The sequence below is a fragment of the Salmo trutta genome, chromosome 4 (genome assembly GCF_901001165.1).
Source record: "Salmo trutta chromosome 4, fSalTru1.1, whole genome shotgun sequence".
Taxonomy (NCBI): domain Eukaryota; kingdom Metazoa; phylum Chordata; class Actinopteri; order Salmoniformes; family Salmonidae; genus Salmo; species Salmo trutta.
In genome coordinates this window covers 38,636,838-38,925,195 of record NC_042960.1, presented here as the reverse complement: position 1 = coordinate 38,925,195, position 288,358 = coordinate 38,636,838, and the positions used below count along the sequence as shown (strand labels likewise).

Below are 288,358 nucleotides of genomic sequence, written 5' to 3'. Positions count from 1 at the left end.
CCCCCCACCGTCATTTTTCCTTCAGTATTTTAAAGCAGTTTACTGATTTGACAGCCATCCCCCTCATATTGCCTGGCGCTGTAAAAATGTAATGTAATCCTGAAATCCATCCTCCCACGTTTGGTCGCCAGGTGGAACCGTGCCAAGCTCTCTCTGGCCCAGAGGAAAGACCGCGTTGCCCAGAAGAAGGCCAGCTTCCTCCGGGCTCAGGAACAGGAGGCTGCCGACAGCTAAACTCTCTGGTCCTAATGATGGAGCAACAATGCTTTATAATAAATATTGGAAAAGAATACAGCCTCTGTTATTTGTGCATGTTTATTTATAGATGCTTTGATGAAAGTATAAAAATGACTTTCAAGTTACCTGTACTGTTTAAGTGGTTGAGATTGTGTGTGTGTGTGTGTGTGTGTGTGTACACAATCAGGGGTTGAAGCTTTTTTCAGGCTAGAGACCCCTTTTGTGATAGCATTCATTAAGGATCCCTTTAATCAGAATATGGATGGCCGGACGAACCAAGTCTAGGGCCCTGAGAAGGAACATCCCTTGGCATCAGAAAATGTTGTTGTTCTAAAGCAAATAAGTTGGAAGTAGTTCTACACATTATGCCATGAAATTTGCCGCTAAAATTTGTTTGTGGTATTCAAATCTGGACCTCGTCACCAGTTCCACTGCGGATTTTCGTTCGTCCCCTCGAATTGGACTGTTTTTGACCTGGGACTGCAGGTGGATGCAATTTAATTGCTGTTTTCCAAGCTTATCTATATTGACAAGCTATTCAAGTGAACGCTCTTAACGATGGCAATGCAAGTCCTCAACGATCGAAGGCAGGCGGGTTCATTCTAGCCAATGAGAGGGCAGATGCGTGTGTGAACAGGCGCTACTTATGGAACACCGTTTGGGTCATAAAGCATGTTAATTTAGCGCCTGCACCTTAGTTTACACACGTAGCATTAAGTGTTTTGACCACGTGCTTTGACCCAAACAGCGTTCCATACACCTCTTCCACTGGTTCTCCAGACCTTCCGTCTCGGATTTCAATACTCCTGCCGTAGACTATGAATGTGTTAAAAACCCTGGGCCTGCTGGTTTAGGAATTAAATCATATTGGTTGATATTAACGTAATCAGTAGATCTAAAGGGTCTCGGGGCTTGCAATGAAAGGGATATTTGATTTGTATTTAAAAGGCCAATGTAGCCATTTCTATTGCACTATCAAATCATTTCTGTGTAACAATTACCTACCTTACTGTGATTGTTTTCAGTCAAAAAGAAACACATCTTAGCAGCAAATTCTCAAGCAAGAAATGTTGCTAGGATGGTCTGGGAGTCATCTCAGTCTGGAGGGGAAAACTAGCTGTTGGCCTATTTTCTTTTTTTTTTTTTTTATATTTAAAAAATAAATAAAAATTATGAATTCATTTCAGTCCAAGTTCTGTACTTGGACTGAAACGGTTCCGGTACTCATTTTAAGTGGCATTCTCTCAACCAGCTTCATGAGGTAGTCACCTGGAATACATTTAAATTAACAGGCGTGGCTTGTTCATTTGTGGAATTTCTTTCCTTAATGTGTTTGAGCCAATCATTTGTGTTGTGACAAGATATGGGTGGTATACAGAAGATGGCCCTATTTGGTAAAAGACCAAGTCCATATGGCAAGAATAGCTCAAATAAGCAAAGACCAATGACAGTCCATTACTTTAAGACATCAAGGTCAGTCAATCAGGAAAATTCTTCAAGTGCAGTCGCAAAAACCATCAAGAGCTATGATGAAACTGACTCTCATGAGGACCACCACAGGAAAGGAAGACCCAGAGTTACCTCTGCTGCAGAGGATAAGTTCAGTAGAGTTAACTGCACCTCAGATTGCAGCCCAAATAAATGCTTCACAGAGTTCCAAGTAACAGACATCTCAACAACTGTTCAGAGGAGACTGCGTGAATCAGGCCTTCATAGTCAAATAGCTGCAAAGAAACCACTACTAAAGGACACCAATAATAAGAGACTTGCTTGGGCCAAGAAACACGAGCAGTGGACATTAGACCGGTGGAAATCTGTTCTTTGGTCTGATGAGCCCAAATTTGAGACTTTTGGTTCCAACCGCCATGTCTTTGTGAGATGCGTAGTAGGTGAACGGATGATCTCGGCATGTGTGGTTCCCACCGTGAAGCATGGAGGAGGAGGTGTGATGGTGCTTTGCTGGTGATACTGATTTATTTTGAATTCATGGCACACTTAACCAGGATGGCTACCACAGCATTATTCTGCAACGATATGTCATCCCATCTGGTTTGCGCTTAGTGGGGCAAAACATTTTTTTTCAACGGGACAATGACCCAAAACACACCTTCAGGCTGTGTAATGGCTATTTGACCAAGAAGGAGAGTTATGGAGTGCTGCATCAGATGACCTGACCTCCACAATCACCCAACCTCAACCCAATTGAAATGGTTTGGGATGAGTTGGACCACAGAGTGAAGGAAAATCAGCCAACAAGTACTCAGCATATGTGGGAACTCCTTCAAGGCTGTTGGAAAAGCATTCCTCATGAAACTGGTTTAGAGAATGCCAAGAGTGTGCAAAGCTGTCATCAAGGCAAAGGGTAGCTACTTTGAAGAATCTAAAATATATTTTGATTTGTTTGACACTTTTTTGGTTACTACAAGATTCCATGTGTGTTATTTAATAATACAGTGTAGAAAATAATGAAATAAAGAAAAACCCTTGAATGAGTAGGTGTGTCAACTTTTGACTGGTAATGTATAAAACACAGGATAATCACATTTTTGACTGCACTGGGCCTTTATTAATGTGCACATTTATAATGCCTTTGGATTCTAGAAAATATGAATCTCAAAATTCAATTTCAAAAACCTCAATGCTGATGTAAATAAAGATGCTGAGGGAGAAGTTGACAATGACATTGTTTTCTGGAAATGTACAGTCAATCTAATAAAATCTAAACATTACACAAATCAAGACAAAACGCAAAAATTACCCCCTCACCCTCGATTGTAAAGCATTGTTTTTACCTGACAGTCACAGTTTGATTAACCAACTGTATTGAGATCAAATGTTTCATAGATGAGAAAATTAGCAGAATGTCGGTCAAAATCTATCTTGCTCCATCTTCTCGCCCTGCCGGCCACTGGGCTTCCTCTCTTCACCATATTTGGTGGAGATTGGAAAGGTCAACCGGATGCTTCAGATTTTTACATCCGGTGAAACATCTGGCTCATTGTTTTATCTGTTCTGGTAACACTGTGCAACAAATTGGGACTTGAAAAGGGTTGTGGTTAAAATTGAGGTGGGACAGGGAGCGAGCCTGCTACAACTGCATAGACTACCACAGTCATAATACTCATAAAACCTAGCGGTCAAACAGGGAAATGGTTCTAATTATTTTTCCACCTTTCATTTTTCAATTTTTTTTTTTTTTTTAAACGATTAAAATAAGGGCTGTGTTCTGAATAGGCTTATCCTGGCGTGACATTTAGATAACCATGTACATCTCTTTAGGACAAGGTGACTTATCAATATATTAGTCTGTATTTCCCCCGCCCCCTCCCAAAATGAAATGCTAATTAGCTGCTAATGTGGCCATCATAAAGAACTTAAAATGCCATGATGATCTGGACGAGACTGCCGAATCGAGGCCAAGGTAACAATCTCTGGATTAACCATTTAATGTTACCTAAATGTAGTCATTCATAAATTAGCTACATTTCTTTAAATTGACAACACTGTGAACTGTCTTGTGCAAGTTTTAAATTGAGACTACCTGTTTGCAAAGGTGTCAGCTAGAGAGGTTCAGGAGCTTGAAGGGATTTGTAGTTTTGCATGAATAACTAGTAATGGCGCCAACAGAGAGGGCTGCCTCGCTTCTAGTCCTTAGGAAACTTTGCAGTATTTTGTTTTTTTTATGTATTATTTCTTACCTTGTTAGCCCAGAAAAACTCAAGGGTTTTTACATACAGCCGGGAAGAACTATTGGATATCAGCGCAACGTCAATTTACCAGCACTACGACCAGGAATACCCCTTTCCCAAAGCGGATCCTTTGTCCGAACCACCCAGGGTATTTGAACTGATTCCAGAGGCTGACCTAAAACAACGCCGCCGGAGAAGAGGCAGATGGAGTGGTCTTCTGGTCAGACTTCGGAAGGCACGCACACCACCTACCGCTTCCGAGTACTCGCTAATGTCCGGTCTCTAGATAAGAAGGTAGACGAAATTAGGGCAATATTTGCTTTCCAGAGAGACATCAGGGATGGTAACATACTCTGTTTAACTGAAAATGTGTCTCTCTTGGGATATGCTGTTGGAGTCGGTACAGCCACCTAGAAGAAAAAGGGCAGGGGTGTATGTTTCATGATTAACTGCCTTGCTCAGGGGCAGAATGACCGATTTTTACCTTGCCAGCTCGGGGATTTGATTCAGCAACCTTTCGGTTACTGGCCCAATGCTCTAACCACTAGGCTACCTGCCGCCTCAGGTAGCCTAGTGTAAATAGAGCCGAATATATTGATAAAAGTCACCTTGTTGGAGAGAGATTTATATGGTTATCACGAAACACAGCCCTTATTTTGAAGTGTTTCTAAAATCCCCTATGGGAAAATGAGTGGTGTCAAAACAATTGGAACCATTTCTCTGTTTGACCATAAGGATTTATGGGTATTATGACACCTCCACTGTGGATCTCTATTAGATGGTACTTGAAAATAAATGTTCTATCACATTGACCATATTCTTTTTGGGATGCTCAACTGATTCTGAGTTCAGGAATATAAAGTTAATATGTGAAAACTATTTCTAGATGAGTACTTTCACATTTTCCAAACTTTCTCACTTGTTTAAATAATTTGCACTACTTGCGCTTTGAACTCCACAAGTCCACAAAGTAGGGGGAGGTTCTAAGGGTTATACTAGATGGTGATAGACAGATCAGCCAATTAAAACCAGCGGTTGTTTCATCCGCTCCTGCCATAGACTCCCAGTCAAGTCCAGTTCTGAGGCGTTGTGAAACCAGATGGTTTGACAGAGAGGCAGCGGTAGTGCTCATATGTGTACTGATTCTCCACCCTTTTCCAAATTGTGTATTTATTAACCACTATCCGTACTGGATTTACAACAATGAAAACCCGTTTCCAACCAATGCTTTCAAATACATGACCGGGAGTGTTCTAGTGCACACTTTGGGAGAAGGGTGGAGAGTTGGGATGTACAGTACCTATGTTTTCGCCTCATTAGGAGTCCTTGGTGTGCGATATTTTCTTCCACAACAAGGTCTTCAGGTTGTTCAGTATAAGCGAGTGTTCCATCTCCATTTGTTCCGCCGAGCCCTTTAATGCTATACAAGCATACAGCTGTTTCTCCAGCTCATCCTGTATGTCAGACGGCGCCCCACGCAGGAGATATTCCTTCAGCGAGCTGCATGCCTTGGCCAGGTTGGGCCGTGTCACCTCTGGTGTACACCGGTGCTTGGTGAGGTCACAGGAAGTGCGACAGTCAGTCCCGTAAAGACAGTCCTCGTCCACGTTGCACCGCTGCTCCCTCATGGCTTCCTGGAAAGTGGCCTCGGGGACGATGTGACGAGCGTCCATCACTTTCAGGTCATGACGGTCGTTGTAGCCAAAGTCGGCTACACTCACGTCACACATGAGGAAGGAGCCAAAGGTGCCGTGGAAGACATCCTCTACAAGCTCCAGCAGGCCAATGGAGATCTTGGCCTTGCGGGGCCAGGAGGGCGTGAACCACTGGTCCATGCTGCGTCGTAACCCTGCGGGTATCCACAGCTCCACTACCCAGGGCAGGCTGATACCGTACAGGGGAGCGTAGGGCACCTTCTCCATCAAATACAGGAACAGAGAAATAGGGGTAGAGAGGGAGCGAGAGAGATGGGGTTAAGAAGGAGGGTGAGGAGAAAAAGGAGGGAGAGAGCTGTGATGACTTTCTTCACATAAATAAGCTCATGATTGGAATCCATTTGTTAGTGTTAATGTTTGTGTTGTGTGAGAACATTTTTTAACACAAAAAAAGTTATTAGAATCCTGATAAAGGAATTTATATGTTTAAAGTAATGACTAAAGAATTCCACCCTGAAACGTATTTAACGGTGTGAAATGTATTAGAATTATAAGATTATAATCCAATAATGTGTGTGTGAGACAAGTTAAGAGTGAGAAAGGTATAGTTGAGAAAACAAAGGACAATTGATCGTCACATGACCTGGTTGTAACCCTGAAAACTGACAACAGGAAAGAGGGCCCTTCCAAGGCCCTTCGAATCTAGGGAGGAGAGGAACGGATAGAAACTGCCAGGCTGGTAGGAAAGTGAAAACTAGGAATGTGAACTGTGGAAAAAGATACAGCCCCCCTAAAATAAAAGTGGAGTTTCTATTCATAAGAATTCAGTTGTGTGTGTGGTTGTTATAAAGACTGTGTTCTCAGTTTTGACTTCAGAGCCCTCTGAATAAAGAACAACGAACCTTTTGCAGTATCTGAGACTGTCTAATTCTTATTTTGAACCCATGACTTACAACCTCGGGGAATTGGTCAAAGCTTAAATGATTGTTTAGTTATCATCATTGGGATTGAAAATTCTCGTGACAAATCCATAAATGGGTGTTCCTATTGGATTACCTTCTCCATCACGTACAGGTCCCCACAGAAGCCCAGGAGCCTGGGGGCATGCTCCCTGTCCTGCAGGACCACCGCTAGCAGGAACTCATTGAGCTGGAGCAGGGCCCACATGGAACGGGCCTCTGGTAGGGAAATGAGGCCGTCTTTGTTGTAGTCGGCCACGAAAAGAACCAGGCTCACCAGGTCTTGAAGGTTGGCCTGTTCACCCACCTTGGTCTGGAGAGGAAGAGGAATAAGGGTAAGAGATACCTTCGTAACAGTAACTGCATTAATGAACACACTAGCCACTTAATCATAACACACTTACAAAGGTTGCAATAAGTTACATGGATGTGAATACTGTGACATAACGAAAGTATCAACTTGCGGCTATGAAGCCCAGATTATGAAGGCAGTATGTATGAATGTGTTATGAAGTCCTTATGTTGCTAGCCTTCAAATAAGTGTTGCAGACATGAAACAATTTATAAAGTGGAAAAGCAGGTAGGCTAATGAATCACACTGGGATGAGATGACAGTACTCTAACCTTGAGGTGGCTGAGGACTATCGCTTTGAACTTCTCCACAGAGGTTCCCTTGGTGGGCTTGTTGAAGGGCGAAGCCTCCTTCCTGTGCTCCATCTCAGCACCCGGGTCATAACGAGGAACCTCCTCCATCTGGCACTTAATCACCCCCTCCAGGTCCCCCCAGGCACCAGAGTACACCTGAGAGACGCACATAGAGCCACAACACGCTTGTGTTTGTTATCAGACACAGAGTCACTCTGGGTGGATAGCAACGAAGACGCAGAACTTCTCATGGAGCACTGTGTTAGCGCTGGTTTTCTTAAAATTATAGTAATGGGAGATTACACGCACCTGCGTGCTAAAATAAACTTGATTGCAATGAAAATCCCACAAGCATAAATCCGTGATTTAGCTGATCTTACTTTGATGGCAGACAGCTGCAACTCTCATTGTCTAGATTCTTTATTCCCACCCCCCAATGAAATAACAACCTATCAGGAGCATCTGAAACTGTAACTGATGAATGTAAAAATACTTATTATAAGAATATAGGAGTTGTAGGCCTATACTTCAAACCTATCAACTTAAATTGCAAAATAGGATATGTGTGCCATTTTAAATAACTTTATCAGCCTATATTTTCATTTGATAAAAGTTATAGATTTTATAACCCATCACGACTGACTTGATTAAGTTACACAAATATGGACAGTGCAGGGATATTTCCGACCCCTGGTCTTGATAAGAAATGACTATATTTTTTAAAGACAAATCGTAATGAATATATTACATATATTGGAAACATAAAATGTGTAGGATTGTCACAGTAAGGGCCTCCCGAGTGGCGCAGCGGTCTAAGGCACTGCTGTGGCAAGATAAACAAGGAAATACTTTATTTCAATTGTAATTAATGATTGTCAAATTGTTTTTAAAAAATCATACAATTCAATCATGATTTACTTCCATATGTCCAATTTGTAGCCTACAGTTAAGGAATATTTGCTTTTCCCCTCGAACAGAAATGGCCATATTTTATTAATAGAAGTAAAATCATTAATAGATTTAATACAATTGGAAATGAAAAATGTATCCTACACCATGATTTTTCCATCCATAAAATGTGTAGGGGAGGCTATATTGCCATAGTAGATTTGCCATGGTAAACAAGGAAATTAAATACTTAAATACTTATCAAATAGATAAATCAACTTTAGGATTAAATTGTTACGATGATAATACCCACCAGAGGGCGAAATCATCTTGATTTTTTGGTTGCATTCAGGACTAAACACATAGCTAAATAGAGGACTGATTTTGTATCTGTGCCATTTGTCACACCCTGATCTGTTTCACCTGTCTTTGTGCTTGTCTCCACCCCCCTCCAGGTGTCGCCCATCTTCCCCAGGGTATTTTTTGCTGTGTTCTCTGTTTGTCTGTTGCCAGTTCGTCTTGTCAAGCGTACCAGCAGTTTTCCCCATTCTCCTGTTTTTCTCTAGTTCCGGTTTTGACCATTCTGCCTGCCCTGACCCTGCCTGCTGTTCTGTACCTTGTGACATCGCCTTGGATTACTGAACTCTGCCTACCCTGAGCCTGCCTGCCGTTCTGTACCTTTTGGACTCTGTTCTGGATTACTGACCCCTGCCTGCCCTTGACCTGTCATTTGCCTGCCCCCCTGTTTTTGTAATAAACTTTTGTTACTTCGAAACTGTCTGCCTCTGGGTCTTCTCCTGAGCCGTGACACCATTGTAGCATCTGTGACAGCATGGGCACTGCCAGAGGCAATCTCCATTTTGAAGTAGTCCATTTTTTTCCTAAACAATTGGCTGATCCCTCTTATTGTACCGGTTGGACACGGTCACCACGAGGGATCAGCCAATGAAGTTGGAAGTCCCACCCAGTTGACTACATTAAAATGGTGGATGCCCTCAATGGCGCTGCCCATGCTAATACGGCCTTTTGGCCACTAGAGGCCTCTATCATTCTCTATGAGACTAAAAGATAACACCGACATCCGCGTTATGGAGTGGTAAATCGGTGGCCAATGATGGTTGCAATTGAGATCAGCTGTGTGGGTGATTTTAACCTCTACGGGATCGGTGTCCCTATACCGGGATGGTTGTTGCTAACGTGCACTAATGTGAATAGAATGACGTTGTTCCAGCCAACTTTCCTGGACACAGACATGTCTTATATGGGCAGAAAGCTTAAATTCGTGTTAATCTAACTGAAGGGTCCAAGTAGCTATTACAGTGAAAAATACAATGCTATTGTTTGAGTTTGAGAGTGCACAACAACAAACTTATCACGGCAACTGGTTTGATACATTCACCTCTGAAGGTAAATAATGTACTTACATTCAGTAATATTGCTCTGATTTGTCATCCTGAGGGTCCCAGAGATAAAAATGTAACATAGTTTCGTTTGATTTTTATTATCAAATGTAGGAACCTGGTTCTACATTTTGAACCCCTGCTGTGTCTGGCCCCACACCCACACCGCCCGGCCATCTAGATGTATGAAGGATAGTGTCTTTTCTGTAGGGAAGCTAATTATACATAATTTATGATATTGCCGGGAGTGTGTAAACTTACATTTTTTATTACCATATAATTTTTGTATGTTCTCTATAGTTATGTACTTGAAAATGTATCAATTGACCAATTTGGCACATTTGGGCAGACTTCATACAAAATGTTGTGCAGTAATGCAATGCGTCATTGGATCAGTGTGAAACTTTGCACATACACTGCTGCAATCTTGTGGCCAAACTCTAAATTGCGCCCAAACTCCAATGTGATGTAATGGCTTTTCTCATGCATTTCAAAGAGGATTAAAAAAAATGAAAATACATGTTGTTTTGTTTGTATTATATTTTACCAGATCTAATGTGTTATTCTCCTACATTAATTTCACATTTCCACAAACTTCAAAGTGTTTCCTTTCAAATGGTATCAATAATATGCATATCCTTGCTTCAGGTCCTGAGCTACAGGCAGTTAGATTTGGGTATGTCATTTTAGGTGAAAATTGATGAGAGATCAGCTGGCGATAATCTGCTGACCATAGTTGCTTGCAATTGGCCCTGTAGTGCTAAACACTAGGGGTGAATCTTAAAAGTCATTTATTGATTCCTCGTGTCCTCTCTCCTCACCACCTCCCCAATGTCAGAAAGAAATGAGGAGATGCATGTGGATTGGAGGAGAAGATCCTTGGATTCTCTCCTTCCTTCTCATTTGGGAAAGGAGGCGAGGAGAGAGGACGTGATGAATCACAGAAAGACGTTTGAGATTTACCATAGAACTAGTATCAGCTAGTGCCGGAACAGACAAAGGATCAGAGGCAGATCTGACCTGGTTGTTAGGCTTGGAAGAGAGACACTTCCCCAGGTACAGTGTGTCTTTCTCACACAGGCTGCTGCAGGCCGAGCCGTCGATCAATCCTTTCCTGTACTTGTCACACTGAAACAGATAGACAAATAGATATGGTGTGGGTTTGTATACTGTAACTAACTAATAGACACACAGAAAGTGTTTGTTTGGTATAGTAACTCGCAGGATGGTTTCAACACAATATAGAAGCTGACATTGGAATACTGTATTTGAAGGATGAGTCTTTTTTTTAACCAGTAGGTGGCTCTATAAATGTACTCATTTCATATAAGGAAATAGAAAACTTACAATGGCATTCTTGCATGCTTGTCCACGACACAGCTCTGAGTAGGATGAGTACTCCACATACACCACCCAGCTACCCACAAACACTGCCAGCCACGAGAAGAACATATACTTCATGTGCAGGTAAGAGAATCGGGCCTGAAAGAAAGAGAGAGAGAGAGAAAGAGAAAGAGAAAGAGAAAGAGAGAGAGAGAGAGAGAGAGAGAGAGAGAGAAGGGGGAGAAAGAGCTGTGATGACCTTCATCACATAATAATAAGATCATGATCTGAATACATTCCTATTTGAAGTTCGGGTGGTTATCTTATGATAATACAACTGAACATGACCCAGATACAGTGAGACTGAAGACACGCGTTAACAGCCTCTAGATCAGGGGTGCTCACACTTTTGGGCTCGGTGGGACAAAATACAGTCTGAGTGATGGGCTGCGTACTGAACAAATAGACACGATTTATTTAGAAATATAAAAGGTAAACAATAGTCGCTGTTGAAACAATAGCTTTTTTTCAAAGTAATCATAAAATTACACTTCAAACATTAATACAATCGTAGCCATATATATAACTTGACACCTAACAACACATTCTGATTACCTGTATTAAAATATGTATTACATTTTACCATTCTAGTATAGAACCTGCAACCAAGTTTCTATGTTCATAAGGCTAATAAGGACTGTTAAGGACTGTTTAATGGTCACCACCAGCCGGCCTCCGCCCAGTACCCTGCCATGAACTATAGTCAGTGTTACTAGACGGCAACCACCCGGTACTCTACCCTGCACCTTAGAGACTGTTGCCCTATGTACAGTTGAAGTCGGAAGTTTACATGCACTTAGGATGGAGTCATTAAAACTCTTTTTTCAACCACTCCACAAATGTCTTGCTAACAAACTATAGCGTTGGCAAGTCGTTTAGGACATCTACTTTCTGCATGACGCAAGTAATTTTTACAACAATTGTTTACAGACAGATTATTTCACTTATAATTCACTGTATCACAATTCCAGTGGGTCAGAAGTTTACATACAATAAGTTGACTGTGCCTTTAAACAGCTTGGAAAATTCCAGAAAATGATGTCATGGCTTTAGAAGCTTCTGATAGGCTAATTGACATAATTTGAGTCAACTGGAGGTGTACCTGTGGATGTATTTCAAGGCCTACCTTCAAACTCAGTGCCTCTTTACTTGACATCATGGGAAAATCAGAAGAAATCAGCCAAGATCTCAGAAAAAAATTTGTAGACCTCCACAAGTCTTCCCTGTAGCACAGTTGGTAGAGCATGGTGTTTGCAATGCCAGGGTTGTGGGTTTGATTCCCACGGGGGGGCCAGTACGAAGAAAAAAAAAATGTATGAAATGTATGCATTCACTACTGTAAGTCGCTCTGGATAAGAGTGTCTGCTAAATTACAAAAAATGTAAAAGTCTGGATCATCCTTGGGAGCAATTTCCAAATGCCTGAAGGTACCATGTTCATCTTTACAAACAATAGTATACAAGTATAAACACAATGGGACCATGCAGTTGTCATACCGCTCAGTAAATGTGTTCTGTCTCCTAGAGATGAACATACTTTGGTGAGAAAAGTGCAAATCAATCCCAGAACAACAGCAAAGGACCTTGTGAAGATGCTGGAGGTAACAGGTACAAAAGTATCTATATCCACATTAAAATGAGTCCTATATCGACATAACCTGAAAGGCCGCTCAGCAAGGAAGAAGCTACTGTTCCAAGACCGCCATAAAAAAGCCAGACTATGGTTTGCAACTGCACATGGGGACAAAGATCTTACACTTTGGAGAAATGTCCTATGGTCTGATGAAACACAAATAGAACTGTTTGGCCATAATGACCATTGTTTTGTTTGGAGGAAAAAGGGGAAGGCTTGCGAGCCGAAGAACACCATGCCAACCGTGAAGCACGGGGGTGGCAGCATCATGTTGTGGGGGTGCTTTTCTGCAGGAGGGACTGGTGCACTTCACAAAATAGATGGCATCATGAGGCAGGAAAATTAAGTGGATATATTGAAGCAACATCTCAAGACATCAGTCAGGAAGTTAAAGCTTTGTCGCAAATGGGTCTTCCAAATGGACAATGACCACAAGCATACTTCCAAAGTTGTGGCAAAATGGCGGAGGGAAGGTGTGTTTTTTGAGAGAGATGGAAGGAGATGGACCAAACTCATTAACATGTATAATTTGGGGTTCTTATCCTTGCTGGTGTTTTCAGATCCAGTGGGGAATCCACAGAATCCCTGTGGGATGCAGAAACTGGAAGATAACTTTTCAGTGCAACAATGTCTCTGGAAAACGTATTATTTCCAGGATTATCCGCTTCGGTAACCGAGACACCAGACCAGCTCGGCGGCAGAAAGACAAGCTAGCTGCAATCAGGTTGGTGGACCGCCTTCCCCTGTTTTACAACCCTGGGCCCAATGTTACTGTTGATGAGCAGCTTATGCCATTTAGGGGTATCTGCCCCTTCAGGCAGCACATACCGCCTAAACCCGCAAAATATAGAATCAAGATCTGGACTGCCTGTGATGCTGCTTCACAATATGTGTGGATCTTGCAAGTGTATACGGGGAAGCCAGATGGAGGAGCCCCTGAGAAGAACCAAGGGATGCGGGTTGTCCTAGACGTGACACAGGGACTCCATGGCCACAACATCACATGCAATAACTTTTTAAATTCGCACAAGCTGGGACAGGAGTTCCTCAAGAGGAAGCTGACGATGGTAGGAACAGTACAAAAAAAAAACAAGCCAGAGCGCCCACCTCAGCTGTTGAATACACGGAACAGGCCTATCAATAAATCTAAGTTTGTATTCACAGCCTACACGTCTCTAGTACCACACAAAAATGTGGTACTCATGAGTACACTGCATAGGGATGGAAGAATCTGTGGCCAGGAACATCAAAACCAGAAATCACAATGGATTACAATGCCACAAAAGGAGAGATGGGCAATTTAGACAAGATAGTGACTGGCTACAGCTGCAAAAGAAGAACCCTACGCTGGCCACTTGGGATATTCTTCAACATCTTGGACATCTCGGCATACAACGCGTTTGTCATCTGGATGGCGTTGAACCTAGATTAAAACAGAAGGAAGCTTCAGAGGAGACAGCTCTTTCTTGAGGAGCTGGGCAAGGCATTGGTAAGACCTCAATTCCAGAGGAGGCAACATATCCCAAGGACCCCTGCTTCTGCAGCCATCGTGAGGAGAATTCAGGAGGAGAATGCTGGTTCCGAATCAGAACCAGCAATTACAATACCGGAAGTAAGTGTGAGTGTTGTTGCATGTGTGTGTGTGTCTGATTCTCCTACCTTGGCCTGCTGTATATATATATATATATATATATATGAATGAGATGTACGGAAATTGTATGTAAACTGTTATGGCTGTATTGTTTTAAAAACCCAATAATGTTGTGGGTCCATCAGACCCGCGAACATAGGGTGAATAACAAAAACATGACCACACAAGGGTTAATGCATTCTAAGACTGCATGATGCGACTCTAATGATGATTTGAAAAAAGTTCCATGAAATGCATGAGCTCTGCTATCTTTTTATGCAGGCTGCACACACTTCATCAGTCTCTCATTCCCAATTTGACAAGAATGCCTCGAATTTCCAGGCGGCATCCCCCTTGTGTGGCCATAATGCCCCCTAAAAAAATCCAGTGGTGGAAAAAGTACTGTCAGACTTAATTGTCATACTTAAGTCAAAGTAAAAAATACCTTAGAAAATGACTCAAGTAAAAGTAAAAGTCACCCAGTAAAATTATACTTGAGTAAAAGTCAAAGTATTTGGCTAAAAATATACTTAAGTATAAATCATTTCAAATTCCTTATATTAAGCAAACCAGATGGCACCATTTTCTTGTTTTTTTTTAATTACGGAAAGCTAGGGACAGACTCATTTACAAATGAAGCATGTGTGTTTAGTGAGTCCGCCAGATCAGAGGCAGTAGGGATGACCGTGATGTTCGGTTGAAAAGTGCGTGAATTGGACTATTTTTCTGTCCTGCTCAGCATAACGAGTACTTAATGAGTACTTTTGGGTGTCAAGTAAAATATATGGAGTAAAATGTAGTAAAGTAAAAGTAGTCAAAAACATAAATAGTAAAGTAAAGTACAGATACCCCAAAAAACGACTTAAGTAGTACTTTAAAGTATTTTTACTTAAGTATTTTACACCACTGAAAAAAAATCCATGCCAGTGGCCGTTGTGCTGTGGTGGAAATTCAACACCAGAGACACCTAAAGCCAATCTTAAAATGATTCCCTATTTATTATCAGCAAGCTGGAGAGGTTACAACAAACTGCACACCATACAGGTCTATCAGAAACTTTACTGGTGTGGTCCCTGCAGTTGTCTTCTATACAGACAAGTTATATTTGCATGATTTAACATAATTAAGTAATCACTACCAGTGGCTTGCACATGTGACTGACCAATACCTCACAAGGCCTTCACTCTCTCCAAGTTGAGACCTTGAAACTGAGGTACCTCGGTTGTTCCCATAGCAATATTCTGGGCTTACTGCCAAGTTGAGGAACAGTGATAGTGAGGATTCCTCCATACACAATCAGTCAGTCACCTGTATGAACCTATCTAATTAGTTATTAGAAAGTAGCATTGATTTGATACATAAACATAAAAACAGCATTGATTTGATACATAAACATACAATTTCCCTCACAGCGCCCTTGGGCTGAATATAATAATGATAATTATCTTCTCCCTGCTGCCAATCGCCTTGATCTAAAGCACCTCTCACTCACATGGCTCTTTCAGATATCTCAATTCTTATTAGCTAATGCCCATCACGTGATTGGGTCCTTCTCACAGGCATCTCAGCTCCAAAGTAGGCTACACATGAAGACAGAAACATCGGCTTCTTATCGAATTCCATGGCTCATATTGAAGATGTTAGAAGAACTGTCCACATTTACTTTTCATCAGCCAACAAGATGAGTACAAGAACAGCAAAAGCACTAGCTTTTGTCAATCTACTGTCCCCCATAGTACAAAAGATTACCTATTCTGTGCGAGAAAGAAATATTCCCCCCAAAAAACACCAAAGAGACTGATGCAACGGATCAGAACGTTCAGCTTAAAATGTTGATAAACTATTAGGCTATTTCTATACATTATGAGCACAGCAATGCGCACACGGCAGTAGGCTGTAAGTGTGAATGTTCCAAAATGCAATCAATTAGCTGGAAAACACCTTTCTCCAAAGTGACCGCAAATGCGATTATGCATGTGATGCTTTATTATAAAAGACTAGTCTACATGAGGTGTGTGACTATGATTTAAAAATAATAATAATAATACACGCGCTGTTTCTTGCCTTACTGCACATGCAGGAAATCATTCACAAGTGATAATGTCATTCATTAATACTAATATTGTCACCCATCAGACTATTCTTAATTTAATCTTATCTTTTACATATACAAAATAATATATGTGTGAAAATTTGTTTTTATTTAGAATGGACCATTATCATTCACCTGTCTCGGAACAGGGGCAGCGGGGGAAAAAGACATGTCATCTATGCACTTAAATAGCGAATGGAGGACGCTTTCCCCGTGGTTCATTTTCATGCCAGTCAGGTAGGCTATACTTCTGTTGTAAAGCAAAGCGGTGTGCTTAATAGTGGGAGAGTTGAGGAATAAATATAGTAGGCCTAGCCGATGGTATCTTCCTCTCTTTAATAGACGCCATCACGCAATTCCATAGCCTATAGAAATGTCGCGCAACATGAGCTCATGAAGTGTTTAATTTGATTTTCGATTACATTTGCATTGATGTCAGCGTGATTAGAGGGGCAATAGAGTGCTGAGGACCAGGCAGTTAGCAAGTTTGGTAGGCTACTAATGACCATCAGCAGCATCAGAACTTGGAGAAGCCAGGGACACCGTGATTAAACGGTCAGAGTGGAATTTGACTGCGGTCATGACTCGTGACCACCGGTGTAGCGGTAATGTGGTCAGGTAACAGCCCTGGCTCTGGCATATGCTCTCTCTCCTGCCATCTTGTCATTCTTATAATCCAAATTTGTGCAGACTGATCAACACAATGTCAAGTTACATTTCTGAAGTCATCATCCACAAGTAAAAAGTAGTCAGGTGGTAAAACAGGGTGCACCAGGGAAAAATCTGAATCATTGCTTGCTTGCACAACTTGCTGTGTGCCAGCTTCTTCTCATAGACTAGGCGTAACATAGTAAATGTAAATCCGAGACACTGAAATTAGTATGCTGTGTTAGGTTTGGTATGGTTACATAAGACAGAAGGTTACTCAAGGGTGGTTGGTCGGGGTGGAAGGATGGGCATTTTAGCTAATTCTCAACTTTGCAACTACTTACTACTTTTACGCTACTTTGCAACTACTTAGCATGCTAGCTAACCCTCCCCCTAAACCTAACCTTAACCCTTTAACATTAACCCAAACCTTAACCCCTAGCCTAGCTAATGTTAGTCATCTAACTAACATTAGCCTTAGCCACCTAGCTAACGTTAGCCACAACAAATTGGAATATGTAACATATCATGCATATTGGAAATTCATAACATATTGTACGAATTGAAATTTGTAACATCATATGAATTGTAATTTGTAACATATGCAAAATGGATTATGGACATCCACAAATTGATACATATCATACGAAATGTAACATATCATAATGGTATGTCTCAGCAGTGTGCAGTCAAAAGAAAATGTAATGCTTGCTTACATGGTTTACTATGTGATTAAATTAGTCTGTTTTCAACCAATCAGAGGTTTTAGACTATTGTATTTTAACCAAGCAAGAGAAATAAACGTGAAATCACAACTGAGTGAATGAACAAAATCCTTTTGGAACACTTCCAGACATGTAAATGGTCTGTCGAAATCAATGTGTTAAGAACAGGGATTCATATTGTAATGCAGCGGTTCACAAACTGTGGGATGCGCCTCCTCTAGCCCCCATATATATACTGCTCAAAAAAATAAAGGGAACATTTAAACAACACAATGTAACTCCAAGTCAATCACACTTCTGTGAAATCAAACTGTCCACTTAGGAAGCAACACTGATTGACAATAAATTTCACATGCTGTTGTGCAAATGGAATAGACAACAGGTGGAAATTATAGGCAATAAGCAAGACACCCCCAATAAAGGAGTGGTTCTGCAGGTGGAGACCACAGACCACTTCTCAGTTCCTATGCTTCCTGGCTGATGTTTTGGTCACTTTTGAATGCTGGCGGTGCTTTCACTCTAGTGGTAGCATGAGACGGAGTCTACAACCCACACAAGTGGCTCAGGTAGTGCAGCTCATCCAGGATGGCACATCAATGCGAGCTGTGGCAAGAAGGTTTGCTGTGTCTGTCAGCGTAGTGTCCAGAGCATGGAGGCGCTACCAGGAGACAGGCCAGTACATCAGGAGATGTGGAGGAGGCCGTAGGAGGGCAACAACCCAGCAGCAGGACCACTACCTCCACCTTTGTGCAAGGAGGAGCAGGAGGAACACTGCCAGAGCCCTGCAAAATGACCTCCAGCAGGCCACAAATGTGCATGTGTCTGCTCAAACGGTCAGAAACAGACTCCATAAGGGTGGTATGAGGGCCCGACGTCCACAGGTGGGGGTTGTGCTTACAGCCCAACACCGTGCAGGACGTTTGGCATTTGCCAGAGAACACCAAGCTTGGCAAATTCGCCACTGGCGCCCTGTGCTCTTCACAGATGAAAGCAGGTTCACACTGAGCACGTGACAGACGTGACAGAGTCTGCAGACGCCGTGGAGAACGTTCTGCTGCCTGCAACATCCTCCAGCATGACCGGTTTGGCGGTGGGTCAGTCATGGTGTGGGGTGGCATTTCTTTGGGGAGCCGCACAGCCCTCCATGTGCTCGCCAGAGGTAGCCTGACTGCCATTAGGTACCGAGATGAGATCCCCAGACCCCTTGTGAGACCATATGCTGGTGCAGTTGGCCCTGGGTTCCTCCTAATGCAAGACAATGCTAGACCTCATGTGGCTGGAGTGTGTCAGCAGTTCCTGCAAGAGGAAGACATTGATGCTATGGACTGGCCCGTCCGTTCCCTAGACCTGAATCCAATTGAGCACATCTGGGACATCATGTCTCGCTCCATCCACCAACGCCACGTTGCACCACAGACTGTCCAGGAGTTGGCGGATGCTTTAGTCCAGGTCTGGGAGGAGATCCCTCAGGAGACCATCCGCCACCTCATCAGGAGCATGCCCAGGCATTGTAGGGTGGTCATACAGGCACGTAGAGGCCACCCACACTACTGAGCCTCATTTTTACTTGTTTTAAGGACATTACATCAAAGTTGGATCAGCCTGTAGTGTGGTTTTCCACTTTAATTTTGAGTGTGACTCCAAATCCAGACCTCCATGGGTTGATAAATTGGATTTCCATTGATTATTTTTGTGTGATTTTGTTGTCAGCACATTCAACTATGTAAAGAAAAAAGTATTTAATAAGATTATTTCTTTCATTCAGATCTAGGATGTGTTGTTTAAGTGTTCCCTTTATTTTTTTGAGCAGTGTATATATATTTTTTATATATATATATTTTTTAAGGAACTCAGTCCGTCTTTCAACTTACTTTTGACAGTTGTAACAGTAGAATGCACAATGTGCAATTTCAAAATTTGGGTAGGGCATCATCAGTTTTCTTTTTGTCATGTCAGTCACTGCATACCTGAGAGAGCTATTTATAACTTGTCTGAAATATCCGTATCAACTTGCCCATGTAAGCTAACGTTTTTTGCTAGGTTTTTTAGACCATAGATTTTGTTGTAATGTTTGAGTCACTCAAATATCACATGAATACCCATTAGACAAAGCAAAATTCAATGAATTGCAAGAAAAGGAGCTTTAAAACCTCAATCTGATATTTCTATATTTCTTAATTCCTGTTTTTTCTATTTTGGATTTGCATGTATTGTTAGGTATTACTGCATTGTTGGAGCTAGGAACATGGGCATTTTGCTGCATTTGCGATAACATCTGCAAAATATGTGTAGGTGGCCAATAAAATTGTATTTTTTATAACTTGATATGTGCCGGGCCGCCTCTATAGTGTTGTGGAGTTTTAATGCTAATAATGCAAATTTCCTAAAGTTCTACACATTTTGCCATGACTTATGTATGCCATGTTCATATGATATCTGAGTGAGGGTGACTAATAAAATAAATAATTTGGCCATGATTACTACAAGGTTTAGATAGCTGGCTAGACTAACTTACCTAGCAATCAATAAAATGTTAGCTTACATGGGCTAATTGATTGACTGTCAGTGACTGACATAACAATAGGAAAACTGCTGATGCATTACCAAATTTCGAAATTGCATGTTCTGTATTCTATTATTATAATTTTTATTTTTTACATTTTATTTCACCTTTATTTAACCAGGTAGGCTAGTTGAGAACAAGTTCTCATTTGCAACTGCGACCTGGCCAAGATAAAGCAAAGCAGTTCGACACATACAACAACACAGAGTTACACAAGGAATAAACAAACATACAATCAATAATACAGTAGAAAAATCTATATACAGCATGTGCAAATGAGGTAGGATAAGAGAGGTAAGACAATAAATAGGCCATGGTGGCAAAGTAATTACAATATAGCAATTAAACACTGGAATGGTAGGATGTGCAGAAGATGAATGTGCAAGTTGAGATACTTGGGTGCAAAGGAGCAAGATAAATAAATAAATACAGTATTTACAGATGAGCTATGTACAGGTGCAGTGATCTGTGAGCTGCTCTGACAGCTGGTGCTTAAAGCTAGTGAGGGAGGTAAGAGTCTCCAGCTTCAGAGATTTTTGCAGTTCGTTCCAGTCATTGGCAGCAGAGAACTTGAAGGAGAGGCGGTCAAAGGAAGAATTGGAGTTTACAGTCTAACCAGACACCTAGGTATTTGTAGTTGTCCACATATTCTAAGTCAGAACCGTCCAGAGTAGTGATGCTGGACGGGCGGGCAGGTGCGGGCCGCGATCGGTTGAAGAGCATGCATTTAGTTTTACTTGCATTTAAGAGCAGTTGGAGGCCACGGAAGGAGAGTTGTATGGCATTGAAGCTCGTCTGGAGGTTATGCCAGGGATCATCAACTAGATTCAGCCGCAGGCCGATTTGTTCTTGAGCGGATGGTCGAGGGGCCGGAACACAATTACAAATAATTTGGAAACTGCAAATTGACCGCAAGAAGCCAAAACAAATACAATATAATGTTTGACTAAAACATAATAATTTAAAACCTTGCTTACATTTGCATACTATCACATCTCTCTTATGTGTGGGAATACTTGGGAACATATTTGTTAAATTAAATCTCTTGGAGCTGATTTCCTGGGGTTTTTACAGTCTTTAATGTCCTATAATGGATTTTTTTTATATATAATACATTTTATTTTAGCTCAGAAAACGTACCAAATAAAACCACCCGCGGGCCAAATTCGGCCCACGGAACGCCAGTTGGGGAACCGTGTACTATGCAGTCTCTCAACAGTAAGTTGAGACCCCACTTCTTAAAACTAAAAATATATATTTTGGGTGGGGGGGCAGGCCAAACGAAACATCGTCGCGGGCCTGGGAAGATTGAGCCCCAGTTTAGTCGGCCCTGATCTAGATCATGTTTGAACATGCACAGAGGAGTAAATATCATAAAATGCTGAAAATGTTGGATATGTAGGCCTCACCTTTATGTTGCAATAAGGATAAATCATATTACCAAGGAATTACAAATGTGAAGTTGATAAATATGGCACAAATCTTTATAGAAGACATGACTAGAAATAGTCTCGTGTAAATACTTAAGATCAGTAGCATTTTGGAATGTTGAAAGCAAGAAAATCACTTAGCACTACAGGGATTTCCAGTCATTTTAATAAGCAGGCTGGTATAGTACCAGTAGTCTAGTTATCCAATGAATGAATGAATGAATGAATGAATGGATATAAATAGCTCCATCACTAGGGTGCATCATGAAATATGCAAGTTTAAGCGAGATCAAGTATGATAACAATTAAGCAAAATAGATGAGGTGAGAGACAGATAACACACACACACACACATCGTTTGGTCAGGCTTTGAAACGTGAGATTCATAGAAAGAGAAAACGATTCAAAACAACACTTCCTAAATTTGAGTCAGTTTGCAAAATGCATTTAGGGAAATAAATATAACATTTTGATGTTCCTAGAAAATCCAACCTTTCGACATGTTCCTCAGGAACTAACAGCAAACAGACATCCTAGACCTGCTTACTGTGTTATTCCTATCCAGAAGAGCTGGGTGTTCTTGTAACAAGTATAAAATGTATGTGAAAGGAGTGATAACTCCTCTTATTGAGGGAGAGCAAGATGGAGAGAGGGGAGAAAGAGAGAGAAACAGTGTGTTTGGGGACAGGGAGTCAATACAGCCCTGTTTACTGACAAAGGCTGTGTCCCATACATTAGCAGTGCGTGGATAAAATCCCTGAGGAAGCCAAGTCAGAAAACAATGCCATATTACAACCTATGTGTTGTGATAATTGCGTTGTATGCTTTATAACCTGTTAGTTCATATGCCTTGCGACATTGTTATATAGGCCTAAGGCCGAGACAATAAGAAGATACAGTGGCAAAATAAATTCAACCACACCTTTGTTTCATCACAAAACCAGAGAGCAACATCTGTCCGGTGAAGTCCACAAAGCATATTACATGTAACAAACAGTTACATGACCTACAGCATGGTCAAGCAAGTTAATATTTCTGACATTTTCGGACTACCAAACAACTAATGATTTAAAACCACAGAGAGTTACCGCAAGTCGCAAAGAAAACAGGAGCTGCCTCCACTATTCCAGCACCATTTCAACTTCAACATTTTAACATCATCAAATCATCAATGCTTAGTCTAATTGTCATATTCGTGAATATGATCAATGATGGCTAGAAGACCGGTGATGTCGACCGCCGAGCACCACCCGTGCAAGGAGGGGCATCGACTTCGGCAGAAGTGACAACTACAGTGACAACTAAAAGATACCAAGAACAATTTAGTCCAATCAAAGTAAGCTAAATATGATATGGCTGTCCATGGTTCTGATTTTAGTGTGTTTGTGAGTGTGTGTTCGTGCAAGTAGAAAAAACATGTTCACTCACCCTAATTGTAGAGAAATGCCAATGCCATCCTCCTCTCTTTCATGTTGACGAAACACTCTACCACTCTGTCTTCCAATACACACTTACATTTTTTGTTGTTCTAGGCTCTGGTCAAAAGATCTGCACTATATAGGGAATAGGTTGTCATTTGGGATGTAGCCAGTGACAGACCAGGGAGGGAGGAGACTCAGAGGACTTCTTCCATGTTCCCAGTCTCTGTTGGTCTTTCATCTCTGTTTGTTTTAGTCAAGCTACCATCTGTGAGAACAGACCAGGTGACTCATTCTTCCCAGATCGACTTTACCATTGTGACAGAGAGAACAATAAATCACTGGACAGAGGTGAAGTGGGCCATAGAATGAGGGGAGAGAGAGATTATCTATGTATTCTGTATGAGCCAGCATTGAATCAATCATATCATTTAATTTGACCCCATATCTACGGAACAATCTTCTGTCTTTTGCACATCCTCAGAGTGTTCTACCCATAAAATTTGGAATTAGAATACTTACTTTAGTAATCAACAACCCAATGGCTTTCCGTGGTAACACATGGTTAGGTACAGAGAGACAGTTACAGTACTGTACAATGTACACTGAGTGTAAAAAACATTAGGAACACCTTCCAAATATTTAGTTGAACCCCCTTTTGCCCTAAAATTGTCGGGGCATGGACTCTACAAGGTGTTGAAAGCGTTCCACAGGGATGCTGGCCCATGTTGACTCCAATGCTTTCCACAGATGTGTCAAGTTGGCTGGATTTCCTTTGGGTGGTGAACCATTCTTGATACAAACAGGAAACTGTTGAGCGTGGAAAAACCCAGTAGCGTTGCATTTCTTGACACACTCAAACCTGGCACCTACTACCATACCCCATTCAAAGTCACTTAAATCTTTGTCTTGCCCATTCACCCTCTGAATGGCACACACACACACAATCAATGTCTAAATTACAAGCATTTTGCTACACTCGCAAAAACATCTGCTAACCATGTGTATGTGAACAATAAAATTTGATTTAAATGGAATTTACTTAAAGCTTAAAAATCCTTCTGTAACCTGTCTCTTCCCCTTAATCTACACCAATTTAAGTGGATTTAACAAATTACATCAATAAGGGAGCATAGCTTTCACCTGGATTCACCTGGTCAGTCTATGTCATGGAAAGAACAGGTGTTCCTAATGTTTGTACACTCAGTGTGTATCTTTCTGACACACTAAATTGTTATTGCCTTTTTTTAATACTTCCTTCCTGATTAATAATGATTATACATGGTCTCTATAAATAGTCTCAGTAGATCGATAATGGCATTACTCCAATGCAACAATTCTGAGTGGAGGAATAACAGATCTTCAGCGACCCTTTCTATTCCATCTAATAATGATGACGATGTCCAAGGCTTGACAGTGATGGACTCCCCCAGCCTCTCCCTCTTTTTAAGTTCCAAATTGCTTTATTGCCATGACTCTGTCTCTCTCGCTCTCTGTATTTCTTCGTCTTGTGCACTTCTTCTCAACTTAATACAGCACTTTGACTTTCTCCTTCCATCTCTGTCGTAATGCTTTGTGTGGATCTGTAACCACATCTCTAACTCAATTCCCTAATTTCATTACAATCATGTAGGCTAAGTGATTAGCCAACATGATTATAAGCAAAGGTGAACTGCTGCATGTTTTTTTCCCCAGGCACCTATAATGTGATGTACATTTGACAACATCACTTTCTTCTTCTATGACCCCTTATGCATATCAGGAAAAGAGAGTCTCTATAAGAACTCTGTTACTGTAAATTCCGGACTATAAGCCACAACCTTTTTACCAGGCTTTGAACCTCGCGGCTTAAACAATGACGCGGCTAATATATGGATTTTTCCCGCTTTCAATTAAATTTTTTTTAATAAAAATACATTCTGTGACATGCTCAGTTTTTGGGCGGCATGAAGCTTTCATTAGACCAATAAAATTGCCGAACGGGTTAAGGTCAAACAACTTTTTTGTTTACTGTTTAGATTAAATCGAGCGCTCTCAAACTTCCCATCATTCTGATTACGGTAGTCATTTTGTCACCCTCATCATGGCAAAGACACGGAGAAATGCATATGATGCAGCTTTCAAGTTGAAGGCGATTGATCTGGCTGTTGGAAAAGGAAATAGAGCTGCTGCACGGGAGCTTGGTCTTAATGAGTCGATGATAAGACGTTGGAAACAGCAGCGTGAGGAATTGACTCAGTGCAAAAAGACAACTAAAGCTTACTGCTAATTTTTTGTTACAAGCCGTGTTTCGTTAAAGCCTATTTATTTTTGTTACAAGCCGTGTTTCATTAAAGCCTATTTATTTTTGTTACAAGCCGTGTTTCGTTAAAGCCTGTGTAAAGTGCATTTGTTTCAATGTACCGGTAGGCACCTGCGGCTTATAGACATGTGCGGCTTATTTATGTTCAAAAAATATATACAAAATGAATTCCGTGGGTGCGGCTTATATTCAGGTGCGCTTAATAGTCCGGAAATTACGGTATTAGTGATGATGCATAAGACTGGGACTGGACAGATATGCATTCACTATCCCTTTATCACCCATCCACCCACCCTCTTTTAGTGACTGTAAAGATGACTCTTCTCAATCTGCCTCCATCTCTCTCTCTCTCTCTAATCTAATCTCTCTCTCTCTCTATTCAATGGCACTGTAACTGTAATGTCAGTCCATCACACTCATCCTCCTCCTCTTTGTCTGGGGGAGCACTTGGTCATCTCACAGTGTTGAGAGCTGTGGAGTCTATATTACTTCTGACTACTGACTAGTCACAAGTCACTGCTCTATTGTGACTGCAGGTCCAGAGCAACATCTTTTTAGCATATACTGGTCTGAGTTTCCTCTATTTTTTTCATTTTAATTTACCCTTATTTTACCAGGTAAGTTGACTGAGAACACATTCTCATTTACAGTAACGACCTGGGGAATAGTTACAGAGGAGAGGACAGCTCAGTCTGTGTGTTCTCATTGCGCCTCTCTCTGCAGTCCTAGACCTGGTCAGTGGATCGAGCAGCGAGAGGTAAATACAGCGGCATCAATGGATGCCCTTTTCCTCTGTGCATGCAGCTTTTCCCATATATACTGCTGTGAAGAGTTGATGCTTTACAGATCACAGTGTTTTCCCAGCCATAGTGCCTTGAAATTACACCGAAAATATTCAGCAGCACCTCAACAGCGCTCCACAGGACCGACAGCTGCTCAGAATTTCAATTACAACAGAATGGTGAGTACAATAATCTACTATTCAACATTCAGGCTGATCTCTTCCTCTGCCTCACAGAGAACCAGATCCACTTGACTTGGGAAGTGTTCCACAAAATAGGTTTAGTACCAGGCTGCCAGCATAATCTTTAGCTTTCCTTGTACTTTTTCTGTAGCATTCCCAGGTCAAGTAATCTGAAGACCTGATACATTACACTTTGGAAATATGCCAACAAATATGTTTAGCGTGAGCATAATCTGTGTCCTAGTAATTTTCCAGTGTTTTTTACAAACCTAAGCTGAGAGAACTGCTACAAAGCAGCAGAAACTACACAATGTACTGTTTTCATATTGATCTTGCGTGGGTAGGTGATGTAAATTGAATCCAACTGCAAAGCCATTATATGGACAACACTCTGAAGGAAAACACATACAGTTGAAGTCGGAAGTTAATATATACTTACGTTGGAGTCATTAAAACTCGTTTTTCAACCACTCCACGAATTTCTTGTTAACAAACTATAGCTTTGGCAAGTCGGTTGGGACATCTACTTTGTGCATGACACAAGTAATTTTTCTAACAATTGTTTACAGACAGATTATTTCACTTATAATTCACTGTATCACAATTCCAGTGGGTCAGAAGTTTACATACACTAAGTTGACTGTGCCTTTAAACAGCTTGAAAAATTCCAGCATATTATGACATGGCTTTAGAAGCTTCTGATAGGCTAATTGACATCATTTGAGTCAACTGGAGGTGTACCTGTGGATGTATTTCAAGGCCTACCTTCAAACTCAGTGCCTCTGCTTGACATCATGGGAAAATCAAAAGAAATCAGCCAAGACCTCAGAATTTTTTTTTATACCTCCACAAGTCTGGATCATCCTTGGGAGCAATTTCCAAACACTTGAAGGTACCTCGTTCATTTGTACAAACAATAGTACGCAAGTATAAACACCATGGGACCACGTAGCCGTCATACCGCTCAGGAAGACGCGTTGCGTCTCCTAGAGATGAACGTACTATGCTGCGAAAAGTGCAAATCAACCCCAGAACAACAGCAAAGGACCTTGTGAAGATGCTGGAGGAAACAGGTACACAAGTATCTATATCCACAGTAAAATGAGTCCTATATCGACATATCCTGAAAGGCCGCACAGCAAGGAAGAAGCCTCTGCTCCTAAACCGCCATAAAAAAAGCCAGACTACGGTTTGCAACTGCACATGGGGACAAAGATCGTACTTTTTGGAGAAATGTCCTCTGGTCTGATGAAACAAAAATAGAACTGTTTAGCCATAATGACCATCGTTATGTTTGGAGGAAAAAGGGGGAGGCTTGCAAGCCAAAGAACACCATCCCAACCGTGAAGCACTGGGGTGGCAGCATCATGTAGTGGGGGTGCTTTGCTGCAGTAGGGACTGGTGCACTTCACAAAATAGATGGCATCATGAGGCAGGAAAAGTACGTGGATATATTGTAGCAACATCTCAAGACATCAGTCAGGAAGTTAAATCTTGGTCGCAAATGGGTCTTCCAAATGGACAATGACCCCAAGCATACTTCCAAAGTTGTGGCAAAATGGCTTAAGGACAACAAAGTCAAATTATTGGAGTGGGCATCACAAAGCCCTGACCTCAATCTTATAGAAAATTGAGGGAGGCTTGTGGAAGGCCACCCAAAACGTTTGACCCAAGTTAAACAATTTAAAGGCAATGCTACCAAATACTAATTGAGTGTATGTAAACTTCTGACCCACTGGGAATGTGATGAAAGAAATAAAAGCTGAAATAAATAATTCTCTCTACTATTATTCTGACATTTCACATTCTTAAAATAAAGTGGTGATCCTCACTGAACTAAGACAGGGAATTTTTACTCGGATTAAATGTCAAGAATTGTGAAAAACAGACTTTAATTGTAAGGTGTATGTAAACTTCCGACTTCAACTGTATGTGGTTGGCCTTTAAAAATCACTGCTTTAAGGGCTTTTATTTCAACTCTGTGATGATGCATTTCTCTCTCCTATACAGGATACCATAGGCTGCTAGTGGGGAAAGAGCGAGAGTGCATCCCAAATGGCTCTCTATTCCCTTGTATCGTGCATTAACTGCCCTATTGTCCCTGGTCAAAATAAGTACACTTTATAGGGAGTAGGGTGCCATTTGGAACGCTAGCTCCAACAGTGCAGTAATATCTAACAAATCACAACAATACACACAAATCTAAAAGTAAAAGAATGGAATTAAGAAATATATAAATATTAGGACGAGCAATGTCGGAGCGGCATTGACTAAAATACAGATTACAGTATATACAGTACCAGTCAAAGGTTTGGACACACCTACTTATTCAAGAGTTTTTCTTTATTTTTGCAATTTTCTACATTGTAGAATAATAGTGAAGACATCAAAACTATGAAATAACACATATGGAATCATGTAGTAACCAATAAAGTGTTAAACAAATCCAAACATATTTTAGATTCTTTAAAGTAGCCACCCTTTGCTTTGATGACAGCTTTGCACACTCTTGGCATTCTCTCAACCAGCTGGAATGCATTTCAATTAACAGGTGTGCCTTGTTAAAAGTTAATTTGTGGAATTTTTTTCCTTCTTAATGCGTTTGAGCCAATCAGTTGTTGTGACAAGGCAGGGGTGGTATACAGAAGATAGCCCTATTTGGTAAAAGCCTTGAACGTCAGTCAATCCGGAAAATGTCAAGAACTTAGACATTTTCTTCAAGTGCAGTCGCAAAAACCATCAAGCGCTATGATGAAACTGGCTCTCATGAGGACCACAACAGGAAAGGAAGGCCCAGAGTTACCTCTGCTGCAGAGGATACGTTCATTAGAGTTACCAGCCTCTGAAATTGCAGCCCAAATAAATGCTTCACTGAGTTCAAGTAACAGACACATCTCAACATCAACTGTTCAGAAGAGACTGTGTGAATCAGACTTTCATGGTCGAATTGAGGCAAAGAAACCACTACTAAAAGGACACCAATAATAAGAGACGTGCTTGGGCCAAGAAACACGAGCAATGGACATTAGACCGGTGGAAATATTCCTTTAGTCTGATGAGTCCAAATTTGAGATTTTTGGTTCCAACCGCCGTGTCTTTGTGAGACGCAGAGTAGGTGAACGAATGATCTCCGCATGTGTGGTTCCCACCATGAAGCATGGAGGAGGAGGTGCGATGGTGTGGGGGTGCTTTGCTGGTGACACTGTCGGTGATTTACTTAGAATTCAAGGCACACTTAACCAGCATGGCAGCATTCTGCAGCGATACACCATCCCATCTGGTTTGGGCTTAGTGGGACTATCATTTGTTTTTCAACAGGACAATGACCCAATACACCTCCTGGATGTGTAAGGGCTATTTGACCAAGAAGGAGAGTGATGGAGTGTGGCATCAGATGACCTGGCCTCCACAATCCCATCTCAACCCAATTGAGATGGTTTGGGATGAGTTGGACCATAGAGTGAAGAAAAAGCACGCAAAAAGTGCTCGGCAGATGTGGGAACTCCTTAAAGATTGTTGGAAAAGCATTTCAGGTGAAGCTGGTTGAGAGAATGCCAAGAGTGTGCTAAGCTGTCATCAAGGCAAAGCGTGGCTACTTTGAAGATTCAAAAATATATTTTGATTTGTTTAACACTTTAAATTATTTTAATTAAATATAAAGAAAAACCCTTGACTTGTACTGGATGGACTCTCTCCCTCTCTCGTCAAAAGCACTGCACTATATAGGGGATACTGTGTGATTTCCAAATGGCACCGTCTCGATGTGCACGGTGCGGGCTCTGGGAGATGTAACACTCTCTCTGTCGGTGCTGTGTGAAGGAGCTATGCGCTGCCTGGGTGATCTGACTCATCCCAGTCCGAGTCAGACAGCAGGCAATAAGAAAGACCCCATCACCCACTCCTGGATACGGACACACCCCTATCCCCAAACTGACTCAACACAGTGACAGCTTTTGGGCCAGTTGTTCACTTTTCACTTACATACTGCGTAGTTGGATCAACAGGCCACAAACATGGAATATGTACATTACAGTCTTCTCACATGCATGCTATAATACACACACTAGCTCTCTCTTCATCTCGCACGCAGGCACACAGGCACGCAAACACGCACAAGCATGCATGCACAGAATAGCAGAATACTTGTCACAACAGCAAAATGTTGCATCTTAAGTAATATTGATTTCTTTAGGCTCCCACCAATTCCACTGGGAAAAGCTTAGACCTCAGACATTGTATTGGTTCGTGAACAAATGCTGATAGAGTCATGCAGAGAATGGAAAGTAGAGCAGATTGAGAGATGGGAGCACGCAGGTGTTCCCCCGAGGAGAGAGAGCAGTGGAAAGATTAGACGTGACAGACAGCTCTTCCTTAAACCTCCCCCACATTTCTTTGAGTTCAACTGCAATTGATGAACTGACTAAAATGTTGGTAACTCAAATTCTTCCAAAAACAGACAATTTAGCATTTTGAACCATTTCTCTGTCTTGTGTACGTGTGTTTTAGTTAGTGCTGTTAAACTGTGCCAACATCAAATGTCATGATCATAACCCTCTCTAATGATTGTTGTCTTGTGCCTTCGTCTATGTCCTATTTATATACCCATCCATATAACCTTTAAAACTTTCATACCGACACAGTTCCTCGATCATATTAATGTAGGCTCGGGCCACACGGGTATATCAGACCTGGTTCTCTTACTCCATAGGAATAAAACTGGTGGGTGAGCATCTGTTGTTTTAATTCCTAATAGCCGTACAAAAATAGAGCAGTGCCTGATCACACGTTCACACTGTGCCAGATAGGTGACAAATCACAGGAGACACGCAGCCAGGGCTACGTGTTCTGTGATATCCACTTCGCCATTTGGAACGCAGCCTATGCGTCATTCCCAGAGTCTAACTCTGAGCGTCAAGGACTCAAGGAGCATTGGATATCAGATCTGGATGACTGAGCACAGTAAACTGGAGCCAGCATGGCAGGATTACCCCTGTCTCCTGGCAGACAGACAGACTCCATGGAGCAGTTTTAGGAATACTTGGCTGGACCACTGAGCTCTCCGCACCCTGACAACCATGGCCTTCCACAGTGTGTAGCCTATGTGGAGGTGAAATGTACAGCAGGATGACGGTGATAACTTCAGCAGCATGCAGTGCAATGTCTGATACTATTATGAGGAGTAAGTCAGACAACAGACCCAACCATAGACAATCCTTTGAATGCTAAGGATTTGTTGAATGATTTGTAATCTCTCGTGGCCGTTTACATTGGTTCCGGGTTGCCGAGATTAAATTATTTGTGACATTCTTGGAGATTCTGTAGGCTACTGGGGAGAGCAGTTGTTAAATGGCGCAGTGCATAGATAAACATAATGACCAGGAATCGATATATCCTAGTACGAATACAAGATGCCTGCTTGGGGTTTTATATACGTTTGTATGAAAATAGCTTTTCCTATGGAGTTACCAACCGGCGAGTGAAGCTGTTCCAGTCAATCTATGCCCTCATTAGGAAGAAGCAAAATGGCCTAGAAAACGGTCCGTGAGACTGAGGTGGCAGACACACACACGCCGCACGCATGCACGCACACACAGAGAGCAAAACAAATGCAGCTCACAGTGGGACTCCTGGCTGAACAGCTCAGCAGACAGATAAGATGATAAAGCCAGGGTTTCAGGCTATGGAATTAAATACCAGGGTGCTATTTAACAGAAATACATTAATCACTGGGGGAAAATAACTACAAACATTAACCATATCTAAATAAACAACATAAGGCTTGGGCTCTGTAATTTGCAGAAAACACCATCTGCCTTGTAAAGGTTGGATCTCCTGCATGGTCTCGAGTAACTTGTGAGGAAAATGTGTCTAACTTGGTGGAAAGGTAAGGGAAATCCAAGAATATGTAAATTAGTCATGATTCTTAGTTTGCTTGTACAGTTAAGAGCGTCTACTGAATTTCTCTAAAATTGTAAAAATGTGCAAACCATTGACCAGTTATTATAGGCCTGTAGTACAGCAAGTTGACCTAATACTCATATTGAGTGTCGTCCCAAATGGCACCCTATTCCCTATAATGCAATACTTTTGACCAGAGCCCTATGGGCCCTGGTCAAAGTATAGGGCTCTGGTCAAAGTAGTGCACTATAAAAGGAATGGGGTTGAGTATAACATAAAGACAATATTTTTGATGGGAGGTAAATAGGAGAGAGAGCAGCACAAGGAGCTCATACTCGGACAATGCAAATAAGAGGGCTTACAACCTAAGATTGCAAAACATATTTTTAGCTAGAAGACCCTGGGATTGAATGCAGTGCTCTCATTCATGAGAGGGAAAAAAACCTTGTGTCCTGTCCTGTGTGAACACTGGATGATCAGCCCTGTTGCTACAGCAACGGCGAGTAGCCTACTGAATTTGACCAATGACTGCTGCTCTTGGGCACTACAAAGCATTAAGTGCCATATTGCAAATGTGATCAATGATGATGATGATGATGATACTTAATTAAAAGGAAACGTTTGTATCAGATGCAACAGCCACACAACCATTAATGATGGCAAGGACAATAATATAAAGCCCCAAAGTATAGTCTACCAAAATGTAAATATGGCAAATGAATGTATATTCAATTGTGTCCAAAAGAGACATATAATGTTGAAAGTGCCATACTGTAGCATGAATAAATCAACCTTCCAATAGTGAATAGGTGATGGTCCAACCTCGAGAAAGTATAGGAAAGATTTTCCATTGGCTTACCTGTATGTAGATAGGCTTCCTCAGCCAGACCCATGAAAACAGACCTCTTGCCATGGCAAATAATGAACATCTCACACCACTAACCTGCCGGAGGAGCAAGAAAACCTCATAAGAAGCGAAAACATGTATACATATTATCGTATATTCTGCACAATTATTCTGCCTTCTGGTGTAGATATAATTAACCACAGTGTTTAACGAATAATAACAGTCCGTTTTACCAAATCATTTATCATCCCCCGTCAAATAAGCTAGGTCTTGGGAAGCGCGCCTTTGATGCTGCAAAACAGCATCCACTTCAACGCTATCAGCGCGCTGCAGTTGTCTTGGTACACGGTTAGACAGTGTGGGAGGGGATTGTATGGGGAAAAGGGCTCATTGATAATGGTGCGCACAAGTGCAGTACTGTCACAAATGTTAGCAAAAAGCTGTTGTTCGGTAGACTACCACATGTACCTGAAATTCAGCATTTAAATAGTGAGTCGTGGAGAACACAGACAAAAGTGTTAAAACCGTTAAAGTTACACGCGGGTTCTGTTACTTTACGTCAACCGATCATTAAACAGAACCCTGCGTTCCTTTCATGTTGTGAACAACACACAACCACTTAGAAGATAGAAGTGTGGAGTGGGTGGCAGGTGAGCTTTGTTATCAGATGATCACACGGATGTTTTTTTAGACTTGATTATGTCAAACTCCACAATGTCCATTGACCAAACAGGTAAGAGCAGCACATACATCTATGAAGTAGCCAAACTAATCAACTGCCCCCTAGCAAATAATCTACATTTTCAGGTAAAAGCGTTTCTCAGCCTGTCAATCATGAATCCGCCGGAATCATTTTTATGGATATATACAAAGAAATGTCAGTTGTAACAAGGCCAAACGAAACAAAGTGCAGCTAGTTTGCAGTCTTTCCAGCTACAGTTTGAAGCGATGGTGTTAGCTGTGTTGTTGGCTAGCTCCTCTCTGAACAACAGTGTCCTGACGAGTGAGTACATTTTCTATGCCAGGCGAAATCGCGCCTCATTATCTAATTGTTATGGACGCATCCAAATACATTTCTCTGTAAAACAGCTTAAACAAATTCAAATGCAGCTACTTTGCTGATATTCTGGCTGCACTTTTTGACGTGACTGTAAGTTAGCCATAGTTGGCTAGCTAGCAAGCATTAAGAATGTTGCCAGCCAGTATGAAAATGGAACATTTAGAACGAACGACTGAGCCGCATCCATAGATGGAGAACAAAAAAAACGGAACAACTGGGTCACTTCTCTAACAACCGAACCAATAGAACGAAGGACCAGCCGGTTTCGGTAGCAACCCCAGATTTGTGTCGGGTCTATATCTTGTGGAAGGACTTTTTCCACATTTTGTTACTTTACAGCCTTATTCTAAAATGGATTAAATTGTTTACCCAGACAAATCTACACACAATACCCCATAATGACAAAGCAAAAACCGTTGATGATGATGTAGGCTAAATCAAGTGTTATCAAATGTAATGCTGCTGTGGCAGTACCGTTTATATACAGTGCATTCTGAAAGTAGTCAGAACATGACTTTTTGTTATGTCACAGCCTTATTCTAAAATAAATTCTGTCATTTTTCCCCCTCATCAATCTACACACTACCCCATAATGACAAAACGAAAACAGGTTTTTAGAAAATGTTGCACCCAATTTTTTTTACTGAAATACCTTATTTACGTAAGTATTCAGACCCTTTGTTATGAGACTGAATTGTGTCGAGGCACAGATCTGGGGAAGGGTACCAAAAAATGTCTGCAGCATTGAAGATCCCCAAGAACACAGTGGCATCCTTTAATCTTAAATGGAAGAAGTTTGGAACCACCAAGACTCTTCCTAGAGCTGGCCGCCCGGCCAAACTAAGCAATCGGGGGAGAAGGGCCTTGGTCAGGGAAGTGACCAAAAACCTGATGGTAACTCTGACAGAGCTCCAGAGTTCCTCTCTGGAGATGGGAGAACCTTCCAGAAGGACAACCATCTCTGCAGCACTCTACCAATCAGGCCTTTATGGTAGAGTGGCCAGACAGAAGCCACTCCTCAGTAAAAAGGCACATGACAGCCCGCTTGGAATTTGCCATAAAGCACCTAAAGGCCTCTCATGCCATGAGAAAGAAGATTCTCTGGTCTGATGAAACCAAGATTGAATTCTTTGGCCTGAATGCCAAGTGTCACATCTGGAGGAAACCTGGCACCATCCCTACAATGAAGCATGGTGGTGACAGTATCATACTGTGGGGATGTTTTTCAGATGCAGGGACTGGGAGGCTAGTCAGGATCGAGGGAAAGATGAATGGAACAAAGTACAGAGAGGTCCTTGATGAAAACCTGCTCCAGAGCGCTCAAGACCTCAGGACTGGGGCGAAGGTTCACCTTCCAACACATAGCGAGGTAAATCACAATCATAAACCACGTTTCCATCCAACCATTTCATGCAGATGAATTACTTGATGCGTGGAAAAAGTCACAACTGGGCTGATGGAAACATGAAATGCCTGTACAATTTTATAAATGCAGACAGACAATTTGTTCGTTCGACACGGTGGGATCTTTTTATGTCTAAAATTATTCATGCGACAAATGGCGGTGGAAATGCCTTTATGTGCAAATATTGATATAATAACCATCATATCAAAGTTAACTTGGAGTCAGGCAGTGATATGTTGTGTGGTCCTCCCACTATGACTTGTGGAAACCATGTAGTTTATAGAGTACCACAATATTAGTCATAATACCAATAAAACCTAGCGATCAAACAAGGAAATGGTTCCAATTGTTTTTCCACCAGTCATTTTTCCCAATGACTGGTGGAAAAATGACTGGTGGAAAAGCGATTGGACACATTTCCCTATTTGACCGCTAGGTTTTAAGGGTATTATGACACCTCCACTGTGGGGCTCTATTTGGCGACAGATTAAATAAACGATGAACTTCACAGCTGATAAATGTGCAAGGTGATGAGCTTGATGCACCTTTCCAATAAATATGGAGGATATTATTCTGGTGACATGATGATCGATGCTTGGCTGCCGTTTGAGAAATACAAATAATATCGCTCTTATCCATAATAATCTCACAATGTAGGTGGTTTACCCACGCTGTATCTGCGAGCTGTAGGCTAGAGCGCATGTGCCAAGACCAGAGTTTACTATACAACGCAACAGTTTTTGTGACAAAACCATCAGTAGAGCTGAAAATGCGATGGAAACCCATCTAACTTGTATTTTTCATTCGGTACATGTCAATTTAACCGCAAAAGTAATTTTTATGTGCACTACGTCATCACGCAAAGCCTTTTATCTGCAGAAAGTCTGTTTGATACAAACGCATCTCTGTTGGGTAAATGTGCATGTTTTATGCATACTTCAGAATATTGGTATGAAGATCTGTCACAAATTGGATGGAAACCTAGTTATGAAAATAAATTGAGCTAGCTAACTAGCAGATTTACATCAATAGCTAGGTTTCCATCCAAATTTAATGCGAATATTCTACAATTCGCATAAAGGAAATATGCGCATTCTCCCCCCATGTGGTGTGTTTCCACCAAACAGACTTGTTGCAGATTGAAATCAGTGTGTGATGACGTAGTGCATACAAAATGTACTTTTTCGCTTGAGTTTTCATGTACCGAATAAAAATATAAGGTTCAGTGTGTTTCCAGCGTATTTTGTTTTTGTTAGAACTGCTGAGTTAAATAGCAAATGTTCCTACTCTGGTCTTGGCACATGCCCTCTAGCCAACAGCTCGCAGATACAGTGCGGGTAGGCTAGTCTACATGATGAGTTTATGGATAAGAGCGAGTGTTCTTATTTGTCAAAACGGCATCGATCACTATGTCACCAGAATAAGACCCTCTATTTATTGGAAAGGAGCGTCAAGCTCATACTATGCACTTTGATCATCATTTATTTAATCTGTAGCCTAATAAACTGCATGGTTTCCCAAGTCGTAGTGGGAGGACCACATACCGTGTCATCGCTTGACTCCAAGTTTACTTCAATATGTTGGTTATAAAATCAAGATTTCCACACAAAGGCATTACCACCGCCATTTCTTGCATAATTAATTTTACAGACATAAAAAAATCCCACCATGTCAAATGAACAAATTATCTGTCGGGATTTATAAAATTGAACCAAAACTACCTGTTACCATCACAGCTGTCATGGTATGACTTTAGTCATATAAAAACAGTGAATGTTAACTTGGTTAATGATCAGCTGATAGCCCACCCTCTTTTCCCAATGGCAGTCATGTCCTTACGAGGCACTGTAACTAGCTTGCTTACAATTTGTGTTGTGTGGAGAAGACGGGCTAGGCACCTCTCTCCATGAAAGCGCACTGACTCCTGCCAATTCTTGCACACTCATTGTTTCATTGTGTAAATCTTTAATAATTCCCCTCAATACAGAGTGTACAAAACATTAAGAACACCTTCCTAATATTGAGTTGCACCCTCTCCCTTTTGCCCTCAGATCAGCCTCAATTCGTCAGGGCATGGACTCAACAAGGTGTCGAAAGCGTTCCACAGGAATGCTGACCCATGTTGATTCTTTTGGTGGTGGACCATTGTTGATGGACACGAAACTGTTGAGCGTGAAAAACCCAGCAACGTTGTACTGGGGACAATAGAAGGCCACTCTAAAATGTACAATGCCACAGATATCAAGTTTTAAGGGAGTGTGCAATTGGCATGCTGACTGCAGGAATGTCTGCCAGAGCTGTTGCCAGATAATTGTTAATTTCTTTACCATAAGCCAATGTCGGTTTAGAGAATTTGGCAGTACGTCCCAACTGCTCACACAGCCCCAGACCACGTGTAACCACGCCAGCCAGGACCTCCACATCCGGCTTCTTCACCTGCGGGATCGTCTGAGACCAGCCACACAGACAGCTGATGAAACTGTGCAAACCCACAATCAAAGAATTTCTGCATAAACTGTCAGAAACCGTCTCATGGAAGGTAACCTGCGTGCTCGTTGTTCTCACCAGGGTCTTGACCTGACTGCAGTTCAGCAAATGCTTACCTTCGATGGCCACTGGCACGCTGAAGAAGTGTGCTCTTCACGGATGAATCCCAGTTTTAACTGTACCGGGTAGATGGCAGACAGCGTGTATTGCATCGTGTGGCGGATTGCTGACGTCAACGTTGTGAACAGAGTGATCCATAGTGGCGGGGGGGGGGGGGGGGGTTAGGGTATGGGCAGGCATAAGCTATGGACAACGAATACAATTGCATTTTATCGATGGCCATTTGAATGCACGCCGTGGCGAGATCCTGAGGCCCATTGTCCGGCGCCATCACCTCATGTTTCAGCTTGATAATGCACAGCCCCATGTCCCATGGATCTGTACACAATTTCTGGAAGCTGAAAATGTCCCAATTCTTCCATGGCCCACATACTCACCAGACATGTATGTCACCCATTGAGCATGTTTGGGATGCTGTGGATCGACATGTACGACTGCGTGTTCCAGTTGGTGGTCTGTCACATGCATGACCCAGTATTGGTCATCACATGAAGGAAGCAAACATGAATTATGAATGATGAATAAGCTAAATCATGCAAATATAACTCAGTATATAAGGAACTAACGGGACTGCCCCATTAGAGCTCCTAATCGACATGTGTACTTGGTGCGTTGAGTTTGTTGGAACCTCTCCAGCACGCTGACGATAAACAATGATTCATTTAAGATTGAGTTCCTGTGTCTCTATAAATTAATTTCCACAACAATTTGGCGTCAACAAACAGGATGATTTGATTCTGCCCGCGGAGCTTTCCAGTGGGGGTCTGTGAGGAAAACCAGTTGCGCATTTTAAGGAGCGTGAGGGAAATTCCCGTCTGACCAAAAGATGACGAGACCCGCCCAGACCAGACCTTTACTGTGAGCTGCTCAGGAGGAGACCCGTCATCCGCGAACAATTGAGGAACGGCAACTGATTTCGGTAAGTCAATTTTAAATGAATTTGTATTAAAAAAATCTAAATGTATAATTAAACAAAGATGTATAGTGGCTACCACTAGTCTTAAGTAATAGCACGAGGTGTTATTCTATATGTATGGAAAGCGACAAGACTATAGAGTCTGTAGAGACCACAGCATTTATGACTAAATAAACGAATTATACTATGGATGCTGTAGGGACTATGGATGCTGTAGGGACTATGGTGACTATAGAGGAACCGTTGAAGATACATATGACGTGAAAGAAAGCTATAGCTAGTTTTAGAGAGAAGACTAGAGCGAGAGCAAGTAACGGTACCATGCCCTGCTGACAGCTGTCTGTAGGCATTTATAAGAGAAGTGTCTACAGTGAGGGGAAAAAAGTATTTGATCCCCTGCTGATTTTGTACGTTTGCCTACTGACAAAGAAATGATCAGTCTATAATTTTAATGGTAGGCTTATTTGAACAGCGAGAGACAGAATAACAACAACAAAAATCCAGAAAAACGCATGTCAAAAATGTTATAAATTGATTTGCATTTTAATGAGGGAAATAAGTATAAGTGTAGAGGAGGAATTTGTGATGTACCATAAATGTATAATGGGTTACTAGAGATAAAGTAACATAATATTGAGTATAATGGGTTACTAGAGATCTGATGAAGTAACAATAAAAAAACATATAATAATATACAACTTTCACACCCACACGTAAATGTACATAAGTGGTGTAAAAAGTATTCTGATAAATGTTCAGAGTGGGTCATGGATCATTTGACGTATGACAAGGTTAAAGCATTGTACAGGACTTGACTTACCCCTAACCAATAAAATTATAAATAGAACCAATGAATGTTGAACATGATTTTCTGTTAACTAAACTTAAGGCTACGATTTATTGTACTCCTGATGGAGTTTTCGTTGATATCCCAAACAATTTAGATATTAAACCAATGAGTAATCAGGCAAATTGAATCACTCCCCCAGGAGTGGGGGTCTGACACTGCCTCTGACTATTTTGTCTCAGATGCCAGAAACCTTATGGATATAACATTCCAATGACAGTGGACTGATAGGTAGTGCTAGCCCAGTTATAATAACTGTGTATCTCTCCCCTTCTGAATTGACCGATGTATTTTATAAATTTGTCACATGACATTATGAACCTCAAAATAATAGACTTTTAATAAGTGTGAAGCAGAAAGTGAATATCCAACAGAAATTTGAAATAAATATTAAGACTAACATTGTTAGGGTAGACGAAAATGATGCCTTCCAATATGGAGAAAGTTATTATATTTGTTTTATTTTAAACCTTGCAATAGGGGGTAAAGCAGAACCTTGTTTGAGTGATCCTTGTGTATTAGTAGTAGTGATTGAGAAGGTCTTCTTATTGGGATGAAGGGACTCCTGGTTGAAATAAACAGATCTGGAGACTAGTGAACGTAACAAAGTGAATGGTAATTGGCTTTCAGATAGCGTTACAATATTTGAGTAATTTGACAGGGGGATTGAGCATTGGGACTGATATTACATTAGTGGCTGCTCACTCTTCAAGGCCTGGTCGCCTGCTCTCATGTTTAAGTCATCTGTTGTTTGTGATTTAAGATAAGCTTCCTGTGGAACAATAGATAGCCACCAGTACACAGTGAACTCAAACAGGCTATAAAAAGACAGTGGGGAAATTTGGGACAGAGGAATGAATAATTAGATAAGACATGTTTTTGACAATTTATTTCTCAATTCTATAGTTTGGGTAGCACCAGTGATTTAAGTAAGAAGGTAATGTCATCTAAAACAATCTGTTACCATTATGTGGAACTGTGTCCAGCAATTTAAGTAAGTAATGTCATCTAAAACACTATTTTTCCATTACGTGGAACTGTGTCCAGAATGAAGTAAATGTTTTAAGTACCGAACATTGAGCTGATAAGCCAGCACCAACTTTTTGAAGGTCCTAGCAGAGATGTAAAACAACAGGTTTCATATTTTGACTTGTTTTATGTCCCAGGGACAGTTTGTACAGAATTGTTTGTCAATGCAACAGGTCAAAATGACAGTGATTACAAGAGAGGTGCTCTGGGATTGTTTACTTTAGAAGGTGCCTATTCAGCTTGACGGGACACTGTATCATCTGATGTCTGAAGTATAATTCTGTATATGACTGATGGAATGTCCGCTATCAAGTTTTTTTTACATGTTTATCAATGATTCTGTATCGCTCCCTTTGAAAAGCTTCCTACGGCAAGTGCCTTGGGAGAGCAGTTACAGGTACCCGGATCCAGCTGTTAACCTCTCTAGGGTAGGGGGCAGTATTTGCACGGCCGGATAAAAAACGTACCCGATTTAACCTGGTTATTACTACTGCCCAGAAACTAGAATATGCATATAATTGTTTGATTTGGATAGAAAACACCCTAAAGTTTCTAAAACTGTTTGAATGGTGTCTGTGAGTATAACAGAACTCATATGGCAGGCAAAAACCTGAGAAGATTCCAAACAGGAAGTGCCCTCTCTGACCATTTCTTGGCCTTCTACACTCTCTTTATTGAAAACTGAGGATCTCTGCTCTAACGTGACACTTCCTACGGCCCCCATAGGCTCTCAGAAGGCGGCAGAACGTTGAATGATGACTTTGCAGGCCATGGCTGAAAAACAGTAGCGCATTTGGTAAGTGGTCGATCTCAGAACAATGAGAGTCCATTTTAGATTTTCAGTCTTTGAACGAAAACAGGGTTTCCCGGGTCGGAATATTATCGCTTTTTTACGAGAGAAAATCGCATAAAAATAGATTTTAAACAGCGGTTGACAGACTTCGAAGTACGGTAATGGAATATTTAGAATTTTTTTGTCACGATACGCGCCGGGCGCGTCACCCTTCGTTACCCTTTGGATAGTGTCTTGAATGCACAAACAAAACAGAGGATATTTGAACATAACTATGGATTATTTTGAACCAAACCAACATTTGTTATTGAAGTAGAAGTCCTGGGAGTGCATTCTGACGAAGAACAGCAAAGGTAATCCAATTTTTCTTATAGTAAATCGGAGTTTGGTGAGTGCCAAACTTGGTGGGTGTCAAAATAGCTAGTCCGTGATGGTGAGCTATCTACTCAGAATATTGCAAAATGTGCTTTTGCCGAAAAGCTATTTTAAAATCGGACATAGCGATTGCATAAAGGAGTTCTGTATCTATAATTCTTAAAATAATTTCTGTTTTTTGTGAACGTTTATCGTGAGTAATTTAGTAAATTCACCGGAAGTTTGTGGTGGGAATGCTAGTTCTGAACGTCACATGCTAATGTAAAAAGCTGGTTTTTGATATAAATATGAACTTGATTGAACAAAACATGCATGTATTGTATAACATAATGTCCTAGGAGTGTCATCTGATGAAGATCATCAAAGGTTAGTGCTGCATTTAGCTGTGGTTTGGGTTTATGTGACATTATATGCTAGCTTGAAAAATGGGTGTCTGATTATTTCTGGCTGCGTACTCTGCTGACATAATCTAATGCTTTGCTTTCGTTGTAAAGCCTTTTTGAAATCGGACAGTGTGGTTAGATTAACGAGAGTCTTGTCTTTTTAAAATGGTGTAAAATAGTCATATGTTTGAGAAATTTAAGTAATAGCATTTCTAAGGTATTTGAATATCGCGCCACGGGATTCCACTGGCTGTTGAGTAGGTGGGACGATTTCGTCCCACATACCCTAGAGAGGTTAAGGGAGCTCCCAAATTAAGTAAGGCCTGGCCATTTTTGTTTTTACCGTACGATTTGTACTATATACACGCCAGCACCCACACACAAACCACCTGTTAATTAATATTTGTTAGTGGTTAATACTCATGCTTTATTGTGTGGGGTCTTATAATTTTGATTTTAGGATGTTGTACACAAATGACATTTTCTGAAGTTTCTATTGTCAGAGTTTTGGGTGCACACATAAATTATCTTGATTCAGAAGAAATGTTCTGAAAATCCCAATGTAAACCTGATGCACAAAATGTTTGAAATGTCTTAAAATAGTGTCTGAGGTACAGGATGAGGGGACTGCCCCTGAATGAGTGGACACCTGCCTCTAGTCTATTTTACCATTACCTTATGGGTTACAATTATTTCCTTATGGAGTTATCAAGAGTTGTAATTCTAATTGAATTTGTTACTCTAATTTGTTTATTTTTGGCAGTGTTGTTTTTTTTTGCATGCATGAATCACGATGTGAGTCATGTCCAAAGGGGGAATTACCAGTCCACTGGGGCCCTTTGGTGGATATGCAAATACATTTTCTTCACATGCCTGCCTGTAAAAGGAAAAAAAAATATGTTGGTAATGGTAAACAGTTACTCCAAATGGATTGAAGTTTTCCCCCACATCAAGTGATATGTTTTTGTCTTGCTTCAATAACAGATCTCACCAGATTGGGTCTGCTGGATGGTCGGGATTTCTCCCTAAGGATTAGCTCTCTAACTCCCTGACCTGAAACTCTGCAGTGAAATCTCCAAGATGATGGGAGAGTATAAGCCAATTTGGGAGAGAAAAAAATGGTTTCAACTGTGTGTTACTCTCTTTGACATTTGTTTTAAAAATCTGTATTAAGAATATTGGTAGTAGTAATAATTTGTCATACAGTAAATAATTTGTCTGAATTTCCTGAATCAGAAATGCCCCAAACTAAACTGTTGTTCTGGTCTGTCCTCTCTCTCGGTTATGTGTGAAGGTGACCACAGATGGTGTCTAGATGCATGGAAGGGATCATTTGACCAAGAACAGTGTGAACCTTAACCCCCTCTTACAGGCTGAAGCAATGGCAAAAATGGTGTTCAGTATGGTGCTTCATCACTTCTACCGTGAGACCTGAGTCCAAGCCAGCAACCTGTACACAACAACAAAGCTATCAACTGTCTTTTCTCTCATGCCTTTTCTCTCAGGAGTGCGACATGAGTCCACGTGAAGTGAGCATGGAGAGACATCCCGTCCAAACTTGCTGGTGTACTGGCAGGAAAATGGACAGTGGCGGCTCAGGTGAGACATTATCAAGGACCATCCACTTTTAACATTGCCATTAAAAGGATGAACTGAAACACTATCTGAAGAAGAACATGAAGAAACGCCAGAAGGATAAGTGCTGGGAGGGAAGGGAGTGGTCAACCATGCCCGTAATTGATTTAGGCTTACCCCAAATAAACAATTTTGGATATCCGGTTGATTGTGGATGTATGCACGCTGTGAAATGTATAGTAATTTAGACTAAGAATGTATTGGTATGTCAATCTGTCATTACCACAAGTGATGAGAAAAGTTCATGCTAGAAATTATGAGATGAATATACTGTATGTAAATGTACATTCTGCCAGTATCGGTGTGTGCTAAGTTGAGGGTCTTAAATTAAAGTGATAGCCCATAGTGCTTCACGTTGGTTCTGTCGTTCTACATTTAGGTTGAATAATTTATCAATTGTTGAATGTTGTACTTTTGTCCCAGATCACTCTTCTAATATGACTGATCTCACCGAATACATTGCCACTGTTGCTAAGAATAATTCCCCACAACCAGAGTGGATGCCTGCAACTTGGTTGGAATCCCTGTTTGGAAGTTGGGGATCCCAAATTGCCAAATTGCCAAATTGTCTAAATTGTGCTATTTAACATGCTGTGTATTATGTTGATAGTATTACCATACTAATTACATTGTATAACCCAGAATGAAGGGCTTGAAAGGAAGTGTCTGTTTTTTTTCTGTGTTGATTTCCCTTACTTTAATAGGAGTATAGAATATGATATAGAAGCTAAAATCTAAATGATTTATCACACAAGTGATAAGAGGATGGAATGTGGACATTTTATGTTTGTGCTTTTCTAATAACCAATTTCTGTGTTCTGTTTGTGCTTTTCTATAAAACAATCTGTGTTCATGCAAGTGACTGATTGAACGAATCCTCACTATCAGTATCTGTAATTTGGCAGTACGCCCAGAGGCTTGTTTAGAGAAAGGGATATCTCTGTTTCAAGGTGTCAGCTTAGATAAGAAACATCGTGAGGTATTGGTCTGTCACATGTTATGAACCAAACGTTAATTCTGAATGATGAATAAGCTGAGTCATGCAAATATAACTTGTCAGTATATAAGGGAACTAACGTAACTACTTCATTGAGTTTGTTGGATTCTCTCCAGTGCGCTGACAATAAACAATGATTAATTTAAGATTGACTTCGAGCGTCCCTATACAATAATTTCCACTATACCAGTAATGTGAAATCCATAGATTAGGGCCTAATTAATTATTTTCAATTGACTGATTTCCTTATATGAACTAACTCTTGAAGTTGTTGCGTTCATATTTTTGTTCAGTGTAAATCTTTTGTCTTACCCATTCACCCTCGGAATGGCACAAATACACAATGTGTCAAGGCTTAAATATCCTTCTTTAACCTGTCTCCTCCCCTTCATCTACACTGATTGAAGTGGATTTAACAAGTGACAATAAGGGATCTGTCGAGTATACTCCCTCTCCAGCACTCAGGTTGTCAGGCAGCTCATTATTACGCACACCTGTCACCATGATGCGCGTAACGACTCACCTGGACTCAATCACCTGCTTGATTACCTTCCCTATACATGTCACTCCCTTTCGTTTTTTCCTTAGGTGTTATTGTTTATGTTCATAGCTGTATGCTACACGTGTTTCTTGTTTTGGGCTAGGTTAATTTATTAAATACACTCCGTAAACTTGCTTACTGACTCCCAGCGTTCATGTTATAGAATAACACCTCAACAAAGGGGGCATCAGGGAGTTGTCAAAAAAAATGTGTGTAGGTGACATCGGGTCCGAGTGCCACAACCAGGGATGCCTCAGCCAGCTTGTCAGGCTCCCGCACGTCAGCCAACGCTATCGGGCCGAGGGTCCCTCTGGTTGGCGTCCTGCAGCTGGAGCCATGCGTCAGGGAGGGGATACTGTCAAGAATACTCCCTCTACGGCACTCAAGGTCGTCAGGCTGCTCATTATTACGCACATCGTTATGCGCCTCATCAGACTCACCTGGACTCCATCACTACCCTGATTACCTTCCCTATATACAGTTGAAGTCTGAGGTTTACATATACTTAGGTTGGAGTCAATAAAACTTTTTTTTTCAACCACTCCACACATTTCCTGTTAACAAACTATAGTTTTAGCAAGTAGGTTAGGACATCTACTTTGTGCATAACAAGTAAGTTTTCCAACAATTGTTAACAGATTATTTCACTTATAATTCACTGTATCACATTTCCAGTGGGTCAGAAATTTAAATCACATATTGTATTGGTCACATACACATGGTTAGCAGATGTTAATGCAAGTGTAGCGAAATGCTTGTGCTTCTATTTCCGACCGTGCAGTAATATCTAACAAGTAATCTATCAATTTCACAACAACTACCTTATATACACACAAGTGTAAAGGAATGAATAAGAATATGTACATATAAATATATGGATGAGCGACAGCCGAACGGCATAGGCAAGATGCAGTAGATGGTATAGAGTACAGTATATACATATGAGATGAGTAATGTAGGGTATGTAAACATTATATAAAGTGGCATTGTTTAAAGTGACTAGTGATACGTTTATTACATCCATACACTAAGTTGACTGTGCCTTTAAACATGTTGGAAAATTCCATAAAATGATGCCATGGCTTTAGAAGCTTCTGATAGGCTAATTGACATCATTTCAGTCAATTGGAGGTGTACCTGTGGATGTATTTCAAGGCCTACCTTCAAACTCAGTGCCTCTTTTAAACCAGCTCTGTCAGGAGGAATGGGCCAAAATTCACCTAACTTATTGTGGGAAGCTGGTGGAAGGCTACCTGAAATGTTTGACCCAAGTTAAACAATTTAAAGGTAATGCTACCAAATACTAATTGAGTGTATGTAAACTTCTGACCCACTGGGAATGTGATGAAAGAAATAAAAGCTGAAATAAATAATTCTCTCTATAGTTATTATGAGCATTTCACATTCTTAAAATAAAGTGGTGATCCTAACTGACCTAAGACAGGGAATTTTTTACTAGGATTACATGTCAGGAATTGTGAAAAACTGAGTTTAAATGTATTTGGCTGAGGTGTATGTAAACTTCTGACTTCAACTGTATGTCACTCCCTTTGGTTCTTTCCCGAGGAGTTCTTATTTCTGTTCATGTCTGTACGCTACCCGTGTTTCTTGTTTTTGTTCTATGTTCATTTATTTATTATATACACTCCCTGAACATGCTTCCCAACTCCCAGCGTTCATGTTATAGGATCATAGCTTTCACCTGGTCAGTCTATGTTCTTTATGTTTTGTATACTCCGTGTATAGTAACAATAGTAGTTAGGAATCAACCTGCTCTCTCCCTTTATCAGCCAGTTGAAGGAAGAGTCTGTTAAAGCCGAGGCGACGAGTGTAGAGAGCACCACCTTGCGTTCTCTTCTGGAAGAGGCCTCTGTCCGGGCTGTGGAACTGGAGAAAAGACTGAGTGACGGGGAGAGTTGGGAAGGACATAGAGGTGTTGAGGAAGGAGAGCTTGGACCTACGCCACCTTACTACCAGCCAGGAGCAGAGACCAGAGCAGTGTGAAAGATCAGCAGAGCCAGGCTGAACTATAATCCCGAGAGGCCATCCTCCGCCTGCTGTATCTTAGAGGTGAGCCTAGCTCCATACTCTCACACGAGAACCTCTTTAAATGTTGTATTCTGTATGTTCCCCATGCAACCAGAGAGCAACCAGCTTATTGCTAACTCAGCATATAGCTGAATATAAGGCTGTTCCATACAAAGTTGGCCGTACAACTTTACTATACTCTTACGGTATGTAAAACGGACCTAACTATTTGATATAAAGCGGAGGGGGATCACTCTGTGCTAAGCCTTGTCTGCCAGCTCCTGTGCCACCGTGTGATGTCCCCCAAACTCAAGCCAGGGGATTTCCCTAGCTTACTGTCCAATACTACACATCCTATTGTAGTCTATATATAGCACATATTTGTTTTCCCATCTCTAGGCCATGCATATAGTAGAGTAGGTGAACTCTTAAAAAATGTCCCTCTTCCTTGTATTCCGTCATGTAACGTTGTGGGTACACATTAAGTACGCAAAGTATCTGTGTCCTGCAACACCACCCAGACAGAACACCAGCTACAGAAACTACACACACAGCTGCAGGAGAGGACTGTACACATCAACCAGCTGGAGAGAGGGGTAAGGATGGACACATGAATAGTAATACTGTACCACCGTTTTCATTATAAGTGGTCTCAAATCAAGGAAAAGGGCAGCATCTCAAAGGAGTTACAGTGTCACATACCAGGAAAAATTAGGGTCACTCACAGAATGAGTTATCAGGCCTTAAACTAGTGCCTGAAACAAAATATGACTTGTTTCAGTACCGTATGTGTGACTGTCTGCCCCCTAGTGGAGAATGAGTTGTATTGCAGTTATGGAGGAATAATGCCTGGCAGCTGCAGAGAAACAGAAGAATGAACGGCGCATTTTCAGACTGTAGAGAAGACCAAACCACAACACACGCACACACATGCTTTCACTAACACACAGGTCTGTCTCAATCCACCATGATGCTGCCTTTTGAGGCAGGTAGCTAGCTGCCTATCGATTTTAGACAGACTGGGTTCCTCATCCATATTCACACACAGGCTATGATAAGTTCAAGTTGACTAGTTGGTTGATTTGTTTTGAAACATAGGAGAAGAGCAGCAGTCTCCAGCACTTTAAAACTACTCTGGACTTGAATAAGAGTGGCTCCCATAGGCGTTGGTGTCTCAGAGAGCTGGATCGGAGCAATCTAAGGAGCTAGAGGATCAAATCAAAATGGTGAGAGGATTCATGGCTTCAGTTCCCTTTACTGTTCATAAAGATTCACCCAAAGTTCCAATAAGCAATGCCATAAACATCACGCACATCTGATCCTATGTTAACATGGATGTTTGGCCGCCTGCAAAGGTGCTTGTGTGTATACTACAGTCCTGTCATAAATGTGTTTCCTGCCCGTTTCTTGTGATTCATTTCTGCCTGTCCTGTACAGTTGAAGATATCTTTGAAGTGATCCTTTGTAGCTCAGTTGGTAGAGCACGGCGCTTGTAATGCCAGGGTAGTGGACTAGATTCCCGGGACCATCCATACGTAAAATGAATGCACACATGATTGTAAGTCGCTTTGGATAAAATGGCATATATTATGAAGCAGAAACGCACTCAGATAGCGGAGTTGGAGAGAAGCTTCTCTTCAAACCCAGCGTGAGAGACAGGAGGTCCAGCACAGGCTCAACATATCCATGGCTAGTGCACTAACCCCAGTCCCAATCATGTCAATCTCTTAGGAGAGCAAGATGAGAGACAAACAAGACCAGGATGCCTTAAGAGCTCTGAGTGCAGGCTACAGAGTCTACCACCAAGGAACACTTACTTAACTCCTTGTGCATTTTCTCAACTCTCTCAGTCAACTCAATTATGCCATAATAACATGTGATCTTTTCATTTCTCATTATAATTGCTAGTTAGAGCAGGCTTTTTTCCTTTTTTTCTGCCCTGTTGAATGTGAGGTTTTTGGAGACGGATGAGTTGAGTAGCTATGTGCAGCAGATGCAGGGAGTGAAGGGACGCTATGAGAGAGTGAGCTGGAGACACGAGCCAAAGAGGTATAACATCATTAAGATCTCGATAGTTTCTTCATTTCCTGTACAACACTCATCACACAATGTATTTTGCATCTGTGGGTGGGACAGAAAATAAGACTAGAAAATATTCGAACTGGTAAAGTATAGGGGTGTAGACTAGCTAGAGACACCCAAACAGGCACTGTCCACCTTTTCAGTTGGTGGTGGTAAGTCACCATTTCGTTTGCTCTTTCCAACCGATAAAACCTCACTGAAGAAGACACTCCCTGAATCCCAAATCAACCCCTAGGAACTTGTATATATCTGAGTATTGGATAGGTGTAAGCAATATGGTTCAGAAGAAGGTCAGCAGGCAGCTCTTATGCTTGTTGGGTTGTTCTCAGGTGGAGGCTCTGCAGTCAGAGGTGAGGAGCAGCTCTCTGGTGTGCCAGAGCTCCAGGTTCTGCCAGAGCTTGTGTTCATCAAATAGCTTTAACTGGTACTGTTCTTTGTAGACAAAGCCTGCTTTTGTGGGCTGGCCTGAACTTGCACTAAGGACAGAGAAGGGTTATTAAAATAATCCTCATATCTGTTAATAACTGACTGCATGCTTGCTGCGCATACTGTTTATGAGTGTTTTGAAAAGCTTCGTTGTTTAGACGGATACAATTTTTTTTTTAGCTAATTACCTCAGGCTTTCAGGGGGTGACTACACTCTTAGAAAAAAAGGTGCTAAGTAGAACCATGTAGGGTTCTTCAGTTTGTCCCTATAGGGAAACCCTTTTTGGTTCTAGATATAACCCTTTGCAGAGGGTTCTTCATAGAACCCCCTGTAAATGGTTTTAACTAGAACTCTCTATAACAGGTTATGCCTAGAACCCTCTATGATGGATTCTACCAAGAACCCGTTTATATTTGAAGGGTTCTTCCTAGAACCTTCAATTAACAGTTCCACCAGCCTTATTAGCCTTTAAAATTAAGCTCTTTATGACAATACATTACAAGGACACCTGCTCTTTCCATGACAGACTGACCAGGTGAGTCCAGGTGAAAGCTATGATCACTTATTGATGTCACTTGTTAATTTACACTGATTGAAGTGGATTTAAGGGTAAAATAAAAATTTTTAACCCTTGTGACAATGAATTGTGTATGTGTGCCATTCAGAGGGTGAATGGGAAAGACAAACATTTTGTTGCCTTTGAACGGGTTATGGTACTTGGTGCCAGGTGCACCGGTTTGTGTCAAGAACAGCAACACTGCTGAGTTTTTCACCCTCAACAGTTTCCTGTATCTGTCAAGAATGGTCCACCAGCCCAAAAGACATCCATCCAACTTGACAACTGTTGAACACAACATGGGCCAGCATCCCTGTGGAATGCTTTCAACACCTTGTAGAGTCCATGCCCCAATGAATTTAGGCTGGTCTGATATTAGTGTATTTTTTACATTTTTTATTTAACTAGGCAAGTCAGTTAAGAACAAATTCTTTTTTTCAATGACAGCCTAGGAACAGTGGGTTAACTGCCTTGTTCATGGGCAGAATGGCAGATTTTTAACTTGTCAGCTCGGGGATTCAATCTTGCAAACTTTCGGTTACAAGTCCAACGCTCTAACCACTAGGCTACCTGCCGCCCGTATATCATCAAGCCTTTCTTTGAGGGCCTAGTTGTACCCCAACACAGCGGTGTTAAGAAACTCTTTGTTTACAGGTCACATCAGGCCTGCAGTTCACATTATGCTGGCTTGAAAAGTGATGTGAAATTCCTATTGCCAGAGTGAGGATATCCAACAATGGGAACTTTTAATCACCCACAACCTGCATTCAGAATGACTGCCAGGGTAGTGAAGATTGATTAATGGGACTACCTAAATTATCTTAACTAGGACAACCATCTCAGTAACGGGTTCAATAAATACAACTACTAACAGATTGGATTAATTTATAAAATGTATGTTATTTATCTTTGTGTAGCATAAGATTAATCAACCAATCAATGCACATGCAAAAACACAGACATTGAAACAAACTATTCTGAAAATCAACCTGCAATAGAACATGATTGGAAATATGATAATGATGGGTGTGGTTTTGAGTGTTTTACTCCACACAGAGTAAAAATGTCACAATCACACAACACTGTTTATTAACATTGGCATTTGATTGTGAGATATTCTAGGTTGGGTGAACAAAAGGTCTTGAGCTACTGTAAATAATCACAGTTACACCATAAGTCGTTTATCATAAAACATATACCTTCACCCTTCTGCTTCCCGGAGAGATGTTTGTTCCTGTCGGCACGATGTACTGAGAACCCAACTGGCTTTACAGAGTCAGACAGTATATCTCGAGAGAGCCATGTTTCCGTGAAGCAGAGTATGTTACAATCCCTGGTGTCTCTCTGAAAAGCAACTCTCGCCTTGAGCTCATCAATTTTATTATCCAGAGATTGGACATTAGCGAATAAAATACTCGGGAGTGGTGGGTGGTGTGCACGCTTCCTAAGTCGGACCAGAAGACCCCTCATGTACCTCTTCTCCGCCAGCATTGTTTTGGGTCAGCCTCTGGAATAAGATCAAATCAAATGTATTTATATAGCCCTTCGTACATCAGCTGAAATCTCAAAGTGCTGTACAGAAACCCAGCCTAAAACCCCAAACAGCAAGCAATGCATGTGAAAGAAGCACGGTGGCTAGGAAAAACTCCCTAGGAAAAACTCCCTAGAAAGGCCAAAAACCTAGGAAGAAACCTAGAGAGGAACCAGGCTATGAGGGGTGGCCAGTCCTCTTCTGGCTGTGCCGGGTGGATATTATAACAGAACATGGTCAAGATGTTAAAATGTTTATAAATGACCAGCATGGTCAAATAATAATAATCAGAGTAGTTGTCGAGGGTGCAACAAGCACGTCCGGTGAACAGGTCAGGGTTCCGTAGCCGCAGGCAGAACAGTTGAAACTGGAGCAGCAGCATGGCCAGATGGACTGGGGACAGCAAGGAGTCATCATGCCAGGTAGTCCTGAGGCATGGTCCGAGGGCTCAGGTCCTCCGAGAGAAAGAAAGAAAGAGAGAATTAGAGAGAGCATATTTAAATTCACACAGGACACCGGATAAGACAAGAGAATACTCCAGATGTAACAGACTGACCCTAGCCCCCCGACACATAAACTACTGCAGCATAAATACTGGAGGCTGAGACAGGAGGGATCAGAAGACACTGTGGCCCCATCCGATGATACCCCCAGACAGGGCCAAACAGGCAGGATATAACCCCACCCACTTTGCCAAAGCACAGCCCCCACACCACTAGAGGGATGTCTACAACCACCAACTTACCGTCCGAAGACAAGGCCGAGTATAGCCCACAAAGATCTCCGCCATGGCACAACCCAAGGGGGGGAGGCAGAGAATCCCAGTGGAAAGAGGGGAACCGGCAAGGCAGAGACAGCAAGGGCGGTTCGTTGCTCCAGTCTTTCCGTTCACCTTCACACTCCTGGGCCAGACTATACTTAATCATAGGACCTACTGAAGAGATAAGTCTTCAGTAAAGACTTAAAGGTTGAGACCGAGTCTGCGTCTCTCACATGGATAGGCAGACCATTCCATAAAAATTGAGCTCTATAGGAGAAAGCCCTACCTCCAGCCGTTTGCTTAGAAATTCTAGGGACAGTTCAATTGTTCTGGGGAGAGCAAACAAAGGATCCGTTCCAGGGAAGTCATAATCCTGGTCGTAATGCTGGTAGTTCTGGTGAGTTACCGGCGCTCTAATATCCAGTAGTTCTTCCCGGCTGTATCTAATGACACAACAATTCCTGATCTAATAACGTAAAAAATAGTACTTAAACAAACAAAATACTGCAGAGTTGCGTAAAAGCTAGTCGTGATCTCCGTCGGCGCCATCATTACAGATACTTCAGGATTTTGGCTATGGGGCCCTTTATCTACTTCCCCAGAGTCAGATGAACTTGTGGATACCATTGTCATGTCTCTGTGTCCAGTGTGAAGGAAGTTATAGGTAGTTTCGCGAGCCAATGCTGACTAGCATTAGCACAATGCCTGGAAGACTATTTGAATCTGCTAGCATGCTAGCTGACACTCAGTTTTCAAGGATGAAAAAAGTTATAGGTAGAACCCTATCCCTCCACAAAGAACCCTTTTGGGACCATTTTTTCTAAGACTATATAGTATAGTGGGTAAAAAGGAACTATTTGTTCAAATGTACAGTTTACCAGACAATGTTATTATCATGCTAGGTTTGGAGATGAGGTTAGGGGGTTCAGTTCACTGTGTGTGTGCATGTGTGTGTTTCTTCAGGTGGGCCACTTGGAGAAGGACCTGGAGAAAGAGAAGGCACTAGCCTCCAAAATGCTGAAGAGGAGACAGCAGAGTGAGACTAGTTTTAACTCTCCGTACTGTATTGTACTCGGCTTTACGCTATGCTACTGCCAAGCACTGCACAACACTGTGTAGCGGTCATGGTCCCATGATGAGGTAGCCTCGCCTGCAAACTTCAAAACCAGTGTCTGCCCCCAGCCCAAGAGGGAATTTCCTATTGGTAACAGTCTAAGACGTTGGTTGCTCCTGTGGGAGACCCAGGATCATATCCCGCATGTTACATTGGTGCCCAACGTGGGGTAGTTTCTCATGGGGGAGGAGGTCAAAAGGGGGGGATGTGATTGTAGTGGACTTGAGTCGGTCGAGTGATGAGAGCGCCCCACCTGCGAACTTCAAAACCAGTGCCTGCCCTCAGCCCAAGAGGATTTTCCTGTTGGTCTAAGACGTTGATTGCTCTCGTGGGATAACCTGGTTTATATCCCGCATGTTATAACTGCATGCAAACGACTGCTATTAAATGTATCACTTACATTCACTACTGAGACGAGGCTGCATGTTGAGGTTCTCGAAAATTATATGATAGAATTTAAAGTATAGGTTTTTTCCAATTTCCAGACCCAACAGTAAACCTCCATTCAGGAGTCGTGGGTGGAAGTTCTATCAACGTCTGACTTCCACCATCGCCAAGTGATAAGTCTGTCTTGTACTAATCAAGCTATCTACTGATTGCAGCAGTCTGGTGATTTTGAAGTGAAATTAGGTGGGCCTCCCGAGTGGCGCAGCAGTCTAAGGCACTGCATCGCAGTGCTTGAGGCATCATTACAGACCTGGTTTCGATCCCAGGCTGTGTCACAACCGGCCATGACCGGGAGTCCCATAGGGCGACGCACAATTGGCCCAGCATCGTCCGGGTTAGGGGAGGGTTTGGCTGGGTGGGCTTTACTTAGCTCATCGCGCTCTAGTGAATCCTTGTGGCGGGCCGGGCGCCTGCAGGCTGACTTCCGGTCGTCAGTTGAACAGTGTTTCCTCCAACACATTGGTGCAGCTGGCTTCTGGGTTAAGCTGGTGGGTGTTAAGGAGCGCGGTTTGGTAGGTCATGTTCTAGAGGACGCATGACTCAACCTTCGCCTCTCCAGAGCCCGTTAGGGAGTTGAGACAATGTCATTGAAATTGGGAGGAAAAAGGGAGGGGGGGGGGGAGTGAAATGAGGCAAAGTCAAACACATGTATGCCTGCAGTAAGAAATAATGGAGGGAGATTTAGACAGTCTTTATAGAATGTAATTCCAGATATAAGAATGGTTAGGTTTAGTCCCATAATGGGTTTGATTAAACTGATGTCTTTGTAAAGATGCTGGTCTTGACAACATACAGTACTTTATTATGAAAGAAAACAGAATACATTATGATGGGCATTCTAACATTGGTTTGGACATTATTATGTAGTTGTGTAATATCAGCTATTTGTTTTTAGAGGATGTTTCTTACTGTCACATACACAGGATAGGTGCAGTGAAATCTATTTTACGGGGTCAGCCACAGTAGTACAGTGCCCCTGGAGCAAATTAGGGTAAAGTGTCTTGTTCAAGGGCACATCGGCAGATGTTTCACCTTGTCGGCTCTGGTATTTGAACCAGCAACATTTCGGTCCTTTAATCGATAGTTGTTAGAGTACTCCATTAGTTGGTGTTGGGTGGATGCATTATTAGGCCTCTTTCAGTTGCTGGGAATGGATTTGATATGGCCAGTTTAACTCCCTGAGTTACTGTGACACTGCTGAGTTACTGTGACCCTGGCATCTTCAAGTGTCATATTTGTCTAAATAGACTTGTACTTAGTTAAATGTTCTCCTTCAACATTGAGCCTAATGTCTCGGCTGGTCGAGTGTATAATGTCAGTTAGCTGCAGGGCTTGGGGAAGCCAGTCTTATGACTTGTCTGTTTATAACGCTCTGTACTCAGTGTTTGTTGTTTTGGAGGCTGTTTTCTGCTCTTTGTTGGGGGTATATAAGAGGCCTAGATAGCCCAGCCCTTAAAGATCAACTGGAGGACTCAGGAGCAGGACAAACACTACATGCTAGAGACCAGTAGAAGGAATAGGTTAGAGATTTTCAATCGAGACCAGGGAACCAGTACAAGCAGAATATTGTGTACAGCATCTTGTATGTGACTGACTTCTCTAGACATCCCAAAAACCTTCTACCTTTTGTGTTGTCAAGTATCGTAATCAGTGCAAACGACTTCAGGGTGACCTTTTACAGACGTAGCGTGTCTAGCAGCCATAAGCCCCTGTTGAGAGCCAGGGTTTGTCTGTTCTCCTGACCTGTAGGCAGTTAACGGAGGACATGAATAAGGTTCAGAGTGAGCTGAGTGAGCGAGAGCAGCAGATGCTGCGCATACGGAGAGATAGCGTCACGAAGGCCTTCCAGCTCTCCAAGATGGAGAAGATGCTAGCCGAGACCAGAGGAAAGCTGGACAAGAAGACTGAGCCTGGTACGGAAAGTAAAGGACGGGACAACCGGGACGACATGGGTCTGTATCAATATCCTTACGCTAATTGACTTCAGTTTCTTCTCTGAACTGCATGAGCACTTCATGGTTTTAGTGCTATGGATAAACTCATTTAAATCATTCAAATGTAGTTAATATAATAGTGCATGTGCCCTTGATTTTTATAGACCGTATCTACTTTTGATAGTGTATATTTTAGCATGAGACCATGTCATCAAAGGATTCTTCTGAGTACTTTCTTTGTTCTGGACTGATGCTATCCCTGTGTATTTTAGCATCTTTTAGATTAGTTTTCTCTCTGAATGTCTGTGTCTTAAGGGGTTGGTTTCCAAGGCACAGATTAAGCCTAGTTCTGAACTAAAATGCATGTCAGATTTTAGTCAATGACTAAGCTTAATCTGGGTCCAGGAAACTGGCTCAAAATGTTAGCTCTCCCTTGGAGTAACTGTTTCTGATCTGGTTCTTCTCTGGGCGTTGTCCGGTGCAGTCCAGGACCTGGAGGATAAGGTGCGTTTCACCAGGAGAGACAGGAGGAACTCCCTGCACCGCACCCAGCTGCTGGAGAGCCAGATGAAGACTGTGAAGGGAGAGCTGGTGGACACACTGGACCACCTGCAGGAGCTGCGAGACCGGCTGAGACGCTCACAGGCCAACGCAGAGCAGCGCAAAGTTGACATGGAGAAACTGCAAGCAGGGATGAGGTGAGCCAACAACCCCAATGGTTCTGGCCCAATGTGCAGGGGCAGAGGCTCCTTCAGTCTTCTCCTATGCTCACAACCACTTGGTTCTTGGTACTTTGGCCTCCCTTGGTACCTGCTTCACTATTTTTCACCAATGGGGCCAGAACACCTCAATCTTGACGACAAAGCTGAATCCAAATACTGTTTTAACTGTAACAAATGTATATTGCCTCTTTACAGTTTGTAATACTCCCAAATCTTTGGAAATACTTATCTACTTTGTTTTTACTCCGTTTTCACTTCCCATGAACTGCTTTTGTGACTTGGTTGTTGTTAGGGATTGATAAACACTTAACTGATGTTAGCTCCTATTCCCAGCACTGTATTCCCTGTCTGTGTTGTGTGGAAACTCAGAGCCAGACCAGAATGTCAATTACCGAAAAACTGTACTACAATCCAATGGAAAGAAGCAAAAGATATAACTGTAGTTAACTGTTTTTAACTTGTCTTAAATTGAGATAAACTTGTGCAACACTGTGTGGTGTTGTGTTGTCAAAGGTTATTATGTACATAAATACATTTTCCAGGGGACAAAGACTGAACTTCTGAGACCAATGATGGCTGATAAACAACACTGATTCCCCCCCCCCCCCCCACCATTGTCATATGTCACTTGGAGGCAGTGGTCAGTGAAACTGGTTTTGGGGTGTCTGTTGGTGCTGTTTCAAACATACATTCTGTGAAACAGCAGCAGCCCATGAATATGGTGTAACAAAGTTCAACTTGTGCTATTTTTTACAAGGTCAAGTATCATTGACCTCATTACATTCTTGCCTGCCCTCCAGTTCCTATTCATACAGTATGAAAAGAAAACAGCAAGTATCATGTCTGTTTTATTGGGGGATTTTCCATACTGAAATAAAGCAGTCCCTGTTTCAATTGAAAATATTTGAGTGCCAAGATGTAAGTAAAGCCAAGATGTAGCACTACTTGTATTATAAGATGAAAGGCACACATTCATTCATTTTTTTTGTCAGACAGATTATAAATGGTGACTTGGCAACCTCTACTGTTCCTGTGTCTTGTCACATGGATGTGACCACTGAACTGGACAAGTTGCTATGGAAACAATTGTATTATCAGCTATCTTACCACAGTTACTTTGAGTACACTGCAGAGAGCTATGGAAGCTCCCCGCAAAAGCAGCAGTCTGCAATGTATTACATGTGAATTAAAATGTAAACATGTTATCACTGACTCATTTGTCTATACCATACAGATACAACACTATCACAACCAGGTTCTGAACGAGGTTATATCCATTTATGGTGTTGTTTGGTACATTCTATGTACTTTCCCTCAAACTGCAGGGTAGCATCGTTGCTACATGAATGGTTCCAGTGTTTCTAACAGCAGCAGGGATTGTCTGTCTGTGTCCAAAATGGCTCCCTATTCCGTGTATATAGTGTACTACTTTGACCAAAGCCCTATGGGCCTTGATCCAAAGTAGTACACTATATAGGGAAAATGGTGCCATTCAGCATGCAGCGTCTGTCTCTTTTCCTGTTCCCTCAGGTGAGTGTCAGCTGAGTGTCTCTGAAGCAGCACTCATGTTCTAACTCTTAGCCCCATGGCAAAGATGTGATCAGACTAGATGTAGCATTGTTTTCCACCACACAGACAGCATCACATGCTAGAAAGCTATTGGCTATGGCTATCATCTGCTGTCCTGTCCATGATCAAAACCCAAATCACTGATGTTCTTGTACAGTTAGGCAATTGCAAATGTTTCACTTGAGGAGAACACTCATATTACCTTACTTCTGGATTCGGAGTTAACCTCTTCTCTGTTGATTGACACTTTTGGCCCCTACTGTGTGTGTGTGTGTGTGTGCGCGCATACAAACACGATTTGTGTGTGTCATTGAGTATCTACGAGCTCTGCATGTGTGTGTATGTTTTCCCAGGGAGCTACAGAGCCAGTTGGAGGAGACATGTAGGGAGTTGGTTTAGAAGAAACAAGGTTATAGACAAAGATACAGAACTTAAGGAAAAACAGGAGGAAATTCAACTGAAATACCTTCAGGTGCAGCGGAGCAACATAAACATTTCATACCTGGTTTATTATTTATTCAAAGATAATAAAAGATTACACACTATAGTTTCCAATGTCAACACATCATTTGAGCATATGTTGATTGTGATTCTTTCTGTAGCTCAGTAAGTTAGAAGCTGCAGTCGAGAGTCACTCTCAGGAAATGCAGCATAAACTCATTCTCCAACGGGGTCCGGGACCAACCAGGTTGACTACATCACATCTCATCTGAGTTAACATCACTTGCTAATGATCAGAGTAGTCCTTTTCTGTCAATCAGCATCACATGCAACATGGTTCTGATAGTTGAAATATGTATATTCTTATTTGCTAAACTTATGTAAACTATAACAGTCAAATGTTCCACAAACTCAAAGCCTCTTAGCAGTGACAAACCAATCCTTGTTCATGACCTGTGCAAGTTGTGTGGTTAGTAGATCTAGTGTAGTCTAGTGTGTTCGAAGAGTTTGTGTCTGTCAGGTGGCGTTTCCAAGTGAGAGGCTGGAGTTGATACAGAAACAACTGCAGGGAAAAGAAGAACCGGAGAAGGTGCAGTCAGTGTTTCTCCATGCTGGAGGACAGTGAATGTATGGCTAATAATAATTGGTTAGGGTTATTTATAAAGTGAGTGGTTCGAGCCCTGAATGCTGATTGGCTGACAAAACATTTTTATTTACTGCTCTAATTATGTTGGTAACCAGTTTATAATAGCAATAAGTCACCTCGGGGGTTTGTGATGATGTATGGCCAATATACCACGGCTAAGGGCTGTGTCCAGGTACTCTGTGTTGCGTTGTGCCTAAGAACAGCCCTAGCCGTAGTATATTGGCCATATACCGCACTCCCTCGGGCCTTATTGCTTAAGTATATCACACAAAGTAGTGTTGTCACGATACCAGAATTTTGAATTTGACACCGATATCAGGTTTAGTATCACGATACTGGATACAATCACGATACTCGATACCAAAAAGAAGGCATATTATCCAGTCACAGAAAGGCACTTGATCCAGACAGATAAACTCAGCTGCTGCTCTGTTCAATCACTTGGCATCTTTTGACTTCAATATCATCACATTTTTTATTATTTTTTACCTCAATTCTAGTACTGAACCGTTTTTGATGTTTTAGTATTGAAAGAGTACCGAAGTTTCGGTCTACCGTGCAACACTACTTTAAAGTTAGGGTTATGTTAGCGTTATGTACAGTATATCATGCTTTTCCAGTCGTTCAATGCGCTTTACATAGTAAGTGGGAAATCACATCATCCACCACTAGTGACTGCATGGCTCTGTTGGAAGGCTTATTTGTCTCAAAGACCCAATGGAATTTCATCATAGGGCACTGGAAACAACTCATTGATTGAGAGCTCGAAGGAGAATGGCAAGAACCGTGCAAGCTAACAGGCGGGCCACAAACAGGCAAATAATGGCACAGAACAACAGGGGTGTGCAGAATGGCATCTCGGAACACAAAACTTGTTGGTCCATGGCCTCATCCTGCCTGGTGTCAACGGTACAGGCTGATGGTGTTGTAATTGTGTGGGGAATGGTTGGGGTTATCTTTGTATGCATTCCTTTGATTGTTTTTTTTTAACCTGTAACCCCCCTTAAAAAAGTGAGTCACAAAAAGCGTGTCGCCTTGTTATTATCTTCCAAAATTGGAAGTCGCGTCAAAGGCTCTCTTTCCATTTAACTTGAAAACCTTAACATCCGGTTAATGGAGACTCTGCAGATGCTATATCTCAATAACCCAGTACCCAGCATAAATAACTGCACAGTTTTTAAAGAAAACAATGGAATGAATCCAAGTTTGCACAAAGTGTAGCTTATTTGGTTGCATTGTAAACATGCATCATTCACTTATGACTGTTGGGGAGCTGCTTGGCATTTCTGGCTATTGAAATGACTTAGCTTAATTGAGGGATTTTGCATGCCCGTTACCTATTATTTGACCTTATGACTTGGAGGCATATGCAAATCCTGAAACTGGAAATAAGCTATTGAATGGTCAGTGATCATCACTATTTGAAGCATGTAATTAACTAAATAGACTTCCATTTAGGCTGCAATATGTTATCGCCAAGTGGGACCGTCATGTTAGCCTTCATAAGGAGAATGTGGTTTTTAGGCCTAGAGGCTACACAAATCCACAAGGAGTCTGATGTAGCTTTAAAAAACAGAGGGAATTAATAAAAATCTGTAAATATGAATAAAAATGTTAAATGACAAGCCTAGTTTAGCCGAGGAGAAAACATTGAACTATTTGTATTTGTATTTATTATGGATCCCCATTATCTGCTGCCGAGGCAGCAGCTACTCTTCCTGGGGTCCGGCAAAATTAAGGCAGTTATACAATTTAAAAGAAAACATTTACAAAACATTCATAACAGATTTCACAACACATTAAGCTATGTAGGGAGAAAGACAGGATCCTTCCTGGCTTGCAATGATTCGCTGAGATAATGGTTGGGCTGGACATGCCGAGAGATGAGTCCTGATAGGTCTGGCATGTCACAGGCTTCTTCTTCTTCATTATGGCGGTCCACAGACAAAGATTAAACATTCACACTTAATACATGAGACAAAGGTCCCTAGCGGACTGACACAAAAAAGGGACACTTATCGTTGATACATTTTAGAACTATTCTCACATTAATCATATACTTTGCACACGAACCGCCACCCGTTTGAAGTAAGAAATCATGCATGTATACGTGTGAGTGCCGTTCGCTGTTTATCTCTGTCGGAACCAGCCCTCCTTAAGAATGTTGTTGGCCTTTCAGCGGCAAGCTTCTATGGCTCTGATTGTCCGAAAATGATCTCCCCTTTCCCGTCTTATACTGTTGTTCACTCTGGAAGATAGCTAGAAAGCCGTGTCAACGGTTCCCATTGGTTATGAGCATAGTAGGATGCAGTGATTTGAGAAGAGTAGTACAGTAGGATAATTTGAAGAGTTTTCTTTTCTAAATATTTGATTTAAGACAGCTAATCAGCCGTACCAGTGAATGTCCTGTAGATGAGCTTCTCGCCTACACCTCGTGTTGATATTCAAGGTTCAGGATTCAAACTTCCAACCATTTCAAATGTGTAGCTACCGTCTCATGTTTCCTGGTCTAATGTTCATTTCTGTTACCAAGCCTTTTATGCACTCTGGCCGAAGGGGACGGTTCCATCAGTCTGACACGCTCTCTGGCCTCACTTGGGCGTGGCTACTTACTATGCACAGTTTATAGGAGATAGATTCTCATATACCTCCTAAAATCGTATTCATATCTTAACAAAAATACTTTCATAATTTTGTCATATTTCATATACAATGTTAAGGATGGAGACTTCCTACCTGTAGTGTAAATACTTTTTAAGTTACAGTATTTCCTCCATAACCTTTTTAATGACATCACAAAAAAACAACAATATGACAATAGTTTTCTATAGCTCATCTCCGACCGGCAGGTAGTCTAGTGGTTAAAGTGTTGGACTAGTAACCGAAAGGTTGCAAGATTGAATCCCCGAGCTGACAAGGTAAACATCTGTTGTTCTGCCCCTGAACAAGGCAGTTAACCCACTGTTCCTAGACTGTCATTGAAAATAAGAATTTGTTCTTAACTGACTTGCCTAGTAAACATTTTTTTTAATTCCCCACATTCTTATGTTAGAAATATTGTTCCAGTATTCGCTTTTTGAAACTGTTAAAGTTTCAGCGGGAAGACTGTCTGTTAACAAAGCCATTCCTTGGGTTAATACTGGAGGGCAAAAGAGAGTCCTCTTCTCCTGTAATTTACAACAGGGTGTGAGCTGTCAAACAGTCCCAATTCCCTCCTCCCCTCTTCTGTGGGTGAGAGAAGGTCTGGTTATTGTCAACCATTGCCAAGCTTATCTGACCCATTGTGATCCTCACAGGCCAGTCATGACACAACTAACCCTACACCCATTAAAACCTCTTCACTATTCCACTACATTGGACTGATCCAACAGGCCAGAAGGCTGGGAGGATGGGACATTATAGTTCAAAACATATTGTAACTCTTCTGCAGTAAAATCTTATACACCCAAGTACCTCTGCAGCTCCCACCACGACATCTATCCTCTGTGATTTACATTCCTGCGGTACATTAGAAAACCTTGGCCATGAATGCCAAAACAAACCTTACTGAATGAAGCACGTTATTCCTATCACTCTCTATTAAAATGTGATTTGATTTGACATCGGCCTACTCACAAGGATCTTCTTAGGATCCTTCACCCTGGACCCATCTTCCTCTACTATTCTCTTCACTGCATCAGCTTACGACACCTTCTGTACTACTCTGATCCTGGCAACCTCAACCTGTCTTTTTCTCACTGGACACCTCTGCACCATGGGTACCCCTACAGTTTACACACACAACTTTTCCCACAATACTACACATTATTTTGTCTCATATCCTCCTGCACACTTCTCACATCTAGAACACCTAAAACAATGTAATGGTTTCGGGACAAAAGCTCTCACGGGATAACTGACACATCTTAAATTTATCTGGTAAAAACTCTGCATCAAAATTCAGTAATACAGACAGTGTCTTCTCCGTTTCAGCACGTTCTCCACTGGGTCTGTGTCGCACCGAACGGCAGGTCCCACAGACACCAGTAATCTTCAACTTCAGTTGACAATCCTCAACACTTAAGCCACTCCAGTTATCACTCCTTTCAATGGCGTCCTGCTCTGGAGAGGAAAGCAAGTCACAGTTTTTGTCCCCAGTCGCGTGGTGCGGAGTGTAAGCTACCTCTGCACAACAGAAACTAAAAAAATCAACACAATTCCGCTTCAAGTTAATTTCACTGACCCAACATTCCACAACCTCTCCACCCAACCTGACACCACATATGGATCAACCAGAAGGCAAGGATCCATTCTCTCCAAACATCTTCATCAACATCGGGACAAGGCTCAAACTCGGGGGTCTTCATTGCACCTACCACCGCACTTAATCCAACTTTACTCTCGTCATGTTCAATTTCCTTCTGCAGAACTCCATATTTACTCTTGTTCCACTTTCTTCCTTTTTTTCCTGCCCACCTTCTCCCCTGGCTCCATCTCCAAGTCCGACAACCATTAAGGCATACCACGCGCTGCCATCTTGCCTTCCTTCAGCAAGTGCCTCTGTTGAGATGTGCCCAGGGTTCTGTCTATACCAGAATGGGGGCTTCCCTGGTCAGATAATCTTATACCATGTCTATTTGGAAAGATATATACCGAACAAAGTCTTGGTCCCATGTTTCATGCTCTGAAATTAAAGATATGTCAACATATGCCACACCTGTCAGGTGGATGGATTATCAAGCAGCTGATTAAACAGCATGATCATTGCAAAGGTGCACCTTGTGCTGGGGACAATGAAAGGCCACTCTAAAATGTGCAGCTTTGTCACACAACAAATGTCTCAAGTTTTGAGGGAGAATGCAATCGGCATGCTGACTGCAGGAATGTCCAACAGAGCTGTTGCCAGATAATTAAATGTTAATTTCTCTACCATAAGCGGCATCTAACTTCTTTTTAAAGAATTTGGCAATACAAGTCGGGGGGCCAGAACATAATTACAAATCATTTGTAGACTGCAAATTGACCGCAAGAAGCCCAAACAGATATAATATTTGACTAAAACATAATAATTTCAAGCCTTGCTTACATTTGTATATGATCACGTGTCGCTCTATTATGTGTGTGCTTGGGGGACCTTAACAGAATGTGACTGGCAGAACAGGTGTTGTATGTGGAGGATGAGGGCTGCAGTAGGTATCTCAGATAGGGGGGAGTGAGGCCTAAGAGGGTTTTTATAAATAAGCATCAACCAGTGGGTCTTGGGACGGGTATACAAAGATCACCAGTTTACAGAGTATGGAGTGCAGTGATGTGTCCTTTTAGGAGCATTGATGGCAAATCTGATGGCAGAATGATAAAGAACATCTAGCCTCTCGAGAGCACTCTTACCTGCCGATCTCTAAATTACGTCTCTGTAATCTGGCATGGGTAGGATGGTCATCTGAATAAGGATTAGTTTGGCAGCTTGGGTGAAAGGAGCGATTACGATAGAGGAAACCAAGTCAGATTTAACCTTTGATATGTGCTGAGAGAAAGACAGTCTACCATCTAGCCATACTCCCAAGTAATTGTATGAGGTGACTACATTCATATTCCATTCACCCAACTCAATGTAACATCGATAGGTTTAGGCTACTACATGATACTCAAATTTTCATTACACCCATCATGTGGTTGCTACAACCTAGCCTATGAATGAAAGTTTATAACGTAGGTGCACAGGTCGAGAGACAAATTGGGAGTAATCAATTTGACAGAAAGTGACACATTCAATACTGCCTTGCACACTCTTGCCTGCATCTAGCTGATTGAGGGTGTTATCATTAGTCCAAACAGTTGCAAACGAGAGTTTCTATTTGACAAATTCACGTAGATTTATCCCGTTTAGTTTCATTTGCTTCCGTTTAAGAAACGTTTTTCAACAGAATTAGCGGAATGAATACACCTGATCACCCGCACACACAGCTGACTTTCATAGCAGCCACATACAAATAACATCATCACTTTGCTTGTTGTACAATTCCTTCTCGCATCTACGCGCTCTGCTCCTCTCACCTTTTCCCTTCACTTATGGACTGTGACCAGGAAAAAAAAGTCCAAGCCAATTGTTCATACCATAACCAATACACGCAGCCAACATCGTTGTCACCATATTAGCCTACATCATAGGCAAGATAGCTACTAGAACTAACGCGCAAGTAAACCCGCAATAATCACGCAGGACAGTGTACAGCAAGAAGTTTAGTAGTTACGCCGGTGGGTCCCGGTGGCAATAAATTAATAAAACCGAAAGCTTACCTTGACATGGAAGAGTTCCATTGTTGGATAGCCTTAGCCAGCTAGCTAACATAAATAGCATTTCATTGTTTGAGACGGGTTTTTGAGTAGGCTAAATTAGCTAGCTGCACTAGGTAGCTAAGTAAGTGAAAGTGAAAAAAATACAACAAAATATAGCTAGCTCTCTCTGCTGCTTATCCTTAATTTTGTAAGAAATGTATTTGTTCAAAACTGTTCAGTTATTGTCTTTCTCTCTCTTCGAGTCAACTACTCACCACATTTTATGCACTGCAGTGCTAGCTTATGCATTCAGTACCAGATTCATTCTCTGATCCTTTTATTGGGTGGAAAACATGTCAGTTCATGGTGACGTGAATATATTTAGTATGGTTTTATCTAAAAAATAAAAAACGAAAGATTGTTTCACCATTTTTATTTTATGAAATTCACTGAGTAGGATGGTCCTCCCCTTCGTCCTCTAAGGAGCCTGCAATGTGTGAGTGTTATATCTGAGTGTTGATTCTAGTGTGATTAACACCAGGGAATTGAAATTAACACCAGGAAATTAAAAGTTCAGGTTGTTGACCATCCTATATCATTCTTCCCTACCTTGACAGTCATTCTAACTACAGATTGTGGGTGATTAAAAATTCCAGTTGTGGGCCTTCTTAACTCTGTCTGGATTCCAATAGGATTTTTATAATACTTTGCATGCCATCATAATATGACTTGCTGTTGTGGCCAGCAAACCAGCATTTTCAGACCACTGTGTTATGGTTAAACTAGGCTGTTGAAGTATAGCATTGTCAAACAAAGTAATGAACTGTCAGAAAGACATTAATTTAATTAAATATTCACTTAAGCATTCACTTTGAGAAGATTACATTGTTGAAAGCCATTGAATGGAACAACTCGGTCACTAGCAAAAACAGGCATGGGTGGTACTGGTACCTTTCAAATTCACTCAAAAGGCACCCTGGGAAATAAATATGCAAATAAGGCTTTACGCCCTACAGTGTTAAAACACACAAAAATGAGTTAGTGTAACACCAAAGGTGTTAATTACCTAACACTGAGAAAGTGTAACAGCATCAGCTCTAATACAGTGCTAATTTAAGTTGGAATTTGCAACACCCATAGTATTAAGGACTCAATACTATTGGTTTGTTAGTTTCTCAACACTTTGATTTCGGTGGGTCACATAATTACTAAGAAAGTGTTCAGTTTAACACTGTGGGTGTTATAATTCTGATCACAAATTTGCTTTGTATAGAGACTACATTCTGGAGGACAGTGCCATGCTGACTCACATGCATTTACATGTAAATATTTTAAGGCTTAAAGGGGTGTGAACTATAGGCGTAAACCCCATTTCAGCAAAATCTGTCAAGGGCTTTTATTCTACTGGTTTTACAAGTTTATCAACGTCCAATACAGCATAACTTTCCAATGTAAACTCCAACTACAATGTATGATATACAATTTTGAAGCTCTGAGTCTGCAATTTTATAAAATGTACAGTAAAAAAATTGACTTTTTTTTAAACTCACATAGAGATGTGCATAGAATCTCTGAGAGGGAAAAACAGTACAATCTCTGTAGTCTCATGGGTGTTCTAACCGGATTCCCTGGGGGGAGTAATTAGTTTCAACACATTTATCGCACCATCAAACTCAGCTTTCCCATGTAACATCTTTGACAACGCCCACATCAGGAGTGTACAGAAGGAGGAGGTTTGTCCTTGTGGTTCTCAGAGAGACGAGAGTGGGAGAATACTTTGCTCAGTTTAACATAATGATAGGCTTATTATCTAACACTGCACATTATAGCAGTATCACAAACACAACCTGACCACATTTACACACACACACTCACAAACACACGCACACACGCACACGCACGCACGCACACACAGACACTCTAGTACTCTGCTTTCACACACAACACACTGGAATGTTCACCACTAATTAATTGGGCTGCTACTCTGGGCCCAGCTATCATCTCGTACATCTTCCTCGTGTCTTACATAATAGTCACCTCAGCTGACTCTTATAACTCTTTTATAAGAGTGGCTAAAAATCCTCAACCTCAACTGTGGCATGGAATGTTCCTTTGTTACAGGCGTAATACAGAGGAGTATTTGTGCTAATGTGTGGTATGGGTGGGTAAAGGAACATAATGCCTTTTCATTAGTATGATAAATGCTGTTGCTAAGTCAGTTGTTAGAGTTATGCTGCAATTATGATTATTGAACAGCCCCCCCCAAAAAAGTTTCAATGAAACAATGGATGATGGGTATTCCATAAATCATGTGTCCAGCTTGTCTTTACAGTACTGTAATCACTCAACAAAAACATGTTTACCAAGGGTTGAAGTTTTGACAGGTTTGTCTAAAGATGTTGCCTCAGCAGTCGACATCCATGTCTAATTCTGAGTGCTGGCATAGCATCCACTTCTCTTTTGTCAAAATGGGCATCTCATTTAATTATCTTTCTGTGTGTACTGTAGCTATTTGTCCGTGTGTGTGTGTGTGTGTGTGTGTGTGTGTGTGTGTGTGTGTTTGGCCATCAGGAATCTAGTCCAGGTCCAGCAGCTGTTTATGTGTAGAGAAAAGCTCCAGGAGATGCGTAGTCGCTGTGAGAGCCTGGCAATACAGCTGGAGGAAAGTGTTCAGTTATGCCGTGAAATGGTTTGACCCAATCTAATGGCCTATTCACAACACACTCTTACGGTCTCTCACCTAAGAAAACATGTCAGTGGCATGATATAATTCAATCAGTGTTTGTGTGCTGTGCTACATTTACAGTGAATGCTATGTGATATAATTCCGCCTTTGCGCACGCTAAAGTCAGTGACGCTTGTATATTGTAGTACTTCCTGTAGTACTTCCTGTAAATGGTCATGAATGCGGTGCATAATGGTACTGTACCTGTTTCTGTTGTATGGTCTGTGATATGAGAGCCATGCCAGGCGTGTGGAGGAGGAGCAGTGGAGGATGGAGGAGCAGGCTTCCCAGAGAGAGGCCAGGCCCCAGGCCACAGTGGTCTCACTTAGTTTGGAGTTGGACACACTCAGACGGCTGCATCAGAATGAGGTACCTAGAGCCCTCATAGTAAATGTCTGTTTGGTGACAGACAGGTTCAAGAGTAGTGTGGTAGAAACATATACATCTCTAAGAATGACCCTCTAAACTATAGATTACGGCTACTAACTATTGTGCCAATAGAACTGTCTCCGGTACAGTATTCTGACCATGCGCATGACTTGTACTAGCAAGACCCTGTCTTTATTGTACAATAAATTGTGCCTTCAAGTATTACACTTATTGTATGCTAAAATGTATATTCTATTCTACTGAGTCATTAACTTTATGTTCTATCCATATCTTTTATTTATTTATTATTGTTGTTGCATTGTTGAGATGGAACCTGCAAGTAAGCAATTCGTTGGGCAGTGTATACCATGCGTATACACTGCCCAACATACATACAAGTTAATACAAGTTAATAAAAACATAACATTTCCTGTTCATCATGTTAAAGGTGCAATTTGCAGAAATCTCTCCTCCATTTCCCAGTTGCTAAAATTCATATAGTTCACCTAATTTCAGTTTGTGACAAAACAAGCAAGAGAATCATTGTACCATCTAAAACGCTGTGAAATATCTTTTCAATAACAAAAAATATTGTATATTCAGCTGTTTGACACTGGTGTACAAAACCCAAAAGGTAGACACAGAAACTTAAGCACAGGAAGCATAGAAATAGCGCACATAGAACATATCTAACACTTCTTACACTCGCCTTCATTTAATGACAGATCTACAGTATAACTCACATTTTCATTTTGTAATTTTTTTTTATTTTACAATCTTCTACAATAATACAATGAATTATTAGATTTTTTTAAAATAAAATATGCCACCTATTGTTTCCCAACAGTGAGCTTTACATAGGCCTTCAAGGAACTCATACAGTTCTCTATTCTTTTAACGTGTAATATATTTATAACAGAACAGATGAAGGGGAATGCCATTTACTCTCATGGGTGGCTAAAAATAACTATCTGAAAGCCACGCCCCTACCAAACTACCCTCCAGTCTTCTGATCTGACCCGCTGTGTCATATCTCAATAAACCAGCACCAATAACCTAGTCGTTTTTAAAGAAAACAACCCAACTAAGTGACCCAACGCCGGTCAACCAAACAACACAGCATTTTTTTAGTATAGTGCACCATAAGGAATAGGGTGACATTTGGGACAGTCTTTGTCTCTGCCATGTTGACGTTACATGTGCAAGAGAGAGGCCCCTGACCTCATATGTGCCCGTTTGCAGGCCAGTTACTATAATCGCATGAGTACATGTCAAAAGCAGAATTCTAAGATCCCATGGCAAACACACAGGCAGGTCAAAGTACAATCAAAGGTTATTTATGATAAATTCAGCTTTTACGACAATGATTATACCCAGTATCACCACGGCCCGATTAGAAATGTATGAAAGGGATAGAATTTCGAGCTATAGGCTAACTATGAGCACCGGGGAAGACACAGCAGTTGATTCACACACAAAGTAGTGGCCAATGTTTGTTTGTTTGCCTCTTTCCGAGCAGGGTTTGTTTATTCTGCTCTAACTGAGCAGGGTTCGTTCATTCTGCTCTACCTGAGCTGGGTTCGGCTTTTCCTCTCGAGCAGGAGTAGTTAGTAGATGGTTGGTTTGGTAGTCAATGGCAGGTCGCCTGCTATCCCTCGCACTTCACCGGCCTGGCTGCGTGGTAACGTTGGGTGTAGCCTCTCGCAGCAACGGCGGATGTGTCCCGCTTGTCTGTAGTCGCGGGAGACAAATCATACAATTAGAGCATGTACTGGCCAACAATTGGAGTCACTTACATGCTGGAAATAAGCACTTTCCATTATTAGTGCTATAGAGAGCCTTGTATGAGTTAAGCTCTTGGTAGCCTGGCTCTGTTGTCAGTGGCTGCTTGCTGGGCTGTCTCTTGCACTGCGCCGGGCCTACTGGGTTGTAGCGTTGGGTGTAGCTAGCAGGGGTTGGAACCGAATTCATTTCCCAATTTGTTCTGAAGAGAACCACTATTTTTTTTGTTCTGAACCTCCCAAAAAGTATTGGTTTATATCGTTCCTTTTTTAACCTGTGAAATCAATTGTTTTTTTACATTTAGCTCTTTAATTACTTCATCAATCAGTGCGGATAGAGCAGGCAAGCTAGTTGTTTACACGCGTGATGGACAGACAAGTGTAGCTTATGGTGCAAAATATGACTGAAATGTTACAAGTGGGGAGAGAGCGAGAGAGGGTTGAGGAGCAGGCTTGAAGCGCTAGGCATCTTGTTATCTGAATTAGGTCCACAGAATTATGCCTAGGAGGAGCGGCTTCTATGAAGATACTTGTGGGACTAGAAAAAAATGTTGGGAATGTAAAATAACGTTATTAACCCGTATCAATGCTTTTAAAATAATGGTTCTGTTCCGGAAGAGTATGGATCACTTCAGTTCCTGATTTCATTTTTTATGGTTTTTGGTTCTGTTCCCTGAACCAGTTCCAACGGTTGTCTGTGTCCAATAATGTTTGTACCATGTTTTGTGCTGCTACAGTACCATGTTGTGCTGCTGCCATGTTGTGTTGCTACCATGCTGTGTTATCATGTGTTGCTGCCATGCTATGTTGTTGTCTTAGGTCTCTATTAAGTAAAGTTATAGTGTCTCTTGTTGTGATGTGTTTTTTGTATATTTTTGTTACATTTTTGTTAAATTTTTTATTTTTAATCCCCCATCCCCACAGGAGGCCTTTTGCCTTTTGGTAGGCCGTCATTGTAAATAAGAATTTGTTATTATCTGACTTGCCTAGTTAAATACAGGCAACATTTTAAAAATGTAAAAAGGTTATGGATGCTGGGGGGGTCCGGGGTGGTCCGTAGACTGGGGAGTCATGTCAGGCCACAGTCAAGCCACTGTTAACTGTCCGGCGATCCCAGTCTTGTCCGCTGGACCAGAAAGACAGTGCCAGGCACTGTCAAGCCATTGTTGCTGTTGCTGCCTCTTGGTCTACCCAAAAAAGAGGATAGTGAGAGAGAGGGTAGAGAGAGGTACACAACCCCAGAAAATCTCCACCACGCAGTGTTGTGCGTAATAAAGATAAACCAGAATTGACTTGCCTCCATTCTGATCCCCTATTTACATTTAATTTTTGGAGAACTACCACTACCTATTACATAAATAGGTACAGGATTTCTTGTAACAGGGACAACAAATATAGCCTCTTACAAGACACACCTCAAAATATCTTCATGAGGAAAAAACATCTTTTGGTGTTCCAAAATTACTGCCAGCAAGTTACAAATAAGTTAATGTAGCACTTCAGGACAGAGTTAACATAATTAATAAAATACAGTCTATTAGTGTATTTGTGAGGGTACAGCATTCTCACTCATGGGTGCAACAAATATAGCCTCTGACCAACCACGCCTTAAAATGTGTTAATGAGCCAAAGGATTTCCCCCGCCCACAATGTTTTCCCACGATGAACCATAATTAATACTGTAAAACACATTTACAGTATTTTACTGTGCATTCTACAGTGTTTTACTGTTGAAATTACAGAAAGGTCTTACAGTGTGCTGTAAAACAAATGTATGGTATTTTACTGTGCATCCTTCGGGTAATCTACAGTATTCAGTTTCTCATGCACTTTGTCTGGGAAACATATTGCTCTCAGTTTCAGCTATTCATAATTGTTGGGTGTGGACTGGACCCACAAGACACAAGGAATGTTGTCTTACCTGTATGTCTTTTACGTGTTGTCTTTGGGCTTGTTTGATTGATTGTTTGAGAAGCTGCAGTTTAATTGTAAAAGAAAGGAATGAGTTCCACCTAGTTACGACTTCAGTGTATGCTTGGTAGGACTATGTTTTTGAAACACTTGGAAATCACATTTGTCTTGGAAATCACATTATGAAATCTTGATTTTGGTGAAATGTATGTTGTATTAAATAATTGTATGATTTTGGTTGGTTCCATTGAAACATGAATAAAGTACAATATTTCTCACATGTTGGTATTTTGAGTTTCTCTCTATAATGATATTGTTTATATTTTTTTAAGTATTGTTTGTGCATTGCTAGTCAGGGGTGCCAGTAATTTTGGAGCCCACTGTAAATGTCATTCCTGTTCAAGTTTGTACGCTGAAAATAAAAATGTTCCTAACAAGGTGGTAACTCTACCAACATTGGGATATGCTTAACCTCTTACAAGGCAGGCCTCAAAATATGTTAATATGCCAGAAACAACAATACAAAGCCCCCACTAGATAAAAAAAAAATGACACTCCAAAAATACAGTAAGGCACTATTATTCTGTGGGATGGAATTACAGTACCACTCAAAATACAGCAATACAACATTTTCCCATAACATTTTCCCACAATGCACCATAATTTACAGTATGCTGCAGTCAAATGTTTCAGGGTATTTTACTGTTCATAATACAAACAATTACTGTATAATTTACAGTTTTCCGTTACAGTGTAGAAAGTTAATTCCTTTGTGTTTTTCCCTTATAGCCCTGTAATCAGGATATATGTACATGTATCTTCCCCTGTGTATGTTCATGTAGCCCTATGTACAAAAATACAATCTTAATTCCACTATCAATTTCTCACAGCAGGGAAGTAACCCTGCAGCAACATGAAATGTGAATTATTGTGTGGATTATAATTAATGAAACATTAAAAAAGTTATTATACTTATACTTTTTAGATAAAACTATACTAAATATATTTACATGTCACCAAATAACTGATTAAAACACACTGTTTTACAATGGTCTACAGTAGCCTCAACAGCACCCTCTAGGCTAGCAACATTTTGTTGCTAGAGCACAGCTATTTTCCGTCGGTTTCTGGGTAGATTGACTTCAATACTAAGAGGCTCATGGTTCTCACCCCCTTCCATAATATTACAGTAATTATGATTTCTTCTGGAGGACGTCCTCCAACCTATCAGAGCTCTTGCAGTATGAACTAAAATCTTGTCCACCCAATCAAAGGATCAGAAAATGAATCTTGTACTAAAAGCAACCGTTACAGCTAGCTAGCACTGCAGTGCATAAAGTGTGGTGAGTAGTTGACTCGAAGAGAGAGAAAGACAATAGTTGAAGAGATTTGATCTGATGCATTTCTTCAAAAATTAAGGAGAAGCAGCAGAGAGAGAGAGAGCTAGCGATATTTCATTGTATTTTTTTATTCTTAGTTGTCTTTTCACTCAGAAAGTATTCATACCCCGTCTTATTCCACATTTTGTTGTGTTACAGCCTGAATTCAAAATTGATTAAATATGAGTTCTCACCCATCCACACACAACACCCCAAAATAACAAAGTGAAAACATATTTTTTGAAATGTTATCAAATCTATTGAAAATGAAATACTGAAATATCTAATTGTCATAAGTATTCATACACCGGAGTCAATACATGTTAGATTCACCTTTGGCAGCGATTACAGCTGTGAGTATTTCTGGGTATGTCTCTAAGAGCTTTGCACACCTGGAGTGTGGAATATTTGAACATTATTGTTTTTTAAATTCTTCAAACTCTGTCACGTTGATAGTTGATCATTGCTAGATAGCCATTTTCAAGCCTTGCCATCGATTTTCAAGCTGATTTAAATCAAAACTGTAACTAGGCCACTCAGGAATATTCAATGTAATCTTGGTAAGCAACTCCAGTGTATATTTTGCCTTGTATTTTAGTTTATTGTCCTGCTGACAGGTGAATTTGTCTTCCAGTGTCTGTTGGAAGGCACACTGAACCAGGTTTTCCTCTAGGATTTTGCCTGTGCTCTATTCTGTTGCTTTTTATTTAAAAAAAACTCCCCAGTCCTTGCTGATGACAAGCAGACACATAGCATGATGCAGCCACCACCATGCCTGGAAATATGAAGAGTGCTACTCAGTGATGTGTTGTGTTGGATTTTCCCCAAACATAATGCTTTGTATACAAGAAACAAAGAGTTATTTGCTACATTCTTTGCAGCTTTACTTTTGTATTATTGGAAACAGGATGCATATTTTAGAATAGTTTTATTCTGCACAGGCTTCCTTCTTTTACTCTGTCTTTTAGGTTAGTATTGTGGAGTAACTACAATGCTTTTGATCCATCCTCAGTGTCACGTCCTGGCCAGTATAAAGGTTAATTGTTTTGTAGTTTGGTCAGGGCGTGACAGAGGGTATTTGTTTTATGTGGTTCAGGGTGGTGTGTTTGTTCAAAGGGGGGTTTGATTTAGTATTTCCGGGGTTTTGGGTTGATGTTCTATGTTTATGTATTTCTATGTGTAGTCTGGTGAGTGTGTTTCTATGTTGTGCTGATTGGGGTTGGGACTCTCAGTTGAAGGCAGGTGTTGTCTATCTGCCTTTGATTGAGAGTCCCATATATTAGGGTGTGTTTGTTTGTTATTCGTGGGTGATTGTTCTGTGTTGAGCTTAGGCTTTGCCAGACTGTTTGTTGTCGTTCGTTTCTCGTGTTTGTTATTTTTGTATTCATTTTTTTGAAGTTAATAAATCCTCAAAATGAGCATACTGCTGCGTTTTGGTCCGCTTTCACCAACGACAATCGTGACACTCAGTTTTCTCTTATCACAGCCATTCAATTCTGTAACTGTTTTAAAGTCACCATTGGTCTCATGGTGAAATCCCTGAGCGGTTTCCTTCCTCTCCGGCAACTGAGTTAGGAAGTATGCCTGTATCTTTTTTAGTGAAGGGATGTATTGATACATCCAAAGTAATTAATAACTTCACCATGCTCAAAGGGATATTCAATGTCTGTTTTTTTTACCCGTCTACTGTACCAATAGGTTCCATTCTTTGTGAGGTATTGGAAAACCTCCCTAGTATTTGTGGTTGAATCTGTGTTTGAAATTCACTGCTGGACTGAGGGACCTTACAGATAATTGTATGTGTGGGGTACAGAGATAAGGTATCCATTCAAAAATTATGTTACACACTATTATTGCAACTTATGTGACTTGTTGAGCAAATTTTTACACTTCAGAACTTATTTAGACTTGCCATAACAAAGGGGTTGAATAATTATTGACTCAATATACACTGCTCAAAAAATAAAGGGAACACTAAAATAACACATCCTACATCTGAATGAATGAAATAATCTTATTAAATAGTTTTTTCTAAACATAGTTGAATGTGCTGACAACAAAATCACACAAAAATAATCAATGGAAATCCAATTTATCAACCCATGGAGGTCTGGATTTGGAGTCACACTCAAAATTAAAGTGGAAAACCACACTACAGGCTGATCCAACTTTGATGTAATGTCCTTAAAACAAGTCAAAATTAGGCTCAGTAGTGTGTGTGTGGCCTCCACGTGTCTGTATGACCTCCCTACAACGCCTGGGCATGCTCCTGATGAGGTGGCGGATGGTCTCCTGAGGGATCTCCTCCCAGACCTGGACTAAAGCATCCACCAACTCCTGGACAGTCTGTGGTGCAACGTGGCGTTGGTGGATGGAGTGAGACATGATGTCCCAGATGTGCTCAATTGGATTCAGGTCTGGGGAACGGGCGGGCCAGTCCATAGCATCAATGCCTTCCTCTTGCAGGAACTGCTGACACACTCCAGCCACATGAGGTCTAGCATTGTCTTGCATTAGGAGGAACCCAGGGCCAACCGCACCAGCATATGGTCTCACAAGGGGTCTGAGGATCTCATCTCGGTACCTAATGGCAGTCAGGCTACCTCTGGCGAGCACATGGAGGGCTGTGCGGCCCCCCAAAGAAATGCCACCCCACACCATGACTGACCCACCGCCAAACCGGTCATGCTGGAGGATGTTGCAGGCAGCAGAACGTTCTCCACGGCGTCTCCAGACTGTCACGTCTGTCACATGTGCTCAGTGTGAACCTGCTTTCATCTGTGAAGAGCACAGGGCGCCAGTGGCGAATTTGCCAATCTTGGTGTTCTCTTGCAAATGCCAAACGTCCTGCACGGTGTTGGGCTGTAAGCACAACCCCCACCTGTGGATGTCGGGCCCTCATACCACCCTTATGGAGTCTGTTTCTGACCGTTTGAGCAGACACATGCACATTTGTGACCTGCTGGAGGTCATTTTGCAGGGCTCTGGCAGTGCTCCTCCTGCTCCTCCTTGCACAAAGGCGGAGGTAGCGGTCCTGCTGCTGGGTTGCTGCCCTCCTACGGCCTCCTCCACGTCTCCACGTCTCCTGATGTACTGGCCTGTCTCCTGGTAGCGCCTCCATGCTCTGGACACTACGCTGACAGACACAGCAAACCTTCTTGCCACAGCTCGCATTGATGTGGCATCCTGGATGAGCTGCACTACCTGAGCCACTTGGGTGGGTTGTAGACCCACCCAAGTGAAAGCACCGCCAGCATTCAAAAGTGACCAAAACATCAGCCAGGAAGCATAGGAACTGAGAAGTGGTCTGTGGTTACCACCTGCAGAACCACTCCTTTATTGGGGGTGTCTTGCTAATTGCCTATAATTTCCACCTGTTGTCTATTCCATTTGCACAACAGCATGTGACATTTATTGTCAATCAGTGTTGCTTCCTAAGTGGACAGTTTGATTTCACAGAAGTGTGATTGACTTGGAGTTACCTTGTGTTGTTTAAGTGTTCCCTTTATTTTTTTGAGCAGTATATTTTAGCCTTTTATTTTGTATTAATTTGTAAACATTTCTACAAACATAATTCCACTTTGACACTGTCAGTGACACAAATTCTCAATTTAATACATTTTATGTTCAGGCTGTAACACAACAAAATGTGGAAAAAGTCACAAGGTGTAAATACTTTCTGAATGCACAGTACTTAGCTAATGCAGCTAATTTAGCCTACTCAACAACTTGACTAAAACAGAGTGACATGCTGCTTATGCTAGCTAACTGGCTAAGGCTAGCCAACACTGCAACTCTTCCATGTCAAGGGAAGCTTTCGGTTTTATTAATTTATTACCACCAGCTGGAGCCAACATGTTTAAATTTGCACCCATGGGTGAGAATGCTGTACCAATTCAACTCATGTGTAGTTATAGTACACCAATCAGTTGAAGATGTCTATAGGACAAATTAAAGTGTCAGCAAGTCTTAAATGTCCTGGATAGTGAAGAATTCCATGTTTTTCATGATATTTTGTTTAAAACAGTTCAAAATATGAAAATTACTGTTTTTTTAAAGATTTCTATTTTGATGAGTTTTATTTTTTGTCATTTTTTGTTGTTTGGGGGAGTTACAGGTGCGATATTGATGTCAATTAACTATTGACGTTAACTTTAATACCGGAGCTCCGAGGCATGCGTCGAAACCACTAAGCAGATTACTTCGAAGCACTGTGCTGATGCCTGTATCACTTTATCAGAAGCACATAATCAATGTCGTCCAAAGCTTAGTTTTGTCGAACAACCACCTGATTGGTTTGGTATTGGTTAAGGTTGTATACAAAAAGGTTTTCTGCGCACGGGCTACTGTGTGTGGGACATCATCTATGATCATTTGGCTGCTCTAAATTCTTTTGACCAGTAGGCGCCACTAGTGTACACTGTGTTGATCAAAGCATCAAATAATGAACCTATTTTCGACACAATGGGATGGAATGCCTCAGTGCTTCAGGAAGCTTAGTTTCCCTGTCACTACAATTTATACAGTTTATACCACATGTACCAGTAGGCGCCACATTTTTTATAGAAAAATACATACAGAGAAATGATCATATTGATCACATAGGATTTAGTAATAATAAAATTGGTATGTAAAGGCTTGGGAAGAGACTTCCACCTAGTTAAAACCTCTTCTTGGTAGGACAATGTTTTTTAAACACTTGGAAATCACATTTCACTCATGAGTGATTCACATGAATGTCCCACAACATGCAGTTTCATTCACAATAGCTTTAACGTCTTTGAGTACAACATGATGCCTGATATCAGTGACAATGAGAAGAGAAAGGCACCAATCTCATGGCAGCAGAGATTTAGTTATTCTCTAGAGAGATATTCTCTCAAGACCCATTTTGTTCAACATCTATGTTATTTATGTAGTTGTTGACATTGTTTGAAATGCCACTTTGTTTGCAAAAACATGCCATCATCTACCATAATAAATTATGTTCGGAGTTATTTTTATTACACATAAATATATGTTTATAACATAACACGGTCATAGTCTTGATGTGTGCTCCATTGGTGTGAGAATGAATTATGGTGACAGTAGTTGTAAAGTTACATAAATAAGGATAAAAATACTTTTTTGAACTTCATGTAACAGAAATAGTCTGTCTACCCATATGACTGGTATGTACCTACAGTGCCTACAGAAAGTTTACACCCCCGTTGGATTTCTTCAAATTGTATTGTCTTAGAAAGTGGTATTAAATGGATTTAATTGTATTTTTTTGTTAACAATTTACACAAAATACTCTGATGTTGTCAGGGATTTCTTCGTCATTTGACGATATAGCGAAATCATCATCGGAAAATGAGGACCCAATATGCAGCAGAGTTGAGATAGTTAATTTTGAACTTTTAATAAATTCCAAAACGAACATACAAAATAACAAAAACGAACTCACGATTTCTAGACAGTCCTGTTAGGCTCACTCACGCTAAACAAGAAACAATCTCCCACAAATACACAGACAAACACACCCAACTAATATAGGACTTCCAATCAAAGGCAACACCAAACAGCTGCCTTCAATTGGAAGTCCACCCCAATTAACTCAACATAGAAATAGATACCTAGACTAAACATAGAATTACATAAACAAGGAACAGTGCCCAAAAACCCTGGAATACATAAATCAAATGCCCTTTTTAGAAAAACCACCACCCCTAACCACATAAAACAAATACCCTCTGCCACGTCCTGACCAAACTACAATACCAATTAACCCTTATACTGGCCAGGACGTGACAGATGTCAAAGTGGAAGACACATTCTAACGTCTTTTAAGATTAATGAGAAGTGTAACACTAATATACAGTACTTTGATTGGATAAGTATTCACCCCCCTGAGTGTTAGGAGTGTGTATCGGAGGCGAAGTCAGGTGCAGGAGAGCAGAGTGTAGTGAACAGACGCACTTTTATTCCGGTCAAAATGGCAGCACAAAAAGAACATAAAATGTGCCCAAAACACGGAACATAGACAAAAAGTAATGCACGTAACAATATCCACAATATCAAAATACACGTAACACAAACAATCCTACACAAAGACATGATGGGGAACAGAGGAATAAATACATATTAATTGATTGGGGAATGAAAACCAGGTGTGCAGGGAACAAGACAAAACAAATGGATACATGAAAAATGGAGCGGCGATGGCTAGAAAGCCGGTGACGTCGACCGCCGAACGCCGCCTGAACAAGGAGAGGAGCCGACTTCAGGGGGAAGTCGTGACACTAAGTCAATACATGTTAGAAACACCTTCGGCAGCGATTACAGCTGTGAGTCTTCTTGGGTAAGTCTCACAAGAGCTTTGCACACCTGTATTGTGCAATATTTGCCCATTATTCTTTCAAAAAATCTTCAGGTTCTGTCAAGGTGTTGGGGAACATGGCTAGACAGCAATTTTCAAGTCTTACCATAGGTTTTCAAGCAGATTTAAGTCAAAACTGTCCACTTAGAAACATTCACTGTCTTCTTGGGGAGCAACTCCAGTGTAGATGTTGCTTTGTGTTGTAGGTTATAGACCTGCTGAAAGGTGAAATCCTCTCCCAGTGTATCGTCTAAAGCAGACTGAAGCAGGTTTTCCTCTGGGATTTTGCCTGTGTTTTGCGCCATCCCGTTTATTTTCATCCTGAAAAACTCAGCAGTCTTTGCTAATGTCAAGCATATACCAATACCATGACTTGTCTTGTTAAATAAAGGTTCAATAAAATAAAAAATTCACAACCGCTATGCTTGAAAATAAGGAAGCAGTTATTCAGTGTTGTGTTGGATTTGCCTCAAACATAAGACTTTGAATTTTATTTTACCTTTATTTAACATGGCAAGTCAGTTAAGAACAAATTCTTATTTTCAATGACGGCCTAGGAACAGTGGGTTAACTGCCTTGTTCAGGGGCAGAACGACAGATTTGTACCTTGTCAGCTCAGGGATTCGAACTTGCAACCTTTCGGTTACTAGTCCAACGCTCTAACCACTATTACTTTAATAATAATAAGGACCCAAAGTCACTTTACAATTATAGAAATGAAAAAGAAAAAACACAAAACAGGAGTCAAAACAAAACATCAGACTAAACAAAACATGAATAAAGAGAGGGTTGGGCTCAAAGAAGGGAAAGAGTGGGGTGTGTCAGTATACAGGAGGGGAGGGTTGGGATTTGGATACAAATCCAGTTCAGGGTAAAATGCGGTATTGGGATTTGGATATGAAACCAGTTTGGGTTAAAGGGAGGGATTGGGGTTAGGATACAAACCCAGTTAATGTTAAGGGGTAAGGTAAGGGTTTGGTTTTGGTGCTGCTCAGTATGATGAAGAGAGGAGTGGGTTTGGGGGGGAGTGGGTTCAGAAGGAAAACTGCATATTTGATGTGTCTGGGTGGTTTAGCATAATCCACAGCATAATTCAGTACTTGACCGTGCTTAAAGATGTATTCAATGTCTGATGTGTTATTGTTACCCATCTACCAATCACTGCCCTTCTTTATGAGGCTTTTGAAAATCTCCCTGGTCGTTGTAGTTGAATCTGTGAAATTCATTACTTGACTCAGGGACCTTACAAATGTTGTATGTATGGGGGACAGAGGAAGTGGTAGTCATTCAAAAATCATACCAACCCCTAGTATTTCACACAGAGTCAGTCCATATAACTTATATGATTTGTTGAGCCAAATTTTACTTCTGAACTCATCTCAGCTTGCCTAAACAAAGGGGGTGAATACTCATGCAACAACTATATTTTAGTTATTACATTTTTATTAATTTGTAAAATATATATATATATATATATTCACTTTGACATTACAGGAGTATTGTGTGTAGATCAATGACAAAAAAAATGACAATTACATATATTTCAATCCCACTTTGTAACGCAACAAAATGTGAAAAAAGGTTCAAGAGTGTGTAGGCTTTCTAAGGGACCTGTAATACCGGCCTACAGTGGTAGGCACTAGTTTACGATGTGTTGTTACTTGCAGGTTCAGTTGGGGCAGGGCGGGAGACGCCTCTTCTTTCTGAGCGCAAAGCTCCAGCTATATAATAGCCTCAATCACGTTCAATCTTTTCAGAATCTGAAATACTACACTACATCCACATACTTTGCAGCTGAGTTCTTCTTCAAAAGTTTTCTTCTATCAGGTAATTTTTTGTTGTTGAAAAATACACAAGTTGTGTAATCAGCAATTATCATACAATTAGGATAGAGATAGATTTGTAAAATAAAAATTTTCTCCACTCATTTACATTAAATTATATCAGAGATAATCCTTGATTTTCTTTATGACGTAAAAGTTATTTGTTTGTTTATAAGCAGCATTTTTAGTATTAAAGAAATGTTGCTGCCGGTCTATTCTTTATCATATCGCAGTTGCCTTGCAAACTCATCTGAGGTAGGCTAGATGTATTGGGTATTCTTTTGAATAAATGTCAATAGGTTAATTCCTACAAAATGTGTACAATGTCTGAGGGAAATATAAAATGACTTTTTGTTCACATAAATTATTTATACCCTCCCAAAAATGGAGGCGTGGCTTAGTAGTAGTGGGGCTGTTTCATTTTTTGACACCTGTGAGAGTAAATTTAATTCCAGTTAATCGGTTCTACTAAGATTGAGCACAGACTTAATGAGTTTTAATGAGGCTTACACAAGAGTATGAGTTCCTCAACTGTCTATGCATGTCTAATGTTGGGATTGTTACCACTTTGTTTTAATATTAAAATAGTAATGTTGCAAATATCCAGCAACACGTTTTTCTAATGTGGAGTCAAGCACATTATGTATATTTTCATTAAATGTATATTCAAATATGTAATGTGCAAAATTATTGAAGAAAATTAAAATCAGCAGTGTACAAACTTAACATGATGAACAGGAATGACATTTAGTCCCACGGATAGACAAAACTAACAATCTGAAAGTCACTCCCCCAATAGGGCACACCTCCTCAGGTGCTGGGTCAACCCAGCATGAAAGTTAATAAGAACCCAACTGATGGTTAAATTAACCCATGTTTGGGTAACCGGGCTATTTTCAGAAGACATGGCCTATTAGGGGCGTGGTTTTCAGATAGTTATTTTTGGTCACCCGGCTCTAGTTTACGACGTGTTGTTACGTGCATTGGGTGGGGCTTGAGATGCCTCTTCTTTCCGAGATGCTCTAGCTTTATAATAGCCTCACTCACAATCTTTGCAGAATCTTGAATAGGCTACAATACAACATCCACATCTGCCTTTGCTGCTGAGTTCATCTTCTAAACTTTTCTACTATCAGGTAAAAAAAAATGAAATACAGAAGTTTTATATCCTTACATCAGCAATTCTCATCCAATTAGGATACAGATAGACACGAGAACTAAACTTAAAAGTATTTTTTTTGTTTATCAGCAGAATCTTTATTGTGAAAGTAACATGTTGCTGCCAGTCCATTCTTTATCATATCGCAGTTGCCTTGCAAACATATTTCTGGGTTGGCTAGATATATTAGCTATTCTTTTGAATAGATGCATACATGTTAATAGGTTAATTCTCACAAAATGTGTAGAATGGCAGAGAGGGGGGGAAAAAAAGAACTGTTTCATTAATGTACTGTGCCTTTAAATTGTGGTTGGTGGCTCAGCTGGTAGGATCCAGGAGGGAAAAAACCTATGCAAAAACCGTCTATATGAGTCATAATCATATTTTACAGAGGAATTAACAGTATGATTGCATATTGGAAAGACTTTTACAGCCATTTTTTTTAAATTGTATTTTAGAATAGATCCATTTTATTGGAAACTACAGCCATTTTCAATTGTATTGCTCAATTGAGTTGCTGTTTTAGCATGTTGCAGTGAATAAATAGTATGGAAAGTTGGTATATGAGGTAAAAAATATATAGGCCTATCTCTGTCATATATCTCTGCATGTTGATATGTTTTAGCACAATGATATTGTGAACTAAATAAACTAATGACAGATAATTAATTCATTATTCTATTTTCCATTTATTATTTCATTTATTATTATGTCGTTTATGTCTCAATCTTACATTACATTTTATGTAAAAGTAGCAGTGTGTAAATGTTTTTGGGAGAGTGTTTCACACAGATATCATAAATTATACACTATATATACAAAAGTATGTGGACACACCTTCAAATGAATGGATTCGGTTATTTCAGCCACACCCGTTGCTGACGAGTGTATAAAATCGAGCAAACAGCCATGCAATCTCCATAGACAAACATTTGAAGTAGAATGGCCTTACTGAAGAGCTCAGTGACTTTTAACATGGCACCGTCATAGGATGCCACCTTTGCAACAAGTCAGTTCATCAAATCTCTGCCCTGCTAGAGCTGCCCCGGTCAACTGTAAGTGCTGTTATTGTGAAGTGGAAACCTCTAGGAGTGACGACGGCTCAGCCATGAAGTGGTAGGCCACACAAGCTAACAGAACGGGATCGCCGAGTGCTGAAGCGCATAGCGCATAAAAATGGTCTGTCCTCGGTTGCAACACTCACTATCGAGTTCCAAACTGCCCCTGGAAGCACGGTCAGCACAAGAACTGTTCGTCGGGAGCTTCATGAAATGGGTTTCTATGGCCGAGCCAGTGCACACAAGCTTAAGATCACTATGCGCAATACCATGCGTCGGCTGGAGTGGTGTAAAGCTTGCCACCATTGGAATCTGGAGCAGTGGAAACGCTTTCTCTGGAGTAATGAATCACGCTTCACCAACTGGCAGTCCAATGGACGAATCTGGGTTTGGCGGATGCCAGGAGAAAGCTACCTGCCCCAATGCATAGTGCCAACTGTAAAATTTGGTGGCTGAGGAATAATGGTCTGGGGCTGTTTTTATGGTTCGGGCTAGGATCCTTAGTTCCAATGAAGTGAAATCTTAACGCTATAGCATACAATGACATTCTAGACAATTCTGTGCTTACAACTTTGTGGCAATAGTTTGGGGAAGGCCCTTTCCTGTTTCAGCATGGCAATGCCCCCGTGCACAAAGCAAAGTCCAAACAGAAATGGTTTGTCGAGATCGGTGTGGAAAAACTTGACTGGCCGGCACAGAGCCCTAACCTCATCCCCATCGAACACCTTTGGGATGAATTGGATCGCTGACTGCGAACCAGGCCTAATCACCCAACATCAGTGCCCGACCTCACTAATGCTCTTGTTGCTGAATGGAAGCAAGTCCCCTCAGCAATGTTCCAACATCTAGTTGAAAGCCTTCCTAGAAGAGTGCAGGCTGTTATAGCAGCTCTATAGTAATGCCCATGATTTTGTAATGGGATGTTCAACGAGCGGGTGTTCACATACTTTTGGTTATGAAGTGTATATGTCATTTTGTGGTCTGTCATCCTATAGTTTTTACTGTTTGGCCTCTGAGGTGGGTAAGTGTTGTGAATTAGCCCAGAACCCATCCAGTAGAACCACAGAGGAATCCAGCTGCTTGGGGAATACTGAGAGAATAATTGGTTAGAGGACCACATGGGCTACAGGGGCATATGTTTACAGATTCCCGTCTTGGGGAAAATGTTTTTTCTTATTCCAATCCAGTCTCATGAGACTCTTCAATCAAAACACTGTATTTGCTCAGATCAATAAAATAAAAAATATATTCTATCACGTCTTTATATACATGAAATTACAAGTTTGGAATGCAATAATGTCAGGTATGCTTGTATGGTGAATATGGACTACAATACATTTTCAGATGCTGAAATGTTGAGAAATGGATAAGTCATCCTAACAGTCAGTTTGAGAGAGAGAAAGAGAGAGAAAGAGAGATAAGTAGAGAGAGAAAGGGAGAGAAACAGTTCTCTCATGAGTCAGTCAGGCTCATGTGACTCACTCTCTCCTTTGCACCACCACCCTAGATCAACATTGAGTTAGAGATAGACACCATTCTCATTAAGGAGTAATGGTAAAGTATCAGGTTTCATGTAAGTCTGATATTGATACGAAAACATGAGGTATGAGAGATATACTGTCTCTCTGTGATACAGAGGGGTTGTTTGACAACACAACATTCTAAAAGGTTTCACACACAATGTTAAAAGCATGACATTTTGCTTTAATTATGTGGATGACATCCATAGTAAAGAAAGACTAAATACTGTTTCCAAATAAATGAGGTAGCCTATGATGAAGTAGCCTATGATGAAGTAGCCTATGATGAAGTAGCCTATGATGAAGTAGCCTATGTCTCTGCCTCATTTTTCCGGACAGCTGAAGTAAAAACTCTGCGACGATTTGAACGAACATTCAAGGCCAATGTGAAGGCTACAAACTTCTCTGTCTGTTGTAAGGGATATTGCAGCTGCACAAGCAGGATGCTGTCCTTACACATTGCATTGGAGTAAAAACAATCTTTGGTTGTGTGATGATGTAGGCGTATATTTGTATTTGCTGCCATAGCATAGTCACTAGCCAGAGTTGCTGAAAAATAACACTACTACTTTGACTGCCTTTCTGCTTCCTGCTTAGCCAAAGTTTGCAGTGATGATGAAAACAAATATTAGACCTTGTGTCTGTGACTTGCTTGTGTTTGATATGTTGGCTAGATAGCTACATGTAACTCCCCACTTGAGTTTTGCATTGCTGCAAAAAACTATCTGCGAGTATATACGTACATGTTGATCATGTCTTTTTTGGACAACATGTAAACAGCTGCATAACTCTGAAAAATGAACAGGAAATCATGCTTGTGCTTAAAAGCCTACTGAGGCATGGAATGCAATAGTTTGAACTTGTCGACCATCTCCTTTGTGTACAAAATGAAGTGTGTAAGCTACATCAGACAAAGGCATTCATCGCCGATCAAAGCGGCAGTGGAGCAATGAGCAGCAATTACGCAGGCTGCAGACTTAGAATAGGGAACAAAATACTAGAATGGACATTAGCCTTCTGATGATGGTCTAAGTGTCAGCCATTTTGGTCAAGGAGTTGATCAACCATGGTTTGCCAGTGCTGTGATAAGATAGTGTGGGGAAAAATTCATTTGAAGACTTTATCTTCACTGTATGTTTGTTAGCTAGCTTCCCAGACAGTTTAAGAGGAATGATTCCATTCATTTGTCAAATTAAGTGCCAATATGCCAACATTCCATTCAAACAAGGCAGTCAATCCACAGCAATACACTGGCTGAAATCAGTTGATGATAAGACTTAGACAAGTTGTAAAATCAACAAGTACTGATAATGTATCATATAATAGCACTCACAGTTTACCAAGAAAACAAATCATTTTGTCATTTATGGTCTTTTTGCATATATTTTAGAGGCTATTTATACAGAACATTTGTACAAAACCTGTATAAACTGTATTTATAATTATATGACAATATTTTAGGTTGACAGTAATTCTATTACTCAATTTCTGATATATCACACGCCTATCTGTTATGTTCCTGCATAAATCAAATCTGGATTATGCCTCTACTGCCATTAACTCATATTACACTAGTTTGGATTTCTCCCTGACCAATGTGGCTGCCATTTTCACTCCATTCTTGAACATTAAGGGTATATGACAAAGCCCCTCAAGTAATTTCATAGGATCTCTATTGCAGCAGCTAAAAAAAAAAAAAATCCTTCACACTGGCAGAAATATCTGTATTTTTAGCCCCAGCAAAACATTTTCCAGAAAATCCGGAACGGCAACCACTCCTTTGTTTTGCAACAGACACAGGGATCTGTTGACATAATATTGGGTCACTCAACAGAACACACACCTGTCTTAAGTAAACAATACTGTTTAAAGTCAATAGTCATGTGATATGACCTTCTCTTCAGTGAGCCAATAATTACCTCTGTTTACCTGGAGGAAATATTACCTGGAGCTTTGACTTGTGTTGTGCAATAAATGCCTCTAAGGATTCAGTCAAACATTAACTAACCTAATTGATGTATGACGTACAGTAATTATCCTATTACACATATGACACAATACTAAAGTAGTGGTGTATTATGAAACCTAGGACTATGGTACATCTACACTTCAAAAAATGCTGGGTTAAAAACAACCCAGCGCTGGGGAAATAGTGGACAGAACACAAATAGGGTTATTTTGACCCAGGGTCACTTAGTTGGGTGGTTTTCTTTGAAGACTGGAGGCATGGCTTATTAGTGACGTGGCTTTCAGATAGTTCGTTTTGGCCACCCGTGAGAGTAAAAGTCATACCTGTTGATCATGATATGTTTGTGCTCCGCAAATTTGAAATGTTCTAACATTGTTTAAATATTGTAACAGTGGTAACTCTCCCAACATTGGGATATGCATAGGCACCTGAGCAACTCACACTCTTGTGTAACAAGCATTTCGCTACACTCGCATTAACATCTGCTAACCATGTGTATGTGACCAATAAGATTTGATTTGAACCCTCATAAAAGCCACAAAGTGTCAGTGCTCAACCTCATTAGTGATGACAATACAACATAACATGAACCAGAATGATATTTACTCTCATGGGAGGCAAAAAAATTATAATTTGAAAGCCATGCACCCACGAAGCCACGCTTCCAGTCTTCTGATCTGACCCGGTGGGTCATAGCGCAATAAGCCAGCATCAATAACCCAACTAAGTGACCCAACTGGCTGTTCCAAAATAACCCAACGAGTGTTCAGTCCAATATTTACCTAACATTGTTTTTTTTAACCCAGCATTTTTTTTAGAGTGTACTACCTACAGATTTCCATTTTTAGCACCATATGTTAGCCTTTACCGCTACAGACACTCTACAAGGTCACGTTAACTGGTGATAAAGAGCCATACGTTTACATCATATCTTTGACTTTACTGTGATTCAGAGTTTTTTTTGTGTGTTTGTCAGTGATAATGACAGTCATCTTATGTATGACCTTGACTCTCCATCAACTCCTCCTCCTCCTCTTCCTCCTAATCACTCCTCCGCTTTCTCCTGCTCCTCCTCCTCCCTTCCAGAACCATGGTGTTCCATAAGGAGTTCCAGATTGCAGGAAAGGGGCCTGGTCTTCAGGTGTGGCGTGTGGAGAAGATGGATCTGAAGCCGGTTCCTAAACAGCTCCACGGGAACTTCTACACTGGAGACTGCTACGTTCTGCTCTACACCACTGCTGCCCCCTCATACTACATCCACATGTGGATGGGTGAGAGATAAAGCTGGTTACCCCACTGCTATATCCTACCACCAGAGTCACTCAAGTTGAGCCTTTAACTGCTATCCTATAAGTGCAGAAAATGATAATGATAAGCATTATCAAAAGACATGCCAGTTCACCTGTCATATTTATTTGATAATTGACTGAATGGTTCCTCCCTTTTATGTTTTGAATGCTCCAGGGTGAAGTTTCCCCTAGGTACACAGCTATATTCAGCAATCCTAACCTTAATCAGTCATAGGAAAAATGCAAAACTGACCCAAGAACACCGCCTAAGGGGGAAGTTCACCCTACATTGTTCTGTATGTTCTATGGCCTTTCCCATTGGTAATCTTCCTCCTCATCTCTGTCTCTATTGGCTGATACCACAGGAAATGAAAGTTCTCAGGATGAGATGGGTGCGGCGGCCATCTTTAGCACCCAACTGGATGATTCCCTGGGCGGAAGCCCGGTCCAATTCAGAGAGGTCCAGAACAATGAGTCTATCACCTTCCTGGGATACTTCAAGTCTGGCATCAAGTACAAGGTGAGGTATTACTGAAAACTGTATCATTAAAAATGACTGAAAGTCTCTGTTTTCCTTTCCAGCACTTAGAAGCTTACTCTGTTATTATACAGCCCACTACTATACTTCTCTGTGTATGTAAATGACATTGAAACCCAATGCAGTGAAGGGAAGGAAAATAATGTGTGTGGGTTTTGCGTTATTAGGTTAAGTATTGATAACCAAGTAGATTCCAATTTGAACTTGGTGACTAATGAGACTGAAGTTTAGATCTATTGAATTACAGGGTCCTACAATGGGTGGTCAAAGGTGTAGTAATCTATTCTCTAGTGAGGACCACCCCAACAGCAACACTCTGTCACAAAAAATGTCGTACTCCTCACAGAAAATGTCGTGTGGGAGAGAATAGGACCAAGGCGCAGCAGGTTTGTGGATATTCATGCTTTTAATGGTAAAACAAAAGGGCATCCACAGGAAAAACAAAATAATAGACGATACTCACGACACGAACAGTTTTGCAGGCTCACAAACGCAGTGCAAAAACAACTACCCACAACCCCAAAGAAAAACACACACACCTATATAGGACTTCCAATCAAAGGCAACTCAACACACCTGCCTTCAATTGGAAGTCCCAATCACCAACAAACATTCACACACACAAAACTGCCACGTCCTGACCCCAAAACTAATACAATAGCTCCATCTGCTGGTCAGGACGTGACACACTCCCATTAAGTTAAGGATCTCTTCAGATCGGTGTCCCACCCACGGGACGGTTGAGCTAATGTGCGCTAATATGATTAGCATGACATTGTAAGTAACAAGAATATTTCCCAGGACATAGACATGTCTTATATCGGCAGAAAGCTTAAATTCTTGTTAATCTAACTGCACTGTCCAATTTACAGTAGCTATTACAGTGAAAACATACCATGCTATTGTTTGAGGAGAGTGCACTGTTATGTACTTGAAAATGTATATATTGACCAATTAGGCACATTTGGGCAGACTTGATACAACATTCTAGACTTTGCACATACACTGCTGCTGTCTAGTGGCCAAAATCTAAATTGTGCCTAGAGTCCTAAGTTAGATACTGGCCTTTCTCTTGCATTTCAAAGATGATGAAAAAAAACGAATTATCTTTTACCAGATCTAATGTGTTATATTCTCCTACATTAATTTCACAATTCCACAAACTTCAAAGTGTTTCCTTTCAAATGGTATCAATAATATGCATATCCTTGCTTCAGGTCCTGAGCTACAGGCAGTTAGATTTGGGTATGTCATTTTAGGCGGAAATTGAAAAAAAGGGTCCAATCCTGTGTTGAAATACTAATGAGTCTCGACACATGTTGCCAAAAAGCTAATTGTACTATTTAAAGGACTGTGTCTTTACGTTTTAGCGTTTACAGTGGTAAAAGTTTTCCATAGAAGGTTGCTATGGAGAGTTTGAAATGGCTGACAGGCTGAGGGAGGACACATCTTGGTCTTTTTCCAGAAGGAAGCCTTGGAAGTAAATATTTACTTTCTATTCTGGACAAAGTTACTCACAAAGTTACTCACAAAGTTACTAACATATGTAATATACACTGAGTATACAAAACATTTATGGAAAATTCCACCCAAAAAATATCTTTTAGTATTTGTTTCATTAGTTAATTGTTGACATAGTCCTAAAATGGTTTGCTTCTCAGCAATCAAGTTTTCAAGACTTAGACCCCTATAACTCAACTCTGGACCTTGAAGCCAGTTCCACTGCTTTTTTTCATTGTTGCCCTCTAATTAGGGACTGATTTAGACCTGGGACACCAGGTGGGTGCAATTCATTATCAGGTAGAACAGAAAACCAGCAGGCTCCAGACCTCATAGGGTAAGAGTTCAATACCCCTGACATAGACTGACCAGGTGAATCCAGGTGAAAGATATGATCTCTTATTGATGTCACTTGTTAAATCCACTTCAATCAGTGTAGATGAAGGGGAGGAGACAGGCTAAGAGGTTAAAGAACGATTTTTAAGCTTTGAGACAATTGAGACATAGATTGTGTTTGTGTGCCATTCAGAGGGTGAATGGGCAAGACAAAATATTTAAGTGCCTTTGAATGGGGTATGGGAGTAGGTGCCAGGTGCACCGGTTTGTGTAAAGAACTGCAATGCTGCTGGGTTTTTCACACTCAACAGTTTTCCGTGTGTATAACGAATGGACCACCACCCAAAGGACATCCAGCCAACTTGACACAATTTTGGGAAGCATTGGAGTCAACATGGGCCAGCATCACTGTGGAACGCTTTCGACACCTTGTAGAGTCCATGTCCGACTAATTGAGGCTGTTCTGAGGGCAAAAGCAGGAGGTTGCAACTCAATATTAGGAAGGTGTTCCTAATGTTTGGAATACTCACTGTGCATATAAACTTCTTATAAACTATGTTTTATTGTTAGCTTTGTTAACTTAGCACATTATCTAAATTCTCTGTCCCTCAGCAAGGTGGGGTGGCCTCTGGCTTCCAGCACGTGGTGACCAACGAGATGAACGTCAAGCGTCTGCTGCACGTCAAGGGCCGCAGGGTCATCAGAGCCACAGAGGTGGACATGTCCTGGTCCAGCTTCAACAGTGGGGACTGCTTCATCATCGACCTGGGAAAGGTGAGCTGGAATAGGGTATCAGTGACTAAGCTCCAACGATGTATTTAGAAGTTAAGGAGTTAGGTCTCTTTAACCAGACCCACGTGCATTGAACTTAGCCGATGCTACATAAGGGATTGTCACATAGGCAGAAGCACAATGATCCCACACGCACAATGTTTGCATATGTGTAATGGGAGGGATGACGGCTCCAAAGAAGGAGAGGGCAGTAAAATACCCCAGTTGTTATGTTGTGGAGCATACATGAGCATGCATAAGTAGTTATATCCAGAGGCAAGACTCCTCCCTTACCCTAAGTCTGAGTCATGGCCATTAAGACAGCTTTTGTTTCTATTCTCAGGACATCTTCCAGTGGTGTGGCAGTGAGTGCAACCGCTTCGAGCGACTGAAGGCGTCCGAGGTGGCCATCGATATCCGTGACAACGAGAGGAATGGCCGTGCCAAGCTGCAAATTGTTGAGGAGGGAGGAGAGCCAGAGGCTATCATCAACGTGAGACATTTGCATTTTTACATTTTAGTCATTTAACACTCTCTTATCCAGACACACACACACACACACACACAGATGATCGAGGAGGAAGGAGAGCCTCTGACTGAATCCCAAATCATCCCCTCACTGCTCCCCCTCCAATTGCACGTTCACGCGCAAAAATTCGCTCTGCCATTTGCACAAGTGTCTCATTGCTGAGGGAGTGAAGATGATCGAGGGTGTAGGGGCTAATTAGACCTTCAGATAGTCACTTTGACCGAGCCAGCAAGGCTGCAGGCTTCAGAGCGAAGTGCTATCCCGACACGCACTGCGATATGTTTGGAGTCTGCACAATTTCATAAAATAATGGAGAGGCATTCCTAATTATATGTTGTTTGCATTTGTTAATGTCTGATTTCGAGACTTGATACATGTAACAGATGACATACCTCCCAAATGAAACGTTTAACTGTTACTGTGGTTTATATCTTGTAAAACAACAGGGGGATTCGTTCATTTGAATTTCATGCTCGTTTTATTGTTTAAAAGTGGAACATGTATTGCATCATTCAAGTCAGGAGTGTGTTCCGAAGTTGATGGGTTTATTGATCCCATCCCTAGTCTCTGGAGGTCACCCTCGGTGTTTCGTCAGCAACACATGACGACGGAGGGCCCTCCCAGCGAGTTGATAGGGGCGAGGGGGCAGTTTGGGATTCACCGACAGGCTGTCATCGACATGAGTCACCTTCACCACCACTTCCTGTCCCTGTAATACAGGAAGGGAATATGGGAGCGAGGGTTACTGGCATCTGGCATTATTATGCTCTTTTAGCACGCTAAGACATTGCAGTATGAACTTGAATAATTTTAGCTATTTTCTATTTTGTCTCACTTAATGCATTTTTAAAAGGTAAGGGGTTGTTCCTGGTCTTGCACGGTGGTCGCAAACTCTATACAAGGGTTTTTATGCAATGGTGGAATTGTAGATGAGTGCAATGGAACTTCTTAAGCAGAGCTGATAAACTTGGCTATGAATTATTTCTCCTTATTCACGGTATTAATAATTACTGTGTTTGTGTTTATGTTAAGGCTCTGGGGCCCAAACCCAACATCCCTGCAGGAGCCCCTGATGACGAGACTGTTGAAAGATCCAACAAGAAGGGAGCTCTCTACATGGTAAAGACTCGCAACCCTGTGCTGCTCCCAGTCTGTCATATGTGTATGTTTTGTGGTGGCGCTGTGTACTGTGAAAGCACAATGGTCCATCTCAGTTGTCTCTGTATAATGTGGATGAATAAAGACGTATTGTATTGGGTCGTAGATCTCTGATGCGGCAAGCTCCATGAAGGTGTCAGTGGTGGCCCAGTCCAGCCCCTTCAAACAAGAGATGCTCTCCCCCAGCGAGTGTTACATTCTGGACAACGGATCTGACTGCAAGATCTTTGTCTGGAAAGGACCTAGTGCCTCCACAGATGAGCGCAAGGCTGCCATGAATGCTGCAGAACAGTTCATCAGGGAGAATAATTACCCCAAGCAAACCCAGGTAACGTTACAGCAAACATGTCCTCATACTGCTGCCGTGCATTCGCATGCCAAAGTTATGCACCATGACAGCAACCTTTCTGCCCTACCGCTGCTGAATTGTGCAAAAGTCATACACTACAACAACCTCTCCACATCCCATCAGCACTCACTCAGTTCTGTGTATTGACCAATTCCTTTGGATCTACTGCTATCACGTCCCTTTACAGATATGTGGGTTGAATGATTTAAGTCCTTTGATGTCTTCTTCTGTCCTGTACAGATCCAGGTGTTGCCGTGCGGAGGAGAGACTACCCTGTTTAAGCAGTTCTTCTGTAACTGGAAGGACAAGGACCAGACCACGGGCCCAGGCCAGGCCTACAGTGTGGGACGTATTGCCAGGGTGGAGCAGGTCCCCTTCGACTCCTCCGCCCTACACACCAACAAGACCATGGTTGCCCAACACGGCATGGTGGATGACGGATCTGGGAAGGTTCAGGTACTGCTGAAAGAATCTAGTGATGAGATTCAGTATGATGATCTAATTCCAGTGGTGGAAAATACCCAATTGTCATACTTGAGTAAAAGTAAAGATTCCTTAATAGAAAATGACTCAAGTAAAAGTCACCCAGTAAAATCCTAGTTGAGTAAAAGTCTAAAAGTATTTGGTTTTAAATATACTTAAGTAACAAAAATAAATGTAATTGCTAAAATATACTTAAGAATCAAAAGTAAAAGTATGAATCATTTCAAATTCCTTATATTAAGCAAACCAGACGGCACCATTATCTTGTTTTTTATAATTTATGGATAGCCAGGGGCACGCTCCAACACTCAGACATCATTTACAAACGAAGCATGTGTTTAGTGAGTCCGCCAGATCAGAGGCAGTAGGGATGACCAGGGATGTTCTCTTGATAAGTGTGTGCATTTGAATATTTTCCTGTCCTGCTAAGCATTCAAAATGTAACGAGTACTTTTGGGTGTCAGGGGAAATGTATGGAGTAAAAGTACATACTTTTCTTTAGGAATGTAGTGAAGTAAAAGTAAATATGTCAAAAATATAAATAGTAAAGTACAGATACCCCAAAACAACTACTCAAGTAGTACTTTCAAATATTTTTACAGCACTGTCTAATACTCCTGGTGGTGTGAGAATTGTTTTTTTGTTTTGTTTAAAGGAGTGAAAAGAGAGAATCTCAGTTTGTCTTTCCACAAATCATTTCGTCTTATCTCCTCTCCTACTTCTGAACTGTATTGGAGAAGAACATCCAAGGTCCATCCCCCTCAGACCTCCTTCTCCAATGTGCCATAGAGCCATAGAGAGAATAACAGGCAGAGGGAGAATGTGTTACAAGGAAGTAGGCAAACTTGTGCATGTGTGCTGGAGGCTTCCGTCCCGACCACTAGACCACCCAGCCCATATGTGAATTGTTTTTAATGTACCACACACTGAGAGTTACTTGGTAACTAAAGGTGATGCTTCTCCTCCTCAGGTGTGGCGTGTGGAGAATGGTGCCCAGGTGCCAGTGGACCCCTCCAGCTACGGCCAGTTCTATGGAGGTGACTGCTACCTGGTCCTGTACAGCTACCGCCTAGGAAGCAGGGAGCAGCATATCATCTACACCTGGTGAGTGTTGTTCACCATGTCGCCACAAGAGAGAGCCATCATCAGACTGGAGCTATAGACTGAGTATACCAAACATTGAGAACACCTTCCAAATATTGAGTGGTGCCCTTTTGGCCTCAGAACAGCATGGACTCTACAAGGTGTCAAAAACGTTCCACAGGGATGCTGGCCCATGTTGACTTCAATGCTTCCCACAGTTGTGTCAAGTTGGCTGGATGTCCTTTTGGGTGGTGGACCATTCTTGATGCACAAGGGAAACTGTTGAGCATGAAAAACCCAGCAGCGTTGCAGTTCTTGACACACATCAGTGCCCCTAGGACCTACTACCATACCCTGTTCAAAGGCACTTAAACCTTTTCTCTTGCCCATTCACCCTCTGAATGGCACATACACACAATCCATGTCTCAATTGTCTCAAGGCCTAAAAATCCTTCTTTAACCTGTCTCCTCCCCTTCATCTACACGGATTGAAGTGGATTTAACAAGTGACATCAATAAGGGATTGTAGCTTTCACCTGGATTCACCTGGTCAGTCTATGTCATGGAAAGAGCAGGTGTTCTTAATTTGTTGTATACTCAGTGTAACTGCAGGAGCACATTAAGTTCTCTCTGTTTGTGTCCATGTTATCCCATAACAGTGATTGATGGATTGATATATTGATTGATTGATGTCTTCAGGCAGGGGCGGAAGTGTACTCAGGATGAGCTGGCTGCTTCTGCCTTCCTGACGGTCAGGCTGGACGACTCCATGGGAGGCTCACCTGTCCAGGTAACACTTACTGTACAAAGACAATCCAAGAACAATTGCTCCCCATTCAGATAGATCTGATTTAAACACACCTCATATGTCTTTCAAACACTCAGAGAAGTGTCCTCTTGTCTTTGTTGTTTGGAAGTGTGATTTATTTATTTAACCTTAGCCAGGTAAGTCATTGAGAACAAAATATATTTTACAATAACAACCTGGCTGTGAAAGCCCATGGTCTAATGGTTGTGTTGAAGTGTCTCCTCTCCTCTCTCCTCCAGGTGCGTGTGACTCAGGGCCAGGAGCCGGCCCACCTGATGAGTCTGTTCAAGGGGAAGCCCATGGTGATCCACCTGGGAGGGACGTCCCGTAAGGGGGGCCAGAGCAAGGTGGACTCCACACGCCTCTTCCACATCCGCCAGAGCTCCACCAAGGCCACACGGGCTGTAGAGGTCAGTCAGTCACACAACATACATGTATATCTGGGACGCTAAACCAGACAAGATAAAGCCTGTCTATATAATGAATATGAATTGTGTGGGTTGAGGTTATTAAATATAAAAGCACTAAACCGCTCTCTAAAAGCTTCAAGTTTTTCTTGAACCCTAAATGTTTTTCAAGTAGATTACTAAGAAATGCTCATCCATTGTTTAAAAATGGCCTTTTTTCCATGTCCCATTTTCGATTAATTTAAAATGTAAAAAAATTCAAGTATCTCTCTTTTTCAAGCAAGCATTGCAGAGCTGGTTACAATTTCAATTTCATCCCCCTGAAAAAATAGAACAAATATTATGGCTGAACTCAAATGTGCTGGTTAATAAAAAATCTGTAGTTATGTAAAAGATGTTTGAAAAGGGTATTTTGTTATTAAATGATATTGTAAATTGGAATGGTAGAGTTATGTATTTTATGGAGTTATCAGAATTGTATGGGAAGGTCTACTCAATCCAAGATTACAACCAATTGAATTACAGCATAACCCCAAAAATGGAGGAGGCAGGTGGCAGCGGGAGGAGGTAGGGAACTGGTCTGTCTGCCTAATATAAAGGATCAAAACTTGCAGAGGAATAAAAATAGCATAAATAGGAAGTATACCAGTGACATTTGAGGACCAGGATGTTGACAGCTGTGCCATACAAATTGAAAATAGTTGGAAAGGGATTTTTGATGTACATCAAAAATGGTACAGGGTGTATGAGTTGATTTATAAAACGACGCAAGATTCAAGACTTCGTGCCTGTCTGTCCGTCCCCCCGTCTCCAATCCTCTCCTCAGGTGGAGCCCTCTGCTGCGTTCCTGAACACCAATGATGTGTTTGTGCTGAAGTCCCCTGACGCTATCTTCCTGTGGAGGGGAGTGGGGGCCACTGAGGAGGAGATGGCTGCGGCACAGCATGTCACCTCTTTCCTGGGAGGAGGGAGTGCCACTGTGGTGTCAGAGGGCAAGGAGTCTGGTGGGTGTTGTAGTCTTACACCTGGTGACTGTCATAACAAAACGTGCCTTAGTGATGATAGGATTTATTTTACATTCGTTTTTTCTATTTTAAATACTTTTATTGTAGTGCTTTTATTAGCAAATATTACATTTCAACAATCATTACAAAATGATCTACTCACTATAATTTATTCTTGTGTTTTTCTGATGTTTCTTCATTTGCATTGAATGAAACTGGTATGATGAGTGTTTTGATGTACCATATTCTGCTCTCTTCCCCAGCTGGGTTCTGGTCTGCTCTGGGAGGGAAGAAGGAGTACCAGACCTCCAGCTGTCTGCAGAAGATGGTGAAGCCACCACGCCTGTTTGGCTGCTCTAACAAGACTGGCAGACTCATAGTGAGTAAAGGAATGCTTTCTCTAAGTGAAGGGATGGACTATTTGGTTGTGAAGGTTGGAGACATCAAAGGATACTCTGTATTATTCTCTTTCTCTTTGTCTTTGTCTTTCTCTCTCTCAGGCTGAGGAGGTGCCTGGAGATTTCAACCAGTCAGACTTGGCAACCGATGATGTCATGCTTCTGGACACTTGGGATCAGGTAAGGTCTTGGCATGATGTGGAAGACCATTATAAAACCATTATACAGTATTATCCGCATGATCCCAGTGGCTCTGTTAGAACTGAAGTCCTGCTATGAGTTTTTAGAGGTAGTGGTCCAATCCTCCAATCCCTCTTCACATCCTGCTTTTATTGTTTCCTGTATAATAATTTGAGTGTGCAGGGTTGATCCCATAGAAATAGAATGACATACTTCCTGATGTATATAAACCCTGGATTGCTGGTACTATGTATTGGCCAATGAGAGGCTTTAAAGCTACCGGTCAACCATATTGGCAGTCATCCATAGGAATGAATGGAATTCTACAGTATTTCAATTAAATGTTTAAAGGACAAAATGACATGTATTTGTTGTAGTGGGAACAGTAACATAACAGTAACATCGTTGTAGTGGGAACAGTAACATAAGATAAAAAATATACAGTATATTATACAAAATATTTACATTAAGGACTTTTTAAAATATATATATTTATTAGCTCACATAATATTATTTAAAAGTATGCATTAAGGTGTCTATAATAGAATAAAGGTGGCAAAAACAAATGTAGACATCAATACATGTATTTCTGTAGCTTATTTTTTATTTATTTACAACGGTTGGGGAATGCCAAGAAGGAGGCGTGGTTGCTTAAAAACTGCACCTCCTGTCTGTCATCTAGTGTAAATCATTGTTCCTGGAATGGGAACACACACAGTACAATTAATATGGCCGCCGGTCCACACATCACAGAGCATTGACTTGACTGGGAATGTCTGTCTAGTTATTCTATTTCTATAGATGATCCACTCTCTTTTTCTATTATTTTAATAGGTCTTCCTCTGGATAGGCAACGAGGCCAACGAAGTGGAGAGGACCGGATCAGCAAAAATTGGTACCATTGATTAATAATCTGGATTTATTGGCCATTGTTCATACATACACTCTATCCCTACCTCATTGTAGTCATTGACAAAAAGTGTCAATCTATGGGACTTAATGTAGAGCTTTCTTCTTGTCTTTCAGCCAAAGACTACTTGGATTCGGACCCCTCTGGACGCCGGGGCATTGCCATCACCACGATCAAGCAGGGAATGGAACCACCAACCTTCACCGGCTGGTTCCAGGCCTGGGACCCCAAGATGTGGGAAACAGACCCTCTGGAGCGTATCCGTGCCCGCTTTTAAAATGTACTGTCACTAGGACAACCACTTCCCCCTGCTCCCTCCCATTCTTTCCCCTCGCATGGCTTCTTCTCCAGCATGATCCTGTACTCCTAAAAACAAGGCCAAGACATCTGCAAGAAATCTGCAAGACATCTGCGAGCAGTTGGACCCATAAGCCAGATGAAACTGGTCCATTATATTGGAGTATTATGTCTTTATTTTACTATTTTCATGTATAACTGTGTGGCTTCTCAAGAAAACAAGTGCCAATGCTCAAACGCAATAATTAAAATGAAATATGTTAGCTACACGTGTAAATGTGGCCTTCAAGGGGCAATCAGAAGTTGCGACATACATTTTTGGACTTAGAAATTAATGATGTGTACCCATTGATTCTTGAAGAATATATCTTATAAATACCTCATTAGCTTAGTTTAACTGATGTACCCCATTAGAACCCCGAATATAAGCTTATTTTACTCCAATGTTTGTAAACAATATACCCTCAAAACATTGGTTAAAACTCTAATTTTGATATAATGGATGGTCAATCCTTGCGTCCATAGCTCTGTCTATGAATTTGAGAGTGATTACATTTTTCCAGCCCCATCTCTCAGCTTTTTGTTACTTTTATTTTCAATTTTTTACGTTTCAATTTTTTACTTAACACTTTTTTTTTTAATTCTTCACTTCTTAAAGCATTGTAGGTTAAGGGTTTGTAAGTAAGCATTTTAGCGCATGTAAAATTTGATTTACCAAACCAGGGCCGAGGAGACCGCTTTGTTATTGTTTCTTCTGCTGATTTCCACTTTAACAATTTACATTTACATTTAAGTCATTTAGCAGACGCTCTTATCCAGAGCGACTTACAAATTGGTGCATTCACCTTATGATATCCATTGGAACAACCACTTTACAATAGTGCGTCTAAATCTTTTAAGGGGGGGGGGGGTTAGAAGGATTACTTTATCCTATCCAAGGTATTCCTTAAAGAGGTGGGGTTTCAGGTGTCTCCGGAAGGTGGTGATTGACTCCGCTGTCCTGGCGTCGTGAGGGAGCTTGTTCCACCATTGGGGTGCCAGAGCAGCGAACAGTTTTGACTGGGCTGAGCGGGAACTGTGCTTCCTCAGAGGTAGGGAGGCGAGCAGGCCAGAGGTGGATGAACGCAGTGCCCTTGTTTGGGTGTAGGGCCTGATCAGAGCCTGAAGGTACGGAGGTGCCGTTCCCCTCACAGCTCCAATGATGGGCATTTAAAAAAATACATTTTTGCTATTGTAAAATTTGCCTAACAAAGTCTATTTCATGCTTGTATACTGTAGTAAATTAGCTTTGTTTGTAATTAAACATCCTGTTTTTTGAAAGAAGGTTGTGCTTTTTTTATTGCGTGTACAGATGTAGGATCTTAATTTGAGCCAGTTTGCTACAGCAGGAAAATAGTCCTGCAGCAACAGGAAATGTGAATTATTATGTGGATTATAATTAATGGACATTTTTGTAGGGTTTGATACATTTCTCATAAGGAAAATCAAGTCAGAAATTACACACTTTAGAAACCTTTTAAAACCTCAAATACACTACGGGGCAGTTTCCTGTACAGAGTTTAATGTAAGTCATGACTAGGATAACTCTACTTAAATTAATGCAGATAAAAAAATTGCTTTCTGAGACGTTGCTTAACTTCAGATTAATTAGTTCTAGACTAGAGAGTCCCAGTGTCACGATCGACGCAAGAACTGGACCAAAGTGCAGCGTGATATCGGTTCGACATATTTTTATTATAAGTCAACCGCACAAAAAAACAATAAAGAATACACGACACGTGAAGCTACGGCATGCTCACAGGCAACTACACATAAACAAGATCCCACAAAAACCAGTGGGGAAATGGCTGCCTAAATATGATCCCCAATCAGAGACAACGCTAAACAGCTGCCTCTGATTGGGAACCATACCAGGCCAACAAAGAAATACACACACTAGATTTCTCACCCTAGTCACACCTCGACCTACCAAAATAGGGAATAAAGGCTCTCTATGGTCAGGGCGTGACACCCAGACTAAGATAAGTACAGACTAACCAGTTAATCTTTGTGAAGCCTAATTATGTTAATGATGTGCACTTGGTGCTGACCTGAGGGGCAAGTCACCTAAACCAAACGGTAACACTTTACTCGACACCCAGCGGTTTAACACGTTATGACACAATCATAACCATGTCAGATTATGTCATAATAGCTGACATAACTTGTCATAACCTGTTCAAATATGATCATAACACTGTCATGACCACACATGCATATTTAGACCTGTTGTGACACCTACATAAGAGTGTAAAAATACACAACCTCCCGTGGTAGTTATTTTATGGCTGGTTATGACACCTACATAAGAGTGTCAAAACCCATAAAACATACCACACAAGGCAAAACATTGCATTACACCATACCCTACATGTCAACAGTATGTTTGTAATATATATATTTTTTAATTGACCATATTAAATTATCATTGTAATTGCGCACACATTGATGTCAGACAATGCTCTGTTGCTGGTGACTGGGAAGAATGCAGTAGCAGACTTCAGGAGCAGGACAAGACACCCTCTTTTTGACTGATCACTGATATAGGGGCATTTACGTCTAGGCCTATCTGGCTTGTATGATGGTCATAATGCTTTTTGACAGTGTCATAAAGTGTATTTTCTTAGTCCAAGTTAAGTGGCACAGGATGTTCATATAGCTTCATGACAGTGTCATAAAGTCTATTTTCTATAAGTTATTTCAAATATGATGAAAAAAACATGACTGTAAAGAAATTATTACAACAACAACAAAGGATTTAAGAAACAAACTTTCAAACGAAAGGAAACTTCTTGGCAGGGAAAAAACTAATTTGAATAAATGTTGGTTTTGACACTATTATGTAGGTACCATAAATAGCCATAAAATAACGCAATCTTTGTCACAATATATGGGTCATGACAGTGTTATGACAGGTTATGACACATTATGTCAGCTGTTATGACATATTATGACATGATTATGACTGTGTCATAACATGTTATGACACTGGGTGTCAAGTCAAGTGTTACCAACCAAACAATGGACGGAGGTCAATAAAACATTCAAAGAATTCCAGTGAACCCTTGAAGCGAATTGTGTTAAACACCCAATTATCGAGAACAATCAGCATGATTCATCAACAGAAAACAAGACAAATAATGCTTGTACTACCATTTGTAATGAATTCAACTCGAATTAAAAAGGAAACAAAATGACGCTACAACAACTTCAGGTAAGATACTGTATTTATTCTTGGTCCACTTTTATAAATCAGAGTCACTTTTAAATGTTAGTTTTCTTGTGTAACACAACACAATTGGGCCTAAATCTATTTGTGTGACAGAAATGTAACACAAACAATATCATACACAATTACTAATATCATTTTTATAGTGTCTTGTCTTTCTAAGGTCCTGTGGAAAAACATAAAAACCTACTTAACTAAGACAAATGTTCATGCTCGTAGAGAGTGTTTCAAGACTGGTGGCGGACCCCCAGTAAGACCAGAGACAAATGAACTGGGGGACTAGTTGACCGGGATTATTGATAGCGAGCAACCCCTGGACAGTATTTGGACAGTTCAGATGGGGATTGGTTCCAATCTTCATTTGGTTGGACACATTCATTCAACATGTTCCATTCCCGCACTGCAGCGAATATGGAATGTTGTCAGTCATCTCTTGCACTCCCATAATAAAAATTATGTAATGAACTCAATTCTTGTAATGAACTCAACTCAATAATGCAGCAATGTAATCATTTTCTAGAGGCATATGATCACCATAGCTTGGAAGGGATAAGATGGGATGAATGTCAGCCTGCTACATCTGCAGTAGCCAGGAGTGAAGACTGTGTCAATAACCTGGGCCAGAGGACAAAGACAAAAAGGCTGAGCATGCATGAGAAACTGGCAATGGAATTTCATGAGCCAATTATTTAAAAGAAGCATGAATGAAGAGGAGGAAGAGCGAAACATGAAGCAGCAGTACCAATGTTCTTAGGGGTCCCGATATTTCCATTTGTGAATTAAAACCATCTTTGTTACCAATCCATGGATATTGTTTGCTTCAATCACTTGAGCTATCTTTGGGTGAGAAGTGCTCCATAGCAAAAGCATTTCTGCAGGCTAGTCCATTTCTGTCATTGTCTGCCTCAACCACGGGAACATCTGTCTATTGCCTGCCACTGCCACTCTATTGCCTGACCTGTCTATTGCCTGCCACTGATGGAATATTAAACTATTGTTTATTCGACGTGGTATGCATCTGGGTCTTACCTTCATACCTGATAGTACGAACTGGCCATGACTGACCCAGCAGACCCGGACCAGCTGCACAACGTCATCTCCTCCCAAGGAGCCTCCATTGGTAGGCATGAGGAATTGGCCGCCCCACCGGCCATTCCACCTTCCCGGGAGCCCTGGTTACCTCCTCCGGAACGCTTTAATGGAGAGCCGAGCACCTGTTGGGCGTTTTTATCTCAGTGCGTTTTTATCTCATTTTCGAGCTTCCGCCCTCCTCCTTCCCCTCGGATCGCTCCAAAAGAGCCTACCTCATCACGCTGATGTCTGGAAGGGCTCTCATCTGGGCTACCGCCGTATGGGAACAGCAGCCGGACATATGCGTGAGCCTGGAGGGGTTCGTGGGAGAGGTGAGGAAGGTCTTTGACGCCCTGTTCTCTGGGAGAGAAGCTGCCCGGAAGCTAATCCAGCTCCGGCAGGACGCCTGCACTGTGGCCGACTATGCAATGGATTTCCGTATGTTGGCAGCGGAGAGTGCGTGGATCCCATAAGCACTCGTCATGTTCCTGCACGATGTCTCGGAGGAGGTTAAGGACGGGCTTGCGGCTCTGGAGTTACCCACAGATTTTGACTCCCTCATCGCTTTGACCAGCCGCATCGATGGGCGATTGCGGGAACAACGGATGGAGAGGAAATTCGATTTCACTCACACGTCCAGGGATTCCACCTCGCTTCTGAGTCATCCCAGAAGTCCCCGACGGTCCCATGGCCGAGAGCACCCGGGATTTCCCCACCTTCATCGAGAGTCACAGAGGAGGACCGAGGCACTGTTTCTCGAGCCCATGCAACTAGGTAGGGCTGGACTGTCGCCAGCGGAACGGCAACACCGGATCAGCACAAGGAGCTGTTTGTATTGCGGGACTTTTGGTCATTTTGTGTCCTCGTGCCCAGTAAAAGACCATACTCACCGGTAGGAGCGAGTACTCTGGTGGGCCACATGGGGAACTTTTCTGCTTCTCTTAATTGCACCCCTTTTCATGTCATTCTGCTGTGGGGAAACCAGTCCAAATCTCTCCAGGTCCTCATTGACTCTGGGGCCGATGAGAGCTTTTTGGACGCCACACTGGCTTCCGAGCTGAACATCTCCACTCAGCCCCTCTCCATTCCCGTGGATGTTAGAGTGTTGGACGGGCGTTCTATAAGTAGGGTCACCCATAACACCACTCCCATCAACCTACGGGTGTCAGGGAATCACAGCAAGACCATTCAGTTCCTGCTCATCAAGTCCCCCCAGATACCTGTGGTTTTGGGATTCTCCTGGCTCCACCCACTCATACACTGGTCTACGGGTGCCATCATGGGCTGGAGTCCGTTCTGCCACGCCCATTGTCTGAAGTCGGCCCAACCTGCCCCGGGACGTCTTCCTGGGGCCTCGGAGGTGGTTCCAGATCTCTCCGCCATTTCCGTGGAGTACCAGGACCTCCTGGAGGTGTTCAGCAAGTCCCGGGCCACTTCTCTTCTGCCGCACCACGCCAACCCGGGGGCATCTGTACTCGCTGTCGGGACCTGAAACCAAGGCTATGGAGGACTACATTGAGGACTACATTGGGGACTCCCTAGCTACTGGATTTATCCGTCCCTCTTCCTCTCCCACTAGCGCAGGGTTCTTCTTTGTGGAGAAGAAGGACAAAACCCTGTGCCCGTGCATTGGCTACCAGGAACTCATTACGGTTAAGAACCGTTACCAGCTACCACTCATTTCCTTGGCCTTCGAGCCGCTCCAGGGGGCCACTGTGTTTTCCAAGCTGGATCTATGGAACGCCTACCACTTGGTGCGGATACGAGAAGGGAACGAGTGGAAGACCGCCTTCAACATGGCCAGTGGCCACAACGAGTATCTGGTCATGCCTTTTGGCCTCACCAACGCCTCTGCTGTGTTCCAAGCTCTGGTAAATGATGTTCTCCGCGACATGTTGAACCGGTTTATCTTCGTCTACATTGATGACATCCTCGTCTTCTCCCGCCCCCCCCACAACAACATGTGCTCCACGTCCAACAGGTTCTTCAACGCCTTCTGGAGAATCAGATGTTTGTGAAGGCGGAGAAGTGCGGGTTCCATCACTCCACCCTCCCCTTTCTGGGTTACATCATCTCTGCTGGGAGTGTCCAGATAGATCGAGGGAAGGTGAGAGCGGTGGTGGATTTGCCTCCGCCTACATCGAGTGCAGCAGCAACGTTTCCAACTTTGCCAACTTTTATCGCCGCTTTATCTGGGGTTACAGCACCCTGGCTTCCCCCGTGTCTGCACTCACCTCTACCAAGGTTCCGATCACGTGGTCTCTGCCGCTGACCGGGCGTTCCGGGACCTCAAAACTGCTTCACCACTGCTCCTATCTTGGCTCATCCTGACCCTTTCCGTCAGTTCGTGGTGGAGGCCGATGCTTCGGATGTCGTAGTGGGGGCTGTCCTGTCCCAACGTTCTGCCCTGGAACGTTGGGACCGGGAGGTGCAGCTGCACCGGGAGGCGCAGCTGCATCCCTGTGCCTTCTTCTCCCACTGCCTCAATGCCTCGGAGAGGAACTACTATGTGGGGAATCTGGAGCTTCTCGCGGTGAAGATGGCGTTGGAGGAATGAAGGCTCTGGCTGGAAGGGGAGGAACATCTGTTCATTATGTGGACCGACCACAAAAACCTGGAGTATCTCCGCACTGCCAAGCACCTCAACTCCAGGCAAGAAAGATGGGACCTGCTGTTTACCCGGGTCCAACTTTTCCCTCTCTTACCAGCCAGGGTCCAAGAACGTCAAGCAAGATGCCCTGTCTTGCCACTATAGCCCCAAGCTTACCACCCCAGAGCCCGAGACCATCCTTCCCACCTCGTGCCTGGTGACAGCACTCAGCTGGCATATAGGGAAACAGGTCCGGGAGGCACAGCGGTCCCAGCTGCTGAACCCTGGGGTGGGCCCAGAAAACCGGATGTTTGGGCCTGACACTGTCCTCTCTGCGGTCCTGGAGTGGGCCCAATACTCCAGGCTTGGCTGCCACCCGGGCTCCCGTTGGACACTGGCTTTTGTGCGACAACGCTTTTGGTGGCCTACTATGGTTCTGGATGTCGGCACGTTTGTCATTGCCTGCACGGTCTGTGCTCAGAACAAGACTCCTCGGCAAGCTCCGGCTGGTCTTCTGCATCCCCTGCCTGTCCCTCACCGTCCCTGGTCCAACATCTCCCTGGATTTTGTCACGGGTCTCCCTCCGTCTGAGGGCAACACTGCCATCCTGACTGTGGTCGACCGGTTTTCCAAAGCCGCCCACTTCATTCCTCTCCCCAAACTACCCTCGGCCAAGGAGACAGCCCAGCTTATGGTGCAGCACGTCTTGCGGATCCATGGACTGCCCATGGACATGGTCTCCGACCTGGGGCCTCAGTTCTCATCCTGGTTCTGGAAGGCGGTCTGCACCGTCAGTAGGTCGTCGGCCAGCCTGTCCTCTGGGTTCCACCCCCAGTCCAATGGCCAGTCGGAGCGAGCCAACCAGGACCTTGAGAGTACTCTGCGCTGCCTGGTCTCCGCCAACCCCACCACCTGGAGCCAGCAGCTTGTGTTGGTGGAATACGCCCGCAACACCCTTCCCTGCTCTGACACGGGCCTATCACCATTTGAGTGTTCCCTGGGCATCTGTCGCCTATGTAGATATTCCATTAACAATCTGCCGTTTCCAACTATAATAGTCATCTACAACATTAACAATGTCTACACTGTATTTCTGATAAATTTGATGTTGTTTTAATGAACAGAATATGTGCTTTTCTTTCAAAATCAAGGACATTTCTAAGTGACCCCAAACTTTTGAACTGTAGTGTATATGTAAATAATAAAAAAATGCAAAAATAAACAAAAATTATTCTTCCATCAGGGGTTGAGTAATCACTGTCCTGATATCTAGAAGCTCTTTTCAGTCATAACGTTTCTGCCACCGTCTCTTATGTACAAAATAAGTTACAATAACGCAAAAAAACACACACGATCGCACAATTGGTTAGGGGACCGTAAAACGGCAGCCATCTCCTCCGGCACAGTTATAAAACCATGTGCCTTTTACTGAGGAGTGGCTTCAGACTGGCCCCTCTACCATGAAGACCTGATTGGTGGAGTGCTGCAGAGATTGTTGTCCTTCTGGAAGGTTCTCCCATCTCCACAGAGAAACTCTGGAGCACTGTCAGAGTGACCATCGGGTTCTTGGTCACCTCCCCGACCAAGGTCCTTCTCCCACGATTGCTCAGTTTGGCCGGGTGGCCAGCTCTAGGAAGAGTCTTAGTGGTTCCAAACCGCTTCCATTTTTTGAATGATGGAGGCCACTGTGTTCTTGGGGGCTTTCAATGCTACAGGAATGTTCTGGTACCCTTTCCCAGATCTGTGCCTCAACACAATCTTGTCTCTGAGCTCTACGGCAATTCCTTCGACCTCATGGCTTGGTTTTTGTCACCTGTGGGACCTTATATAGACAGGTGTGTGCCTTTCCAAATCATGACCAATGAATTAATTTTATCAAAGATGGACTCCAATCAAGTTGTAGAAACATCTAAAGGATGATCAATGGAAACAGGATGCACCTGAGCTCAATTTTGAGACTTATAGCAAATGGTCTGAATACTTATGTTAATCATGTATTTCTGTTTTCTATTTTTTATAAATTTGCAACCACCACCTGTTTTCATTTTGTCATTATGGGGTATTGTGTGTAGATTGATGAGGACAAAAAAAAACATTTAATCAATTTTAGAATAAGGCTGCAACATAACAAAATGTGGAAAAGTCATGGTGTCTACATACTTTCCGCATGCACTGTATGTTACTTTGCAGAGTACAGATAGACCACAAACTTCCACGTCCACATGATATCCCTATCCCTGATACATGATACTCCCTTCAAGACTTTTAAAGCCTTCACTATATGCACCCTTTTATGCTCCATAATCAGAACAAAAAATGACTGTGGCAAAATTATTAAACACAACATTTTGTGATTTACATTTACATTTACATTTTAGCAGACGCTCTTATCCAGAGCGACTTACAGTAGTGAATGCATACATTTCATTTCATACATTTTTTTCTGTGCTGGCCCCCCGTGGGAATCGAACCCACAACTCTGGCGTTGCAAACACCATGCTCTACCAACTGATCAAACTATCAAATGAATTACCTTTTTTATTATCAATTATAAAGCAACATAAAAGTATAACGGTTGTGTCTTGAAGAGTGTTTATGTTGAAAATGTACGGCTTCAAATGCTGATGGAAAAGTTACCTTTGAATTTTAGATTTTATTTTTACTGGGTAATCTCAATGGACTTTTGTATTGACAGAGCCTACAATAAAAGGTTCCACTGATAAATTGTGTGGAGATCCAATTATGTAACAATGTTATCTACTGGGTCAGTAATGATTCAGAGGGTATATTGCACTAGCATTCAAAGCCCCAGTTGTATTGAAGGATAATCCAATATTAACCACTACCTAAGCATTATTATATCCACTTTTTGTTTGTCCTGAACAAACACAAAACAGGAATATGGTGACATGTGATGAAACTAATATGGTAAAGGTCCACAGCAATACTTGTTTCAGTCAAATGTGGAAAGCGAAATGATCTTGCAAATCCAAGTATTATAGCCATATGTCTACTTGTAGTCTTGGCCCACATTTTTATGACAGTATTATTTCGCCTCCAACACAGTAGGCGGCGACTTGTGTCTTTGGTCAGCAGCACAGGCACTGTGAAAAAAAATACATACCGGATATGGATTTTGTTCGCGTGGAGTCGTTTCCGGAGACATTTCAGTGCTGATGAAGCAGACATAAGATAATAAATTAATTAAAGTATTTAATTCGGGCGATAAAAGAACAGCAATTATCTTTCAGTGCATACAACATTTTGTTAGAATTTTTTTGGGGGATCAACACTGCGTTACGAAATGATCCCAACGAAACGCTTGCTAGCGTAGCCATGTCCTCAAAAGCCGCTGCAAAGCAATGTTGTTTCTAGCTAACGACGTTGCGAGAGGGACCATAGCTAACGTAACTCGCTAGCTGGTTTTCTCCTCGCCATCATATTTACGTTGACTTTTCCGTTACATCCAACGTCTCTGCAGTAGCTTTATGGTGTGCTGTGTCAATGGGCATTTGTCTTGTAACTAACTAGTTTGCTATACATAGCAAACGTTGTTTAGTTTAATAACTTTTCAAAACCAACTACTCCGAGTTCGGCTAACTAGCTAACGTTAATGTTAGCTTCTAACTCACGACATTGTTCAACACAAAGACCGCTACGAAACACTACTATCAACGCAAGGCTTTCTTCCAGTTTCGTTTGTACTACGTTAACTTGACAAGCTTGCTAGTTGTCTGGAATACGATGGCTTCTTCGTCGGGAAACGATGACGACCTCACCATTCCCAGGGCAGCTATCAACAAAATGATCAAAGAAACTTTGCCCAACGTACGGGTTGCCAACGATGCGAGGGAACTTGTTGTGAACTGTTGCACAGAGTTCATACATCTAATTTCATCAGAGGCGAATGAAATATGTAACAAGTCTGAAAAGAAGACTATATCTCCTGAACATGTTATTAATGGTTAGTGATTATTGTCTTTATCTATTCAGTGCCAACAGGTTTCAATGCATTATTGTACTGTGTGGGTGTTTCCCTTTCTTGCCATGTGTTTTGAAGTTGATGTCTATGTTAGCTATAAACTAGCCTGGTCCCACATTTTGTTCTCTCTTACCAGCTCAAAACAATCAGATCTCGATCCAGGCTAGCTGTGCACTATTAGGTCCGCAATAATCAAGTGACAAGATAGTTTTCTGTTTTTTCCCCCCTAACCTTGTATTCATAATTTTCCACAGCACTTGAAAGCCTGGGTTTTGCATCGTACATCACAGAGGTGAAGGATGTCTTGCAGGAATGTAAAACTGTAGCACTTAAGAGGAGAAAGGCCAGCTCTCGCCTGGAAAACCTGGGTATCCCAGAGGAAGAGCTCCTCAGACAACAACAGGAACTCTTTGCTAAGGTAATGTTCAAGTTTGTAGTCTGAGTGCTATTTTGTTTGTGCTGTCATGCCACAATAGAGTTAGCAAAAGCACAAACCGATCTGGGACTAAGCTGTCAGCCCAAAACAATCTGGGACCAGGCTATCAAGACACAGTAATAAGATCAAGACTGATAACCTGTGTTAGGAGGTTCAAGTTGCATTACCTAATAGGAGTCAGACCATTTCCTGCTGCATGTCTGACTACACTTTCACACACAGATCACATGGTAAGTGTACATTGCCTGATGATCGCATCTTTGATTAATACCCTTCACACATGAACATGCCAATTCCCAACACCAGTTTCTACAGGAGAGACGGTACAAAAATGAGAGCCTGGACTGGGAAGTGAACCCCGGTCTCTGGTGGGGGACAGTATATGTGTAGAGTTGTGGTGTTACACACAACCTGAATCACTAACCCTGACTAACCTGTTTATTGTGTTCCAGGCACGGCAGCAGCAAGCAGAGCTAGCCCAGCAGGAGTGGCTCCAGATGCAGCAGGCTGCCCAGCAGGCCCAGTTGGCTGCAGCATCTGCCAGTGCTGGACAGCAGGCTGGCTCCTCACAGGACGAGGATGATGAGGATGACATGTGATGATGAAGATGATGACCCCTGGGACTGGAATTTGGGCAACAACAAGAAAGCAGGGTCGTCTTCATAAGGGCACACCGTAGCAAAACATTTTGCAATGGATACTGAAAGCAAGCGTTTCTTATTGGATAACTACAGATAGTAGGCTACCACCCCGTTTCAGGCTGTTTTCTCCCTGTTTCGTGCCTATTGAACACGACCCAAGCCATATCCCTTTTCTTTGGACAGTGTCAGCAAGCAGCCCTCTCTCTCCCAACGCTCTCATTGGTAGAGATCTGAGCTATGTAGAGACATAATGCGCGTAATCTCACCAGTCCAGTATCAGGCGTACACATTGTTATGGACAGTTTCAAGCTATATAGATAGACATTTTGTTTTGTTTTTGACAGTAGTATCTGAAAACGCACATATTTGGATAAAGATGCATTTTCAAGCATTCCTCCACTCAGCTGAAATGTTATTTTTGCCAATCACAAATCAAATGTTAACTCTGTCATGGAATTGTCATGTGCTGTGTGATTTGGAGATTATTGTTGGATGCAAGGTAGAATGGAACATGCTGCTGAAGGTAGAAAGTGTATTGAAAAAAAGTATCATGGTTTTGGCTATGTTTAGAAAAGAACATTAGTACAGTTCAGGTACTGCTCCTTTAGATTGTGTTTCTACTAGATTATTTGGGGGGTTCAGGAGGATAGCTCCTCACTCTTTGCTAAAGGTGGGCTTGACTTATTCCTCCTACCTGTTTGTGGTCCTTTTTGGGTAGTAGTTTTGACATAAATAGTTCCTTTCCCACTTCTTCGTATGTTTGTTTAACAGGACGAATGTGTCCCAAACAGCACCCTATGTCCTATATAGTGCATTACATTTGACCAGAACCCTATAGGCCCTGGTCAAGTATTGCACTATAATGGGAATACGGTGCCATTTGGGATGCACACAATATTTCTGAAACACTTAGAGGGGTTGTGAATATGTATTTGATTTGTAAAATTGAGTTTGAAAATGCTTTTTGTTTTATTTTAGCTCAGTCATTATCTAAGTAGATTGACGCTTTTTTCTTATGTTCACCTACAGTATTGCTAATTGATTAGCTACTCATTTCATAATATTTTTGACTCCTAGAACCAAATATATAGGTTGCATTCCAAATGGCACCGTCTTTCCTATGTAGTGCAATACTTTTTACCAGAACCCAATTGGCCTTGGTCATAGTGCACTATATAGGGAATAGGGTGCAATGTGGGACACAGCTTAACAACCCTGAATATATGAGATGAGGCCAAGGTGTATGTTCCACTGCACCCAAGAGACTTGGGTGCAGTGTGCACTCAGGTTACTGTTCACAATGCTGATGGTAACTTTCACTTTGTAAAAATGCTTTATCATCTTGGCGTAATCTGTTTTTGTTAGCATCCCCAATCGCAGCCTATTTCCTTTAGTGCATATGAATACTTTGGCTCTAGTCAAAAGTAGTGCACCATGTAGGGAATAGGGTGCCATTTGGGGCGCATTCTTTTTTTTCTTCTCCAGTGTGGAATGAAAAAGTTGCATTGTGAATGTGTGGTGAATTGTTTAAAAATGTAAAGATTGGTAACCTCTAGGTGTGATACACATTCACATGCCTTCTATAAAGTTGTATTCTTTAAGCAATAAAGTTAACATGTTTTATAGAGACCAATCCTTCCTCTTCATGTTTTGTGGAGTTATTTACAGTCCTTATTTTTTTGTTAACTGTACTATGTTAGCCCCCTCAGTTTTTCATCCTCATGGACAAAAGCTGTACTTTTTTTTTTTTTTTTTACTATGACCAAAAAGTCAAACAATATGCTGTTATGATACATTTCCACCATATTCCAAGCAATGTAAATCCAATGTTCACACATCTTGCTAAATTATTCTAAATGGGAAAACTGTAATATACTGAAATGTAAAATACTTGCAATGAGTCTAATGTGCACTGACTAAGTTGCTCTGCATAAGAGTCTGCTAAATTAGTAGTTCCCAAACTGGTGTGCGAGGATTCGGCCCCCCCCCCCTAAAAAAAACCATTTTACATAGGATACTGAAAAGAGTGTTTCTTATTGGATAACTACTTATATATATATATATATATACAGTGCATTTGGTAAGTATTCAGACCCCTTGACTTTTTCCACGTTTTGTTACATTACAGCCTTATTCTAAAATGGATTAAAAAAAAATTCCGTCATCAATCTACACACAATACCCCATAATGCCATAATGACAAAGTTTTTAATGACAGGTTTTTAGAAATGTATGCAAATGTATAACAAATTTAACTGAATTATCAACTTTACGTAAGTATTCAGACCCTTTACTCAGTACTTTGTTGAAGCACCTTTAGCAGCGATTACAGCCTTGAGCATTATTAGGTATAACACTACAAGCTTGGCACACCCATTCTTCTCTACAGATCCTCTCAAGCTCTGTCAGGTTGGATGGGGAGTGTCTCTGCACAACTATTTCAGGTCTTTCCAGAGATGTTCGATCGGGTTCAAGTCCGGGCTCTGGCTGGGCCACTCAAGGACATTCAGAGGCTTGTCCCAAAGGCACTCCTGCGTTGTCTGTGCTTAGGGTCGTTGTCCTGTTGGATGGTGAACCTTCACCCCCAATAAGAGGTCCTGATCGCTCAAGTTGTAGAAACATCTTAAGAAGCAGGATCCATTTTAGCTCAATTTTGAGTCTCAAAGCAAAGAGTGAATACTTATGTAAATAAGGTATTTCAGTTTTTTATTTTGAATATATTTGCAAAAATGTCTAAAAAATTGGTTTTTCTTTGTCATTATGGGGTATTGTGTGTAGATTGATGAGGATTTGTTTTTATTTAATCCATTTTACTATAAGGTTGTAACAAAATGTGGAAAAAAGGAAGGGGTCTCAATACTTTCCGAATGTGTTGTATATATATATATATGTATAAATTTAAAGTAACTCAGTCCGGCTTTAAACTTGCTCTTGAAAATGTTTATAATAGAATGCGCAAGTTGCAATTTTGAAATTGGGTAGTGCATCATCAGTTTCTCTTGTCATGTTAGTTATTGCATACATATGAGATCTATTTATAACTTGTCAGAAATGTCCAGATTAACTAGCTCATTTTTATTTAGTTTATTTAGCCCATAGATATTGTTGACATTTTTTTGTCACTCAAATATTACACGAACACACATTAGACATGGTAAAACGCATAGAAATGCAAGAAAATTTGCTTTAAAACAGCATAATTTTCTTTGCACCTCTTGATTTTTGGGGGGGAATTGCAGGAAATAAACTTTAATACTGCAAAATTCTTTCCACCAACAAGAGGGGTGTGAACAGTTTGTGTCATGAACAATGCTTGTGCCATTGAAATAGATGTGGTGCGCGAGCAGGGAGGCCGCGGAATGTTCCCCAATGCTGGAAGGGGGGCCCGAGTGAAAACGTTTGGGAACCCTTGTGCTAAATGATCAAAATGTAAATGTAGACTTAAGTAACCAACCATTGTGGGCCTGTTACAATACATACATCATTACGGATTTTACAAATATCCACTTTGTTAGATCAGATTTGTTGAATGTGCAGTTTGTTTTGGTTGTTTCAGATTATTTTGTGCCAAATAGAAATGAATGGTAAATAATGTATTGTGTCATTTAGGGGTGTCAATAATTTTGGACCCCTACCTTTTTGAGAAAAACTATTATTACTTGTTAAACTAAATCTCTTTCTCTGAGCAATTGTATAAGTATAATATAATTTCCTAGTTTCTTTGAACATACAATAAAGATCAGTATTTACATTATTTATTTTATGTAGACAGTCATTATTGCTCATCTTTATCAAGGGTGTCAATAATTTCGTACCCCATTGTATATAAATATATTATACAAACTCACTCTATCTACGACTTGATGTTGGGAGCATTATCGTCATAAATGTGGTAAAGCGCTATGACATGCATATCAAGGTTTGTCAATTTATTCACTTTGCCAATGATAGACACTATGCTATTTTACCTTATCATTATATAAATGTGCATTGTCAAATGTATGATATGCGATTTGTCATGCCCATGCATTCCAGTTTGGTATTGACTGTTACAGTATGTGGGTGCAAATAAACTTGAACTTGATAAGTATTTTAATAGATTGCCTACATTTCATTCAAGCATCGGTACAGCCTGGCTGACGCGACTCACGTGACTACACAGCAAAGAGCTTTTTATTTATTTATTTTACATTTTTAATTATGAGCACAACAAATACAAAACAAATACACAAAAAAAAGAAGAAATATACAAACAAGAGTACATAAACCTAACAGACAGTGGTATTACATACAGGGTCGGAAATCCCGGGGGGGGCGGGGGGTACACGACCCCCCCCCATCCTGGGAAAAATATAATTTGTCCCCCCCAATATATCACTGTAAACATAACTATGTAATTTAAATAATATTAATAATACGCAATGAAAGCAATTGTGCTGATTATAGACACTTAATAGCGCGTTTTTAAGTTTCAAAAGATTGCGACCCCCACCCTTTGCCTCACAATGGTTTGATCCACTGCCAGTTCCTTAGTTGGCAAGGTAACAGAGGGGTCGTGTCTACTGTCTACTGAAAGGCACTCAATGCACGTAAATGGCGGGAGGTTCATCCAGTCAATCGTGCCATAGCAATGTTTTGTTTTATGTTGGCAGGGTTCACACACACACTAGCGGAATTTGCAGAGCTAGCGCGCAAATATTAACTATTAAGCTAGCTAGTACCTATTCCATTTATGTGGCGAATCTTTGCTATCGTCAATTTATTCCAAGATCAGCATGCAGATGATGTAAGTTAGTGCTTCAAAGTCCCTGTGATAAGGTTAGCGATAAACTGAAGTCCAAACTGAACAGAACTACACTCTCTTCTACCATTATCTTAAATATATTTAATGGTCTCGTTGCAAAAGCTAAATTGTCGCAAGGGAACTTTTATTTATTTATTTTATTTCACCTTTATTTAACCCGGGTAGCAAAGATTATAGCAAACACCACTGAAACGGAATTGGTGCTCGCTAGCTTTGCAAATTCAGCTATTGTTGGAAGCCAGCCAATATGAAACAAACTATTCAAATTACAAAAGGTTGCAGCATATGTTGTGTAAATGGTGAACTCATACAGCTGTCAACTCTTGTCACTGCAATCCGTTTCACATTTGCTAGCTACCTTTTAGATCAAAGCCCAAATAGAATGATAGAAGATAAGATGATAGAAGCCCATCTCCTACTGTAAATAACCTACACCTAATATCTCAAAGACTAGTTGATAAAATGTTCATAAGAAAGAAATGAAATTCTAATGGAAATGTTTCACAATGATGTCATTAGGCAGAGCAGGCAACAGATGGCACACAGACAGCAGAGTTGGGGACAGATATGCAGGGACAGACTGGCAGAGACAGGGAGTCTCAGGTAAGTTTGTTGAGTCTTTGTTTGGCAACATTATGAAAGGTTCTCAATTTTTTTTACTTGTAAAATAGGAACATAATTGGAAAATGCCATGGATGCCCCCACTCTCAACTTAAACTGGTGACTGAACTAAGATTTGTTAAAGGCAATGGTATTGCTGTTGTGATTAGTTGTGTAGTTTTGGGTACCGGTAGTTAGGAGTACGGCAAACACCTTATTTCTTTGGTTCCTCAATATACATTTACCATATTACAATGTAGGCTATGTGTTACAGCACTACTTTTGGTGTCCCCCTCAGGAATTGCTCTTGAGAAAATTTCATGTAATTGTCCCCTCCAAAGTTGATATCAGATTTTCGCCCCTGATTACATATCAAGATTCCTTTTCAATTTGTTAAATACTTTTATGGTGCGTATTGCTTTTTTGTTTTTACATTTACTGATCATTTCAAAATAATATTTAAATTCTATCTTAAATAATGTGAAAAGGGGTTTGTTCTCTGCCCACTTCATTTTATGGATAAAGAATCTTCCATGAAAGATAAACAAATTAACAATGAAAGTTAAATCAGGGTCCATATCATTTGGATCAAAATAAAAAATAATATCAGAGTCTCTCAGATTTACATTAATAGTTGTTTCTTTTAAAATAAAATCTTCTAACTCCCTCCAAAATCTTCTGACATAAGAACAGTCCCAAAATAAATGGTCAAGAGTTTCTGGGTCACAACCACAAAATACACATTTGTTATCAATAGCTATTTTACATCTGTGTATAATAAAGGTCTTTACAGGGTAGATTCTATGAATGAGTTTGTATGATCCTTCTTTCACATTATTAGATATACAATATTTACCAGACAACAACAAGACTTTGTTCCAGTTCACTTGTCCTAGGGCTGCATTCCAGTACATTTTAGCAGAGGGAATAGTAACATATTGACATAGTTTCCTTATATACATGTTATTACATGTATAGTTTAAAATGTAAATTCCTTCTAGTTGTATTGAGGCTACAAAATCCTCAACAGTTGCACTTGGAGTATTGTTATATTCTCCTAAAAGAAGAATTGCACCTTTAGGGACAGCTCTAACAACAATTTGATACTCCTCAGGAGTGAATGTAACATTGTGTGTTCTCATAAATTCTGGATAATCATATAGTTGTCCATCATTATTCAATAATTGTTTAACCCAAATAATGTTGTTGTCAAACCAGTTCTGGAAAAATAAAGACTTGTTTTTGTATTTTATGTCTTTATTATTCCAGATTGTATACCTATATGGGAAAAAATTGTGTTTGTACTTGAGGTTCCAAGTTAGAAGTACTTGTTTATGAAAGTTTGCAAGCTTAATAGGGATTTTACCCATATCAAAGTTACATTTGAGTAAGAATTCTAGACCACCAATCTGTTGGAATATTAAATTAGGGATGATATTCCAAATGCAATCCTTTTTCTTAAATAGTTTTGTATCCATTTAATCTTAAATATTATATTAGAGGTTTTAAAATCCAGAGCATTCAACCCTCCCTCGCTTTGGGTGCTACATATTACCGCTTTTCTTAAATAATGAGGTTTATTCCTCCATATGAAGTTAAATAATTTAGAATCAATCATTTTAGTTACTGACAGAGGAACATCCAAGGCAAGGTAGGTATAAACTAATCTGGACAGACCTTCAGATTTTGTAAAAAGTACACGTCCAGATATAGAAAGATCTCTTAATAACCAGGAGTTAAATCTCTTTCCAATTTTCTGTACAACAGGAATAGAAGGACTTTGAGAGCTGGTGTCAGACTAAACACTGTAGGCCTAGCTATGGGATTGAGCAACAGGCAGGCAGGCAGGCAGGCTCACAGGCAGAGGGCGCCCTGCATATTGAGAAGGAGAGGATGGGAAGAAATGTCACAACTTCAGTCCTCCAGCCAGCGTTCCCACCATTCCATGTATTCAGAGAGAAGGTCATTCCCCGTCTGTCATCCAGCTGCGCAATTTAGCGAAATCGCGGTAGGCGCAAAGGCGACGGAGTCGGTCGTAACGGTAGGTTTAGGTTGACTGAAAAATAATTAATTACTTTTTACACAAGAAAGTCTACACGACGCGATTTTCACGGACTTCAACATACTTTATCGATTCCAAGAAGGCAATGAAAACTGCTTTTTGACAATTTACAGCCCTAGCCCTTTTCCACTTTGCGCTTGGAACCGAGTCCATAACACAGGTGAGTGTAGAGCTATCGAGGTGTCAACCAGATTGGTGAGAATAAACAATTCTAATTGTATAGGCGACTACAGCACATGTAACTGAACTTCCACAGAATATAGTCGTTATGGATGTGTAGGATTAGGATAGCTATTTTTGTGTTACACAGGCCTAGGGTTTCTCTCACTTTTGCATGATGCAGTTGTCAGTCTTGCCATGGTCAGTTTGTTATTCACATGGGTGTAAGCAAATGTGTAGCGTCACTGGTTTACTCCAGTAACAACATTGCATTTTGTAAATGTGTTCGTTTCACACTAACATATACATGTCTTTAATTGCATTGTAATTTGCCAAAGTTTTTGCCTTTTGGTAGAAAATGTTGATGTTATCCTGAATGCTGACGTTTATTGAGGAATTTATACCTACACTTCAAAACTTGTCTTGAATACTAACGTTACCAATGATCCTCTTTGATCAAAATCAATGTATTGCCCATCTCTCCCTACCTTACGGGTGATTCCTCACTAAACAAGAACAAAATAGGACCATGATATTTTTGGTATTTTCACAAAATGTTATCAACATACAGTTCCTTTTGGAGGAAGGATTGTTGACATATATTTCACTTTTCTATCTTAAAGCATAATTGAGTAATAATTAATTGAAGTTGGTATATTTGTGACATTTGGGCCTCACCCAGGCATCCTTTGAGACTCCATAATGTTACATCTGTAGGTGATACAAAGCTGTCATATGATGCTTAACTGTAAAACTGAATGACACCCCCTGACTTATTCCACATTTTGTTGTGTTACAGCCTGAATTCAAAATGGATTAAATATGTTTTTTTTACTCATCCATCTACACACAATACCCCATTATGGCAAAGTGAAAACACGTTTTTGTAAATGTATTGAAAATGAAATATAGATATCTATTTTAAATAAGTATTCAAACCCCTGAGTCACTTTAGAAGCACCTTTCACACTGATTACAGCTGTGAGTGTTACTGGTAAGTCTCAAGTGCTTAAAATCAAATCGAATTGTATTTGTCACGTGCCGAAAACAACAGTGAAATGCTTACTTACAAGCCCTTTAACACTTTTTTTTCTTGAAACTACACTGTAAACAATTGAAAATAAAAGTAACAAATAATTCAACAGCACCAGTAAAATAAGAATAGCTACAGTGGGGGAAAAAAGTATTTGATCCCCTGCTGATTTTGTATGTTTGCCCACTGATAAAGAAAGGATCAGTCTATAATTTTAATGGTAGGTTTATTTGAACAGTGAGAGACAGAATAACAACAAAAATATCCAGAAAAACGCATGTCAAAAATGTTATAAATTGATTTGCATTTTAATGAGGGAAATAAGTATTTGACCCCCTCTAAATCAGAAAGATTTCTGGCTCCCAGGTGTCTTTTATACAGGTAACGAGCTGAGATTAGGGGCACACTCTTAAAGGGAATGCTCCTAAACGCAGCTTGTTACCTGTATAAAAGACACCTGTCCACAGAAGCAATCAATCAATCAGATTCCAAACTCTCCACCATGGCCAAGACCAAAGAGCTCTCCAAGGATGTCAGGGACAAGATTGTAGACCTACACAAGGCTGGAATGGGCTACAAGACCATCGCCAAGCAGCTTGGTGAGAAGGTGACAACATTTGGTGCGAACATTATTCGCAAATGGAAGAAACACAGAAGAACTTTCAATATCCCTCGGCCTGGGGCTCCATGCAAGATCTCACCTCGTGGGGTTGCAATGATCATGAGAACGGTGAGGAATCAGCCCAGAACTACACGGGAGGATCTTGTCAATGATCTCGAGGCAGCTGGGACCATTGTCACCAAGAAAACAATTGGTAACACACTACGCCGTGAAGGACTGAAATCCTGCAGCGCCCGCAAGGTCCCCCTGCTCAAGAATACATATACATGCCCATCTGAAGTTTGCCAATGAACATCTGAATGATTCAGAGGACAACTGGTGAAAGTGTTGTGGTCAGATGAGACCAAAATGGAGCTCTTTGGCATCAACTCAACTCGCCGTGTTTGGAGGAGGAGGAATGCTGCCTATGACCCCAAGAACACCATCTCCACCGTCAAACATGGAGGTGGAAACATTATGCTTTGGGGGTGTTTTTCTTCTAAGGGGACAGGACAACTTCACCGCATCATTTGACGGGGCCATGTACTGTCAAATCTTGGGTGAGAACCTCCTTCCCTCAGCCAGGGCATTGAAAATGGGTCGTGGATGGGTATTCCAACATGACAATGACCCAAAACACACGGCCAAGGCAACAAAGGAGTGGCTCAAGAAGAAGCACATTAAGGTCCTGGAGAGGCCTAGCCAGTCTCCAGACTTTAGTCCCATGGAAAATCTGTGGAGGGAACTAAAGGTTCGAGTTGCCAAACGTCAGCCTCAACACCTTAATGACTTGGAGAAGATCTGCAAAGAGGAGTGGGACAAAATCCCTCCTGAGATGTGTGCAAACCTGGTGGCCAACTACAAGAAACGTCTGACCTCTGTGATTGCCAACAAGGGTTTTGCCACCAAGTACTAAGTCATGTTTTGCAGAGGGGTCAAATACTTATTTCCCTCATTAAAATGGAAATCATTTTATAACATTTTTGACATGCGTTTTTCTGGATTTTTTTGTTGTTATTCTGTCTCTCACTGTTCATATACACCTACCATTAAAATTATAGACTGATCATTTCTTTGTAAGTGGGCAAACGTACGAAATCAGCAGGGGATCAAATACTTTTTCCCCCCACTGTATATACAGGGGGTACTGGTATAGAGTAGCAGCAGTGTAAAATAGGGTCCTGGGTAGCCCTTTGATTACCTGTTCAGGAGTCTTATGGCTATAGGATAGAAGCATTTTGGACCTTGACTTGGCGCTCCGGTACTGCTTGCCATACGGTAGCAGAGAGAACAGTATCACGAGGGTGGCTGGAGTCGTTGACAATTTTTAGGGCCTTCCTCTGACACTGCCTGGTATAGAGGTCCTGGATGGCAGGAAGCTTGGCCCCAGTGATGTACTGGGCCGTACGCACTACCCCACTGTCTGTAGTGCCTTGTGGTCTGAGGCCAAGAAGTTGCCATACCAGGCAGTGATGCAACCAGTCAGGATGCTCTCTATGGTGCAACCGTAGAACCTTTTGAGGATCTGAGGACCCATGCCAAATCTTTTCAGTCTCCTGAGGGGGAATAGGCTTTGTCGTGCCCTTTTCACGACTTTCTTAGTGTGCTTGGACCATGTTAGTTTGTTGATGTGAACACTAAGGAACTTGAAGCGCTCAACCTGCTCCACTACAGCCCCGTCGATGAGAATGGGGGCGTGCTCAGCCCTCCTTTTCCTGTAGTCCACAATCATCTCATTTGTCTTGATCACGTTGAGGGAGAGGTTGTTGTCCTGGCACTTCATGGCTAGGTGTCTGACCTCCTCCCTATAGGCTGTCTCATTGTTGTCGGTGATCAGGCCTACCACTGTTGTGAGCACGCACCTCTGAGGGGCCCCTGTGTTGAGGATCAGTGTGGTGGATGTGTTGTTACCTACCCTTACCACCTGGAGGCAGCCCTTCAGGAAGTCCAGCATCCAGTTGCAGAGGAAGGGGTTTAGCCCGAGGGAGTTTAGCTTAGTGATGAGCCAGTTTGTCAATGCATGCTCAAAGTACACGTCCTGGTAATAAGTCTGCCTTGTGAATGTTGACCTGTTTAAAAGTCTTACTCACATTGGCTACGTAGAGAGTGATCACACAGTCGTCCGGAACAGCTGATGCTCTCATGCATGTTTCAGTGCTACTTACCTCTAAGCGAGCATAGCTTTTCTGGTAGGCTAATTTAGCTTTTCTGGTAGGCTTGTGTCACTGGGCAGCTCGTGGCTGTGCTTCTCTTTGTAGTCTGTAATAGTTTGCAAGCCCTGCCACATCCGCGAGCATCGGAGCCGGTGTTGTACGATTCAGTCTTAGTCCTGTATTGGCGCTTTGCCAGTTTGATGGTTCGTCAGAGGGCAGAGTCCCGCTCCATGAAAGCGGCAGCTCTACCCTTTAGCTCAGTGCTGATGTTGCCTGTAATCCATGGCTTCTGTTTGGGGTATGTACGTACAGTCACTGTGAGGACAACTTCAGCGATGCACTTATTGATGAAGCCAGTGACTGATGTGGTCTACTCCTCATTGCCATCAGAAGAATCTCGGAACATGTTCCAGTCTGTGCTACTAAAACCGTCCTGTAACTTAGCATCTGCTTCATCTGACCAATTTTTTTTATTGACCAAGTCACTGGTGCTTCCTGCTTTAGTTTTTGCTTGTAAGCAGGAATCAGGAGGATAGAATTATGGTTAGATTTGTCAAATGGAGGGCAAGGGAGAGCTTTGTATGCGTCTCTGTGTGTGGAGTAAAGGTGGTGTAGAGTCGTCGTCATCATTGTGTGTCCCCCCCCCCCGGTTGCACATTTAACATGCTGGTAAAACCGATTTAAGTTTTCCTGCATTAAAGTCTCTGGCCACTAGGAGCGCTGCCTCTGGATGAGCATTTTCCTGTTTGCTTATGGCCGTATACAGCTCATTGAGTGTGGTATTAGTGCCAGCATCGGTTTGTGGTGGTAAATAGACAGTTACAAAGAATATATATCTTGGTAAATAGTGTGGTCTACAGCTTATCATGAGATACTCTACCTCAGGTGAGCAAAACCTCAAGACTTCCTTAGATTTCATGCACCAGCTGTTGTTTACAAATATACATAGACCGCCAACCCTTGTCTTTCCAGAGGCTACTGTTCTATCCTGCCGAAAAAGCGTAAAACCCGCCGGCTCTGTTATTCATGTCGTCGTTCAGCTACGACTCGGTGAAACATAAGATATTACAGTTTTTAATGTCCTGTTGGTAGGATATACATGATTGTAGTTCATCTATTTTATTATCCATTGATTGTACCTTGGCAAATAGGACCGATGGTAAAGGGGGATTACCCACTCGTCGTGAGATCCTTACAAGGCACCCAGAACAGTGAAGAGGTGACTCCAGGATGCTGGCCTTCTAGGCAGAGTTCCTCTGTCCAGTGTCTGTGTTCTTTTGCCCATCTTAATCTTTTATTTTTATTGGCCAGTCTGAGATATGGCTTTTTCTTTGCTATTCTGTCTAGAAGGCCAGTATCCCGTAGTCGCCTCTTCAATGTTGACATTGAGACTGATGTTTTGCGGGTACTATTTAATGAAGCTGCCAGTTGAGGACTTATGAGGCATCTGTTTCTCAAATTAGACACACTAATGTACTTGTCCTCTTGCTCAGTTTTGCACCAGGGCCTCCCACTCCTCTTTCTATTCTGGTTAGAGCCAGTTTGCGCTGTTCTGTGAAGGGCTCAACACAGTGTTGCACGAGATCTTTAGTTTCTTGGCAATTTCTTTCATGGAATAGACTTCATTTCTCAGAACAAGAATAGACTGATGAGTTTCAGAAGAAAGTTCTTTGTTTCTGGCCTTTTTGAGCTTGTAATCGAACCCACAAATGCTGATGCTCCAGATACTCAACTAGTCTAAAGAAGGCCAGTTTTATTGCTTCTTTAAACAGAACAACAGTTTTCAGCTGTGGTAACATATTTGCAAAAGGGTTTTCTAATGATCAATTAGCCTTTTAAAATTATACACTTGGATTTGCTAACACAATGTGCCATTGGAACACAGAAGTGATGGTTGCTGATAATGCGCCTATGTAGATATTCCATTAAAAATCAGCCGTTTCCAGCTACAATAATCATTTACAACTAACAATGTCTACACTGTATTTCTGATCAACTTGATGTTATTTTAATGGACAAAAATTCAATTTTCTTTTGAAAACAAGAACATTTCTAAGTGACCCCAAACTTTTGAACGGTTGTGTGTGTGTAAAATATATATATATTTATTATTATAAAAAAATTCAGCTCCCTGATTAAAATGTCCAAAGTCTTGTATTACTGTAAGGTGACGTGATTAAAATAAATGGGTGTTGTTGCATCAAACCTGCTGTATCACAGAGGAATGACAAGCAGCTTGCAGGAAGCAACCATGACAGCGTTAAAAGGGACAATCTCACCTTTTCCCCCGGGGGCTCTGGAGCACAGCTCTTTTATCCGGAATGGGACGGAATAGTGACGTCATAGAGAGCGTTGCCTGGACAACTGAGCAGCGTAGATGGAATTAAAACCCTCCATGTCTCTCCTCATCTGTGTCATTGGGTTACCAGGGCGTCTTCCATTAATTCACACCAACAGCAGGAACACACACACACACACACTGGAGTTAGTCAGCAGTAGTGTTTTTGTGTTGCTCCCTCCCTCTTTGTGTGTTTCTTGGATCAATGCAAGAGGATGAAAGTCAAGCACAATGAAAAGAGGAGGCGTGACAATTAGGGCGATTCCATATTTTTGGTGTCTGAGATTGTTCTTGCAATTCTCACACAGAAACTTCATTGGGAGTGAGGATGTTTGACATGCTTTTTACGTTTGTAACAAATTATTTTTTGAGAAATTCATAATGAAAGTGGCCATTTTAAGCCGTTTTTAGACCTGTACATGCTTCCTGTAAGAGCCTATTATCTGTGAACCGTATCTGATACAGACAACATCTGGGTGCCATTATACTCATTATAGTGTGCTCTGACATTACAGGTCAATAACCAATCACAGCCCTCATTTAGGATTGCAGATTCAGCAAATCACCAGCAGAGGGAGTTCCAGCTGAATCCATTTTTCCATTCACTCTGTTAGTACTGCTCATAAAATGTAGCCGAATTAGCGGTTAAGAGCATTAGTCTAGTAACCGAAAGGTCGCTGGTTCGAATCTCAGAGGGAGCAAGGTAGAAAAATCTGCAGTTTTGTCCTTGAGCAAGGCCGTTAACTCCCTCAAAACAACTGCTCCCCTGGCGTCAATGACGTGGACATCAATTAAAGCAGCCCACTGCACCTATCTGATTCAGAAGGGTTGGGTTGGATGCGGAAGACACATTTCAGTTGAATGCATTCAGTTGTGCAACTGACTAGGTATCCTCCTTTCCCTTTCCAGTATATTGTTCAAAACAATATGTCCTAAAATGAACAAAATCAAAAAGGGTACTTTTGAGATATTAATATGCTGAATAAATCCCCCCAAATATCAGAATCAAGACATATTCCATATTTTAGAGAACACTATAAGGAGTACAATGACACCCGGATGTTGTCTTTATCATGTACAGTTCAGAGATATTAGGTTCTTACAGGAGGCATGTATGGGTTTAAAAAGGGTCCCTTTCATCATGATTTTATCAAATGGTTTGTGATAGAAATGTAAAGAGAAATATTTTGGGGCTAAGCTAGCATGGAATCGCCCTTTAGTTTAATGAGACCACACACTGAAATTACTGTTGAGGGTAATGTGGGGGAGAGGAGGGGAGGGATGTAGAAGCGGAGAGGAGAAGCAGAAAGAGACTGACTTGGCATGTTCTTGTTCATGTTGGTGTATTATTTTAAGAGATTAGACAAAGGACATGTTTTCCTCCACTACCAGAGCTTTACTGCGATAGCAGTGTACTGTGGGAGAGTGGGACCCTGAGCCATAGTTTGCCATATGTTGGGCTCCCTAGTGGAAACCAGCTGAAAATTGCTTTCTGCTCCTGTGAATTAATGGTTTTTAAAGAGGCTAGTCCACTGGGAGGGGTGTGAGTGGTGAGGAGGGGGTGATGGGAGGAAGTTATTTTTGGAAGCAGACATCAGTATGACGCTGGGCGGTCATGTTTGTGCTTGTGGTTGCCAAATCTCTATGGAATCTGGTACTGTTGTTGGAGTGTCATTCTGTTGTGACGGAGTCAATTAATGAGCTTTTCATTATAATTCTAAACATTGCCTCTTTTGTATGCCCAAACCGGTCCAGCCCAATAGTGACAGGTCAGACTGCGTCAATAGCAGCACACGATTCTGTTCACAGCTTCACCCTTTTTAAAGGATTAATTACTTGTACACACAATCGTGTTTGAAACAAATCTAACAGTGTAGGTTCCGTCCCTCTCTTCGCCCCAACCTGGGCTCGAACCAGGGACCCTTGCACACATCAACAACTGACACCCACGAAGCATCGTTACCCATCGCGCCACAAAAGCCGCGGCCCTTGCAACGCAAGGGGAACAACCACTTCAGGTCTCAGAGCGAGTGACGTCACTGATTGAAACGCTATTAGTGCGCACCACCGCTAACTAACTAGCCATTTCACATCGGTTACACAAACACAATTTTATTTTTTCTTCAGTTCTGCTAAATGAAAACAAACAAGTGTTAGGGCCACACTGTTGACTGCATGCAAAGGTGTGTGTGTGTGTGTGTGTGTGTGTGTGTGTGTGTGTGTGTGTGTGTGTGTGTGTGTGTGTGTGTGTGTTAATCTGTGGTCTGCACACTGAAGTGGTGGAGCTTCTGAAACAGAACAGTCCAGTTGTGCAGCCTCAGCACTTCCTTGTTGGATTTCCTTGTGTCACTCCCCTGTAGAGGCAGGCAGACATCCTGGTTCCTGCTTAGTGCAGGTAAACCCTGGTTATTCAGGACTGTCTATGTAGTGTGTTTTAAATGCACTGTGTGTTGTGAATGCAGGCAAATGGCTGTACTGTAACTGACATTGGCTAGGTCACCTTCAGACAGTACGAGAGAGCCTTGTTGTGAACCACAGACAGAGTGGAAGCTGCTGTCACTGCTTTGATGTGATGGGGGTATTTATAGACTCCTCCTGTGTGTCTGTGGTGCTTGTGTGGTATGTCTGTGTGCTTGCGCAAGCTGCCCCACCTCTTCTCTAACTAACATCATCCAGGACCCCTGCCCATTATCAGCCTCAAAACGTCATCCTGTCATGTTTTTGCAAAATGTTAGGCATCAACCGACGCTTATGTGAACTGGCCATGCTCCCAGCAAGCTTTGCGGTGCCAATAAGAAAAGATAAGCTTCAATAGGTTGACGCTCATGTCAATATATTGCTGTCAATGGGAAAATATGAGACTCACGGACAGGCATGTCTCTCTCTCTCTTCTCTAATCCTCCTATCTCTATCTTATCTCGCTCTCCCTCCCTCCCTCTCTCCTTCTCTGCTTCCCTCTATCTTTCTCTCTACCTCCTCTTTATCCCCCCTCTTCTCTCTCCCTTCCCCTTCATTCACCTCTTCCACCCTCCTTAAGATATTTAAAAAAATAAAATAACGATCCGATTATATAAAGTGATCGATAACAGAGCTTTGTTCTGCGATGCTTTATGCTAGAAACAAGCTGTAAAATACCCAGGAAAGACATGACTCCGATGCATATGAGGGTATAATTGTCTGGTTTCCTTGACATTCATAGGCTAACTTTGCTTGGGAAGTAATCTAATTATGTCCCTATCAATTTATTAAGCTATTCACTTTCTGTAAAATAGATGTTTTAAAGCTAGACAGCTTTTAGGAAAACACTTGTGACCTTTTCTTGTTGGGTTAAGCCACGGAAGAAGAGTAGCCAGTAGTTAAAGCTTAATTTCTGATGTGTCGGTAGGCCTACTCTGTCTGGGATAGAAAGGTAGTTCTATCTTTCCCCGCAGTTTGATACCGTGCTTCCTCATCCGACTAAGCACTCTTCTCAGGTCTTCCACTTCTCAAATGTTTCACTGAACGTCTTAGAATAGCAGAGAACATCGCCCCGATATGGCGAACAGCAGTCGTCTCTAATGCCCTCTAGAACTCCTTCCATACACCTCTGGAAAGCAGATGGTTGTGTTGGTCAAACCAAAGGGGATGCGGACCCACACATATAGCGCCCAGGGGGTGCTGAACGTGGTGGCTTGTCTTGAGCTTTCATCCACGAAGCCTTCATGGTTAGCGCTGCCTTGGTCTAGTATCGAAAACCATGTATATCCCCCTAGGTTACCCAGCAGGTCTTGTATCCGTGGCAATGGATGACAGTCAGGGATGGTCTTGCGATTCAGCTCCCGGAAGTTGACACACAACCGCAGGCTGCTGTCCTTCTTGCGCACACAGGTCACCGGGGATGAATATGGAGATGTGGATTTCTTGATCCAGCCTCTCTCCAGTAAGTTTTGGACATTATTCTTTCACCTATTTGTATAGAGGTTTTGGAATGGAGTTGTAACTTTTCTGGATAGTCGTATGATCCTTTAAATTGAGTTTCAGCTTAAGGTTCGGAATGCAGCTAATATATCCATCTTCCTGTGCGACACATCAGATTCTTCATACGGCATTCTTCGGACTATTTTCTGTTCCTCTTCCTGTAGATGTTCTAAGTCAACAGGTGGCTGCCGTTTTTCTCTGGACCGACCCAACTGGTCTGTGACTCTCTATTCTCTTCTCAACATGGTGAAGCTGAGGGGAGCACAGGAAAGCATCACTAGACTGACTCACATGCTTCTTCTGACAGTCTGATGCTGTGATGACAGGTCTGATGCCATCCATCAGCTCTACCCAACCCAGCACTGTTCTCTGAGAGGTAAATGTCATGTTGTGTGGAGTTGGAATCTTTACCACCTTCGGTGCTCCACAGGGCACATCCACAAGGCATGGAAACAGCTCCAAACCTTCTGGGCAATGGCTGTCCATGGCTGGATCGAACATGGCCAGGCTCTGATTCTCCATTTCACCTCAGCTATTTGACCTGTAGGAATACAGGAATACAAGTCCTTTCTTTCCCAACTTTAACAAACAGCTCAGTGACGTTTCTTCATGGGTCATCACTTTAAAGGCAGAAACAATGGTTCCAACAGCTTTTTCTTTTACATTCAGGCTCTCACTCAGCAGTGCACTGAGTTTGACATCATCTGTCTGTTCACTGTTTTCTCTGACTTCCTCTATGACATTAAAGCCTAGTAGTGGACAGTCTACACAGCTCTGACTAACTAGCATAGGCACATGTATGGCTATTTCCCATGTGTACTACTCAGAAGCTCCAGGAACACTTCAATCCATCCATCAAAGGGGACAGTAGTGCCGTTTGCTGCGGTTACGTGGAGCTGGCCTTCGGTTAACAAAATCTCAAGGGGTTGGATCTCAACACTTGGCAAAGCGTTCTCTACCCAGGCCCTCTCTACAATGCTAACCTATGCCCCAGTGTCTAACAAAATCTCATTTTTGACTCCATTACATACTGTAGGCATGAGACCATACATCTATTCCCAATAAGCTGTGCGGCGTGTTTCACCTTGGGTGTCTTAGGCTGAGTGTGTGTTGATGTTCCTGTGTGTTGACGTGTAGCTGGTTTCTCTCTCCACACAGGTGATTTGGAGTAGGGCCGTTTTGTTTGCAGCAGTCACTGTCTGTCCCTCGCCAGCGTCCTGGACCCGTTTCCCGACGTCTGTCTCTTTAGGCAGCCGACAGCTCTCTGTCTTTGTCCACAACGGAAGCAGTGAGGGCAGCTTTTAATTCCTTGCTGGACACAGTCTTGACATTTACCCTTAGTGTGGGCCCTGTTTCGTCGTTGCTCTGGATGGTGGTGAAGATGCATATCTCTGGGCCTCTCTTGTTGGTGCTCTGGACGATAGGTGATGGGCATATCCCTGGGCCTCACCTCTTGTCTGACCTCCGGAGGGTTGGGTGATGTGTTCCCCTGGGCTTCACCTGCAGCAGGTTATATTATTTTCTCCAGGTTTTTAGCCAGTGCAGACACTGTCAGCTCCTGGATGGCTGTGCGATTCGCCTTCACTTCACCATCAACCTGAGTGGGGGAAGACTGGTCACAATATTCACTGTCCACTTGTTACTGTGCTGAGTTGACATTTACTGGTCTGTGTCTAGCACTGCCACCTAGATGTGTCTATGAAAAACCCTTGAATGAGTAGTTGTGTCCAAACTTTTGACTGGTACTGTAATTATTCAGACCCTTTACTCAGTACTTTGTTGAAGCACCTTTGGCAGAGATAACAGCCTTGAGTCTTCTTTGGTATGATGCTACAAGCTTGGCACACCTGTATTTGGAGAGTTTCTCCCATTTTCTCTCTGCAGATCCCCTCAAGCTCTGTCAGGTTGGATGGGGAGCGTCACTGCACAGCTATTTCCGGGTCTCTCCAGAGATGTTCGATCGGGTTCAAGTCTTGGCTCTGGCTGGGCCACTTAAGGACTTTAAGAGACTTGTCTCGAAGCCACTCCTGCGTTGTCTTGACTGTGTGCTTAGGGTTGTTGTCCTGTTGGAAGGTGAACCTTCGCCCCAGTCCTGAGGTCTTGAGCGCTCTGGAGCAAGTTTTCATCAAGGATCTCTCTGTACTTTGCTCTGTTCATCTTTTCCTCGATCCTGACTAGTCTCCCAGCCACCGAAAAACATCCCCACAGTGTGATGCTGCCACCACCATGCTTCAACGTAGGGATGGTGCCAGGTTTCCAGAAGTGACGCTTTGCATTCAGGCCAAAAGTTCAATCTTGGTTTCATCAGACCAGAGAATCTTGTTTCTCATGGTCTGCGAGTCTTTAGATGCCTTTTGGCAAACTCCAAGTGGGCTGCCATGTGCCTTTCACTGAGGAGTGGCTTTCTGTCTGACCTCTCTACCATAAAGGCCTGATTGGTGGAGTGCTGCAGAGATGGTTATCCTTCTGGAAGGTTCTCCCATCTCCACAGAGGAACTCTGGAGCTCTGTCAGAGTGACTATCGGGTTCGTGCTCACCTCCCCGACCAAGGCCCTTCTCCCTCAATTGCTCAGTTTGGCCAAGCGGCCAGCTCGAGGAAGAGACTTGGTGGTTCCAAACTTCTTCCATTTAAGAATGATGGAGGCCACTGTGTTCTTGGGGACCTTCAATGCTGCAGACATTTCTTTGTACCCTTCCCCAGATCTGTGCCTTGACACAATTCCTTCAACCTCATGTCTTGGTTTTTGCGCCGACGTACTAATAACTGTGGGATCTTATATAGACAGGTGTGTGCCTTTCCAAATCATGTCCAATCAATTTGAATTTACCACAGGTGGACTCCAATGAAATTGTAGAAACATCTCAAGTGTGATCAATGTAAGCATGTTGCACCTGAGCTCAATTTCGAGTCTCAGAGCAAAGGGTCTGAATACTTAAGTAAATAAGGTGGTATTTCTGTTTTCTTATTTTATAAATTTGATAACTTGTTTTTGCTTTGTCACTATGAGGTATTGTATGTAGATTGATTATGAAAATATTTTATTTAATCAATTTTAGAAGGCTGTAACGTAACAAAATGTGGAAAGAGTGTAGGGGTCTAAATACTTTCCGAATGTACTGTATGTTTTGATTTCTGAGACATTCTAAGGTTGGTATCATTCACAACTAAAGTTGCCAAATAACTCATTCTAGTGTATAGAACCTGTTTCAAATGACCACTTAGCCACTTCATATTCACACTTTCTCAGGAATAGGAAAAAAATCCTTTCTATTTTATTATATTATTTTTACTATTAAATCATAGAACACAAAATAATGGCAAGGGATTTATATGCATATCATGAACTAGCCTACAGCCTAGGCTGCCATTGGCATGGCGCATAGCCAGATAAAATACAGTAGGCCGATTCAGAATATGCTGTTCTGTTCGTCTGAAATGCATTTTCTTTATATTGTAATTTATATATTTTTTTTTGACCTGCCTAAAATAAATAATGGATTTATTGTGATGGTATACATTGAATTGATTTATTAGATTAAAAAAAGGTAGTTGTTCCAAAGGCGCGCATCAGCGGCTTGTATGTGTGGATGACTGGAGATGCTAAATGTGTTTATGCTAATTAACTGTCAATTACCATGAGACCAGCAGTCATTTGCATGACAGTTACCGTCTGACAAAATGTCATGACCGCCATAGCCCTAGGAGGGAGGGGAGAGAGAGGGTAAAGGAGGAAGGGGGTGAGAGAGTGATGTTAGTGAGATGTGGGAGGGAGAGAGAGAAGCATGGAGGAGGTGAAAGAAGGTGGGAGAGAGAAGAGAAACATGGAGGCAAAGAAGTAGAGGAAGGGAGGGACGTCTTGAAATGAGCGTCAACCCTGTGACATCTTTTCATTAAATATAATGCATTGACATAAGCATGAACATTGTGACACTGTTCTTTTCCTATTGAATGCAATGTATTGACATGGGCGTCAATTGGTTGATGCCTAACTTTTAGCAAAAACATGACAGGATGTTTTCCTGTGATATCATGTTGAGGACCCAGCCTCCTACCGACCATTGTATTAGGCAAACACTCAGCCACAGCTAAATTATATACAGTACACTAAGTCTCCTAAGTGCATCTGTAGCTGCTTTGGGACTGCTGCGTTCTCTAATAAAGAACATGTAATTAACTCTTTAACTCCCTCTACTCCTCTCCCTATTTACTTCCTCCCATGAATCACTAGTGCTTGTCTGTAGGGGCAAAGACTGATTGACTTATACTGAGTGCATATATTCCCCATGGGAATTGAACCCACAACCCCGGAGTTGCTTGCACCATGCTCTTACCAACTGAGCCACAGGAAGAGGTTTTGCCGAGCACCCCAATCCTTCATAGTAGGACTAGGCTTAATCACTACTTATAATGGGGAACTTGCTCATTTTGGGATCCCTTTAATGTTCAAGTACGCAGGTCAATATTACAAGACCTAGAGAACAACATAAATGTGGTTTTATTAGCATTTAGCACTAGTTTAAGATCAGTTAGGGATTTTTGAATGCTGTACTGAGGGGGCACAGGAATACATAACTGTATCATCTGCATAGAGATGAATGTTACAGGTTTTTAACAGATAGACCTATATTATTTATATAAACAGTGAAGAGAAAATCGTCCCGTGCGGCACAGCTTTCGTAATATTGAGGACTACATTTGATATGGTCAGTAAGCACATGTTGTGTTCTGTCCATTTTAGATAGTTCCTGGACCAATTGCGAAGAATCCTGATCTCAGCCCTATTCAGACAATCTTTGAACGAGTAAGAAATGGTCAACTGTATCAAACGCCTTCGACAGGTCCAATAAATAAGGCGGTACAATTATTTTTATGGTCTAAACAATATAGCACATCATCTAAAACAAGTGTATACATGGCGGAGGCTCAATCAAGCTTGTCGTCTTGACTTTTTTGTTGTTGTTGAATATTTTCTTTTTGCATTTTCCAATTAAGAACAATCAAAACAAATTAAAAGATAATAGACAACAATATAAAAGTGACAATAACCTTACAAGACAACAGACGAGTGTAAAAAAATAAATAAAAATGGAGACATTTGATCATATGGTCACCTGCCATAAGCTACATATTATACATTAAGTGTGAAACATTACGTGAGGATTATATAGAGATGCAATCAATATGATGTGAGGGGAGATTCTCCATATAGTCAAAAGGTTGCCAAATTCTGTAAAATGTCTCTAACTTATTCCTCATGCAGTAAGTGATTTTCTCCAGTGGGTTACAACTATTACCTTCTGATAGCCACATTGCAACTGGCAGGGGGAATCCGATTTTCCATTTCAAGGCAATCCATTTCTTGGCAATCGCTAACAATATTTCTGTTAGCTTTATAGTATGGCTTTGCCTAAGATTGGAATTAGTAAAATTACCCAGTAGACAAACCTCTGCCTCTAAAGGGAATGCAAAAACATTAATTGAGGATATAGTATCGCATATCCCCTGCCAGAAACGGTATAGTTTTGAACACTGCCAAGTGGAATTGAGGAATGTTCCTTCATCTGAGCCACATCTAAAATATAAGGAGGAGATATCAGGGTTGAACTTGTGCAATCTAGATGGGGTGATATAGAGCTGATGGAGGAAATTAAACTGGATCAGTCTGTATCTGGAGTTCAATGAGGAAGTAACACCATCCTTGCATACAGTAGCTCACTCCATAGTCCCTCATCAAGATTAATACCCAGATCTTTTCCCCTCATCTAAGTTGGGGTTTATCTAGCTCAGGCAGTGTTAGTCCTGACATTAGAGAATCGTGAACACAGGAAATGGTCTTGGACAGTGGTTGGTCTGCATGGCAGAGTTGTTAGGTAGGTTCCATTGTCCTATGAGAGTCACCCTAATAACATTTCGTAGTTGTAAGTAACTAAAAAGTCCCTTTTAAGACAAGTGGTATTTCTGTTTCAGCTGTTCAAAAGACATAAGAATTCCCTCATAACAATGTTCCAGAAGAGTGATACCCTTATCAGAGCATGGACTAAAATTACTATTCTGGGAAAACATAGGAATAAATATATTGTTCCATAGTGGGGTTTTAGGGGAAAGAAATCCCTCTCATCTGAACAGCTCATGCAGTTTGCACCATGCCAGGACAGAATGTATAATTAAAGGGTTGTCTGTAATGGTTTTTGTAGACTTCCTGTCCCATTTGTAAAACAATTCTGCCCCAGTGTCCTCATCTACCTCAAGCTTTTCAATTTTCAACCATGAGGGAGAAGGACCATTGTCAAAACTCTGAGCCAGAAATCTAGACTGCGCAGCCAGTGATGCCAACTTAGCAATTTTGTTGCTAGATGTATAAACTTTTCAGACTACCCTGGCAAGTTTTTTTTCAAACAGCACCTAGCAACAAATTTAGCTACTTAAAAAAAAAACAATTGCAATTTTTAGCAATTTTTGAAAAGTGACTCAAACGCTAAAATGCACACATTTTCCCTCTAAATGACAAAAACGATTTTCTCTGACACACACTCAGTCACAACACACATGCCTGACTGCAAAAGTGCATTGTGAGTGACGTCAGCAGCAGGCGCACAGCTCATGCACAGGCAGCAGCAGGCCAGCAGCAATTTCAGCAAATTGCAAATCATTGTTGGCTGACTGCAGCAGCAGTAGTATTCATTCGACGAGACAAACCTAATGAATATAGTTGGTTACGAATGTTTGCTCTTGAACAGAACTTACATCAATCAACATGTCTCAATCAAAATTGTACAGACAAGCAGGAGTCTGTACCTGAATTTAAAGGGTCGCTGAAGCCAGTAATTGGGGATGATTGTCGGGCATACTGTGCGTACTGCAAATCAGATATGCTGCAAAAATGGGGGGGGACCAGTTTTTGGTCCCCTGCTGATTTTGTACGTTTGCCCACTGACAAAGAAATGATCAGTCTATAATTTTAATGGTAGGTTTATTTGAACAGTGAGAGACAGAATAACAACAAAAAAATCCAGAAAAGCGCATGTCAAAAATGTTATAAATTGATTTGCATTTAAATGAGGGAAATAAGTATTTGACCCCCTCTCAATCAGAAAGATTTCTGGCTCCCAGGTGTCTTTTATACAGGTAACGAGCTGAGATTAGGAGCACACTCTTAAAGGGAGTGTTCCTAATCTCAGTTTGTTACCTGTATAAAAGACACCTGTCCACAGAAGCAATCAATCAATCAATCAATCAGATTCCAAACTCTCCACCATGGCCAAGACCAAAGAGCTCTCCAAGGATGTCAGGGACAAGATTGTAGACCTACACAAGGCTGGAATGGGCTACAAGACCATCGCCAAGCAGCTTGGTGAGAAGGTGACAACAGTTGGTGCGATTATTCGCAAATGGAAGAAACACAAAAGAACTGTCAATCTCCCTCGGCCTGGGGCTCCATGCAAGATCTCACCCCGTGGAGTTGCAATGATCATAAAAACGGTGAGGAATCAGCCCAGAACTACACGGGAGGATCTTGTCAATGATCTCAAGGCAGCTGGGACCATAGTCACCAAGAAAACAATTGGTAACACACTACACCGTGAAGGACTGAAATCCTGCAGCGCCCGTAAGGTCCTCCTGCTCAAGAAAGCACATATACATGCCCGTCGTAAGTTTGCCAATGAACATCTGAATGATTCAGAGGACAACTGGGTGAATGTGTTATGATCAGATGAGACCAAAATGGAGCTCTTTGGCATCAACTCAACTCACCATGTTTGGAAGAGGAGGAATGCTGCCTATGACCCCATGAACACCATCCCCACCGTCAAACATGGAGGTGGAAACATTATGCTTTGGGGGTGTTTTTCTGCTAAGGGGACAGGACAACTTCACCGCATCAAAGGGACGATGGACGGGGCCATGTACCGTCAAATCTTGGGTGAGAACATCCTTCCCTCAGCCAGGGCATTGAAAATGGGTCATGGATGGGTATTCCAGCATGACAATGACCCAAAACACACGGCCATAAGAAGCACATTAATGTCCTGGAGTGGCCTAGCCAGTCTCCAGACCTTAATCCCATAGAAAATCTGTGGAGGGAACTGAAGGTTCGAGTTGCCAAACGTCAGCCTCAACCTTAATGACTTGGAGAAGATCTGCAAAGAGGAGTGGGACAAAATCCCTCCTGAGATGTGTGCAAACCTGGTGGCCAACTACAAGAAACGTCTGACCTCTGTGATTGCCAACAAGGGTTTTGCCACCAAGTACTAAGTCATGTTTTGCAGAGGGGTCAAATACTTATTTCCCTCATTAAAATGCAAATCAATTTATACAATTTTTGACATTATAGACTGATCATTTCTTTGTCAGTGGGCAAACGTACAAAATCAGAAGGGGATCAAATACTTTCTTCTCTCACTGTATGACATCAAAAAACATTGTGCTACAGCAAAGCATATAAATAAATCAAAACCGTACAACCCCGCAACGCAGTCTACATTACCACGGTTGGTTAAGAAAGTGGATAACTGCAAAAGCGCAGAAGCTGCAATGGCCATTGTGGAGGATTGTTCGCTGCTAGCATGCAACCATTTAGGTATGGCTTGCAAAGCTACCTTTTCAGATTCTGTGGCAGCAACAAACTTCCAAATGCACCGCACCAAGTGCACAGAAATGATTAGGGGAGTACTGGCTCCTTATTTTCTCAAAAGGGTAACATCAGATGTGGGGGATGAGAAGTTCAGTTTCCTTTTGGATGACTCCACTGATCTCAGTGTCTCGAAATACCTGGGTGTGGTGATTTGGTATTTCAGTGCTAAAAAACGAACTGTTGTGTCCACATTTCTCGGGCTGGTTGAATTGGAGGGTGGCGATGCCAGATCAATAGCAAAGGCGGTAGTTGAGATTTGAGAAGTGTAACCTTAAAAAAGAGAAATCTTCAGGGTATTGACACTGATAATGTGTCTGTGATGGCTGGGGTGCACAACATTTTAAAGGAAGAATGTGATTGCCCAATTTGGTACTCATCCTCTGTGTGTGCCATTCTTTACAATTGGCTGTCAGTGTAGCATCTAAAGAAACCATCCCTAGGAGTGTTGAGTACTTAATCAGGGAAAGTTGGTTTTCCATTTCCCCAAAACGGCGCGAGGCGTACAAAGCACAGTATGCCACCATTAATTGTGGCCAGAAACCCCTGCGGATTACCAAAGTGTGTGCCACGCATTGGCTATCGATTGAGCCTGCGGTAACTCGTATATTGAGCCAGTGGGAAGAACTGAAACTCCACTTTGAGTTGACCAAGGCCAGTGAGCATTGATACATGGCGGATGTGCTCCACGCCATGTACATGGACAAGACCAACTATGTCTACCTGACATTCTTGAAATCAATCCTGTCCGACATACAAGTTGCAGTGAAGTCATTTGAGGGAGAGCAAACAGATCCTGTCAAGCTTTTGGACAATCTGGTACACCTCTTAACATCAATTTGCAGCAGAGTAGTCAACCCTATGGCAAAAATTGATGTCCTGAAGGATGCTATTGATGGACATCTCAGTCCATCACCATACCTTGGGTACCTTTTCGAGAGCACGGTGTACCAACTCAGTCTTGCGCCAGAGGACGAAAAGGTCATTCGGAGACTATATTGTTGCTTTAAGCAAGGAGCTGCAAGCAAGGCTCCCAGACAACATTGAAGCCTTGTGAAACATGGCCTTGTTCAGTGTTAAGGAAACGCTAAAGCACAATAAAGGCACCACCAATGAAATTATTAAAGTAGCTGAGCTACTGGGGTACCAGCCCCAAACTATTGATCAAATTGTTTCCCAATGGAGAAACATCCATCTGTTTAGGTGGGACTCAACTGAAAATACAGTTGAGTTTTGGAGTGAATAACTACACAGACTCTTCCAGGTCAAATCCATTTGAAGAACTGTGCAAAGCTGCAATCGCTGCCCTCTCCTTGCCACACTCAAATGCGGAGGTTGAATGGCTGTTCAGCCAAATGAGTGTGGTCAAGTCAAAGTTAAGAAATAGCATGTCACTGCACACTCTCAACTCCATACTCCTGGTGTGGTATGGACTGAAGCTCGCTGGTGATACCTGTTACCAGCATAAACTACCAAGTGAAGTTCTGCAGCAGTTTGGCACCACAGCAGCATACAGCTTTAAGGTCGCTCCATCCTCTTCTGCTGGTTCCAGCTCCATGACAACGCAGTTCGACAGTGAAGATGAAGAGGATTTCCTTGCCAATCTATGATTCATCATATTTACAGTACGTATGCAAGGAGTGGACTTTCTGGAACTGACAGAGACCCACAGCTGATGGTGGCAGTGTGCACTGCACTGTGAGCGAGAACAGTGGCAATATCTGGAGGAAACCACTGAGCAGCTAGCCAGCCAAGCAGCACAACAACCTGGAGAGAGCTGGAGAGAGATGCCTAGCGCACACATCATTATTTGAGTTAAGATGCTTGTTCAATAAGATGGCGTAAATACCTTGTTATTAGCTTGTACCTATAATTGTTGATCAGTTAGGTAGCATGTTAACTAACTACCAATACACTGCTTACAACTATAATTGTTCAGAATGGGTAGATTTATTAGTTAAGAAGAAAATAAATAATGTGTAATTGTTTACTGATTCAATGTGTTTAAAAATATCTGATCATATAATGTGTTGTGTTTTATTACTTTTACAAATAAAAATATGTAATAATAAACAAACAAATCTAAACTAACAAATGTCAAATCATGTTTTTTGCCGAGATGGTCAGTCAATTTGACTAACATTATTGTGTATTCTACGTAATGACGCAGTTTTACGTAATTACGTAATGACGTCATCATGCAATGACATCACAACGTCATTTAGCAACTTTTAGCAACAAATCAACCTGCCTCTAGCAACATCCCCTGAAGGGACCACTGCAAAAATCATTTTCTCTGGTTTTACTATTTATAGGTAAATGTTTGGGTAAAATGAACATTTTTGTTTTATTCTATAAACTAATTGACAACATTTCTCCCGAATTCCAAATAAAAATATTGTCATTTAGAGCATTTATTAGCAGAATATGACGACTGGTCAAAATAACAAAAAAGATGCAAAGAAAATAAGTTAATATTTTTAGCAACGCAACACCCCCAGATCATCACGATCCTCCACCAAATTTCACAGTGTGTGAGACCTGGAGAGGCTTACAAGCCACAGTGTCTCGCACCCACTGTAAAATTTGGTGGAGGATCGGTGATGATCTGGGTGTACTTCAGCAAGACTGGAATCGGGCAGATTTGTCTTTGTGAAGGACGCATGAATCAAGCCACGTGCAAGGTTGTCCTGGAAGAAAACTTGCTTCCTTCTGCTCTGACAATGTTCCCCCAACTTTGAGGATTGGTTTTTCCAGCAGGATAATGCTCCATGCCACACAGCCAGGTCAATCAAGGTGTAGATTGAGGACCACCAGATCAAGACCCTGTCATGGCCAGCCCAATCTCCAGACCTGAACCCCATTGAAAACCTCTGGAATGTGATCAAGAGGAAGATGGATGGTCACAAGCCGTCAAACAAAGCCGAGCTGCTTGAATTTTTGCGCCAGGAGTGGTATAGTCACCCAACGTCAATGTGAAAGACTGGTGGACAGCATGCCAAGACGCATGAAAGCTGTGATTGAAAATCAGGGCTATTCCACCAAATATTGATTTCTGAACTTTCTTCCTAAGTTAAAACATTAGTATTGTGTTGTTTAAAAATGGATATGAACTTATTTTCTTTGCATTATTTGAGGTCGGACAACACTGCATTTTTTTGTTATTTTGACCAGTTGTCATTTTCTGCTTATAAATGCTCTAAATGACAATATTTTTACTTGGAATTTGGGAGAAATGTTGACAGTAGTTTATAGAATGAAACAAAAATGTTAATCTTACCCAAACACATACCTATAAATAGTAAAACCAGAGAAACTCTTAATTTTTTTCCAGAGCTGTATATATTTTTGGGGTGCAAAAAAAATATATGGGGGATTGGAAGTGATGCAGACAATTACATTGATGGAAGCTACAATCTATCTGCGATATTAAAGCTGATCTACCCCCTATTTAAAAACAAATAATACAATTAATTAAAATATGTAGCTGCTGAAACAATCTTACTGTATGTCCAGGTTTAAAACCAGATTGGTGCTCATTAAGAATAGAATGAGATGTTTAAAAAGTTCTAAGCTGAGAGTTGGCCAGGGACTCTAAAACTTTGGCGTGGCAGAATAGCTTGGAAATAGACAGTAGTTATCCAATTCAGAAGGATCTCTGCCTTTGTGTATGGGGAGGACTTCCAGATCTTAGGGATAACCCCAGAAACAATTGTCAAGTTAAAAACATAGGTTAATGATTCTGCAATAAGTGGGGCAGAAAGCTGCAGCAAAAAGGGAACAAGTGAGTCAGCCTCAGTGGATTTTTTTTTTTTTACATCAATCTACGACAAGACACTTAGTATATCACAGACATCCAATGGTTGAAATGAAAATGAAGAATGTGTATCTAGGAATGTGTCATTCTCTGCAACCTGGATCAAAGTCAGTCAGTAAAGGATTCCCTCTGCTCGGATTAGAGTTTTCAGAGGCTATGCTTTCAAATAGTTTGCCCGACTTATCAGTTATAGGATCAGAGGTGGTCATAACCTGCTGGGGTAATGAGGGAGTCGAGTTTTGTCTTCCAGAAGGTAGCTGGATTCCCACCATTCTCAGATACACAGTTCAAGAAGTATGTCGATTTTGCTTTTCTAACCAGGGATAGACATCTATTTCTCAAGCATCAGTTTGGCCCCTCCAAGCCAAACACCCGTGTACATTTCCATATCATGAAACGCATGTAATTGTCACGTTCGTCTGAAGGATGAGACCAAGGTGCAGCGTGGTAAACGTACATCTTTCATTTAATATATGAACACCGACAAAACAAAGAAAAATACAAAAAAACGAACGTAAAGTTCTGCAGGCTTCAAAGCAGCTATACAAAAACAAGATCCCACAAAAACCCAGTGGGAAAAGGCTGCCTAAATATGATCCCCAATCAGAGACAACGAAAGACAGCTGCCTCTGATTGGGAACCATATCAGGCCAACATAGAAATACATAATCTAGAATGCCCACCCAAATCACACCCTGACCTAACCAAATAGAGAAATAAAAAGGCTCTCTACGGTCAGGGCGTGACAGTAATATACAGTGCCAACGTTTATAATCACTATGTTTTGATGTACAGTTACAAGAAGAGATGGCGTTATACCCTGGGTTGGCCTGAACAGAATGTGCCTATGTTTATCGTATTGTAAATAAAAATAGCAGGGGACCATACATCTGAGTACACTCCTGACTCCATTCCATGCCCACCAAAATGACATTCTGCTTCTCAGAATTGCCTTGCGAATCTCTTACACTGTAAGATCGTATTTTATAATTTAGCTAGTCATGTTGGCAATAAAACAAGATTTCAAATTATGCCTACCTGACCCAGATTGCGATTTATAATGGCCCGTTTTCGGATTGCGTAAAGAACAGCTGTGAATGTTTAAAGAAGGGGATGCAGGGTTGTGTTCCATACAAAACAACTACAAGATGTGCTTGCTCTAGCTCCTAAACAGCACAGCTAGAGAGCGCAAAAAAGCACCTTATAGTTGAAGACTCTTCTTTGAGTCATAGAAGTGCTTTGAAATGACTTAGGAACTGGAGAGGTGTGACCACTTGGAAACACCAGTTAGACCTCTCACTTTAACCTTTGTCATTTGTTTGTCTTATGTTGCGCCTACCCAAAATTTTCCAATAATATTCTTATGTTACTGAATGTATCCAGAGTATTTTCATATTTCGTTATCAACAAATCTGGTAAAACGTATAGTAAATGTAAAATGCACATAAAATCAACAGTCTTGTGTCAGGTGAATTGTTGTGTCCTCACCTTCAGTCTAATAATTTCCCGTAATCTCCAAACTGTTCCTATTTTGTTGTCACCGTTGTTATGCATTTCCATATTTCTTCTGTAAGAAACACTTAAAGGTACCCCTGTCCATATAGGCCAAGTCCCATGAGTGTAAAGGGTTAGTAACACAACTCTGAGCCACATGCTACTCACCCTCAGCTTGAGTCACAAATAGTACCCTATTCTCTACATAGTGCACTATATAGACTAGAGCCTTGAGGGCCCTGGGTCCTGGTCAAAAGTAGCACACTCTATAGGGAATAGGGTGCCCGTTACATGTTTATTACATGTCTGTATATGTGTCAGAGCAGAGAATCCAGCGGCCAGTGCCATGGTGACGCTGCTGTTTATGTTGTGGTGGCAACAAAAGCTGAGCGGAGTCTTGACTAGCTGGAAACTAAGGGTGTGTCCTAAATGACACTTTATTCCCTGTATAGTGCACTATAAATGGAATAGGATGGCATTTGGGATGCTGTCTAAGATTAGAGCAGCTTTAGCAACTGAATGTACCCTGGTTAGGAAGTAACAGGTTGCTTAGCAACTGCCAGACACAGTGGGTAATAAAACATATTTGGTTTCAGTGTCTTACAACAATAGCCATCCGACCACGAATTGGGTCAAACAACTACATTATATAACATACAGCGCCTTCGAAAAATGTATTAAAATGGACTAAATACATTTTTAAAAACTCAGCAATCTACACACAATTCCCCATAATGCCAAAGCGAAAACAGATTTTTAGAAAGTTTTGCAAAATTATTGAAAATAAAAAATAGAAATGCCAAGCGTCATGTCTGGAGGAAACCTGGCACCATCCCTACGGTGAAGCATAGTGGTGGCGGGATCATGCTGTGGGGATTTTTTTTCAGCAGCAGGGACTGGGAGACTAGTCAGGATTGAGGGAAAAATGAACGGAGCAAAGTAAAGAGAGATCCTTGGTGAAAATCTGGTCCAGAGGACCTTCCAACAGGACAACGACCCTAAGCACACAGCCAAGACAACGCAGGAGTGGCTTCAGGACAAGTCTCTGAATGTCCTTGAGTGGCCCAGCCAGAGCCCGGACTTGATCCCGATCGAACTAGCAAAATTAGCAAACATTTCTAAACTTCGTTTTCTTATGACATTATTGGGTATTGTGTATAGATTGAGTATTTTAAAAATATATATTAGAATAAGGCTGTAACGTAACAAAATGTGGAAAAAATCAAGGGGTCTGAATACTTTCCGAAGGCACTGTATACTCCAGTTCATGTTCCTAGGTTATCATAGTGTTGGGCAATTTTTTTGGTATTTTTATTTTACCTTTATTTAACTAGGCAAGTCAGTTAAGAACAAATTCTTATTATCGATGACGGCCTAGGAACAGTGGGTTAACTGCCTTGTTCAGGGGCAGAACGACAGATTTTTACCTTGTCAGCTCAAGGATGCGATCTTGCAACCTTTCGGTTTTAAGTCCAACGCTCTTACCACTAGGCTACCTGCCTAATGCATGTTGTTACTGTATTTTTGAGAAGTGATTGTCCAATGGGAACCTAAAACGCTTTGAATTACTTGGAGATGAATCAACGTCCTTTGCATATTCAGAAAGAACAGGTTGTTAATAGGTTTAGTAGGTTATCATGGTCGAGTATTTTGGGTTGGGCTAGTGCATGTTACTGTATAATAGGGATTGGGATGTGGGAGTCCCTTTATAGTGCACTACTTTTGACCAGAACCCTATGGGCCCTGGTCAAAAGTAGTGCACTATAGGGAATAGGATGCAATTTCGGACGTATACCATATTTCACTTCTCCCGGCTCTATTAATAGCTGTTGTTTTTTGCGCAGCTTGAAATGGTGCTGACACACCATGGTTTCCCTGTTTCCCTCCAATTATACAAGCACAATGCCAACTGTTGTTTTCAGTAAATAACCCATAGAGCAACCTCTCTGTGTCACCCAATACTGTTACAATGCTCCCTTGTCATTTGGGGTTATTTAGGGGAAACCCCCAATGGGAACATCATCACAGATGAGTAGCACATAAGTACCACATCCTGGTAAAAAGTGGCCTTTCAGTCCAAAGTTAAATCCCTGTTTCCCTTTAAATGTAAATTAAAATGTAAACCATGTCATTATTATGAAGAGCTTATTTTAGTTTCAAGCCTTTCAGGGGCACTAAAAGGGACACTAAAAGTTATGTGGGGCCTATCATATAACAGATTTGCATCACTGGAAATAAAGTAATAGTGTAGTATTTCAACTTTGCCAGCCGTTCCCCTTCATACCCTGTTATTTTGTTTGAACTTTTCATCTGGAGTGGCGCTCTTTCTGGTCTCCATGTCAAGTTTCCTGCCCGTTGCCTAGTGATCCAGAAGCCCACATATGGCCCAAGCCCTTTAGAGAAGTAGCTTTGTCGGAGAGGAAGGGAACCACTCAGGGGTTTCACCATGAGGCCTATGGTGACTTTAAAACAGTTAGAGTTTAAGGCTGTGATAGGAGATACCCGAGGAAGTGACCAACAACATTGTAGTTACTCCACAATACTAACCTAATTGACATAAAAGAAGGAAGCCTGTACAGAATTTAAATACTCCAAAACATGCATTCTGTTTACAACAAAGCGCTAAAGTAATACTGCAAAAAATGTGGCAAAGTAATTACATTTTTGTCTTGAGTACAAAGTGTTATGTTCGGGGCAAATCCAATACAGAGTACCACTCTCTATATTTTCAAGCATATTGGTGACTGCATAATCGTTAAGGACGGGGGAGTTTTCCAGGATAACAAATGAATGGTTTTTTAAATGATTATTTTATTTAACTAGGATAGTCAGTTAAGAACAAGTTCTTATTTACAATGACGGCCTAGGAACAGTGGGTTAACTGCCTTGTTCAGGGGCCAAACAACAGATTTTTACCTTGTCAGCTCAGGGATTTGATCTAGCAACCTTTACGGTTACTGGCCCAATGCTTTAACCACTAGGCTACCTGCCGGAATGGAGCTAAGCACAGACAAAATCCTAGAGGAGAACCTGGTTCAGTCTAATTTCCACCAGACGCTAGGAGATGAATTCACCTTTCAGCTTAAAGCACAAGGCCAACTCTACAATGGAATAGCTTACCAAGAAGACAGTGAATGTTCCTGAGTGGCCGAGTTACAGTTTTGACTTAAATTTGCTTGAAAATATATGGCAAGACCTGAAAATGGTTGTCTTGCAATAATCAACAACCACTTGACAGAGCTTGAAGAATTTTGAAAAGAATAATGGCAAATGTTGCACAATCCAGGTGTGGAAAGCTCTTATAGACGTACCCATAAAGGCTCACAGCTGTAATCGCTGCCAAAGGTGCTTCTACAAACTATTGACTCCAGGGTGTGAATAGTTATGTAAATTAGATATTTCTGTGTATGTATGTATGTATGTATGTATGTATGTATGTATGTATGTATGTATGTATGTATGTATGTATGTATGTATGTATGTATGTTTTTTACTTTTTAAATGTCTAAGAACATGTTAGTAGATGGTAGTGGTAGTCTCCATGGGGGTGCCACAGGGTTCAATTCTTGGGCCGACTCTCTTCTCTGTATACATCAATGATGTCGCTCTTGCTGCTGGTGAGTCTCTGATCCACCTCAGTCTCTGATCCACCACACGCAGACGACACCATTCTGTATACTTCTGGCCCTTCTTTGGACACTGTGTTAACAACCCTCCAGACGAGCTTCAATGCCATACAACTCTCCTTCCGTAGCCTCCAACTGCTCTTAAATACTAGTAAAACTAAATGCATGCTCTTCAACCGATCACTGCCCGTACCTGCCCGCCCGTCCAGCATCATTACTCTGGACGGTTATTACTTAGAATATGTGGACAACTGAAAATACCTAGGTGTCTGGTTAGACTGTAAGCTCTCCTTCCAGACTCACATCAAACATCTCCAATCCAAAGTTAAATCTAGAATTGGCTTCCTATTTCGCAACACAGCATCCTTCACTCATGCTGCCAAACATACCCTCGTAAAACTGACCATCCTACCGATCCTCGACCTTCGGCGATGTCATTTACAAAATAGCCTCCAATACCCTACTCAATAAATTGGATGCAGTCTATCACAGTGCCATCCATTTTGTCGCCAAAGTCCCATATACTACCCACCACTGCGACCTGTACGCTCTCGTTGGCTAGCCCTCGCTTCGTACTCGTTGCCAAACCCACTGGCTCCAGGTCATCTACAAGACCCTGCTAGGTAAAGTCCCCCCTTAGCTCACTGGTCACCATAGCAGCACCCACCTGTAGCACACGCTCCAGCAGGTATATCTCTCTGGTCACCCCCAAAGCCAATTCCTCCTTTTGGCCACCTCTCCTTACAGTTCTCTGCTGCCAATGACTGGAAGGAACTAAAAAAATCTCTGAAACTGGAAACACTTATCTCCCTCACTAGCTTTAAGCACCAGCTGTCCGAGCAGCTCACATGATCACTGTACCTGTACATAACCCATCTATAATTTAGCCCAAACAACTACCTCTTCCCCTACTGTATTTATTTATTTAGCTCATTTGTACCCCATTATTTCTATTTCTACTTTGCACTTTCTTCCACTACAAATCTACCATTCCAGTGTTTTACTTGCTATATTGTATTTACTTTGCCACCATGGTCTTTTTTTGCCTTTACCTCCCTTTTCTCACCTCATTTGCTCACATTGTATATACACTTATTTTTCTACTGTATTATTGACTGTATGTTTGTTTTACTCCATGTGTAACTCTGTGTTGTTGTATGTGTCGAACTGCTTTGCTTTATCTTGGCCAGGTTGCAATTGTAAATGAGAGCTTGTTCTCAACTTGCCTCACTGGTTAAATAAAGATTTTTAAAAAAGAAAGTGTTTTCACTTTGTCATTATGGGGTATTGTGTGTAGGTGGGTTTCAATTTCAATTCAGAAAGTAAACCTGATTCCAAATGTTCCTCCTTGAAATGCATTGGGAACGAACTGGAGTTAGAATTTCAATGTACTTCCTGAATTGACTGAAATTGCTTTTACCCCAACCCTGCATAGCACCACAGAGAAATCTGCGATCAGCTCTGAAACAGACGTTGGTCTGACTAGTTTCACTGGAATGTGTTGAAGAATGCTAGACTCACTGACTGTAATGGGTGCGTGTTGGTGGCAGGGAAGTCAGGCGCAGGAGAACGAACTTGGTATAAACGGAGTCGTTTAATAAGTGCTGACCAAACTCCAAAAACTAAAATATATAAAAATAACAAAGTGGGTACAAAACCCGTCACACACCAACACATACTAGCACAATCACATACAATAAAACAATCTCCGACAAGGACATGAGGGGAAACAGAGGGTTAAATACACAACATGGGGATTGGAACCAGGTGTGAAGGAAGACAAGACAAAACCAATGGAAAATGAAAAATGGATCAGTGATGGCTAGAAGACCGGTGACGTCGACCGCCGAGCACCGCCCGAACAAGGAGAGGGACTGACTTCGGTGGAAGTCGTGACACTGACTGACTAGCGAGGGTGGCAAGTGGAGGCTGACTCCACCCGAAATGTGTGGTCACCAGTCATCATTTACTGTACTTCAAATGATGAAGACAACATGAGACTGTACATGCCAGCGATGGAGATAGCTTATGCTTTGGGTTGCTCTGATGATAACGTAGTTCATCACACGTTACACAGTACATATATGTAATTTGTCCTAATTTGTTACTTCCTTTCCACTCATTTCCCTATCTGTGAGGGACCAGAAGAACAAAAAAGAAAAATTGTCCCTGGCAATTCCTCACAGCAAGGTCAGTCTCCTCTCCCTTTCCAGAAAGACACAACTTTTCCCCTTCTACCACCAGGTGTATCTCTACTATACACCTGCTGACCCCATATTGTGATTGAGGTCTTTGTTAGACCTGGTCAGGTTACATATTGTAGGCTACATCATCCTTTTAAATCTACAGGTAGCTGCCAAAATAAAGGAAACACTAACATAAAGTAATAGGGCGTTGGGCCACCACGAGCGAAAACGGCTTCAATGCTCCTTGGCATAGATTCTACACGTATCTGGAATTCTATTGGAGGAATGCGACACCATACTTCCACAAGAAATTCCATAATTTGGTGTTTTGTTGATGGAGGTGGAATACGCTGCCTCAGGCGCCGTTGAGGTCTGGTGACTGAGACGACCATGGCATATGGTTTACATCGTTTTCATGCTCATCAAACCATTCAGTGACCACTCTGTGGATGGGGGCATTGTCATCCTATGGGGGCATAGTTATGGTACCCAAAATAATGGCTTGCCCAGCATTTGTATACAAGATCCTAAGCATGATGGGATATTAACTGCTTAATTAACACAGGAACCACACCTGTGTGGAAGCACCTGCTTTCAAAATACTTTCTATCCCTCATTTACTCAAGCGTTTCATTATTTTGACAGTTACCTGAAGATACATTATCACTTTCCAGAACCAAGTTTTTCAAAACTTTGAATCTGGATCCAAATTTTTGCTATTTAGGATCACATCGATCTTGCTGTTTTTGAGCGTTTTTTTTCAGAAAATAATCAGATAGGATAATTCTGATCCAGATACCAGAATATCAAGATCACAGAATCAGGATTTCCAGTGCTTTGAACAGGCCTACTGTACACCTTGCCATCTACTCGGCAGGTTGTGGTACTACTTCTACACTACTAGCACCGACTTTGCTGATAACTACTTTTATTTATGGAACGTACTTACTATGACGGAAATACAGTTGAAGTCAGAAGTTTACATGCACCTTAGCCAAATACATTTAAACTCAGTTTTTCACAATTCCTAACATTTTAATCCTAGTAAAAATTCCCTGTCTTAGGTCATTTAGGATCACCACTTTATTTTAAGAATGTGAAATGTCAGAATAATAGTAGAGAGTGATTTATTTCAGCTTTTATTTCTTTCATCACATTCCCAGTGGGTCAGAAGTTTACATACACTTGATTAGTATTTTGTAGCATTGTCTTTACATTGTTTAACTTGGGTTAAACATTTTGGGTAGCCTTCCACAAGCTTCCCACAATAAGTTGGGTAAATATTGGCCCATTCTGCCTGACAGAGCTGGTGTAACTGAGTCAGGTTTGTAGGCCTCCATGCTCGCACATGCTTTTTCAGTTCTGCCCACAAATTTTCTATAGGGATGAGGTCAGGGTTTTGTGATGGCCACTCCAATACCTTGACATTGTTGTCCTTAAGCCATTTTGCCACAACTTTGGAAGTGTGCTTGTTGTCATTGTCCATTTGGAAGACCCATTTCGACCAAGCTTTAACTTCCTGACTGATGTCTTGAGATGTTGCTTCAATATATCCACATAATTTTCCTTCCTTGTCATGCCATCTATTTTGTGAAGTGCAACAGTCCCTCCTGCAACAATGCACCCCACAACATGATGCTGCCACAGCCGTGCTTCACGGTTGGGATGGTGTTCTTCGGCTTGCAAGCCTCCCCCTTTTTCCTCCAAACATAACGATGGTCATTATGATCAAACAGTTCTATTTTTGTTTCATCAGACCAGAGAACATTTCTCCAAAAAGTGTGATCTTTGTCCCCATGTGCAGTTGCAAACCATAGTCTGGCTTTTTTTATGCCGGTTTTGGAGCAGTGTCTTCTTCCCTGCTGAGCGGCCTTTCAGGTTATGTCGATATTGGACAAATTTTACTGTGGACATAGATAATTTCGTACCTGCTTCCTCCAGCATTTTCACAAGGTCCTTTGCCATTGTTCTGTGAGTGATTCGCACTTTTCGCACCAAAGTACGTTCATCTCTAGGAGACAGAACGCGTCTCCTTCCTGAGCGGTATGACGGCTGTGTGGTTCCATGATGTTTATACTTGCGTACTATTGTTTGTACAGCTGAACGTGGTACCTTCAGGCGTTTGGAAATTGCTCTCAAGGATGATCCAGAGTTGTGGAGGTCTACAATATTTTTTTCTGAGGTCTTGACTGATTTCTTTAGATTTTCGCATGATGTCAAGCAAAGAGGCACTGAGTTTGAAGGTAGGCCTTGAAATACAGGTACACCTCCAATTGACTCAAATTATGTCAATTAGCCTATCAGAAGCTTCTAGAGCAGTGGTTCTTAACCTTGTTGGAGGTACTGACCCCCACCAGTTTCATATGCGCATTCACCGAACCCTTCTTAATTGGAAAAATGGCTCTCTTCACCTTGAATTCAGCGAGCGTTGTGTTCTTGTATTGTCCATCTCCATGCAGCTTAAGGAAGTGTTCTCTTAGTTTTGCCGGTGCTAGACTAGAATTGCTCAACTTGGCATTGCAAATCATGCAGTTAGGACGCTGACTCTCGTCACGTTCCGTTATACATGTGAATCCATATTGTACATATTCGTCCGACCACTTTTTTTTTTTGCTCGACATAGTTAGTATGAAGGGATTAAAATATTAAGAAATCACACGACGTACCATCACGACAGTCACAATTCGACTACTGAGCGCGCCAAATTCCCTGCAGCACAGATAGGCCAAGCGATGTTGCGTGATCACCTGCAGCCAATGATGGCCAAGCGGGGCGTGTCATCACGAATCATATGAGTCGGGTGTGTGTCTTGACCTCCGCCGAACCCCTGAGACTGACTCACCGAACCCCTGGGGTTCGATCGAACCCAGGTTAAGAACCACTGTTCTAGAGCCATGACATCCTTTTCTGGAATTTTCTAAGCTGTTTAAAGGCACAGTCAACTTAGTGTATGTAAACTTCTGACCCCCTGGAATTGTGATTAAGTGAAATAATCTGTCTGCAAACAATTGTTGGAAAAATTTATTGTATCGTGCACAAAGTAGATGTCCTAACCGACTTTGCAAAACTATAGTTTGTTAACAAGAAATGTGTGGAGTGGTTGAAAAACGAGTTTTAATGACTCCAACCTAAGTGTATGTAAACTTCCGACTTCAACTGTATGTGGTTGTGTCACTTTGCTATTGGGCTTGAATTTCTTAGGGACCTCACAATACAATATTGTCCCGATACTTCTGTGCCGATATGTATTGGAATTCTCACGATTCTATGAGTATTGCAATTCGATATAAAGGAAAAATACAGGAGTTTTGGTGCAGGTACAGCCAACTAGATCAAACATAATATTGCGATAGTGTCAAAATGGTATGGTACGATATATCGTCAAAAATAATATCCAATATGTTACTCTATCAATTTCTTCCCCATCACTACTAGAGAATGACTAAAATGTAATTGTAAATAGGTAAACAAAGATGAGTAAACCACATGAATAAATAAAAAATACCTTGATTTAAAGTAAAAGAGCTTGCATATCACTTATAAGGAGTAGATTCATTTATTTCACACTAAATTAAAACTGACCACATGGCTGTGGTCAATTTAACATAGTTCACTTTTATTTTTATGTACGATTTTGTTTTTAATCCTCATTTTAGTTACATTGACATGTATTGGTTGTAGTGCCTTTCACCTTTCTAAATCCATCCTGAATCCACCCTTCTAGTGGGATCAACATAATCCAGATTTTCGGCATCAAAACTATGTAATCATTATGTCCAGTTTTGAAAAATGCAAAAATTACATTCAAGCCTGATTGTATTTTTTTATTTAATTTTAAAGCTCAGATTGGATTCCAATTCCTTATCCATATCCAAAGGATCAGAATCACATTTTTCAGTTTAACCCCCCCCCCCCCCCCCCCAACAATTCTAACATTTAATCCTATCTGGTTGCTTAAATCTGATCAGATAACTTTTTGACAAACTGGGCCCTGGAAAATGGTCACTCCTAAAGACACCTGAGGGGACACTTCCCTCTACTGGTGATTTAAAAAAAGCATTACTGTATATCTGTTACCAGAGTTGTGCTACAACCTGTTATCCACAGGATGGCAGTATTGGGCACTAGTTGAACTTCAGTGTTGTAGTCCGGATGCATAGCCCAATACTGGACAGCAAGCAACTCCTGACAAACAAACATGCATTTTTAACCGTCAACTTTTTCAGTGCATTTGTAGCCTTTCACTTAATTTCTGGATTTATGTATAGCTCTCAACTGAAGCAACAAACTACAGCTTGAAGGGCAGCAAATACTACATTTTCTGTTATTTTTATAGCTTTTCTATTGACATTTAATTAATTGGATTAGCTATCCATGGCAATAATATTGTTGCATGATTTCCTGTTGCATGGATCATAAAACTATGTCTCGTCCATGATTAGCATTCTCTCTACAAGGGTGAGAACAAGATTGCATTTCAAAAGTGAAACATTGTTTCTAAGGTTGGACAGCCAGATGGCAAGGTTTATACAAACCATCACTGTTGGAAATAAAATGCCAAGGCTAGAAGCAAGAGGAAGTAATGTGTTAAAAAAATCCCTTATTGCTTAACATTGATCATGTGGAGAGAAAGAATGTTGGTCGCATGTGTGTTTGTACATTAGCCTGGGGCTTTGGAATACAAGTGTCAATTCTTAGCCCAGGGCTAAAGTTTAGCCCAGGGTTAACAAATGCTCGCGTGAACAAAGGATAATCTAGCCCAGTGCCAGTCGTAGCCTGGGGATAAGGTAGCCCGAGGCTAAGAACAATGCAGTGTGAAAAGGCCTCAAGGTGTGTTCTCACTCAGGTACAGGTGGCCTGGTGGCTGGCACCAGGAGAGTGTGTACTGTGTGTCAGTGTCCCTCCCATGTAATTGCAGAGGCGGAGTGAGAGGGTAGAGTGAGACAGAGCGAGCAAGGCTGACAGCACAGGTGTTCAACAATAGCTCATTCTCCTGCATGGAGGACTAGACAGGTGTGAGGCTGGATGGGCTAGCCAGGCTGGCTGAGGGGCCTCTCTCTCTGCCTCTCCTCTCTGCACAGACTGAAGAGGGGACCAGTGTCTTTTGCCTGAACACCGATGGATGTTTCAATGTCATCAGCCTTGCATTGACTGAAGCCTGTTCCAAAGAAACCATTTTTTGTTGAGTCCTTGCAGTTTTATTTTTAAGATGACTACAAACAGACGTCATTCCTGTTAGAATTATGTTACATTCTCACTTTTGTATATATTTTCAGAAAGAAGTAGTAAGGCAGGCTTTTTTCTCTTGTAAAGTTAAAGCGGTTGTATGGTTATCATACCATACGTACTCTAGTAGTGCTTTCATGAGCACGAGAATCCAGCTGCAATCTACTATTTTAGAAACTACTGTTTATACCAAACCCTTGATATGATTGATTTAATCATGTGAGCCTCTCCCAGCTCTCTCATCACTTGGGTTTGTGTCTTTGTTGCATAATGCCAAGGCTTCATTCACACTGTGGAAGCACATACTGTACTGTACAGGATAGCCTGTAATGGTGCATGTGTCAGACAGAGTGAATAGAGTAGTTTCTGTGAGGCTATGAGAACCTGAGCTCTTTGTGCGTGGTGCCTGCCTGTGTGTAATGATGGATCTATGTGTAGGATGTGTTGTATAAATGACTGTATGTAATTCCATCCTGATCCTTAAGCCTACGCTCATATATGGGCGTCCCATCCTCCTGTGTTGGCTCTAGGTTCCTCTAGGTCCACTTCCTGCACCACCCTTCCCCCCACGCCCCCCACCCTGTTAGCAAAGGGTGAAGCAGACATACAGGCGTGGCCTCCTGAAGGAGGAAGTGATGTGGTTGACACTCTCCTTTGATCATCACTTTTCATCTCTCATATTAGAAACCATGGCCCAGCATTAATGTGCTTGTTCAGTTTCTTTCCCTTCCCAACCCTGTTTTGTTGACGTAGGAAGGAAGCATTCATGGGAACTCTGTGACAAACCCTACCTGTAATTGCATGTTCTAGGATGGATGAGTTTTTCCCTCTTTGTGAGAGAGGATTATTAATGTGCATATATGGACTTTGTGCTTCCCGGGAACCAGGAACACGTTGCTGCAGCTGCTTCTCTTTTCTTGGAACGAGCGAGGGAGGACAGGTCTGTTTCGATCTTGAAAAGATAGGCAGAGCAGAGGCCAAGCAGAAGCCCTCACAGTGCAAGGCCCTCTCCTCTCCTCCCCTCTCCCCAAACCCCAGCTCTCTTTCCCTGTCCTAGACCATGCCCCTGAGGCACTGCTTCCCTTTGTTCCTATATCTCAGTGAGGCCAACAGGAGGCTGTTCTCCCCTCTCAGTCACTGCCAGGTGGCTCACAGAGATACAAGGCCAGCAGAGCAGTCCCTGATGTTCAAACAGCTGGCTATCTGTTCCTCTGCAGAACTACTTTACCATGAACTTTCTGAGGCATTTTCTGTGCTACATGTGGCTTGTCAGTTATTATCCAGATTATCATGGGTGTAGGTAGAGCCTTTTTATTTGGAATGTAAAGGTATAGTTAGAAAGCTCCCTTTATCTTAGTATGATATACACCACTAACTACAGATGTAGGATCTTAATTTGATTTGTTGCTGATTCCTGCTCAGCAGGAAATGCACATTTGTAGTGTATTTGAGGTTTACAAAGGCTTCTAAAGTGTGTTATTTCCACTTTGAAATTTCAGACTTGATTTGCCCTAATGAAAAATGTATCAACCACTACAAAAATGTCCATTTAATTATAATCCACATAATAATTCACATTTCCTGTAAAATTATTTTCCTGCTGTAGCAAACTGGCACAAATTAAGATTCTACACCTGTAAACTCTAGCGATATGGGTGTCCCAAATGGCACCCTATTCCCTACATAGTGTACGACTTTTCTGGTCAAAAGTAGTGCACTATATAGAGAGCAGGGTGCCATTTGGGACGTAGCCTTAGACTGGACATTAGTCTAGGGCTGCGTTTCAAACTCAAAGTAGACAGCCCTCGGCCCTAAACCCTCAGCCCTTGGGGGAATCCCCGCAGCCATATTTGTCATCGGTCTAAATGATTAGCCAAGCAAGGGAAGTTTGCAACATAAGCCCCTCAGCCCTCTTTTTTTTTTTATTCTCCCCAATTTCGTGATATCCAGTTGGTAGTTACAGTCTTGTCCCATCGCTGCAACTCTATTTAGGACTCTGGAGAGGTGAAGGTCGAGAGCCGTGCGTCCTCCGAAACACAACACTACCCAGCCAAGCCCATACTGCTTCTTGACACAACACCCGCTTAACCCGGAAGCCAGCCGCACCAATGTGTTGGAGGAAACACCGTACACCTGGCGACCGTGTCAGAGTGCACAGGAGTCACTAATGCACGATGGGACAGGAACATCCCTGCTGCCCAAACCCTCCCTTAACTCAGAAGGCCCTGAATACTTTCAGCACCGTAGTCTGAATACTTTCAGCACCGTAGATGATAAAGCACCGGTGGCTGAGAACACAATCATCGTGGGATGAACGAGTGACGGATTTCCGGGCGAGGGCGGTCCATTTAGAAATCATTCCTCCCTCCCCTTGCCCTGCAAGTGTACACTCGTCAGACGTCACGGTATGTCATCAGAAGTGTCCACTTCATTTGAGGGCTGAGGGGATAGGGTGTGTCTTTTAAGTGTTTGGCATGCATTCTAGGCGTCAGATGGCGGCTGTGTAACCTCGCACACAGACCTCGCACTGCCCTTGACGTGTGCGTGCCTTGTTTAGGATTGCAGGTCCTCCCTCCTGTCTGCACAGCTGTAATGTATTCCACTGTGGGCTTTATAGAAGTAGGACAGCACAGCAACAGCTTCATAAATCTATCTTACTCCACAGGTCATTCAGACGACACCCTGTACTGTACTGTGCAGTGCACCACAGACGCTTATCACTGTGTGGATTTTTTGTATTATATATTTTTGGGGTGTTTTACCTCCTTTTTCTCCACAATTTTTGATCTTGTCTCATCGCTGCAACTCCCCAATGGCTCGGGAGAGGTGAAGGTTATGTCATGCGTCAACCCGAAACATGACCCGCCTAACCGCTCTCCTTTAACACCAAATACAGCTCCAGATTAACCTGGAAGCCAGCCGCACCAATGTGACGGAGGAAACACAGTTCAACTGGCGTCCAGGTTCATCCCGCAGGCACCCGGCCCGCCAAAATTAGTCGCTAGAGCCCGATGAGCCAAGTAAAGCGCCACCGGCCAAAGCCTTCCCTAATCCGGACGATGCTGGGCCAATTGTGCACCGTTCTATGGGATTTCCGGCCACGGCCGGTTGTGGCACAGCCCGGGAAATGAACCTGGGTCTGTAGTAACGCCTCTAGCACTGCATGTGATGCAGTGCCTTTGACTGCTATGCCACTCTGGAGGCCCTGTGGGAATTCTTTGGGACTGTATGAATAGTATAGTGAACCTTCTTGATAACAAATATGATTTGCAGTGAATTGAGTTTTCATTTCTTTATGTGATAATGTACGCATAACAATGGACAATGCACTTATATAATAAAAAATATAAATGTAGCATTTATTTATAGCCCAAGGTCTAGTTCTGTGTCTGTACATAGTGGGAGTACTTATTCAGGGACTTGTGTATCTGCTATGGTCTCTTCTGCACATTATTAACCCCTTCCCTATATACAGTGCATTCGGAAAGTATTCAGACAATTGACTTATTCCACATTTTGTTACGTTACATCCTTATTCTAAAATAGATTTAAATTGTTTTTTAACCTCATCAATCTACACACAATACCCCATAATGACAAAACAAAATCAGGTTTTTAGAATTTTTTGCGAATGTAATAGAAATAAAAAAACTGATATTACATTTACATAAGTATTCAGACCCTCTACTCAGTACTTTCTTGAAACACCTTTGGCAGCGATTACAGCCTCGAGTCTTATTGGGTAAGACGCTACAAGCTAGGCACATCTGTATTTGGGGAGATTCTCCCATTCTTCTCTGCGGATCCTCTCAAGCTCTGTCAGGTTGGATGGGGAGCGTTGCTGCACAGCTATTTGCAGGTCTCTCCAGAGATGTTCGATCAGGTTCAACACCGGCCTCTGGCTGGGCAACTCAAGGATATTGAGACTTGTCCCGAAGCCACTCTTGCATTGTCTTGGCTGTGTGCTTAGGTTTGTTGTCCTATTGGAAGGTGAACCTTCTCCACAGTCTGAGGTCCTGAGCGCTCTGGAGCAGGTTTTTATCAAAGATCTCTCTGTACTTTGCTCCGTTCATTTTTCCCTCGATCTCAACTAGTCTCCCAGTCTCTGCCGCTGAAAAACATCCCCACAGTCTGATGATGCCACCACCATGCTTCACTGTAGAGAGAGTGCTAGGTTTCCTCCAGATGTGACGCTTGGCATTCAGGCCAAAGAGGTTTCATCAGACCAGAGAATTTTGTTTCTCATGGTCTGAGAGTCCTTTAGTTGTCTTTTGGCAAACTCCAAGCTGCTGTATATGTCTTTTACTGAGGAGTGGCTTCCGTCTGGCCACTCTACCATAAAGGCCAGATTGGTAGAGTGCTGAAGAGATGGTTGTCCTTCTGGAAGGTTCTCCCATCTCCACAGAGGAACTCTGGAGCTCTGTCAGAGTTACCATCAGGTTCTTTGTCACCTCCCTGACCAAGGCCCCTTGCTCAGTTAGGCCGGGCAGCCAGCTGTAGGAATAGACTTGGTGGTTCCAAACTTATTCCATTTAAAAATTATGTATGCCACTTTGTTATTAGCGACCTGCAATGCTGCAGACATTTTTTGGTACCCTTCCCCAGATCTGTGCGTTGGAGCTCTACGCACAATTCCTTCAACCTCATGGCTTGGTTTTTGCTCTGACATGCACTGTCAACTGTGGGAGCTTATGAAGACAGGTATGTGCCTTTCCAAATCATGTCTAATCAATTACATTTTACACAGGTGGACTCCAATCAAGTTGTAGAAACATCTCAAGGATGATCAATGGAAACAGGATGCACCTGAGCTCAATTTCGAGTCTCATAGCAAAGCGTCTGAATATTTATGTAAATAACGTATTTCTGTTTTTGATACATTTGCAAACATTTTTAAAAACCTATGTTCACTTTGTCATTGGGGTAGTGTGTGTAGATGAGGGGGGGGAAAAAATATGTAATACATTTTAGAATAAGGCTGTAACATAACAAAATGTGGAAAAGGGGTAGGGGTCTGCATACTTTCCGAATGCACTGTAGATGTGGCCCTGACCCCCTTGTTGTCTACGCCGTGCGCTACAGGACTTCCCAGTACAACTAGGTAACAGCAAATCAGGTTCCCAGGGCTGCTGCCTTCTCACAGAATAATGCCATGCCACTGCCAGGGTTTGAGATTTAGATACACTTTGTTTGGAGGCTGTGTTTAAAATGGCCTTGTGTTAAACAATACCTTTTCCACTAACAGGCCTCGGCCGTCTAACACTGTCTAGTCTAGAAAGTCTTTGTGGAAAATGTCTGGCTGTCTGAATTAAACATTCTGACGTTAAACAACCAAAGCTTTCTGAGTCAGCTCTATCTGTGCACATGCCCTTGCTGTGTCCACTCCTAAAAGCCTGTCCCCCCCATCTAGTGATCCGTGTCTGTAAGTGGATAAGAATTCCAGCTTCCGCCGCAGGAGTCATCCTGGGAATGCCGCCCAGTCGGCCGTCACTTAGTTTCTAGCAGACGCAGACGAGTCTGGCAGCCTACCGTATCACAGGCAGCAGTCAGGAGCTTTGTCCCAAATGGCACCCTATTCCCTACATATTGCACTACTTATGGCCAGAGCCCAATGGCACTCTATTCCCTATGGGCCCTGTTCAAAGTAATACACGTTCAAAGGGAATAGGGTGTCATTTGGGACTCAGGATCCTACAGTGGCTCCGCCTGGAAAAATCAGCCCAGCCACCGACCGACTGCATGCCTTGAATTCCTGCCGGAGCTTCTTTTTCCTGTTGCCTTTTGATTCTGTTTTCCTACTCTGGCTGACTGAGACCAACCGTTAGATCCTAGCACACCAGACAGACGGGGAAAAATAAATATTTGTCAGTCCAGAAGTAATTGCATCCATTGCCCAGCATTGCGGCGTTGGTGGTCTGCAGTTTGTGTAAAACATTTATTTTATTGATGTTCATTAGGGGTTGAAGCTGGGTGGTACAGCAGAGCATTGCAGGTGCAGATGCAGCATGTTTTACTGTGTATACGTCCCAAATGGAATCCTATTCCTTGTACACTACTTTTGTATACCAGGGCCTATGTCTGGATTAAGATGCCATTTGGGTCGCATACACAGTAACTCCCAACTAACCACCACCATCAGCCCTCACATAACTTCTCGGTGAGATCTCCTGAACTTTAATGAATACTTCCTTGTTCTCCCGGTTGAGTTCCATCCCGACACCAGGAAAACACATCCTTTCTGTTTCTACCTCATGAGCTAAATCACTGTCTGGTGAGCTAATGCACGTCAATGCTGGAGGAATATGTCAACATGCAGTAAAACACAATAGTTAAGAGTAGGTTGACTTGGGCTGCTGCTACATTAGAAAAGCATCAGTTTGTTAGTCTAACCTAGGTCATATACTACTACGACAGTATGTGGTAGCTAGGTCATTTGGAACATACACTGAGTATACCAGACATTAGGAACACCTTCCTAATAATGAGTTGCACCGCCCTCTTTTTCCCTCAGAACAGCCTCAATTCGTCAGGGCATGGACTCTGAAAGGTGTCAAAGGTTCCACAGGGATGCTGGCCCATGTTGACTCCAATGCTTCCCACTGTTGTGTCAAGTTGGCTGGATGTCCTTTGGGTGGTGGACTCTTCTTGATACACACAGGAGCGGGAACAACTCAGCAGCTTTACTGTTCTTGGCACAAACCGGTGCACCAGGCACCTACTACCACACCCCGTTCAAAGGCAACAAACGTTTTTGTCTTTCCCATTCACCCTCTGAATGACACACACACACAATCCATGTCCCAATTGTCTCGAAGCTTAAAAATCCTTCTTTGACCTGTCTCTTCCCCTTCATCTACACTGATTTTGAAGTGGCTTTAACAAGTGACGTCAATAAGTGATCATAGATTTCACCAGGATTCACTTGGTCAGTCTGTCATGGAATGAACAGGTAATGTTAATGTTTTGTATGCACAGTGTAGGTCTAGGAATGTGAAAGCTAATTTGTTGCGTATTTGGCACCCCAGTAGGTTAGACATAAAACAGACTCGTGAACACCCACACTGACCGACCCGTACACACAGCAGAGCTCCCTCCCCTCTGTACCTGTTAAGATGGGACTTGATCTCTGACTGACTCACACATGTCCATTCTGCCTGTCCAATGGATGATTTTGCTGGAACGTGCATGGGGGTTTGTGTGTGTGTGTGTTCACAGGGCTGCTGCCTGCTAAAGTAGTGTTGGGAGAGAGACAGACCGTTGGGGGGGTTCTGTTTCCAGTCTAGGCAAATACATCTGAGGGGCTTTGACTGACTGCTTGGCCTCTGGCTCTTGGGGGGGGGGGGGGTTAATATATGTGCACATGCAAGTGTTCTCTCAGTGTCCTTATTGCACTTAGTTTGAATTTTAGATGCAAACTCTTTTGAACATGATTTGCATGTTGTGGCACCAGATGCTAAGCCACAGGGCCATGTGACAAGTGTTGAACAGTCAGTCTGTACTCCTTTGTTATGAACGCATTCTTGTTTAACTGAATGCCATCAGAATAAGGGGAAAAAAATATTATTTGCATGAATGGCATCAGGGAAGAATGTTGTTCTGCAGCTAAGTCACCGGTGCGTCTGTCTGTCTGTCTGTCTGTCTGTCTGTCTGTCTGTCTGTCTGTCTGTCTGTCTGTCTGTCTGTCTGTCTGTCTGTCTGTCTGTCTGTCTGTCTGTCTGTCTGTCTGTCTGTCTGTTGCCCTGCCCTGCCCTGCCCTGCCCTGCCCTGCCCTGCGAATGCTAGCACCATGCCTGTTATGCTGTCTTGTCTGGAGGAGACACTACACATACACACTCTTACACGGGCAAACACACCCGTCACTGTGAGCCATTGGAGTCTGTCATGCGTGGGTGCGGCAGGCTGATGCCACTCCCATGGCTGGGCCTGATGAGTGTGTCCGGTACCTGCTGTCAGTATTGCCTACAGTGCCTAGACCAGGTGAATGCTACGGGTGCTTTGATTGTTGGAATGTGTCTGTCGGTCATTGCTTGTTGTGTGGCCTTTTAGCAAGGTACCTCACCCTAGACTGACAATAAAATAAAAAAAATTCAACGATCTTATAGTAAAACCGTAGCCTACTTTGTCTGAGTAGGATGTAACGAATGGGATTGATATGTTGTCAGGTCAGGCCATCCTCCTAGCCCACTGATGCATGCAGAGGTGTCACTTAGGCGAACTTAGACTGGTTCCTACCACCTTAACCAGACAAAGGGCCTCTTGTAGGGGGAGAGGGAGGTACCTCTGTCTCATTCCAGGAAGGGGGCTATTCTCTGGTCTCCTCGCTTCCCTGGCTGGTTGTTATCAGTGTAACACAGCCTCATTACAACCTGTTAACAACCCCCCTGTGGTAATACACTCCAATAGGCACCGATTCTGTAACGAGGTCCAAGCTAGAGCATTTGAACAAATTAAGGAAAAATTCACTATACTATTCATTCTATGTAGCAAATCCTTACTAGCCTGGTCAGTCATGCGTTGATGCCAATTGGAGACATAGTGAACATTTGAAGTTTGTATTTTCCCCAATGAGAGTAGCTGTTGACTTACGGTAATGAATGTGGCACCAAAAAGTTGCATTGTTTGTTCTTGTGTTTTTCGGCCGGGCTTCTGGTCAGGTGACAAATTGCCCCTGTTGAAGCAACTTCCTGATGTGAATGAAAATCATGTTTTATTTCTAATTTTTTTAACCTTTATTTAATTAGGCAAGTCATGTGATTGTGAATCAAGGAAACATACTTGGCTCTCAGCCTGTGACACACAAATGCAATGTGAGAGAGTCTGATAAAATTTAGGTCGGCTGACCTTACAAAAGAAAAGGGAATTTATTACCTCTCTCGCTCTCCCTCAAACACTAAGCACTGCAAACTTTTTTTTATCAAACAGTATATAGCCTTTCGTGTAATCTAATGCACGTAAAGGGCAGTAGTTGTCCTCTCTCTCTCTCTCTTTCTCTCTCTCTCTCTCTCTTTCTCTCTCTCTCTTTCTCTCTCTCTCTCTCTCTTTCTCTCTCTCTCTCTCTCGCTCTCTCTCTCTCTCCCTCCTTGTAATCTGACACTCTCAGTCTCACTGGGAGAAAGGGGATATTGGCCTGGGTTCAGTTTGAGGATCCGTTTCGTTTTCTGTTTGTTCTAGTCATGTGACGATTTCCAAGAAATGCTTGGCCATGATCCATGTGCCATTAAAGTTAAAGATTAACATAACAAGGTTCAGATCTGCACATAATCTTCACTACACATATAATAGGCCTGATTTCTAACATGAGATCTGTGCAGGTAACTAGAGTTTTTGCACAAATCTTCCATTCACATGAATGCATGATTTAGGTGATCATCAGAGTTAAGTGTGCACATCTACACTTGCAGATATTCAGATACTCTCTAAGACCACAGAATGATGAATAGATGACCATGAGTAAATTAGGAGCATATGCAGCAGCTTTGTATGAATGGTGTCATTCAATCTACAGTATATGGAGGAGAAGGTCAAGGAAGTTTTCCTATGCTGACTCTGCATTCTGCCCGTGTGCATCTTGTCTGCACTGACTCTCAAATACTGTATACCAAGTTTAGCACGGTGCACACACTGTAAAAAGTAATAAGTTCTGCTAGCAACTTTTTTTTGGGTGGAACCCTGTTGCCTAGAACCTTTCGAGTCACCCAACTCAAAACATTTCGGTGTTCAATACTTAAAGTAATAAAGTGACATCAACACCCCTATGGTTGTCTTTTAAAGTTGTAATTGCTTAACTGTTTTGTGTTTTATGAACTTTTTGACACGAAATTGCATTATGTATTCTGAACTATTAGGGTTGAAGTTACTTGAACTTCAATATTTGTTGCACCCTCATAGGATGCCACCTTTCCACAAGTCAGTTCGTAAAAATGTTGCCCTGCTAGAGCTGCCCTGGACAACTGTAAGTGCTGTTATGAAGTGGAACCGTCTAGGAGCAACAATGGCTCAGCCGTGAAATGGTAGGTCACTCAAGCTCACAGAATAGGTCCTCTGAGTGCTGAAGTGTCTGTCCTCGGTTGTAACACTCACTACCGAGTTCCAAACTGCCTCTGGAAGCAATGTCAGCACAATAACTGTTCGTCGGGAGCTTAATGAAATGGATTTCCATGGCCGATCAGCCTAAGATCACCATACGCAATGCCAAGGGTTGGCTGGAGTGGTGTCAAGCTCGCCGTCATTGGACTGTGGATCAGTGGAAACGCTTTCTCTGGAGTGATAAATCACACTTCACCATCTGGCAGTCCGATGGACGTATCTGAGTTTGCCTGGGTAATGCTACCAGCATGACTGCATAGTGCCAACTGTAAAGTTTGGTGTAGGAGGAATAATGGTCTGGGGTTGTTTTTCATGGTTTGGGCTAGGCCCGTTAGTTCCAGTGAAGTGGAATCTTAACGCGACAGCATACAAGGACATTCTAGATTATTCTGTGCTTCCAACTTTGTGGCAACAGTTTGGAGAAGGCCCTTTCCTGTTTCAGCATGAAAACATTCCCCCGTGCACAAAGCGAGGTCAATACAGAAATGGTTTGTCATCATGGGTATGGAAGAACTTGACTGGTCTGCACAGAACCCTGACCTCAGTTATAGCAACAAAGTGGGAACCAACTCCATATTAATGCCCATGATTTTGGAATGAGATGTTTGACGAGCAGGTGTCCACATACTTTTGGTCATGTACTGTACTTAAATTACTAAACTTCATTTAAAAAGTATAAGTAGTAAGTATTTCTGATTAGTGGTCATGTCTTAATGTTTAACATTGTTTATCTAGCTCATTTCTTTAGCAATAACTGGAGCTAGAGCTCTAAGCATTACAGAAATGCAAATCATTTTATAACATTTTTGACATGCGTTTTTCTGGATTTTTTTTGTTGTTATTCTGTCTCTCACTGTTCAAATAAACCTACCATTAAAATGATAGACTGATCATTTCTTTGTCAGTGGGCAAACGTACAAAATCAGCAGGGGATCAAATACTTTTTTCCCTCACTGTATATAATGTATGGACAATATATGAATCGAAAAGGTGTGTACAGCAGTAGTTATATAGGATGAGCCTTGACTAGAATACTGTATATACATATTAAGTTGGTAAAACAGTATGTAAACATTATTAAAGTGACCAATTCAATGACTATGTACATAGGGCAGCAGTCTCTAAGGTGCAGGGTAGAGTACCGGGTCGCAGCCGGCTAGTAACTGTGACTAAGGGTCAGGGTACGGTGCAGAGGCTGACTAGTGGTGACTATTTAACAGTCTGGAGATTAGAAGCAGTTTTTTAGTCTCTCTGTCCCAGCTTTGACGCACCAGTACTGTCTCTGCCTTCTAGATTGTAGTGGGGTGAACAGGCCATGGCTCGGGTGGCTGAGGTCCTTAATGACCTTCTTGACCTTCCTGTGACACCGGGTGCTGTACATGTCTTCAAATATCAATGTGTCTGACTACTACTTTATAATTTTGTAAAGACATAAAACATAATAGAATCAAGAAAGAACAACTTATTTATTTCATGTTATACTGACTTTAAAATATGAAATCATAACTTTTAAAAACTCAACTTTAGCAGAACACAAATAATTCAAGTTATGTTTACTCAGTAACTTAATATTTGTGAACAGTACTCAAACACATTAAGCGATAAGAAATCGTATTGACATAATGAGTTGGTACCACTTTTACGATTTGAGTTCTACTGACCTTTGGAGATGTTTGAGTAGCTGCTACTCAATTTCTATAATTAGTCATGCAGTTACTTTTTACAGTGCATAAATAGCTGTTTGAAATAACTGTAAATAGTAGGACTATTTTCCCCATTTTGCTCAATTGAAGATATGTGTGTGCACGCACTGCATTGTATACAGCATCCAACTTTGTTCTTTGTGTGAGTTGTAAGAAGGACTAGAGGTGAGTAATCGTGCAGGATTGCAGAGAGCAGTCAGCCCGGTGGCTTCCAAGAAGAGAGAAGTCATGCTGGTCTGTTATGAGAACCGCATCTCCTTCATGTGACCCTCTTGCCCTCTCCACAGAGAGCGCGGTGGGGCAGAAGGAGAGGGGAGGGAGGGAGGGTTGGGGAAGAGGTTTGTGTATATACGCTCAGTATTCACAGCCACAGAACTCTGGGGCGTTGGGAAGTTCCAAAGACCACAAAGAGGGAGGAGGTTGGGTGGCATTCCGGTTCTGATATTCTCAACCCCTCCCTTTTTCCCCCCTCTGTCCCCTCTCTACTTCTGCCTTCTGTTAGCAGTGATAAGCAGGCGGTCGGCCTCGGGAGGAACTCTCCCTCTGCAGTGGTGTGATAGTGAATGATATCCTGCATCCCAACCCCCAGCAACCATCCCTTCCTCAGAGTGCTACTGATGATGCCATGATTGGATCGTTCTCATCCTTCCAAATAAGGAAAGGGGGCGGTTCCAGTTCCAACTGTTCTTCAAATCTTAACTAGGGTCTACCTTACTAACCTTTTTACTTACTACTCACTCAGGTGTAACCTGTAAATTGCATGCTGCATGACAATATACTTTTGGACCAGAAATGATTTTATTCTTATGCCTGGAGTAGCTGTGCATTTAGTGCATGTTCAACAGTGGCTTGTTGTAGCCTGACCACCAGAGGCATTGTGAGCTTCAAGTCTGACCTGTGTCCCAGAGTGGAATCTGTGGAGTATTATTTTTGAACTATTGTAGCTACTGTGTCTCTGGCAGCACAATAATGACTTATCACAAATTCCTTTGTGTGCTAAGTGTCATTACACCGGTCTTAAGTCAAGTTTCAGGGATTGTGGTCCAGCCCATGTCTCCCATTGTCAACGCTTTAGATTTTTATGACTTCAAGACGCCTACTGAAACCAGTCAAAGCATGGACACAGATCACATTCAAACAATACACTCACACACCTGGAATGTTGTTTTTATGAGCATGTTGTATGTACTATATATTTATCTGTGAACAGGTTCTTCTTGAATTTGTGCACGCACACTGACTTTTCATGTAATTCCTTTAATGTGCATTCTAAAATCTGCAGGATTCATCTTGTTTGTGAACAGTGTTTTTGGAGTTGTGTTAGCATACTGTCTCTCACTGTTTTACCCGCTTTACAGAAGGTCTTTTAAAACACACTGTACTGTTTCACTGTCTTTACAAATGTCTTTCCTCTTGCTCCACAAACCTTAAGAAGTATCGTTCCCCATATATAGAAGACAATTTTCTTGTGCTTAGAAGTAGCTATACATTTCGTTTTTTCATCTAAGTGAGTTACGGCACAGTTACTACCGAATATAGTCATGTTTATAGGACTTCCAGCATTTGACAGATAACAGAAAGAACTCTAAGGACTGCAGCACGCATGTGATATGATGCACGAAATACAGTTGAAGTCGGAAATGTACATACACTTAGGTTGGAGTCATTAAAACTTGTTTTTCAACCACTCCACACATATCTTGTTAACAAACTATACTTTTGGCAAGTCGGTTAGGACATCTTCTTTGTGCATGACACAAGTAATTTTTCCAACAATTGTTTACAGGCAGATTATTTCACTTATTCACTGTATCACAATTCCAGTGGGTCAGACGTTTACATACAATAAGTTGACTGTGCCTTTAAACAGCTTGAAAAATTCCAGAAAATTATGTCATGGCTTTAGAAGCTTCTGATAGTCTAATTGACATCATTTGAGTCAATTGGAGGTGTACCTGTGGATGTATTTCAAGAACTACCTTCAAACTCAGTGACTCTTTGCTTGACATCATGGGAAAATCAAAAGAAATCAGCCAAGACCTCAGAAAAATAATTGTAGACCTCCACAAGTCTGGTTCATCCTTGGGAGCAATTTCCAAACACTTGAAGGTACCACGTTCATCTGTACAAACAATAGTAAGTATAAACACCATGGGACCATGCAGCCGTCATACCGCTCAGGAAGGAGACACGTTCTGTCTCCTAGAGATGAACGTACTCTGGTGTGAAAAGTGCAAATTGATCCCAGAACAACTTCAAAATACCTTGTGAAGATGCTGGAGGAAACAGGCACAAAAGTATCTATATCCACAGTCAAACGAGTCCTATATCGACATAACCTGAAAGGCTGCCCAGCAAGGAAGAAGCCACTGCTTCAAAACCCGCCTGAAATATGAAAGCCAAACTACATTTCGCAACTGCAAATGGGGACAAAGATCGTACTTTTTGGAGAAATGTCCTCTGGTCTGATGAAACAAAAATAGAACTGTTTGGCCATAATGACCATCGTTATGTTTGGAGGAAAAAGGGGGAGGCTTGCAAGCCGAAGATCATCATCTCAACCGTGAAGCACGGGGGTGGCAGCATCATGTTGTGGGGGTGCTTTGCTGCAGGAGGGACTAGTGAACTTCACAAAATAGATGGCAACATGAGGAAGGAAAATTATGTGGATATATTGAAGCAACATCTCAAGACATCAGTCAGGAAGTTGAAGCTTGGTCGCAAATGGGTCTTCCAAATGGACAATGACCCCAAGCATACTTCCAAAGTTGTGGCAAATGGCTTAAGGACAACCAAGTCAAGGTATTGAAGTGGCCATCACAAGGCTCTGACCTCAATCCCATAGAAAATTTGTGGGCAGAACTGAAAAAGTGTATGCAAGCAAGGAGGCCTACAAACCTGACTTAGTTACGCCAGCTCTGTCAGGAGGAATGGGCCAAAATTCACCAAACTTATTGTGGGAAGCTTGTGGAAGGCTACCCAAAACGTTTGACCCAAGTTAAACAATTTAAAGGCAATGCTACCAAATACTAATTGAGTCTATGTAAACATCTGACCCACTGGGAATGTGATAATATAAATAAAAGATGAAAGAAATAATTCTCTCTACTATTATTCTGACATTTCACATTCTTAAAATAAAGTGGTGATCCTAACTGATCTAAAACAGGGAATTTTTAGATTAAATATCAGGAATTTTGAAAAACGGAGTTTAAATATATTTGGCTAAGGTGTGTGTAAACTTCCAACTTCAACTGTATAAGAGATGTAAAAGTTTATATGTGTGTACATGTGTGAGGTCATCGTGCTCAGAGAGCTTGACCCTGCTCACATTGGCCAAATGATGTGACATCAACAATGGCCCCACCTCAGCCTGCTGGCAATGGATGTATCTCACATTGAATCCTATTCCCTATATAGCACATTATTTTTGACCAGAGCACTAAGGGCCCTAGTGGAAAATAGTGTACTACATAGGGAATAGTTCTGTTCAGGTTTTGTCACATGCACAGTGAAAGTACAGTGAAATGTTCAACTTGCAAGCTCTACCCAGCAGTGCAGTAATCAATATATATTATTTTTATACCTAATAAAAATATCTATATAATAAGAAATAAGAGGGGAAGCTATTTAAAGGGATGGTGTCAATACCAAATGTGCAGGGATACTGGAGTAGTTTGAGGTAGATATGTACATGTAGACGGGGGATTAGGAGAAAGTGGCTGGTAGCAGGATAAATCATAATAATAATCAGTGGTGGAAAAAGTACACAATTGTCATATTTGAATAAAAGTAAAGATGCCTTTAATTGAAAATGACTGAAGTAAAAGTAAGTCACCCAGTAAAATACTACTTGAGTATTTGGTTGTAAATATACTTAAGTATCAAAAGTAAATGTAATAGCTGAAATATACTTAAGTATCAAAAGTAAAAGTATAAATCATTTAAAATTCCTTATTAAGCAAACCAGACAGCAGCATTTTATTTTTTGTATTTTTATTATTTACGGCTAGACAGGGGCACACTCCAACACTCAGACATAATTTGCAAACAAAGCATTTGTGTTTAGTGAGTCTGCCAGATCAGAGGCAGTAGGGATGTTCAGTCATCGGGGCGGCAGAGTAGCCTAGTGGTTAGAGCGTTGGACTAACGCCTGGATTCAGCTGTTCAGTTGAAGTCATGGAAAGAGCAGGTGTTCCTAATGTTTTGTACACTCAGTGTAAATACTTATGGCAATGTATACATGTAAACAGGAGTAATATAGTGACCAGTAGCAGGATAAAATAGATTGATTTTATATATATATATATATATATATATAAAATCAAATTACCACTACGCTGCTGTTCATTGCCAATACCATTAGTATCTATCATCATTTTAGCAGTAGCGTAGGTATGAGGGGGCGTAGTAGTAGTTAGCCATTTAACAGTCTTATGGCCAGGGGATAGAAGCTGTTTAGGTGTCTGTTGGTCTGAGCCTTGATGCACCGGTACCGTCTGCCGGACTGGAGCATGGTGGACACTGCATTTCTCAGGTGTCTGGAGTCTTTGAAAAATGTTCAGGCCTTTCTCAGACACCGCCTGGCATGTACATCCTGGAGGAAGAGGGTGTCATTTAGGACGTGTCTCATCTCTACAGTGTCATCGTCATTATTACAATACAAAAAGGGTCGCCCGGTAATATGTATTCTGTTTGGTTTCGAGACTTAACCACTTTCCCTCTTCAGGCAACCTGACATACACCTTACCTTCGCGTCTGATTACTACCGTTAAGTTTGCCGATGACACAACAGTGGTAGGCCTCATCACCGGCAACGCTGAGACAGCCTATAGGGTGGAGGTCAGAGACCTGACTGTGTGGTGCAAAGACAACAACCTCTCCCTCAACGTGATCAAGACAAAGGAGATGATTGTGGACTACAGAAAAAGGAGGACCTAGCACACCCCCATTCTCATCGACGGGCTGTAGTGGAGCAGGTTGAGAGCTCCAAGCTCACCAAGACAGTCGTGAAGAGGGCACGACAAAACCTATTCCCCCTCAGGAGACTGAAAAGATTTGGCATGATCCTCAAAAGGTTTTACAGCTGCACCATCGAGAGCATCCTGATGAGTTGCATCACTGCCTGGTATGGCAACTGCTCGGTCTCCAACCGCAAGGCACTACAAAGGGTACTGCGTAAGGCCCACTATATCACCGGGGCCAAGCTTCCTGCCATCCCATCCAGGACCTCTATACCAGGCGGTATCAGAGGAAGGCCCTAAAAATTGACAAAGACTCCAGCCAACCTAGTCATAAACTGTTCTCTCTGCTACAGCACGGCAAGCTGTACCGGAGAGCCAAGTTTAGGTCCAAGAGGCTTCTAAACAGCTTCTACCCCCAATGAAATGGCTACCCAGACTATAAGCCCCCCCCCCCACCCTCTACGCTGCTGCTAGTCTCTGTTATCATCTATGCATAGTCACTTTAATAACTCTACCTACATGTAGATATTACCTCAATTACCTCGACACCGGTGCCCTCTCACATTGACTGTACCGGTACCCCCTGTATATAGCCCCGCCATTGTTATTTACTGCTGCTCTTTAATTATTTGTTTTTCTTATCTCTTCCTTTTTTTCTGTATTTTCTTAACTGCATTGTTGGTTAAGGGCTGCAAGCAAGCATTTCACTGTAAGATCTACACCTGTTGTATTTGGCGCATGTGACAAATTAAAATTGTATTTGATGTTGTCATTTGCAATGTAAATGTCAGTCATTCTTAGTCAAATAGTCTAAAGGTACACAGGCCTTAGGCTATTTGGCTGATAATTGCCAATTCATGTGAATTGCATTATGTTGGTCTACTGGAAGGAAGTCCTAATCTGTGTCCCAAATGGCACCCTATTCCCTATATAGTGGTCAAAGGTACTGCACTATATAGGGAATAGGCTGCCCTTTGGGATGTACATGGAATAGTTAATAGGGCTGAAATCTTGAATGCAGCAGGAAGGACAATCTTTTTACAAATCATGCACCCTGTATTCCCCTTGTGCATGTGATATACACAGCGTGCCCTTTATTTCCCGCTCTGGGAGTCAGGAATGTTTTGTGGTAAATAGAGGAAATGCTCTCCGCAAGTTACCTTGAAGGGAATACACCTAGGGGTTGAACTTTGCACATGATGTACACCAACGTTTTTGTTATGGAATGGGAGGAACAAAAGATACAGTGAGTATCTGTTAGTGGAACCGCCTCGAGAGAAGAGACTTGTACTATTGAATATTGTTATCTCATAAGTACTCGTATGCCCACATGCAGTGTGGTATACCCTCAGTTAGCATTCCAACGGGTGAGAATGTGTTGTCTGCTTTGCTGCAGATACTCAACAATACTTCCTTTCACACGAGAACTGAAAAGTTATATTTTCTCATAATGCTGACAGAATTGTGTTGTTCAGCAAAATGGTCCAATCAAGCTAATAAGAAATATGTGGTATTGCCAGCTAGAGTGTTCCATTAAGGTGTTGTAGAGTAAGAGAGATACCTTTGCAGAATAACACTGTGAATTAACTAACTGTCTGGTGCAGCCAGCATGAGAGAAACAGCACAAGGTAGTAGTATAACAATGAGAGGTTGTGGGTTAGCTGGATTCCTATCCAGTGAGCTAGTACTGCAGTCAGGGAATATGCGCTGTCTAGACACAGGCGAGCCGTTGCCTGTCGGTCAGTGAGACCCACACTCAAAAAAATGCTGGGTTGAAAACAACCCAGTTTGGTTGTTTGTAACCTAACGCTGGGTAAATATTGGACAGAAGTTGAACACGCTGGGTTATTTTGACCCAACCAGTTGGGTTGCGTGGATAACCAAACATGTTGGGCTGGTTGGATTACCCAAACAGGTTAATTTAACCATCAGTAGTTTTTTTGTTAACCATCAGTTGGGTTGACCCAGCAGCTGGTTCTTTTTTTAATGTAGTCCATGAGTTATTTTCAGCAGGCGTGGCCTATTAGGGGCGTGGCTTTCAGATAATATTTTTGGGCAACCCATAAGAGTAAATGTCATTCCTGTTCATCAAATACATTTTTTGATTAAATGTTGTTGCATATATTTTAATATAAAATATTCTAATATAAAATGTATAATGTTATTATTTACAATTTTGGGATATGTACTATTTACATGTATTAAAAAAAGCATTCCAGGTAAAGCTAGTTGTGAGCGCCTAGATTGTGCAAAGCTGTCATCGAGGCAAAGGGTGGCTATTTTGAAGAATCTCAAATATAAAATTTTTGTTTAATTCTGTTTTGGTTATTACATGTGTTATTTCAATGTTTAGATGTCTTCGCTATTATTCTAAGATGTAGAAAATAGTAAAAATAAAGAAAAACTCTGCAATGAGTCGGTGTTTTACATTTTTTTGACTCAAATCTAATCAACTTTTATTTGTCACATACACGTGTTTAACAGATGTTATTGCAGGTGTAGTGAAATGCTTGTGATTCTAGCTCCAGCTGCAGTAATATCTAACGACTGGTGGTGTAGGCGCGGGCACACGCATGCATGTGAGTGTGAAGAGGGGTTCCGCTTAGCTAATTTCCTACTCCTCTGTGGGATTTTAGCATATACGGTCCAACTACTCTAACTTCCAGACAGCTTTGTGTGCTGTGCAGTCATGCAAGTTTTTCTCTCCTATTCTGAGAGGGTGGAGAAAGCAAGCCAGCCAAGGCAGGTTTTCACAGTCCGTTGTATCAGACCAGAAGTATAGAGAGGCCTCAGCCCTTTCAACTCTCTTACTCAATAGGAAACAGTGGCCTTAGTCCGGTCTAGCAGAGTAACACACAGTCAGACACAGTAAGCAGTTACCAACACTTACTGCCCTGCTTGCATGGACACACACAAACATGGATTTCAGCTTACTGACCAACAGTGTTTATCACTGCTGGGAAGAGAATAAAAAAGGGAATTAAAAAACATCCACAAGCATCAACATCTTAGCCTGGTCACAGAACCCCTATGGTCGTTGTATGACAGGAGTTGACATCACCGAACAAATAGATCTGGGACCAGGCTAGCATCACCTCACAGTTTAAGTCGTTTTTTTTGGATTGAGATACTCACTGTTCATATTAGAAGAAGTGATAGCAACATGATCTCATCACAGCTGCTTCATAATGGAGTGGTTGTTACAGAGTTACACTATTTTGAAAGTTACATGACAACTTGTCACTTGAGAAGAGCTGTTAAGATGATGAGAGCTGTTCTGTGTCAGTAAGTGTCAGACACGAAAGCTCAGATTTTAGTTGGCTTAGGATGACTGACAGGTATGGTTAGGTATTGCTTTCACTTCCAAATCTTTGTTCATCACTCGGATATTGGGAAGATTGATTCAGAAGGAACGTGAGAAAGCTGGAAATTGAGTTTTGGCATTGGGTGTTAGATCAGTAGAGCTTCAGCCAATCAGGGGCTCTGTTCAAGATGTGCAGTATTTGTCATAACTACCTGAACACGAACACACACAACGTTTGTTTTTGTTACTAGCCACCTGAGATCCAATAACCTGCCACACACAAAGATGAGCTCTGATCCCCACCTCAGCCCTCCCCTCCTCGGCTCTGGCTCAGCCCCCACACTTTCATCTTTCATAAAGCCAACGCCAGAACACGTGATTGGGGCAAGCTGACAAAAGGATGAGAGACAGTCAAACGCTTCTCTGCAGTTGCCGTCATTTGGCTTGACTTTTTTTTGTTTTTGGCTGTGAATAAGGCATAGGAATAAAAATGGAGGCTTAGTGTTAAGATGTGCCAGAGCACACAGTGTTGACTAAAGGTTGATGATCTTATCTGTAATGCTGAACCATGTCTTGAGGGTTTCTTTCTCTCTCTGCAAGAAAAGTCTTTTTTTGTGGGGGATTATTCGACAAGATGACAGCTAGAGTGTGTCTATGATTTGTAGCGGCTAGGAAAGTATGCAGAATGACGTTAAAGCAAGAAAGCAACATGGATTGACATGTGAAAATGAATGTCCCTCACCACCAGCTTGTGAGATTTTATATTGCTGGGTAGAGTAGTGGAAGAACCTGTCTTATTTGCTTCATTGTCCTGATTGTTCTAAAGTAAGCATTTGGGTTGGTCTCAGCGGAGATGAAAAGCCTCTAATGGAAATGGAGAGATTGTTGCGTGCTTGGCCCTTTTCATTACACTGCTTCAAAGTAAATGGAAGGCATGCAACAGGTTTAGTTTGCATGACATCTCTCCTCCCCTGGTCCTCCCCCTTTGTCCTCCAATGTGTGTGTGTGTGTGTGTGTGTGTGTGTGCGTGCGTGCGTGCGGGCATCTATTAATAGAACCAAATGGTGGAGCATTTCATTGATGTTGCATCTGGTCATACACACTGGGCCAGACAGACTCTCTACCCCTCTCTCTTACATGCCACCCTGTTGCCTGCTGAAAGAAGTGCATATGCAGAGGTTATCTCATATTTCCTGCTAGGCTACAAATGACCGCCGTTTTGAGGAGACACTGATCATGATCGAATGAAAAACAAATACATTGAATCAAGATAAAATATACAGTGTGCTTCCTGAAGGGAAATTATGCACATGTATGTCAATGTGTAACCGCACCTGGCTCTTGCCTTTTGCTTGTCACCATCTATTGACTGGCTCACAGATGTGCTATATGGAGAATAAATACACTTTGTAGCAAGCCTTAATCCATGGACATTGCTCATCTTCCCTCTCACTGCAGGGTGTACATGCATTGGAAGCCATAGATGGACTGCTGCTGTATCTTAGGAAATCTTACATCAAAGACATCTTACTCACAAAGCTTTGATCACTTTCTGATTTGTTAGCCAATCTGTCTTGTGTTGTGTGGGATGGCCACACACAGTTCACCTCTGATGCAATACAGAAAGGCAAAGGAAGGCAGGTGGAAACAAAGAGAGGAAAGGGTGAGAAAAGACTCTGAGACGTTATTGTCCTGCATTTGACATTACCCGCACACCTAATTCTCTACTTGGCTCTGCAGAGCTCAGTGGGAGAACAGAGAAGACTTATTCTCTGGAGCCAAGAGTGAAACCTGTAGCAAGTGACTCAGTGGCAAAGAAGCCTTCTATCCTGTTGAGTAGACTGTAAATAAAACACCCAGTCTATGTTCCAAATGGCACCCTATTCCCTATATAGTGCATTACTTTTGATCTGAAAAGTAGTGCACTAAATAGGGAATAGAATGCCATTTGGGACAGAGGAGGGTCGTTCCACCAATTAGGTGCCTTTTGAGTAGTGTAACCTTTTGAAAAATATATATATATATTTCACAAAATGTTAACATTCTGTCATAAAGACCACATGTTCAACTAAATAAAAAAAGATTTTACCATCTCGAGGTTAAATTTAAAAATATGACTAGTAAGTGCCTATTAATTGCCAAATAAAGTATCAGGGTTGACCATAAGATTTCATCTTAAATCAGCCATAAATCCCCTTGTGATGGGGAATGGAAGCTTGTTTTTGTGCAACAGGGAAGGACAATTGAATGCGAGCTTCACAAAAAATATATAATTGAGATAGACAGGCTAGAAATGTTATCTATGGGTAAAAGGGTTGACATGTTATGCTCGACCTGCACAGTTTTCCACCACAAAACACAAGCCAAAAAGACTAGAACTAGCTCACCTGCTTTTACAACACTACGATTAGACTATTAGATGTTAAATATTTCTTTTGAAAAAAGGGTTTAGTTCAACAGGGTTGACCTTAAAATGAGGGACAGGTTGTTGTTTTTTTACCTTAAAATGAATCTCTAATCACATTAAATAAACAATAATCTTCAGAAATTACTTTGTCAAAGCAACGGAATCATTAGGGCTTTACAATTATGGTAAAACGGGAAGAAATGTGGGGTTACGTGGGTTAAAATCTTCCTAGAAGTCACAGAGGATGCACAGAGGGACATGTCAAAATGCTGAATTTTAGCACTTTAGCAAGTGTTTATTCATACAAAAAAATCTGATTTACTGAATTTTCCATGTGGTATATGTTAAAGGGCACTTTATATAAAAAAAACAGGCTTTTAAAATTCTATATTTGTGCGCAATTTCTCCTTAATATAACAAAGGGAATACATCAGAGGCCTGGAAGGGACCTCCTCAAAAGGCATTCATTTTGTTGCATATCGCCTTTCATCTTGGCTGACTATACACCGTAGGCGTCCAAGTCAGTTTGAACTACAAATAACTGCACTGTAAATCTGTCATCATAAACATTATTACTTATCAATGTTGACTCCTACAATTAATGCTCAACCCTGCTTGACTGTCGTTCTTGTTGCATTGGTCATCATGGAGTTATCAATAGTCCTATTATGTTTGGGAACCTGTCTTTCTCTGCACGCCTGACAAACTGCCTGCTCTCGTCTCGGACAGTCTGTCTCCTAGTCCCAGATAGCATCAGGCCGTGTGAGATTAGCACACATGAGAGCTCAGATAAACTTGTAAGAAATCTCCCGGACCCTATTTTTGCTGCCACTATTTTACACGTCACCAGCAGCCAGTAATGCAGTGTCTGACTCTGGTGCGTCTAGTCCCACTGATAACACATCTGCGTTGTCCCTGTGGGAATGTAATGTCCCCTGAGGCCTCAGAGCTCATTGTAGTATCATTGTAGTATCCGGCACCAGACACATATTTAGGCCCAGGCGTGAAGCCAGGCCATCTTGTTGCTAGGCAGTTTAGTAGTGGAGAGGACAAATAATGGACCTTCTTATTCTCCCGTTCTCGCCCGAGGGGGTGTGGTATATGGCCAATATACCACGGCTAAGGGCTGTTCTTATGGATACAGCCCGTAGCCGTGGCATATTGGCCATATATCACAAACCCCTGAGCTGCCATATTGGTATTATAAACTGGTTACCAATGTAATTAGAGCATTAAAAATAACTGTTTTGTCATACATGCGGTATACGGCCTAATATACCATGGCTGTCAGCCAATCAGCATTCAGGGCTCGAACCACCCAGTTTATAATGGATAATAAATCATTCTCACAGCTCAGCCAAGTCTCTTACAATCATCCCTCAATCATTGAATAAATCCAGTGTAAATTTCAGAGTGTATTAGCAATATAGTAATTGGTAATACCTACAAGTAATCATAGTAATAACCATAATTTCACAAAACGAGGCCTTAAATGTCTCAACCATTTGATTATAGTTTCACACTACAGGTCAGAGCTTGCCATTCATTCGACCTCTGCTTCTTCTGGTGTGGCGAGAACCCACCTGTGTACACTACAGCCACAGGAAAGCAGTGCCTCTGTGGTCTCAGAGCAGTCTATAAATATGAAGGTCATTAGTATCAATGATGCAGTGTGTTGTGGTATATACTTACATGGTTTTAATTGGCATTACTAAAGACTCCAATCTCAGGTCCAGAGAGGTGGCTGGGGAGCAGGATGGGATGCTAGCTATGGCATTCCTACAAACAGACATTCCCAATCCCTGACTCTTGGCTGCCTTTTCCTGGACGGGAGAGTAGAGAAGGGTGGTGGTCCTGTTGGCTGGCTATTTATTTGTCAGTGAGAATCTGTGAATCCCTTGACTAAGTCCCTCCAGCACTGCCGACAGGGGAACGGACGACAGAGTTATTTCAGGGCCGGGAGATACATCAGAGGCCTGGAAGGGACCTCCTCTGTCAGTCAGGGTCTATGTCCCAAATGGTACCCTATTCCCTATAGTGCACTTATTTTGACCAGGCCCCATAGGGCTCTAGTCAAAAGTAGTGCGCCACATGTATATAGGGTAAAAGGGCCCTGGTCAAAAGCAGTGTACTATATAGTGAATAGGGTGCCATAGAGCCAAAGGGCTCTAGTCAGAGTAGTGCACTAAATATGGAATAAGGTGCAATTTGGGACGCACACAGGCTGTTCCTAGAGGAAAGCCAATCAGCACGGCTTGTGCCAAACTTCTTTCCTTTACTGATTTACTGCTATTGATGCATAGCAAGGCCATGGACAACAGCTTTCAGCTTGTGCCAAAGCCACAGGGAAATGCCACTGCCAGCTCAGAGGTGTACTGTATGTGTGGTCTGGTGGTGGTGGCCACCTCTGCTGCCAGCCTAGCCGTGCCAGGTGGGCCTTTTACTGTGTCCTTGTGGACCATGTCCTTAGGTGGTCTGACCAGGTGTGGAGCGTCCGAGTCCATCCAGTACAAAAACATGATGCACAAAGACACCCAGCTGCAAATCAGAACACAGGACGACTCTAAATCTGCATCCCAAATGTCACCCTATTCCGTATTTAGTACACTACATTTGACCAGGGACCATCGGCCTCTGGTTAAAGGTAGTGCACTAAATAGGGTATTGGGTGCTATTTTGGGCACACTAATACTGTACATACTAATACTGTTCAGTACTTTCCTCAAGAAGATACAAGGTATGATTAGATTTAAAGCCTCTCAAAATCGCTCCAACTGAACACACGTCGTTGAGTTGACTAGACTTTACTGCAGCCTTTATTATTAAATTGGGAAAATGTGTTATAGCTTTTTATCCTCTACCATATCATGAGTTGAAAGCTATCTATCTATCCAATAGAACACAGAGGAGATTATTTAATGGAAGCTTCTCTAATGTAAAACATGTATTGTGTGGTATTCCGCAAGGCAGCTGTCATGGTCCTTTTACTCTTCTCTATTTTTACTAATGATCTACCACTCGCCTTAAACAAAACCTGTGTGTCTATGTACGCTGATGATTCAATATTATACACTTCAGCATCACAGCTAGTGAAATCACTGCAGCCTTAAACAAAGAGTTGCAGTCAGTTTTGGAATGGGTGGCTAGTAATAATCTAGTCCTGAACATACAGTAAAAGCATTGTATTTGGTACAAATCATTCCATAAGTTTTAGACCTCTGGTCTCTGACTGTTGAGGAAATTAAACGTTTTGGTGTTACCTTAGACTGTAAATTGTCATGGTCAAGGAATATTGAATCAGTTGTTGTAAAGACTGGGAGAGAGAGGTATGTCTGTGATAAAGAGATGCTCAGCATTTTTAACACTACAGTAAACCAAACAAGTCCTGCAGGCTCAGTATTTGTATTGTTTCTTTTTTTTCAATGTGTGTACATTTTTGTGTTTTTAATTGTATTTCTTTATTATAATTGTTTTAAATGTCTGTAGTGTCTATCTCCATGTTTTAAATTTATGTAAATTGTAAAGTATTTTTGTCTAATGTCTTTTTCATTATGTGTCGGCCATTGGCGTCAGCTAATGGGGATCCTCATAAAATCTTGAATCATGTATCATAAAATTGGTTGTGAGTGTTGCACACAGCAGCACCCAGCCCATTGCCCTCAAGTAATCAAATAAAATCAAAAAGTTTATTGGTCGCATACACAGATTGGCAGATGTTACCGCAGGTGCAGTAAAATGCTTGTGTCTCTAGCTCCAACAATGCACTAATACCTAGCAATACAAAATACTCACATAATTCAGAAAAATTTAAATTAAGAAATATCCGTAAGCATTGTCAGAGACCTGAATATAAATATATATATACACTATATACAAAAGAGTGTGGACACCCCTTCAAATTAGTGGATTCAGCTATTTCCACCATACCCGTTGCTGACAGGTGTATAAAATTGAGCACACAGCCATGCAATCTCCATAGACAGACATTGGCAGTAAAATGGCCTTACTGAAGAGCTCAGTGACTTCCAACGCGGCACCGTCATAGGATGCCACCTTTCCAACAAGTCAGTTCGTCAAATTTCTGCCCTGCTATAGCTGCCCCGGTCAACTGTAAGTGCTGTTATTGTGAAAACGTCTAGGAGCAACAACGGCTCAGCTGCGAAGTGGTAGGCCACACAAGCTCACAGAACGGGATCGCCGAGTGCTGAAATCGTCTGTCCTCGGTTGCAACACTTCCTACTGTGTTCCAAACTCCCTCTGGAAGCAACGTCAGCACAATAACTGTTTGTGAAATGGGTTTCCATGGCTGAGCAGGTCTAAGATCACCATGCGCAATGTCAAGCGTCGACTGGAGTGGTGTAAAGCTAGCAGCCATTGGACTCTGGAGCAGTGGAAACACGTTCTCTGGAGTGATGAATTATGCTTCACAATCTGGCAGTCTGATGGGCGAATCTGGGTTTGGTGGATGCCAGGAGAACACTACCTGCACGAATGCATAGTGTAAACTGTAAAGTTTGGTGGACGAGGAATAATGGTCTGGGGCTGTTTTTCATGGTTCGGGCTAAGGGCCTTAGTTCCAGTGAAAGGAAATCTTAACACTACAGCATACAATGACATTCTAGACGATTCTGTGCTTCCAACTTTGTGGCAACAGTTTGGGGAAGGCCCTTTCCTGTTTCAGCATGACAATGCCCCTGTGCACAAAGCGAGGTCCATACAGAAATGGTTTGTTGATTGGTGAGGAAGAACTTGACTGGCCTGCAGAGAGCCCTGACCTCAACCCAATCGAACACCTTTGGGATAAATTAGAATGCCGACTGGGAGCCAGGCCTAGTCGCCCAACATCAGTGCCCGACCTCACTAATGCCCTTGTGGCTGCTGCGGGGACTTGCTTCCATTCAATGTTCCAACATCTAGTAGAAAGCCGCCTTAGAAGAGTGGAGGCTGTTATAGCAGCAATGGCAGGACCAACTCCATATTATTGCTCATGATTTTGGAATGAGATATTTGACGAGCAGGTGTCTACATACTTTTGGCAATGTAGTGTACATATAATGGTGTGTAAAGACAGTATGAACAGTATGTCACGTCCTGACCAGTATAAGGGTTAATTGTTATTGTAGTTTGGTCAGGACGTGGCAGAGGGTATTTGTTTTATGTGGTTCGGGGTGGTGTTTTTTTTAGAAGGGCATTTGATTTATGTATTCCGGGGGTTTTGGGCATTGTGTCAGATTCATGTATTTCTATGTTTTGTCTAGTGTATCTGTTTCTATGTTTAGTTAATTGGGGTTGGGACTTTCAATTGAAGGCAGGTGTTGTCTCTTTGCCTTTGATTGAGAGTCCTATATATTAGGGTGTGTTTGGGTGTGTATTTTGTGGGAGATTGTTTCTTGTTTAGCGTGAGTAAGCCTTACAAGACTGTTGTGTTGATTGTGAGTTCGTTGTTTGTTATTTTGGTGTTCGTATTTTGAGTTAAATAAAACGTCAAGATGAGCATCCACAATCCTGCTGCATTTTGGTCCTCCTTTCCCAACGACAACCGTGACACAGTATATGAATAGAAAAGGTGTTTACAGCAGGAGTTACACTGAACAAAAATATAAACGCAACATACAACAATTTCATTGATTTAACTGAATTAACGTTCATGTGAAGAAATCAGTAAATTCAAATGAATTAGGCCCTAATCTATGGATTTCACATGACTGGGAATACAGATGTGCATTTGTTGGTCACAGATAATAAAGAATGGTCCTCACAATGGGCCTCAGGATCTTGTCACAGTATTTTTGTGCATTCAAATTGCCACCAACGAAATGCTAAAGGGGTCCGTTGTCTGTAGCTAAGGACTGCCCATACCATAACCCCACCGCCACCATGGGGCACGCTGCCATACATGTGGTCTGTGGTTGTGAGGCCGGTTGGACGTAATGCCAAATTCTCTAAAATGACATTGGAGTCTGTTTATGGTAGTGAAATAAACATTACATTCTCTGGCAACAGCTCTGGTGGACATTCCTTCAGTCATCATGCCAGTTGCACGCTCCCTCAACTTGAGACATCTGTGGCATTGTGTTGTGTGACAAAACTGCACATTTTGGAGTGGCCTTTTTTGTCCCCATCACAAGGTGCACCTGTGTAATGATCATGCTGTTAAATTAGCTTCTTGATATGCCACTTGTCAGGTGGATGAATTATCTTGGCAAAGGAGAAATGCTCACTAACAGGGATGTAAACAAATTTGTGCTCAAAATTTGAGAGAAATAAGCTTTTTGTCCATATGGAATGTTTCTGAGATATTTTATTTCAGCTCATGAAACATGGGACCAACACTTTACATGTTGAGTTTATAGTTTTGTTCAGTGTTTATAGGATGAGCCATGACTAGAATACAGTATATACATATAAAGTGGGTAAAACAGTATGTAAACATTATTAAAGTGACCAGTCTTCAATGACTTCAACGGGCAGCACTCTAAGGTGCAGAGTAGAGTACCTGGTCGTAATTGGCTAGAACAGTGACTAAGGTTCAAGGCAGGGTACTGGGCCGAGGCCAGCTAGCGGTGACTAACAGTCTTATGGCCTGGAGATTGAAGCTGTTTCTCAGTCTCTTGGTCCCAGCTTTGATGCAGCTGTACTGTCTCCACCTTCTATGGTAGCGAGGTGAACAGGCCGTGGCTCGGGTGGCTGAGGGCAGGCAGTGTGCCCCTGGTGATGAATTGGCTTGCCCGCACCACCCTCTGAAGAGCCTTGCGGGTGTGGACGGTGCAATTGCCATACCAGGCGGTGATTCCAGCCCGACAGGATGCTCTCAATGGTGCATCTGTAGAAGTTTGTGGAGATCTTAGGGGCCAAGATGAATTTCTTCAGCCTCCGAGTTTGAAAAGGCGCTGTTGCGGCTTCTTCACCAGACTGTCTGTGAAAAGACAATTTCAGGTTGTCAGTGATGTACTTCCTCTTTACTCCCCAAGCCCTAGCTGCTAGCATCACACGTCTCATACAGAGCTGCCAAGGTCACGTTGTGTCTCGTGCAGAGCTGTAGATACTAAACACTGGGTTAGTAGCCCTTGTCTGACCCAGCCCTCAGATAATGGGATTCTTCCTGTGTTCACTCCATCTGTGTGTTTTTAAAACCTGCTCTTGTGCAAAGAACACAGACATATGCACATTAAACCACTCCAGTGTCTGCCCAAGCCAAGCACACAAAAGGCACTAAGGCAGACATGAGGATGAAAGGGTCTTGTATACATTTTAAGGAAAGCTGTAGTGTGGAAGAGGATGAAGTATCTTATGATTATTTCAATGATTCAGTGAAGATCCTCTCACGTGAAGAAAATATGGTTGAGACTGTTGTTGAGACTATGGTCTTCAAATGTTTATTTGTCAGGATCCTGTGATGCTATTCCTGCACTCACTCCCCGTGGTCTTAAGCTTTATGTTCCTGTCGGTTTGTTTGAGTAACCACCTCTGCAGCTCTTTCTTCTTCCGCCGGGTTCTATTTTTAAAACCGGAACATATTTAAGAATTTATACTTCAGAGGGAAACTGAACTGGCTGTCTGGCTGGGGATACAGCTTCCTGTGAAGGGATGAAGGGAAGGAGGAAAGGAAAGCAGTGGGTTGGTGGGGTGGTTAGTGAGATGTATGCTTCCGATGGAGGTCTCTCCATCCACTTTGTACTCAGCTGTACTGTGGCTGGCTACCAATGACTTCATTGTTTCTGCTTCCTTACGTGCATCCTCCTCCTCCATAAACCTCTCAGCTATTGTAATAGAAGTGGAATCACAGTTTGATGACCTCAATACAAAGGTTATAATTGAGGCTTCTTCTGAAATTAACTGTACTGTGTGTGCGTGCATGTGCAATGGTTTTGTTGTTATAATGTAATACATGTGTTCCTTTCCCTGACTTTAACACAGCTGCTGAGCTAGTCTACCTTGCCCGACTCATTCATGTACTGTACTGTTGACCAAGAGATACTGTATTTCTTTTTCAATATTGCATCATGTGCAGATAGTCAACCTGAACTCAGAGGTAGACGTAACATAGTAAACGTAAATCTGGGGCGCAGTTTCGTACAGTATGTATTAATTTGTGGATGTCCATCATCCATTTCATGTGTTACAGATTCCAATTCGTACAATGTTACGATTTTCAATTCGTACAATGTTACGAATTTGCTAAATGCATGACATGTTTTACGAATTCCAATTTGTTTTGGCTAATGTTGGCTAAGTGGCTAAAGCTAACATTAGCTAGGTGGCTAGCATTAGCTAGACTAGGGGTTAAGGTTAGGGGTTAAGGTTTGGAGTTTAAAGTGTTAGCAGGTTAGCTAACCCTTCCCCTAAGTTAGATGTTTGTGTTATCCTGTGCGTCTACCCACCCACCCTGACCAACCACCCTACTTTAGTTTTTGCCTTAACCCTTGGCCTACAATGGTCATGCCCCTGCGGAAATCTAATTAATCCACCGCATCTGCCGATATCGCCCTTCTGCATCTGCAGTGAAAAGTAGAGCAGTGTTTGTCAGACCATGAGACATCCCGAAATTCAACCTTCTCACGAAAACGTCTGTAGCGTCTGAATGGTTTGCCCTACACACTGTTATGACCACTCTGCTGAAGGCTGAAACTCTCACGAACCCGATGTTCTTCGTTTTGCCCTAGAGCGCCCACAAGCCTCAAAAGACTCATCTGAAGGTCCCCGGTACCAGTTTAAAAAATGAGTAGAAACATACAGTATATGGTTTAGTGCCTAAAATAAGTGGATAAATATATGTTACAAAAAATATTTATCTCAGATATAGGACACACTTTAGAACAAACTTCCTTTTAATAATTCTTTGGACGATATATTGTTCCATGTAGTGAATCTCCCCGGGCTTCGACAGACTCTAGAGGGTTAAGTAACCTTCTGTCTTATCTAACCATACCAAACGTAACATAATCATACTAACTGTTCCCCGCTGAAGACGTGGATGTCGATTAAGGGAGCCCCTGCACCTTAATCTTAATTGGGTTAAATGCGGAAAGACATATTTCAGTTTTACAACTGACTATGTATCCCTCTTTCCCTCTTTCCCCCTTTCCCCTTTAATTTGAGTCTTCCGGAGTTACGTTTACTATGTTACTGTCATGGGTTTCGTAGGGTAGAGACCAAGATGCAGCGGGAAAATGTACACTCATCTTTTTATTTGGTGAAGAAGGAAAACACATAAATGTATACAAAACAAAATGAACTTGACAGTCTTGTCAGGCAAACAGCTAAACAAGAACAATCTCCCACAAAAACACATGAAAAACACATACCTATTTATAGGACCTTCAATCAGAGGCAACGATAACCAGCTGCCTCCAATTGAAGGCCCAACCCCAATAAACTAAACATAGAACTACAAAAACTAGAGTGAACATAGAAATATACTACCATAGAACAATGACTAACAAACCCCAGACTAATAAATCAAATACCCCTCTATATAAACACATACACAAAACACACCCTGAACCACATAAAACAAACACCCCCTGCCACGTCCTGACCAAACTACAATAACAAATAACCCCTTTACTGGTCAGGACGTGACAGTTACGTCTAGTCTATGAGACCAGGCTGAGATAGTAGAATACAGCAAGTAGGCTAAATCTTGCCCCAATAACTCTAACCAAGATTCCCACTCAGTCAATCTGAATCCACAGGTTCCAAGGTGAGATAGAAACCTGGCAGACCAGGTGCTTTGAACAGTGCCAACACCCCAGGCAATCTCTTTCTTACTACAAACAGACCCACTATAGCAGACTGTCCTCTCAGGCAATGTCTTTATTGCTATATTCCCATGATGTGTGAGATTGTGCAGCAGTTTCCATCTTGGCCAATCTTTATGTGATTACGTCCGCTAGCTTGTTTGCAGGTTGTTGGTTTAGTAAATTGCAGATTAACTTCCGACTGTCACTTTTGGGAAGTTACTCTGGAGAAGGACAGTGGAATAACAGCTGCTCCTAGGTTTTTTTTTTTTTTTTGTATATTGTGTTTGGCAGCTTTTCAAAGTTATGTTCCTGACACTTAACCATATTGGGTAACTCTCCAACATACCATCTGTTGTGCAAAGACGTAAGAAGGGCCAGCTGATGTAACTGGGATATCTTTTATGACACAGTTATACAGGCACTGGCTGTTCTGCTGCCCTATATCAGTGTACAACTGGTGATTTAATGATGTCTTATTGTGCTTTTCTTTTGTTTTTCCAGATAAAGCCACTCGCACACTGCCGCTACTCCCAAATTGTGGAAGGTATACCCAATAACAATACAATGTTAATTCATTATGTCAGTCAGTTCATTCATTCATTCTTTCCCATGGTGTTATACAGTAGGCGAAGACTGAATCCAGTATGTGTTTTATTAACAGAGGTTTGCGGAGACCAACATATCTTTCGAAGATGCAGAGTTCCAATAACACTGCCCATGCCAGGAGGGCAGTCCAGCAGCTGAAAATAGAAGCCAGCATTGAGAGAATTAAGGTACGCTTCTCAAACAAGCCATATATCCATATATACCAAGATATACGTATATGAAATTACATTTTCCATCCTGCAAGAACTTAGTCTGGCTGACACCAGCTCTCAAAGTCCTCCTATGTAGTCGCGTGGGTTGCGTCAGCCAGGCTAGCAAGACCTGGCTTCTCTGACCTTCTTTCTATGTGTGTGTTTCCTTGTGTTGACAATTGTAACCTGCTGTATGATTCTCTCCTGCAGGTGTCCAAGGCCTCAGCAGACCTGATGCACTACTGTGGAGAACAGGGTAAATATGACCCTCTACTCATGGGTATCCCAGCCTCTGAAAACCCCTTCAAAGACAAGAAGCCATGCACTATATTATAGTAGCGGAACAGCTGAATTCTCTTCACTTTTTTATTTGTATTCTTTTATAGTGAGAAATATACAACGTTAATACCGGTACACTATTTGCCTTAAGGCCAGCCCAGTCCCACTCCCCATGTTTCCTTGTACTTTAGGTTGATTTCAAAATGTTACCTTAGGGCCTTTAAACAAGTGCCATTTTGGTGGAATCAGAATTATTGGTACTCTCTCTCCATCAGACACAACAATTAATTTGTGACCCAGAAAAAAAGCTTTTAGTTTAGTTCAGTCAGTCATGAATAGATAAGAGCTCATTCTGAGGCTCATCTCAACAGACTGGTGTTCTTTCAGATTGTTACCGTATGTTATGCAGACTAAAGACCAGCTGGGTTTGAACAGGGGGTTCCCAACTGTGTCACGTTAACACTAAAACAGTTCCTTTAAAATGTACATCAACTTACTGGCAGCAAATGTATTTTACAGTACAGCTACTGTAATCCATGTTACTGTAATCCATTTTACAGTACCACAAATGTTACTGTAATCCAATTTACAGTATATTACTGGAATTACCATGCAGTAACATATTATCCAGTGTTCTTTGCAAGTTTTCATTTTTAGATTTACATTTTGGTCACTCTTGACCTTAGCAGCTTACAGTCAGTGCATTCAACCAAGGTGGATAAAAAAACACATATCACAGTCATAGCAAGTAAAAAGTTTCTTTAACCGTAGATACCATTTTATGTCTCTGTGTCCAGTATGAAGGACGTTTAAAGGTATTTTCGCGAGCCAATGCTAACTAGCGTCAGCACAATGACTGGAAATTTATGGGTAAACTGACAGTGACTACAGGGCAAAACAGATCAAAGGACAGGGCTAGCTACTCAACCATGAATGGTTTTGAGACTTGCTGCCACTCTGATCTACCCCTATATACATTTAATTGTTAGGGAACCACTACCACCTATCACTTGGCACAGCACTCTCACTAATGGGTGCAACAAATATAGCCGCTTACAAGACACTCCTCAAAATATATTAATGAGTGAGAAACAACAATACTATAAACCAGTTAGTGTTCAAAAGGTTTTTGGCTCTCCAAAAATACGGTATTGGTAATGTATTATAAATTACAGTAAATTACTGGTAGCAATTGGCCAGTAAGGTTTGTAGAATTTCTAAAATACAGTATATTGCTGTATTCTGTAGGGGTACAGCATTCTCACTCATTGATGCAACAAATATAGCCTCTTACAATTTACGTTATTTTACTGTGCACTCTACAATGTTTTACTGTTGAAATTACAGAAAAGTCTTAGTGTGCTGTAAAACAAATGCATGGTATTTTACTGTGCCTTCTATGATAATCTACTGTATTCAGTTTATACAGTATCATACTGTTGATTAATACAGTAAGTTACAGATAAAATTACAAAAACATCTAACAGTGCACATCAGCTAGAGCATAAATAATGTCAATGGCCCTAAAGCATTGCAGTTGCACCACACTAGTTAAACCTTTAAGCTCCTGATTGCGTCAGTCAGTCCCCACACAGTAGCTTCTTTGGAAAACAATCAGTCTAGTTTGAATGCTGCTGATAAGCTTGTAATAACCCTGTTATGTAAATCAGCCAGTCCCATGACACAGGAGTACACTAACCAGTGCTGATGGGCTGGTAAACCACTGTATGTGTTTGCTCCAAATGGCATCCTATTCCCTATATAGTGAACTACTTTTGACCAGAGCCCTATGGGCCCTTGTTAAAAGTAGTGCACTAAAGGGAAAAGGCTGCCATTTGGGACTGACGTGTGAATGCCCCTTCAAAACAAGAGAGGGCAGGCTGGCCAAAAGGTCATGGCCTCTGTGACAAATTAACACACTCTCAAAGGGTGCCTGTCATTCTGTAAGGGAAAACATCTAGCTTGCATCCACAGGGCCTGAAGAAGGTTAAAGCATGACCACTTCACCATGTTTAACAAGCATTGTTTTGTTTCTGCAAAGACAATGTCAGAGATCGTTTTGTTTTCAGGCGTGGGTAGAGGGTGGGGGAGGGGGGGGGGGTGGATCAATTCAGACTATCCCACTTCTATGTATTTGTTATGAAACTCAGACTAACCTTTGCCTTAGACACCAACCATTGTGACTTTGCATAGTTGTCTTGCTTGTATGTGGTGCGGTAGATAGATAGATAATGTAGTATCAATATGAAGTACTGCAGACCACGGTACACTGATATTATGTAACCCTTTAAAGGAGTGTAATATGCCTTACGTTGATGTAAAAGATGTTGGTCCATAATGTTATCTCTACATAGCTGAAGCAGAGGAGGTAAGATCCGTCTGTGCCATCACAATGACATCTATCCAATGTATCAGCATCAGAGGAAGCATACTGTACTAGCCTGAGAGCCAGTCTGTATGTGCTATCATGCAAACTCCTTGTGACTCATTTTCTTGGCAAACAATTGTGAAAACTAAGGAATAAGCAAGAGCACAAACCGATCTGGTACCAGGCTAGAAATGTACAGGTTTTCTGATTGTATTTTATTGCCAGTACTTTTAGTGTTTCACTCTGATTAGTATTTAATTGATAAATATACGACTTCTATCCTGAAAGGGATTCTGTGATCAATTGTGAACTTTGTGTAGACTGTTATTATGATTTCTTCTTGAGTTTTAACATTCCATGTTTACAATAACAATACAATAATCATTTCTTATTTCATGCTCTCACAATGGTCATGATGGTCACAATGGTTGAATAGTTGTTAATGTGTGTGGGAGTATGCATTCGTGGAAGTGTACCTGTGTGACTTTGCACGCGACTGGCAAAAGCAACTCGGTAACCATTGTCATGTTCAGTAGGGCATACTGTAGCTAAAACTAAAACTATCGTTTCTTATTAGACAAGTTCAGGTAGTACCTCCCCGGTTCACTTCGCTTTGTACCCAATGAACACGACCCAGCTTAACCATCCAGGGCCTTAATATTGAAGTAGTCTCGCTTCGGCATCTCACCGCTACCTTTCAGCCACAGTCCTCAAACAACTCTAGGATAATGCTGTGAACAATGGAATCACTACATTCCCGGTGGATGCAGGGAGCGAGCACTTCTATGCTGTAATTTTTGTTGTTGTTAGCTATTCAAATAATAGAGACTGACTGCTATTTGGATGGTCAACTGACCGCCAGGGAGACAGGCTGCAACACCAATTAAAATGTTCCCACACCACATGGTATGCTATTTGTCTACATATTCTGGGCAATCTCAGCAACCCAGAACCGAAGATCTCCCATTCTACTATTTATGTTATGCTCACACCACAAGATATTATATTCTGTGTGGCTTTGAAGGCTTTCTTGAAGTTGCGTGTTGCTGGATGATGTGTTTCTACACTTGCTTCTTCTCACTGTCACAGTATGTCACTGCAATGACATGCTGAACTTCAGTTGAATCTAGACTCTGTAGACTCTGTATATGTCTCCTTGACGATAAATTTATGATAATACAGTAGGGGAGAGCGAGGTATGTTGTCACACTTTTCACGATGTCTAACATTTACTGGGCACAATACATCACAATGGTATTAATGTCATACAAATGAAAGAAGGAAGTCTTGGGCACATATTGTATTCATTACATCTTCATGTCTTATTTCAGTACGGAATTGTAGACCGTTAAATAGAGAGTGTGCACTTGTGACAATTTGCCCCATCAGCGGGTAAATTGTCACACTACGTCGGGTAAGTTGTCCCATTGCATCATCAACAAATAAGAACACAACTAATTCATTGTGAATATTGATTTTAATTTCAAATTCAAAACCAAATTCAACTTCATTAAAGAACACAAATTAAAAACTATCATGCCTAGAGAATCTGGCAAATCATGCCTTTCATTCAAAACAATAATGCTGGCAGAGCACACATTAAGTGTCACGACCACTTTACTTTGAAGATCCACAGTAATTGTTGGAATCGGAATGGAATGTACTGCTGCAGATAACTTGCTTAAATGTTTAAAATCTTAACAAAACAGACGTGGTGTTTAAACACACTAATGCACTAATTCACAGTTTTGCAAACTGAACAACCTATGCGACGTACATCCGTATCTGACTAATCAGACTCCTCTTCAGAGTCACAGTTCTGGCACACATAAATTGCCTGGCCTGAGGTGCAAGCATCATGGGCCCATTTGTTGCATCTCACACACTTCACCCAAGTCTCCTTTGGAAGGCTGTTTGAAAATGGCTCCACACAGACGAGGCAGAAGCACTCCTCTTCATCTGATGACTCTTCTATGATTTTTTTTTCTTTTTTTAGCTGCCTTGTTCTTTTCAGATCCAGATTATAACTCCCCCCTTGCTTCCCTTTCTTCGGAAACAGCCTTTTGCTAGATTGTGCCTTATTCTTTTCCATTTCTAGTACCTGCTGCACTAGTGTCATTTAGAATTGCTGTTTTGCACTGTTTTCTTCCTTTGCAAGCTGATTTTCGGGGGCCAGCTTTTGCATATGGTCGAATATCCTCTGGAGTTGGTAGTCCGCTGTCAGCAATGGCATTGCTGGGCGACGGTGAGCTGGTGCTAGCATAAGAACTGGGCGGGTCTGTGTCTGAGCCCGTGCTATGCAGGGCTAGAATAGTGCTGTGGCCTGGCAGGTTGGTGCTGGGGCCTGGCAGGGCAGGGTTGGTGCTGGGGCCTGGCAGGGCAGGGTTGGTGCTGGGGCCTGGTAGGGTTGGGTTCTGAATGGGGCGATCTTTAACGTAGGATGGGGCAAACTCGGTTTCCAGAAATACATCCCTGTTGTAAGGTTGTACCCCAGCCAGCCTAAAGCCAGCCTGAATGTTCAAGCCTGAATGTTGCAGCCAGAGGATAGGCGATTGCCACAATCCCAGGAATGTCATAAATTGATATTGTCTCCCCGGGATTGTCTCATCCGGCATCACACGCGGTGTTGATGTGCCTCTTTAGCGGCCCGTAGACAGACCTGTCTAAGGGTTGAAGCCGATGAGAGCAATGGGGTGGGAATGACAGCATAATTATGCCATTTTCTTTGGCATAATTGAGTCCATCAATGGACAGATGAGACTTGTGGTTTTGTCCAAAAGGAGTTAACAGAGCTTCTCCTTTGAGCATTTCATATGCTCGACAATGTTTCAGGAAGTCAACAAAGTGCACATCTTTCATCCACCCAGCGGGATTTGCCCCTCCTTTGCTGCCAGATGGCCCGTTGATCAGGAAATGATTGCGGAAGTTGACACAAGGGAATATAAAATATGGAGGTATACTATTCCTTGTGGCTGAGGCAGCACAGGCCAGTGTGACGAGGGTTCCCCTTTCAGCGGAGGTCAGTGACCCTACTTGTTTGAATCCACGTCTGCCCACCACTTTGCCAGGTTTATGTACAGTGGTCACCCCAGTTTCATCGACATTCCATATGTCTCCTGGTCCAAATTGATATCGCTGTAGCAATTCTGCTACATTGTCGAAGAAAGCATTAACATTTTCTCTGTTGAAGCTACTTGCCCTGTCAAGGCTAGTTGCCTCTGGCTTTCTCAACGACAGCGCTGGGTGCTGCTTTAAGAAGCCTGTAAACCACTCTGATCTGGTCTTTTCTTTTTCTGCCCAGATTGGTGCGAACTTCAGCTGGTGTGCCACAGCAAACTGGTAGGCAAGTCTTCTGACCTCACTTGGCGACAGACCAAAATAAATGTCAGCTGACCTAGTAATATACTGAATAAGCTGCATCTCCAAATCAGGTGAAAAAACCTGCCGTGGCTTTGAATAGCCAACCACTGTTGTTGGCATGCCTGTCTGGCTTTCAACTTCTTCTCTGGTAACCTTTAGAAAATACAGAGTCAGATTACGGTAATTTATGTAAAAATCCTTCGCTGTACTCCTGATTGATTTGTTCTGAAACTTCACCTGCCTCACTGCCTTTAACATTATGCCAGGTGGTGTGCTGACATTCTGTCTTTTATCGTTTCTAACCATCTTTCCTTCCTTCCTTTCTTCTTTCCTCCAAAAACACATTTCCTCATTGCAATAATATATTCATTACAGGCTTATTATGCCCACCTCCCTGTCTACTATCCTTGTTGCCACATTGCAATTCATAACACCACACTAAATTCATAACTGTGTGTGTGTGTGTGTGGATATACTGTCTCATACAGTAGGCATGTAGTGTGTTAGTAGATACACGCGCGCACACACCACACACCACACACACACAAGCCAGAGCCTGTCTTCTGTAGTCCAGGGATATGTTTGCTGCTCTAAACTATATGTATATATATTAATCAATTTATGGTAACATGTAATACTACTGTCAGAGATGATTACACAATATCCCCATTTTTTTAAGCCTGTTCTATGTGTCTATGTATACTGGGGCAAGTTGTCACATGTGAAGACTCATTAAAACAACTTGCCCCAAACTGACGTGTGCTAATGTTGGCTAAATCTCAAGGTTAGCACAACATAGGACTGCAGCTAAAGTATCAAAATACAAGTTAATGTCTCCTCTACTCAGTGCAAAATTATAATTTTTAACATACCTAACAAAGTTTTATTGCATAAAATGTAAAGTGCCAATTTTTTACTTTTGAAGCGGAAAAATAAGAAACTTGTGCTCACCTCAGATTAGAGTGACCTTGACCACATGTGAACAGGAAGTTGACCATAGAACATGTAGTCACACAAAGTAGCTATTAGATTTTTTTTAGATAGCGCCTCTAGTGTTGGAGGTATGAACAGTTTGACAACTTACCCGTGTGACAACTTAACTCGCTCTCCCCTATATGTTATTTTGATGTATGTGTTCTATTTGATTTTTGCTGACTCAATTGATGTTGCAAATGGATTTTACAGTTTTAAAGCGAACATTTTTTTTCACTCTGTGACAAATAACGATACTGGATTTGGTCTCTGGTACATATTGTCCATGTGGATATTTTTCCTGTGTCATGTAATTTTTGCATTTTATTCCCAATTTTGACGCCTTATATTTGTAGATGTTAATAAAGGTCTTTAAACACATGATTTAGATGATTTTCGAGTGATTTATAAACATACTTGTCCTGGCACAAAAAAATAGCTTGTGTGTAAAAAAACAATACATTTATTACAATGATAAGATACATTTTAGAGGATAACTTGAGAGTATAGATTTGTTTAATTGTCACAACAACTAATAGACAAACCCGTTTATCTAGTATCAGGTCAATCACTGGACTGTAAACCTTCCATTTGCTCAGATTTTTGCTGTATTTTGTTGTACTGTTCTCTGTCCCCAAGTCAAGGCAGGGCTGTTATGTTACAGTGCCTAGTGAAAGTCTACACACCCCTTGCACAGTCTTCACATTTTGCTGCCTTACAATTATATCAAAACCTTTATTAAATTGTATTCCACTCCACAACCTACAATTTTCAAAGTGAAATAAAAATTATAGAGCATTAAAAAAAGAGATCTTAATTGCATATGCCTTCACACCCCAGGGTTAATGTTTGGTGGAAGCACCGTTAGCAGCCATTACAGCTGTGAATCATTTTGAATAAGATTCTACCAACTTTGTTAAAAAATCCACTCCAAACCATCCATTACTGTTTGCAACAAGGCTGTTAGTAATACTTCAAGACAATATGGCAAAGAAATGGCCTGAATAAAAAACAACCGGTTTGTGTCCAATACAACATAACACAGAGTGAAACCCTCTGTATTTTCAAGTAGTGTGGTGGCAGCATTATGTTATAGGTATGCTTGTCACTGGCAGGGACAGTGGATTTTTTCAGGATCAAAAGAAATATGAAAGGAGCAAACCCCAAGTAAGGAGTTAGAGGAAAACCTCTAATCTTCTGAAAAAAACTCTGCTATATAATTTTTTTAAAAGCGGGACAATTACACACATTTTAACACCAAAAACAATGGAGAAATCTTGCCTTAAGAGTTGTGCAAAGTTTGTAGAATCATATTCAAAATTATTCACGAAGTATTAACTCTGGGGTGTGAAGACATGCGCAATCAAGACATGTTTTTTTTTATTATTAGACATTTTTTAACGCTTCTATAATTTTTCTTTCCTTTTGAAAATGTGGAGTAGATTGTTTATATCGGTAAGGAAAAAAATGATTGTATTCCATTTTTAGATTTCATTTTGGGACAGCAAAATGTGAAGACTGTGCAAGGTGTGTGTAGACACACTAGCAACTATAATGCTCCCTGTGCCTACGAGTGGTCTCTCTCTCTCTCTCGCTCTCTCTCACTCTCCTTCTCTCTGAGGGTTTAATGTTACAGGCAGAAACCAGCTCTGGCTATATTTGTTGGACCACATGGATGTAATCGCCACTCTCCCATCTGATGATGGATGATACTGGGGCTTTGTGGAGATGTGATTGTTTTAACTTGACAGAAAAAACTCTGGGATAAGCAACCTATTCGCTATACACTGAGTGTACAGTCGTGGCCAAAAGTTTTGAGAGTGACACAAATATTAATTTTCACAAAGTTTGCTGCTTCAGTGTCTTTAGATGTTTTTGTCAGATGTTACTATGGAATAGTGAAGTATAATTACAAGCATTTCATAAGTGTCAAAGGCTTTTATTGACAATTACATGAAGTTGATGCAAAGAGTCAATATTTGCAGTGTTGACCCTTCTTTTTCAAGACCTCTGCAATCCGCCCTGGCATGCTGTCAATTTACTTCTGGACCACATCCTGACTGATGGCAGCCCATTCTTGCATAATCAATGCTTGGAGTTTGTCAGAATTTGTGTGTTTTTGTTTGTCCACACGCCTCTTGAGGATTGACCACAAGTTCCTAATGGGATTAAGGTCTGGGGAGTTTCCTGGCCATGGACCTAAATAACGATGTTTTGTTCCCCGAGCCACTTAGTTATCACTTTTGCCTTATGGCAAGGTGCTCCAACATGCTGGAAAAGGCATTGTTCATCACCAAACTGTTCCTGGATGGTTGGGAGAAGTTGCTCTCGGAGGATGTGTTGGTACTATTCTTTATTCATGGCTGTGTTCTTAGGCAAAATTGTGAGTGAGCCCACTCCCTTGGCTGAGAAGTAACCCCACACATGAATGGTCTCAGGATGCTTTACTGTTGGCATGACACAGGACTGATGGTAGCGCTCACCTTGTCTTCTCTGGACAAGCTTTTTTCCGGATGCCCCAAGCAATCGGAAAGGGGATTCATCAGAGAAAATGACTTTACCCCAGTCCTCAGCAGTCCAATCCCTGTACCTTTTGCAGAATATCAGTCTGTCCCTGATGTTTTTCCTGGAGAGAAGTGACTTCTTTGCTGCCCTTCTTGACACCAGCCCATCCTCCAAAAGTCTTCGCCTCACTGCGCGTGCAGATGCACTCACACCTGCCTGCTGCCATTCCTAAGCAAGCTCTGTACTGGTGGTACCCCGATCACGCAGCTGAATCAACTTTAGGAGATGGTCCTGGTGCTTGCTGGACTTTCTTTGGCGCCCTGAAGCCTTCTTCACAACAATTGAACCGCTCTCCTTGAAGTTCTTGATGATTCAATAAATGCTTGATTTAGGTGCAATCTTACTGGCAGCAATATCCTTGCCTGTGAAGCCCTTTTTGTGCAAAGCAATGATGATGGCAAGTGTTTCCTTGCAGATAGCCGTGGTTGACATAGGAAGAACAATGATTCCAAGCACCACCTTCCTTTTGAAGCTTCCAGTCTGTTATTCGAACTCAATCAGCATGACAGAGTGATCTCCAGCCTTGTCCTCGTCAAAACTCACACCTGTGTTAACGAGAGAATCACTGACATGATGTCAGCTGGCCCTTTTGTGGCAAGGCTGAAATGCAGTGGAAATGTTTTTTAGTGATTCAGTTCATTTGCATGGCAAAGAGGCACTTTGCAATTCATCTGATCATTCTTTATAACATTCTGGAGTATATGCAAATTGCCATCATACAAACTGAGGCAGCAGACTTTGAAAATTAATATTTGTGTCATTCTCAAAACTTTTGGCCACGACTGTAGAAAACATTAGGAACACCTGCTCTTTCCATGACATAGACCGACCAGGTGAATCCAGGTGAAAACTAGGATCCCTTATTGATGTCACTTGTTAAATCCCCTTCAAGTCAGTGTAGATGAAGGGGAGGAGACAGGTTAAAGAATAATTTGCAGAAAGAAAATAAATAGCCTGCGCTGAAGATGTCTGCTAATACAGGGCTAGTAAGGGGCCAGTGCACTACTTTTGTGAAAACATTTCAACTAAATGTATTTGTATTTGAGTGTCTACCTGACATTTACATGCACAAAACAATTAATCTGATAATACTTGCTTTCCAGCTTCTTGAAATACTTTGCAAATACAACTTCATTCTATGTGTAAACTGAAATGGTCCATTCATTCCTTTTACATTTTAGTATATGCTCTTACCCAGAGCAACTTTCAGTAGCGAGTGCATACATTTTCTTACTGGTCCAATGTAGAAATGGAACCCACGCCACAACCCTAGCGTTGCAAGCGCCATGCTCTACCAACTGAGCCACATCATCACAAACCACTTGATGTCACAATGTACTCAATTACTGTATTGTGCATTGTTTTTCTTCCTGGTGATGGAAAGTCTACAAGTACCTAGATGACCAGCCTACTGTATGTACAATACTGTAATTTACATTAAGTGGTTTGAAACGATGGTAAATTAATACTGCACAAAAAGTGGTTGTTTTCCATCTTAATTTGATATGCATGTTTTGTCTCTTTGCTCAAACGCTGCACCTTTTGATGTAGATGTTTGAAGACAGGGTTTTGTTCTTTCTGGATTCCAGTAGAACTACTGAATCCTGCAAGATACTGTTCTTAACTATCCCACTACTTTTTTGGTTGCTAGCTAGTTAACGTTAGCTTGCGCTAGATGACTGTAATTGCACCAAAACTCTGAGGACAAGCAATGGTAGAAGAAATACCAATCTTCTTTTTAAACGGTTAGACATTTTTATTTCCATGACTGATCAAAACTAGTTTTCTCATGGCTCTCTCTTGTCCCTCTGTAGCAGGCATATACTGTAGTGAGCAATATGTTTGGAACATCAAATCGCAATGTAAATCTCAGTATCAAATCGCAATACATATAGAATCGCGATGAATTGTCATACATGTAGAATTGCAATACATATCATATAGGCACCTAAGTATTGTGATAATATCCTATTGTGAGGTCCCTGGCAATCCCCAGCCCTACAGATCAGCGTCTTTATCAAATGTTTCCATTCTGTTGGCATTGCGATTTAGGCCTATAGATCCATAGTGAAACCCTGCATAAACAGTGCATTCAGAGTTCATCAGAAAATGATAGTAGGGTTCTGTTCTGTTCATTTGTCTATGCTTGCTCCTATCTGCTGAATTCCCATCGTCAGTGTCATGTGTTGTTGAGTTTCACTGGTGGTACCCCCCAGCCCAGCTATTTTCCATGACTCTTGTGGAAATGGAAAATGGGAGTTAAAGTTCAGAGGAGTGAGGTTGCAGTGTACTGGCCTTCTCCTAACCTCCAGTCACCCACCTGGCTGACGCCCCATTCCTGACTTGCAGTTCTTTAACTCCTGTAAAAACCACTAGATCGCTACCTCAGAAGGTAGTAGCCCCCCTATTCATACACCCCTGCATTCCATTCCAAAGAGGGCTAGCAGGACAGACCTGCAACTTTCCTCTATTCTCACTCACTCCAAGTCAAATCACCATAGCATCCCGCTGCTCAGTGTTGATCTGATGACTGAAACTGTGGGCTCACACCCATGTCTCTCATGCGAAGACCGCTAATGGTGACTTGCCCTAAGAAAACAACAGCCCCCCGGTAAGGCTGTGAAAGCTAAGTTACACAAATGTATCATTGAACAGCCATATTTCAGGCCTGCATGACATCAGGGGGTTTCTAGTTAACAGCCAGCTCTGCTTGTGTTGCTTTCTAAATAGCAACACTATTACTACTATCAGTGCGTCACTGTGACTGCATCACCTCCATTCATAGGGTCTATTTATAGCTATTATGAAGTCAGTAGTACCCTCCCGTACTCTCACTGTGAGTCTGAATGAGCCTTGACTCATAGTCACACACTCATCGTTTCATCAGCTGCTCTTTGAGGGCTTTGTCCCCCTGCTCTGCTTCACACACACACACATACACATTAAGTTCTGGTATCCTCTGAGTGTGCTGGCTAGTAATATATATTCTCTTTCCTCTCTGGCTGTTTTTGGCCCTGTCAGGGGACAGTTGTTTATCCCCTTGTGTGTTTGAACAGAAGGCCCAGTGACAGCAAGGGCTGTCATTGTGATCACACACACGGATGCTGCTGTTCACAGAAGGAAACTACATGTACGGGAATTCTCCTTCCCCCTCGTGAGAGATGGTTAATTATATGTTTTGTTAAGACGTGAACGAAACTGTTGTTACAAGGGCTTTTAATAACAGACACACTGTAGTGCTTACCACTGGTGTCAATGGAGGGATGTATTGTATTGTTCAGACACGGTGCATGTTACATAATAAATACAAGCTAAACTAAGTGCTAGCTTTTTGCACCAGGTTAAACAGTGCACACATCCTTGATCCTTTCTTTATTCAGCTGAATATGCAAGATCACTTGAAAGCGTTGCATGCCATGCCATTCCCCTGAACTGAGGCTTTTAGTCAACACCTGCAGCTGAGGGGGGAAAAAAACACTACCTATGAGAAATGACAAAAAGTACCGCAGCTGTAATTGTGCTGAATTATCTAGTGACCTCAGTGAAAAGCCTCTTTGACCGAGGTGGTTGAAAGCAGAATCCTTATTCAATGGCCCTGATTTCCACTGCCTTTACAGAGAAGCATTATAAGTCCGGACTCATGTGTCCCTAACAGGTAACTCAGAAAGCCGCTGAGTGATGCTCATAACTCACTGCATAAAATCCAAGAAAGCAAAAGCAATTAAATGTTTAGTTCAGTTTTGTTTATTTCTCTGCAAAGGTAGCTGTTGATGAACATTGCAACATCAATTCATTAAATTAACACAAACATTGAATTAAACAAAACAACAAAGTTAATGTTTAAGTCAATACATTGGTTTGTGCTGACAATGACCTAAACAAGACCTTCCCTCTTAATTTAAATAATTCTCAAAATAACAATTTCAGAAATAATCAAGATCATATAAATTACAGTTGTGATGTATTTTTTCCACACTGTAAAACATTTCCTGTACAATGTACACTAACTTACTGGCAGAAATTGGCCAATAAGTTACTGTAATTTATTTTACAGTACAACTACTGTAATACATTTTATGGTAATACATTTTGCAGTACCAAAAATGTTACTGTAATCTAATTTAGAGTATATTACTGGAATTCCCCATGCAGCGACACATTACCCAGTGTTCTTTGCAAGTTTTTTTATTTTAACATTTACATTTTGGTAATTTAGCAGGTACTCTTGTCCTTAGCAACTTAGTCAGTGCATTCAACCAAGGTTGATTAAAAAAATAAATAATACATGTCATAGCAAGTAAAACGTTTTTTTTTTTAACCATTACTGAAAATGTTGTAGTTAAAGATACATTGGTCTTCAAAATAATTATAATTACAACAAGATATCTTATGACATCACTGACAATCTCTAGATAGTGCCAATACAATAACAGAGATATTCATGGTAACTTGATGTCAGAGCAATGAAACACAGTACAATACAGTAACAGTGACCAAACTGTAAGAAAATACAGTATTTTACTGTAATTACAAGGGATTAGAGCAAGCAGGTTGGCTGTTGGCATTTGCATATTACAGCATATTAATGAATACTAGCTGTTTGATATCACTTGCACTTTAGGCTTTAACAAAGGCTTCTAACCTGACAGTGACTACAAGGCAAAACAAATCAAAATGAATCACCACTCAACTAGTAAAGGTTTGAGACTTGCTGACACTCTGATCTGTCCCCTATATACATTGCATTGTTAGGGAACCACTACCACATACTGTATCACTTAAATTGGTACTCTCACTAACGGGTGCAACAAATATAGCCTCTTACAAGACACGCATAAACATATGTTAATGAGTGTGAACAACAATACCACACAGCCAATGGTGTTCAATGGTTTTTGGCGCTCCAAAAATGCAGTATTGGTATTGTATTCTGAATTACAGTATATGACTGGCAGCAATTGGCTACTGTAGAGTTTCAGGACAAGGTTTGTAGAATCCCTAAAATACAGTATATTACCGTATTCTGTGGGGGTTCAGCATTCTCACCACGGGTGCAACAAATATAGCCTCTTACAAGGCACACCGTAATATGTTAATGAGCCAGAGACTCTTTTCCCACCTACAACAATTTCCCACAATGCACTATATGAATACTGTAAAACACATTTACTGTTGAAATTACAGCAAGGTCTGATTGTGCTGTAAAACAAACATATGGCATTTTACTGTGCATTCTATGGTAATCTACTGTATTCAGTTTATACAGTATCATAATGTTGAATAATACAGTAAGTTACTGATAAAATTGCAAAAACCTTTAACATGCAGAGTATATCCACATGGAAATTTGGTCCACTTTCCTTGAGGCATTATCCATCCTGTAGTCCCAGACTAGTCCAGACTACTCCGGTCTAGTTCAGAAAACTCTAGTTTGGTTTAGTTCAGTCCTTGAGTATGGTCCTTGGAGTCAGTCCTTTGAGCATCCAGGAGATTCCAATCCCCTGCTGCCTTGTGCACTCTGCTCTGTTCACCACTACGTGCGTATGTCTGCTCTGCTGTGTGTGCTTACATGAGTCAGCTTCCTGTAATGGCAGCGCCTGGGCATGAGGACAAAGTCATGCCAACGACCAATCGCTACCTTCGCATTACAGTCATACCATTGTTACCTTGGCAGTCCTGGAATCCAGAATGCTAAATCATTCTTCCTCAGCTGAAAACCTCAGCATAAAATCCACACTGATCCAGCAGGTTTTCTTGTTCTCCTTCCCTCTGTTGAATGAGGTTTGTTCATGAGTTCCAACAAAGGCATTATTACACAGATCTAGTGCAGTGTGCTGTGTTCCAATATAAAGTGTACAACGTGGTCACGTGGAGTCCATGCTGCTGCTTGTTCACCGGTCAGGTAAGTTGATGATGGGGACCCACTGGTCCAGTATTCGACTGTCTCTACAGAAGCGATTCACTTTGCTCAGAGCTGGGTCCTTGCACGTGGTTGACTTCTGTGAAGAGAAATGGGAAACAAAAACAGTTAGGCCAATGCTGCTTTCTAAAAACGTAGGCATTAAAATACAGACAAGTATGCCTTATAAATGTAGAACAACCCTAATCAGTTAGGCCTGAGGGTTCTACACAAGTGTGGTTATTATAACTGCCCACACAGTTAATAACCACACATCTAGCCTATTGCTGTGCTTTCTAAACATATGCATCAAATATAAGGATACACAATTCTTTGTAACAACCATAATCAGATAAGGGTTCTCTGCAACATGAGGTATGCCCTGATAGTGGGCCTCACAGATCAGATTGCTACTAAGGAAGTGTATGAGCAGGGCATAAAAATGTCTCCGTGCTGACTTCAAGCAGTCTAGGAATCTCTCTGTAAACGTGCCATCGTTCATCCTCTTTCTCCTATGAGCTAAGCTTCATTTCCTGGAACGTGGGTTTGAAAAAGTACTAGTGGCCCACAGGAAGAGCAGTTACGAGTACACAGCGCTACGCTAACTCGGCCACAAACGTCTAGGTTACGTCCCAAATGGCACCTTGTTCCCTATATCGGGTAGGCAACCCTGGTCCTGGGGTGCCGCAGGCACTTCAGCTTTTTGGTTTAACTGACCCGGATGACGAGGTGTGTTGAACTTAGGTAATCACTGAACTGATCAATTAGCTCAGTTGGTCACTTGTGGTGCCTAGTTGGAACAAAATCCCGCAGTACCTCCGGCAATGCAGGAACAGGGTTGCCTACCCCTGAACTATAGAGTGCACTACTTTTGACCAGGGCCCAAAGTAGTGCACTATGCACTGAATAGGCTATTTGGACGCAGCCCTAGTAACTGGAGTCAGATCACTCGCAGTACTGCAGCCAGCGTAGGCTACGTCAGACTACTAGGAAAGCCACATCACAGACACACACTGCAGATCAGGCGGCTGCAGTCAGCTGGATCAAGCTTCAAAGAGCTGAGCAATGAATGAAGACATAACTACCAGGCCAGATGTGGTGGCTGTTAAAATCAAGTATTTGCATCCATCTAGGGCTAGGCCGTTCACGCTGTATTCAAAGCTCTTGAACTGCAAATCTTTAGCGTCCATGAAACATTTTATTATAACCTAGCTGGTATAATGAACCACACCACCCGAGGAACTGATATCAGTCTAGCACTGTTAAGTAGATGACAAGCCAGGGATATGGAAGTAGGAACAATGTGATGACACGTACAGTAACTAGTACACAGTGCAGGTCCATGGGCTCGTCTCCAGGCTTCACTCCTCCAAGGATCTCAGCGAGGCGCCTCATGTTGCTGACCCGCAGGATGTTGATGTCGTTCTCGCAGCAGAACGCCTGAATCAGGGTGAAGTGGATCTGTAAAGCCACGTCCTCGACCTGCTCCTCATCTGTGGCCAAGAGGCACAGTACCACATTATCCGGGTCCCTGGTGAATTAAATGTCAATACAATTAGCTCGCTAATCAAGTAACATTACAGTAATAGATTCATGAACTTATTTCAGAGTAGATGTATTACTGCTTAATAACTTAAGAATAATCTAGTGAAAAATAATTGTGCTACTTCATTCACTACTCGTATTTAGTTGTTTAAGAATATAGGTCTTATTGGATAATAGTTAACGTTATGCCTGTAGCTAATAATCTCTTGCAACGTGCTTCACTTACACATTGAGGGACTTTGCTGCCTCGTAGACTCCTACAGTGACGCAACCTTGGGGTAACGCAGAGCTGATGACCTCCTCCAATGCTTTAGACACAGAATCCATCCTGGGGGTGCAAAACAATAGGTAACCATACTGCGACAAATATACGACTTTCTTGTTATTTAGTCAGCTTGCATAAATATAGAAACTAGCTATATAGGCTACTGTAATTTGCTAGCTAGTTAGCTAAATTAGATTGGACATGCTCGTGCAAACTCGTACGCATACAGGGAGACGAGTTTGACAGTTAGTGCTCAAGCAGTGACAAATTCAACAAGTTGCAAAGATAATCTCACCTTTCTGTAGAGTTTTCTCCACTGGTTTCCTCAAAAGTCATATTGCACATAGGAAAATGATCCACGTTGAAATCAGAATATTCACTGATGGTCTCTCCATTAACGTCCCAGTCAAGTTAGTGTCCGTGTGCGTCTGCACGTCTAGTCTGTGCGTCTGACTCTCCTCTCACCTTTCCCACTCCCCGACTTTAACGTGGAAACAGGAGTTCGAGCGCCTCATATTTGCATATCCAATCCCATTGGTTACATGCTAATTATCAAAGTGGTTCCCGCGAATGCGCAGCGTCCCCCAACTTCTCACCACGTCATTAAACTAGAGAGGTACACTGCGACACCTGGTGGCGAAAATAGTAAAGTTATAATGATCAGTGGCTCACTGTATTTCCGTGCTTACATGGTAGGCTATCCACACCAAGGACGACAACTATGACGATAAAATATACATAACTATAACTTGTTGGCAAACAGAGGAAAGTGTAAGGTTCTATAGTACACCTGTCTATCAACTGATCCAATGCAACCTCTAGGCCTATTAATATGGTGGTAACACAGATATCTGGGCTTTCAGGGTGTGTTCATTGTCATAGTGACAACTGCAAATAACACTTCAATGTGCATGTCATGAAAAATAATATTGAAACTCATATTTAAATGTAGCAACAACAAAACACTGTTTAGCCTGTGTATTTACAGCGTGTCATCGCTTGCCTTGTTGTCAAGTGGTTTTCAAGTGATTTCCATTTTTCTAAAGCTTGTCAATTATTTTTAATCTTATTTTTGTCTGTCCTGTGCAACCATTTGCAACACATGCAACAATGTTATGATCACCGGTCAAAATGATCACAATGCACTCTCTCTCCTCAACTTTCCCCTTTCCCCGACAGTTCATTTGTCCTATGCTTTAGGCATATTTTACGTTCCACTATTAACAAGAGCAAGCATCCTTCTCTCCTCGAATTGGCTATTATGCCTAGTGTAAAACATGTTCAAAATAAATGTCCTATAGCGTTTGTAGCCTATAGCCTTTCCTGGGATTTCAAGAGAAGAGAAATAGCGGAGGCAAGCCTGTGTCGCACGAGAACAGCTGGAAGAGAGCGACTAGAGATGTGTAGTAAGAAGCTAAATATTAAGTAGATATTAGGCCATTAATTAGCTTAATATTATGGCTATAATATAAATATGAATACCTACCTGTCAAAGTGCAAGAAAAAAAGTTAAAAGACTATGAAATGTCAGATCTGTGCGTTCCTCCAGGCTGGAACTCTGCAGTCCCCGGGCACGCAATGCTCCACAGTTGATTAAGGCCTATGTTTTTAGTGCAGTGATGTATAGGCTCATTTGAATAACAGCTCAAAGGTCCTGTTTTGAACACGTCTTTCATGCCGAAATAACTGCATACAGCCTAGGCCTGCCTAAGCAACCATTAGGATCAGTTCTGGGTCTATTGACCGTTTACAAGGTCCAGAAAGGTAGGTTACATTAGCAGGTCACTCATATGGTACGTTTTGTCAGGATGTATCAGCATAGGACAATGATGGTCTTCTGATACTGAGATGTGCTGTCTGTCGTGGAACATCAGTCTCCCAAGCCGTCCTATAATTCATGTTGACTGACACCAATATGCTCACATGCCCAGTTATTCAGGAAAGCTCACCGTGCGCTCTGCCTCACATCCTCTCCCCACCGAGCATCTCAATAGAACGCGTTTTTGATTGGTTGTTGACGCTGTATGGTTGGGGGACAGGGGAAAGAAATCGCTCTGAAAGTGATCCCAACAATGGCTAGCGTTACCGTTCTCTGCTGTTATTGTGGTTATTGTGGTTATCGTTGTAGTGTGGACGCTTCTGTTCACTTGAATTTAACAATTTTTATCATTATAGTTATTTGATCTTGTGTGCAGAATAGTGCAGAAGGAGTCGAATAATCCTATTTGAGTACTATTTATAGGCTACTTGTCCACAGAGATTTTATTGAGGAAGCTTATCTTGACATATCTAAAACGCTGCCTAACTGATCATTCATAGAGATGTGTGTCCTTAAAATACACTAGTGATATGAGCCTCCCATCTGTGGGAGTCCTCTAACTTTTTCCCTTCCCGATATGGAGGTTTTATTATACCAGCCCGGCTATATGTAAGGCAGCAGTGCTGTTTTTTTTCTCCACTGCATGAATTTTCAGTCAACAGTGTTTGACGCAACGTGGCATGTGCTGACCGTCCTGACAATCCTCATAAACTTAAAAACATGGAAATTGATACAGCTATTGTTCACAGACACAACACATCGTAAAAGGTATTGAGTATATAGAAATAACATGTAATTGAAAGTAATCTCTTTTTAAAGTAATCTAATTTGTATTATAATGGTCCTGCTTTCAAGGGCATGTGCCAATGGTTTACTAACGCACATGTTTTGGGGTCCACAGATTAGAAATTAATTTAGAAATACATTTTGATAGATAGATTTAAAAAAAAGTAATATTGTATCCATCAAAAAGTTTCTATCCGAAATCTTCTATATTGCATGTGAGCGAAGTTAAATGTGCTGCTAATGAAATACAAATTATTTGTGCATGTATTAGGTAGAAAGCCTTGTTTGTGTGACTGTTACAAAAATGAAGATTGAACACATTTTCCTGGCAACCTCAAGAGATCTGCTGCTTAAAGATTTACAGGATTTTATTTCATGATAACACATTTGTAGCAAGTAAATTACCTAATGCAAAAAAAATGTATTTGTTTTTATTGAACCTTAATTTAAAGGCAAGTCAGCAAACACACAGTGCCTAGTGAAAGTCTACACCCCTTCAGATTTTGCTGCCTCAAAATTAAATTAGATTTTTTGTTTCCTACAAACCTACCCAACTTACTCCACATTTTCAAAATGAAAGAACATTTCCAAAATCAATACAAAAATGTAAGAAAGATTTACACTGTAAAGGGGTTAATGTGAATTTGACAGTAGCTTAACTGACAGCTTGGTGGCAAGTACAATAAGTAGTTAAACCAACTTAAGCAAATCAAAAGAAAAAACAAATAACCAAGAAAAAAAGAACAAAACCCCAAATGCATTCAATCAAAAAAACAGGTAGCAATAATCAGTCCTTCAATTTGTTAGTCAGTCAGTCAGTTATGGTTGGTCTGGTAGAATGTTAGTGTCTTTGTGTTGGGGAGGGGAAATGTTGGGGTCTGGGCTGGCAGTTGCTGGATGGAGGTGGTAGTTGTGGTTGATTGATGCTGTGTCCAGGGTTGGTGCTGGTGTTGGGACTGGGAAAACCTGGGTTGGTGTTGGGGCTGGGTTGTAAATCAGTCTGGCACCAGGGCTAGAATGCAGGGGTTGGAGCTGGGACTGGGGACCTGGGAAGAAACAGGCGCCCAGGAACTGGGGCTGGGTCGGGATCTATAGAGGGGAGGAAGGACAACCTGAGCAGCAAGCAGACATCTAAGGGAGCCCTTGACCCTGAGGTCAATTGTGGCTCTCCCCTGTGGTCCGCTTGCTCCAGGTGAATGTCTGTTGTTTGGTCCCTCCTCTGCGCCTCTTCCAGGGTTCTGGTGTTGTGACTGGGTCTGGTGTTGGATCTGCAGAGGGGAGAAAGGACAACCTAAGGAGCGAGCTGACTCACCTGGAAGCACAAGACCCAGAGGTCAATCATGGTATTCCACTGTGGCCTGCTCGCTCCGGGTGTAGGCCAAGAGCTTTGGTCATTCCTCCGCGCCTCTTCTGGTGTGCTGATTTGTATTTGTATTTATTACGGATCCCCATTAGCTGCTGCCAAGGCAGAAGCCACTCTTCCCGGGGTCCCGAAAAATTAAGGTAATTATACATTTTAAAAACATTACAATACATTAATAACAGATTTCACAACATATTCAGTGTGTGCCCTCAGGCCTCTACTCTAATACCACATATCTATAACACAAAATCCATGTGTACGTGTGTATAGTGCGTATGTTATCGTGTGTTGGTATGCATGTGTCTGTTTGTGTTGCTTCACAGTCCCCGCTGTTCCATAAGGTGTATTTTTATCTGTTTTTTTAAATCAAATTTTACTGACTGGCATGAGTTACTTGATGTGGAATAGAGTTCCATGTAATCATGCGTCTTAGTACTGTGAGCCTCCCATAGTCTGTTCTGGACTTGGGGACTGTGAAGAGACTTCTGGTGGCATGTATTGTGGGGTATGCATGGGTGTCTGAGCTGTGTGCCAGTAGTTCAAACAGACAGCTCGGTGCATTCAACATGCCAATACCTCTCATAAATACAAGTAGTGATAAAGTCAATTTCTCCTCTACTTTCAGCCAGGAGAGATTGACATGCATATTATTAATGTTAGCTCTCTGTGTACATCCAGGGCCAGCCATGATGCCCTGTTCTGAGCCAATTGCAATTTTCCTAAGTCTGTCTTTGTGGCACCTGACCACACGACTGAACAGTAGTCCAGGTGCGACAAAACTAGGGCCTGTAGGACCTGACTTGTTGATAGTGCTGTTATGAATGCAGAGCAGCGCTTTATTATAGACAGACTTCTCCCCATCCTAGCTACTCTGGTATCAATATGTTTTGACTATGACAGTTTACAATCCAGGGTTACTCCAAGTAGTTAAGTCTCAAATTGCTCAATTTCCACATTATTCATTACAATATTTAGTTGAGGTTTAGGGTTAAGTGAATGATTTGTCCCAAATGCAATGCTTTTAGTTTTTTAAATATTTAGGACTAGGTTATTCCTTGCCACCCATTCTGAAACTAACTGCATCTCTTTGTTAAGTGTTGCTGCCATATCATTTGCTGTGGTAGCTGACGTGTATAGTGTTGAGTCATCTGCATACATAGACACGCTGGCTTTACTCAAAGCTAGTGGCATGTCGTTAGTAAAGATTGAAAAAAGTAAGGGGCCTAGACAGCTGCCCTGTGGAAATCTTGATTCTACCTGGATTTTGTTGGAGAGGCTTCCATTAAAGAACACCTTCTGTGTTCTGTTAGACATGTAGGTCTTTATCAGCAGGGAGTGTAAAGCCATTACACATATGTTTCCAGCAACAGACTATGATCGATAATGTCAAAAGCTGCACTGAAGTCTAACAAAACAGCCCCCATAATCCTTTCATCATTAATTTTTCTCAGCCAATCAACATGCATTTGTGTAAATGCTGTGCTTGTTGAATGTTCTTCCCTGTAAGCGTGCTGAAAGTCGTTGTAGCGGCGCCTCCCTCCTGGTTCCTCCCGGTCATCTTGTTTAGGTGGGTGGTGGTGGTTTTTAGGTCTGCTCCGATCCTGTAGGGGAAGGAAGGACAAACCTCAGAGCGGGCAGACACATCTGGAAGCCCATGACCAGTAGGTCAATGGAGGAACTCCGCTGTGGTCTGCTCACTCCAAGCATAAGTTGGTGTCTTTGGTCCTTCTTCCGCGCCTCTGGTTCTGGTGGTAATGCTGTCTGGTCTACGCCAAGTGGTTGGCGGTCTGCTGGTCCTGGTCTGGTCAGTGGTGGCTTGAGGAGGGCAGATGGGAAAAAAAGAATGTCAGGCCAAGGGTAGAGGGAGTAAGGCTCGTCTCAGCAGTTTACTTGCCTCAAGGCTGTTGTCTCCTCCTCAGGCAGCTGGTCCGTTGCTGATTCTGGATGCTGAGGGGGTTCTGGGTGGTCTGTGGAGTCAGGTTGCGCCGCGGTGAAGCCACTGTTACCCTTCCATCTTCCCCAGTCCTTCAGGCATTCCCAGCCTTTTCTGCTGGACCAGAAAGGCAGTGCCAGCCACGGTCAAGCCACTGTCACTGTTACTGCCTCCTGGTCCATCCAAAGAAAAGGATAGGAGAGGGAGTAGAGAAAGGGACACAACCCCAGAAAATATACACCATGCAGGGTTGTGCAAAATGAAAATATATATATTTTTTAAGACATGTCACCACTCCAATCTGTCCCCTATATAAAGTTTATGGAGCCCTATAACCACATAGGAGTTGAATTGATACAGCATTCTCACTCATGGGTACAACAAATATAGCCCCTTACAAGGCATGTCTCAAAATATGTTAATGAGACAGAACAATACCATGGAGGCACTAGTGGTCAAAAGGTTTTTGGCGCTCCAAAGATATAGTATGCTACTGTATTCTGTGGAGTGGAATTAAAGTTCAGCAGAAAAGTCGACATTAGAATGCCGTTTACTTTAAACCACCTCTGAGCAAATGTATTTAAAGAGCACTAGTATGCCTAAAGTCATGTTCCAATGCTTTGTTGTCGTTATATCCATTTCTAGTGCGTTGATATGTTTCATGGAAAAAGGGTGTCTCCATAATGACCTATCTATACTGAACAAAAATAAACGCAACATTTAAAAATGTCAATGATTTTACTGAGTTACAGTTCACGTAAAGCTTAAAGAAAAATAAGACTAGCAAGAGCAGTGTGTGGATTTCTTCTATTTTCTCATTATATTCAACTGTTACCATGCACCTGCAACAAATATAGCTCAGATGTGTGAGTGCCTTTTGAATTACAGTTCATATAAGGAAATCAGTCAATTGAAATTCATTCATTAGGCATTAATCTATGGATTTCACATGACTGGAAATACAGATACCTTAAACAAAAATGGGCCTCACAATGGGCCTCAGGATCTCGTCACAGTATCTCTGTGCATTCAAATTGCGATCAATAAAATGCAGTTGTGTTCGGTGTCCATAGCTTATGCCTGCCCATACCATAACCCCACCACGGGGTACTCTGTTCACAATGTTGACATCAGCAAACCGCTAGCCCACACGTGGTCTGCGGTTGTGAGGCCGGTTGGACGTACTGCCAAATTCTCTAAAACGATGTTGGAGGCAGCTTATGGTAGAGAAATGAACATTCAATTATTTGGTAACAGCTCTGGTAGACATTCCTGCAGTCAGCAAGCCAATTGCACGCTCCCTCAAAACTTGAGGCATCTTTGTATCGTGTTGTGTGACAAAACAGCACATTTTAAAGTCCCCAGCACAAGGTGCACCAGTGTAATGATCATGCTGTTTAATCAGCATCTTATTATGCCACACCTGGATGAATTATCTTGGCAAAGAAGAAAAGCTCACTAACAGGGATGTGAACAAAGTTGTTCACAAATGAGAAGCTTTTTGTGCAGATGGAACATTTCTGGGATATTTTATTTCAGCTCATGAAACATGGGACCAATGCTTTACATGTTAGGTTTATATTTTTGTTCAGTGTAAATAGCCTACCTACAGCTGGTAAAAAGTAATGGCGTGCGCGAACGCTGCTCTGTCTCCGTGACTCTGCTGCAGCGCTCTTTCAACCAGTGCTCTCAACGCACACATCCCTCCGGCCATCCCCCTCAATAAGAGCCTGCTCACTGCCTGATAGTCAGCAGAAGCAGGTCACAGTGAGTATATACATGTATATATACACTGCTCAAAAAAATAAAGGGAACACTTAAACAACACAATGGAACTCCAAGTCAATCACACTTCTGTGAAATCAAACTGTCCACTTAGGAAGCAACACTGATTGACAATAAATTTCACATGCTGTTGTGCAAATGGAATAGACAACAGGTGGAAATTATAGGCAATTAGCAAGACACCCCCAATAAAGGAGTGGTTCTGCAGGTGGTGACCACAGACCACTTCTCAGTTCCTATGCTTCCTGGCTGATGTTTTGGTCACTTTTGAATGCTGGTGGTGCTTTCACTCTAGTGGTAGCATGAGACGGAGTCTACAACCCACACAAGTGGCTCAAGTAGTGCAGCTCATCCAGGATGGCACATCAATGCGAGCTGTGGCAAGAAGGTTTGCTGTGTCTGTCAGCGTAGTGTCCAGAGCATGGAGGCGCTACCAGGAGACAGGCCAGTACATCAGGAGACGTGGAGGAGGCCGTAGGAGGGCAACAACCCAGCAGCAGGACCGCTACCTCCGACCTTTGTGCAAGGAGGAGCAGGAGGAGCACTGCCAGAGCCCTGCAAAATGACCTCCAGCAGGCCTCAAATGTGTATGTGTCTGCTCAAACGGTCAGAAACAGACTCCATGAGGGTGGTATGAGGGCCCGACGTCCACAGGTGGGACCGTGCAGGACGTTTGGCATTTGCCAGAGAACACCAAGATTGGCAAATTCGCCACTGGCGCCCTGTGCTCTTCACAGATGAAAGCAGGTTCACACTGAGCACGTGACAGACGTGACAGAGTCTGGAGACGCCGTGGAGAACGTTCTGCTGCCTGCAACATCCTCCAGCATGACCAGTCATGGTGTGGGGTGGCATTTCTTTGGGGGGCCGCACAGCCCTCCATGTGCTCGCCAGAGGTAGCCTGACTGCCATTAGGTACCGAGATGAGATCCTCAGACCCCTTGTGAGACCATATGCTGGTGCGGTTGGCCCAGGGTTCCTCCTAATGCAAGACAATGCTAGACCTCATGTGGCTGGAGTGTGTCAGCAGTTCCTGCACGAGGAAGGCATTGATGCTATGGACTGGCCCGCCCGTTCCCCAGACCTGAATCCAATTGAGCACATCTGGGACATCATGTCTCGCTCCATCCACCAACGCCACGTTGCCCCACAGACTGTCCAGGAGTTGGCGGATGCTTTAGTCCAGGTCTGGGAGGAGATCCCTCAGGAGACCATCCGCCACCTCATCAGGAGCATGGCCAGGCGTTGTAGGGAGGTCATACAGGCACGTGGAGGCCACACACACTACTGAGCCTCATTTTGACTTGTTTTAAGGACATTACATCAAAGTTGGATCAGCCTGTAGTGTGGTTTTCCACTTTAATTTTGAGTGTGACTCCAAATCCAGACCTCCATGGGTTGATAAATTGGATTTCCATTGATTATTTTTGTGTGATTTTGTTGTCAGCACATTCAGATCTAGGATGTGTTATTTTAGTGTTCCCTTTATTTTTTGAGCAGTGTATACATTTTTTTAAGAGATATGCCATGGCGGCCGTGGTGCAGTTTAGAAGTAGCCCAAAAACTCGCCACCCTTGACCAATACATTTTCACCAGCAACATAATTTTCAAAGTAGCCCAATTTCACTCGAAAACCCCAAACATGGCAACACTGCTCACTCGTACTATAGAGTATCACACTAAGATACACAACAGCAGTGAAACCTGTTGGCTTGGCGACATCTCGTAACGTTTTCCTCTATAAATATTGGTAGGGAAAATAAATGTATTTTTTGATGCATGCCAGCAAAGCCACTACACAACACTAAACAATACATTAATTACACTATAACTGTCACGTCCTGACCAGTAAAGGGGTCTATTTGTTATTGTAGTTTGGTCAGGACGTGGCAGAGGGTATTTGTTTTCATGGTTGTGTGAATGTGTTTAGATAGAGGGATATTTTGTGTAGAGTGTTTCTGGGGTTTATTGGTGTAAGTGTCGATGTAGAGGGGGTAGTTGATTTAGGTGGTTCGGGGTGTGTGTGTATTGTAGAGGGGTATTTGATTTATGTGTTCCGGGGTGTTGGGTATGTTCTTGTGTTTGTATTTCTAAGGGGCTGTTCTAGTTTTGTATTTCTGTGTTGGCCTGGTATGACTCTCAATCAGGAACAGCTGTACATCGTTGTTGCTGATTGAGAGTCATACTTAGGGAGCCTGTTTTCACCTGTCACTTTGTGGGAGGTTATTTCCGTGTTTAGCGTTATGCCTTACAGGACTGTCTATTGTCGTTGTGTTTTTGTATATCAAATCAAATGTATTTATATAGCCCTTCTTACATCAGCTGATATCACAAAGTGCTGTACAGAAACCCAGCCTAAAACCCCAAACAGCAAGCAATGCAGGTGTAGAAGCACGGTGGCTAGGAAAAACTCCCTAGAAAGGCCAAAACCTAGGAATTAACCTAGAGAGGAACCAGGCTATGAGGGGTGGCCTGTCCTCTTCTGGCTGTGCCGGGTGGAGATTATAACAGCACATGGCCTAGATGTTCAAATGTTCATAAATGACCAGCATTGTCAAATAATAATAATTATAGTAGTTGTCGAGGGTGCAACAAGTCAGTAACACAAGAGTAAGTGTCAGTTGGCTTTTTCATAGCCGATCTTTGAGAGTATTTCTACCGCTCCTGCTGTCTCTAGAGAGTTGAAAACAGCAGGTCTGGGACAGGTAGCACATCCGGTGAATAGGTCAGGGTTCCAGCAGGTCTGGGACAACAGGTCTGGGAAAGGTAGCATGTCCGGTGAACAGGTCAGGGTTCCATAGCTGCAGGCAGAACAGTTGGAACTGGAGCAGCAGCACGGCCAGGTGAACTGGGGACAGCAAGGAGTCATCAAGCCAGGTAGTCCTGAGGCATGGTCCTAGGGCTCAGGTCCTCCGAGAGAGAGAGAGAAAGAAAGAAAGAAAGAAAGAAAGAGAAAGAGAGAATTAGAGAGAGCATATTTCAATTCACACAGGACACCGGAAAAGACAAGAGAAATACTCCAGATGAAACAGACTGACCCTAGCCCCCCGACACATAAACTACTGCAGCATAAATACTGGAGGCTGAGACAGGAGGGGTCAGGGGACACCGTGGCCCCATCCGATGAACCCCCGGACAGGGCCAAACAGGTAGGATATAACCCCACCCACTTTGCCAAAGCACAGCCTCCACACCACTGGAGGGATATCTCCAACCACCAACATACCATCCCGGGACAAGGCCGAGTATAGCCCACAAAGATCTCCACCACGGCACAGCCCAAGGGGGGGGCGCCAACCCAGACAGGAAGACCACGCCAGTGACTCAACCCACTCAAGTGACGCACCCCTCCCAGAGACGGCATGGAAGAACACCAGTAAGCCAGTGACTCAGCCCCCGTAATAGGGGTAGAGGCAGAGAATCCCAGTGGAAAGAGGGGAAACCTGCCAGGCAGAGACAGCAAGGGCGGTTCGTTGCTCCAGCCTTTCTGTTCACCTTCACACCCCTGGGCCAGACTACACTTAATCATAGGACCTACTGAAGAGATATGTCTTCAGTAAAGACTTAAAGGTTGAGGCTGAGTCTGCGTCTCTCACATGGGTAGGCAGACTATTCCATAAAAATGGAGCTCTATAGGAGAAAGCCCTGCCTCCAGCTGTTTGCTTAGAAATTCTAGGAACAATTAGGAGGCCCGCGTCTTGTGACCGTAGCGTACGTGTAGGTATGTACGGCAGGACCAAATCGGAAAGATAGGTAGGAGCAAGCCCATGTAATGCTTTGTAGGTTAGCAGTATAACCTTGAAATCAGCCCTTGCCTTAACAGGAAGCCAGTGTAGGGAGGCTAGCACTGGAGTAATATGATCAAATTTTTTGGTTCTAGTCAGGATTCTAGCAGCCGTATTTAGCACTAACTGAAGTTTATTTAGTGCTTTATCCGGGTAGCCGGAAAGTAGAGCATTGCAGTAGTCCAACCTAGAAGTAACAAAGGCATGGATTAATTTTTCTGCGTCATTTTTGGACAGAAAGTTTCTGATTTTTGCAATGTTACGTAGATTGAAAAAAGCTGTCCTTGAAACAATCTTGATATGTTTGTTTTTGGTTTCCCTTCTTTATCCTAATAAAAGAAGATGAGTGTACATATACCCGCTGCATTTTGGTCTCAACCCTACGACTACCGTGACAATAACAGTGACAAACGGTGTCCACAAAATGTTAGGGCCTACATAATTGTCCAGACAGGGGAGCTTCCCTTTCAGCACCATGGAGTGAATCCTTACCACCGGACCTCCTCACTCTCACCAGGGGGATGGCTCTGGGCACTTACCCACTACCACGACCTCCACCACATGGGGCCGCTACCACTGGGCACTACCTACCACCACCACCACCTGACCCCAGGGAGAGGCAGTGGTCCCAGGTTGGGTCCCATCCAGACCTCAGGTACAGGGGCTACCTCACCAGTCCTCCACCCCACAGACCACTTCCAGAGTTCAGCCCTAATTCCTACGGCACCCCCCACTCAAGAACAGCTTACGACAGACCCCACTCTACAATGGGTTACAACAGACCAGAGCCACAACAATCCAGACCCCACTCAAGGTTTGTTCTCAGAAGCTATATCCAAAATAACCAAAGTTATTTTAATTCTATTCTAGTATCCACCATTCTCAAAAACAAAAAGTACATTGTCTCTTGGTATTATTTCCATTATTTATTGTGGTTTGGTCGTGACAGTTGTGGAGCAAAGTCTATGTCAGGTGATTATGTGAACCCTAAGATACAGTTTGTAGTGAATTATTCACCGTTATATAATCAGATATGGATCTGTGATATCTCTATATCTCCTATTGTTTTCAGGCCAGTATACGACTATCCACACCAAGGCTACTATGGCCAAGACTATGGCTACTATGACCAAGGCTATTACAGAGGGCATCACAGCCACCCAGGTACTGACCTATTAATATCAGTGGATTACATTGATACAGTGCATTCGGAAAGTATTCAGACCCCTTGACTTTTTCCACATTTTGTTACGTAACAGCCGTACTCTAAATTTGATAAAATCGTTTTTTCCCCCTCATCTATCTACACACAATACCCCATAATGACAAAACAAAAACAGTTTTTTAGAAATTTCTGCAAATTTCTAATTAAAAAAACTTGAAATATCACATTTACATAAGTATTCAGACCCTTTACCCAGTACTTTGTTGAAGCACCTTTGGCAGCGATTACAGCCTCGAGTCTTCTTTGGTATGACACTACAAGATTGGCACACCTGTATTTGGGGAGTTTCTCCCATTCTTCTCTGCAGATCCTCTCAACCTCTGTCAGGTTGGATGGGGAACGTTGCTGCACAGCTATTTTCAGGTCTCTCCAGAGATGTTAGAGTGGGTTCAAGTCCAGGCTCTGGCTGGGCCACGCAAGGACATTCAAAGATTGTCCCGAAGCCACTCCTGTGTTGTCTTGGCTGTTTTCTTTGGGCCGTTGTCCTGTTACCTAGACAGACATAGTGAATGCTGCTCTCTACTGACCTCTAGTGGGAGTTGGTTGCATTGATGGTCTACAATATACAGGGAGTGAACAAAACAGGAACACAGGAACAGGAAGAACTGCTCTTTCCATGACACAGACTGTGAACCTTCGCTCCAGTCTGAGGTCCTGAGCGCTGTGGAGCAGGTTTTCATCAAGGATCTCTCTGTACTTTGCTTCGTTCATCTTTCCCTCTATCCTGACTAGTCTTCCAGTCCCTCCTGCTGAAAAACATACCGACAGCATGATGCTGCCACCACCATGCTTCACAGTAGGGATGGTGCTAGGTTTCCTCCAGACGTGACACTTGGCATTCAGGCCGAAGAGTTCAATCTTGGTTTAATCAGACCAGAGAATCTTGTTTCTCATGGTCTGAGAATCTTTAGATGCCTTTTGGAAACCTCCAAGCGAGCTGTCATGTACCTTTTACTGAGGATTGGCTTCCGTCTGGCCACTCTACCATAAAGGCCTGATTGGTGAAGTACTGCAGAGACTGTTGTCCTTCTGGAAGTTTCTCCCATCTCCGCAGAGGAACTCTGGAGCTCAGTCAGAGTGACCATCAAGTTCTTGGTCACCTCCCTGACCAAGGCCCTTCTCCCCCGATTGCTGAGTTTGGTCGGGCGGTCAGCTCTAGGACGAGTCTTGATGGTTCCAAACTGCTTCCATTTAAGAATGATGGAGGTCACTGTGTTCTTGGGGACCTTCAATGCTGCAGAAATGTTTTGGTACCCTTCCCCAGATCTGTGCCTCGACACAATCCTGTCTCGAACCTTTACGGACAATTCCTTCGACCTCATGGCTTGGTTTTTGCTCTGACATGCACTGTCAACTGTGGGACCTTGTATAGACAGGTGTGTGCCTTTCCAAATCATGTCCAATCAATTGAATTTACCACAGGTGGAGTCCTATCAAGTTTCAGAAACATCTCAAGGGTGATTAATGGAAACAGGATGCATCTCAGCTCAATTTCGAGTCTCATAGCAAAGGGCCTGAATACTTATGTAAATAAGCTATTTCCATTTTTAATTGTTAATACATTTGCAAAAATGTCTAAAAACCTTTTTTCGCTTTGTCATTATGGGGTATTGTGTGTCGATTGATGAGGAAAAATACAATTGTATCCATTTTAGAATAAGGCTGTAACGTATCAAAATGTGGAAAAAGTCAAGGGGTCTGAATACTTTCTGAATGCACTGTTCATTATATTGCACACAAGTATGCACCATTGTTTGCCAGGCAATTTAAGCCATTACCAGAGTTATTCAAAATGGATTAGCATTGTAATAAATAATTGATACTCAACACAACATATTCACCACAATACAAAGATCATTCATGTTTAAATGAGCTAACCTAAACAAAAACTATGTGCAAATAAACAACATGAAGGATACAATTCTCTGTCATTTATATGATCCAAATGCAGGTCACTGGACTCAGTGGCGATCTGACTTGTATCAGGAGAGGAGAACAGCAGGACCAGACTGGGAGTGGCTACCCAGAACAACACAGGTTAGGCAAACAATGTGAGATTTGTCGTATTCCTTTCATTTAAGGGCATGAATTCAAGCCTATTTCTTCTTCTTATTTTTCAGGTATGACCAGCGAGTAGTCAGCTCTCAACATGACTTGAGAGGCTCTGATGAAGATCGTTCTAGAGATAATGGGGAGTCTGCTACAGAGGTAAACATCTAAATATTAGGATCAACAAATTATATGAATTTCTTCTGACAAAGATACTGTACAGATCTGTGTTGCTGTTTGCCCAGTCTGTTTAAAACTTATTTTAGGAACTTGATTGTATGATGTTCTCCATCCGTGCTCATTCTCCTATCTTGGTTTGGCTGGTCTTGTCCTCCAGACCCCCTGTTATGCTCCTGGGGCTCTGGCAAGTTTCAAGGCGTCAGGCGTGTCCTCCAGTAGCTATGAGCTGAGCCAGTTCATCAACGGCGCTGAACAGACTGAACCTGCCCCACAAGCCACCTGGAGCACAGCAGACACAGGTAAGCCTTGAGTTACATGTCATCTCCACCCAAATATTGTAGGTTTGTCTCTTAGAAACAGGGGTCACATAATGTTATATACTTACTTAGCTGTAGGGCTGTATACCACTAAAAACAAAGAGCACAATGATGCTAACTGGTCATCCTCAAGTCTAATGAACACTCATTACAGCACTATGAATATCCCCCCATGAAGGTGATAATATGAATTATGATATTACTGCATATTCTCTCCTTGGAGCATGCAGCAGTTCCTAAGGCAACTGCCCCTCCGAAATACTCTTTACCTCGTGCTCTGGTCTGCTTTGGTCCAGCAGGACATTTGATCCGGGTCAGTCCAGGTCTGGCCATGCAGGGAGACCCAGGGAAGGTGGAACTACACAGGAGGTACAGTTCTAGGTTAAAAAAGCAGGAAAGTATTAGTAAGGAGTAGGGTATATCTTCGGGGCAGAATTGTTGTGTTGAATTAGCAGGTTAGCAGGAAGAAGTCGCAATCATTGTAGTGAATACAGTAGGCATCCAGGACGGGCTAATTCATTGGCTGATTCGTTTGGATTGGAGAAACTGTTTGAGCTGTTCTTATCAACATGGAGCCGGCGTGTTAGTAGTTTCTGTTGTTGTGTTAAGGAGAGGATGTCTGTCTGTTCTGTGTGCATATCATTCTAGTGGAAGCAGTGGGACAATGGGAATTTTCTCAAACCCAATATCCACACTTGCATACTACGTTGTACGTGATTATGTATTGGCCATGCATGCAAAGTAGAAAACACTGACCAAATAACTACTCCCAACAATTAGTTTTTTGTTTCCCCACAACTCACAAAACTGTTCTAGAGTCACTAAAAACAGGCAACTGAAATGTATGGAAAACATGACGGTTTACTGTCATAATTGTGTCAGTAGCTAGGTTTCCATTCAATTGGCTACAGGTTTTCATGCAAATATTCTAAAATCTGCATAAAGAAAATCAAAGTATTTTCCCACCAGTGGTGTGTTTCCACTTGCGGTTATTAAAAGCATTGCGTGATGATGTATTGTACGCAAATTGTACTTTTTCGCTTAAGTTTTCATGTACCGAATAAACATTCAAAGGGTTTCCATCGCATTTTCAACTCTACCGATAGTTTTGTCACAAAAACTGTTGTGTTAAATAGCAAATGTGCCTACTCTGGTCTTTGCATGTGTGCTCTAGCCAACAGCTCGCAGAGACAGTGCAGGTAGGCTAGTCTACATGATGAGATTATTATGGAGAAGAGCAAGAATATTTTTATTTGCAAAATGTCAGTCAAGCATCAATCATCATGTCACCAGTATAAGACCCTCAATATCTATTGGAAAGGAGATCACTGTGTACTTTCAACACCCTGCGAAGTTTGCCATCATTTATTTAATCTGTAGCCTAATAAACTGGATGGTTTCCCGAGTCATAGTGGGAAGACCACACACCATATCCTTGTGTGACTCCAAGTTTACTTCGGTATGATGGTTATTATAGGAATATTTCCGCATAAAGGCGTTTCCACCACCATTTCTTTCATAATTAACATTACAGAAACAAAAAGATCTCACCATGTCAAAAAACATGTATACGGTATGACTTTACTCACATAGAAACTGTGGATAGAAGCGTGGTTTATGAATCTTATCTGTGTGTTACTTTTAGTTTGAGTTTCTTCTCCTCCTTTAAAGGGAAGACCTGCACAAAGTAGAGGCCATGTCTTTTGTCCACCAGAGGGCAGACGCCTGCATGACAAGGGCTCTGCCGGCCTCCTTTGGAATCTACTTGTACTGCTGTGCAGCCAAAACGGAGTAGGTGTACATCTCTTCACGCTCTTATATTAGGTGAAACCCCTTTGTCTCAAAACTCTTGAAATATCACAAATTGTCCAAGATGGTCCAAACTATACGCAACAATCATCTATTGTTTTCCCAGTCTGTGGCATTTGGATTAGCAGCATTATCTGTGAAGCGCTGTGCCCACCCACAAACTCATTCTAACATTACCCTATTTTTAATCTCCCTGGATTCATTCAGCATATTGTTGGTTCAGACATGGCAGAGCTGCTGATGAGGAACTCTCAGGGCCAAGGTGGTTCAGGGGGCAGTGAAGGCTCAGAGGCCCTTCCCTAATAGGTAGAGGACACAACACCACACGTACTGAGGGAGATGTTTTGTGTCTACAGGACATGTTATGTTAAGTAAAAAAAAAATAAATCCTGTAAATAATTGCTAATGATGAAAAATGTTACATTTTTATATTACCCTCATAGATCTGAGCGAGGGCCCCAGTCCTGAGACAAACCCCTTGGATGGAGCAGACCTACTAACAGGGGCAGCCACTAGTGTCTGTTTGGCTGAGTTCACAGAGGACATGCAGGGATACGCCAAGCTCCTCCTGGCTGGACGGAAGAAGGTCAGGGTAATCTCTCTGTCCCTGTCTCAGTCTGTCTGTCTGTCTGTCTGTCTGTCTGTCTGTCTGTCTGTCTCTCTCGCTCTTTCGGTCTTTCGGTCACTGTTCCCCTCTATTTATATCAGAAATATTTAGTAAGATTAATGGTTAAAAGTAGTCTCCTATGTATTCTGAGAGTAATAGATAGTGTATGACACTGATTAAAACCACGAAGACAGCATAGTTGACACATTACTGTCTGACTAATGTTACACCACGACTATCCTCTTACTCCTCCAACACTGACCTCTGACACTGTGTTCTTCTGCAACCCTTCCACGTCTCCTCCATGTTTTTTCACACCTCCTTCACCCCTGCCCTATGCCTCCATCATAACTCCCCATGCCTCATGTCTCCTCCAGATACTTTAGGCTCACAGATCCCCCTCTGCTAGCTCCCCCACATCTCCCTTACACCTTCACACCTCCCCACGTCTCCCCCACAATTCCTTCACACCTCCCCCACACCTTCCCATCGTTCCTTCACGCCTCCCCATGCCTCCCTCCACGGTTCCTCCAAGCCTCATTCACATCTCCTCCACATCATCTTTATGGTTCTTTCACAGGAGGCCCTAGAGTCGGCCATGAAGAGTGGACTGTGGGGACACGCCCTGTTCCTGGCCAGCAAGATGGACAACAGGTTCTACATCACTGTGTTGAACAGGTGAGTGCATGGAGCAGCATTATCTCTGAGACATTACAACATAGATATAGAATATTTGTCCACATAGTAAATTGAATTGACTGTTTGATATTTTGTTTTCAGTGGAACTTTTTACAGGTCATAAACACCCCCTTATAGGGGTATTAAGTCTTTAATTAATTCCTACAAGATTGATCTTTCTCCAGACTGTCATAAGTAAAATCTCTATATATTGCCTTTGTCCCAAATGGCACCTTATTCCCTACATAGTGCATTACTTTGACCAGAGCCCTACGGATCCTGGTTGAAAGTGGCACACTATGTAGGGAATAGGGTGCTATTTGGGACATATACACTGTTTCTATCCTGCAGTACTTTGGTCACTCACTGACAGCTGTTGTCTTCTTCCTATAATAATCTAAGCAAGGCTTTTCCTGTTGTGAACCCTGTGAACTGCCCAGTCAATAATACACAGAGATAGACTATATCATAATATCCTTGTGAACTGCTTGACATCGTAACCCAACTCTTCATACTGCATAATCAGCAGTGCATCCATGCCCAGAGAGAGAATGTGTTTTTGGGGCCAGTGAGGCCACATGAGTGGAGGAGTTGGATGGAGCTGGGAATTCCCAGCCTGGGAAGGAGCGGTGGATGGAGACGAGTATGAGGGGGGAGGAGTGAGGCTGCGTGTAAGTGATAAGGAGAGGCTGGGGGGGTGAGGAGTGAGGCTGGGAAGAGTATATATATGTATATATATAATTTTTCCCCCTTATCAATCTACACACAATAACCCATAATGACAAAGCAAAAACAGGCTGCACAGCTATTTTCAGGTCTCTCCAGAGATGTTTGATCGGGTTCAAGTCCAGGCTCTGGCTGGGCCACTCAAGGACATTCAGAAACTTGTCCCAAAGCTACTCTTGCGTTGTCTTGGCTGTGTTCTTAGGGTTGTTGTCCTGTTGGAAGGGGAACCTTCTCCCCAGTCTGAGGTCCTGAGCACTCTGGAGCAGGTTTTCATCAAGGATCTCTCTGTAAAATTCCTCCGTTCATCTTTCCCTTGATCCTGAATAGTATCCCAGTCCCTGCCTCTGAAAAACATCCCCACAGCATGATGCTGCCACCACCATGCTTCACCGTAGTGATGGTGCCAGGTTTCCTCCAGACATGACACTTAGCATTCAAGCCATAGGGTTCAATCTTGGCTTCATCAGACCAAAGAATCTAGTTTCTCATGGTCTGAGAGTCCTTTAGTTGTCTTTTGGAAACCTCCAAGCGGGCTGTCATGCGCCTTTTACTGAGGAGTGACTTCCATCTGGCCACTCTACCATAAAGGCCTGATTGGTGGAGTGCTGCAGAGATGGTTGTCCTTCTGGAAGGTTCTCCCATCTCCACAGAGGAATTCTGGAGCTCTGTCAGAGTGACCATATTCAACCCAATTGAGATGGTTTGGGATGAGTTGGACTGCAGAGTGATGGAAAAGCAGCCAATAAGTGCTCAGCATATGTGGGAACTCTTTCAAGACTGTTGGAAAAGCATTCCAGGTGAAGCTGGTTGAGGAATGCCAAGCGTGTGCAAAGCTGTCAAAAAAAAACCCTTGAATGAGTAGACTGGTACTTTGACTGGTACTGTATATCAAAACAGCAATACAGTACTTTATCGTTGAATCGTATTGAAAATAAATTCAGCAACTGCTAATAGTGAATATTTAATTATTTAGGGGGTCCCTATATATATATTTTATATTTGAGATTCTTCAAAGGAGCCACCCTTTGCCTTGATGACAGCTTTAAACACTCTGGCTATCATGTTTACAAATAATGTGGGATAATATGTTACAGAATGTGTATTCCTCCCATACAGTCTCTCATTCAAGGAGTTCTGCCATTCGGTGCACTGAGTTATTAGAGTACTGCCAACGACTTGGAGATACATTCTTCAGTATCCCCTCCTTCCAGGTAGTTGATATTCATTTTGGTATTTTTGTGAGTGTTTAAGCAAATATAATTTATCCAGTAATGTGTCAGATGTATAACATCTCAATAGGGATTAATAGGATGGTATTCCATTTTGTCACGTCCTGGCCAGTATATAAGGTTAATTGTTTTGTAGTTTGGTCAGGGCGTGGCAGAGGGTATTTGTTTTATGTGGTTCAGGGTGGTGTGTTTGTTTAAAGGGTGTTTGATGTAGTTTTTCCGGGGTTTTGGTTTATAGTCTGTTTATGTATTTCTATGTGTAGTCTGGTGAGTGTATTTCTATGTTGTGTTGATTGGGGTTGGGACTCTCAGTTGAAGGCAGGTGTTGTCTATCTGCCTTTGATTGAGAGTCCCATATATTGGGGTGTGTTTGTGTTTGTGATTCGTGGGTGATTGTTCTGTGTTGAGCCTTAGGCTTTGCCAGACTGTTTGTTGTTTGTTCGTGGTTTCGTTTTTTTTTGTTATTTTTGTATGTTCATTTTGGAGTTTAATAAATGTTCAAAATGAACAATCGCATGCCTGCTGCGTTTTGGTCCTCCTTAACCGACGACGACCGTGACAGAATCACCCACCAACGATGGACCAAGCAGCAGAGGAAGGAGCAGACGGATTTCGAGTTGGACTGGCGGGAGAAATGGACTTGGGAGGAAGTTCTGGACGGGGCCGGACCTTGGCACCAGGCTGGGGAGTATCGCCGCCCGCAGTGGGAAATTGAGGCAGCCAAGGCAGAGAGGCGGAGGTACGAGGCCATGGACGCGCTGAGGGAGAAGCACGAGAGGCACCCCCAAGAATTGTTTTTGGGGGGGCACACGGGTAGTTTGGCTAGGCGAAGGAAGAGCCGGAAGCCAGCTACCCGTGGTTATATGGAGGAGCGTATGGGGTGGAGAGCGCTATGTTTCGCTGAGAAGCGCACTATCTCACCCATACGCACGCACAGTCCGGTGCGAGTTATTCCAGCCCCTCGCAGGTGCCGTGCTAGAGCGGGCATCCAGCCTGGTAGGAGGATGCCTGCGCAGCGCATCTGGTCGCCGGTACGCCTCCGAGGACCAGGCTACCCAACTCCCGCTCTACGCACGGCTACCATCAGGCCCCTGCACAGCCCAGTCTGCCCTGTACGAGCACCCCGCTCGTACAGGGCTACTAGTTCCATCCAGCCAAGGCGGGTTGTGCAGGAGGTAAGATCTAGACCGGCTGTGCGCCTCCATAGCCCTGGGTTTCCAGCTCCTGTCTCTCGTGCGGACCCGGAAGTGCGTCAACCCAGTCCGACTCGTCCTGTTCCCGCTCCCCGCACTAGCCTTCAAGTGCGTAAACCCAGCACCGCCAGTCAACAGTCGTCAGAGCTGCCCGCCAGTCAACAGTCGTCGGAGCTGCCCACCAGTCAACAGTCGTCGGAGCTGCCCGCCAGTCAACAGTCGCCGGAGTGGTCAGACTGCGCTAAACTGCCGGAGTGGTCAGACTGCGCTGAACTGCCGGAGTGGCCAGACTGCGCTGAACTGCCGGAGTGGCCAGACTGCGCTGAACTGCCGGAGTGGCCAGACTGCGCTGAACTGCCGGAGTGGCCAGACTGCGCTGAACTGCCGAAGTGGCCAGACTGCCCTGAACTGCCGGAGTGGCCAGACTGCCCTGAACTGCCGGAGTGGCCAGACTGCCCTGAACTGCCGGAGTGGCCAGACTGCCCTGAACTGCCGGAGTGGCCGAACTGCCGGAGTGGCCAGACTGCCCTGAACTGCCGGAGTGGCCAGACTGCCCTGAACTGCCGGAGTGGCCAGACTGCCCAGACTGTCCCGAGTGGCCAGACTGCCCAGACAGTCCCGAGTGGCCAGACTGCCCAGACTGTCCCGAGCGGCCAGACTGCCCAGACTGTCCCGAGCTGCCAGACTGCCCAGACTGTCCCGAGCTGCCAGACTGCCCAGACTGTCCCGAGCTGCCAGACTGCCCAGACTGTCCCGAGCGGCCAGACTGCCCAGACTGTCCCGAGCTGCCAGACTGCCCAGACAGCCTGGAACGGCCTGAGCCGGAGCCACCTCCAGAAATAGGTGGGTTGGGGAGGGGGGGTGTAGCACAGTGCCGTCGTTGACGGCAGCCACCCTCCCTTCCCTCCCTTTAGAAAAGGGGAATTTTTATTTTTTGTGTTTTTTGGGATTATTTTTTGTTAAGGTGCTTCCGGGGTAGCACCTTTAAGGGGGGGGTACTGTCACGTCCTGGCCAGTATATAAGGTTAATTGTTTTGTAGTTTGGTCAGGGCGTGGCAGAGGGTATTTGTTTTATCTGGTTCAGGGTGGTGTGTTTGTTTAAAGGGTGTTTGATGTAGTATTTCCGGGGTTTTGGTTTATAGTCTGTTTATGTATTTCTATGTGTAGTCTGGTGAGTGTGTTTCTATGTTGTGTTGATTGGGGTTGGGACTCTCAGTTGAAGGCAGGTGTTGTCTATCTGCCTTTGATTGAGAGTCCCATATATTGGGGTGTGTTTGTGTTTGTGATTCGTGGGTGATTGTTCTGTGTTGAGCCTTAGGCTTTGCCAGACTGTTTGTTGTTTGTTCGTGGTTTCGTTTTTTTTGTTGTTATTTTTGTATGTTCATTTTGGAGTTTAATAAATGTTCAAAATGAACAATCGCATGCCTGCTGCGTTTTGGTCCTCCTTAACCGACGACGACCGTGACACATTTGTATTATATATCTCTGGCCCATTAACATATTTTGCAATATGCAACCCGTTAGTGAGAGTGCTGTACCAATTTAACTGAAATGTTTTTTTGTTTTTTTACATTTATTTCACATTTATTTAACCAGGTAGGCAAGTTGAGAACAAGTTCTCATTTACATTTGCGACCTGGCCAAGATAAAGCAAAGCAGTTCGACAACATACAAAAACACAGAGTCACACATGGAGTAAAACAAACATACAGTCAATCATACAGTAGAAAAATATGTCTATATACAATGTGAGCAAATGAGGTGAGATAAGGGAGGTAAAGGCAAAAAAAAGGCCATGGTGGCAAAGTAAATACAATATAGCAAGTAAAACACTGCAATGGTAGATTTATAGTAGAAGAAAGTGCAATGTAGAAATAGAAATAATGGGGAGCAAAGGAGCAAAATAAATAAAATAAATAAATACAGTAGGGGAAGAGGTAGTTGTTTGGGCTAAATTATAGATGGGCTATGTACAGGTGCAGTGATCTGTGAGCTGCTCTGACAGCTGGTGCTTAAAGCTAGTGAGGGAGATAAGTGTTTCCAGTTTCAGAGATTTTTGTAGTTCGTTCCAGTCATTGGCAGCAGAGAACTGGAAGGAGAGACGGCCAAAGGAGGAATTGGCTTTGGGGGTGACCAGCGAGATATACCTGCTGGAGCGCGTGCTACAGGTGGGTGCTGCTATGGTGACCAGTGAACGGAGATAAGGGGGGACTTTACCTAGCAGGGTCTTGTAGATGACCTGGAGCCAGTGGGTTTGGCGACGATTATGAAGCGAAGGCCAGCCAACGAGAGCGTACAGGTCGCAGTGGTGGGTAGTATATGGGGCTTTGGTGACATAACGGATGGTACTGTGATAGACTGCATCCAGTTTGTTGAGTAGGGTATTGGAGGCTATTTTGTAAATGACATCGCCGAAGTCGAGGATCGGTAGGATGGTCAGTTTTGGATTGGAGATGTTTGATGTGAGTCTGGAAGGAGAGTTTACAGTCTAACCAGACACCAAGGTATTTGTAGTTGTCCACATATTCTAAGTCAGAACCGTCCAGAGTAGTGATGGCGGGCAGGTGCAGGCAGAGATCGGTTGAAGAGCATGCAATTAGTTTTACTTGTATTTAGGAGCAGTTGGAGGCTACAGAAGGAGAGTTGTATGGCATTGAAGCTCGTCTGGAGGGTAGTTAACACAGTGTCCAAAGAAGGGCCAGAAGTATATAGAATGGTGTCGTCTGCTTAGAGGTGGATCAGAGAATCACCAGCAGCGAGAGCAACATCATTGATGTATACAGAGAAAAGAGTCGGCCCGAGAATTGAACCCTGTGGCACCCCCATAGAGACTGCCAGAGGTCCGGACAACAGGCCCTCGGATTTGACACACTGAACTCTATCAGAGAAGTAGTTGGTGAACCAGGCGATGCAATCGTTTGAGAAACCAAGGCTATTGAGTCTGAGGATGAGGATGTGGTGAGGATGTGGCGATTGACAGAGTCGAAAGCTTTGGCCAGGTCAATGAATACGGCAGCACGAAAGAGAGGTTGAACAGGCTAGTAATAGGGGTTGCAATCATTTCAGCAGATAATTTAAGAAAGAAAGGGTCCAGATTGTCTAGCCCGGCTGATTTGTAGGGGTCCAGATTTTGCAGCTCTTTCATAACATCAGCTATCTGGATTTGGGTGAAGGAGATATGGGGAAGGCTTGGGTGAGTTGCTGTGGGGGGTGCAGTGCTGTTGACTGCAGTAGGGGTAGCCAGGCGGAAAGCATGGCCAGCCGTAGAAAAATGCTTATTGAAATTCTCAATTATAGTGGGTTTATGGGTGGTGACAGAGTTTCCTATCCTCAGTGCAGTGGGCAGTTGGGAGGAGGTGGTCTTATTCTCCATGGACTTTACAATGTCCCAGAACTTTTTTGAATTTGTGTTGCAGGAAGCAAATTTCTGCTTGAAAAAGCTAGCCTTGGCTTTTCTAACTGCCTGTGTATATTGGTTTCTAACTTTCCTGAAAAGTTGCATATCACTGGGGCTGTTCAATGCTAATGCAGAATGCCACAGGATGTTTTTATGTTGGATAAGGGCAGTCAGGTCTGGGGAGAACCAAGGGCTATATCTGTTCCTGGTTCTAGATTTTTTGCATGCTTATTTAAGATGGTGAGGAAGGCATTTAAAAAAAATAACCAGGCATCCTCTACTGACGGGATGAGGTCAATATCCTTCCAGGATATCCGGGCCAGGTTGATTAGAAAGGCCTGCTCGCTAAAGTGTTTTAGGGAGCGTTTGACAGTGATGAGTGGAGGTCATTTGACCGCGGACCCATTACGGACGCAGGCAATGAGGCAGTGATCGCTGAGATCTTGGTTGAAAACAGCAGAGGTGTATTTAGAGGGCAAGTTGGTTAGGATGATATCTATGAGGGTGCCAGTGTTTACGGCTTTGGGGTGAGATTGAGGGCATCAATTTGTGTGAGATTGAGGGCATCAAGCTTGGATTATAGGATGGCTGGGGTGTTAAGCATGTCCCAGTTTCGGTCACCTAGTAGCACGAGCTCAGAAGATAGATGGGGTGCAATCAGTTCACATATGGTGTCCAGAGCACAGCTGGGGGCCGAGGATGGAGTATATCAGGCGGCAAAGGTAAGAGACTTGTTTTTAGAGAGATGGATTTTTAAAAATAGAAGTTCAAATTGTTAGGGAACAGACCTGGATAGTAGGACAGAACTCTGCTGGCTATCTCGAAAATAGATTGCAACACCGCCCCCTTTGGCCGTTCTATCTTGTCTGAAAACGTTGTAGTTAGGGATGAAGATTTCAGAGTTTTTGGTGGACTTCCTAAGCCAGGATTCAGACACGGCTAGGACATCCGGGTTGGCAGAGTGTGCTAAAGCAGTGAATAAAACAAACTTAGGGAGGAGGCTCCTAATGTTAACACGCATGAAACCAAGGCTATTACGGTTACAGAAGTCATCAAAAGAGAGCACCTGGGGAGTAGGAGTGGAGCTAGGCACTGCAGGGCCTGGATTCACCTCAACATCACCAGATGAACAGAGAAGGATGAGGATAAGGGTACGGCTAAAAGCTAAAAGAATTGGTCGTCTGTGACGTCCGGAATGGAGAGAAAAAGAAGCAGGTTTCTGGGGCGATAAAATAGCTTCAAGGTATAATGTACAGATAAAGGTATGGTAGGATGAGAATACAGTGGAGGTAAACCTAGGCATTTAGTGATGATGAGAGAGATATTGTCTCTAGAAACATAATTGAAACCAGAAGATGTCATAGCATGTGTGGGTGGAGGAACTGAGAGGTTGGATAAGGTATAATGAGCAGGGCTAGAAACTCTACAGTGAAATTAGCCAATAAACACTAACCAGAACAGCAATGGACAAGGCATATTGACATTAAGGAGAGGCATGCTTAGCCGAGTGATCAAAGGGTCCAGTGAGAATTAGATAGCTAGCCGAGCCATACGTAGCAAGCTGGTAGAAGATGGAGGGAGGTCTGTTTTTAGCCACCTCGTGCGTTTCCGTCAGTAGATTAGTGGGGTTCCGTGTGGTAGGGGGGACCGGTCCAATTGTCAAAATAGTTATAGTTATAGTGGCCCAAGAAAGCTGTCCGATAGACCTATTCAGACAGCAGCCGATAAGATAGCTAACGAATTAGCGGGCCGCAGATGGGCATTCAGGTTACGTCGCGACGGAGGGGCCAGTTGGATAACTCCCTCGGGCAGATAATGTCGGCAGTCCAGTCGTGAAGGCCCGATGGGGCTCCACATCGGCAGTAAAAACGGGTCCGGATAGGTGGTCGTAGCCCAGGAGTGGCTGAAGGAACTCTTCAGCTGGCTAGCTCCGGAATAATTTATGTTAGCTCCAGGACCGACGTTTGCCAATAGTCACTCAGGTAGCAGCTAGCTCGCTGCAAGATCCAGGTGTAAATGTCCAGAGCCTGCGGTAGAAATCCGGGGATATGGAGAGAGAATATGTCTGGTATGCTCTCGTCTGAGTCGCGCTGTACAAAAGCTGGCGATAGCTTTTCGAGCTAATGGATAGCTGAGGACCGCTAACCGTGGCTAGCTGAACTCCAACGTTAGCCAGTGAAATGGCTAGCATCTGGCTAGCTTCTGTTGTGGATTTCAGATTTGAGGTAAATAATACTTTTTTTTTAATTGATGAGGCGGGTTGCAGGAGAGTGTTTTGAGGTTGAGTTTTTAGAAACAAATATGTAAAAAGATATGCGAAGAAAGTATGTAAATATATATATATACACGGGACACGACAGGAGGAGAACAAAGAAATGTGGTAGTAGTTCTTTATTAATTTAATGAGTACAGGGGACAGAGCAGAGTGCTATTATATCTTAAACCTTTAATGGGTGTGTGTTTAGCCTTGTCCTTTTGATCGGTTTTGATCGGTTTTGCTCTGTAGTCACTGCCAGTTTAGAAGCATTTGTTTCGGCCTCTAGACGTGCAAGTGGTATAATTACATGGTATATTGGTATATTAAGTGGTATATTACATATTCACTTGCAATACAATTTAATAATAAAGTACTGGTTTGCTGTATATTTACTGCAGTATTCTGTAATATATGGTCCATTGTGGAAAAATGTTGCGGGAGGGGAAAGAATCGCTGGCTCATTAACATATTTGGATGCGTGACTTGTAAGTGGCCATATTTGTTGCACCCTTTAGTGAGAATGCTCTACCAAATGAACTGATAAGTAGTAGTGCCTGAACAATTTTATCTGTTTAGGGGATAGATCAGAGTTGATTTATGTCTTAAACCTTTACTGATTGATTGCTTTTGTTTTGTTGGGTGACCATTTGTTTGCCTCATTTGAAGTGATTGCTTATTGTTTGAGTTGTTTATTATTTTGAATTTTAAATAAATGATGGATTGAATTTAAACAATTTTTAAAATGTTAAGCTGTAATGAACTTTGGATTAGCCAAATAAATTGACCTTTACTGGTTAAGTGTTTTGCCAAGTCCTTTTGGTCTGATTTGCCCTGTAATCACAGCCAGTTTTTAAGCATTTGTTTATGCCTCTAGAAATGAAAGTGATGTAAAACCCCAAATATACTGTATGCTGTAATTATCACGACACAAGGCGAGACCCAGATGCAGACACAGAAGGCAGATGGTTGGAGTCTTACAATATTTAATAATCCAATAGGGTAAGGCAAGAGAATGGTTGTGGACAGGCAAAAGGATCAAAACCAGTTCAGAGTTCAAAAGGTGCCGAAGGACAGGCAGAATCAAAGTCAGGGCAGGCAGGATGATCAGGCAGGCAGGATAGAAGTCCAGAGTCAGGCAGGGGTCAAAACTGGGAAGACTATCAAAAAGAGAATAGCAAAGGGAGAATGGGAAAAACACGCTGGTTGACTTGACAAACATACAAGATGAACTGGCACTGAGAGACAGGAAACACAGGGATAAATACACTGGGGAGAATAAGCGACACCTGGAGGGGATGGAGACAATCACAGGAACAGGTGAAACAGATCAGGGCGTGACAGTAATATACAATAGCCAGCAGCCAACCTGTTTGTACAAATCCCATTTAATTACAGTAAAATACCAATATTACAATTACAGTAGTATTTACTTTCTTACAGTATAGTAGGAAATGTTAGTGTATTGTTGCTCTGATATTACAGCAACTTATAGGAGACTGGTCACAAGTTACTGTGCACATTACAATAATAAACAAAATACCTTGAATATCTTTAACTAGAACAACATTCTCAGTAATGGTTACAAAATGTTTTATTTAGTTTAATGCACTGACTGGACAAGAGCATCTGCTAAATGACCAAAGTGTAAATGTAAAAATGAACACTTGCAAAGCACACTGCTGGGTATTATTCTAATGAGCTCCGCCCTCAAACTATTTGCGTTTTGATCAAATTTGGCCTTGTTTGGAGGCAGAGCTCATTAGAATAATACCCAGCAATGTGCTTTACATTTACATTTTGATCATTTAGCAGACGCTCTTATCCAGAGGGACTTACAGTCAATTAATTAAACAAAGGTAGATAAACAAGAACATATCACAGTCATAGCAAGTAAAAAGATTATGTTACCATTAACGAGAATGTTGTTGCAGTTAAGTGCGCTACTTGCAAGTTTATAAAATACAAAATACATGTATTTTAATTAAACTGTTACAAAATGCATGGATTGTAGGTCAGGCTAGTGAACTACAAATGACATTATAGGTATTGATACTATTGAAGTACCTATATCAAGTACATGTAACCAAAATACTGCTGATCATTGGTAATAGCTGCCTGCACTGTAAATGTTTACTAACCACTGTGCTTACAGTAATGCACTGTAAATTCTATAAATACAGCATGTTTCTGTAGTCTGGTGTTCCAGTAATATGCTGTAAATTTGTGTTTCGGTAAAGGTTCTGTAAATCTACAGTAATTTACTGCCTTTTGTGCTGCCATTAATTTACTATAAATGTACAGTAACCTACTGGCTACTGTGCTGCCAGTATTTTACTGTAGAAATTACAATAAATGTTTTACAGTGCAGGAGACAGTGAAAACATATTTTGGTTGTGTTGTTACCAGGTGTATAACTTCTGCAAGTTATGTTATAGTGTTGTTCCAACCTGTTTTCTCTTTACCAGGTGTATAAGTTCCTGTATGTGTGCCGTTTGCTGGATATTGGGCTGGCATCCCAGGCCTATCACTATTGTAAGGTGATAGGGATGTCTTTACTCAGACTGCAGGAGCTCTGCATGGTGCTGCTGGGAGAGCTTATCAAGTCATAGCACTTCACCATGGACCTCTGACATATAAACATCTGATACGCTGACCTACAGTATACATTCATACACGCCTAATCTATGCACATCCAAACATACTCTAAACACAGTCTTCAGGGAGAGGTTATGAAGGTAGCGTACTCTGACATTTACTGTACATTTCATAAACACATTTTATGCCAAAGTGCATTCCTAGTATCCAATCACTTTAGTGCCTGTATTCATAAACCATCTCAGAGTAAATCACCTTTTAGATCATATGGCAGGGGTTGGCAAGAGGCGGCCGCGGGGCAAGCCAGGAATTTATTTTGGCCCCTAAATCCCCCTTATTAAATATGAATATAAAACAATGCAAAATGTCCCAAAAGTTATGTCCCAAAAAGGAAGTTAACTCACCTGAATTATGCAAAAGTTACATTTGAACTCAAATTCATAAGGAGAGAGAGTGCAGGAAACAGTCAACTAATAAGGCAGTTGGGTGGACAGCTTTGTAGTGCTGAAACGTGAAGCGGTGGCCACGGCGTAATCAAACCGAGGTAGGCAGCGCATGGTACTGAAAGTAATTTGATTCATTAATTTCAAAACATTTCTCAATTTGAATTCAACTTCAGTAACAGCAAGAGGGCTTTGTGTTGGAGCCTATTTCTTCCTATTTAAGAAATAAGAGGTAGGCCTACCTGTTTGACAGACACAATTATGGTATCCATAGATTTGTACTAAGCCAAATCCTCCAATACTGTCATCTCACCATGCACTCCTTAAATACCTTTTTGTCTGTGAAGGGCTTGGTGTGTTTGGTTAAAACCAGAGCTCGAATTGTGAGGGTATTTGAGGGTAAGGCATACCCTTTGTTAAAGAAAATGTCAAAGGATACTCCTTGTTATCTTAAAATGGCACCTGATTATATAAAACGTTCTATAAAAATGCTTAACTCTGTGATGCCATATGCTAGAAAATAGCTTTAAAATGCCCAAGATTCCGAGGTATATGGTGATATCTTTAGTTAGTCTTATTTTGAAGCTGAGCTCTGGCCTTCTATATTCGAGAAGACAAGGAGACAAACCATTTACTTTGCTATTCTGTCTCTATAAATTGAGCTATTCACTGTGAAAAGATAAGATGTTTATACCCAGGTAGCTTTTAGGAATGCGCCAATGACCTTCTGTTGTTGGGTTAAGTAACAGACGAGAAGCCAGAAGTTGAAGCTTAAATTTTTCTGTGTCGGTCAGGCCTCTGTCTGGGTGGAAAGGCAATATTTTTTTAAGTAGGTTACCATGTTTAGATTCATAAGAATGTCTAATATTTAATTATTTGCAAACAGCGACAGTTTCGTTGCAAACAAGACACCTCTGGTTTGACATTGGAGAAATATGATAAGAATAAATATTTCTCGATCCGTTCTTCCCTGAAAATTCTATTTTCATTGTCATCCTTTCTTATTAGACTTTTTTAAAGCGACATTTTCTCTTCATTGAAAGCTGATTTTTGTGTGTGTGTGATTTTTATCAGTGTAATCAGATCAAAATTATTATTTTATTGTCGAATTGATAATATACTAACCAGATGTGTTTAAAATGTTGTTCAATTTGTAGTGTAAGCCTATTTTTGGGGCTGCTATTATATGCAACAACAAGAAAATTGGGCCCGTGGCTAAAACCAGTTGCCGATTTTGGGCCCCTAATCTACTGAACAGTAGTGCCTAAAAAAAGACTAACGGTGTGTGTGCGTGTGTGTGTTTGCTCCGCACTTTCCCCTCTGTGTGTGTGCGTGTGTCCTCTCCCCTCAGCTGGCAGAGCGGCTGAATCAGTGTGAGGGAATGGGACAACTCAGTGACACAGCTGACGACAGGCCTGGACAGGACCCTGGCTGGCTACAGCAGCTGCGATGCAGACAGCAGGACATACGGGTGACCGCACCACAAGGCATCGTCATTGTACCCGTCATGTCTCTCTGTCACATGTTTTCATGTTCCTCTGTTTCTGTTGGATATGATGATTACAGTATAAAACATATTTATTGAGTACAAACAACCTTGTGTAGAGTAGGGATTTGTTGTTGTTGATTGAGTAAGGGTCATAAATGGGACTCACTAAAGCCTGGATATTAGGATAGATATGGATATTAGCCTACAGTATAACCCACTGGTACTGGTAGGTTATCAGGTGAGTGAAATTATGTCAGTAGGCACTTATGTCAAGGTTACTTAGGTGGTAAGTATTTACTATAGTCCAGATGGCAAGACTAGTGTCTGGTTTAAACGTGTCTTTACCTGCACAATGTTTGACCTTACATAGACACTGATAGCATTGTAATTACTACATTATGATCCCTTTTTACCAATCAAATGATAAATGAATAACAATACCATACTCGTTTTTCTCTCCTCCAAAACATTCACTCCACATTAAGATGCTGTGGTTAAAACACATGTATTTGCTTAGATGGGGAGCTGTGGTTGTAGTGATACATACCTGGGACCTACAGTCCCAGATCATTATTTCAATGAATAACTAGTTTATTGGATTTATATAGCACTTTTTCAGATGCTCAAAGCATTTACATAGTAAGGGGGAACTTACCTCATCCACCACCAATGTGAAACGCACCCCCAGTTTCTGCTTTGGTTTCCATTTAGAATCAGACACCGGTGACCTTTCTGTGAGGGGTGATGCATGTGCAGGCACAGCAGACCAACGTCCCACCTCTGCTGCCAGTCATGGCTTCTTACACTCAGCCTGCAGTGCCCCTTGTGGCGGGAGGTTAGGACTACAGTTACCACAACACAGACACTGCCCATGCTCAGCTTCAGCATCAGACTGCACCTCAGCATCCTACACTGGATTGTCCTTCAGCCACGGAAGGTGAGACAATGGATGAGGGTCCTGGTTTTGATTGAGCAAACATACTCATGATTCACACCCGTTTCTAGTGATTTAATATTAAACATGCTCATTTAAGTTCACTCCTTTTCACAAATTTTGGGAATCATCTTACATGTTTCTGTCGTTAACTGTGATATGAGGACTTCATGCTTTGATTTCATTGTATTCTTCTAGAGTCTGATCATTCTTCTGTCCCAGGCATGGTGAGTCCTTGGGAGAGTTTTATTGACTACCGAACATACATCACATGTGATACACAAACATACCTCCCATTGCCACAAACGAATTAGCGTTGAATTGAATTTGACATTGAATTTAATCCTTGTAAAGATTTCCAGTTATTTACTGAGCACCTGCTGTTTGTGTTAGGGGTGCTATATTTAATGTGTATACTCATAGTAAGGTTATGTTTATTGTCAAGTTGTACAACATTTTCAGCTAAGAGCTGAATTGCATCTAAATAAATAAATAATCAAATCAATCATGTGAAAACATTAATTGTCCCATATGAATGTTGGGACGATGCCGGTGGCAGGATATGGTCATGGTTATGGAGGGCAGCAGGCATGCCAGCAGGGAGGGCACCAGGTCACCATCACGGAGGGGGGAAAGGCCACAGAGACAGACAAAATCCAACTAAAACAGGTGGGTAGAGCCTGAATCCTGTCGTCATGTCACAGCATCAAATAGGAACCAGGGATTTGTTTTAATGAGCCTCTCTCTATCTATCTCTCTATCTATCTCTCTATCTGTCTCTGTCTGTCCTTCTGTGTGTGTGTCTCTGATCAGAGCAACAAGTCAGGGTGGTTTAGCAGCTGGTTCAAACCCGAGCCCAAAGAGCAGCAAAGTGAGACGTCTCACTATGCGGACTCAGCTGACCCAGTTCCCACTACGTTAAGGGTCAAGCATACCTACTTTTAACTCTTACCCAGCCATTAGACAGAGGACATAACAGCATGCGCTGCAGCATGGATGTCAAGTCAGTGATCTCAAGTTTAGGTTTTGTAGTGTACCGTCCAACAAATCATGTCGATGGATATAACAACATTTTGTTATATCTTATAAACTTAGTGAAATATAAAAACGTTAATGAAAAGGATTCTTAAAATGAAGCGCTAAGGCAACCATTTTTGGATATTATTATTATTAGGATATTCAGAGTGTTTGACCTCCTTGTACTTCTCATAAGACCCAGCGGAGGTGTTGACAATGATTCGTTTGAATGTAGACCCATTGAACCTTTTTAACAGATGTCAACAACAGATGTCAACAACTAAGTAGGGCATGGTATTTGCTGTTGGTCAACCAACTCTTCCCAATTATTTGGCAGCGTTAGTAACAGCTTCTGCATTTAAATACTGATTCCACTGAGAGAATTGTATAAGCAAGATAAATTAAAACTGTGATTTATAAGTTACTCTAAATAAGCTAAGTTAAGTCAGAAGTAATTAAAATGATTTTATTGTTTTTCTATATTCAATGATACCAGTATTTCAATATGTTTGAGACTGACTAGCTGATGAATTGTTGTACGTTTAACATACTTTTTATCAAAAGTATAGCCTACTAATTTCTGTCAAAGTGAAGCTTTTCAGAAAAACCCTAAAAACATGATTACATAATCAGAGACAGGAGTAGCTTTCCTTGTGTCATAGAAGGTAGACTCTCAAAACTCACCACGAGGAAGCTATGAACAATCCTAATCATATCAGTCTATGTATGTATGCCACTTTAACTGGAGGTTCTGAGACATAAGCAAACGTAACACATCCTAGTGTCATAAAAACAAATCTGTGTCGTCTGGTTGACTTTCCGAGTGATACCTTCTTAGTATGCTCAGTGCCCCTCGGTATGTATTCGTCGGTTACCTCGTTGTGCAGTAGTGGGTCACTGTGCAATTATGTAACGCTAGGGTTGCAAAGAGAGTGAATTTAACTGGTAACTGTCTAACTTTACCAGTAAACTTTTGGAATTTTGGAAACTCAAGGATTTAATGTAATTAATAAAATGTAAAATATATAAAATCACAAATGAAGACTATTTAATATAAAAAAATTGAATAACAAAGATGTAAAACAGTCTCCTAAATACAGCCCTTCAACTTAGTGAATAACGTTGCCGTTAAATATGGTTTTCAGCATGAAATATATTTTATATTTTTTTTACACGCTTTTATTTATTTTGATCTGTCAATATGCGTTTGTTGTAAATGTTTTGGCAACAAACTGGAGAAGTTGTGAAAAAAAGTACATAGTTGGAAGAGTTGCAGTTAATTGAAAATATTTTTTTCATAAATTACGCGATTTTGTCTTGAATCATGTAGTATATCTACAAGAAACTTGTGGACAATATGGACATAGATATAACGATTAAGAAACATTAATGAATATTTTATATGAATACATTTTTTAAAACGTTATTTAAGTATAAAGTACTAAAGTTACCATAGATGACCTGTTAATTACCAAAATTACAAAAAATTCCAGTGACGCCTAAAATGACATACCCAACTGCCTGTAGCTCAGGACCGGAAGCAAGGATATGCATATTCTTGATACCGTTTGAAAGGAAACACTTTGAAGTGTGTGGAATGTGAAATTAATGTAGGAGAATATAACACATTAGATCTGGTAAAAGATAAATACAAATACGTTTATTTGACCCAAGTTAAACAATTTAAAGGCAATGCTACCAAATACTAATTGAGTGTATGTAAACTTCTGACCAACTGGGAATGTGATGAAATAAAAGCTGAAATAAATAATTCTCCCTACTATTACTATTATTCTGACATTTCACATTCTTAAAATAAAGTGCTGATCCTAACTGACCTAAGACAGGGGATTTTTACTAGGATTAAATGTCAGGAATTGTGAAAAACTGAGTTTAAATGTATTTGGCTGAGGTGTATGTAAACTTCCAACTTCAACTGTATCATTGATTTCATTTCAATGTTGTTTGAGGTGCTTTGTGTATCACCACATTTGCTTGAGATGATTTTACTGCTCATTGCATCCAAGTTGCTTGACATAGCCATTTCAAAGAGTTGTCAGTAAACCCAAGCTCAATAATATAAGCTCTCCACCCACTCAGCCTCTCTTTTCATACTTCCTGGTAGTTATATATATATATTACACATTTTTAACACATTTTTGGGGTAGGCACAAAACTACAGTCTTCCTTCGTATTTCCATTGATTATTTTAAACCGGTACCGGTTACCTTCAGACGAGTCCTGTGACACTTGTAGGGGTCATAGAGCAAAACGGGGAACACCATTGTGTTTGTCAGAATATCCCCTTTCCACAGTAGGGTCACATTAGTTTGGTTGCTACAGATGTTTTAATGAGAAGACTGATTTTCTGGATGTCTTATGGTCTGACGAACAAAGCTCTAGCTCTGCCACCTTTCACCGCAGATGTGGAAGTACAACATCTGCGGATGCAGAGGATTGAGACGCATCCAATGCAAAAAACGATATCTAACTTAAACTGACGGATGTTGATGGGGATTTTTTAAATTATGTTACTTAGAATGATGCACCAATTTTTCATTTGATATCGAGATTATATCGTTTTTTAATATATTGCTACCGTGTGAATGTAGACTTTTCTGTTCACTTCCACCACTCCAGTCCAGACAACTGCTTGCTGGTTGTCTATTGAGCCAGGTGTGAATGTTGTGACAGCCCAAACCTACCCAACTGTTGCCAAGTTGACAGCCTGTGAGAATGTCTGTGAGAGGGTGTTGCACATGCAGGAATAGTCTTGTTTGGAACTCTCTTTCTTATTGGTCTATTAACTAATTTACCGTCTGGTAAATTAATTAATAGGCTGACCATAGGCTGACCAAAACAGGTAGGAATTTCAGGCACTAAAAGGGCATTATCATTCTTTTCACAATATCACAATATTATTCCAACCTTATATTGTGGTAATGTATATAAAACACAGGAAAATCACGTTTTTGATTGCACTGGGCCTTAACAGGGAGACTAAACCGATATCACGAGATGCCTTGCTCAAATCGATATCAAACAATATCGATATCATATTAAATGATCGGTATTGGTGTCAACCAATACTTCTAAGTGTTATTCAATCATGTTATTATATATATTTATGACAGACAATTATTTGCCACTGTGTTTAACAGAAATAAGGTTAAGGCCATGTGAAATGCCCATAATTGCCCATATTTGTTCAATGCCCATAATTGAAATGCCATATGGTGCACTTTAAGTGTGGGTGAAGCATTTCTCAACACGCCTGGTGACATATCCTTTTACCATTAGTTAACTCTCCTGTCGCTCTGGCTCTAGGACTGGGAATAGTGACCCAGTTTCCAGCCAACGTGTCCCCCACCTGTTACACTGTCCCAAATGCACACTATTCCCTATATTTCACTTACTTTAGTAGTGCACTATATAGAGAATAAGGTGCCATTTGGGACAGAGCTTGACACATACCAACTCAGTGGCCTTGTGGTTAGTGTCCACACTGAGATTGGAAGGTTTAGAGTTTCATCACCGGCCGGCCGCATCATACCAAAGACTGAAAAAACAGGTCTTGTTTCATCTCTGTTTGGCAGTAAGGCCTTACGATAGACTAGCGTCCTTTCCAGGGGGTATACATCAAGCTGCCTCATGCTGCAGAGACAGGAGATAGGCACCTGCTTCTATGAGTTGTTCTGGCCCACATAAACTAAGGCTACTGAGACTGCCAGTGTAATGGGTGGGGGCAAGGACATGTTGGCTGGACACCGCGTCACTATTCTCAGCCCCAAAGTAGGAGAGGCCACTGCTAGTAAGATTCCTGGTCAAGTCAACAGTGAAAACTCTCTCATTCCTGATTTTGTTTCACAACACCTTAAAGAAGGAGTGGCAAAACGTGCCTTTTTATGTAGACTGATATACTGTAGAGTGTCTTATATGTGCTGGATAGATTTTGTAGGAGATAGTGTTCCATTTTGGCTTTTCTACAAGTGTTAAGGGGTGAAAACTGACTACACCTAAATCCTGTGTTGCAGCATGAGAGTATTTTACAGGTAAACAAATAAGATGGGTATGGTGCTGATAATTATAAAGTAGGTTCTACAAAACCCTTATAAACAAAATGCAAATAACTATGAGTCTTTATTTCTTTTTTATTTAACATCTTTATTTTCAGGGTCTTGTAGGGGGAAATTTATCTTCTGCACACCACCAGTTCAATAGATTCTGTTCTGTGACCCTTAAACTGTAAATGCACGTGTGTACATTGAAAGTATGTGGGCGGTAATGTATATGTGGTAATGTTGATTGAGAAATTAAACCTGTCACTAACATGGATCATCAGCAAGAGAAAATACTAAATTAAGATGACTTATTTGCTATCTGATACTGGTGCGTTGCTGGGTTAATGTCACGTCCTGACCAGTAAAGGGGTTATTTGTTATTGTAGTTTGGTCAGGACGTGACAGGGGGGTGTTTGTTTTATGTGGTTCGGGGTTTGTTGCGATATGTGTTTATGTAGAGGGGTGTTTGTTTAGAGTATTCCGGGGTTTTGGTTATGTTCTATGTTTTGTATTTCCGAGGTATTCAGTGGGGGTGGACAGGTTAGGGGGGGGACTAAGGCCAGAGCCTGAGCCACCTCCACAGTAGGAGGTTTGGGGATGGGGGTTGTAGCACGGGAACCGTCGGTGACGGCAGCCACCCTCCCTTCCCTCCCTTTAGTTTGGGGGGTTTATTTTAGTGTTTAATTTTGGTGTGAGGTGCATCCGGGGTCTGCACCTTTGGGGGGGGTACTGTCACGTCCTGACCAGTAAAGGGGTTATTTGTTATTGTAGTTTGGTCCGGACGTGGCAGGGGGGTGTTTGTTTTATGTGGTTCGGGGTTTGTTGGGATATGTGTTTATGTAGAGGGGTGTTTGTTTAGAGTATTCCGGGGTTATGTTCTATGTTTTGTATTTCTATGATCTGTCTATGTTGTGTATTTCTTTGTGTTGGCCTGGTATGGCTCTCAATCAGGAACAGCTGTACATCGTTGTTGCTGATTGGGAGTCATACTTAGGTAGCCCTGTTTTCACATGTCCCTGGTGGGAAGTTGTTTTTGCATAGCTGTGTGTGTAGCCTGCAATACTGTGCGTTCGATCGTTTTCTTGTTTTGTTTTGTTCAGTGTTCAACTAAAGTTACGATGAGCACTCAACCCGCTGCACCTTGGTCCATTACGTACGACAACCGTTACAGATAAAATGTCCAGCTCCTGTCAGAAATATTTTCCAATATATCTTATAAGCAATTATAGGATTAGTATAGACATTATATAATACAAACCCCATTGCCAATGTAACTCTGTCATAGTTGAACCAGACTTCTCAGAACCAAAAATTGTTCCACTCAATGAAAACTTGTTTTATCATATTTTATTCTCCATGATTTCAGCCTGTATGATCAAAATGTAAATGCTTTTAAAATAAAATGGTCTATAATGTTTACATTATAAAAAACAATGAACACTTGTTTAAGGGAGGATGGTGGGTGGGGCAGGGGCAGCTTGACAACTAAAATAACATTCTGCATTCTTCTGACATCTAGCAAATATTCACACAATATTTCTTGACCCACAGACACAAACATAAAAAGTGCCACCCTGGGCAAGAGTGCAAGGACGTCAGGTGTCCGTTATTTCTTCTCACTAATGTATCAACACACTAGGACGTGACTAGAGTCTATTTCCCCAGGTCGTTGCTGTAAATGAGAATGTTTTCTCAGTCAACTTACTTGGTTAAATAATTGTAAAAATAAATAAAAGCCTCATTTATACCTGGTGCTAACATGAATCCTTTGTCCTGATCTTGTCCACATTATGATTGTGCCCACATTTTCAGATATGCACCTACACATTAAAAGGTGTCTCTTATTTGTCCACTGTGTCAGCATTGTGACCAGTTTCTGGTCCCTCCCTGTATCCTAAATTATTTGATGGCTATTCTTTCAAAATAACATGTATTTATTTTAAGACACCAGTGCTGGCTCCTCAGAGGAGGAAGTGTAGGACCATCCTACTCAGTGAATTTCAGGAAAAAATGTAAATGGTGACACATTAAAAAAGTTATCCTTTTTAGATAAAACTACACAAAATATATCCACTTCACCAAATAACTGATTAAAACACACTGTTTTGAAACGAAAGTCTACAGTAGCCTCAACAGCACCCTCTAGGGTAGCACCAATGTAGCCGGTGTAGCCAGAGGACATCCTCCTCTGGGTACATTGACTTCAATACAAAACCTAGGAGGCTCATGGTTCTCACCCCTTCCATAGACATACACAGTAATTATGACAACTTGTGGAGGACAGAGCTCTTGCACCAACTGCCATGTAGTCCATCCAATCATCAAAGGATCAGATAATTAATCTAGCACTGAAAGTATAAGCTATAGCTAGCTAGCACTGCAGTGCATAAAGTGTGGTGAATAGTTGACTCAAAGTGAGAGAAAGACAATTGTTAAACAGTTTTGAACAAATTAATTTCTTCAAAAATTAAAGAGAAGCAGCAGAGAGAAATAGATGTTTTTGTATTTTTTTCTTAGTTTACCTTTCACTTAACAACCTGACTCAAACAGAGAGGAATGATATTCATGTCAGCTAGCTGGCTAAGGCTATCCAACACTGCAACTCTTCCAAGTCAAGGTAAGCTTTCGGTTTTATTAATTTATTGCTACCGGGGCCCGCCGGTGTAACTGCTAAACTGCTTGCTGTACACTGTACTGCGTGATTGTACACATGGATTGGATTTTGGGTTTATGGTGCTTTCCAGACCATTGGTAACTCGGAAAAGAACGGGGTGAAATCAGGACGTCCGTGATCTTCAGGTTGGAAAGTGAGAGCTCTAGAAAGATGCCAGAGTTTCCAGCTTGGAATTCCGAGTTGGATGACCGTTTAAAACTATTTTTCCCCATTCTGAGATAATTTCCAGTTGTCTTGAACACACTGAAGTTGGAAGCCAGAGATTTCCGAGTTCCCAGTTGTTTTGAACACGGCAAGTCTAACGCATTAGTTTTAGTTTGTTGACTGTGATGTTAGCTAATATGGTGATAACGATGTAGACTGAGTAGCAGTCAGTGGTTAAGGTATGTGTCACGCTCGTCGCAGTGAATGGACCAAGGCGCAGTGGGTCGAGTGCTCATCTTAACTTTATTAGTGAACACTAAATAAACAAAACAAGAACCGAACTAACAGTCTTGCAGGCTAGACACAGCAGTGCTAAGAACAACCTCCCACAATTCCCAAAACAAACATACTCCTAATTATAGGACCTTCAATCAGAGTCAACGATAAACAGCTGCCTCCAATTGAATGCCCAAATCCCAATACCTAAACATAGAAATAAACACCCTAGAATCGACATAGAAATATACAATATAGAACTAAACCAAAACCCCGGAATACAGTCAGGTGTCTAAACTGTTCATCAAAAGAACACCAAAACACACAGGTAAAAGTAAAAAAAACTATGATTTTTAATTGTATTTTTATAACAAACACAAATTCAATAAATAATGTGAAAATACTGTACTTTCAAAGATTCAGATTGTTACCATATGATTAGCTAACCTTAGAACTGCACCCCCGGGACTGATCTCCACTTCATACATTATAGGTGCATCCCAAATGGCACCCTATTCCCAGGAACCATAGGGTTGTGGTCAAAAGTAGTAAGCTGTATAAGGAATAGGGTGCCATTTTGGATGTACACAGATGCAGGATCTTCATTTGAGACAGTTTGCTACAGCAGGACAATAATCCTGCAGCAACAGGAAATGTGAATTAGAATTAACAGACATTTTTGTAGGGGTTGATAAATCTTTCGTTATGGAACATTTCTAAGTGGAAATTACAAACTTCAGAAGCCTTTTTAAACCTCAAATACTTTACAAGTTTTACATTTCCTGCACTGCAACAGGGTGATCAAATTAAGTATCTACATCTGTAGGTGTGCGTCTCAGATGTGCTCTTGTGTATAGTCACTCCCCTACAGATTAGCCTTCGCGTACCTACACTCTTAAAAATAGAGGCGTAAATTTGAACCAAATAAGGTAATTGAGAGCAATGCCATAGGGGAACGATTTTAGAGTCTCTGAAGATCCATAAAGGAGATGGTTCTCTGAAGAACCATACAAAATTTCAAAACCAGAAATCTTTCGGCCCTGCTGTAGGGTTTTAAGCCTTATTTGCATAATTCCCAGAGGGCCTTTTGAGTCAATTTTAGAGTTACCAGTACCACCCATGACTTTGTTTGCTAGTGACAGAGACACGGTTGTTGCATTCACTTGTTTTCAGTCCTGTGGCCTTCACCAAGTAAGATCATAAGTGAACATGTAGTCATTAAAGTTATATTCTTTAAGACAATACGTATTTCAGTGGCCTAAAGCTCATAGTTTACAGGTAACACCAGGCCTCCAAGTCACATTATACTGGCTTGCAAAGTGATGTGTAATTGCTATAGGAATCCAGGCAGAGTGGGGATATCCAACATTTGGCATTTGTATCCACCCGCAGCCTTCACTATGAATGACTGCTAGGTAAGACTATGATTTGAGACTACCATAAACATCTAAACTGGAACAACGATTTCAGTAACGGGTGCAATAAATCCATGTAACAGATGAAGTCGGAAGTTTACATACACTTAGGTTGGAGTCATTAAAACTTGTTTTTCAACCACTCCACACATTTCTTGTTAACAAACTATAGTTTTGGCAAGTCGGTTAGGACATCTACTTTGTGAATGACACAAGTCATTTTTCCAACAATTGTTTACAGACAGATTATTTGAATGTATCACAATTCCAGTGGGCCAGAAGTTTACACACACTAAATTGACTGTGCCTTTAAACAGCTTAGAAAATTCCAGAAAAGGATGTCATGGCTTTAGAAGCTTTTGATAGGCTAATTGACATCATTTGAGTCAATTGGAGGTGTACCTGTGGATGTATTTCAAGGCCTACCTTCAAACTCAGTGCCTCTTTGCTTGACATCATGAGAAAATGAAACGAAATCAGCCAAGACCTCAGAAAAAAGTTGTAGACCTCCACAAGTCTGGTTCATCCTTGGGAGCAATTTCCAAACGCCTGAAGGTACCACGTTCATCTGTACAAACAATAGTACGCAAGTATAAACACCATGGGACCACGCAGCGGTCATACCGAGCAGGAAGGAGAGGAGTTCTGTCTCCTAGAAATGAACGTACTTTGGCGCGAAAAGTGCAAATCAATCCCAGAACAACAGCAAAGGACCTTGTGAAGATGCTGGAGGAAATAGGTACAAAAGTATCTATATCCACAGTAAAACGAGTTCTATATCAACATAACCTGAAAGGCCGCTCAGCAAGGAAGAAGCCACTGCTCCAAAACCGCCATAAAAAAGCCAGACTACAGTTTTCAACTGCACATGGGGACCAAGATGATACTTTTTGGAGGAATGTCCTCTGGTCTGATGAAACAAAAATAGAACTGTTTGGCTATAATGACCATTGTTATGTTTGGAGGAAAAAGGGGAACGCTTGCAAGCCGAAGAACACCTTCCCAACCGCGAAGCATGTGGGTGGCAGCATCATGTTGGCATCATGAGAAGGAAAATTATGTGAATATATTGAAGCAACATCAGTCAGGAAGCTTGGTTGCAAATGGGATCTTCCAAATGGACAATGACCCCAAGCATACTTCCAAAGTTGTGGCAAAATGGCTTAAGGACAACAAAGTCAAGGTATTGGAGTGGCCATCACAAAGCCCTAACCTCAATCCTATAGAACATTTGTGGGCAGAACTGAAAAAGCATGTGCGAGCAAAGAGGCCTACAAACCTGACTCAGTTACACCAGCTCTGTCAGGAGGAATGGGCCAAAATTCACCCAACTTATTGTGGGAAGCTTGTGGAAGGCTACCCAAAATGTTTGACACAAGTTAAACAATTTAAAGGCAATCTACCAAATACTAATTCAGTGTATGTAAACTTCTGACCCACTGGGAATGTGATTAAATAAAAGTTGAAATAAATCACTCTCTCTACTATTATTCTGACATTTCACATTCTTAAAATAAAGTGGTGATCCTAACTGACCTAAAACAGGGAATTTTTAAATATATTTGGCTAAGGTGTATGTAAACTTCCGACTTCAACTGTATATTTGACTAGCATAAAATTCATTAATCAATGTACATGCAAAAACACATTTTTCAAAATTTGCTACATATAATTTCTGCCTAAACAATTGTACTTTTTTTCCAGCCAAACTCAGGCTTCACATTAGAACAATTAAAATATAATATAAAAATATAATATAAATATAATATATTTTTTAATGCATTTTAGAACATTGTCAGAGGATCCTTAAGGTTTAGCAGACTAGCAGGATGTTGCCCTAGCATGTAAAGATCAATAAGGTTGACTAAACCAACAGTGTGTACTATATGAGAGGGTAGCTCTCAAACAGCAATAGCATCAATCAGTCTTGTGTGTTTCTGACAGCAGAAGCAGCAACAGTAGAGTCATGGCTCAGCATGTGCTCAGTGAGCTGAGAGGCACACTGAAAAGCCTTGTCACACTTCACACATACAAAGATCCTCCCGGCACACGTCTGCTCCTGGTGGCGCTTCAGAGCAGCTGTGCGGCTGAAGGACCTGCTGCAGCCTGTGCAGTTGAAGGGCTTCTCTCCGGTATGGACGCACTGGTGACGGACCAAGCGAGACACCATGGCGAACGCCACCCTGCACTGGGAGCATTTGTGGGGGCGGATGCCGCTGTGCACGGCCTGGTGCTCCAGCAGGTTGGAGGACTTGGTGAAGGATTTGGAGCAGAACAGGCAGGTGTAGGGTCTCACCCCGGTGTGCACCATCTGGTGCTCTGCCATGCGGCTGGCCACGGCAAAGGCTTTCCCACAAACGGAACAGCAGAAGGGCCGCTCGCCCAGATGGGTTCGCTCGTGGCGGAGCAGGGACAGCGGCTTGTTGAAGGTCTTGCCGCACTGCGTACATGGAAAGGGTTTGTTGTTGGTGTGCATGTTGCGCTCGTGCTTCCGCAGGTCTGAGGAGCGCACAAAGTCCTTGCCGCAGGTCTCGCACACGTATGGCTTCTCTCCGGTGTGTGTGCGGATGTGCTTGCGGTAATCGGAGGACCAGATGTAGGTCTTGTCACAGAAGGGGCAGTGGTATGGTCTCTCTCCGGTGTGCAGGCGCTTGTGCTGCTGAAGCGTGCCCTGGTGGGAATAGGCCTTGCCGCATAGGTCACACACATGAGCCTTCAGGCCACTATGAGTATCCAGATGACTCTGCAGATTGCTGGACTTCTTAAAGGCCCAGTTGCAGTGAGTGCACTTATAGGGCCGGTTCTCTGTGTCTCCCTCTACTCCACGTTTCTTCATGGCAGTAAAGACTATAGGCACCTTATTCTTCTCACAGGCATCAATCATGGCCACAGCCTTGTTTAATGGAGGGGGAATTACTAGTGATACTCCACTCTTCCCATTTCCCTTTTTCCCACACACATCAAAAATCTCATGCACATCACAACACACATCAGACAGAGCCTCGTTGGGTTTGGGTCTGATCTCTCTCACCAGACGCAGCTTCAGATCGGAAGGATTCCCGCTACACACTTTCCTCTGCAGTCTCCTTTTAGAAACCTTCTTGATGTTGCCTTCCTCTTGTTGTGACGAGTCTGAGTAGACCCCATACACGCCAGTAGAAACTCTTCCATTGGGAAAATTATGTTCAATGGCCGTGGGTGAACCTGGAGGACTACAGAGGTCCTGATAGGTAGACAGTCTCTTGTCTTCTCCAGAGTTGAGTTCAGTAAACTTCTCAGCTATAGTCCAGGTAGGTGTTTGTGGGTTTAAATAAATCATCCCAGTGAAGCTACTACCTGAGAGGGAGTCGGTATCGTCATTATCAGATGCGTTAGAGTCACTTTCCACTTTGTAAGCAGTGCTGACTGTTACATTCTCTGAGGGCACGTGGGAAACGTAATGCATTTTGTTCATTACGTGTTTCCTGATACTTCTCTTTGAAATGTACATTTTATCAACAAACCTGTCGGAGGTCCATGAAGGCATTCCTTCAGCCATATTGGATATTATAGAGGTGGTGAATGTGGTTTGAGGTTGAGCTCACCTTCTTGGCAGTGCCTGGAAGAAAAACACAAAAACAAATACAGTGTTCTATTTATCACAGTGAAGACAAATGTACTTTTCAAACAATAACGCTATATTTCCAAAGCTTTCACAATATTGTTATTGAGTGCATCACATGCAAAATGTGTGTTTAGTAAGTGTTATAAAACATCTATTAATGCTTTTAAAGCATCTATGAAGGGTTTATTAAAGTTTTAGTGCTCCTGGGAAAACTGCCACAATACAAAGGTGAAGAGACAAGCAGTTTGTGTGCGCCTCATTACAGGCTCTGAAACATCTGAATCCCAATAACCTGTGTTGTGTGTTGGGGATCCAGAGGGCAGACGTAAAAGGGGGAGGCCCAAGACATTGTGGCGAAAAATAATCGAGACAGAGCTCCAACAACATCACCAGAGCTGGGGCACGGTGGAGAAGACGGCCAAAGACAGACAGAAATAGAGAGCCTTTGTTGCTGCCCTATGCGACAGGGATGAGTGAGTGAGTGTGTCAAAATCAAATCAAATCAAATCTGGGGTGGGGGGGTCAATGCAAATTTGATTAGCTGTTCAGGAGTCGAATGGCTTGGGGGTAGAAGCTGTTAAGAAGCTTTTTGGACCTAGACTTGGTACCCCGGTACGGCTTACCGTGCTGTAGCAGAGAGAACAGTCTATGACTAGGGTGGCTGGAGTCTGGCAATCTCTGATTGTCACCAGATTGTAAGCGTTGCGGAGGTCCAGTTTGGTGAAGAATTGGGTCCCATGGGCCAACTCCAAGGCGGCGGACATCAGGGGTAGGCGGGTAACGATTCTTAATTGTAATCCTGTTCAGCCCTCTAATCGATGCAGGGACGCAGACCTCCATCCTTCTTTCCCACGAAGAAGAAGCCTGCACCAGCTGGAGATATAGAGGAGCGAATAAAACCGGTCTCCAGCGACTCCTGGATGTAATTGTCCATGACTGCTGCTTCAGGGGTTGAGAAGGAGAATAGACGGCCCCGGGGAGGTGTGGAGTTGGAGTTCTATGGCGCAGTCATATGGACTATGAGGAGGGAGGTGGCGGGTTGCATCTTACTGAAGGCCTCCCGGAGGTCGAAGTACTCGGGAGGGAGAGCGGAAAAGTCTTGGTCTTCAATGGATGCCGGGGAACCCGGCGAGGCTCTTGGTAAGGGTCTTAGGCATCTTGTCTGGCAGTTCTTACCCCAGTCTAGTAGGTGTCCCGTGGACCAGGAGAAGAGTGGGTTATGTAGCACTAGCCATGAGTACCCTAGGATAAGGGGGTTCTTGGGAGCAGTGATCAAAAATAAACTAAGTCTCTCTGAATGGTTCACCCCAACCTGCAGTAGAATGGGCTTGGTCTGATATTCCACCTGGCAGGAACTGATGGGGCGTCCATCGAGGGCTTGAATCTGCAGAGAGATGGGACATTTCACGCAGGGGATTTGTAATTCTCTGGCGAAGTCTTGATCAATGAAATGATCTGCGGCCCCGGAGTCCACGAAGGCTTAAATGTGGTGCTAACGATTGTCCCAATGGAGGGTTGCGGGTAGTGTCAGATGGTGACCGGGTAGCTGGGGTGTAACTGGACAGCTCGTCAGGGTCTCCCCTTGTCCTGGTGAGCCCCGGTGTTTCCCGTCAACTTTGGGCATGTAGAATGGAGATGGCTGAGACCTCCGCAATTGAGGCAGTTGCCGTCGCGCATGCGCATGTCACGTTCTTGTGGGCTCAGATGTGTGCGTCCCAGCTGCCTGGGCTCCTCAATGCTGGGCTTGGGGGACTTGGGGTGCTCCGGAAACCGGGATACGGGGGTGGTGTCAAAAAGGCGCTGTCTCACACATTCTTGGATGCGGTTGTCAACCCTGATGGCCAGCATTATCATGGACTCAGGGTCCTCTCCCAGTTCCCGATTGGCCAGTTCATCCTTGATTGAGATAGACAGACCCTGGTGGAAAGCAGTGACAAGTGACTCAGTATTCCACCCACTCTCGGCGGTGAGGGTGCGGAACTCAATGGCGAAGTCAGCCACTGGTCTGGCCCCTTGCCGGAGGTTGAACAGTCGGCTTGCCGTTTCTCGTCCGCTGACTGGGTGGTTGTTGCTGCTCGGCACACTCGTCACAGCTCAGCAGTGAAGGCTAATATGGAGCTGCAGTAAGGTGGCTGCTGTTCCTAATACGCCATTGCCCACACCAGGGCTTTGCCCAAGAGCAGAGAGATGATGCAGGCGACCATGGCCCTGATAGGTTTGGAATGAGGAGGACTGTAGCTCGAACACCAGAGAGCACTGAGTGAAGAACCCCTTGCATCCTCTCGGGTGACCGTCATACAGCTCAGGGGCTGGAATCTTGGGATTCTCTGAAGGAATTACGACGACCCCTGTAGCACTGGGCAATGAGACTTGGGCATTGGCTCCTCCTGGTTTGGGACATGGAGGGTCTCTGATATTTGGGAGAGTTGTTCTTGCTGCCGCCCCAGCAGTGCTCCTTGGTGGGTTAAAGCATTCTGGATCTGGGTGATCTCTGCTGGATCAATGTTGGGGCAGAAGCTTGCTGTGACGTAGTAAGGTTGGACCCAGGTGCAGAGAAGAGACCAGACGAGGAATCAGTGGTTAAGGATAAACATAATACTTTACTGAGAAACGGTAGCCGCAGGATCACAGTACACTTGAAAAAACAACAAACACGGTACACAATTCGAGCTTTTGCAAAGGACCACAGTAAATAGGACACACCTGAGTGTCGTTAATGTCTCTAGGACGGTCTCTGCCGCCCTCTGGTGACAGGTGGAACCATGACACATTTAACTCGTCTGGTAGGCTCATGTTACTGGGCAGCTCGCGGCTGAGCTTCCCTTTGTAGTTCGTAATAGCTTGTAAGCCCTGCCACATCCGACGAGCGTTGGAGCCGGTGTAGTAGGATTCAATCTTAGCCCTGTATTGACGCTTTGCCTGTTTGATGGTTCGTCGGAGTGCATAGCAGGATTATAAGCATCCGGGTTAGAGTCCCGCTCCTTGAAAGCAGCAGCTCTACCCTTTAGTTCAATGCGGATGTTGCCTGTAATACATGGCTTCTGGTTGGGATATGTACGTACGGTCACTGTGGGGACGACGTCATCGATGCACTTATTGATGAAGCCAGTGACTGATGTGGTGTACTCCTCAATGCCATCGGAAGAATCCCGGAACATATTCCAGTCTGTGCTAGCAAAACTGTCTTGTAGCTTAGCATCTGCTTCATCTGACCACTTTCTTATTGACTGAGTCGCTGGTGCTTCCTGCTTTAGTTTTTGCTTGTAAGCAGGAATCAGGAGGATAGAATTATGGTCAAATTTGCCAAATGGAGAGCGAGGGAGAGTTTTGTACGAATCTCTGTGTGTGGAGTAAAGGTGGTCTAGAGTTGCTTTCCCTCTGGTTGCAGACTTAACATGCTGATAGAAATTAGGTACAACTGATTTGAGTTTCCCTGCATTAAAGTCCCCGGCCACTAGGAGCACCGCCTCTGGATGAGCATTTTCCTGTTTGCTTATGGCCGTATACAGCTCATTGAGTGCAATCTTAGTGCCAGCATCGGTCTGAGGTGGTATATAAACAGCTATGAAAAATATAGATGTAAACTCTCTTGGTAAATAGTGTGGTCTACAACTCATCATGAGATAATCTCCCAAGCAAAACCTCAAGACTTCTTTAGATTTCATGCACTAGCTGTTGTTTACAAATATACATAGGCCACCGCCCCCTGTCTTACCAGAGGCCACTGTTCTATCCTGCCGAAAAAGCTGTATGTTAATCATGTCATTGTTCAGCCACGACTCGGTGAAACATAAGATATTACAGATTTTAATGTCCCGTTGGTAGGATATACGTGCTCGTAGTTTGTCTGTTTTATTATTGATTGATTGTACGTTGGCTAATAGGATCGATGGTAAAGGTAGAATACCCTCTTGGGTGACGGATCCTTACAAGGCACACGGACCGCCGTCCTTACAAGGCACACGGACCGCCGTCCACGATATCTCTATATCAAATGACGGGGATGAGGACCTTGTCGGGAGTAAATCCTTCCCGTCCGACTCGTTGAAGAAGAAGAATTCCTCCAGTACGGGGTGAGTAATCGCAGCCCTGATATCAATAAGCTCTTTTCGGTCATAAGACATGGTGGTGGAAACATTAAGTACAAAATAAGTTACAAATAACACGAAAAAACATACACAATAGCACAATTGGTTACGGGATTTTAAAATGGTGGCCACACAATAGCACAATTGGTTACGGGATTTTAAAATGGTGGCCATCTACTTTTCAGGTGGTGTCTGTGCCTCGTTTTAGGTTGGAAAAATCAAAACATGGCGGCGTTTCCTTATCAATCTCACTGGAATAAAGACCTCCATCCCTGTCATTTGAAAGAGATTGAAAGAGATTCTGATAAAACTTCACATCTCAAAATAGGACTACTTAATGTTGGATCCCTCACTTCCAAGGCAGTCAAAGTCAATTAACTAATCACTGATCATAAACTCGTTGTGATTGGCCTGACTGAAACATGGCTTAAGCCTGATGAATTAAAGTTAAAGGAGGCTTCTCCTCCTGGTTACACTAGTGACCATATCCCCAGCATATCCCTGCGGAGGTGTTGCTAACATTTGACCTCAAATTTGAATGTATGAAAAAAAACTGGTGTTTTAGTATTTTGAGGTTCTGGTCATACAATCTATGCAGCATACCCAATCACTTTTTATAGCCACTGTTTACAGGCCTCCCGGGCCGTATACAGAATTCCTCACTGAGTTCCCTGAATTCCTATCGGAACTCATAGTCATCGCAGATAATAGTCACATTTTTGGTGACTTCAATATTCACAAGGAGAAGCCCACAGGCCCACTCCAAAAAGCTTTTGGAGCCATCATTGACTCAGTGGGTTTTATTCAACATGTCTCCGGACCTACATTACACATTGCCACAATCATAATCTGGATGTAGTTTTGTCCCGTGGAATAGATATTGTGGATCACCATCTTATCACGTTTGCAATCACAAAAAATTATCTGTTTAGACCCCAACCAAGGATTATCAAAAACTGCGCTACTTATTCTCAGACAACCCAATGATTGCAAGATGTCCTTCCAGACTCCCTCCACCTACCCAAAGACATCGGAGTAAACCTAACCAAAGACCTAAACTTAACCTTGCGTAATACTCTATCAAATCAAATCAAATTGTATTTGTCACATGTGCCGAATACAACAGGTGTATACCGTACAGTGAAATGCTTACTTACAAGCCCTTAACCAACAATGCAGTTTTAAGAAAATACCTACAAAAAAGTAAGAGATAAGAATAACAAATAATTAAAGAGCAGCAGTAACAATAGCAGGGCTATTGACATGTGTACTGGTACAGAGTCAATCTTTCAGTGTTGACACATTGTCTAGATTCGTTTGCACTGCTAAAAACACACAATAAATGTGTCACAAGAAACTATCTCCCTAGCCTGTTGGGGCTAGGGGGCAGCATTGAGAATTTTGGAAAAAATATGTGCCCATTTTTAACTGCCTCCTACACCAACTCAGAAGCTAGAATATGCATATTATTGTTCAGGTTTGGATAGAAAACACCCTAAAGTTTCTAAAACTGTTTGAATGGTGTCTGTGAGTATAACATAACTCCTATGGCAGGCAAAAACCTGACAAGGTTTCATGCAGGAAGTGGCCTGTCTGACAAGGAGTCGTGCGTCTTGCATCTGTTTATTGAAGAGTAAGGATCTTAGCTGTAATGTGACAATTCCTAGGGCTCCAATAGGCTCTCAGAACCCAGGAAAAACCTGAACGATGACGAGGCGGCCTCTGGCTGAAACAGATTATCGCCTTTGCCAAGTGGCCGATCAGAGGGTCATTGAATGAGGCGCGTGCACGGTTCGCCCCCGTGGAGAAATTTCATTCGGCTGTTTAGGCTCATTGCAGATTCCCGGTCGGAATATTATCGCTTTTCTACGAGATAAATGGCATAAAAATTGGTTTTAAACAGCGGTTGACATGCTTCGAAGTACGGTAATGGAATATTTAGAATTTTTTTGTCACGTAATGCGCCATGCTCGTGGCCGTGATTTGCCTTTGGGATAGTGTCTAGAACGCAAGAACAAAACGTCGCTGATGGAACATAACGATGGATTATTTGGGACCAAACCTACATTTGTTATTGAAGTAGAAGTCCTGGGAGTGCATTCTGACGAAGAACAGGAAAGGTAATAACATTTTTCTTATAGGAAATGTGATTTTGGTGAAGGCTAATCTTGCTGGGTGTCTAAATAGCTAGCCCGTGATGGCTGGGCTATGTACTTAGAATATTGCAAAATGTGCTTCATCCGAAAAGCTATTTTAAAATCGGACATATCGAGTGCATAGAGGAGTAATGTATCTATAATTCTTAAAATAATTGTTATGCTTTTTGTGAACGTTTATCGTGAGTAATTTAGCAAACTGTTAGTAAATTCCCCGGAAGTTTGCGGGGGTATGCTTTTTCTGAACGTCACATGCTAATGTAAAAAGCTGTTTTTTTATATAAATATGAACTTGATTGAACAGACATGCATGTATTGTATAACATAATGTCCTAGGTGTGTCATCTGATGAAGATCATAAAATGTTAGTGCTGCATTTAGCTGTGGTTTAGGTTTTTGTGACATTCTATGCTAGCTTGAAAAATGGGTGTCTGATTATTTCTGGCTGGGCACTCTCCTGACATAATCTAATGTTTTGCTTTCGTTGTAAAGCCTTTTTGAAATCGGACAGTGTGGTTAGATTAAGGAGAGTCTTGTCTTTAAATAGCTGTAAAATAGTCATATGTTTGAGAAATTTAAGTAATAGTATTTCAAACAATTCAAAAATCGCGCCACTGGATTCAGGTGGCTGTTACGTAGGTGGGACGAATTCGTCCCACCTGCGCCAGAGAGGCTAGTATACAAAAAAATACCTGAGCCCTGTAGCAAGCTTCCAGAAAATTGGAACGGAAATGGTGCTCCACCAAATTGGAAGTCTTCTGACTAGCTTGGAAAGACAGTAGCGTTCACTATCGAAAAGCCCTCACTGCTGCCCAATCAGCCTATTTTTCCAACCTGATAGTCATTCGGGAAAAACAATGTCAACATTCAATGCTATGCAGACGACACACAGCTGTACATTACAATGAAACATAGTGAAGCCCCAAAACTGCCTACCCTGGAAGCCTGTGGCTCAGACATAAGGAAGTGGATGGCAGAAAATCTTTTACTTTTAAACTCAGACAAAACAGACATGCCAGTTCTAGGTCCCAAGAAACAAATAGATCTGCTGTCAGATCTAAAAATGAATCTTGATGGTTGTACTGTCGTCTCAAATAAAACTGCGAAGGACCTTGGCGTTACTCGAATCCCTGATCTCTCCTTCGACATATCAAAAACATACCCAAAATATTTCAAGAGCAAACTTATTTAATCTTCGTAACATTGCAAAAAACTAACTTTTTGTCCACATTTGATGCAGAAAAGCGAATCCATGCTTTTGTCACTTTAAGGTTAGACTGCTGCAATGCTCTACTCTCCAGGTACCCGGAAAAGGCAATAAATAAACTTCAGCTGGTGCTAAATACGGCTGCTAAAATCTTGACTAGAACCAAACAATGTGATCACATTACCCAGTGCTAGCCTCTCTACACTGGCTTCCTTTTAAGGCTAAGGCTGATTTCAAGGTTTTTCTGCTAACCTACAAAGCATTACATGGACTTGCTACCTATCTCGCCGATTTGGTTATGCTGTACATACCTACACGTAAGCTACTGTCACAAGAAGCAGGCCTCCGTATTGTTCCTAGAATTTCTAAGCAAACAGCTGGAGGCAGGGTTTTCAACTATAGAGTTCAATTTTTATGGAATGGTCTGCCGATCCATGTGAGAGACGCAGACTCTGTCTCAACCTTTAAGTCTTTACTGAAGATTAAGCTCTTCAGTAGGTGCTATGGTTAGGTGTAGTCTGGTCCAGGGGTGCGACGGTGAACGGCAAGGCACTGGAGTGACGAACCACCCTTGCTGTCTCAGCGTGTCGGATCCCCTATCTCCACTGGAATTCTCTGCCTCTGACCATACTACGGGGCTGAATCACTGGCTTGCTCACGCTCTTCCTTCCTTCCTGGCCTCGGGCTCATGCGGTGGGGTGATCTTTGTGGACTAGGGGCGACAGGTAGCCTAGTGGTTAGAGCGTTGGGCCAGTAACCAAAAGGTTGCTCGATCGAATCCCCGAGCTGACAAGGTCAGTTAACCCACTGTTCTTAGGCTATCATTGTAAATAAGAATTTGTTCTTAAACTGAATTGCCTAGTTAAATTTAAAAAAAATGTTTTTTAAATATCCTCAGCCTTGTCTCAGGGTAGTAAGTTAGTGGCCTGTTGATATCCCTTTAATGGTGTGGGGGCTGTGCAGGTCATATCCTGTCTGGTTGTCCCTGTCCAGGGTAACTTTGAATGCTCGGCTATGAAAAGCTAACTGACATTAACTCCCAAGGTGTTGACCATCTACCACCACTGTGATTATTATTTGACCCTGCTCGTCTTCTATGAATGTTTGAACATCTTGAAGAACTATTTGGCCTTAATGGCCATGTAGGAATGTTTGAAAAACAGGTAGTGCTGAATCCAGACCTTAACCCTTTTCTCTCCAATATTCTCCTAATTCTGAGATATTTGGATGACATTTTCGTGATCTATACAGGCACCCAGGAAGAACTTTTGGAATTCCATGCTTATCTTAACTCTATGAAAGAACACCTTCACTTCACCATTAACTATGACCTATCACAAATCAGTTTTCTTGATGTGATGGTTATTAAAGGACAAAACCTCCCTCTCTACAGATCTCTATAGGAAACCTACGGACAGGAACACCCTCCTTAGAGGTGACAGCTTTCATCCACGTCCACTTATTAAAAGTCTCCCTATAAGTCAATTCAGTCGTATCAGAAGAATATGCAGCTCTGATGCTTCTTATCAGAAACAGACCACGGACCTCACACAAAGGTTTAAGGAAACGGGGTACAAAGACAGTTGGGTAAAACATGCCAATGATTGTTTTGAAGGACTAACACAGTTGGAAAGCCTACAACCAAAAGTCAAAGAAAAAGCAGAGCATGTCCAATCATGCTTTACCCAATACTCACCATTGGGGAAGGCATTTAAGGACATTATCAGGAAGCACTGTTACATTACTGATACTGACCCACAATTGAAACCCATTTTTAAATATCCCCCACGTGTTTTTTTTTTTTCAAACATGAGAGATATTGTGGTTAAATCTGATTACCCACCAGAGAAAAGGGAAACTTTTTTGCACAATGTTCCGGAGGGTAATTACAAATGTGGCCAATGTGCTCAAAGCAGCTTTACGTACAAATACCACTCATTTACCCACCCCCTCACAGGACAAAGATTTAAGATCAAGGGCCTGATTACCTGCATGTCCTTGTTGTCTTACCTAGGGAAACTCGTAGAAGCCTTAAGACACGGATCAGTGAGCACCGCAGCAATATACGGACAGGTGAGACAAAATAAAATCAGGTTTCTGCTCATTTTGTACAAGCTGGACATCTTATTAGTTCTCTGAGATACATTGGAATAGAAATGGTCAAGATGTCACGCAGGGGAGGGGACATTGAGAGGAAACATCTTCAAAGGGAATCTTTCTGGATCCACAGGCCCAAAACACTGTCTCCTCTTGGCCTTAATGAGGAGTTTGACTTGAAACCGTTTTTATAGTTTCAATATGTCTAAATTGTGTTTTATTTAATCCTAATTGAATATTGTATGTGCATGTATATTACTGCAAATAGTGATCACATCCTCTTTGTGTGATCATATATTTTGATACATTGAATGTTAATAGTGTGAAACTATGTTTACCTCCTGTTTCAGGAAGTGATGTCACGGAGTAATGCCCCTATATATAGGACCTTCCACCCCCACCTGGGATATGGATGCCAGATGAAAACCTAAGGGTCGAAACGTTGTTGTAAATAAATATCACCTGGGAGCATGAGCAGCAGTGTGCAGCATTTTCCTTTCTGTTTTCCATGAGTTTGCCTACAACTCCAGCACCTGCGGAAAGTACCTGGATGTGTGTATGTTCTTCAGCTTTTGTACTTAATGGCCATGTATTCTTATAATCTCCACCCGGCACAACCAGAAGAGGACTGGCCCCCCATCAGAGCCTGGTTCCTCTCTAGATTTTTTTCTAGGTTCCAGCCTTTCTAGGGAGTTCTTCCTAGCCACTGTGCTTCTACATCTGCATTGCATGCTCTCTTTGGTTTTATGCTCGGTTTCTGTATAAGCACTTTGTGACAACTGCCGATTTGATTGATTGATTGATTGATTGATTGATTGGTGTAGGCCTACAAGTGACCAAGGAATTACAACCGGTGTAAAAATGCAATATCACATTTGAATATAAACAGGTTTTAAGTCATAATAAATCATTAATAAATGTGCAAGAAATTGTGACAAAAACAAGTCCATATTAGGTTACTAGTTATCACCTCCTAATGGTTTGACTCTAGGGGGTTAAGAGAATAAAACAGAAATGTGTGGAATTTGCATTTATGTTGTCTAGGAACCAAACTCTTCAAATATAATTTTGGATGCGGACGGTATTTCAAATATTTTCAGACAGATCCGAGGCCCCTGGCCATTGAATGGGATTCGACCCTGGATCCAACGGTTAAATACATAATGTGGGATCTGACCTGGTCGGACCCCAGGTCAGATCTCCGGTATTGTCACGTCCTGATCAGTAAAAAGGGTAATTTGCCATAGTAGAATGGTCAGGGCGTGGCAGGGGGGTTGTTTTGTGTGTGTTGTTTTTTTTTGGTTCTAGGGGAATTTGTTCTAGTTTTCTATTTCTATGTTTCGTTTTCCATGTTTGGCCGAGTATGGTTTCCAATCAGAGGCAGGTGTCTTTCGTGGTCTCTGATTGGAAGCCATACTTAGGCAGCCTGTTTTCCTTTGGGGTTTGTGGGTGGTTATTTTCCGTTTAGTTGTTGTCGTTTTGTTATTTTTGTAAAGTGTTCTTCATTAAAGAATCAAGAATGAGCACTAGCCACGCTGCACCTTGGTCTATTCAATACGACGCTTATGACAGGTATTCGGGTACAGGTAGCTTGACGAAGATGTTGTTGACTTGTCCTATACTCATATTTGTGGTATAAATTGGAGAAAAAAACACTTCAAAAACCCCACCTCAAACTTGCATCTCAAACAAACTTTCTATTTTCTCAGAGGATGATGTCGCATTAATATGTTTGACCAAGTTAATCTGCTCATGCTGTGTGTGTATGTGCAGTAGACTGATAGCCATAGACAATCTGCAGAAAATATTGTAGCCTAATGTTGAAAGGCTTCTGATTTATTGATTGTGAATGGCATGGATAGGTATGAAAAATATCAGGACAACTTCTGTCTTCAAGTATGCATCTTTTATTATCTATCCGGATGGTAGGCTACAATCGTGTCATGGATGACGTTTATCAATGTCACGGTTGTCGTCGGTGAAGGAGGACCAAAACGCAGCAGGTATGTGTATGCTCATCTTGCTTTTTTAATAAATACAAAATGAACACCAAAATAACAAAGAACGAACGATCAACAAAAAACAGTCTGGTAAGGCACAAGGCTAAACACAGAACAATCTCCCACAAAATACAAGACAAACACACCCAACTAATATAGGACTTCCAATCAAAGGCAACACCAAACAGCTGCCTTCAATTGGAAGTCCAACCCCAATTAACTCAACATAGAACCACACACACTAGACTAAACATAGAATACATGAAAACCAAACAGTGCCCAAAAACCCCGGAATACTTAAATCAAATGCCCCTTCAACAAACACACCACCCTGAACCACATAAAACAAATAGCCTCTGCCACGTCCTGACCAAACTACAATACTAATTAACCCTTATACTGGCCAGGACGTGACAATCAAACCCGCATCCAAACCAATCTCAGGCTGTATTGGCTAATTCTGTAGGCCCAAAGGATATCTACATGTATTTTAGAAGAAGAAAAAAAGGCTATTATAATGAGTTAGACCTGAGTTATAGAAATACCCTACCAAAATATGTCTTAACACACAGCACTCACTAGCGTCCTAAAATTACCACATAAAAATCCTCTAATGCAAAAAATATGGTCAACAGAAACAAAATGAACAGATCTCTGAAAACCTCAAAATATTCTACATCCAATTATAGCATTGTCATAGTGGGAATTGGCCTTCTAACCTAGACCTTCAAATCCCAATTGTTGGAAATAACATGGGAATGCAGATGGGAGACTCAACCTTACGTAGCCTATTCAAAGAGGGGGGGTTGTCACTTTGCCATACCCTAAATTTAGCTGAAATGACGCACCTGATATTAATAAACAGACTTCCAAACGTGGGTCAGCAGCATACTCTCTTCCTCTCTGTCGAAAAAAACGATCCCCACAAGTTATTAGAGCAGTAATAAGAAATGTTTTGCCATACCCATGGTATACGGTCTGATATACCATGGCTGTCAGCCAATCAGCATTCATGGCTCCAACCACCCAGTTTATAATTAAGCAACAAGGCAGGACGGGGTGTGGTATATGGCCAATATAACACGGCTAAGGGCTGTTCTTAACCACGACGCAATGTGGAGTGCCTGGATACAGCCCTTAGCCATGGTATTTTGGCCATATTCCACAAACCCCTGAGGTGCCTTATTGCTATTATAAACTGGTTACCAATGTTATTAGAGCAGTAAAAATACATGTTTTGTCATACCAGTGGTATTTAAAATATATGTATATATTTAACCTTTATTTAACCAGGAAGGGCTCATTGAGATTTAAAATCTCTTTTTCAAGAGTATCCTGGCCAAGATAGGCAGCACCAAGTCATTACAAAAATTACAGACAAACAACATGAAAAACTACAAGTAATCTAGTAAAAACCATAGAATTCACAAGAGTATAACAAAATCAAAAACAGAAAATTAAAAACATTGACGGGTCAATGAATCAGTCTCAAGATCATTCATCAGTGATTTAAAAATACCAATCGGGACAAGTTCTTCCAGTTTAAAAGTATTTTGTAAGGCCTTCCGAGATGATGGTGCAGAGTACATAAAAGCCGTTTTACCAAATTCAGTTCGGACATTTGGAACAGTTAGCAGGATAAAGTCCAGCGAACGAAGAGAGTACCCACCACATTTCTGAACAATAAAAATGCCCAAATAAAAAGGTAGTAAACCCAAAATGGCTTTGTAAATAAAAGTATACCAGTGACTGAGCCTACGAGTGACTAGAGAAGGCCAGCCAACCCTGGTATACAAAGTGCAGTGGTGCGTAAGGGTTTTGCAGTTTAAAATACATCTCAAAGTGCCATGGTAAAGGCTCGAACCACCCAGTTTATAATTTCAAAACCGCATTCCAGCGGTGTCTGCATTCGTAAATTGCCTCCAGTGTGTCAGAGAGTGCTCTGGGTCGTTTGTAAATTCAGAGCGTTACATTCAGAGCGTTATCAGATTGTCTGTTCGTATATTCAGAGCGCACACTGGACGCACTGGTCGAGGAGTAGGGTTGATTCGAGCGTTCTGACCTCACAACAACAGTCAAGCACCCAAGCTAACTGGCTAAAGTTGGCTAGCTTGTTTCAGTACCTACTTCCAGACACAAATGAGAGAACTTAACTCTGACCATTTCACTCGCTCTAGCAGAGTTGGTAAGGCTGTTTTGATGTTATCTAGAACGTTCGTGACTAACTGTGCTGCTGGCAATAATTTAATAACGTTTATTTTTTTTGCAGACCTTCAGGCCACTGACACCGGTCAGATTCTACCGGTAATGCACGTTGGTAAATTCATCAGTTATTCTGCGCTCTGGCACATTCAATGCTCTGATATAGGAGTAGATGGACAGAGTGAATTTACGAACGGCTGACAATCGGCAGAGTAGGTTCAAAAGGAATTTCATTCAACATTCGCGACAGACAGGTGTCGTATGGTTTTCGTCAATACAAACGGACAACATAGGAACTTTGCATCGGGTCTAACCAACAGGTTGCCCAACTCTTAGTTTGTGGTGAAACCCCGCGACAAACTTTATGACAAACTTTATAACACAGACTATATAATGCATGTTTATCGAAATGTTTCATCTGATTTTACTCCATCGTAGCCTAAAATGTATTCTGTATCTAATATTTCGCAATAATAATGTTTGCTTACACGCCACTAAAATAAACGACTATCATGACAGCAGTCAAATGCCTGATGATCCTAAAAATCACTATAATAAGATGCCTATTCAATAAGAGGCTCGGCGCCTATAGCCTGTCTATCATAAACTGTCAGAATACATGCGCATCTCTTTCTCACTAGAAAGCTTAGTCATTCATTCATAGGCTGCATTCTGCCACTTACCTCTACAACGTTCCCCTATCTCCCCCCAAGCAAACCATGAGCATACTCCTCTCAGCGTGCGAACCATATAGTAATTTAAGACATGCCAAACTCGGACTGGGCGGGGCTACTGAAAATGAACCATAATGTGAGGACAGTTTGTGCACCCTACACTAATATTAAATCATGCACCCATTTCACTATCTGTATGCCAGGCCCAGGGGTACAACTTTCACTGGGGACCGGTTTGGGACATGAGCCACACCCACATTCTGAAATTGCATTTTTGTCCTTCAAGTTCTATCATTGCACTGTTATACAAAACCCGGTGTAAGGGGTGCATACTGGCAGCAGAGGAGTCAGGTACAGGAGAGCAAAAACTGTTCACAACGGCGCAGTTTAATAATAAAAACCACCAGAAACAGAACAGTCAATAAATGGGTACAAAATCCGTTGCACACCAGAATAACGTGCACAAGCACTTACATTACACAACATGTAATGATGGAATTGAAACCAGGTGTGTGGGAAGACAAGACAAAACAAATGGAAAATAAAAAGTGGATCAATGATGGCTAGAAGACCGCCGACGCCGACCGCCAAACAAGGAGAGGAACCAACTTCGGCGGAAGTCGTGACACCCGGCTCCAGTGTGCTTTAGGACCATGTGGTAGGCTGTTTTCTAGTTTCAGACTGCTGGATTCAGGACGGCATGGACATCACAGAGCAGAGGGTGTTGACAGGCTGTGTGAAGGCAAAGATTCTGAAAGGCTGCATTATAGGACCAGCACTGGAGAGATGAACAGAGGCAGCTGCTGTCTGTGTAATGCTTTTTCTCTGAGTTTTAAAAGCAAGCGGAGCAGAAACTGGCTACTCTTTAGTTGACTGATCTAGCTGGCAAAGTAACTGTTGTTTGACAGACAAAAAAGTATTTATTCCCAGTGCTGAGCTAGTAGTGTAACTGACATGTTACGTTAGCTCATGTTTCATCCCCTCTCAACTGAAGTGAATGAACTACTACTGTAGCAGCTAGTTAGCTAGCTAGTAGCTACCACAGACAGTTCAGCTCTAAAAAATCTAATTAAATCAAAATGTATTTGTCACGTGCCACAGAACTGTCTGTGGTAGCTACTAGCTAGCTAACTAGCTGCTATAGTAGTAGTTCATTCACTTCAGTTGAGAGGGGATGAAACATGAGCTAATGTAACATGTCAGTTACACTACTAGCTCAGCACTGGGAATAAATACTTTTTTGTCTGTCAAACAACAGTTACAGTGAAATGCTTACTTACAAGCCTTTAAACAACATTGCAGTTTAAGAAAAATACCCCCCATCCCCCAAAATAAGAAATAAAAGTAACCAACAATTAAAGAGCAGCAGTAAAATAACAATAGCGAGGATATATACAGGGGGTACCGGTACAGAGTCAATGTTGTGGGGGCACCGGTTAGTCAAGGTAATTGAGATAATATGTACATGTAGGTAGAGTTATTAAAGACTATGCATAGATAATAACAGAGTAGCAGCAGTGTAAAGGGGGGGGGGGGGGGTAGTGCAAATAGTCTGGGTAGCCATTTGATTAGATGTTCAGGAGTCTTATGGCTTGGGGGTAGAAGCTGTTTAGAAGCCTCTTGGACTTAGACTTGGTGCTCTAGTACCGCTTGCCGTGCGGTAGCAGAGAGAACAGTCTATGACTAGGGTGGCTGGAATCTTTGACAACTTTTAGGGACTTCCTCTGACACCACCTGGTATGGCAGGAAGCTTGACCCCCAGTGATGTACTGGGCCGTACGCACTACCATCTGTAGTGCCTTGCGGTCGGAGGCCGAGCAGTTGCCATACCAGGCAGTGATGCAACCTGTCAGGATGCTCTCGGTGGTGCAGCTGTAGAACCTTTTGAGGATCTCAGGACCCATGCCGGTCCTCCTCCCTATTGGCTGTCTCATCGTTGTCGGTGATCAGGCACACTGTTGTGTTATCGTCAAATTTAATGATGGTGTTGGAGTCGTGCCTGGCCGTGCAGTCATGAGTGGACAGGGAGTACAGGAGGGGGACTGAGCACACACCCCTGAGGGGCCCCTGTGTTGAGGATCAGTGCAGTGGATGTGTTGTTACCTACCCTTACCACCTAGGGTTGGCCCATCAGGAAGTCCAGGATTCAGTTGCAGAGGGAGGTGTTTAGTCCCATGGTCCTTAACTTAGTTATGAGCTTTGAGGGCACTATGGTGTTGAACGCTGAGCTGTAGTCAATGCATAGCATTCTCACATAGGTGATCCTTTTGTTCAGGTGTGAAAGGGCAGTGTGGAGTGCAATAGAGATTGGGGTGGTATGCAAATTGGTGTGGGTCTAGGGTTTCTGGGATAATGGTCTTGATGTGAGCAATGACCAGCCTTTCAAAGCACATCATGGCTACAGATGTGAGTGCTACGGGTCGGTAGTCATTTAGGCAGGTTACCTTAGTGTTCTTGGGCACAGGGACTATGGTGGTTTGCTTGAAACATGGTATTACAGACTCAGACAAGGAGATGTTGAAAATGACGGTGAAGACACTTGCAGGTTGGTCAGTGCATGCTTGGAGTACACGCCCTGGTAATCCGTCTGGCCCTGCGGCCTTGTGAATGTTGACCTGTTTAAAGGTCTTACTCACATCGGCTGCGGAGTGCACGATCACACAGTCTTCTGGAAGAGCTGATGCTCTCATGCATGTTTCAGTGTTACTTGCCTCGAAGCGAGCATACAAGTAATTTAGCTCGTCTGGTAGGCTTGTGTCACTGGGCAGCTCTCGGCTGTGCTCCCTGTGTAGTCTGTAATAGTTTGCAAGCCCTGCCACATCTGACGAGCGTCAGGACCGGTGTAGTACAATTCGATCATAGTCCTATATTGACGCTTTGTCTGTTTGATGGTTCGTCTGAGGACATAGCAGGATTTCTTATAAGCTTCCGGGTTAGACTCTTGCTCCTTGAAAGCGGCAGCTCTACCCTTTAGCTCAGTGCGGATGTTGCCTGTAATCCATGACTTCTGGTTGGGGTATGTACTGTATGTACAGTCACTGTGGGGACAACGTCATCAATGCACTTATTGATGAAGCCAGTGACTGATGTGGTGTACTCCTCAATGCCATCGGAAGAATCCCAGAACATATTCCTTTCTTTTGTCCCGTTTCAACAGAAGTAAATGTTATTATGTACCATTGTACCATTAGCTAGAACTAGCCAAAAGTTGGCTAATGTTAGCTAGCTAGTTCACTAACTTCAGCTATTATTTTTCCTCAATCAGACGAGACCTGAATCAAACAATGAAACCAGCAGCCAAACAATTGAAGATTGATATTCAGACGTTTTTTCAGCGCAATGTGAGTTTTTATTAGTCAGTATACCAATGTAACGTTATCTGTCAGTTTCCCTAGCTAATTACCTATTTTTCACACTGACACAGTATAAACATCTCTATAGACTTCACTGTCATGGTGCACAGTCAGTACACAACACTATGCTCGTCGTGTCATAGCAGCATCAGATGGTGACAGATGTCTCTGCAGGTCAGACAGCCAGTCTACAGAGCTCAGGTGAATTTTGCAGTATATTATAACAATCAGTGAATTGATAGTTGAAGTTCCATCTTGAGTTGATGGGTAGGCTACAGTCTGGGATCTGGGAATAATGGTTGATTCTATCCATGGATATTATAATATATAAATGTACACCAAGGTAAGTCTTTGTCATGCCTCATCTGAGCAGGATCAGATGGTGACAGGTCTCATCAGGGTCAGGAAGCCAGGGAAGACCTGTCTATGACTGCGCAGAGGTGAACTTATGCAGATACAACACTTTATTCTCTCTGTGCAGCAAACACTGGACAAGCAAGAAGCTTCAAATATTAAAATTATTTTAAGGCAGACTGACAAATCTCAAAAGTTGATTTCCAAACTGTATCCCTATGACGCAAACATGTAAAACAAAAATGTGAGGAAGATCTGGGCGACGCTATTGATGATGATGAATGGATACATATATGTTAGAATGCCCATTTATGTTCATAACATTTCAGACATACATTTTTTTATGACCATTCATAGAATGTACTATATTATAGTGGAACTCCATATCATGCACTCAAAAATGTAATTATTCTGCTGGAGATGTAAAACACAAAAGGGGACATATATGCATATGTTATGGTCTTGTGAAGACTGGCGGAATTCTGGCAGAGTATGTTATTTTATCTCAGCATGTCTACAGATTCTCCCTTCTCCCTGCTTTTGTTTGCTTGTAAATGTTGACACTGGAGACTGTTATCAGAAGAAACTATGTAACCTAGCATTTATAGAGGCTAAGAAATGCGTTGCTATTAATTGGAAGGTTGGTTATCCTCCCACAATTGGACAATATGTCAAGTTATGTATCACTAGATTTTATTTATTACACGATTAAGGGTACACTGTGGAACTTTCATAAGATCTGGATGCCTTATGGAATACTGTACGACAAAAGGAGTCTGTATTGAAAACATGCCCATGTAAGGGAAGATACCTATTTAGGCAATCCCTAGCTGCTGGGCTAATCAGTCCTGGCCCTGGGGGTCTGTTGTACTGTTGGTTGTCACTCCATCCTTGGCTTAACACACCTGAAACAAATAATGAATGTTTCACTAAGATCGTAAAGCTGAGTGGGGTGTGTTGGGTTGGGGTGTTGCAGGGCGTGGACCCCTAGGGGCAGGACGGGGTGACCCCGCTATATTGTGTGCAAGTAAAAAGAGCAGTACTATTAGGCCTATGATATGAATTATATGAAGGGTGTACTGTTTCTGTGTGTTAATGTGTAGGTGTATGTGTGCTTTTATTAAACCTTTGTTTTCCAAACCTTTCCCTTGAGACATAAAAGATGGTAAAGAAGTTGTGTTGAGGTATTGACTAGACTGGTGGGGGTCGGGCATGCAGGCGGCTCGGGCTGGCTGGGCGGACTGACTGAAATTTGATATAGAGGTTGACAATCAAAAGTATTTGTACTTAATTTCTAAGAGTTCTTCATTTGTTAGGTTATTGGTTAAAGGTGCAACACAATATTGAATTATCATTGATTTTGTTCAGTCTTATCGATCACTTAAACATATTTAATAATTATCTTTCTACTTAGCTTGATGACTGTGGGCATTTTTGCTTACTTTTTGTTGTTCTAAATAGAGACATCTAAATGGGCCATGGGTCATATTAGATTGTGTAGAAATGCAGGAAATTAGCTTTAGATGCCCCAAAAATGTGAGGACCCCCAGACCCGCCGCCAAGTTATGTCCCCCCCACTTCTAAAACCAATGTTGATGACCTGGCCAGGCCCATGGTATGTTACCCACTGACCCATATTTCAGAATTACATTTTGACACTGTGGTTTCCCCATCAAAACATTACATTTTTCTCACAGTGATTGACTTAGGCCTATAGGTTGTTTGTTACTTCATACCAGGTTTAGGCTATAGGCTAAAATACTATATGGCCATATTCACAGCATTTAATTTTTTTACATTGCTGACAACAAAGTGAGACAAAATAAATAATGGTGCTTATTACACAGTTATTACATAGTACCACAGGATGTTGTAACTATTAGGCTAACTCAAAAAAGTTCTGGGACACTGTAAAATCCATGGAGAATAAGAGCACCTCCTCCCAGCTGCCAAATGCTCTGAGGCTAGGAAACACTGTTACCACCGATAAATCCACTATAATTGAGAATTTCAATAAGCATTTCTCTACGGCTGACCATGCTTTCCACCTGGCTACCCCTACCCTGGTCAACTGCCCGGCACCCTCCACAGCAACCCGCCAAAGCCCCCACCATTTCTCCTTCACCCAAATCCAGATAGCTGATGTTCTGAAAGAGCTGCAAAATCTGGACCCATACAAATCAGCCGGGCTAGACAATCTGGACCCTCTCTTTCTAAAATTATCTGCCGAAATTGTTGCAAGCCCTATTACTAGTCTGTTCAACCTCTCTTTCCTATCGTCTGAGATTCCCAAAGATTGGAAAGCTGCCGCGGTCATCCCCTCTTCAAAGGGGGTGACACTCTAGACCCAAACTGCTACAGACCTATATCTATCCTACCCTGTCTTTCTAAGGTCTTCGAAAGCCAAGTTAACAAACAGATTACCGACCATTTCAAATCCCACCGTACCTTCTCCCCTATGCAATCTGGTTTCAGAGCTGGTCATGGGTGCACCTCAGCCACGCTCAAGGTCCTAAACGACATCATAACCGCCATCGATAAGAGACATTACTGTGCAGCCGTATTCATCGACCTGGCCAAGGCTTTCGACTCTGTCAATCACCACATTCTTATTGGCAGACTCGACAGCCTTGGTTTCTCAAATGATTGCCTTGCCTGGTTTACCAACTACTTCTCTGATAGAGTTCAGTGTGTCAAATCGGAGGGCCTATTGTCCGGACCTCTGGCAGTCTCTATGGGTGTGCCACAGGGCTCAATTCTCGGGCCGACTCTCTTCTCTGTATACATCAACGATGTTGCTCTTGCTGCTGGTGATTCTCTGATCCACTTCTACGCAGACAACACCATTCTGTATACTTCTGGCCCCTCTTTGGACACTGTGTTATCTAACCTCCAGATGAGCTTCAATGCCACACAACTCTCTTTCCGTGGCCTCCAACTGCTCTTAAATGCAGGTAAAACTATATGCATGCTATTCAATCGATCACTGCCCGCACCTGCTCGCCCATCCAGCATCACTACTCTGGACGGCTCTGACTTAGAATACGTGGACAACTACATATACCTGGGTGTCTGGTTAGACTAAACTCTCCTTCCAGACTCACATTAAGCATCTCCAATCCAAAATTAAATCTAGAATCGGCTTCCTATATCGCAACAAAGCATCCTTCACTCATGCTGCCAAACACACCCTCGTAAAACTGACCATCCTACCGATCCTCGACTTCGGTGATGTCATCTATAAAATAGCCTCCAACACTCTACTCAACAAACTGGATGCATTCTATCACAGTGCCATCCGTTTTGTTACCAAAGCCCCATACACTACCCACCTTTGCGACCTGTACGCTCTCGTTGGTTTGCCCTCGCTTCATACACGTCGCCAAATCCACTGGCTACAAGTTATCTACAAGTCTCTGCTAGGTAAAGCCCCGCCTTATCTCAGCTCACTGGTCACCATAGCAGCACCCACTCGTAGCATGCGCTCCAGCAGGTATATCTCACTGGTCACCCCCAAAGCCAATTCCTCTTTTGGTCATCTTTCCTTCCAGTTCTCTGCTGCCAATGACTGGAACGAACTGCAAAAATCTCTGAAGCTGGAGACTCATATCTCCCTCACTAGTTTTAAGCACCAGCTGTCAGAGCAGCTCACAGATCACTGCACCTGTACATAGCCCATCTGTAAACAGCCCATCTATCTACCTACCTCATCCCCATACTGTATTTATTTATTTATCTTGCTCCTTTGCACCCCAGTATCTCTACTTGCACATTCATCTTCTGCACATCTACCATTCCAGTGTTTAATTGCTATATTGTAATTACTTCGCCACCATGGCCTATTTATTGCCTTAACTTACCTCATTTGCACTCACTGTATATAGACTTTTTGGTTTTCTTTTCTTCTACTTTATTATTCACTGTATGTTTTGTTTTACTCCATGTGTAACTCTGTGTTGTTGTATGTGTCGAATTGCTATGCTTTATCTTGGCCAGGTCGCAGTTGCAAATGAGAACTTGTTCTCAACTAGCCTACCTGGTTAAATAAAGGTGAAATAAAAAATAAAACATTTATTTTGTAGGCATAGTTAATCTGGTTGGTGTCTATTTAGAAAATAAATAATTATAGCATATCATTGTAATGTTCACATGTGACTACTTAAATAATTATAGTGCCTTCTTCTCTCCGTCATATAGGATACTGTGGCATATCATATTCAGGAATTTGTGACATGGGCTATAGCCTAGTGCGTCACTCTGTTCTTTTCCACAATCACTGACCGGCTGTCTTTCCACTGTCAATTTCCCACGGACCGACGCGTCAGCCTCACCCTCTGGTCTCACCTCATGAAACTGTCCCATCCCAGCCTATTTTTTATTACTGAAAAAACAAACAAATAGAAAATTACATTCTAAATTGTTTTCTAAAAACGTTTAAGGCAAATTTGTCTCTCTGTCTTTTTTTGTGCCATGTAATAGGTTATGAACCTGTTAGTAGTAGCAGGTTGTTTAAAATGAATTCAGGGATGGTGCCAATCTTTACAGTGAGAATAACATTGTATCAACATTGTATAAGAAACAGTTTTAGGCCTACTCTCCAGTGATTTCAGTGTTGTTGACCTCTGTTTCACCTATTTTACTCAATGTGTTACAATCTGCTAATACAATACAATAGTCCTACAATACATTACAATACAGTATAATAGGACTACAATACAATGAAGGCTAATATATCAGCTTGATGTTGAATTGAATAGCATGTAATGTAGCTGACCATTGACTTGGTATGTGAGTGGAGGGAATAACTATGTGCTGATGCTTTGCATACACTGTAAAATATTTCCTGTAATATTTACAGTAAATTACTGGCAGCACAGTTGCCAGTAGGTTACTGTACATTTACAGTAAATCACTGGCAGCACAGAAGCCAGTAAAATACTGTAGATTTACAGGACCTTTACTGCAACACAAATATACATCATATTACTGAAACACCTGACTACAGTAACATGCTGTATTTCTAGAATTGACGGTGCATTACTGGAACAATAGTGGTTAGTAAACTGTTGCAGATTTACAGTGCAGGTAGCTAGTCCCAATGACCAGCAATATTTACATTACATTTGGGAAAGTATTCAAACCACTTGACTTTTTCCACATTTAGTTATATTACAGCCTTATTCTAAAATTGATTAAATCATTTTTTCCCTTCATCAATCTACACACAATACCCCATAATGACAAATAAAACAGGTTTTTAGAAATGTTTGCAAATGTATTAAAAATAAAAACTGAAATATGACCTTTACATAAGTATTCAGACCCTTTACTCAGTACTTTGTTGAAGCACCTTTGGAAGCAATTACAGCCTTGAGTCTTCTTGGGTATGACACTACAAGCTTGGCACACCTGTATTTGGGGAGTTTCTCCCATTCTTCTCTGCAGATCCTCTCAAGCTCTATCAGGTTGGATGGGGAGCATCGCTGCACAGCTATTTTCAGGTCTCTCCAGAGATATTCGATTGGGTTCAAGTCCGGGCTCTGGCTGGGCCACTCAAGGACATTCAGAGACTTGTCCCGAAGCCACTCCTGTGTTGTCTTGGCTGTGTGCTTAGGGTTGTTGTCCTGTTGGAAGGTGAACCTTCACCAAAGTGTGATGTCCTGAGTGCTCTGGAGCAGGCTTTTATCAAGGATGTCTCTGTACTTTGCTCCGTTCATCTTTCCCTCAATCCTGACTAGTTCATGGAAATCTGTGATGGCGTGATCTCTGAGAAGGATGGTAATCCTCCTCCTCAGGGTTGTTCATTCCACGGTTTGTTGTTGGTAGACCCTGATGTTCCTTGTTTCCCACAGGACCCGCTTGATGGTGCCGATGATCCTCCACTGCTGGCGGAGTTGGGTTGTGGTGCATCCGCTGGGAGGACTGTTCAGGATGTTCTCTGCCATCAAGCGAGGTAGGGTCAGCAACCTGTTGGGGGAGACAGAAGGAACAAACAGGGCCCAGACCCACCTGGCCACGGAGCACTCAACAAACTGGTGTTAAATGTTTTCAGTGTGGGCAGCTCGGTGTACATTCTATTTGCCATCTATATATACATTTCCTAGCGGAGAGGCAACCATAAACAGCCATTCATGAGATTGATGTTTTACCATACCTGTTGTGGGTCTACGGCTGAGCTGGCTTTCAGGTGGGCGATGGTGTACTTGAAGTGTATGTGGGCCATGATGTCCTTGTACTTCCAGGATGCCAGCCCAGCCGTGGGCAGACCTGTCCTGAAGGCAAAATCTCTCCACGTCTTGTACACTGGTGGAGGGTCCCAGCAATAGGGAACAGTGTGGTCGAGTCCGAGGATGGGGGTGGCAAAGTACCGTTCAAAGTAGCTGGCTTTCCTGCCTGTCTAGTGCATGTTGGTGACAAAGTTGGATAGTCCCTGGGACCCCTTTCCCCCCATTATCAACTGCTTTGTACAGGGTGCCTCTCCCCCTGGACCCATGGCATCTGGTAGCCAGGGATTTACAATCCAAGATGGCGTAGCAGTCAGACGTCTTTGTCCTTCGTCTTGTCATGTCCCATGTATATATCTTTTTATATCTTTTTCTTCGCATATCTTTTTAATATTTTTTTTCTAAACCTCAACTTCAAAATACTCCCCTGCAACCCGCCTCACCCAATGTGGTGTGGATCAGTTTTTTTCTAAAGTATTTTTATTTACCTCGAATCTGGAATCCCCCAACAGAAGCTAGCCAGCTCACTAGCTACTAGCTAGTAGTCAGTTGACCACTGCTAGCAGTCATCAGCTAACCTTTAGCTCGGAAAGCTCTCGCCAGTTGGTACAACGCGACTCAGACTAGAGCATACCGGACCTATTTTCTCTCCATATCCCCAGCTTCTTACCGCAAGCTCTGGACATTTTCACCTGGATCATTGCAGCTAGCTAGCTGCTATCCGAGTGACTACTCCTGGCTAACGTCGGTCACAAAGCAACAACCAATTAGCCTGGAGCTAGCCATGCTAGGTCCTTTCTCCCGGCTAGCTAAAGAGGCCCATCAGCCACTCCTGGGCTACAATACCCTGACCCCTTCTACTGCCGGTACGGGGCACAGAACCTCGCCGATCCTTCACGACTGGACTACGACGTAATCTGCTCGAGCGGGTACTCAACTGGCCTCTACATCGCGACGTCCCCGAATGCCCTTCTGCTAGCCGCGGTCTGCTAGCTGCTGCCCGCTAACTGTCTAGAGCATGTTGGACTGTTAGCTGTATAGATCCATCGGCCAATTTCTTGGGCCACTATACCTATTTTGCCAATTGGACTTGGACGCCTCTGCTACTCAGAACCCTACTAATCCATCACGACTGGTCTATCAACATCACCGCACGCGGAGGCTAAAACAGACTTTCCTCCATCGAGACGTCCCTCTAAAGCCCTTCTGCTAGCTTGCTAGCCCCGGCCTGCTAACTGTCTGTATCGCCGTGTCTCCAGCCAGCCCAACCACTCACTGGACCCCTATTGATCACCCGGCTATGCATGCCTCTCCCTAATATCAATATGCCTGGTCCATTACTGTCCTGGTTAGTGATTATTGTCTTATTTCACTGTGGAGCCTCTAGCCCTGCTCAACATGCCTTTTAGTTCCACCATTTAGTTCCACCTCCCACATATGTGGTGACATCACCTGGTTTAAATGTCTCTAGAGACTATATCTCTCTCATCATTACTCAATGACTAGGTTTACCTCCAATGTACTCTCTTCCTACCATACCTTTGTCTGTACATTATGCCTTGAATCTATTCTATCGCGCCCAGAAACCTGCTCCTTTTACTCTCTGCTCCGAACGCACTAGACGACCAGTCCTGATAGCCTTTGGCCGTACCCTTATCCTACTCCTCCTCTGTTCCTCTGGTGATGTAGAGGTTAATCCAGGCCCTGCAGTGCCTAGCTCCACTCCTACTCCCCAGGTGCTCTCATTTGTTGACTTCTGTAACCGTGAAAGCCTTGGTTTCATACATGTTAACATTAGAAGCCTCCACCTTAAGTTTGTTTTATTCACTGCGTTAGCACACTCTGCCAACCCGGATGTCCTAGCTGTGTCTGAATCCTGGCTTAGGAAGACCAACAAAAACCCTGAAATTTCCATCCCTAACTATAATATTTTCCGCCAAGATAGAACTGCCAAAGGGGGCGGTGTTGCAATCTACTGCAGAGATAGCCTGCAGAGTTCTGTCTTACTATCCAGGTCTGTACCCAAACAATTTGAGCTTCTACTTTTAAAAATCCACCTTTCCAGAAACAAGTCTCTCACTGTTGCCGCTTGCTATAGACCACCCTCTGCCCCAGCTGTGCCCTGGACTGCATATGTGAATTGATTGCCCCCCATCTATCTTCAGAGCTCGTGCTGTTAGGTGACCTAAACTGTGATATGCTTAACACCCCGGCCACCCAACAATCTAAGCTGGATGCCCTCAATCTCACACAAATGATCAATGAACCCACCAGGTACAACCCCAAATCCGTAAACACTGGCACCCTCATTGATATCATCCTAACCAATTTGCCCTCCAAATACACCTCTTCTGTTTTCAACCAGGATCTCAGCGATCACTGCCTCATTGCCTGCATCCGTAATGGGTCTGCGGTCAAACGACCACCCCTCATCACTGTCAAACGCTCCTTAAAACACTTCAGCGAGCAGGACTTTCTAAATCGACCTGGCCCGGGTATCCTGGAAGGATATTGACCTCATCCCGTCAGTAGAGGATGCCTGGTAGTTCTTTAAAAGTGCCTTCCTCCCATCTTAAATAAGCATGCCCCATTCAAAAAATGTAGAACCAGGAACAGATATAGCCCTTAGTTCTTTCCAGACGTGACTGCCCTTGACCAGCACAAAAACATCCTGTGGCGTTCTACATTAGTATCGAATAGCCCCTGTGATATGAAACTTTTCAGGGAAGTTAGGAACCAATATACACAGGCAGTTAGGAAAGCTAAGGCTAGCTTTTTCAAACAGAAAGTTGCATCCTGTAGCACAAACTCAAAAAAGTTCTGGGACACTGTAAAGTCCATGGAGAATAAGAGCACCTCCTCCCAGCTGCCCACTGCACTGAGGCTAGGAAACACTGTCACCACCAATAAATCCATTATAATTAAGAATTTCAATAAGCAATTTTCTGGCCATGCTTTCCACCTGGCTACCCCTACCCCGATCAACAGCCCTCCACCCTCCACAGAAACTCACCCAAACCTCCCCATTTCTCCTTCACCCAAATCCAGATAGTGTCTCGACTTCCGCTGAAGTCGGTCCCTCTCCTTGTTCGGGCGACGTTCGGCGGTCGACGTCACCGGCCTTCTAGCCATCGCCAATACACTTTTCATTTTCCATTTATTTTGTCCTTGTCTTACACACCTGGTTTCAATCCCCCAATTACTTGTTCATTATTTAACCCTCTGTTCCCCCATGTTTGTTTGTGAGTGATTTTTTATTGTATTGTGGTCCGTAATTGTGGCCTTGGATTTATTGACGTGTATTGTGATTATTGTTGAGTAAAATTGCGTACATTACTCATACCTGCTGTCCTGCGCCTGACTCATCTACACCAGCTACACAAAGATGCATTACAGTTACCTGATGTTCTGAAAGAGCTGCAAAATCTGGACCCCTACAAATCAGCCGGGCTAGACAATCTGGACCCACTCTCTAAAATGATCTGCCGAAATTGTTGCAACCCCTATTACTAGCCTGTTCAACCTCTCTTTTTGCATCGTCTGAGATTCCCATAGATTGGAAAGCTGCCACGGTCATCCCCCTCTTCAAAGGGGCGACACTCTAGACCCAAAATGCTACAGACCTATATCTATCCTACCCTGCCTTTCTAAGGTCTTCGAAGGCCAAGTTAACAAACAGATTACCGACCATTTAGAATCCCACTGTACCGTCTCTGCTGGTTTCAGAGCTGGTCATGGGTGCACCTCAGCCACGCTCAAGGTCCTAAATGATATCATAACTGCCATCAATAAGAGACATTACTGTGCAGCCGTATTCATCGACCTGGCTAAGGCTTTCGACTCTGTCAATCACAACATTCTTATTGGCAGACTCAACAGCCTTGGATTGTCAAATGATTGCCTCGCCTGTTTCACCAACTACTTCTCTGATAGAGTTCAGGGTGTGAAATCGGAGGGCCTGTTGTCCGGACCTCTGGCAGTCTCTATCGGGATGCCACAGGGTTCAATTCCATGGCCGACTCTCTTCTCTGTATACATCAATGATGTCGCTCTTGCTGCTGGTGATTCTTTGATCCACCTCTACGCAGACGACACCATTCTGTATACCTCTGGCCCTTCTTTGTACACTGTGTTAACTAACCTCCACACGAGCTTCAATGCCATACAACTCTCCTTCCGTGGCCTCCAACTGCTCTTAAATGCAAGTAAGACTAAATGCATGCTCTTCAACCGAGGAATGGTAGGATGGTCACTGAAGCTGGAGACTCATCTGCCTGAACGTGCCTTAGGCATGCTGCAAGGAGACATGAGGACTGCAGATGTGGCCAGGGCAATAAAATGTAATGTCCGTACTGTGAGACGCCTAAGACAGCGCTACAGTGAGACAGGACGGACAGCTGATCGTCCTCGCTGTTGCAGACCACGTTTAACATCACCTGCACAGGATCGGTACATCCGAACATCACACCTGTGGGACAGGTACAGGATAGCATCAACAACTGCCCGAGTTACACCAGGAACGCACAATCCCTGCATCGGTGCTCAGACTGTCCGCAATAGGCTGAGAGAGGCTGGACTGAGGGCTTGTAGGCCTGTTGTAAGGCAGGTCCTCACCAGACATCACCGGCAACAACGTTGCCTATGGGCACCAACCCACTTTCGCTGGACCAAACAGGACTGGCAAAAAGTGATCTTCTCTGACGAGTCGCGGATGTGTCTCACCAGGGGTGATGGTCGGATTCGCGTTTATCGTCGAAGGAATGGGTGTTACATCGAGGCCTGTACTACGGAGCGGGATCGATTTGGAGGTGGAGGGTCCGTCATGGTCTGGGGCGTTGTGTCACAGCATCATCGGACTGAGCTTGTTGTCATGGCGGCAGCGTAGCCTAGTGGTTAGAGTTGGATTAGTAACCGAAAGGTTGCAAGTTTGAATCCCCGAGCTGACAAGGTAAAAATCTGTCATTCTGTCCCTAAACAAGGCAGGTAACCCACTGTTCCTAGGCTGTCATTGAAAATAAGAATTTATTCTTAACTGACTTGCCTAGTTAAATAAAACATTTAAAAATCTCAATGCAATCTCATGTGGTACCCTTCCTGCAGGCTCATCCTGACATGACCCTCCAGCATGACAATGCCCCCAGCCATACTGCTTGTTCTGTGTGTGATTTCCTGCAAGACAGGAATGTCAGTGTTCTGCCATGGCCAGTGAAGAGCACGGATCTCAATCCCATTGAGCACGTCTGGGACCTGTTGGATCAAAGGGTGAGGGCTAGGGCCTTTCCCCTCAGAAATGTCCTTGAACTTGCAGGTTCTTTGGTGGAAGAGTGGGGTAACATCTCACAGCAAGAACTGCAAATCTGGTGCAGTACATGAGGAGGAGATGCACTGCAGTACTTAATCCAGCTGGTGGCCACACCAGATAATGACTGTTACTTTTGATTTTGACCCCCCCCCCCCCCCCCCGTTTGTCCAGGGACACATTATTCAATTTCTGTTAGTCACATGTCTGTGAAACTTCTTCAGTTTATTTCTCAGTTGTTGAGCGAGGAGGAGAGTGCATAGAGGCTAGAACGTGGCTGCTATGATCATGGGTGTATTCATTCTGACGATTCTGTTGAAAAACGTTTCTTAAACGGCAGCAAACGAAACAGGGATAAAAAATAACTGAAATTGTCCAATATAAACTCTTGTTTGCAGCTGTTTTACTAATGATTACACCCTAGAATAGCTAGATGCAGGCAAGAGTGTGAAAGGCGGCATTGAATGTCTGTCCATGTGTCACTGTCTGTCATCTCAAAATGTTCTCTCGACCTGTGTGCACCTACGCTGTAAACTTTCATTAATTGGCTAGGTTGTAGCAACCTCATGATGGGTATAGGGAAAATTTGAGTATCATGTAGTAGCCTAAACCGATCGCTGTTACAATGAACTGGGTGAATGGTCTGGGAAATATGAGAATAAGAGTTTACTCTTGAGGCTGGGTCATATGGACAACTAACATTTTGGAAGTGCAATTCCAAGGTTGTGTCACAAATTACACTCTATTCAGTTTTGACCAGGACCCATACAGTCTTCCAAAAGGGTTATTCAGCTGTCCCCATAAGATAACCTTTTTGGTTCCAGGTAGAACCCTTTTTGGTTCCATGTAGAACCTTTTGTGGAAAGGGTTCTACCTGGAACCAAAAGGGTTTTACCTGGAACCAAAACTAGTTCTTCAAAGGTTTCTCCTATGGGGACAGCCAAAGAACCCTTTTAGGTTCTAGCACCTTTTTTCTAAGAGTGTAGGAATAGGGTTCCATTAGGGATGCACTCACAAAGCTTGTTTTCACTTTTACTGAATTAGCACCAGCAGGTACATAGAAGACACTGAAGCTGAAGACAGTAACCCTTTAGTCACTGGTTCTATTATGTAACAGGATCGCTATGGAACTAATAATGGTTATTTTCATCAGTCTCATCAGTGTTCTGGTTAAGCATGCAACATATTGGCAGCCTATAGGAAAAACAACTATTATCTCACTATTTGGTGAAGTTCCATGACATATTGTGAACTTCAATTAATATATAACAATAGATCTGAAAAGAAACCTTGTTTTTTCAATTCATAGAAAGTAGATTTCTCAGTAGCCTTTCAGTAGTCAGTACTCAGTAGCCTTTACTATTAGGCATTGCTCATAATGATACGAGTATTCCACGACCCTGATGGTATCTCATATCATGAGTACTGAAAGGCTACTGAGAAATCTACTTTGTAGTGTAAGTGCCTGATGTAACCACCAGCTGCTGTGTCATGCTGATTCCAGACCTCACAGCCCTCCCTGCTCCACATGTGTTTTCCTGCTCCAGTTAGTACTGAATGAGGACAGCAAGACATTCAGCAAAGTAAGCAACACTTGCAGCCCAGCCTTGGTACAGACTGCCACCATGTGGATTTATTAACGAGTTACACAGCAATCTGAATAACACAGCAGAATTGTGCATGATCTGCATAAAAAAAATACATAATTGGTCAACTGCATATACTATAAAAAATAAAGGGTCAACAGTCAAACTGTTTGATAAGTAATAAGTTGGTTATTTATTTTGCACAATGATTAATGTCACAACTAGAGTTGCACATTTTGGGGAATATTCAGAGGTGGAAACTTTCCGTGGGAATTAACGGGAATATATTGGAATTAATGGAAATATAATGGAAATATATGCAAATTAATATTAATGCAATTTATATGTAGATGTTTTTTGCATTGGATATATTTACCATATCATATGGAGACAGAAACGTACACCCTTTTACCTTATCATAAGTAGACATAATTGCAAATGATTAAATCCTTCCAATAGAAAATAATAATAATAATTTAGTTACGAATTGAACTTTAATTAAATGAGTTGACTCTTCACATGGGATGATATCACTGAACAACAAAAGAAAGGGAATATTGAATGATCCCCAATGATCCATTGCGTCTCCCAAAAATGTTTTTAACATACATCTGTAAAATGATAATCTAGAAACTAAAGCTTCGGTTGTCTTCCTCTCAGGCTTCCATGTCTTCTCCCTGGACCTCCTCAATGTCCACCTCCTGAATATCAGACATCATCTTCACTGTCACTTTCCAACCTTGTTGAGGATGGCTCATTGTCAGGCTCAAAAAACTCAAATTTGCGAGGCATGGAAGTGATGACACCATAGGCCTTGTTGATCTCTGCACCAGACAGGATGCTCTTGTCAGCATACTTGGGGTCCAACATGTACGCTGCGGTGTGTATGGCTTCAGGCAGAAGTCTTCATGCTTTTTGATGTATTTCAGAACTGCAGTTTCCTCTGCTTAGAGCAACAGTGAAGTGGGCAGGACAGTACGGATTTCTTCTCTTACTTTTCTTCTCTGCAAGCAGAGTCTGAACATCAGACAGGATGGCATTGTCTCCCTCAATCTGTGCAATGGCCACTGCTATAGGTTTCAGGAGTTTCAGGCTGATTACCACTCTCTCCCAAAATACATCACCCAGGAGGATCCTCTTGATGGGGCTGTCCATATCGGCAGACTGTGATATGGCCATTTCTTGGAGAGACTCCTTCTCCTCCAGGAGACTGTCAAACATGATGACAACACCACCCCAACGGGTGTTGCTGGGCAGCTTCAATGTGGTGCTCTTATTCTTCTCAATTTGCTAGGTGAGGTAGATTGCTGCTATAACTTGATGACCCTTCACATACCTAACCATTTCCTTGGCTTTCTTGTAGAGTATATCCATTGTTTTCAGTGCCTTGATGTCCTTGAGGAGCAGATTCAATGCATGAGCAGCACAGCCAATGGGTGTGATGTGAGGGTAGGACTCCTCCACTTTAGACCAAGCAGCCTTCATGTTCACAGCATTGTCTGTCACCAGTGCAAATACCTTCTGTGGTCCAAGGTCATTGATGACTGCCTTCAGCTCATCTGCAATGTAGAGACCGGTGTGCATGTTGTCCCTTGTGTCTGTGCTCTTGTAGAATTCTGGTTGAGGGGTGGAGATGATGTAGTTAATTATTCCCTGCCCACAAACATTTGACCACCCATCAGAGATGATTGCAATACAGTCTGCTTTCTCTATGATTTGCTTGACCTTTTCACTTGAACTCAGTTGAACTCTGCATCCAGCAAATGGGTAGGTAAAGCATGTCTGGTTGGAGGGGTGTATGCTGGGCGAAGAACATTCAGAAATCTCTTCCAATACACATTCCTATGAGCATCAGAGGTGAACCAGTTGCATACAAAGCTCGAGCAAGACATTCATCAGCATTTCTCTGACTATGTTCCTCCATTGAGTCAAAAAAACTTCTGATTCCAGGAGGACCATGAGCTGTTGCTATCGATAAGTTGTCAGAATCATAATTTTCACCTCTAATAGAAGTAGAGGGACTTTTGTCAGAGTTTGCTTGTTGTGAGCGCTGAGGGAACTTTATGCACTTGCCCAGATGATTCTGCATCTTTTTTGCATTCTTCACATATGATTTGGCACAGTATTTGTAAATGTACACAGCTTTTCATTATACATTAGCTGCAGTGAAATGTCTCCACACATCAGATAGTGCCCGTGGAATTTTCCTTTAAAGATTAGGAAAAAAAATGTAAAAAAACAAATACAATTCGTACAAATAAATAGTTAAGCAGTTAGATTAAACAACTAGTTTGTAAGATACATTTTTTTAAATGAAACATGTATGGAAACAAGTGAATTAACACTCCTCAGTTAGCAGGCTCAAGTAAACTAAAACCCACATGGTTGCAAAAACTAACTAGCAGAAATTGTTAACAAGTTAGAAATTAATTAAACCCACTTTGATGTAGGCTACTATTTACTAGTTAACAAAAAATAATGTATGTCAAATAAAATATATTCACCCCACCCAGTATTGTAATCAAAGCTTACCAGAAAGCATGTAGTCCTTGGCTCAGACAGTGTAGTAGTCTGGGCTCAATAGCATCTCATTAGTGTGCAAGATCTTGAGAATCAGCTGTACATGTGATGGAAGAGTGCACTGCACATGTGATGAAAGAATGCACTGTGCATGGAGAGGGTTGCAATTCCATTGAATTGGGGATAGTTTAACCAAAATATGCCACAAGACCTAGAATTGCCTTATGTGTATGTCACAAAAAAGGTTGACTGTTATAAGCTAACTTTTTTGATGAATTTAAGCAAAATTCCCGGGCTAAACTTTCCATGGAAAATTTCAGGAAATTTCCTGGAAAGTTTCTGACCCTTTGCAACCCTATTCACAACTATTCTACATGGTTATTTCCCTTTATCAATCGCACTAAATTGCAGTCCACAATAGGTCAGAATGAGACCAATGCATTTCATAGCACTCTTTCCTTTACAATATATGGTTCACATGGTTCCTATTGTCTCTGTTTTGAATTAGTCTACCGGTATACACTGAGTATACAAAACATTAGGAACACCGTCCTAATATTGATTTGCACCACCTTTTGCCCTCATAACATCCTCAATTTGTCGGGCATGGACTCTACAAGGTGTCAAAAGCGCTCCATAGGGATGCTGGCACTTGTTGACTCCAATGCTTCCCACAGTTGTGTCAAGTTGGCTGGATGTTCTTTGGGTGGTGGACCATTCTTGATACACACGGGAAACTGTTGAGTGTGAAAAACCCAGCAGCGTTGCAGTTCTTGACACACTGAATGGCACACATACACAATCCATGTCTCAATTGTCTCAAGGCTTAAAAATCCTTCTTTAACCTGTCCCCCCCTTCATCTACACTGATTGAAGTGGATTTACAGTTTCCCCCATTCTGTACAGTTTCCCACTATGGTTATCATCCAAAAGCCCTGTGGTTGGTCCAACAGGCAGGGTAAACAATCGGCAGTAACACTCTTAACCAGTAGAGGTCTCCCTGACTCATCTATTTATTCTCTCAGCTTTATATTCTCTGAAGACCTAGGGACAGCTCAGAATTGATGAAAAATATTATCTTTATTTAGCTTTTATATTATTATTTTCTGAAGACCTGGGGAAACCTCAGAATGAATAAAAAATTATCTTCAATTATTTATAAATTGATACATTTTATTCATGAAAAAGCACAATTGCTTTTAGCCTGGTTCCAGATGACTTTGTGCTGTGTAGCCAACTCCTATGGTCGTTGTTTTGCAGCATTTGGCATGACAATGACCATAGCAGTTGGCAAAACTGCACGAACAAATCTGGGACTAGGCTAGCCTTTTCCTTACAAGGAGCCTGAAATTAAATACCCTAAAATACCTTTGCCCTTGTCCCCTAGGTCCTGGTCCAAAGAAGTGCACTAAATAGGAAATAGGGTGCCATTTAAGATGCACACAATTAAGTAATTTAACTCTCTGTGTGAGAGAGAGACAAGGCTACTCAGTTACAACTCAATACAAATTTAGCGAGGAGAGCCTAGGCTGCGTTCTTTGTCAAGGTCTTCCCATGGATAGGTTGATGTGTTTGCAGCATATAGAAGTCATAAGTCATCTAATTTGTAATGCTCTCTGGCCCATTGCATTGTTCACTTTGTTTTACACCCCTACACATCCCTCCCTTGTCTAGGATAGCTTTACTGTACTGATCTATCTGGAGGCAAATCAGCTGGATACATGGTTGAATAGCTGGTCTTTTTACCCCTGTTTGGTCCTTATTCAGAGCTATTCATAAGAAGCTGTACGTTGACAGCCGACAAGCACTTGACCCTTTTTCATGCAACAAATGTCCCTTGTTGTGACCAGGAGACAGTACAAATTAAATGCTTCCTGTTTTCCATTCTGCTGATGCTATGCTGAATCATGCTGTTTTGAGAGGAAACAACCTCTGACTTACTTGGAGTAGGCTATATAGTACTATTACATATCACAGGGCATCGGTGTTAATTTCCAGTTCAAAGCTTTTAAAAAATATTGACCATTATTTCCCTATTTACCCAAGCTATTTTGGAAGTGTTCCTGATAAATAAACCAGTGTTAAATAATGAGACAAATTAACTCTCCCAAATATTAACCAAATAGAGAACCAGGGCAGCATCTATTTGGGATCAAATTCTTAGAAAAATTACTTTGGAAAGTGGATATCAGTGTGTGACCATGTTCAAACAGGTGACCCCTGTCATTCATTTGCTTCAGGAAACAGATACAGAGATAGGATGAGTCCCAAATAGCACCCTATTCCCTATTGATGGTGCTTTCAAGACAACTGTGAACTCGAAAAAAACGAGGTCAAATCATGACAGTGATCTTCAGGTCACAAAGTCAGAGCTTTAGAAAGAGGCCCAAGTTCCCCACTTGGAATTCCGAGTTGGATGACAGTTCAAAACTCTTTTTCCCAGTTCGTTTTTGTCTGAGTTCTTAGCTGTTTTGCACGCACTGAAGTCAGAAAAATGAGATTTCAGAGTTACGAGTTGTTTTGAACACGACAATAGTGCATTACTTTTGATCAGAAACCACGTCAAACAGTTTGATGACAACATTGTCATCTTTTGAAGATATTAGGCCATTTTCACTCTAAATAGTTCCTCAATACTGCTTACACTTTTCCAGAAATGTCACTTCCCATACAAGATCAGGTTGCTCAACACCCAAGGAAGGGAGAATGAAGTGCATCTTTGTCTCGTTTGATGATGTCATGACAATAAGGCCCTTTGCCTTACTCCAATTAGATGAATACGATTGAACTGTTTTCATGACACCATCTACTGACAAGTACTTTAATCTTAACCAACCACATTGTCTATGGGCCCTGTAGTGCACTATACAGGGAATAGGATGCCATTTGGGACAAAACCGGGACAAAATCATTGTCTGTGTGAGGTGCTCTCCACTCTGGGAGTGAATGTAAGTTCACTAGATGTTGGAACATTGCTGTGGGGACTTGCTTCCATTCAGCCACAAGAGCATTAGTGAGGTCGGGCACTGATGTTGGGCGATTAGGCCTAGCCCGCAGTCAGCGTTCCAATTCATCCCAAAGGTGTTCGATGGAGTTGAGGTCAGGGGCTCTGTGCAGGCCAGTCAAGTTCTTTCTCACCGATCTCGGCAAACCATTTCTGTGTGGACCTCGTTTTGTGCACAGGCGCATTGTCATGCTGAAACAGGAAAGGGCCTTCCCCAAACCGTTGCCACAAAGTTGGAAGCACAGAATCGTCTAGAATGTAATTGTATGCTGCAGCATTAAGATTTCCCTTCACTGGAACTAAGGGTCCTAGTCCGACCCATGAAAAACAGCCCAAGACCATTATTCCACCTCCACCAAACTTTATAGTTGGGACTATGCATTCGGCAGGTAGCGTTCTCCTGGCATCAAACAGCACAAGAACTGTTCGTCGGGAGCTTCATAAAATTAGTTTCCATGGCCGAGCAGCCACACTCCAGCGAGCCAACGCTTGGCATTGTGCATGGTGATCGTACGCTTGTGTGCGGCTGCTCGGCCATGGAAACCCATTTCATGAAGCTCCCGACGAACAGTTCTTGTGCTGACGTTGCTTCAGCTATGCACTTCACCACTCGGCGAACCCATTCTGTGAGTTTGTGTGGCCTACCACTTCGCGGCTGAGCTGTTGTTGCTCT

The 288,358-nt window shown here is 42.2% G+C and overlaps 8 protein-coding genes and 3 long non-coding RNA genes across 17 annotated transcripts in view; 8 read left to right on the top strand and 3 right to left on the bottom strand.

Annotated features, from left to right (window-relative positions):
- The window catches only part of LOC115192332 (60S ribosomal protein L5), a 5,494-nt gene extending 5,200 nt beyond the window's left edge, over positions 1-294 (top strand). Inside the window, exon 8 of the mRNA XM_029750705.1 lies at positions 132-294. Within this exon, the coding sequence (XP_029606565.1) occupies positions 132-234 (103 nt within the window). The 3' untranslated portion in view covers positions 235-294. The remainder of the gene's footprint in view (positions 1-131) is intronic.
- Positions 295-4,492: 4,198 nt separating this feature from the next.
- On the bottom strand, positions 4,493-33,343 carry LOC115192330 (divergent protein kinase domain 1A-like). Of its 2 annotated transcripts, none has more exons than XM_029750704.1 (7): positions 33,239-33,343; positions 33,018-33,096; positions 10,821-10,955; positions 10,494-10,601; positions 7,165-7,341; positions 6,638-6,853; positions 4,493-5,839 (listed from the first exon to the last, which is right to left on the bottom strand). In XM_029750704.1, exons 1-7 carry the CDS (start codon positions 33,244-33,246, stop codon positions 5,243-5,245), a joined length of 1,320 nt encoding a protein of 439 aa, XP_029606564.1. In that variant the 5' UTR covers positions 33,247-33,343; the 3' UTR covers positions 4,493-5,242. The 2 variants fall into 2 exon arrangements, with proteins under 2 accessions (XP_029606564.1, XP_029606563.1); XM_029750703.1 differs by having other exon boundaries at positions 33,018-33,101; positions 33,239-33,330.
- A 5,498-nt stretch (positions 33,344-38,841) lies between these two features.
- Positions 38,842-45,195, top strand: LOC115192331 (uncharacterized). Of its 3 annotated transcripts, none has more exons than XR_003877915.1 (3): positions 38,842-38,996; positions 43,405-43,550; positions 43,715-45,195. It is a non-coding gene; the product is annotated as an uncharacterized LOC115192331 (long non-coding RNA). The 3 variants fall into 3 exon arrangements; XR_003877916.1 differs by lacking the exon at positions 38,842-38,996 and having other exon boundaries at positions 42,666-43,550; positions 43,715-44,019; positions 44,479-45,195; XR_003877914.1 differs by lacking the exon at positions 38,842-38,996 and having other exon boundaries at positions 42,666-43,550.
- A 37,156-nt stretch (positions 45,196-82,351) lies between these two features.
- Positions 82,352-100,692, top strand: LOC115192329 (gelsolin). Of its 2 annotated transcripts, none has more exons than XM_029750701.1 (16): positions 82,352-82,458; positions 89,247-89,431; positions 89,815-89,969; positions 92,436-92,597; positions 92,938-93,087; positions 94,156-94,242; positions 94,388-94,609; positions 94,871-95,086; positions 96,084-96,217; positions 96,896-96,986; positions 97,244-97,414; positions 98,238-98,415; positions 98,679-98,794; positions 98,916-98,993; positions 99,828-99,888; positions 100,020-100,692. In XM_029750701.1, the coding sequence occupies exons 2-16, from the start codon at positions 89,251-89,253 to the stop codon at positions 100,178-100,180; spliced, it is 2,163 nt and encodes a 720-aa protein (XP_029606561.1). In that variant the 5' UTR covers positions 82,352-82,458; positions 89,247-89,250; the 3' UTR covers positions 100,181-100,692. The 2 variants fall into 2 exon arrangements, with proteins under 2 accessions (XP_029606561.1, XP_029606562.1); XM_029750702.1 differs by lacking the exon at positions 82,352-82,458 and adding an exon at positions 83,381-83,590.
- A 9,562-nt stretch (positions 100,693-110,254) lies between these two features.
- LOC115192328 (protein Dr1) lies at positions 110,255-112,733 on the top strand. Its single transcript, XM_029750699.1, has 3 exons — positions 110,255-111,093; positions 111,366-111,529; positions 112,000-112,733. Exons 1-3 carry the CDS (start codon positions 110,874-110,876, stop codon positions 112,144-112,146), a joined length of 531 nt encoding a protein of 176 aa, XP_029606559.1. The 5' UTR covers positions 110,255-110,873; the 3' UTR covers positions 112,147-112,733.
- Positions 112,734-119,663: 6,930 nt separating this feature from the next.
- On the top strand, positions 119,664-195,239 carry LOC115192327 (guanine nucleotide-binding protein G(I)/G(S)/G(O) subunit gamma-12-like). Its single transcript, XM_029750698.1, has 4 exons — positions 119,664-119,814; positions 187,583-187,625; positions 187,743-187,854; positions 188,089-195,239. The coding sequence occupies exons 3-4, from the start codon at positions 187,774-187,776 to the stop codon at positions 188,212-188,214; spliced, it is 207 nt and encodes a 68-aa protein (XP_029606558.1). The 5' UTR covers positions 119,664-119,814; positions 187,583-187,625; positions 187,743-187,773; the 3' UTR covers positions 188,215-195,239.
- A 5,911-nt stretch (positions 195,240-201,150) lies between these two features.
- On the bottom strand, positions 201,151-205,794 carry LOC115192326 (growth arrest and DNA damage-inducible protein GADD45 alpha). Its single transcript, XM_029750697.1, has 4 exons — positions 205,427-205,794; positions 205,093-205,194; positions 204,639-204,852; positions 201,151-203,421 (listed from the first exon to the last, which is right to left on the bottom strand). Exons 1-4 carry the CDS (start codon positions 205,474-205,476, stop codon positions 203,314-203,316), a joined length of 474 nt encoding a protein of 157 aa, XP_029606557.1. The 5' UTR covers positions 205,477-205,794; the 3' UTR covers positions 201,151-203,313.
- An 11,255-nt stretch (positions 205,795-217,049) lies between these two features.
- LOC115193021 (uncharacterized) lies at positions 217,050-220,788 on the top strand. Its single transcript, XM_029752018.1, has 6 exons — positions 217,050-217,416; positions 217,675-217,766; positions 219,779-219,864; positions 219,948-220,035; positions 220,214-220,355; positions 220,673-220,788. Exons 1-6 carry the CDS (start codon positions 217,164-217,166, stop codon positions 220,786-220,788), a joined length of 777 nt encoding a protein of 258 aa, XP_029607878.1. The 5' UTR covers positions 217,050-217,163.
- A 1,285-nt stretch (positions 220,789-222,073) lies between these two features.
- Positions 222,074-222,554, top strand: LOC115191535 (uncharacterized). The gene is made up of 2 exons (XR_003877728.1): positions 222,074-222,164; positions 222,390-222,554. It is a non-coding gene; the product is annotated as an uncharacterized LOC115191535 (long non-coding RNA).
- Positions 222,555-237,647: 15,093 nt separating this feature from the next.
- On the top strand, positions 237,648-238,705 carry LOC115192325 (uncharacterized). Its single transcript, XR_003877913.1, has 3 exons — positions 237,648-237,733; positions 237,929-237,957; positions 238,290-238,705. It is a non-coding gene; the product is annotated as an uncharacterized LOC115192325 (long non-coding RNA).
- A 10,204-nt stretch (positions 238,706-248,909) lies between these two features.
- LOC115192324 (zinc finger protein 648-like) lies at positions 248,910-265,458 on the bottom strand. Of its 3 annotated transcripts, XM_029750695.1 has the most exons (3): positions 265,355-265,458; positions 263,318-263,372; positions 248,910-250,915 (listed from the first exon to the last, which is right to left on the bottom strand). In XM_029750695.1, exon 3 carries the CDS (start codon positions 250,853-250,855, stop codon positions 249,239-249,241), a length of 1,617 nt encoding a protein of 538 aa, XP_029606555.1. In that variant the 5' UTR covers positions 250,856-250,915; positions 263,318-263,372; positions 265,355-265,458; the 3' UTR covers positions 248,910-249,238. The 3 variants fall into 3 exon arrangements, with proteins under 3 accessions (XP_029606555.1, XP_029606554.1, XP_029606556.1); XM_029750694.1 differs by lacking the exon at positions 263,318-263,372 and having other exon boundaries at positions 265,355-265,457; XM_029750696.1 differs by lacking the exon at positions 265,355-265,458 and having other exon boundaries at positions 263,318-263,443.
- Positions 265,459-288,358: the final 22,900 nt, after the last annotated feature.

What these genes read in the sequence shown, in the direction of transcription:
- LOC115193021 (XM_029752018.1), top strand. Translation starts at nt 217,164, where the DNA reads ATGGGGCCGCTACCACTGGGCACTACCTACCACCACCACCACCTGACC. An exon ending in CAATCCAGACCCCACTCAAG is followed by an intron (nt 217,417 to 217,674) that starts GTTTGTTCTCAG and finishes TATTGTTTTCAG; the next exon opens with GCCAGTATACGACTATCCAC. An exon ending in ATGGGGAGTCTGCTACAGAG is followed by an intron (nt 220,036 to 220,213) that starts GTAAACATCTAA and finishes CTTGTCCTCCAG; the next exon opens with ACCCCCTGTTATGCTCCTGG.
- LOC115192324 (XM_029750695.1), bottom strand. Translation starts at nt 250,855, where the DNA reads ATGGCTGAAGGAATGCCTTCATGGACCTCCGACAGGTTTGTTGATAAA.
- LOC115192326 (XM_029750697.1), bottom strand. Translation starts at nt 205,476, where the DNA reads ATGTGCAATATGACTTTTGAGGAAACCAGTGGAGAAAACTCTACAGAA. An exon ending in GGAGAAAACTCTACAGAAAG is followed by an intron (nt 205,195 to 205,426) that starts GTGAGATTATCT and finishes TTGCACCCCCAG; the next exon opens with GATGGATTCTGTGTCTAAAG. An exon ending in TGCACTGTGTACTAGTTACT is followed by an intron (nt 203,422 to 204,638) that starts GTACGTGTCATC and finishes TTCTCTTCACAG; the next exon opens with AAGTCAACCACGTGCAAGGA.
- LOC115192330 (XM_029750703.1), bottom strand. An exon ending in GGAAGCCTATCTACATACAG is followed by an intron (nt 10,956 to 33,017) that starts GTAAGCCAATGG and finishes TCTTTCTTTCAG; the next exon opens with GCCCGATTCTCTTACCTGCA. An exon ending in TAGTCCTCAGCCACCTCAAG is followed by an intron (nt 6,854 to 7,164) that starts GTTAGAGTACTG and finishes CTTCCTCTCCAG; the next exon opens with ACCAAGGTGGGTGAACAGGC.
- LOC115192329 (XM_029750701.1), top strand. Translation starts at nt 89,251, where the DNA reads ATGGTGTTCCATAAGGAGTTCCAGATTGCAGGAAAGGGGCCTGGTCTT. An exon ending in TCATCATCGACCTGGGAAAG is followed by an intron (nt 92,598 to 92,937) that starts GTGAGCTGGAAT and finishes TTCTATTCTCAG; the next exon opens with GACATCTTCCAGTGGTGTGG. An exon ending in ACAAGACTGGCAGACTCATA is followed by an intron (nt 98,795 to 98,915) that starts GTGAGTAAAGGA and finishes TCTCTCTCTCAG; the next exon opens with GCTGAGGAGGTGCCTGGAGA.
- LOC115192327 (XM_029750698.1), top strand. Translation starts at nt 187,774, where the DNA reads ATGCAGAGTTCCAATAACACTGCCCATGCCAGGAGGGCAGTCCAGCAG. An exon ending in CCAGCATTGAGAGAATTAAG is followed by an intron (nt 187,855 to 188,088) that starts GTACGCTTCTCA and finishes TCTCTCCTGCAG; the next exon opens with GTGTCCAAGGCCTCAGCAGA.
- LOC115192328 (XM_029750699.1), top strand. Translation starts at nt 110,874, where the DNA reads ATGGCTTCTTCGTCGGGAAACGATGACGACCTCACCATTCCCAGGGCA. An exon ending in TCCTGAACATGTTATTAATG is followed by an intron (nt 111,094 to 111,365) that starts GTTAGTGATTAT and finishes AATTTTCCACAG; the next exon opens with CACTTGAAAGCCTGGGTTTT. An exon ending in AACAGGAACTCTTTGCTAAG is followed by an intron (nt 111,530 to 111,999) that starts GTAATGTTCAAG and finishes ATTGTGTTCCAG; the next exon opens with GCACGGCAGCAGCAAGCAGA.